Source organism: Nyctereutes procyonoides, unplaced genomic scaffold (assembly GCF_905146905.1).
Source record: "Nyctereutes procyonoides isolate TBG_1078 unplaced genomic scaffold, NYPRO_anot_genome, whole genome shotgun sequence".
NCBI classification, from domain to species: Eukaryota; Metazoa; Chordata; class Mammalia; order Carnivora; family Canidae; genus Nyctereutes; species Nyctereutes procyonoides.
The window spans coordinates 11,396,095-11,644,628 of NW_026575141.1; the positions used below are offsets into that span (position 1 = coordinate 11,396,095).

At 35.7% G+C, this 248,534-nt stretch overlaps 3 protein-coding genes and 2 pseudogenes across 12 annotated transcripts; 4 read left to right on the forward strand and 1 right to left on the reverse strand.

Annotated features, from left to right (window-relative positions):
* The first annotated feature begins 254 nt into the window (after nucleotides 1-254).
* Nucleotides 255-145,667, forward strand: RUNDC3B (RUN domain containing 3B). Of its 5 annotated transcripts, XR_008662074.1 has the most exons (12): nucleotides 255-388; nucleotides 20,208-20,323; nucleotides 57,384-57,517; nucleotides 67,328-67,413; nucleotides 78,237-78,326; nucleotides 80,552-80,632; nucleotides 92,132-92,300; nucleotides 93,221-93,378; nucleotides 120,501-120,641; nucleotides 127,563-127,705; nucleotides 143,291-143,487; nucleotides 144,411-145,667. XR_008662074.1 is itself a non-coding variant. In XM_055307285.1 (11 exons), exons 1-11 carry the CDS (start codon nucleotides 255-257, stop codon nucleotides 143,434-143,436), a joined length of 1,383 nt encoding a protein of 460 aa, XP_055163260.1. In that variant the 3' UTR covers nucleotides 143,437-145,667. The 5 variants fall into 5 exon arrangements, 4 of the variants coding, with proteins under 4 accessions (XP_055163260.1, XP_055163259.1, XP_055163261.1 ...); XM_055307285.1 differs by having other exon boundaries at nucleotides 120,501-120,647; nucleotides 127,584-127,705; nucleotides 143,291-145,667; XM_055307284.1 differs by having other exon boundaries at nucleotides 143,291-145,667.
* LOC129498090 (small ubiquitin-related modifier 2-like) lies at nucleotides 71,498-71,859 on the forward strand (annotated as a pseudogene).
* A 128-nt stretch (nucleotides 145,668-145,795) lies between the features above and the next one.
* On the reverse strand, nucleotides 145,796-196,564 carry SLC25A40 (solute carrier family 25 member 40). 3 transcript variants are annotated; one of them, XR_008662075.1, is made up of 14 exons: nucleotides 196,346-196,564; nucleotides 177,404-177,514; nucleotides 175,281-175,349; nucleotides 173,634-173,754; nucleotides 171,668-171,727; nucleotides 169,454-169,560; nucleotides 162,227-162,294; nucleotides 160,469-160,593; nucleotides 159,490-159,663; nucleotides 157,522-157,631; nucleotides 154,165-154,246; nucleotides 149,857-149,937; nucleotides 149,305-149,470; nucleotides 145,796-146,303 (listed from the first exon to the last, which is right to left on the reverse strand). XR_008662075.1 is itself a non-coding variant. In XM_055307288.1 (13 exons), the coding sequence occupies exons 4-13, from the start codon at nucleotides 173,728-173,730 to the stop codon at nucleotides 149,358-149,360; spliced, it is 1,017 nt and encodes a 338-aa protein (XP_055163263.1). In that variant the 5' UTR covers nucleotides 173,731-173,754; nucleotides 175,281-175,349; nucleotides 177,404-177,514; nucleotides 196,346-196,564; the 3' UTR covers nucleotides 145,796-149,357. The 3 variants fall into 3 exon arrangements, 2 of the variants coding, with proteins under 2 accessions (XP_055163263.1, XP_055163264.1); XM_055307288.1 differs by having other exon boundaries at nucleotides 145,796-149,470; XM_055307289.1 differs by lacking the exon at nucleotides 177,404-177,514 and having other exon boundaries at nucleotides 145,796-149,470.
* Nucleotides 175,700-179,305, forward strand: LOC129498089 (forkhead box protein M1-like; annotated as a pseudogene).
* DBF4 (DBF4 zinc finger) lies at nucleotides 196,024-236,427 on the forward strand. Of its 4 annotated transcripts, none has more exons than XM_055307282.1 (12): nucleotides 196,024-196,061; nucleotides 198,270-198,439; nucleotides 204,476-204,655; nucleotides 205,892-205,942; nucleotides 209,505-209,574; nucleotides 209,780-209,856; nucleotides 224,403-224,439; nucleotides 225,929-225,974; nucleotides 229,204-229,332; nucleotides 229,809-229,923; nucleotides 233,037-233,161; nucleotides 235,293-236,427. In XM_055307282.1, the coding sequence occupies exons 2-12, from the start codon at nucleotides 198,305-198,307 to the stop codon at nucleotides 236,284-236,286; spliced, it is 1,959 nt and encodes a 652-aa protein (XP_055163257.1). In that variant the 5' UTR covers nucleotides 196,024-196,061; nucleotides 198,270-198,304; the 3' UTR covers nucleotides 236,287-236,427. The 4 variants fall into 4 exon arrangements, with proteins under 4 accessions (XP_055163257.1, XP_055163256.1, XP_055163255.1 ...); XM_055307281.1 differs by lacking the exon at nucleotides 196,024-196,061 and adding an exon at nucleotides 196,706-197,027 and having other exon boundaries at nucleotides 225,932-225,974; XM_055307280.1 differs by lacking the exon at nucleotides 196,024-196,061 and adding an exon at nucleotides 196,706-197,027 and having other exon boundaries at nucleotides 235,293-236,426.
* The last annotated feature ends 12,107 nt before the right edge of the window (nucleotides 236,428-248,534 follow it).

The window sequence follows — 248,534 nt, forward strand, 5'->3', positions numbered from 1 at the left end:
GTGTGCGTGTGTGTGTGCGTGTGTGCGTGTGTGCGTGTGTGTGCGCGGCGCTCGGGTGCGGGGCGCCAGCCGCCAGTGCCCGGGTGCGAGTTCCCGCGTGGTCTCCCACACCCCCGGTCGGTCCCCGCTCCCGCCCCCGCCCCCGCCCCCCTCAGGGCCCCCACGGTCGCAAAACGAGCAAGAGCCTTGGGGAGCAGGTGTGGGGGGGCGGGAGGGGTCGCGGCAGACAAAAGGGGCGCGGGGGTCAGCCCGCCATGGCCACCCGGAGCCTGGGGGGCCTGAGCGGGAGCCGCGGCGGGGGCGGCGGCGGCGGCGGCGGCGGCGGCAAGAAGAGCCTGAGCGCCCGCAACGCTGCGGTGGAGAGGAGGAACCTCATCACCGTGTGCAGGTACGGCGCGGCCCGCGGCGAGGGGCGGCGGCGCCGAGGGCTTGGGGCGAGCGCGCGGGCCCCCGGGGGCCCCGCACAAAGGGGGGGCTGCGGCCGGAGCGTCTGCCGCACGGGCGTGTCCGCGGGCGCGGGCGCCGGGAGAGGGGCCGGGGCCGGGGCCGGGGCCGGGGTCGGGCCGGGGCCGGGGCCGGGGCCGGGCGCCTCCAGGCCGCCCACTTTCCGTCAGCTTCGGCGCTGGAACCCCGGGAGGGTGAGGCGCGGGGCGGGGCGGGGGAGGGTTGGTTCTGAGCGCGCCTTGTAGTGTCCGAGGAAGGGAGGAGGGCAGGACCGACCGGCTGCTTCGCCGAGGGCCCATGAGCTGTCAGCCGGCTTTTGGTAAAGTCGTCGTTAGTGTGGTCGTCTACTGTGTTGCCCCTGTTTTTGCGTCCTGTCTTTGTTTTGGCTTCTGTACGCAAATATTCAGTTATTTCATTGCCCCGGCATTGAATGTCTACTACCAGCCTGCCCCGCGCGCCGCGCTGTGCGTGTGTGTGCGTGTGCGTGTGTGTGTGCGTGTGTGTGTGTGGCGTGTGTGTGTGTGTGTGTGTGCGCGCGTGTGTGCGTGTGTGTGTGTGTGTGTGTGTTCTCTCTCCACTTTTAGATCGCGGTGCTAGTGCAGTTTCTGCACTTGTTCCTGGGAGCGGGACTTGTGGAGGACCCCAAGTCTTCGTGTCAGTGATCCGTTCCACGTCTTGCCTTCCCTCAAAGGTTTTCTAATTATGAGTGTAATATTCCTTTACACTACAATAATATGGAAACATAAAAGGAATAATTATGCGCATCTGTATTCAGAGATAACTGATTTTTCACCAAACATCTCGGCAGCAACCATCGATAATCTTCCAGGAATTAAAGAGTGATGACACCTTTCCCTCCTTTTCAGGTTCTCTGCATTTCTTCTTGTTTAAAAGTGTGCCTAGCATCTGAGGTAGCATACAGATACTTCTATTAGGACTTATATTCAGTAACTTTGAGCGAGTTTTTTTTTTTTTAACCTGGACTATTACAGATGTTTGTCTAAATAGCAGGAAGACCTGTCTGTCTCACCAACTGTAAGCACTTGGACCTATAAACAGTAAAATAATGTGGACTTGGTTTAATTTACCATTTGTGCTGTCGAGGATGCAACTTTTTGAGGAAGACAGGTATTACATTTTTTTTGATCCAGGAATTTTTTTTTTTTTTTAGTTAGGAAAATAGAACAGTAAGCAAGGCTAATTTATCTTATTTTATATATATTAAAAATTATTGGTTTTTTTTTTAAGACAATCATCTCAAGCAGGCTCCAGCCATGCTTCTTGGAGTAATGCATTTCATTAAAGCTCCCTCAGTTAAACTTTGCAGGGCAGCTTTTTGCAATTGTCTTTAAAAAAAATTATTCACACTATAGCATCTTATGTTCAGTTAATATTTATTGAATGAATAAATTCAGTAATGGGTAGTCTTACTTTTCCTTCTCCATTTTTGTCCAGGATGATTTTAGGTTACTTGATGTTCATCTGCTTCCTCATCAGAGGCAGGCCAGAAGAAAGGACTTGTATCTCAACCTTATTTAAATGACATTTTAAGTTATGTTTAAGAAATTTCGGTCAAATCACACTGATTGGTGTGGACAGCTGTCTAAGCTCACTGTATTCTCATTAATTTTATTCGCATAATTATTGGTTTCTATTGCAGAATGAATGTAATAAGTACTGACCTTATTTTATTTTATTTTTTTTATTTATTTTTTTTCTGACATTAGTTTACACATAAATTTTGTATCGTAGCTAAAGTAAATTTCGATTTCTGGCTTAGATTTCAATTTGTGTATGTATTTGTGTGGACTTACTACTAAGGCTGTTCTTCCATGTATGAAGAGTTGATGGTTTATATAAATTATCATCCATCTCAGTAGTAATGGGATCTGTTTGTTAGGCTTTGTCTAAAAGGCTTTTACTTTTTGGAAAAAAGTCATTCTAGGCCATTTGTGTGTTTAAAGTAGCCCTGCTTAAACAAATCAATATTTATGCATTTATGTTTCTTTGCCTTTCAGAGTTACCAAATTGTGGTATCTCACCCTTGTCTCTTAACGAATTCATTTCTAAATTTTTATATATCAAATTAGAGGTGATTTGATATTTAAGTTGGAAAGAAATTGGTTTAGAGTTTGAGTTCTAAGTTTACTCTGTCATTAACTGGTTGTATATCCTTTAACAAGCCACACAAACACCTCATCTAGTTTTCACATCTGTAAAATCATCTTGGCCTAAATTTTTAGTAACCTTCAATAACACCCTTAAAACTAATAATAGACTTCAAATAAAATGTGTTGACACTTTCTTAGAATTTCTCCAAATATGACAGGGTAATGGTAGATATATGTTTAATGGTAGCTAGATGAATATGTGCATTTTTCTCTCTAAGCAGAAACATTCTGGACTATGTTCCATTTTATGTTTCTCTACTGATGTTCTAGAAAACTTGTGAACAGTTTACCAAAGCAAATCAAAACAAAAATTCTCCCCCACCATGTATCCTTCTGTATCTCTAATGTTTATACAATAATGTTTTTCCTTACCCCTTAACAACGTGGGCATATTCTCAGCTTAGTTTTAAAGTCTTATTATATAATTACACAATTTTTTTACATTTAAAGCCTTGTACAAGAACAGTATTGTTATGGTGTCAAAGTTTCAAAGTGGGTTGCTTGATTAGGTAAGATAGGATGTGAATTGAATTGAATTTTGATTCATTGTGATTATGTATATAATTATTTTATCTCTCGTTTTTGTTCTATTGACCATTTATGTATGGTAGCCTTAAAAATACTTGTATGGTACTTAGTAGGTACTATTTTATCATGCTTTTTTACGGATTGTGGTAGAAAAAAAATAGGTCATTTGAGGCCTCTGAATATTCCACACTCAACTCCAAAATATTCATAGACTGATTTTGGCTCTGTGTACCGACTAGTATTTTCCCTGCATGTTCTTTACATTAAGAAGTTTGAAAATTAATTTTTTAAAGTCTTGCAGGCTTTTTGTTAAGCTCTGTTTTTCATCCGTAAAAAGTCAGGTACATTAGTCATTTTTCCTGTCATTTTCTTTTCAATTTTTATTTATTTATGATAGTCACAGAGAGAGAGAGAGAGAGAGAGAGAGAGAGAGAGAGAGAGAGAGAGAGAGGCAGAGACACAGGCAGAGGGAGAAGCAGGCTCCATGCACTGGGAGCCCAACGTGGGACTCGATCCCAGGTCTCCAGGATCGCACCCTGGGCCAAAGGCAGGTGCTAAACTGCTGCGCCACCCAGGGATCCCATTTTTTCTGTCATTTTTTAAGCTTCATGTTTTATTGAAAAACTTACATATTCCTTTGATTTTTACTTTTGTTGACAAAGACAATTAGAAATTCTCTTTCTGAGGGTTAACATTGTTTTAAAAGAAAGTTTACAGTACTATATATATGTATACAGTTTATAGATTTTAACTATATACTGCATAACAGATTTTAGAATAATATTTGCTAAACTTTTCATCAATACCTTAAGAGAAACTACTCACATAGTCATAATCTTCTTGTTTTGTGGCTGGAAAGGATTAACAGCCATTTCAGGAGAAAGAGTGATGAGTGGAGACAAATGATGGTTTTCAAAATTAAAGTACTTCTAATAGGCTTTACATAGTTTTTCTTGGTTTTGTGTGGGTAAAGATATTATTTCATAATTTGAATGTTATTTCAAGTAACAGTAGGGCCTTATGTTTTCCAGTGTAGTCAGGGAATGAGGTGCTCCTATTTCTCTATGTTATAAATGTTTGAGTTAAGCTTAAAATCCTCCCATCAGCTACAGTGCTTTCTCTACTTAGCATTAGTTGTGGAGTGCAATCTTCTGTATAAATGAAGCTTATAATTTAAGTGTTCACGTTAAAGCTACAATAAATAATACTACTTAAAACATTTTGGGTGAACTACTTTTAAAAATGGATTACATGTTTCCCTACCTTCTTTAAAAGATTCTCTAAAGAATAATATAATCTTTTTTGAGGATTTTACTCTAAATCTGTTTCTGTGAATATGCCCTGGTGCTGTGGCTCCCCTTGAGGACTCTTGAGATGCATAGAGCTTTTTGCTATGTGGTCCCAGAAGATTGTGTTTGAATTTTTTTTGTGTGCCTTTGCATTCTGCTGTTGCTTCCTACCAAGTTATCTGTTATTTCTTACAACTCTACCTATTTCCAGCAGCTGTTTCCTCTGTGCTTCTTATCCTCACTTGTTTATTACAATTGGCTGTGAACTAGGAAAGCAGATAAGTAAATTTATCATGTGTTAAAATAAAAAGGCAACCAGAGGCCTCAGTTGAATAAATGAGCATTAGCACTCTGAGCTTAACATTATAGTTGATGAATAATCAGAAAAAAAAAAGTCTGTTCCTATGTTTGAACTCTGTGGGTGAACCTGCAGGTATGTAAAATGTTAGTATGATTGGCAGTATTATCTTTTAAATAACTTTGAATTCAGTGACTTTACTTTCTTTGTTACTGTTTCTTTGCGTATGCCTCATGAGACTGTTCATACCTTGGCCACAGTGATTGTATTTTTGGCTAAAGCTCTTTTAGTCATACTCTGTGTGGCAGAACTTTGGTTTTGGTCTCTGATTAACATGTTTAGTTGTATTCTTTTAGAGCAGGTTCAGTATTATTTCTAAGGATTGTTTAGAGCCCTGATAGTAGGTTCACGATGGAGGTAGCATGATCATCTTTTCAGCTATTAGGCTTGGATAACCTTCTCAGCGTTCAGAGAAGGTGATTATCTCTTCCCCTAGCTAAAATGGGTTTATACTCAACTTAGGGAGAATAGCTGTCCTCCACACATTCAGCTTCACTGCTTATCTTAACTCCACTGTGGATTGATAAATGTCGGAAGCTCTGTTGAAAGATAGGATATTCAAGGGGGAATATGTGAAGCTTATCCACTCTTACATGTTTAAAAGATGTATCTCTGAGTTGGTCCAGATCATCAGAAAGCAGCTGGGTACATAGACAGCATTGCTTCACAAGCTCCTGTCAACAGTTGCTTTTTCACAATTGTGCATTGGTAAGTTTCCATCAGTCTGTATTGTGAGTGATCAGAAGAAGCAGTCACAAAAGGTCTTGGAGTTGCTGTCAGGAACGTTGTTTATTATGTCAAGAAGTGTCATCTTTTTGTGAAGATTGCTATGAGAAATATTTTAGTGCCAAGGATTGTATCTCTAGGCAGTTGGTTTATTTATATCTACTGGACACAAATGTGTTAACTGACAACTTCTTTTTTACACAGCTTTAGAAATTTTAGTGTTAAATCTGTGGCCAAGCAGATTTATAAAGGATATATAAAACATGAGAGTAATGCATTTAGCTTTATTCTTAGCTTTACTTTGCTTCCACATTTTTCATTTAAATTATTACTGACTTATAATCTGCATACAGAGAGTACACATAGCATAAGCCTACAGGTCAGTGAATTTTTGCAAAGAAGACACTACATTGTAACTAGCACTCAGGTCAAGGAAAAGAACATTACCCTTCATGTATTTAAATATTCTGAATTTTTTCTCAAAAGTATTTATAGTTTTCAATATATATATACACCTTTTTTAAAGTTTTTATATTTTTATATTGTAACAGATGATTAAATTTTTACATTTCCTTTTTTGCTGATATATAGGCATATAATCAACCTTTTAAAATATTTGTCTCATAATGTAGTAATCTTACCATATTTACTTATTAATTCTAACAGATTTTCTGCAGTTTTTTTTTTTTTTCAAAGTTTGAACACGGTTATGTCATCTACTTGTTTAAAACATAATGCCGTTGTTTTCTTGTGTTCCTGCACTGGCTAGGACCAGAGGATTGCTGAAAACATTAAATATTTTACCATGAAGTAGATGTTTGCCATCAAATGTTTTTGTCTATCAGAGTAAACATAATTTCTCTTCCTTATTTTCTGTTTATGTAGTGAATTATATTGGTTGACTTTTGAAGGTTAAACTACTCTGGAATAAAAACTCTTGGTTGTGCTATATCATCTTATATTATCTTTTTTATGTATCTTTGCATTCAATGAGTTAATATTCCATTTGGGATTTTTGTATGTATGTTCACGGAAGAGGTTTATCTGTAATTGTTCTTTCTTACAGTGTCCTTGTTTAGTTTTGTCATTAAGATTATCTGACCTTATAAAGCAAGTTGGGAAGTATCCTTCAGTAGAATAATTTGTATAACATTAGATATTTCTTAAACTTTTGAAAGAATGCACCAGGGAAGACATCTGAACTGCTAATTGTCTTTGTGGGAAGTCTTTAAGTAACAGATTCAATTTATTTAACAGACACTGTACAATTCAGATTTCCTGTTTCTTCTTGAATCAGTCTTCAGTGAGTTCTCCATGTATATTACCACATTTATGCTTAAGATCTTTAAAATATCCCTTTCATATCTTTTTGTTGTTTAAAAAATCTATAGTAATTTTCCATTTTCTTTCATGATACTGCTAATTTCTGTTTTTCCCATTTATTTCTTGTTAGCTTATGAATTTTATGTATCTTTTCAAAAGCCAACTTTTAGCTTTGTTAATTTTCCCTGCCATACATTTATTTCTGTATTCATTGACTTCTTTATTATTTCTTTGAGTTTAAGTTCCTCTTTTTCTAATTTCTTGAGACAAGAGTTTAGATCATTGTTTTTCAGCCTTTCTTTTTTTATAAATATGCCTTTGCAATCTACAGATGTCCTTTTTTGACATTATTTTGGGATTGCTAATAAGATTTGAAATGTATCTTTATTATTAATTAGTTTAAAATGTTTTCTCATTTCCATTGGGTTTTCTTCTTTGACTCGTGGATTATTTTAACAATTTATTACTTAACTTTCAAATAGTGGAGATTTTTCCAGTTATTTTTAGATACTGGTTTTTAACTTAATTCCACTATATTTATAGAGAACATAGTCTGAAAGATTTCAGACTTTTGAAGTTTTGTTTATACTTGCTTTATGATACAACATATGGTTAATTTAGATAATATTTTATATACATTTGAAAAAATACTGTCATTGATTGCATGTTCTATATTAGTTATATTTAAGTTTAATTGTGTTATTTATACTTCTTTATCCTTACCTGTTTTTTATATGCTTAATCTGTCTAATTTTGAGAGAGATGTCTGTCACTGAAGGTACCTTTGTCTGTTTCCTCTTTTAGTTCTGTTATTTTTGCTGTCAGTATTTTGTTGCTTTATTATTGGATGTGTGTGGATGTAGAATTGTGATCTCTTGGGGTGCCTGGGTAGCTGCGGTCAGTAAAAAGAGCTGACTCTTGGTTTCAGCTCAAGTCATGATCTCAGGCTCATGAGATGGAGCCCTATGTTTGGCTCTGCTTCAGAGTCTCCCTCCCTCCTACTCATGCTCTCTCTCAAATAAGTAAATAAATCTTTTTTTTAAACACAAAATTGTGATCTCTTCCTAGGGGCTGGATCCTTTGTCACCATGAAATGTTTTTATCTTTCATACCGTTATTTTCTTAATGTCAATTTTGTCTGCTATTATTATAGTTAAGACAGCTTTCTTACAGCTAATGTTTGTATGATGTATCTTTTTCCATCCTTAACTTTCAATCTTTTTGTCCTTAAATTTAAAATGTCTCTTGTAGGCAGGATAGAATTGAGTTTTATCTCATTAGAGTATTTAGTCCATTTACATTTAATGTTATCTTATTTGGGTTTATAGCTACCATTTTATTCTTTGTTTGATGTTTACTTTTTTCTCTTTTCTTATATATCAGTGAAATATTTTTTATTTATTCCACTATTCCAGTTTTTCTCCCAATGAACTTGTTAATCATAAATTTTTTTTCTTGTTCTGTGTACATGTTGGATTCCTATCCTTTTAGCAGTTACTCTTAATTTATCACAGTGTAATATAAATTTAACTCTCACTGCTTCTCCAGTAATGTTAGAACTATTTATTCCTTCTTATCCTGGACATTTTAAGTCTACATATATGGACTTTATATTTTTTATATATATTTACACATATATTTTAAGTTGCACAAGATTCTTTTATTGCTATATTTTATTCTTGATATTTAGGCAATACACATTTGCATTTACCCACATATTTACCCTTACCATTGTTCTTCCATCAGGTTTGGAAAAATTTTGGCTACTTTTACACTCCCCAGTTTCATGTATGTTAAATTTTATCAGATTCTACTTGACTTACATTCTTTCTTTTCTGTATTTTCTCTTCTTTATTCTCTCTTTACTTCAGTTTGTATATTTTGTATGACTTCTTTTCATTAATCTTGTCTTCTGTTTCTCATCTACTGAGTAAATTAAATGAGTTTTTAATTTCAGATAGTTTTGAATTTTAATTTCTCTAATCCTCATATAAAAATACATATCTTTTTATCTATATCCATCTTTTCCTGTCTTCCATAGATCCTATTAATCAGTTATCTAAAAGTTCTGATCCCTAGTTTAGAATATTTGGATCATTTTACATCTCTTTTTATTGTGTTTTCTCTCTTCCTTTCTTTGTCATGTAGTCTTGTTTTTTGGCATATATACATTTCTTTTTACTGAATACCAGATGGTATGTATTAAATTTTTCAGCACTTTTGTTGTTCTTTGAGTGCTATTATACTTACCACTTTGTCAACCATCATGTCAGAAGTATTCATCAGAACATAACATACAGTAGAAAAAGACCACAGGTAGAGTGCACCCATCAATTTGAAGAAAATGTGACCAAGAGCTTATTAGTGCTCATGGCTCATAATATAGCATAGTGCTTACTTTTCTTACTAATGTTATCTCTTCTGGAAAGATAGAGTGGTAGCTGATCGCCTTCATTCAGTCAGGGAATGGTGCTGAATCCAGGCTGGGTTTCAACTCTGGTAAGTAGTTTATTTCCAGCATTTAGCACATAATAAGGTTTTGAACCTACTAGGCTTGGTATATTTTTTAGCACTCTTTCTCTGCTAGTCTTGAACTATTATTTGTCTTCTGGAACTACAAAGTGCTTTATTGTGTTAATCAGAGGCTTTCTGATTAGGATTTTAGTCTTCTGCTGACATAAAGTGTTTGTGGCCTTCCCAGAATTCCTTCAAAAGCTTTCCTAGTTTTTCTGTTCCCCCCTAGCACTCTTCTGTGGGAATTAGACCCTGCCATACTCAGAATTGACAGACACTTCTGGGTAAAAGCAGCAGTAGTAGTCAACCTATTTTTGAGCTTTACTCTTTCTGGAGTCTTAACTGCTCTGATTCTTAATGTTTTAGCCACCGTCCGCAGGCTTCAAACATACGATTTCTGTAGTTCCTCCCCCTTCCCCAGTTTTTCTAGCTGTACTCTGTGGGAGCACTGGTCTACCACCATTTATTTACTCCATCCACCTTAGTCTATTCCCACATTTTTCATCTTCCTCTCTAGTTTTTTTTTTTCTTTTAAGATTTTTTTTTTTTATTATTCATGAGAGTCACATGGAGAAAGGCAAAGACAGAGGCAGAGGGAGAAGCAGGCTCCCTTGTGGGGAGCCAGATTTGGGACTCTCTTCCAGGACCCCAGGATCACTCTGAGCTGAAGGCAGATGCTCAACCACTGAACCACCCAGGCATCCCTTCCTCCCCAGTTTTAATTTATGCAGCCAACTGATGGTATTTTATATGCCCCCATAAGCAATCTTAAGTCTTTTCTGGAATAGGTTATATAAATAACTATAGCACCAGTTATGCTGCTGTAATCTGATTATCTTTTTGTCTTTTACTAGAATGTGAATTTCTCAAATATTGGAATCATAGTTTATTTAGCATCTAGTTTATTTCCAGCATTTAGCACATAGTAGGCATGTTTATCAACTGAGGTAATTATATTTAGTAAAGAATAATATCAGTGCAATGGACATTTTCAAAATAAAATTGAAGGTTGAATTGAAGAATCATCATCATTTATTTTTTAAAAGTCACCCTGATGATTAATCTCTGATGATTAGTAGAGTTTCAACATGTAATAGCTTCAGCAGTAGAATTTGCTTTCTTTTGAATGGAATTACTACTCTAATTAAAATTTAATGTTGAAATGGAAAAAAATTCATCTTTCTAGTATTTTAATAATAGTTTAAGAAAAAGTGAGACTGAACTAACCAAATATATTTTTTGTTATTTCCTTATGGAGTGTACCTTAATATTCAATTTTATAGAAGCTATTTCACGAAAATAGGTAAAAAGTATAAAATGCATACTATTTTGAAAATATCTCAAAGATAGAAAATGCACATTTTTTGCATTAGATAAAAGGACATTGCCTTTTTCTCTAGTGATGGTGATTGTCCTTTGAAGAGGATAACAGTATTCCCATATATCCAAAATGTACACTTGAGTTCTTTTGTATTCCAGATATAGTCTCAAAATTAATATTAAAAATATAAATTAAAATTTTAATAATTTATAAAACAAAACATCTGTGCTTACCATCTGAGGAAAATACATTATGTCATGCATGCAGAATATCCTTTTTTGGAGAAAAAATACTAGATGAGCATTTATGACTAGTAATGAAAATTCTTTAATTGAAACAATTTCTGTTTCAATCAGATTTGTTTTATAGTTAAGCCTAATATTGCTAAAAGTCAAACCCAAATATATCTGATTTTAAAACTATACTTTCCTCTTATGTGCTTCCTTCAGTGTCTGTGGATACATAAGAACTGGTAGTAAATCATGTGTGGGTATATGTGTTTGTATTTGAGCCATAGCATCAGAAAAAATCACTTTACACACACTTGAAAATCCTGCATTTTTTCTATGCTTAGATGTTACTTAGAGAAATGCTGATGTTCCAAAAAGAAAGTGGATGTGTGCTAACACTTAGTAATTTTTGTGTAAGTTGAAACTGTATTAAATACTTTATATATCTCTTTTAATCTTTACAATAACTTAGTAATTGATTACTGACAAAACTGAGGTTCAGAGAAGTTAATTGTCTTGACAGAAACAGCTAATAGCAGAGCCAGGTTTGAGTCCAGGGCCTGATATTAAAGCCCTTGTTCTTCCTATTGCTGTACTGCTGCCATGAATAGCTAGATAGTTAACCTATGTTAAAATATGTTCCTTGAAAGTCCTAGCCTCAGCAATCAGACAACAAAAAGACATTAAAGGCATTCAAATTGGCAAAGAAGTCAAACTCTCCTTCTTTGCCAATGACATGATACTCTACATAGAAAACCCAAAAGCCTCCACCCCAAGATTGCTAGAACTCATACAGCAATTTGGTAGCGTGGCAGGATACAAAATCAATGCCCAGAAATCAATGGCATTCCTATACACTAACAATGAGACTGAAGAAAGAGAAATTAAGGAGTCAATACCATTTACAATTGCACCCAAAAGCATAAGATACCTAGGAATAAACCTAACCAAAGAGGTAAAGGATCTATACCCTCAAAACTATAGAACACGTCTGAAAGAAATTGAGGAAGACACAAAGAGATGGAAAAATATTCCATGCTCATGGATTGGCAGAATTAATATTGTGAAAATGTCAATGTTACCCAGGGCAATTTACACGTTTAATGCAATCCCTATCAAAATACCATGGACTTTCTTCAGAGAGTTAGAACAAATTATTTTAAGATTTGTGTGGAATCAGAAAAGACCCCGAATAGCCAGGGGAATTTTAAAAAAGAAAACCATAGCTGGGGGCATCACAATGCCAGATTTCAGGTTGTACTACAAAGCTGTGGTCATCAAGACAGTGTGGTACTGGCACAAAAACAGACACATAGACCAATGGAACAGAATAGAGAACCCAGAAGTGGACCCTAAACTTTGTGGTCAACTAATATTCGATAAAGGAGGAAAGACTATCCACTGGAAGAAAGACAGTCTCTTCAATAAATGGTGCTGGGAAAATTGGACATCCACATTCAGAAGAATGAAACTAGACCACTCTCTTGTACCATACACAAAGATAAACTCAAAATGGATGAAAGATCTAAATGTGAGACAAGATTCCATCAAAATCCTAGAGGAGAACACAGGCAACACCCTTTTTGAACTTGGCCACAGTAACTTCTTGCAAGATACATCCACGAAAGCAAAAGAAACAAAAGCAAAAATGAACTATTGGGACTTCATCAAGATAAGCTTTTGCACAGCAAAGGATACAGTCAACAAAACTCAAAGACAACCTACAGAATGGGAGAAGATATTTGCAAATGACATATCAGATAAAGGGCTAGTTTCCAAAATCTATAAAGAACTTATTAAACTCAACAGCAAAGAAACAAACAATCCAATCATGAAATGGGCAAAAGACATGAGGAGAAATCTCACAGAGGAAGACATAGACATGGCCAACACGCACATGAGAAAATGCTCTGCATCACTTGCCATCAGGGAAATACAAATCAAAACCACAATGAGATACCACCTCACACCAGTGAGAATGGGGAAAATTAATAAGGCAGGAAACAACAAATGTTGGAGAGGATGCGGAGAAAAGGGAAACCTCTTACACTGTTGGTGGGAATGTGAACTGGTGCAGCCACTCTGGAAAACTGTGTGGAGGTTCCTCAAAGAATTAAAAATAGACCTGCCCTACGACCCAGCAATTGCACTGTTAGGGATTTACCCCGAAGATTCAGATGCAATGAAACGCCGGGGCACCTGCACCCCGATGTTTCTAGCAGCCATGTCCACAATAGCCAAACTGTGGAAGGAGCCTCGGTGCCCATCGAAAGATGAATGGATAAAGAAGATGTGGTTTATGTATACAATGGAATATTCCTCAGCCATTAGAAACGACAAATACCCACCATTTGCTTCAACGTGAATGGAACTGGAGGGTATTATGCTGAGTGAAGTAAGTCAATCGGAGAAGGACAAACAGTGTATGTTCTCATTCATTTGGGGAATATGAATAATAGTGAAAGGGAATATAAGGGAAGGGAGAAGAAATGTGTGGGAAATATCAGAAAGGGAGACAGAGCATAAAGACTTCTAACTCTGGGAAATGAACTAGGGGTGGTGGAGGGGGAGGAGGGCGGGGGGTGGGGGTGAATGGGTGACGGGCACTGAGGGGGACACTTGATGGGATGAGCACTGGGTGTTATTCTGTATGCTGGTAAACTGAACACCAATAAAAATTAATTTATTAAAAAAATGTTCCTTGAATATTTTTGTTTGTCATTGGATAAAGAGCGGTTAGATTCCAAAAGGATATGTGGTCCAAGGGTATAAAGTATTCTTTATTAATATGATTTTAATTGGGAGTTCTTTCATATAAGAGATTTAATGAGCTATTTATATTAAGATGGGAAGTTTTCTTGGTTTGATAGCTTTCTAATTTTAGATGGGTTTTTTTTTTTTGGAAAATTTTGTTTTATCCTTAGTTTTTTTTTTTTTTTTTTTAAGATCGTGTGTGTCTAATGTTATTTTTCATGTTGGGCAATCTGTTGTCATCAATCTGCGTATATAGCAATACAAGATGTTAATTATATAGTATCTCATCCTTAAAGTACCTAAATTACAAATTCTCTTTAAGAGGAATTTTGTCAGCGCAGGTGGGAAAATATTTTAAAATACAATTTTCTCTCTCCTTTTAATTTTTACATTGAGTAAAATTTTTAGAAATAGTAAACACTATAATAAGAGAGAGAATCTTAATTTATGCATTCCAGAGAAAATGATTGGGACTTTTTAATCCTTGTGTTCCAATAAAACTTTATAAAAACTGGCAACAGGTTGGATTTGGCCTGTGGTAGTAGTGTGCAGACTCCTAGTAAAAGGGTATATATAAAAAAGTTCTTATTGTAAAAATATTAAAGTTATAGGAAAAGTGGGATACACGTGATTTTGGAGAATTCTTACTTTCATAATACTTAAAAAAAGAAGGCAAATTGCTGATTCTAAAAGATTTTTTGAGTTTCTGGTATATATGATATATATATATATCTGGTATATATATGGTTCTGTATAAAATGTGAGAAAGGAAATAAGCCATTACCCATACTGATTTACATTTTATTTGAGGTAAATTGTATCCTGTTTCCCAGTAGCCATCTCTGTGTTGACTATTTAATCACTGATTTATATTAATATGCAGAAGATAGTTACCTGTCCCTTTGGGAAAGACAACTAGCAGTAATAAACATTATAAAGAATTCTGTAATTTTGGTGTGAAATAGTGGAAAGAATTCTATCTCAGGATTTGGATACATACATTCTACTTAAAAATATCACTTATACTTTTCTGAAGTCCTTTTAGTTTTGAAATGTGATGCTTCTATGTGCTTTGGTTATCTTCAGATATAATTCTGTGGTAAAGACATATAATGGTATAGGTAAGAAAATCTGTTCTGTATGAGATTTTTTTTTAAATTTTTTTTTTATTTATTTATGATAGTCACAGAGAGAGAGAGGCAGAGACACAGGCAGAGGGAGAAGCAGGCTCCATGCACCGGGAGCCTGACGTGGGATTCGATCCCGGGTCTCCAGGATCGCGCCCCGGGCCAAAGGCAGGCGCCAAACCGCTGCGCCACCCAGGGATCCCTCTGTATGAGATTTATGGGGTTTTGTTTGTTTTTAAGAGGGAGAGGGGTGGGGGGGGCGGACAGAGGGAAAAGAAGAGAGAGAACCCTAAGAAGGCTCCACACCCAAGGCAGAGCCTGATGGGAAGCTCCATCTTACAACTCTTGAGATATGACCTGAACCCAAAACAAGAGTTGGACGTTCAACTGACTAAGCCACCCAAGTGCCCTGAAATTTATGTTTTTTGAAGTATTTTGATTATTGTAAGGGGATGTGACATATTTTTTTCCTACTTGAACACTCTGCATATATGTGAATATATATGTATATATTACTGATGTAGTGCCTTAAGTATTAAAGGTGAATTTCCAATTTTTAAGGTTTCTTTCCAATAATAATGTAGAAATTAATGAGTAATATTTTTTTATTTTGGTGTCACATTTTTACTTTTTAATTATAGTTAAAATTATGTTACAAATCTATGACTCATGGAAAGAATTCAATATAGTGTAATGAAAAAAAATTTTTTTGTAATGAACATTTTTAAAACAGTTTTGGTAACTATCTTATTTTTCTCGGTATGTTGCCAAAGAGAGAAATGATAGTTTGTGCTTTCTTAGGTTTGAAGATTTTATTCACAATCATTCTTTCCTGTTTCTGACCTAACAAAAATTTTCTTTGGGCATTGAAAGTGGAAAAGAGAATATTTTTAGACAGAGATATTTTAAAATCTGTGCTTAATTATATGACCCTTTTATGTACATTTTTGGGTTTTTAATTCTTATGTAAACGTTGTTACTTAGACTTGATTTGGTATTTTTAGGCAATTCATCAAATTGTCATTTCATTATTTTAAAGTCAGTCCTCTTCAAGAAATAGATGACTAATATTAATGTCATTATCAGGAAATAGCTCAGCATCTGTGTGATACTTTTTTAGATGTATTGAAATTCTTTTTACAGGTTTGGTTTTTATAGCACATCTTAGCTAGTTACTGTGTTATGGAGGAAAAGATTCTCATTATTTTGGCATAATGGAGCTAGCTACATGATTCTAGAGAAGTAAGTGTTGAGTGGGAAGACTTGGCTAGCTAGAAGTAAAACATGGATTCTAAGGAACGAAGTTACCTTCTGAAATTTTGATTTGTGTTGGTAGGAGAAGAATAGGCTATAAATGATGAAGCAAAGGCAGGAAACTTTCTTTTTTTTTTTCATTATCAACCTTAATGTAATAGAATATTTAAAATGCTTCCCTACCCTTAAGTATCTTTATGCTTGGAAAAAACAGAACATAAATCTAAAGGTATGCTTTAGGATATTTGGGCTTTGTTTTTATTTTAGTTTTTATTTTTATTCAAGTGTTGGATTAAAAGTAATTTAGTGCTCTGATATTCACCATTCTAGGTTTTTGTCATGCAACTAGTATCTTCTATAGGAATAGAAACTGCTGATAACATGATAAAAAGATGCATGTACTTGATTGACAACTGATGTTCTTGGTGCTACAAAAATATATGTATTAATATCCATGGCCTTTCTTCCTGTTCTATTTTACAATGTAGATAAATTGTTAGGAAATTTTGTATTATTCCTGGAGGACAATAGTGACTGAAATCTTACCAGATTGTTATGGTAGAAATAGAATATTCAAGCGTAGCTCTTTTTGATCTAGTATGTACTGTATTGTTTTTATCTTTAAGTAAAATTTTCAGTTCATTTCACTGCTGTGCATTAGTATCTTAAATGCCATAATTTTTAAAGCAGTAGATTACTTCTGCCATGAATGTTTGTGAGTCAAACTTCTATTCCATTCTACCTAATAAAGATTAGAGGTAAACATTTAAATGTTCCAAAGTTTCCTTTTATTTAGTTCCAAAGTTTCCTTTTATTTAGGTTAAAAACCAAACTAGGGGGTTTGTTTATTCATTTTAGGAACACTTCATTTTTCAATCTCATACTGAATAAGAACATTATACTTATTAAAAGTTTGCTAACGATTGACAGCATTTTTCTCATGTATTTTCAATGAGATGGACATAGGAAGAAAAACAAGTTTTCAAATCCCTTTCAATCTGGTTTATCTGTTTATCTTTTTTTTTTGTTTGTTTCTGTTCATTTACTCATGCATTATATCTGGTGTTTATCTAATTTGGCTATCTTTTAGGTACAAGAGACCACTTCATCAATGTTACTTCTTAGCTTTTCTTATTTTTTTCTGTACATAATGGCTTCCACCTATGAGTCCCATTTGTAGTTATAGATAGTATTATGCACTGAACGTTAACCCACCTCAGTCTAGGTTATTTTCCTAATCAGAGAAGACTGAAAATTATTTGAATAATTATTTTCTTAATGCTCTGAAAAATATATAATTACTACCACTCTAGTTACTTAAGAGAAGAGTTATTTCATTACATACAAAGTATGTAAGTTATTTCATTACATTTCATTATTTATTGAAAGTGGAAAAGAGAATCTTTTTATTTCATTACATAAAAAAAGTGCCTTAGAGTAGTGGTTTTCAAAGTGTGCTTTTGGACCCTTGCCCTTTCAGAGGTCCAAACGGCCAGAGTTATTTTAACAATTCTAAGACATTATTTGCCTTTTTGTTCCCATTCTTTAACAAGCGTACAGTAGGTTTTTCAGAGGCTACACGGTGTATAATATTAAAACTGATTGAATACAGAAGCAGATATGGGGATTTATTATATTCTATTCAATATAACATTAAAGATATTTGCATAGAGGTACAACAGTACTGTTCTTGCTAATTTTTTGTTGTTTTGGAAAAGATGCATTTTATAAAAATACATTATTTATGCTAACATGTAATGAATTGTTTGTGATTAATAAATGGGGCAGTCTTTACTTTGTACTGTTCAAATATGTACTATCAGTTACCACAATTTAGTTACTATCAGGTCTATACTAACACACTTCTGCTTTGACTGCCGTGGTGTATTAACTATGAGTAATTGCATAAAATGAAATTTTGTTGCTGGCACCTTAGTCTGCAAACCATTGTGCTAATAACAAATGCACATCATTATCAGTGAGCTGTCATATCACTTCTTTCTAAATCTGTCCAGCATTGGTCACTATTCAAGTGCTATTAGTTCCTGCACAGAAATGAAAACCTATAGTTGTGTTGCCTCCTTATGTCCTGGTGTTAAACCCACATGCTGTTTTACAAAATGGATAATTGAGAGTGAATTGACCAACAAAGATGAAAAAATGACAAAGACACATGAAGTGCTAACGTGGGAAATAAAATTTGAATTAAACTTAAAAGGAATTATAGAAGAAATAGTTAATCACGAGGGCACTTGGGTGGCGCAGTTGGTTAAACCTCCAACTCTCGTTTGGTTCAGGTTGTGATTTCAGGGTCCTGAAATGGAGCCCTGTGAAGTAGTCTCCTTGAGATTCTTTCTCCCTCTTCCTCTGCCCTCCTGCTGGAGCTCTTTCTCTCTCTCTCAAATAAATCAATAAATCTTAAAAAAAAATAATCATGGGAATACTGACACGGCTGCTATTCCAGGGAATTAGGTACGCAGCCAGAGGAACTTAGTGAAGGTAAATGAATTGATATAAATGAACAGAGTGGTTATGACAAAAACCAGCTTCTGGGAGAAGTGGTACTGGAAAGCCACTTCACATTCTAGGGCCTCTCAGAGATTTTCATATTTGAAACTGCAAGGGGTAAAATGTTGTAAACTGATCCAAACTTAGAAAGGAATAATTTGCTAAGGAATAGAAAGTACGCTCAGTCCATATTTTAAGTTGTACACTAAGAATGCAAGCGCTATTCAAACTACTGTTGGTAAAATTTTTTTTTTTACAAAGAAAACACTTAAATTCTCAATAGCTCTAATGTTTTAAATTATAGTGTACTATATAAATGTTTCACTGTTTTCATTCCCCTATATATTATAACCGGTGGTGAAGAGTTTTTAGGGTAGGGTTTTTGGATGTAATCATACAAACAAATATCTTTATGTTACCCTTTATACTTACCTCCTATATTTTCTGTCCTTATGAATAGTATAACCAGCCAGAGACCTAGGGAATGATTTGTACTCCTTTTCCTCCCTCATAGTTTACATTTTCTAATTATTTAACAGTTTTCATAGGCCTCCCCATTGCTTCCTTCCTCATAGATTGACCTTACTTACATGTTTCTGCACTGAAGGAATTTATATTCTAGTAAGGTAGATACTATAGATAACAGCAGTAAGATAAACTATAATTGTCTCTTAAAGGGCCATACGAACAAAATGCTTGTGCTAAGAATATGCAAGAAGATAATTCTTCATTGAAGAGGTGGCATTTGGGATCCCTGGGTGGCGCAGTGGTTTGGCGCCTGCCTTTGGCCCAGGGCGCGATCCTGGAGACCCGGGATCGAATCCCACGTCGGGCTCCCGGTGCATGGAGCCTGCTTCTCCCTCTGCCTGTGTCTCTGCCTCTCTCTCTCTCTCTGTGTGTGACTATCATAAATAAAAATTAAAAAAAAAAAGAAGAGGTGGCATTTGAGCTAAGTCTTGGAAAATGCACTGATTATGAGACAAAGTCAAAAATAGAGACAAAGACATCCTGATAAGGAAAAATATAACACACATTATAGATTTGTAATTATTCCTATTTATAAAGCTCATAAAAACTTTGGATCTGCACTACTTGCATCCTGTTTCATTCAGTTTTGTACTCTAAAACTCTTAAAAGCATTTAGGTCTGACACTTAAATTTCTTATATGCAGTATTGTAGCTTTTGAGTTTTTAGAATTCATAATTAAGGTCATTTTTTAAATTCTGATTTTATTTTATTTTTTTAAATTTTTTTAATTTATTTATGATAGTCACACACACAGAGAGAGGCAGAGACACAGGCAGAGGGAGAAGCAGGCTCCATGTACCGGGAGCCCGACATGGGATTCGATCCCGGGTCTCCAGGATCGCGCCCCGGGCCAAAGGCAGGTGCCAAACCGCTGCGCCACCCAGGGATCCCTAAATTCTGATTTTAATGCTATGAAAATAGTGAGCTACTCCTAAGTCTTATTGTGTTCAATAGACAGTAAATATATAACTGAAAGCCTGATTTTTATGTAAAATTTTCTATTCACAGAGTAAATTTGAATAGTTTTCAATATATATAATACTTAAGATTATTTTTTGTAATACTTCCCTAAATTGCTTCCTTTCCATTTTTCCTGCTTAGGTGAATGAATCAACTCTCTTTTTTTCACAGGTTTTCTGTGAAGACTCTAATTGATCGGTCCTGCTTTGAGACAATTGACGATTCTTCTCCTGAATTTAACAATTTTGCAGCTATTTTGGAACAGATTCTAAGTCACCGGCTAAAAGGTAACAGAATTAATATAAGTTTATTCTCACAACAGCTTTCTTTTTTATAAGCTTGAAATTTTAGAATCCATACAGTTTGATGTGCTTTTAGATAATAACCATATTGCATCTTGAGAAACATAAAACTGATTTTAGAATGCCTAATCTTTTGACCTATGCTTTGTCCCTGGAAATGAATTTCTGTTCTCCTATTTATGCCTGTTTCCAGGGTGCATTAAAAGTGTTGAGTGCATTAAGTGTCACATACAGGGAGCAGAGTCACTTTCCGTAAGTAATTAAAATAAAAGCTTCAATTAAAGGGTAGCTCATCTTCAGAGGCTACTAGATGGTATTTTGACCAACTTACAAAGAAGCATGCAGGCATTAAGTTTGTTTGCTTAACTTCTGTTTCATTAAACTTTGGAATCTTTGAAAAGGTTTTCTGCCATAAATAGTTAAAAGAGGTATGTGGGAAATATGCTCAAGTATGGTTTTAAAATAAATCAGTAAATATATTTACATTAGAAAGATAAATCTCTTAAAATTTAAAAGGTAAGATGGGAACTGTGGTCTCTCAGAATTATAAAATATGTTACATTAAAAATACCTGTAAAATGTAGATGATAACACCAAGAAACATTATGTAGCATAACTCTTAGTAATAAGTAAATAACTTTATTACATTAATTCCATTATCTTCCTGAAGGAAACTTGATCATCAGCTGTTTTCACTCAAGTTTTTATTATCTTTACTTTCTTCATGGTATAGTTTGAAATAAGTAATCTGCTTTGATCAGATAACTTGTGAGAATTTCAAATTTAAGCTAAAGGTAATTCTTTTATGTGGTTTTTGATGCTGAAAGCCTCAAGTTTTACTCCTGTTTAAATCAGTTGAGTAGTCTTGTGTGCCTATAATAAAGGGTTGAAATTAATTCTATGGGAAAATAAAATCTGGATTCAGTCATTCCTTTGCAATTTAAAATGGGGTCCATAAAATCACTTTTCTGTTAAAAGTTTGCTTTTCTGTTAAAAATTTGTTATTTTGCATTTAAAAAGTTATTTTTGCTGTCCTGTATTTCCTAAATTTTCTGCCATTTATGTTACCTTTTATAAGAAAATAAGTTTCTATAAAAGCAAAGGATAGGAGACTATTTTGAGATATTGTTTGGGTTACTATATTGTGTGGTGATAATACTTTAAAATTTTACATATAAAGTTATAAATAATGACTAAAAAACACATGCAACATAGTAGAAATCGATGTTCACAACTATTTTATCATAATACCTCAATTCCCTTGATTCAGTATACATTTAGCATATGATTCACTCACAAAATACATAAGCAACTATCAGCAGAAAAAAGGCCATGCTGAGATACCCGTGCTAAGTGATTGAGCAGACTCATGACCACATACATGGATCCCTCCTGCACACCAGCCTGCCCTCTTCTGAGTCCTGCCTCAGCAAAATCTAGATGATAGACCTTTAGAATTACTTAACAGTGAGTGTCATTTCTAAGAAACCAGTGAACTACCACGTTGAAAATAGAATCCCTAGTTGATTTATGGATAAGAATTCTACTACGGGGATCCCTGGGTGGCGCAGCAGTTTGGCGCCTGCCTTTGGCCCAGGGCGCGATCCTGGAGACCCGGGATTGAATCCCACATCGGGCTCCCGGTGCATGGAGCCTGCTTCTCCCTCTGCCTGTGTCTCTGCCTCTCTCTCTCTCACTGTGTGCCTGTCATAAATAAAATTAAAAAAAAAAGAATTCTACTACAGTGACTAAGACAGAATGATGATACGTTGAAATTTGTGTTAATTTTTTAAGCTAAGTAAAATTAATAATTTATGCTTTTAAAAAAAGTTCCTGTGGATTGACAAATGTGGTCACTGTGATTAGTATAGGTATGAGTCATGAAATGATCTTTAGCTTTTGGGATGAAGTATTTTAAAGACTCAGGCATTTACAGACTTCATATTATTTTAGTATTTTAGTATGTAACAAATTGCTTTTACTTATGGAGAAGTTATGATTATTTTGATGGTGTGTTCACCTAAAATTTAGTATATAACAGCTAATTTTTCCAAAGTTTCTCTTTATAGAAGTATAGATTTAAAATGTATAACTTTGTGTTTGTGAGATTTACTTTTCTATAGCTACTTTTTATTTTTTAAATATAAAGGGCATTTAGTTTAAATATGAAATCTTTCAGAGAAAGATAAAATTCACCTCCAGGCACAAAATAGGCTCTACTGACACAGGTAAAGTGGAAAACTGAAACATTTATTGATTCATTTTAAAAATCCCATTATTGAAGAGAAGGAAGCTTTTCACATGACATACATTAATCTTGTTTGGAGTTATCGCTCAATAAAATGATGATCTTAGTTTCCTGGAATATAGCTGAGAACCACAAACTAATCAAAGAATGTAGAATTCAAAGAGACCTCAGTTCATATCTTCACTAATTTTTGGATTTTTTTTTAAGTACCATCCTTCTCTCCACCCCATCTGCACCTGTCCTAATAAAAGCAGCTGTAGATGATGAGTATGTAAATGGAATGTCTTATTGAAGCAATTTGGGGAAATTGGGCATTTTATGTGTTCAGCAGCAGTTGTACCTCACCCTACAATCCATAGTGCCTCTTCAGATAGCTCCACAAATCACAGATTAAAAACTATTCTAGGCTCTCTCCTGAGGCAATCCACTCAACTATATTTGTAACTGGTGGATGTACAGTCTTTGTTTTAATACTTCTGACACATGGGAACTTAGGATAGTAAAGCAGTTCATCACATTTTGGGGCAATTTATATTGCTACAAAAATCCTACATAAATAAAGCCAACCTATCTGACTGCTTTTGTTCTATTTTCTGCCATTTTTTCCAGTTTTGAGCTTAATAAATACTAATAATTGCTATTATATAACCCTTTCTCCTCAGTCCTCCTTTTTTCTAGGTAATGTATCTCTTGCTCCTTCAATATTCTGAAACCATCACTATCTTATTTTTTTAATCACTGGTTTATTAGTATTGCTCTCAAAATCTGATACTCTGGGCTGAGTGAAGTGCTTCAGAGAGGTGAACTCAGTGTTAGTTCAGAACTTAAAATTACAATGACATTTGATTACCATATTACACTTTTGGTTTACCTTGAAATTAAGGCTATGTCCAGTCCCATAGAGTTTTAAAAATTGAACTATTACTTTTTTTTATATTTTAGTTCTCTAATAAATTAGTTGCCTATGTACAGGTTTGATAGGGATAAATACAGTATTATTTCCTTCATCATCCACTTTAGAGATGAATGAGCTAGCTATAAAAAAGAAATTTAGGAGACTTTCTAAAGATGAAGGGGCCATACTTTCCCCTATTTCTCTTACTAAGTATATCTAAAACCCTGGATGTTATTATATAAAACAAATAAAACAAGACTCCAAAAGGTAGAAGAAGGGAGACTGTCTAAGGACTCAAAGACTTTAGGAATGATGTGGTGGGTTCTTTGAATTTTCTGATTGCCTTGTATGTCCAAGACTGGATAAGCTAGTAGCCTATAAATATCAGCAGGTACAGAAAATAAGGCAGAAGACTTTTATTTTTAATTTTTGTTAAAGATTTATTTATTTTAGAGAGAGAGCGAGTGAGCATGAGCAGGAGGTCCAGAGAGAGAGGGAGAGAGAATCTCAAGGAGACTCCAGACTGAATGCAGAGCCTGACTCAGGGCTCAGTGTCAGGACCCCAAGATCACGACCTGAACTGAAATCAAGAGTCAGATGTTTAACTGACTGCACCACCCAGGTGCCCCAAGGTGGAAGACTTTTAGACAGTCCCTGCTCTACCTTACCCAAATGCACTGAAGAAGTTGGTACCACCCCCCATCCAGGCCAGAAAAGGCTAGATGGGGAATTTAGAATTCCCTCTTCATAAGATGGTAATAGCCTGTTCCACCACCACCATTAGAATGGTATCAGAGAAAGCCAAGCCGAGAACTGGGACCTTTTCCTTCCCTGCTGGTTGTGAACCTTATCTTCCCATTGAAAAATCTTCCCAAATGAAAAGTTTGGACTTCCATACCTACCCAGCCGTAATGAGGGGTCATTTCCCTGCCATCCTGAGATTGTGTCAGAAGAGACCTATTAGAGACTTATAACTTTCAACATCACCTAACAGTAATAAGGCTACTCCCAGTGCATTGTCAATGGAAACCATGTAGAAAGCCTGGACTCCCACCTTCACCCAGCAGTTATGAGGACTCCCCACATTCAAATGTCAAGGGAGGCCAACTGGGAAAAGTGGACTTCTCCTTCCACTTGACAGTAATGAAGTGGTGCTCCCTACTCCTTCCCTTCCCCTGTTAGGACTGTCATAGAAAGCCAATGAAAACACAGAAGGTTTAAGGTCCCAAGACTCATAATATGAACATGTTCAGGATCACTTGTCATACCAAGAACCGGGAAGATCTCAAATTGAATGATAAAAGACAATAGATATCAACACTGAGATGACAGAGGTCTTATGTATTTGTGACAAAATCCTAAATTGGTATGATAAAAAATGCTTCAATAAGCAGTTATAAAAATGCTTAACAAATGAAAAAGTAGATAGTATCACCAAAGAAACAGAAGGTATGAAGAAGAACCAAATAGAAATTTTGGTTGGGACACCTGGGTGGCTCAGCGGTTGAGCATCTGCCTTTGGCTCAGGGCCTGATCCCAGATTCCCGGGATCAAGTCCCCCATCGGGCTCCTTGCATGCAGCCTGCTTCTCCTCCTTAGGTCACAGAGGCCTGTGTCTCTGCCTCTCTTTCTGTGTCTCTTATGAATAAAAAAAATCAAAAAAAAAGAAATTCTGGTAAATTTGGTAAATTTTGAAAAATACAAAAACAAAATAAAAAGCTCAACAGATAGACTCAACAGGAAGATGGAGGGGACAGAGGAAATAATCTGTGAACTAGAAGACAGAAACATAGAAATTTTTTAAACAACAAAGACTAACAATAATCTAAAATTAAACAGTAGACTTAAAAAATACAGCTGCAGGGACCTATGGGACTGTAACAAAATATCTAACCCTCTTTTCATCAGGGTATCTCTGAGAGGAGAAAGAAGAAGGGGCTAAAAATGAGCTAAAAACATAATGGCTGAAAATTTCCCAAATTTGTCAAGAGACATAAACATAAAAATTTGAGAAACTGAGTGAATAATAGAATAAATCCAAAGAAATTTATGCCAAGATACAATATAATTAAACTTTTGAGGAAAAAAAAGATGCTGGCCATTATATAAGACTGATGAATCACTACCTCTGAAACCAATAATACATTATAGGTTAATTGAATTTAAATGAAATTAAAATAATCTTCCATCAAAAAAAGAAAGACAAAGAAAAAATGTTGAAAGTAGCAAGAGAAGAATTATACCTTGTCTGTAAGGAAAAAACAGTTTGGATAATAGAGCTTTCATTAGAAACTGTGGAGGCACTTCTTTCAAGTGCTAAGAGAAAAATGTCAACACAGACTCCTATATCTAGCAGAATTATCCTTTAGTAATAAAGGAGATATCTAGACATTCATAAGGAAAACTAAAAAATTTATTGACAGTAGATTGGCTAAAGAACTGTCTTCAAGCAGAAGTGAGATGATAAAACAAGCAAGAAAGAACATGGTAAATATAATAGTTTTATTTTTTTATTTTATTTTATTTTATTTTATTTTATTTTATTTTATTTTATTTTATTTTATTTTATTATTTTTTTAGTTTTCTGTTCCCTCTGTTTTTGATTTCTCTGTTTTCCTTTTCTTGTCTTCCTGTGGGTTACTTGAACGTTTTTTAGAATTCAGTTTTTATCTGTACTTTTTTTGAGTGGATGTCTTTGTATAGACTTTGTAGTCATTGCTCCAGGTACTACTTTGTACATATATAATTTATTACAGTCTATGAATGTTATCATTTTCCGGTCTTAAATTTTAGAGCCTTATCTTTCTTCATTTCCCTTCATTTTCCCCCATTTGCAATATAATTTCTTTAAAAAATTAAAAATAGAATTACTCTTTAAGCCAGCGTTACTGGGTATTTATCCAAAGAATACAAACACACTAATTTGAAAGGATATATGTATTCCTATGCTTACTGTAGCATTATTTACAATAGCCAAATTATGTTAGTAGCCCGTGTTCATCAATAGGTGAATTGATAAAGAAAATATGGTATATATATATACAAGCACACACAAAATGGTTATATTTAACAAGAAAAAAAATGGGGCACCTTGGTGGCTCAGGTGTTAAGCATCTGACTCAATTTCAGCTTAGGTCATGATCTTAGCGTGGTGAGATCAAACCCTATGACAGATGGGTATGGAGCCTACTTAAGATTCTCTCTCTTCCTCTCTTCTGCCCCTCTCCCTCCCCCCACTTGCTCGTGGTATCTCTCTCTCTCTCTCTCTCTCTCTCTCTCTCTCTCTCTCTCGATAAGAAAAAAAAGAGAATGAAATCTTGCCATTTGCAAAAACCTGGATGGAATTAGAGAATATGATGCTAAAAAAAAAAAAAGAATATTATGCTACATAAAGTAAGGCAGGAGAAAGACAAATAACTTACGATTTCACTCATGTGAAATTTAACAAAGTAAACAAATGAACAAAGGAAAAACAGAGACAAACCAAGAAACAGACTTTTAACTGTCTATAGAGAACAAACTGAAGGGAGGTGAGGTGTGGATTAAGAGTATATTTATCATGAGGACCCCTGAGTAATGTATAGAATTGTTAAATAACCATATTGCATACTGAAACTAATATAACACTATATGTTAACTGTACTGGAATTAAAATTAAAAACTTAAAATATGCATATAATTGCTTTACATACTTCCCCTACAAAATATTAGAACCACATTAGACTGTTAAAATTAATGTTTCCACCATTAAAATTAACACTCAAGAGGAGAAGGCCAGCCTATTTCAGGTTGTCAATGTGTCCACCACAGAGTCTGGGATGAACAAGGCAAAGAAACTTACCTGCTGTGTCATTTCTTGGCTTCCAAGGTCCTCTAGCAGTCTTCCTTTTATTCTCCATCTTCAGAATCTTCTCATACTTATTTTATATGTATGTCCAGAGTTTGTAGTTGTGTTTAGCAAAAGTAAAGTGCATCTATTTCATCTTGTCTGGAATCAGAATTCTCCTTTAATTTTTTAATGTGAAGAATTATACCAGTGGTTTTCCTAATGTTAAATCATCCTATATATTCTTGGGATAAATCCAACTCAAGCCTCATGTATTGTTTTAATATACTTGGCCAGGTTTAGGATTTAGTTTGCTAATATTGTAGGAATTTTGGTTCTGTGTAATTTCTCTGTATTTTGTTATCAAGATTATATTATCTTCACTAAATGAATTAGAGTTGTTTTATCTTTTTAATTCTTTGTAAGAATTTTCCCTAGATTTGAAATTGTCTGTTGCATAGATTTTGCCAGTAAATAACCTGGGTCAGGTAGGGTGGTATGCGGTGGTATGCATGTGCTTACAGGTCACTTTAGGTTTTTGACTTCTCATCTATCTTCTTTCCCACTATCAGTTTCTTCTTTTCCATGCCCTCTTGTTTAATCCCTGTTAGTTGCAGTTTTTCCTTTCTCTGTGCCATATTTAAAATAGCTAAATTTATCTAAGTGGTTTTAAAAAGTTGAAGCTCACTGAAGAGATCTTAAGACTAAAACATGTAGCACATATTCATCTTTATAATATTGTTTTAAAAGCTGAGATTATGTTTTTTTTTTTAAAAAAAACTTATACCCTACCCTCATTATTTGTGAACCATCTTCTCCCTCTTCAGAAGGGTATGATGTATTTCATTCATGTTGCTGTTAAAGAACAAAAATTCCATCAGTGGATATCTGTTGTTATTCTCCATGCATTTGTCAGCCAGTGCATGGAAGTGCTTGGTCCCCTTTTGCATTCCTAATATTATTAGTTCTTTTTCTTCTTTTTTCGTAAACATTATTGCCAGAGATTTGTTAATTTTCTTAGTCTTTCAAGTAATTAACTTATGGCTTTTTTGATCATTTATGTATACTAATGACACCATTGTTTCTTCTGTTTTCTTTGAGTCTGTTTTATTATGTTGGACTCCTACCAGATTATTTTTCAACCTTCTCTCCAAGTACTGCTTCGCTTACATATATAAGTTGGGAAATACAATATTTTTATTAATATTCATTTTTAGGTAATTACATTTCATTGTTATCTCTTTTTTGGCTTATGTGTTATTTAGAAGTTAGTTTTTAATGTTACTGGAAATAAGAATTTTACCTATTAATTTTTATTTCTATGTTAACAAAATGATCAAGGAATTTGGCCTGCATGGCAGATTTTTTGAAATTTTTAAGTTTTGCTTAATGGCCTACCTTATGGTTAGTTTTCATAAATGTTTCATCTTGAGAAGAATGTGTATTCTCTAATTGTTAATGTTTCTCAAGTGTTCATTTTTGACAGCTTGATCTATTAATAACTTAAAAGTTTGAAACCTTTTGTTATTATGATGGATTAATCAGGTGATTCTTACAGATATGTATATTTTTGCTCTCTGTATTTTGAGCCTATTGTGGTATATTCAGTTTTAGGGGTTTTATAGATTCCCTTATTTTCTATTTACTTACCATTTTTGGCTTTTTTTTTTCCATTTTTGGCTTCTTAAGAATTTGTGATTTTTTTTCATATACTAACTATATTATATATATTTATTTTTTAATGATGTATTTACTGGGGTATCTGGGTAGCTCAGTGGTTAAGCATTTACCTTGGCTCAGCCCATGATCCTGGGATCAAGCCCTGAGTCAGACTTCCTGTTCATTGGGTAACCAGCTTCTCCTTCTCCCTCTGACCCTTTACCCTGCTCATGCTCCTTCTCTCTCTCAAATGAATAAATTTTAAAAGAAATTTTAAAAACATAGATTTATTTATTTTTTGAGAGCAGTAGGAGAAGCAGAGGGAGAGGCAGAGACTCTGAAGTAGACTTATAGCTGAGCCCAGAGCTGAGGAGGGCTCTATCCCATGACACTGAGGTCATGATCTGAGTGGAAACCAAGAGTCAGACACTTAACCAACTGAGCCTTCTGGGCACTCCAATGTACTAACCATATTTTAAAGTGTGTTTGTTATATTTTATCCAGAATTTTTAATTCTCCTATTTTGTGTTGGGTAGAAAAGCGATGGTCCTCAAATTCCATGTTTCCCATTCCATAGACAAATTATTGATATATCTAAAGAGCACTCCAAAACTTTCTCCTTTTCTTCTTTGAAAGTTATCCTTGCCCTTTGTGGTTGATTTGAGTGAATAGTTAAACTTAATGGGCAATGTATGTAACATTGAGATAAGACAGCTGTGGTCCTAATTTTAAGTGTTCATTAGTTCCTTTTTAGATAGGCTCTGTTGTCATGTGATTAAAAATGTTTCATTAAATACTCAGGAGCGCCTGGGTGGTGCAGTTTGTTAAGCATTGGACTCTTGATTTCAGCTCAGGTCATGATGTCAGGGTCCTGGGATTGAGTTGAGCCCTGAGTAGGGCTCTGTGCTCCGCAGGGAGTCTGTTGGAGATACTCTCCAACATGTATATATATTTGCATAGTATATGTTATATATACTGTAATATATCATCACTGCATTATATATGTTAATGTGTGGTATAGAATATAACATATTTTCTTAAGTTAAGACATTCCCTTTTTCCTGTGTGTATTTATATGAGCCTACCTATTTCCATTCTCTGGACTTGTGTTTTAATTTCTTTTTTGTTCCTTTGGATGGAAGGTTCTTTTTTAAAAATGAGATTTTACTTATATATGAGAGAGAGAGAGAGAGAGAGAGAGAGAGAGCGCATGAGCGGGAGGAAGGGCAGAGGGAGAAGCAGACTCCCCGCTGATCTGGGAGCCTGACATGGGGATTGATAGAGGACCCTGGAATCATGACCTGAGCCAAAGGCAGACGTTTAACCAGTTGAGCCACCCAGGTGCCCTGTAAGTTTCTTTTCTACTTGAGCACGAGATATACTCTTGGTTATTACCCGCTGAAGCTTTTATTTGTATAGTCATTTCATTTTCCAGTTCTGCATTCTTCTGTTTTCTTCCTATTCCTTTCTTTCTAGCCAGTTCTCTCTCTTTTTTTTTTAAATTTTTTTATTTATTTATGATAGGCACACAGTGAGAGAGAGAGAGAGGCAGAGACACAGGCAGAGGGAGAAGCAGGCTCCATGCACCGGGAGCCTGATGTGGGATTCGATCCCGGGTCTCCAGGATCGCGCCCCGGGCCAAAGGCAGGCGCTAAACCGCTGTGCCACCCAGGGATCCCTCTCTCTCTTTTCTAAGATTTATTTATTTTAGAGAGAGAATGCTCAGGGAGAGATATGGAAGGAGAGGGAAAGTCTCAGTGCAGAGCCCAACATGGGGCTCTATCTCAGGACCCTGAGATCAGGACTTGAGTCAAAACCAAGAGTCAGATGCTTAACCAACTGCACCACCCAGGCATCCCCCTAGCCTCTTCTTAATAAGCTTTTCTTATTGATGGTTTTTCTCTTTCTTCTTTCCTCCAGAAGTGCATTCTGAATTTTTCATTTCATTCTTCTTATCTCTGGCAAATTTACTAAGAAAACTTCTCTTATCTTTCTACTGTATCCTTTTACAGGTAGCATGGTTTCTATTTCTCTTATGTCTTTTATTACACTTTACCATATTATGGCCTTCAAAATTACAATGGGGGGCACCTGGATGGCTCACTCAGTTAAGTAGCTGCCTTTGGCTCAGTCATGATCCTAGGGTCCTGGGTTTGAGCCCTGCATTGGGGGGGTCTCTGCTCAGTGGGGAATCTGCTTCTCTCTTTCCCTCTGCTTGTGCTCTCTCAAATAAATTAAATCTTAAAAAAAATATAATGGAAAAAGCTAAATGAACTTACAGGTCTAGCCAGATGGAGTAAGCCCACTACTGTCCAAACTGTCTGTTTTAGTCTGCTCAGGCTGCTATAGCAAAATTCCACAGACTGGGTGGCTTAAACAACAGAATTTTTTTTTTCCTCACAGTTCTGGAGGCTGGAAAGTCCAAAATCAAGGTGCTGGTTGATTGTGATTCTGGTGAGAACTTTTTTCCTTGGCTTGTAGATGGTCACCTTGCTGTGTCCTCACACAGTGGAGAGAATGAGCGTGTACTTTCTGATGTCCTTGCCTATAAGAAAACTAGTCCAATCTGATCAGGAACCCATGCTTATGAGCTCATTCAACCATAATTACCTATATGATCACATTAGGTGTTAGGACTTCAACAGATGACTTTAGAGGTACGTAATTAAGTCCATACCACACTCTCCTATTGATTGCATCTAAAAACTCTGGACAGAATACAGAAAACAACTACTTGTCTACTTTGAAAAATAAACAGTAGGAGCCAGATTGGGGAGAGATATCAAAATTTGAAGAGGAATTGTTATAGGAGTGAGTTTCCTGTGTATTTTTTTTCCCTCCTATATCCTCAGCTTTAACTGGTGAGGGTATCAGTTCTTAATTGCAGATAGCAAAAACTCCTACAGTAACCTTCTCTTTCTGGTCAGAGGATAAGGAAAAAGAACTTCTGTGAGTCAGGGAGTGTTGGAATCTTCCCATTTTTTCTCTTTTTCCTTGCTGCTTTTCACCCAAGTGCAGCTTCAGTTGCCCAGATCTGTTTGACAGTGGGGGAAAGGGGTAAAGAAGTTCTGATAGAAGGGAAAAACCTTCCATAAGCCTAGAGAAATTAATAAAAGAGGGACCTTGGAGCTGGAGATTGTATCAGGGAAGAGAGAGCTGGAAAAAAGAATGTCCTAATTCTGTATGCTAATGACCAGCACGAGTCCTGGCTTCATACCCAAGATTCTGAGGACTGAGCTAGGATACTGCTCAAGTCCCAGAATGGCATGTATAGGGGCCAAACCCAAAGAATTCAACTTATATTGGAATTTCTGCCCATATAAGGCAAGAAAGAACTTGGCTATCTGAATTTAACCAGGTTGATTGCCTACCAAAATAAAGCAAAAGAAAAATCAACAGACTCCAAAGGATTTTAACAGAATTCAGAGTTTAAATATAATATTAAAAACATCTAACATAAAACCTAAAATTGCTTCACAAATGAATAACTAGGAAAATATGACCATTTCTCAAAAAAAAGACAAAGATGTCAATCCTGAGATTAATTACCAAAGATATTATAGCAGCCGTTATAATTGTGTGCTGCAAGATGTAAATATTCTTGAAATGGTAAAAAAAAAAATTCTGAATGGAGAAGTACAAACCTTGAAAAGAACAAATGGAAATTTTAGAATACAGAAGTATAATATCTGAAAACACTATGTGGGACTCTAGCAGTATGGAGATAATAGAGATCTTTATGAATTTGAAAATAGATCAGTAGGAATTACCTAGTCTGAAGAACAGAGCATTCAAGACCTGGACAATAGCAAAAGATATAGCAGACAGCAGTGAAGCAATATCTTTAAAGTTCTAAAAGAAAAGAACCGCAAACTCAGAATTCTATATCCAGTGGAAGCATACTTCAGTAGTGAAGGCAAAGCAAATACTCAGATGAAAGAAAACTAGAATTGTTACTAGAAGACCGGAAATGCTAACAAAATTCCTTCCCTTTATAAAGGGAGATGATACCAGAGGGAAACTTGGAACTGCATCAATGAAGAAAGAACAACAGAAATGGTGACTATCTAAGTCAAATAGAAGATTTTTTTCTCTTTTTACAATCTTTAATATATGATAAAATTAAAATTGCCAACATTGGTTAGGAGGTTTTATGATTTCATATATAAGTGACATTTAAAATAGAAAGCAGAAAGTAAAGGGACTGTCGTCATCTATTTTACTTGAAATAATAAAAAACTCTAAGTAGACTGTTAAAGATTAGGTATTATTTTGTAAGTGCTAAAGCACTAACTATAAAAATGCTAAGAGATGTAGCCAAAAAGCCAATAAATAGATTAAAATGGAATGCTAAAGGAATACCTAGGTGGCTCAGCAGTTGAGCATCTGCCTTTGGCTCAGGGCATGATCCCAGAGTCCCGGGATCAAGTCCTGCGTTCGGCTTCCTGCATAGAACCTGCTTCTCCCTCTGCCTGTGTCTCTGCCTCTCTCACTGTGTGTCTCTCGTGAATAAATAAAAGTCTTTTTTTAAAAAATGGAATGCTAAAAATATTCAAATGATCTAAAGGAAGGGAGAAAAAGGTTAAAGAGAAAACAATAAAATAGTAAACCTGAATCCAACCACATTAGTAAATGCGTTAGGTGTACATTATTTGAAATAGTAAATATAAATGATGCACCAATTAAAAGAGATTGGGTAAAAAAATACTCAATGTACAAAGAAATTTGCTTTAAATATAGCGATACAGATGGGTTAAAAGTAAAAAGATAGAAAAAGATACTGCATGAAACAAAATTGGAGTGGACTATATTTAACATCAGGCAAAGTAGAGTTCACAATAAGGAAAATTAATGGGATGGAAGGTGGACATTTACATAATAAAAGAGTTTGTTAAGATAAAAAAAATCCTATACAACAGAGATTCAAAAAGTAAAAGCTTATAGAACTGACTAGAGAATTAAAAAATAGAAAAATCCACAATTATACATGGCATCTTCAGCAGTCCTTTCATAATAATAGATCAAGTAGACCTAAAACCAGTAAGGACAGAAAAGATCTGAACAATATATCAACCAACTGACTTAATTGACTTTTATAAAACAGCTCATTCAACAACTGCAGAATGTATATTCTTTTCAAGGGCAAATTATTTCTGAATATTCAGAAAGATCTAATTCTGAGGCATAGCACAACCTTTAACAAATTTAAAAGAATTTATGTCATATAAAGTATGTTGTCTGATTATAAACAATTAACCTAGAAATTAAAAACAAAGATATGAAAAATCACCAAATATTTGGAAAAATTTTTAAAACTTATAAATAACTTGAGTCAAAGAGGAAGTCTCAAGGAAAATTACAAATTAAAAGGCATCCTAGACAAGAACATGTCACAAGAAAATATTAAAGACCAGTATCCCTGATGAACATAGATGCACAAGTCCTCAACTAAATATTAGCTAACAATTCAGCAACACATTAAAAATATCATACACCATGATCAAGTGGGAACTATTCCAGGGTTGCAAAGCTGATACAGCATCTGCAAGTCAATCAGTGTGATACACTGCGTTAACAAAGGATAAAAATCATGATTATCTCAGAATTTTGACAAAATTCATCCATTTTTAAATAAACATTCTCAATGAAACAGATTTAGAGGGAACACATTTCAACATAATAAAGACCATATATGACAAGCCCACAACTAACCCCATACTCAACAGTGAAAAGCTAAAAGCTTTTCCTCTAAGATAAGGAATAAGACAAGAATACTCACTCTACCACTTTTCATTCAACATAGTATTGGAAGTCCTAACCAGAGCAGTTAGGCAAGAAAAAGAAATAAAAGGCACCCACATTCAGAAGGAAGAAATAAAACTGTCACTATTTGCAGATGACATGACATTATACATAGAAAACTCTACAGGCTCCATTAAAAAACTACTAGAACTAATAAATTCAGTGAAATTGCAGGATACAAAATCAGTACACAAAAATCTGTTGTATTTCTATACACTAACAATGAAGTTTCAAAAAGAGATTAAGAAAACAATCCCATTTATAGTTGCATCAAAAAGAATAAAATACCCACGAATTAATTTAAATGAGGTAAAAGACTTGTATATTGAAAACTATAAGACAGCAATGAAAGAAATTGAAGAAAACATAAATGCAAAGATATTCTGTGCTCATGAATTGGAAGAATTAATATGGTTAAAATGTCCATACTACCCAGAGCAATCTAAGATTTAAAGTAACCCCTATCCAGTGGTTTTTTTCACAGAAATAGAACAGTCCTAAAGTATGTAGGTAACCATACAAGACCCCACATAGCTAAAGCAATCTTGAGAAAGAACAAAACTGAAGGTATCACACTCCTTGATTTCAAGCTATCTTATGAATCTTTATTAATTAATTAAAATAGTATGATGTTGGCATGAAAACAGAATCATAGATCAATGGAACAAAATAGAGAGCCCAGAAATAAACTCACATATTTATGGTCAATTAATTTATAGCAATATACAAGAATATACAGTGGGGAAAGGACATTGTCTTCAATAAATGGTGTTAGATAATTGGATAGCCACATGTTAAAGAATGAAACTAGACCACTTTCTTCTACTGTACACAATAAATTAACTCAAAATGGATTAAAAGTGAATGCAAGACCTGAAGAAACTCCTACAAGAAAACATAGGCTGTAAACTCTAGATCTTGGTGATGATTTTTGAAATCTGACACCAAAAGCAAAAGCAATACAAGCAATAATAAATAAAAAACTACACCAAACTAAAAGTTTCTACAAAGCAAAGAGATCCACCAAATGAAAAGGCAACCTACTGAATGGGAGAAAATACTTGCAAGTTGCATATCTGATAGGGGGTTAATATCTAAAATACATAAAGAACTCCTTACAACTCAATAGCAAAAACAAATCGATTTTAAAATAGGCAGAATGAAGGAGGCAAAATGGTGGAATAGGAAATGGTCCTCGTTTCATCTGGTCCCTCAAATTAGCTTTCAATCCAGCCTGACACTTTTCTATAAATAGAGAAGTGACCACTTCTTGCAAGAGAGGTGTGACCTCTAGGAAACAAAGACCTCACAGGGCAAGCAGCTTACACTGAGCACCCTCACCTGGCAAGGGGCAGGACATCTCTACTTAGGCACAGACACCTGAGAATCAGCACAGCAGGCTCCTTCGCCAGAAGATCAGCTGGAAGAACAGGGGAACAGCAAGTTTACTGACCATGGAGCACTGGGAAACTCCAGGACTGAAAGAGAATAGTATATAGAATTCAAGATTTTTTTCCTTATGATTCCTTTATCTTTCAGGTTAAAAGTTTCCAATATTCTTTCTTTTTCACATCTAACTACAATATTTTATGAACTCTGTTTTTAAGGGTTTTTTTTCCTTTTTGACTTTCATATTTTTTTAATAAATTAATTTTTATTGGTGTTCAATTTACCAACATACAGAATAACACCCAGTGCTCATCCCGTCGTGTCCCCCTCAGTGCCCGTCACCCACTCACCCCCACCCCCCCACCCTCCTCCCCTTCCACCACCCCTAGTTCATTTCCCAGAGTTAGGAGTGACTTTCATATTTTTTACAATTACATGTCATAGGTGTATTTTTCATTTTTGGTTTCCTTTCAACATATTCAATTTAATTTTTGTATATATATAAATTTGGGGGTTTTATTTATTTTGTTCTATTTTGTTTTATAATTTTAGAATTTAGTACCTTTTTTAACATACAGGCCAAAATACACTCAGAACCAAGTAGAGCACTATGTTGGTCCACTCTGTGAGATTATATTCTCTCTTCCTTCCCATTCTACCCCCTTTTTTCTTCTTGTTTTTGTTGTTGTTGCTGTTATTTCTCTTTATGTTTTGATTTTTTATATAAATTTTGAACTTAGTATCTTCCAACGTACAGACCAAAATATACTCAGAACCAAGAGGATCACCATCTTGGTCCACTATGTGAGACTATATTCTCTCTCCCCACCATCTCCTCCTCCCTTTAAAAATTTTTATTATTTTTAAATTTGTTACTTCTGTTGTCTTTTTTCTTCTATTTTCTGGTCCCTGACCTCTTTGGAATTGTCTAGGGTGTATTTTGCTTGGGTCATGGTTGGTTGATATTTTTGATTCTGCTCACTCATAAACTTTCTGCACTGGACAAAATGACTCGAAGGAAGAATTCACCACAAAAGGAAGAATGAGAAGTAATACTCTCTGCCACAGATCTAATAGATATGGATTTAAGTAAAATGTCAGAGATAGAATTCAGGATTACAAAATTACTGGAGGCCCGTGAAAAAAAGCACTAGGGAAAAGACTCTAGGGAATCTCTTATTGCAGAAATGAGACCTAATCAGGCTGAAATTAAAAATACTCTGAGATGCAATCTAAACTGGATGTTCTAATAGCTAGGGTAAATGAAGGCAGAAGAGAGAGTGACATAGAAGACAAGTTGAATGAAAGAAAGGAAGCTGAGGAAAAGAGAGAAAAACTAAGAGCCTGCAAGGAGAGACTCTGAGAATCAAATGGTAGTTTGAGAAAGAATAACATTTGTCTTATTGGGATTCCAGAGGATGTGGAGAGAGAGAGAGAGGACCGAAAGCGTGTTTGAACAAATCATAGCTGAGAACTCCCCTAATCTGGGGACATATAAGATAAAAGGCTAGTATCTAAGATCTGTAAAGAACTTATCAAACTCAACAACCAAGAAACAAACAATTCAGTCAAATGGGCAGAAGACATAAAGAGACATTTCTCCAATGGCCATCAAGCACATGAAAAAATGCTCTACATCACTTGCCATCAGGGAAATACAAATCAAAATCACAATGAGATACCACCTCACACCAGTGAGAACGGCAAGACAGGAAACAACAAGTGTTGGCAAGGATGTGGAGAAATGGGAACCCTCTTGCACTATTTGTTGGCGGAAATGCAAGCTGGTGCAGCCACTCTGGAAAATGGTATGGAGGTTCCTCAAGAAGTTAAAAACAGAGTTACCCTATGACCCAGTAATTACATTACTGGGTATTTACCCCAAAGGTACAGATGTCATGAAATGACGGAACACCTGCAACTCAGTGTTCACAGCAGCAATGTCCACAATTGCCAAACTATGGAAGGAGCCACAACGTCCTTCTACAGATGAATAGATAAAGAAGATTGTGTGTGTGTGTGTGTGTGTGTATACATGCACACAATGGAATATTACTCAGCTATCAGAAAGGACAAAAACCTACCATTTACATTTGATGTGGATGGAACTGGAGGGTATTATGCTGAGTGAAATGTCAGTCAGAAAAAGATAATTACCAGGGCAGCCCCGGTGGTGCAGCGGTTTAGCGCTGCCTGCAGCCCAGGGCGTGATCCTGGAGACCCTGGATCAAGTCCCACGTCAGGCTCTCTGCATGGAGCCTACTTCTCCCTCTGCCTGTGTCTCTGCCTCTCTCTCTCTCTCTGCATCTCTATGAATAAATAAATAAAATCTTTAAAAAAAAAGAAAGAAAAAGATAATTACCATATGGTTTCACTCATATGTGGAATCTAAGAAATAGTGAAAGGGACCATAAGGGAAGGGGGAAAACTGAGTGGCGAAAAATTAAAGACAAACACCATGAGAGACTCCTACCTCTGGGAAACAAGCAAAGGGTTGCAGAAGGGGAGGAAGGTGGGGGGAAAGGGTAATTGGGCGATGGGCATTAAGGAGGGCTCATGATGAGATGAGCACTGGGTGTTATACTATATGTTGGCAAATTGAATTTAAATAAAATTAAGAAAAAAATGGGCAGAACATCTAAATAGACATTTTTCAAAGAAGTCATAGAGATAGCTAACAGGTACATGAAAAGATGTTCAGCATCACTTATCAGGGAATGCAGATCAAAACCACAGTAAGATAATACTTCACACCTGTCAGAATGGCTATTGCCAAAAAGACAAGAAATAGCAAGTACTGGTGAGGATGTAGATAAAAGGGAACTCTTGTGCACTATTGGTTGGTGAGCATGTAAATTGGTGCCGTCACTATGGAAAACAGTATGGAGGTTCATTAAAAAATTAAAAATAGAACTACCATATGATCTAGCAATTCTGCTTCCGGCTATTTATCTGAAGAAAACTAACTCAAAAAGATATCTGCACCCCCATGTTCATTGCAGCATTATTTACAGTAGCCAAGATATGGAAACAAATTGTGTCCATCAATGGATGAATAGATAAAGAAGATATTGCATATATACACATGGAATATTTCTGATATAAAAAAAGAATGAAATCTTGCCATTTGTGACATGCATGGACCTCGAGTGCATTATGCTAAGTGAAATAAGCCAGAGAAAGACAAATACTTATGATCTCTCATATGCAGGGTCAAAATATAATAAATTTAAAATATCAAGCTCACAGATATAGAGAACAAATAGGTGCTTCCAGAGGTGAGAGATGAGAGGGTAAAAGAAATGGGTGAACTTTACTTAAAAAAAAATCTAATAATAAAGTATTTTGAGGTGAATGAAAAATGAATATACATCACATCGAAATTTGTGAGATTCAATTAAAGCAGTGTTTAGGATATTTAAAGCACTAAAAGCTTATATTAGAAAAGAAGAAATGTCAAAGGTTAACAATCTAAACTTCCATCCTAAGTAACTAAAAAAAAAAAAAAAAAAAGAAAACCCAAATCAAGCAAGCAATATATAAATGTAGAAATCAGTGAAATAAAAAACCCAAAAAAGAATAAAACCAATGACATGAAAGGCTAGTTGTTTGAAAACATTAATAGAATTCATAAACCTCTAGTTATACTGACCAAGAAAAAGAGAAGACACAGAATACCAATATCAGGAATGAAAGAGGGCATTACTACAGACCCTGTGTTCATAAGATAAATGAATATTGTGAACAACTCTGACCATAAATTTGACAACTTGGATAAAATGGACAAATTTCTTGACAGACAAATCCTAACAAAACATACAAAGAAATTGATAATCTTAACTAGTTTTGTATCTATTAAATTAAATAAAATACCTTCAAACAAAACTCAAAGCCTACATAGGGCTCATGTGTTGATTGTGACCAGCTGTTTAAAAAAGAAATAATAGTAATCCTTCTCATTCCCCAAAAGAAGAAACCATACTTCCCATCTCATTTTATGAAGTCAGCGTTAAACTGACCTCATAAACTGACCTCATTAGCCTGACCTAGCAACACTAGGCAAAATATTACAAGAAAAGGAAACTATATACCTATACTCTTGGTGGGCAAGGGCATTTCAATATTTGAAAATCAATTAATGTATTTCATCTTATTAAAAAAGAGAAGATTAAAGAATCATAATCACAGAATTATCTTAATCATTTGGCAGAGTTTCAGCATTTATTTATGATACAACCTCTTCACCAAACAGGTATTAGAAGAGAACTTCTTTAAAGGGCATTGTGTTAATCTGTTTTGGCTTCCATAGAAGAATACCATAGACTAGGTGGCATATAGACAACAGAAATTGATTTCTTATGCTTCTGGAGACTGGTAAATCTAAGATCATGTGACTGGCAGATGTGTCTGGTGAGAGTCTGGTTCTTGGTTCATAGCTACTATCTTTTTGCTTTGTCTTCAAATGGGAGAAGGAATTAGGGAGCTTTCTGAGGTCTGTTTTATAAAGGCCCTAATCCCATTCATGAGGGTTTATGACCTAATTACTTTGCAAAGGCTTCACCTCCAAATACCATCACACTGGGGATTAGGTTTCAATAATGGGTAAACAAAAATGTTTCGTCTGTAGTAGGGTCCCACAGAAGTCTACCATAGGGTTTCTCTACTTTAGTACTACTGACATTTTGGATAAGATAATTCTTCCAAAACTGAAATTAAGAGGTCAGTTCTCTCCATATTGGTCTGTAGATTCAATTCAGTCGCAGAGTCTTAACAGGGTTTATTATAGAAATCAAACTAATTCTTTATATGGCCAGACAAAACAGGCTAAACAGTTTCATAAGGAAGAACAGAGTTGTGCACTCAAACTATCTGATTTTAAAACTTACTATCAAGATACAGCGAGTAAAACAGTGTGTTATTAGTGAAAGCATAGATAGTAGGTAGGTAAAGAGAGTGGCATAGAGTCTGGAAGTATACCCACACAACTGTGCTTCATTGGTTTTTGGCAAAGATGAAAAGGCAATGTCCTGGTGAAATGATAATCTTTTTAAACAGATAGTACTGGAATAATGAGATACCTATATGCAAAAAGTGAACATAGAGCCATCCCTTATACCACACAGAAAAATTAATTCAAAATGGACATAGACCAAATTTAAAATATGAAAGTATAACAACCTTAAAAATCCAGAACACCTTTGTTATATTCAGTTAGGCTAATAGATTTTAGATGTAATAACAGAAGCTCAATCCATAAAAACAAAAACATAAAGTGAACCTTATCAAAATTAACAATTTTCATCCTCCAGAAGACACTGTTAAGTGAATAAGTCACGGGCTGGGATAAAATAGCTGCAGATCATATCTTGAACCCAGAATATACAGAGAACTATAAAAATTTAATAATATGAAAACAACCCAATTTAAAACTGATACTTTGGGATGCCTGGGTGGCTCAGCGGTTGAGCGCCTGCCTTCGGTTCAGGGCATGATCCTGGAGTCCCAGGATTGAGTCCCACATCAGGCTCCTTGCATGGAGCCTGCTTCTCCCTCTGCCTGTGTCTCTGCCCCTCTCTCTCTCTCTCTCTCTCTCTCTCTCTCTCTCTCTCTCTGTGTCTCTCATGAATAAATAAATAAAATATTTTTAAAAAATGATACTTCAGGGGATCCCTGGGTGGCTCGGTGGTTTGGCGCCTGCCTTTGGCCCAGGGCGCGATCCTGGGGTCCTAGGATCGAGTGTGTCAGGCTCCTGCCATGGAGCCTGCTTCTCCCTTTGCCTGTGTCTCTGCCTTTCTCTTTATCTATGTCTATCATGAATAAATAAATAAATAAACCTTTTAAAAAATAAAAATGATACTTCACCAAAGACAATACACATATGCCAGGTGATCACATGAAAAGATGCTCAACACCATTAGTCATTCAGGAAATGCAGTTAAATACACAGGTCCTACAAATCTGTATGAAATTCTGATGGCAATGTGAGTAAATTGGAATTTTTATATGTTACTGGTGGGAATGCAAAAAGGCTTCCCAGAAATCCCACTCCTTTACTCAAGAAAAATGAAAACTTACGTTTATGCAAAGACCTGTTTATAGTAACTTTATCCATAATCGCTAAAACTGGAAACACCCCAAATGTCCTTCATGAGATGAAATGGATAAACCTACTGCTATATATCCATATAATGGACAAACTCAGCAATAAAAAGGAAAAAACTTGTTTCTATATGAAGCAACGTGAATGAATTTCATATGAACTATGTTAAGTGAAAGAAACAACTCTGAAAGTTAGATATTATATGATTCCATTTACATGACATTTTAGCAAAGGCAAAACTACAGTTTCAGAGAATAGGATCAGGGGTTAGGTTGGGGGGAGGTGTTAATTTTATAGCACCAGCATAAAGGAATAGTTGTTGTGTGTGTGTTTGACGATTGGAACTATAAGTATCTTGTGAGCTTTGTTACATTATTCCTTACATTTTTCAAATATCATAGAACTGTACACCAACATTAAATTTACCATAAATTTAAAAATATGACTCATCCAAATTCTGTTGCTTCCCATTAAACCATTGTAAAATGGGGAAAAATCCTATTTTTTCATTGTAATACTTAAAATTCCCACTCTTTGATCCATAGTTACTTTAGGAAGTTGAGTAGTTTGTCATAGAACACAGAAAAAAGAAACCCCAAAGAACATTCTTTTACTATCACCTTTCCACATTTTTCTTGGCTAAATGTAACTCTTACTGTACCTCTCCTTTGGAAATGCATCATAGAATTTCTTTTTCTGGAGTATATGTCTTAAATTTGACATTTCACCTATACTTTCCTCTTCCCACCATCCCTACCACCCAACTTTCCCATGTTTCTCCTGGTTATTTCCACACCTACATACCCTATTCTCTGTTCCACTCGATCTTTGATTTAGTAATAAGTGTAGGCCCTGTGCAAGAGTCTTGGGAGAGAGTTAAGGAATGCTTTCACATGAAAGTCCTTGGAGGGCAGAAGGAGGCTACATTAATAATAGTGTATAGAAAAGTCATTGAATTATAATAGAATTATTAGTGAGCAAAAGAAGGAATAACTCATTCTGCCTGGACAGGTCTGGAAAGTCTTTATACAGGAAAGAAGCAGAAAAGCATAACAAAACTGAATTCTTTAAAATGTCATCTGTGACTTTGATTATAGACTAGTATAGACAGTTTAAGAAAAACATGAAATACAAACATTATATGGTCTCATTCATTTGGGGAATATAAAAAATAGTGAAAGGGAATAGAGGGAAAAGGAGAAAAAGTGAGTGGGAAATATCAGAAAGGGAGACACAGAACATGAGAGACTCCTAACTCTGGGAAACGAACAAGGGGTGGTGGAAAGGGAGGTGGGCGGGGGATGGGGGTGACTGGGTGATGGGCACTGAGGGGGGCACTTGATGGGATGAGCACTGGGTGTCATGCTGTATGTTGGCAAATTGAACTCCAATTAAAAAAAAACATGAAATAAAGTGGTCAGAAATAGTCTTGTAAACTTCAGCTAAGGTGGTATGGGGATGGAATACAGAAGTGAATTTTGTAAAGACTGTGTGAAATATAACTGATTAAAATGAAAAAGCTTCTGAGTATCATAGAAGACTACAGGCTGTCAACTAGTAATATATCACTTCCTTAAAAAAAACGTGATCAAATACTATGAGACACTGTGTCAAATTTCCTGTGAATCTGCTAATTATACTTACTAACATTGGGCTTGCTGACTCACATTCAATTTAGATTTTGCCTTGATTCTGAATATTATTTTCTGGTTATACTTGGATGTAGTGGATTCCTTTTTTCTTTTTAGATTGCTGTGTTCTTAGCCTCATCAATCTTTTGCTTTCTCTTGACGGCACCAGGAAAATTACTGCCAGAGTGTAGTAGTGTAGTGTATGTTCCCTGTGTATAGAAAACACTTCTAGACATCTGAATGGTTAACTCCCCCATCTGTTCAAAACTTCTCTATGATGCCTAAACCCTTCCACAATATTTTAAATTATAATTCACCTCCTTTCCTTTCATCCCCAAGCACTCCTGACCTCTTTTCCCTGAACTATTTTTTTAGTGTTAGTTTCTAATGTATTATGTGATTTACGTATTATGTTTATTATTCATTGTCTGTCTTTACCGACACTAAAATGTAAGCTCCAAAGATCTTTGTTTTGTTTGTTGACGTATCCCAGATCTCTGGTGCCCCAGATATGGTAGGCACTCAGTATTTGTTGGAAAATAGAATCCTTGATGCAAGAATAATAATTTCTGAGGCTTTTTTCCTAATAGCATCTGGATTCAGATTCTTTTAAGTTAGAATGTCTGTGACTTGACATTTTAGAATTTCTTCAATTCAGTTGAACTGTTATGATACTAAGCATTGCTCAGGAACACTGGCTTGAACCTCAAAGCTCTTCCTGACTTAGATGATAAATAGTTACCTCCCCATGAGGCCACCTTTTGAAGTATAGAATAAACACTGTTAGAAACAATGGATAAGGATAAACCTGTTAATTTGGCTTTTGAATTTTCTTTTTTCATTTTTGAAGGTTTTCCAACTTTTGATTCTTGGTTTGCACACAAAATGAGACTGGAATTGTTTCTGTGGTAACCTATGAATGCAACTCACCCAATAAAAACCCATATCCTTAAGCCAAAACATGATATAAGAGATATGAAAGTGGCTCTGAAGGTTACCAGAATTTGGCTTTTAGACAATGAACAAGGCCATTATGAGAAACACCCTTTTAAGTTATGTACTTGGCAATTTAGGAAAGCTACAGCAGATTTTGTATTTCAGAAAATGATAATATTCAAGTAATTCTTGAAATACCTAGGGTTATATGTAGTGTGGTAAATTTGGTTTAGGGTCTTAAATTGTATAGGGAATAAAATTAACTTCTATATAATACATTAAATTTAAATGTCAGTAGTAAATAAACATGTAGATTCTAAACACAAAAAGCCTTAGTCTGTAAGGCAGGTATGATGGAAAAAAAATTAGTAACTGGAAAAATTTAAGTGTCCCTCAAATTTCTGTATTTTTCATGTATCTTTAAAATTAAAGTTATATTCCTATACTTTATTTACTGTTATGCTTGTAGCCTTGATTATTTGTTTTTCTGATGCCTTTTGAAAAGCCTCGTTCTTCACTTTTTATCCTATAACTGACATGTAGACTGCTTGATTTTTTAATTTAACCTCATTCTGTATATACTTTTATCTTCTTGGGCTACCAGCCTTTTTTTGCCATCCCTCTTCCTCCTACTGCTCAAAAAAGTGACCAGAAGTTCAAATTTAGAGCTGTAGGAATATTAATAAAATCTTCCACAGAAATTGCAGGTATAATTGCAGTTGATATAACTGTCACATATATTATATATTTATGTGCATATGAATGTGTATGTATTTGTATTTCCTTTGCTGTGATCTGTATTTTGCGCTTAGTATATTATAGGCATCTTTTCATGGCCATACTGTATTTTCCATTTAATTTTGCTTTTTAGTAGTTTTAAATGAGATTAATATATCATAAAACTCACCATTATAACCATTTTAAAATGTATAATACATTGCTATTTAGTATATTTACAGCATTGTACCAGTACTGCTTAGTTGCAGGGCATTTTCATCACCCTAAAAAGAAACAATACCCATTAAGTGATCACTTCTTTTCTCTCTACCCCTGTCCCCTGGCAACCAGTAATTAAGAATTTACTTCTTCTGGACATTTCATGTAAATTAAATAATAAAATATATGACCTTTCCTGTTTGGCTTATTTCACTTAGCATAAAGTTTTCAAGGTTCATCTATGTTGTAGTGTATATCAGTAGTTGATTTTTTATGACTCAATAATATTCCATTATATTGATAATACCACATTTTGTATATCTATTTAATGGACACTAGATTGTTTCTACTTTTTTTTTCTCACAAACAGTGCTGCTGTGAACATTCATGTGAAAGATTTTGTTTGAACAAATATTTTCTATTTTCTTGAGTATATTTCCATTTCATATTTAAGAAGTACATAAACGATTGCATGAATTAACCAAAAGTGATTTTGTATTTATTTTTTTCTAATTTACTCTTTCATAAACATGCTGTTAAATTCCTGAACATTTATGTTTACGTAGTTTTCTAATTTCCTTTTTTTTTTTTTTTAGTTTTCTAATTTCTTTAAAATTATTTTCTGTTAATGGTAATAGTTAATGAATTCTTAGAGCTGTAATTACTGAAATCACAGTGTGTGCACATTCTGAAATATATATATTATTATTATATATATGTTGCTGTATTGTCTACCAGAAAATTATATCAGTAATGTATGTAATTGTTATTTTTCTCGTCTCCTCATTGTATTATTGTTAATATTTTTTAAAAATTTTAATACCAAAAATTTTAATTTGATAGAGGAAAATATCTTTTTGGTCTTTTATTATGAAATACATAAAATATTTTCTCATTTTAATTCGCATTTGTGTGCAAATGAGATTGAGTATATTTTCATGTTTATTAAAAATCTTTTTTTTTTGTAATTTCTTGATTATAACCTTTGCATATTTTGTGGAAGGAGTTATCTTAATTACTCTCAAATTGAAAAAAACTACATCACATGGAACTAGCTTTTATGTAGTCCATTTTGATCAATAATAGCCTTTTATTCTCCTTGTTATTGGTCTTTTTACATGATTACTATTGGTATTTTATTATTTCATTTTATGCTTATCATTTTTCACTTGAGAGTTTATTATTTCTGTTTTCAAACATCCTGAAATACTTTCCTTGTCTTAGTTTCATAATATCTTATATAATTTTGTGCATGTTTAGAATTCTAAGACACATAATCCCCACATATTTAGGTACTTCCTTTTGTTTGGAGCCATATGTTTGTAGTAGTACTCTTAATTATGGTATTTGCTATAAGCATTTTTGGGTGAAGAACAGGAAAAATACCTTCAGTATTTGTACTTAGACAAAATGGTCTTTACACCAAACCAGAATTTTTAAGGAGTCATTTTAACCCCCCAATTTAAATATTTATTTACAGAATGAGAGATTTACTAGTAGTTTTAAACTTTGTTATTTCTGGAGAAATTTTAGGTTTATTTTACATGAACTTCCCTTCCCAAACCCCTTCAAATTAAGGATTCTAAATTTAGATTTGACTTCTGAATGAAAGTACCTCACAGAAATAAATAATATGAAAATACTTAAATAATACCTATCATTGATAACATGACCTCAGATGTTTTTGAATGTCTTTTTTTGATATGTGAGAGACGTAAAGAAATATATGATTCTACCAGGTAATCCACATTCTTGGCTTTAGGAGGAATTGATGGTCTGATGGTAGTTCAGTTTATGTTTATTTATCTGTGTTTGTAGCCCTTTGGATTTCTGCCAGAAAAACAATGGGCTCCAATTTGACCTGATGATTTTTGTGGAATTAGCGTAGAGCAGCTTACAGTATTTGTAATTATTAAATTATATTTTATTTATTTTCAGTAATAGAAAGTTGCTGTCTCATTAATTTTTTGTTATGTAAGTTCAGCACTTTTAATGCTCAAATATTGCTCAAATATTTCTCATTTTTATAGAACAAGGAAGAGGTTGCACAGTTTAACAAACTTCAGTTCATTTTTGGAGAGCATCATGATATTTCATTTCTTATGTCTTTCTGATTTTCTAATTTCAAAAGTTCATTCATATAACCTAATAATTTTATTTAAATAAAATTCTTCCTACATAACTTTCCTTTAAAGTCACTACCAGGGGCAGCCCCGGTGGCTCAGTGGTTTAGTGCCTCCTTCAGCCCATGGCCTGATCCTGGAGATCCGGGATTGAGTCCCATGTCAGGCTCCCTGCATGGAGCCTGCTTCTGTCTCTGCCTGTGTCTCTGCCTCTCTCTCAATCTCTGTCTCTCATGAATAAATAAAATCTTTAAAAAAAAGATAAAGTCACCATGAGTTTTTAAATGTAAAATATTTTCATATTTTTGATAGTTTTTAAAAATTGTTGAATCAGTGCACAAATACTTTTGTTTGTAATGCACCTACCATCTACCTATGTCATTTTATTTTATTTTTTATTTTTTTATAAATATCATTTTAAAGCAGTCTTTTGAAAGCTTAAGATAGGTTTTATGTAATAGTACAATTTAATTTCAGAATCTATTAAATGAAAAATTACCACATAGAAAATAAGATGATATTCATTGTTAGCTGAATTACATGCATACTACAATTGCAAATATTCCTTCACTGAATGATTTTTCTCTTAACATATAAATACATGCTTGAAGATTCAAAATTTCAAATAAGAACTTGCATGAATATTATCAGTGACAAAATAAAGTATATTCTATTTGACATTGCCAGTTTAAAAAAACTTGGAAAAAATCTGAATTACTATCTGATAATTTATAATCAGTTTTGCTATTTGCCTTACAAACGGCAATTTACAAATCCACTTAGGAATCTTTTCTTAGACTCCATCTTGGATCATTTAAAAAACTCATCAGTCTATAACTTTATTAGAAAAATATATACACAGAGAAGGAGAAAAAATTAGAATATAGTGAGGGCAGATGTTCACCTTCTGCATAGTCATTAACATTTATATATCAATTATGATAATTAATGTAGCTTAGTCATCAAAGAAATCAAAATGAGTAGAAAGCTAAAGTTGGAACAAAAGGTAACAAGGAAAAAATGGAAAAATAAATGCCATATTCATGAATTAGAATTTATATTCATTCTTATCACCAAGGCAAATTCATTTGTGGTCAGTGATCTTTTCTGTATGAGGGCCAATTTTCACATTAATAAAAAGATTATAGATTTATTTTCTGTTACTTGTTTTTAAAAGTTCAGTGCTGTTTGGATCAGAAAATACTGTATTGTTAGTATGATTCAACATTCTTTTATTGTATCCATCTCTGAGTATATATTTCTTCTGACTGAAATTTCAGAAATTAACACCTCCTATAACCATATATGATACTATTGTAATGGTGCATTTGAATGATTTTTGTTTTTGAACAAAACACATTGGTTTACTTACTTTTGTTGAAACTGTTTTTCTAAGCTACTTAATGGTAAAATACCCTTTCACTTTCTCTTAACCTTAATATATTTTATAACAAAGGTTTTTATTTCAGTTGCAAATGAGAACCTTTTTTCCAAACAGCACAAAGTGGGCCACTTTGAAATAATGTGAGCTTTGTGGTTCACTTATTCATTTGTTCATTTACTGCTATGCTAAGAATTTAAATTGTATATGAAAAATATTTCACCCCAGTCACACTGTATGTTTACTACTCATTTTTTTGGTTTTATTTTTTGTTTTTTTCTTATTTCTGAGACTATCAGTGAGAACTCATAACCAACCAGGAAAACCAATTAACTGATTTTCCTACATCTGTCAAATCTTGTCTTATGAGGACATCAGCATGAGGTTACAGCAAACAGAGATGAGTCTAGCAGACTGTCTCTGGACCTCTCCTTTCTCATCTATAAAATGAAGGAGTTGTTGAAATTTAATTACAGATAATTTGGAATCTAGTGGATTGTTATTTCCTCTGGATGCCCCGGTTCCTTACAGCTGATGTAGAGTAAATTATGATTAAAGCAATTAGGGCCTACAAATAAGTAAAACATTTTAATTTTTAAATTTTCAGATAGTATTTTATAGCCAAAATAAAAATCATTTGTATAATGAGGACATAAAGGCTAATATACTAACATTTTAAAAAACTAATCTATAAATTATGATTTATAATAGAGTTAGTAATTGCTTCTCACTTTATACCAGGAATTACATCATGACATATATCTAGACATGATGTATCTTATTTATTTTTTTTAAAAAGATTTTATTTATTTATTCATGACAGAGAGAGAGAGAGAGGCAGAGACATAGGCAGAGGGAGAGAAGCAGGCTCCATGCAGGGAGCCCGACATGGGACTCAATCCCGGGTCTCCAGGATCACACCCTAGGCCGAAGGCGGTGCCAAATCGCTGGGCCACTGGGGCTGCCCTGTTGTATCTTATTTAATACATTTTTTGGAGTAAAATACCTTAAGTAAGATTTTTGTGGAAATTGTTTTTACTTTGATAACTTCTTTGGTTATGTTAATGACTACAAATAAGATACATAACTTTGTTTTCAGGGCAAAGATATTGTGATTTAAACATTGAGAATTGATATTATTAATATATGTAGTAAAAAGCATTCTATTCTGATTTACATCTCAGTGCTGAGATATTTTCATTTTTGTAGCAGTTGTATCTCAGTGCTATTTTCATTTTGTAGTATGTTATAATGTGGGTTCAACTAGAGTACCAAATTATAGTTCCTTTTGGATATGTTTCCAAATTTAATATTTATTAAAAATGTTATATGTTGAAGTAGGAGGATAGAGAGTCTGTGGTCGACACATAGATGTAGCCGATAGCACAAACTATATATATATTCTTCCTTTCATTTTCATATATAACTGACTATATGTGTGATTGGTTTTGTTTGGTTTCATAAAGAGTATAAATATTTGACAGAGTATATGGAACCATGTCCCTTTAGAGATTTCGGTGTTCAGTTATGAGAGAAGAAAAGATCACTTTGGGGGAATGCGACTTTAGAAATTTGGCTTTGGAGTTTTGCAGTATAATTGTACTAGGAATTTCCAAACAACATAGCAAGAATTTACAGTACTTTTCCAGATGGTGGTGGTTAAACAATAATTGGAAGCTGTAGGAAATAAAGCAGTATTTTGTATGAAGTAGGTATTCAGTCAACATTGGTTAAACTAAAGAACATTCTACTTGATATCTAAGTGCTGTTCTCATAATTTACAAAAGAAAAAAGTACAAATTTTAACTGTTAGGCACCTGAAACAAGAACTGTTCTTCAAAACGAATTTGCTTATAACTTTTAGAAAAGTTAATGGTCAAAAAAAAATGTACTTAAAGTTAAAACTTGATAAGGCATATTGTTTAATAATAATTTTCCTTACCATTCTTATAAATTCTGAGGTGCAAAGGTAACAAATTCAGTCAGGCTTTTGCTCCTTTTGCCCTGTCATCATCAGTGTATTCTGTTTGGGAAAGAATGATGGCCCTGAAAGCAAACAGGGAACCTGTTCAATGACTTACAGATACCTTCCCTTCTCTGGTAGAATAGGCGACATGGGACCAGCTTAATTTATGTGCTGAGTGTACCTCATATTTATTTTAACTGAGTTCATTTTATTTATTAGGTAACCATAGTGTTTATTGCATCAGATAATGTATAGCCATCTTATTTGGGCTATTCAGTTTGCAATTGTAAACTTGATGGCAGGTTTCTTAAATATTTGTGTGTTGTTGTTGTTGTTTATTTTTTTTAAAGAGATATCCCAAAGTTGCAGATGGCTGGCTCATCTCCAAATACCTCTTCAAGGTACTCTATGCTGGTGATGTCTCCCGCCACTGAGCTGCACGGGAGCATGGAATTGACTTACTGGGGAGGGCTGTATCAGTTAAGTGATCTTTTTTAGTACATTGCATGGGTTTTGCAAATCTTTCTATTTTTGTTTTTGTTAACCCAGAGGGCACGAATATGCTTATGCTAATTTTTAAATTAAAATCTTGTTGTAAACCCACACAATATAATAACTCATTTACTCTCCTTTCTTTTTCACGTGACTCCCTCCATATTTAAGTTCCATGGTTTTAAAAACTTTTTAAAATCATGCATATTTGTGCAATTACATTTTATTGTCACTCTTAATGATATAAGAATTATTATCTCAGTTTTTTAAGTGCTGTGTAATGATATTTGTATTACATACAGATTGAGGGCTTAGGGAAGCTGTGTGATTTTTCCAAAGTCACTGAATAAAACATACGTAGGCAGTATCAATAACTGCTTTGCCATTCTGGAATCATTAGTGGGAATATATTCCTTAGTTTCCTTTCTCCCAGGTAGAATGCATGCCTTTATTCACTTACCCTGAACTGTTTGAGTTCCTGCTGTCTGCAAAAACACTGCTAGGCTCTGTACTTAATGACCTAGGTTTTTATTAGGTTTTCTAATTAGAAAAGAAATATATAGTATTATTTTTAAGGATTGCAATTAAGACAAAAGATGGAAAGTAGAAAACAAACATCTTCTCTTTTCCTCAACCCTCATTCCCACAAATAGTCATTTTAAACAGTTTTGTTTTATGTGGCTACATATAGACTTAATCACTACTGAAACAAATTATGCTTGATTTCTTCAAGTTTGCACATTTACGGGTTGCTCTCTGTATGGATTTCAGTCTTTGGGATTCTAATTCAATCTGCCAGTATTCTAAGCCTTTTGTTAAAAAGCTGGTAGAAGAAAAAGACAAAATCTTTGTCCTCTACTTGGAAAGATGGTAAAATTACTGGGATACAAAGCTTAAGTCAAATTCAGTTTCAAAAAAAAAAAATTCAGTTTCCAGGTTTTTGGTGAACCTGGTTATCTTAATTTTTTTGTTTTAGAAGATTAAGAATTGACTCATTTTTATTGTATAGATACACATTATAGACATTTGTAATAAGGAATTGTCAACAACAAAGAATAATATTTTATAAATTAGTAACTGCAATTCATAGTTGTTAAATGATTTACTTGAGATGTCCTGTAGGTAACATACAGAGCTAGCTATGTAAGTACAACTGAGTATCTAATCTAGACTCATACTTAAGATTCAGCTTAGTATGTAATTAAAGTTATTTTTAAAGTGTTTATTTCTTTTTTTAGAATGTTAATATGAAATTTTATTTAAAAAATTAATCACGGTCATTATATTACTTTCAAAGCTGGATAGTCTAATAAATATGAACCTCAGCTAAAAATAGTACTTTCTTTTAAAAAAAGAAAAGACTGCCCTCTTGCAGAAATGGGAATTTTCCCTGTTTAGCAAAAATATAGTAGAAATATTAAACTGACTTTTATAAATTAACAGTGAGAAATTCAGGATTGCTGTTAGAAAATTTGAAGTAAAGAGTTAAAAGTTGAATTCATCTAAATACTAATAATACTAATACGAATCCACAGATAACCATTTTCCTGTATCTGAAATCTTTTACAGTGATATCAGAGTGGTTAATTAAAATTTGATGGGCCTTTCTTTTATTACTTGTCTTGCTAAATAGCAATTCCAAGGTAATAGTCTTTGATATTATCATATAGGTGATGTAACATTAACAGGACTTCAGCTTGTGGATGAGTTTTTCATTTGCTTTCATTTCATTCTTTACATTGATAGGTAAGCACTAATTCAAAGGGTAGAAAAAGGAAGTCACTTAACAGATTCATTTATATTTTATATTATCAAAAGATGATATGTCAGCCACCACTTAGTAGAGAACTAACCACTTTAGAAAATTTAGTTCTTGTTCTTAGAAGGTCTCATTCTAGTTGTGAACTAAGAAATAAACAAAACACAAATGTATTGCATGATGTAACAAATGTCTTAAGAAATATAGAAGAGTAATTTTATTGTATTTTTAAACTTTTTTTAGAAGAGTAATTTTAGAATGATATTGGACCCTAGAGGTCACAGGCCATTTTTAGGTTTTGAAAATAAGGCAGTTTAGTTGGAAAGATACAACATAGCTGGTTAGTAGCACATTACCTTTTAGTCTAGCAAGCTTTTCACCCTTTTTTCTTTGCCTTAAAATGCAGTAGAGTTGGATTGATGGAATGTCAGCACGTTTTGGAAAGTTGTTTAACTTCATCATTGGTAAAAGTTAACTTCTAAGAAAACATTTAACAGAAAGCATATTATACACATCAAGAACTTCAAAAAGAATTAGTGACAGTTGTATTTCTTCTCTGGAATAAAATTTCTTCACGATATGGATTAGTTGTTTACTTGTGTGATTTACTTTTATGGTTATTTTTAAAGGAAATGAAAATATTTGGGGAGTGATTGTTTATTACTTCAGTAGTTATTTTAAAAGACATGATCTGCTTGTAGCTTTGTTTTCTTAATTTTTCTGTTGAATAGTGATTACAGACTAATAGCCTAAGTACATCTTTTGCTATTAATCTGTGTTTAAGTAAAAGTCATCTTCAAATAATAATATCTCAAGTAACCAATTGAATGTTTCCATTATTTTAAATTAAATGTAACCTTTTCATAGATGCAGAAATTATTTTAATAAATACATAAAATTGTAGAATATACAATTTACAAGAGAGTTGGTAGGCTCTAACACGGGAGTACATCTCTTAAAGCAGATTATTTTGAATGTGAAAAATTCAGTGTCTTGAATTCACTTCACTTTGGAAATGATGTGACTATGGAAGAGGAAGTCAGAATCAAGCCAAGTCATCCTCACATCTAGTTTGCTAGGTTAATAAAAGTGTTATGAAGATAACTACAGGTTTATTTTTTTAAGGTCCTGTGTATCATGATGACATGTCATTGTGTTAATTTTTCAGTTTCTCAGTTTGTAATCTGGGAAATCTTACCATGGTCTCTTGGGTAAAAGTCTTATAGAAAGCATCTCTTACCCATAGCTGGAGTTCCAAGGATTTAGTGCCTATGCCTTCTCTGTTTAACCATAGCATAGATTTTGGTTTTTCATATCTTTGTTTCCTCTCCTCCAAAATGGAGCTTTTTTATATTCTTTTGTGTTTTTTTTCAAAGCTTTATTTTAAACCTTCTCATAATTATTTTCCTTAGTTAGCCCTGTCAAACTCATGAGAAGGTTTAAAAATAAAGTCAAGAGAGAAACCTTGTGATGTTCCCTTTAAGGTCCCTTCTTGGTGGAAGTCTGGGAGCTATACCTCTCATTCTAAATTATGGAATTATCTTAATTAATAGAAGCCAAAGAAAATTAGTTGAGACAAGAAGTATGTTGGGGAGGTAAATTTAAAATGGTTGATAAGGGAAAAGGCTGGACTGGGAGTAAATTTTAAGGATTTTTCTAGATTCTGAGCAAGTAAGGGGAAAAATTTAATTTTGCATCCAATTTCTACTTCCTTTACAGTACAGGGGAGCTTAGTCCCTTAACTGTGTGATAATAATAATAACAGTAGTAATAATTGTTAACATCTGTAGGCTATATACTAATTGTTGTACAGAGATTATCTCATCTAATACTCTCAATAGTGTTATCATGTAGGTACTACCATTATTGTCAACTTACAGAAGAAACCGAGATTTATAGAGTGAGATTAACTCATTTGCTCAAGATCCATAGCTAGAAAGTGATCTAATCCAGATTCCCTTGACTCAAAAGTTCATATTCCTAACCAGTAGGCATCTTGCCTCCTCTCCAAATGGCTAACAAATTTATTACATGAAAATTGTGTTAAAGACAAATTATATTGAGGTAGTGAACTAGGACTTTTTTAACTAAAAGAACAGAGGGAGCAAAGGAAAGTGATGGGGAGAGATTGAGAGGAAGGAGATTGCAAATTTTCCTAAAGATTTCTATTTGTAGGTAGTAAGATTTGATTTTTAAAGAAACAGATTATAGAGACATTGAGTTGAATAAGGACTCCATGGATGATTTTGTATTTTTATTTATATAGGCAAAGGTATATTTGTTCAGATGTTTGACATTTGTAATCTAGAATGCACATGTCTTAATACCAGATTGTCATTGAATATCACTATAGAAAGATACTTAGATTTTTAAAATTCAAATTTTATGTGCATTGCAGTTAAGCTGAAGTTTTGTGTGATTTACAGTTGATTTATTTAACAAATATTTACTGAGTGCCTACTATGAGCCAAGCATTAAATGCTGGAGATTGATTTAAAGACAAACAAGACATAATCCCCGCCTTACTGATTTTACCACCTAATATATAGGATAATCATGTAAACATTTATAAGGATAAACATAGGGTACTATGTCAGCACATAGGGAGGGATTGACCCACTGTAGAGATTATACATGGCTTACAAGAAGAAAAGGACTTTATAAATGTCCTGAATGATTAATAGAAGTTACCTATCATGTATAATTTCTATTGGTTAATTAACCATAAATATATTATTAGAAACACCAGTGGACTCTCTTTAAAAAATACCTGTGCCTGGGCCTGCCCTTAAAGATTTTGGTTATTTACCTTGGTGTGGAGCCCAGGCATGGGTATTTTTTAAAAAGCAGCTCATTTTTATGGATGCTGTGGTTGGAAGTCACTGAACTGTTATTTGAGTCATTGCTCCTAAAATCGTGTTTTCTGACTAGAATACTTTTGTTATTACTACAGAGATGCTATTACTGGGGACAGGAAGATTTGAGATAAACAAGTGATTAAGGAGGTCCAGATTTAAAATTTAAAAGCAGATCTTTCTACTTTAAGATTAAACAAATTCCCTAGGTGAGACTAATCATTCCAGAAAACTACAGAAAGAATTAAGATGTCTCTCATATCCTAATTAAAAATGCTCGGACTACAAAACGGTGCAGTGGACCCACTACTTAGAGTCCTGCATAGAAATATTAATACTGATGTCAGAATGTTTGTTTGCAAAAGAACATTTGTTCTTGAATAGACACATAATTACCCATATATGAAAAATTATAATAGTAAATGTCTGAAGGACTTTTCATGGGTTGCCAACTAGAAGAGAGCAGATGAAGGACAAAGGGGAACTTTATGGCTTTCTAGATGAGAATGGTTGGGTTTATTATGAATGATCAGTGAATGTAGGATTCTAATTCATCATGTTTACTTAGAGGATAGACCGCACATTGTTTCATTCCTTTGAAGTTTCCTTATAAAGAAGAGCAAAGGGGTTGTGTTGTTATTTTTTCTGTTTCTCTAAGTAGAGAAAGCTTTAGAATGCAACTAATGATATGTGAATTAATGGTTAACTAGAACCATAAGGAGGGTTTTCTGGGAGCTATCTAAATAAAATACTTTCTTAGAATAATGGAGTATTAAACTGCAAGATATCTTTTAGTGTCTGGTCCCTTTTTCTTTCATTTGTTTGATTTTGTTGTTGAGAAAACTGTGATCCAGATCCATTAAATAAATTACCCATAGCACAGCTAAGTAAAGGTAGAGAAGGACTAGATTTAAAGATTTTCACCATTCGGGTCAGTGCCCTTTTGCTATGGCACACTAGGCTTTTACTTTTCAGAATTTTATTCTTGCATTTTGAATTTTCTAGTCTAGTTTTCTTTTATTTTGTATTGCAATTTGTCTCCTGAAGGTCAAGTAACCTGGTTTGGTTATGAAAGTCCTCGTAGCTTCTGGGACTATATCAGAGTGGCTTGCCGGAAAGTTTCACAGAATTGTATCTGCAGCATTGAAAATATGGAAAATGTCAGTTCCTCTAGAGCTAAGGTAAGACATAAATAATCATATACAATGTTTATAATCTAGTCCTCAGCAGTTTTGACCCAAATAGAAAATTCTGAGCTCTTTGGTATATAAACTATTTTTTTTCTTTGCTGGAATTAAGCACTTGACCATGTTTAATATCTTTTATAGTCTTGTTTCTGTTTTTTTAAGCTGCATATAGTTATTTAGAATGCTCTTGAATCTTCCTTGTTGCCTTAGGAATAGCAAGAAGGTTTGAAGCTAGTCCTATGAATTCTTTTCTGAGAATCACAGTAAAATATTTCCTGTTCTGTGAAGTTTCTACATTTCTTAAGTTCCCTAAACCAGTGGCTCTCAGTGTCCCATTGAATCCTGGGGGTTCATAATGTCAAAAGTATTTTCCTGTAGTAACAAGATGTTATTTGCCTTCTGCACTGTCTTGACACTTGGAGTACTTATACAGAAAAAAATGATGACAAAATTGCTGGTTCCTAAGCATGAAGTAAGGCAATGGCATCAAACTACTAGTAATCACTGAATTTTTCCCATTGTACTAAGTCAAAAAAAGAAAGAAAGAAAGAAAGAAAGACAGAAAAAAGAAAAGAAAAGGAAAGGAAAGGAAAGGAGAGGAGAAAAACCAGTGCCTCTTCAAGACGTCCATGATGGTGCAGATTTAGTTTATTAAATCTCAGCCTTGGTGTGCCTATCTTTTTTAATATCCTGAGTAATAAAATGGAAAGTATGCATAAAGCATTTGCAGCATACTGAAATATGATGGTTGTCTCAAGGAGAACTGCTCATGCAGTTGTTTGAATTGTGAGCTGAATTAGACACTTGCGTAATACTATTTTTACCTAAAAAGCATAAAAAACTATTTTTTTTAGACTTAGGCATTTGTTAGGGTTTTCTTGAATAAAAATGAACAAAGTAAGCCTGTTAATTGAAGGGAGACAGCTGTGACAGGGTTTGTTGCCAATGGTAAAATTAAAACTTTCCTAAAAATTAGAATCTCAGAAAACTTATATTCACCATCTTAAGCCTAATAGTTTCCCTGTACTTAAAGACTTTTCTGATAATAGTGATGTTGATATTAGCAAATGTATTTTTAAATTATTGAATGAAATGTGTTCGCATTTGGTAAACCTGCAAAACTCATAATTACCAAATGATCAATGCATGGAATCATAAAATCTTGCGTGGGTAAGAGATCTGTTTAAACTAATGGATTTAATGAAGTACAAAAAGTTCATTGATATGGTTATATTTTCTGTGTTGCAATTAGCCTTTAAGAAAATATCAGTTACTGAGTTTTAATGTAGAATGAAAGGAGAATATACACAATTATCTGAAAAGGCTATCACAGATTCCCTTGTGCAGCTATTTGTGTGAGGCTAGATAGCCTTCATATGCTTCAACCAAAACAACACATTATAACATTAAATGCAGCAGCAGATATCTAGTTCTGTTATTAAGCCATACATTAAAATAATTTGAAAAAAATGTAAAACAGAACCACTTCTGTCATTAATATTTTTGTTTAGGAAAAGAGTTATTTTTCATAAAGTATGTTATTTATGTTAACATGTTTATTTTTTTTAATCACCTAATATTTTAGAAGTTTCTAGTTTTGACTTGTAATACAGTAAATATCAATAGCTATAACCCATATAAAAGCACTTTGAAGTCATCAATAGTTTTTAAGACTATAAAAAGTCTGACCTCATATAAGCTGTATCAGCTTTGGTGTAGGAGTTTTATTTTATTATTGCATTGTCATACTAGGTTTCCTTACTATTTTTGGCACTTAAGAATTACAGAATGAAACCTAAGTAGAAAGTAAAGATTGAAAATAGGTACAGTTTTTAAGATCAACATAATTCATTTCATTATTTCATAGTTACATACTTACAAATTACATGTCTATAATAAATGAAAATATAACGATCATCTTTCAAATGTATAGTTTCTGAGTTTATTGTTCCTGCATCTATTTTTATTTAGGATGTTTTTTCTTCTGGAAAATGATTGGTATTGACCGTGATATATTGAGATTAAATATTTTGTAAACAAAACCTGAATAAGATTTTTTTAAATAAGATTTATAGAAAGGAAAAAAAAAAGATTTATAGAAAGGAGGAAAAAAAAATGAGTGGGAAATACCAGAAAGGGAGACAGAACATGAGAGACTCCTAACTCTGGGAAACGAACTAGGGGTGGTGGAAGGGGAGGTGGGCGAGGGGTGGGGGTGACTGGGTGACGGGCATTGAGGGGGGCACTTGGGATGAGCACTGGGTGTTATTCTATATGTTGGCAAATTGAACACCAATAAAAAATAAATTTATAAAAAATAAGATTTATAATATTTAAATTTAGTGAAATAATTGGAAACATAAACATTTTTAAATTTGTAATATGGAAGTGTATTTTTGGGTAAAGTTTATAGCTATGATTTGTGAAGACTAAAGGTGTAGAGTTCACTTTCTAAAACTGCTGCTCCCTCCTTCACTGCCTCCTCCCAGTCCAACCAGGGGGCTGTATGAGCAAGAGTTAACTTTCTGATTCAGGACCTCCTACCCTTTTTTAGACTGAATCAGTTTTCCTCTCTGCCTCACACATTTTTCAAGCCAAATAATGCCTTCGTCTTTAAGTCAATCATAGCTAGATTTTTAAAAATATTTTTTCTTATAGAAAACATCTTAGCCATAATATTGGCTTCATATCCTTTGACCTCTGTTTTCTCAAACTTTTGACTTTATGCATTTATTTTCTAATTGATAGACTACAGGCTTAAAAATGTACAATCTGAATTCCCCTTTGCATCTTTGCTGGGTTTGTATCATTTTTCTTTTCATGTTTTCCTTGTGGTTTAAGAATATCTTGGTTTCTGTGGGTTAAGATTAAAAGGCAGGCTATAATTTGAATGAATCAAGTCTATAAAAATAGAAACTATCCCAGGTGGCACATAAACTTTATTTATTTTCAAATTAAAAGAAGGAACAATTAACATGACAAGTGTATTCTAAGCCCCTTCAATATAGCAGAGAATATATTTATAGAACTAGATTATACCAAAATACAAAAGGTAATTGAGAAGTTAACAAACATCAGAAATGTAGCATTTGGACCTGGGTGGAGTGCAGAAATACAAACCCCAGCTGACCACCTCTCTTAATAAGACTCTTGTGACTAAGCCCTGTGTAGCAAGATGCTGCCCAGCAGAGAGAGTTAATATTTATTCTGTACAAAACCATTGTTGAGTAGCAAAACACCAAAGAACAATCATGTTCCAAATCCTACATTTATATCTTTGTTTTGCTCAGGCCTCAAACAAATCCATTTGTGGGAAAAGAGAGATCTATGATTTGCCTGGTTATGCTGGGAAGTCTGCAAGCAAAGATTACTTCTGTCTTTATTCATTGCAGTGGGCAGAGCAAAGTACTTAATCTACTCAGTAAATCACACCTGCCAACTGTCAAGATTGAAGGATTAAGCAAATACCTCAGATGGCTGGTTTATTGAGCCTTTGAGATGCCTTCTAGAGTGACTACCAGCCTTGACACTTACGAAAACATACCAGAACCACAGCACCAAATTTACCTTCTAAACTGTGCAACTCAGTTCACTTTGAAACCAAACAGATCTTCATTTTTGAATTCTACGTAAAAAGCAGAATACCTTTGGTTATACCTTTAGGGCTGTGTGGATGACATTTTAAGCAGTGAAAGACAAGATACTTTACAGAACAATGACTAATTCAATATAGAAACATTATTTAAATTTAGTTTCATTAATTGAATCAGGATTGTCTGTGTCCTAGAACTACTGCACATCTTAGATTCATATGGTAGAAACTTACCACCATGGGAGAGCTGATACTTAGTCACTCTAAGCTGAGATCTGTGAAATGCTGATAGTCCCTTTCTTTGCTCAGTCCATGACCAGCTGAGCCTCTTCTCCAGGGCTTAAACAAAGCCTAACAATGGAATAGAATATTTGAATTGAAGATCATGTCTGTAATCTTTCCATCTCAGATATGTTGGCAGCTAGCCTTGCTATAATATGCAGAGATTCTGGGAATGGGATTTCTGCATATGATATTTCTATTTTATTTTATTATTTTATTTGTTTATTAGAGAAAGAGAGAGGAGGGGTATGAGCAGGAGGAGGAGCAGAGGGATAAGGAGAAGTAGACTTCTCACTGAGTACAGAGCTTTATGTGGGGCCCACTCCCAGGACCCTGAGATCATGACCTGAGCTGAAAGCAGATGGTTAACTGACTGAACCACCCAGGTGCCCCAGGGGATTTCTATTTTAAGTTTCAGATTAAATTAGGACTCAGAAAACTAACTTCATCTCAGCAGGCAATGATTTCACTCCCTTCTGAACACACCCACTTTTCCCATCTGCTATTCGGCTGATTACTTATAAGTATAATATATGATTTCTGACAGAAACTCCCCTAATTGGATCCTTAGTTACTACTGTTATTTACCTTACAGATATTTCATTTGAATTTTCTTGGTATTCCAACTGATTTCAAGCTCAAGCAATCCTTTTCTTCCTTTTTTTATTGTTGGTTTTTCCCTCCAGAATATGAGCTCTGTTCTGTTCTTGAGTTCTTCTTGCCTTCCCGCATATGTGTTTTTCTTTTTCTTTGTTTTTAAGAACAGTACTTGTTTGTGGGTGAGTTAGGCTTTCCTAGTTTGTGGTTGCTTACCCTGTACATTCCTTCTGTTACTGAGTTTGACATATTAGACCAATTTCTGAATATGCTGGTCACATCAGCCATTCATATATTCATGCATCCTTCCATCAGATAAATTTTTATTGAGCACCTATACTATGTCAGAACTATGAATGTAGTCCTTAACACATTCTTAGGACAGAAATCCCTAATCCCTCCTTGTCTTTTTAAGACTAATGCTCTTGTTTACTTTTTACTTTTTCCTTTGTTCAGAAGCTGACCTTGTCCCTGCTCTTCGTAGAGGCAAGTTAGCCAAATTTTCTATGGAAAGAGGCTGAGGCAGGGGCAGAGGGGATATTAATCACAGATACACTGGAGTTATCAAATACTAGAACTGAGTAGACTATGGAGAATGCATATGGAGGGAAAGTCATGTTAGAAGAGTTTGGAGTAAAAAAAAAAAAAAAAGATATGATCCTGGAGGTGAGAAATGAATCAGTTTCTGCTTCTAGTGATGACAGCATAGCTTATGTCAGAGCAACTCTTCTGCCAAGAACAACTATAAAGACTGGATAAAGTACGCAAAGCAACAAGTTTAAGACCTAAGAGAACAACCAAGTTGTGAGGACTAGAGTGGCCACAATACTGGATAGAACAATGGTATATGAGGTGAGCATTACGTTCATCTTGGCTTTTGGCCTAAGGGCATTTATCTGTTCACATAGTTCATATAGAGGCTAATCAGAGAATTCTTAAGGGTTCTTTTAGTTCCCCTGGGCTAGAGAAACAGAAATGGGAGCTGGGAACTGCCAGTGAAACCAGGACTTAATATATCAAGGGTCTGTAGACATATGTGTCTGAAGTCATATATGCAGTCTTCTTGTGAGCTATTTGCCAGTTATTAGCCACCTTAAGCACAGAGCAAAAGTCTCATAAACTTAGCCAAAAGCAGCAGGTAGGAGGCTAGAAAAGCTGATTAGGATTTCACAGTCTTGTTCTGGAGAAACAAAGTTTAGAGTTCCAGGTCAAATAAGTTGGAGGGGCCCTGTAAAATATTCTAGGCTTTTATTTGAGACCCCAGAAAGGCTCTACCTTGGGAATAAGGGAAATTCAGATGAAGACCAGCCCAAAAAAGACCTAAAAGTGGTGTCCTTGAATAGTGCAAAGTGATTTTCAACTACACTACTTGCTTCCTTGAAGAAAATATATCTAAGGAAAAGTAGTAGCATTAGTACAGCTACAAACTTTTATATACAATGTCCAATATTCAATCAAAAACCAGTATACCAGGAAACAAGATCTAATGACCAAAACTAAGAAATATAAAAAAGACAATTGAAACAGACCTATGGGAGATGCAGATAATGAACTTCGAAGTAATTGTAATAGAAAATATAAAGACTAGTAGTAGCAGAAAACTGGAGTATATAATAAAGTGTAAATAGAAAACCACAAAATATTCATTCATACCAAACATAGAACTTAAACAAAAATTTATCTTTGGCTGAGTTACAATTCATTTCCATGTGCATTTCAGATTGAAATCATCTAAAGTATATTCTGGAATAACAGTAGAATTAAGCTATAATTAATAACAAAAGATACCTAGAAAATGCTTAGGTGAGTCAACTGAAAGAAGAAATTACAATTGAAAAATATATGGAAAGTATTGATAATAAAAATGTAAAAACTGGTGCTTAGAGGAAAAAAGGCTTAAATAGGCTCTTAGGTATATATAAACAAAGACTAAAGGCTAAAAATCTGTGATCAGAGTTTTCACCTGAAGAAACTGTTTTTAAAAAGTAATATATTCAAAAAGAAGGAAAGAATGAAGAGCAAACATTGAATTAAATGAAAAAAATGTACACTAGAAGAAAATCAATAAAACTAAAACTTGCGGGCAGCTTGGGTGGCTGAGCAGTTTAGCGCCTGCCTTCAGCCCAGGGGGTGATCCTGGGGTCCCAGGATCGAGTCCCACGTCGGGCTCCCTGCATGGAGCCTGCTTCTTCCTCTGCCTGTGTCTCTGCCTCTCTCTCTCTCTCTCTCTCTCTCTCTCTCTCTCCTCTCTGTGTATTCTCATGAATAAATAAATAAAATCTTAAAAAAAAACAACCTAAACTTGGTGGTTTTAAAAAGATTAATACAATTGATAAACTTCTAGCAAGACTATTCATAAAGAGAAAAAGAGAGATTATAAATTTACCAGTATTAGGAATAAAGAAGAGGCCTATTAGGAATAAAGAAGAGACCCCATAGACCCCGCAGGCATTAAAAATCCTACAAGGATATTATGAATAAATTCATACATATAAATTACAAACTTTAAATGAAATGGACAAATTCTTTGAAAAAATTTATGACTAATATAAAAATGAAGAAAACATGTGAATATTCTGATGTTCACTAAAGAAATTGAATCTATAGTTCAAGCCTTCCCCTTGCAGGCCCCATTTTTAATTGAGTCATTATGGATTTGTAAGAATTATTTGTATTTTATAAATGAGTCTTTTGTCAGATGCATATAATGCAGATATCTTTGATAACTCTGTAATTTGTCTTTTTATTTCCTTAAACGATTACAGCTTATCCCTTGAAACTGGAGGGAAGATAGGGTATATAGGTTTTAATTCAATTAAGTTGGTTCGTTTGGTGTTGAGATGTTTCCTATCTTCTTAATTTGTCTATTTTTTATTTCCTCTTAGAAAAAAGAGAGGATAGTATTATAACCTAACTCATACAATTCTTGGGAAAATTAAATATATATATATATTTTTTTAAGATTTATTTATTATAGAGACAGAACACAAACCGGCGGAGAGGAGAAGGAGAGGGAGAGGGAGAATCTTAGACAGAATCCCTGATGAGTGTGGAGCTCCACTGAGATCCTGACCTGAGCCAAAAATCCAGAGTCTGACGGAAGCTTAAGTGACTGACCTCCCAGGTGCCCTGAGGAAGATTAGATATCTTAATGTATCTGAATTTCTTAATGTATCTTAAAACAGAGCCTAGCATATATTAATTACAGTCTTAAGAAGTGGTGGCTGCTGTTTATTTATTTACTTTTCAAAAACTTCCAGTAACAAAGAAATGAGTATTTGTGTCTCTAGAGAAAAAAAAAAAAGAAAAAAACAACTCTATGTGGTTTGTCATTACTCAACTGATAAAGTCTAAAATCCTAAATCTGGTTTTTTGACCCCTATTTTATGGCCCCACAACCTTTATGAGTCTGTTTATCGTCTATTCTAGTAAAAATTCTTTTGTTGAAGGAAAAGAAACTGTTAAAATTAGCACAGTGTATTATCACAATATAATAGAGAATTCCACAAACATCTAAGGACAGGAAATTAGGTGCAGCCCAGTTTTGCATGGATTGAAATTAATAAATCAGGAAGCAGGACTTTCCTCACGTTTCTTATCTAGCAATAGCACAGTCTCCTGTGTCTGACTTTCTCTGGAGAGCAACTCTCCCAGCTTCTGCTCTGGTGAAATCTTAGCCTTTTGATTTACGCCACCATTACCAGCCTCCATGTCTTTCAAAGGAAATTTCAAGAGAGAAATTTGGGATTGCTGACCCTGACCAATGGTTTACCTCTTCCTTCATCTGTCCCATGAGCCACAGTTAATTTTCAGTTCCCCAAGGCTTACTCTGCAGAAGCAGTGGACTGAGCACCATGCAAGCTAAAGGAGGTTTTGAGCTGAGGGGCAAATTGCCTGTGCTAATCACACCCATATCATTCTTTATTTCCTAAAAATACTGCTGCTTCTAGTTGGTCAGGTTTTACCACTGTCTAGATTGCTTCTTGATCCTTCCTGTCCAGAAGTTTGGTGAATTCAGTAGAGTTGTAGATATTTCTAAAGAATGCTTTTTTCTTCCATGTGGGTAGTCAACCATCATATGCATTGATTAGTGTCACCTTTGTTCTCAATTGCCATTGCAGTGTTTTGACTTTCTATCTCATTAATCTTAATGGATTTTCTGGAGATTTGAAGGAGGGCTGAGTGAAAATGAAAGTAATCAAATTTAAAAATTCTCATTGCAAATATGTCCTTTAAAAATTCTTATTGCTGGGATCCCTGGGTGGCGCAGCAGTTTGGCGCCTGCCTTTGGCCCAGGGCGCGATCCTGGAGACCCGGGATCGAATCCCACGTTGGGCTCCCGGTGCATGGAGCCTGCTTCTCCCTCTGCCTGTGTCTCTGCCTCTCTCTCTCTCTCTCTCTCTCTCTCTCTCTCTGACTATCATAAATAAATAAAAATTAAAAAAAATTTAAAAATTCTTATTGCAAATATGTCCTCTTATATTCTTTTATTCTACACAAAGAGTCCAGGAGAAATGCTTTGGATTATTTAAAAAAAAATCAACTGACTAGTCTCAACTATTGAATGATATTACCCCTTTCAAAAGTAAAACTAAATTATTCACATTTAGTCAGAATTGTCTGCTTCTGTGAGTTTCTGCTAAAGATGATTTATTTAAAAAAAATCAACTGACTAGTCTCAACTATTGAATGATATTACCCCTTTCAAAAGTAAAACTAAATTATTCACATTTAGTCAGAATTGTCTGCTTCTGTGAGTTTCTGCTAGAATTCTGCTAGAATATGAGTTTCTGGGTTAAAGATTCAGTAATAGTTTTTAGAATGTCCTAGGTGTAAACTCAGTAATTCATGATTTGGATGCATGATAAATAATGAAATTTGGTTCATTATTAGTTATCTAAAACCTCCCTCTAAAAGTGTATGTGGGAAATATTCTAAAGCAAGTGGTGTGACAGCTTATTTTTTTCGAAGAGAATGACTCTGTTCACGTTTTATAAGGGGACTCAATTTTAATTAGCATGTTGATTTGGGCATTGAGGTAGAGTTATGAAAAGAAGTCCCTGACTCATTATTAATAGTTATGTCCCTTTAGAGGATAGAAATTTAGTATGATACACTGTACCCTATATCTCTAGAGAAACAAATGTATACTATATGTAAGCAAACTTTTTACCTGTTCTTATCTACTTAAGTATCTTTTAGCTTTATCAAACATATATTTTGACTGAATTGTTTTTTACATATTAAAATGCTTATATTTTTGATGACACAATGGGCAGCGTATTTTTTTTAACTTGTAATTTTTTTTCACATTTGTTTCTTCTTCCTTTTAGGGTAGAGCCTGGATCAGAGTAGCACTCATGGAAAAGCATTTATCTGAATACATCTCTACAGCTCTGAGAGACTTCAAAACAACCAGGTTTAAAAGTCCTTTTGATTTTCAGATATATATTTAAAATATTAGACATAAAAATAGAATGAAAATTCATTCCTTTCTTAAGTCCTCAGCTATTTTATTTCCTCTTTTTTGTACTGCTCAGGTAAATCCACTGTCTTCTCAGAAAAATGACATTTGTCAGCTAAACATACATCTACTTTGGTGTATCAGGCTTCACATTATACCTAGAATATCTTTTCTCTGAATCATTTCTGTTTCTCACACTTTTATACTTGAAGTTTCATTCTCTCCATAGAATTTTCCCTGACCATGAATTTGAAGAAAAATCTAACCATGAAATTCCTAAGGTGTTCTTTCTCTTTCCACACTTTATTTCTTTGTTTTAATTTGTATATATACCTAATGATCGCTCAATTGTCTTTTTACGGCAGGCTGTACCAGTGTTGTTTTTCTTTGGTTGTATACACTTAAGAGATGACATGTCGTGCCATGTGAAAAACAGGACTTTATTATATTTTTTACAATGGTAGAAAAAATATTCATATTAGGACAACAGGCATTCCTATAAAATTCTGGTCTACTAATCTCTGTATTTATAGAAACCACTATTCTATTTAAGAAATCACTTTTCTCCATTTCAAAAGTATTTGTAAATGAAAATATTCAATAATTTGAATAACTTAAACATGTACTGTTTAATACAGTGGCCACTAGCCACACACCACTATGTAAATTAATATTAATTAAGAGTAGGTAAAATTCGCAAATCACTTGCTCTGTTTCCATATCACATTCCAGATGTTCAGTAGGCATGTGTGGCTAATGGCTATCGAATTGGATAGCACAGATGCAGAACATTCTATTGGACCACACTGCCTTAGACACTTCTAAATTACCATACTTATTTCTACCTCATAGATCATATTTCTGAAAGAGAAGAAGACAGTGACAGCTATAAGCAAGTTTTTTTTTAACAAGTTTTTTTAAACAAGTTTTGATAGAGGAAATTAGGCACGTATATAAAGAAATCATATATCTGGAATCTTAATTTCCATGTCCTGATACAATATTTGGCATTTTAGATTTGGAGAATATCTGGGCATTTATTATGGTACATTCTTATTTTGTTTATTTGTTTGCTTTTTCCCCACTTTACTTAGATGTAATTGACATACTCTGTAAGTTTAAGATGTACATGTTGATTTGATATGCTTATATAGTACAAAATGATTACTGCCATATCATTAATGCTGTTACCACACCACATAATTATTTGGTATGTATTTATTGAATTATTTGATAGCAATATGATTCTTTAGGGGTATTTCTAAAGATAGGCAGTGAAATGATGATTAACTCTTAGGTGTTTGAGATGAACTTCATGAAATGAAAAGTTTGTTTCTTTTATTATTACTGGTAAATAAGTTTAATTGTGAAAGATACTAAATATTAAGGTTACTAAAGCTTTGAAAGTAAAAGTAGTATCAGAATCTCATAGATCAAACCTAAAAAATCCTAAATTAATGAAATCAAATCCAAGTCTACACAATAATCATCTCCTATGCAATAACAAAGTTGCATTAAGGTTATGACAGTCTTCTGAGTAGAAATTAAAGCATTAATAATCTAAGTTACCTTTGTTTCTTAGACAATTGGGTGGAGTAGAAATAATTCTTGAATAGATTATTTTTAGAATGAGTTCAAATATTTAAAGGGAAATGCTTTTTGCCTTGTTCTGAGGTTTTAGTTGTCCTTTTTGATAAAAGGAAATGATTCGGCTCTAAAAAATCCACGAAATAAAAATATTCTTGTAACAATGTATAAGCATATATTATTCAAACAGAAACATGGCTCAGTAAATCTGCACACATACATGCAAATATGTAATCTTTATCTATATGCACACACATAGTATTTAAATGTCAATATAATGGCTCCAGTTCCTGGAAAGGAAGTAGGGAATTATTTTGGAATTCTCATTAAATAAAAAACACAGTTGCAAAGTTGTCTTTCAAAAAAAAAAAACTACACTATTTTTTTTGTTTTGTTTTGTTTTTGTTTTTTTACTGAACTCAAACCAAAGAAACTTCTTAATTATAAATGATTTGATTGTGAAACTCTAGCCAAAGCATATCTATTACTTGGAAGGTTAGGTTTGTAAAATATAAGCAAACTCTTGGAAAGAATAGTTATATCTTACCTTTTGTCTAGATGCTGTCTGATCTAAGTTCTTGTAGAGCAATGAGAAATGATCTCTGATCCTTTAGGAATCTTGGGAGTATTTGAATCAAGTGATTTCTTCTTGTTTTTCTCTTCAAAGATAAAGAGTAATGACGTCCTTTAAATGGTATTATACAAGTGTTTATCCCAGTACAGAAGGAGGAGCTACATAAGCTAAGACAGGCAAGCTTGAGAATACTAATCAGTGAAAATCTAAGGATAAGATTGGATGGAGGAAGTATAGGAATGAGAAATACAAATCCTCTGGTAGTTGTATGTCACATGGCTCCATAGTGTTAGAGAATTCAAGTGATTTTTTTTTTTCCCCCTGAGGTAGAAGATATCTTAGTGAGCAATTGAAAACAACCCTTGCAGAGTTTCATGGCTTAGGGATTGAAATATTACTGTGAAATAGCCAGAGTTGGGAGGTTGGCAGAATTGAAATTAGAACCCAAGCTAAAAATAAAAAAAAAAAGTGGGGAATTGTTTTGGTAGTTTGCTGGGAAGACTGAGAAATAGAGAGGTAGGTAAAGTAGAAACTGAATTAATTTACTCCAAGTTTTATTTTTCCCCACCCACAGACGAAAAATAATTTAGAAAAGTCAATCTTAAGAAACACAAATGTGACACTTCAAACAAGAATGAAAACATTCTGATAATTTGAAGTAGCATGTATGGAAAAGATAAAGAAGAGATAAAATTAGTTTTACGGACACCTGTTTATTACTTTACGGTTGTACCACAGTACTTAATTTATAACGACAAAAGTTTTTTCTCAGAAAAAATATTAATTTTCTTGATATTGTAGTAGGACTAAGAGAAGCAAGGAGTAAAGTATAAAAGTTCAAAAATTACTGAGCTGTCACAAAGTGAAAAAGGAACTGATAAATACTTTTCTCATAGAAGAGTAGATAGAATAGTGAACAATTAACATATCTTTCAAGAGCTAAGGAGGACTTTTGGAATCTTAATCTGTTTAAAGGTTTTACATTATTAAGATGAAAAATATTAGTAAAAATTGCTTGTATACTACTGCCTCATAGCATATACAAAAATTACTGAAAATGGATAAAACTTACATGGAAAACTCTTAGAAGAAAATACAAATGTAAATCTTCATGACCTTGGATTAATAATTGTTTCCTGGATGTAATACCAAATATATAAGCCACAAAAGAAAAAAATAGATAAATAGGCATAATCACACTTAAAAATTCATGCCTTTAAGAATACTATCAAGAAAGTGAAAAGATGACCCAAAGAATGGGAAAAAACTTTTGCTATGCCTGTGTCTGATAAGGAACTTCTATCTAGAATATGTATAAAGAATACTTAAAAGTTAGTAATTGAAAATAAAACATTTTAAAATGGGCAAAGAATTTGAATAGACATTTTTCCAAAGAAGATATACAAATGACCAATAATCCTTAGAAGATGCTCAGTATAATTAACCATCAGGGAATTGCAAATCAAAACCACAATGAGATACTACCGCACACATACTAGGATGGCTAAAATCAAAAGTATACATAATAACAAGTATTGATAAGGATCTGGAAAAATTGAAACCCTCATACATTGATAGTAGAAAAGCAAAATGATGCAGCCCCTTTGAAAAACAGTCTGGCAATTCTTCAAAAGATTTACAATATAAACTAGCATGTGACTCCCTATATATTTCCAGGAGAATTGAAAATATGTTCATGAAAAGTATCTCTACAAATGTTCATAGTAACATTACTCATAATAGCCAAAAAGTGGAAACAACCCAAATGTCCAATGAACTGATGAATGAATGAATGAATGAATGAATAATGTGTTTTCCATACAGTGAGATAATATTCAGCCATTCAGAGAAATGATGTGCGTCTTCTGCCACTACTGATGCTTGCTTGCGTGCTCATTCGGTGTGGATGGTACCTCCTTTGTGAATTGGCAGCTGAGGAGACTCCGAAGTTCTCCATGGTGGATGAAAAGCCCAAGGAAGGAATCAAGACTGAGAAAAATAATCATATTAATTTGAAGGTGGTGGGCCAGGAAGGTTCTGTATAGTGCAGTGGAAGCTTAAGAGGCATACAACATTAAGCAAACTCAGGAAAGCCTACCATGAAAGACAGTTTCTCTATGAGGCAGATCAGATTCCTGTTTGAAAGGCGGCCAGTCAGTGAAACTGACATACCCACACAATCAGAAATAGAAGACAAAGGTAAAATTGATGTGTTCTAGCAGCAGACAGGTGTCTACTAAAGAAGGAACCTGCTACTTTATTCCAGAACCCTTACTATAGACCAAGACGCATTCTCTGTTTAAAAAAAATGAAAACACAATTGGTTCTACCACATCCTGACTACAACGTGATAGTTCTGTTTTTTTCATTTCCCCCTTTCCCATTCCTTTACTGTACATTAAATAAGTGGCACATCTGCACAAGCATGTTGTGCTTTTTTAATACTAAATGTCCAGTGTTATATTTTGATTGATATCAAATCTAGATGAGATGGAGAAAAATCATGATTCTGTGAAAATATGCTCATTCTCCATGCTCATGCTCATTCAGCTCTTTATATTTCAGTTAATTATTTTGCTTTCACTGCTTAAGAAAAACAACATCATGAAAATTCTGGCATACCTTGTTTGGAGAATTTTAACATTTTTCATTTATTATTGTAAAATCAAGGACAGTTTTGTAACACTTTTGTATGTAGATACTAAATGAAGGGTATTCTGTGTTTAGTAGGAATACATTAGTCTTGAAGAGATGAATCCTAGGTAGTGTTCCCTTCATCAAGCATCTTGTCTAAATAAACTTTGTATTTAAAAAAAAAAATGAAGTACTGATATGGGCTACAACATGGATAAACTTTGAAGACTTTTTTGCTGTCCAAGAGCCATGGAAGCAGTAATTCCTGGAAACAAGTAAGAAAAACTTCAAGGATATATTTGATGTTATTCTGTTGTAAAGGTAAGAATAATCTTGGTCATACATAAAGACCATGTGACCTGAGAGTAATAAGCATTCTGAGTGCCCTGTAAAAATTGCCATTTAGGAAGAACGAGGTATTTTCATTAGCATAATGATGTCAGACCTTCTTTCATTAGAATATTAAACTTACCATAAATGAATCTCTTATTCCTAGCCGCAGTCACACCGTAAGCCTATTCTCTTTGTTCCTTTTTGTTGTGTTGTAATGTCTCTCCTCCTGTTTGGGGCCACCTTCTTTTGGATCCTCTCCCCATTCACCTCTTCTATTCGTTTCACCTTTCTTTTTTTCTCATTCTGAATCTCTTTCCTACTGTTGGATCATTCCCACCCCTGTAGAAACATAAGCTAGTATCTCCTACTTTGAAAAGAAGAAAACTTCTCCATTGAACCTGTATTTCCTTTTGCTCATTTCCGTGTCCTGCTTCATCACCTCACTTCTGAAGAAATGTTTATACCTACTGTCATCATTTCAGAGTCTCTCTTGTATCCACTCTTTTCCAGGTTCTGTCTCTCATCATTCCACCAAGAATAATTTTTAAAAGGATACCAACAATATACAGGCTACCAAATGGATAATTTCTCTTGTCCATAGTTTATACCATTGCCCAGCTAAAACAGTTAAATACTTCCTCTTTCTTGAAAAACCTCTGTCTTTAACCTATATAACCTTCCTTGGCTTTTCTTTCTTTTTCTGTCATTGCTCTTCTGACTTGGTCTCTGTCTTTCCTTTTGAATTCTTTTGCTCTTTACAACTTTGAAAGGTCAGTATTCTTCTGGCTCAGCCGTGCATTATGTGATCTTAATCTCTATTCATTTTCCATTCTATCTTCATTCGAATTTTTAGAATGGCTTTAAATACTACCTGTATGATCATGACACCACTTTTAAATCCCTGCTTGATAGTTCAGATATCTTGATTTTTTTTCTCTCCTCTAACCCTCTTTTTTTTTTTTAAATGATACTAGCGTCAAGCAATTGTACTTTATTTTTTTTTAAGATTTTATTTATTCATGAGAGATACAGAGTGAGAGAGAGAGAGAGGCAGAGACAGGCAGAGGGAGAAGCAGGCTCCATGCAGGGAGCCCCATGTGGACTCGATCCCAGGACTCCAGGATCACGCCCTGGGCTGAAGGCGGCACTAAACCGCCGAGCCACCCAGGCTGCCCTCCTCTAACTCTCTTTACCTCTTTCTTAACAAATGGTTTCACAGCCTAGGTACATGTTTGATCAAGTCAGAACCTAAAAGTCATATTTTATTTCTCTTTCTTCTTCATTCTCTATAATCATGCCTAATTAGCAAATCTTGCCAGTCCTCTTTCCAAAATCTATCTTGATCTATCTCTTGACCTTAATGTCCATGATTGCAAGAGCAATAGTACCTCATTTATCTCTTTCTACACTCCCCTGTTGGTGTCCCAAGTGGGTTTCCATTTCCTCCCCTTTCTTCCAGCCAATCTTCTTAAAGGTTAAAAAAGATTGTGTTGGTTCCCACTTAAAGCATTAAAATGTTTTCTCTTCAAATACATTTCCTAGAGTCAAATCCTGGTTAAACCACTTTCTAGCTGTAGAATCTTAGACAAATGCTTCGTCCCTCTCTGGCATATGTGCTGGTAAAGAAGATAATTCATATAAAGCATTCGTAACTGTTCTTGGCACTTGTAAATATTTACATTTATTATTAATGTTATATGGCCTATAGAGCCCTCTGTGATCAGACTTCTGCGGGTTTAAGGCCTAAACGCTTAAGTGATTTTCTTCAGAGTTGAGTTCTCCTTCGGTTTTCCTCTGCCTCAATAACCTGTTTATTTGCTTTATACTACTTATCATCAGCTCTAATGACCTTTCTCTTCTGTTTGTTGCCTGTCCCCCCAAAGATGCAAAGCTCCATGGAGAGGGACCATGCTTAGGTGGTTCACCATTTAACTTTAGTACTTAGCACAGTTCTTGCCTCTTAATAGGAATTTATTATATATTTGTTGATAAAATCATTAATGAATCTGACATTCTTAGCAATATCTTTGGAGATTTACTTTTCATCAGTTTTCATTCTGATTCAGTTGGACATTGAATGAAATAAAACATTTATAAGGCTAAAATCTATTTTTCATGTCATGAGGGAGACTCTTCTATAATTTCATATATAGAGACTAAATTGGGCAAGAGAACAAGAATGTGATAATGAAATTTCTTTGGTTTATAAGATAATATTTCTCATAATATTCCATGTTCAGTATGTAGAGTAACTTCTGACTCTCAAAGGGGAAAATTTGAAGCATGATATTGTACAGTGCTTATATGATCTATACTGGTGGTTCACCATGGATGCCATCCAAAGGGTATTTGTTATTGAAGTACCTGAAAGGCCTTCGAATAGTCTTACAGAATGAATACTAAAGATAGCAGTATAGAGATATGTTTCAATTAGAGTTAAATTATATATGATGAGAGGAAAAGTACTGTTATTATTAGGTGTTATTTTGTTTTCCTGGTTTTTAATATTTTTCTAGTCAACAGACAAATGGCAAGAATATACCTAATAAAAGGTGGAGTTTTTCTTCCAGATCACAGTAATATCAGAAGTTGCTCACAATTTTCATTTGCTTCTCAAATGAAAAACTTCCTTATAGAGATACAATCTAACATATAAAGCTTTACATGGAAGTTTTACATATCTTTTTTACCTTTCACTTTCAGCATATATAATGTGTTTTGGCAATTCAGTTTACTCTTTTGGTTAGATGCTTTAGAACAAAAAAATATTTTCAACTAGAGAAAGAGAATTTTTTTTTTTTTAGTGTATACCTTGTTATTGAATTTAGTCATCTTAGGGTTTATCTTTGGCTCATTTGTTACATAACTTTGGTTATATAAGCAAGCTTTATTAATGCTCCAGGTTTTCTATGAGATAAAAACTAAGAAGTTTAAAGTTTACAGTTTTTTGAAGTCTTTGGAAGTGTTGATGACAAGAATCAAACTTTCAGTCAAAATTATTGGGGTGTTTATTTGATTAAGAGAATAAAAATTAATTTTCCTAACAGCTTCTATTCTGTTAATACATGTAAAGGACGTCTTTGACTAAATGATAAAAATATCTTTTTCAGTTCAGTACACTTCATTATTCTTTTGAATACTGAATTAATTTACTTTTAAAATGTTATCTCAAACTTAGAAGTGTATTTTATTAAAAATGTTTTTTTAGACTGTTAGACTGTACTAACAAGATGCTCAGCCTACAATGGACAACTTTTTTTTTTTTTTTTTTAAGGAGAGAGAGAAAGAGAGATCATGCACATTGGTGGGGGGACGGTGGGACAGAGGGAAAGGGAGAGAGAAATCCCAAGCAGGCTCCACACCCACCCCAGCAGCATGGAGCCCCATGTTGGGCTCATCTCACAACTGGAGATCATGACCTGGGCTGAAATCGAGAGTCAGACACTTAATGGATTGAACCACCCAGGTGCCTCTGGACAGCTCTTTAGTACTTCGTGTTCCATTTGTTCTCCCACACCCTCTATTGCAGTAAAGACTGTTATATTAAATGAGATCTGTGCAACATTACACTTCAGGTATGGTTTTATATGAGTAAAAGTATTTCACATGTAGCAAATATTTCACAAAAAGTGTTTCACTAAAACTAGTTAGATTTGTGTGTGTGCTTGGTATTTTCCAACAGTTCATAATACAATGTTGACATTAGGAAGCAAGCAGAAATAGTTTTGATCTTACTCTTAGAATGTACTTTTAAACATGGTGGACTCAATATGGAGAAAAAAAAAAGTAGACCTTTTCTTATATAGGGGAATGCCAGGAATAGTGGGTAATTCCTAGTATCAAAAACCAGAATTCTGTCTCAGGCATGTGTCCCATGGAATTTGGGGGTCTAGAGCCATTGTAATCATAGTTCTTCTAGGAGTCAAAATAATTCTGTTAAGAGCCAATTTAGCTATAGGGACAGTGACAAAAATCTTAGGTATATAGATTTATTTAAATATCTTTATCTTTTTGTGGAATATCTTAGTTAAATATATAGGAATTTCTTCCATTTATTAATCTTTGTTAGGTTAAAGTTTTTAGTTTTTCTTTTTTTTTTTGTGTGTAGATCTATAAAAGAAATTCCTGTATTTCCAAGGAGACAAAAAACATTTCTTCCCAGCTAGTCTTCCTGTCATATTTATTTGTAGCCTTACATCTGACAGAGAGTAAAATAGTGGCCTCTTATTTTCCTTTGTACTTTTTATTCATTTAATATTCCTGGGCGCCTAGGTTCCACCTAGGAACTGACTCAATAATCAGTCAGTTGAGCTCCTGTCTTTGGCTCAGGTTATGATCCGGAGTCCTGGGATCAAGTCCCGTGTTGGGCTCCCCTGGTCAGCGAGGAGTCTGCTTCTCCCTCTGCTCCAATGCTCTGCTCATGCTCTCTCTTGCACACACATTCTCTCTCTCTCAAATAAATAAGTAAAAATCTTTTTTAAAAATTCCCAATAACATAGGTTAAATTCTCTTTAAATATTTTTGTGTTACAGGAAATGGTATGGTTTAATAGAAACATATAGAACTTAAAGTAAGAATTAGGTTTCTTCCTTGAGCAGTTTATCTGCATGAGCTTGGGCAAATTGTATTAACCTAATTCTTAACTTTTTCCAATGGTAAATTTGAAACTAATGATAGTTCTTTCCACCTTTGCTTCATGGGCTTTTTAAGCAAGTATCAAATGATATGTTTGTAAAAGTATTTTTAAACAAACTGTGCAAAATTGACATTGGGATTATGAGCATATTAAAATCTTTTTTACCAAAAAGAGTAAGACAAATTTCATTTACTAAAATGTTTTCCTTTTAGTTAGTGGGGTTCTTACAAGTTGGCATCCACGGTCTATATCTAATATAAATAGATATAGCAAATGATCCCTGCTTACTGAACATAAACTAGCTATTGCATAGTATTATTTTTTTTAAGTAAATACAATGATCTTACATTCTTTTGTAGAAAAATACCTTAGGCTCATATCATGATATTTTCTCAAAATATTTATTTTAAATATATTAAAATAAAATTTTAGTATTTTAACAACTAACATTAACCAAAACAGAAAGCTTTATAGGAATTAACACAGAAAGGTTCATATTCATATTTTGTCAGATATGAACACTTTCTCTTTCATACACAGATACCCTGCTAGCCCATTATTTTGTTGTTAAAGATTAGTATGAATTACTAATGATCACATCTTTGTACTTCTTCATTTAGTTAATAACCCTTGGAATTAAAGAAAAACATTGTGTTTGTTCTGTGTATACAACAGTAGTCTATATAGTTTCACAAATAGACCAGTATAAATGTGAATTTGCCACTTTTCAAATTACATTCGAAATGCTTCACTATTAGGGAAAAATAGTAGACAAACTTGACCCATTTGGAAGAGTCAGGGATTCTTTTTAAGAGAAGTGGAAACAATGATATTTTTTGTTACTGCTGGCATTGTTTTCCTAAGTATCTACAAGAATTGGATGATCCATGTAGTTTTTATTTTGATAAATTAATTAAAATTTAGTTCTTTCTACTTTAGTTTGGTCTCTGATTTCTATAGATGAAACTTCAGTCTGCTTTTAATATTTATATATTTACCCATTTCATTTTTTAGACGATTTTATGAAGATGGAGCAATTGTCTTGGGTGAGGAAGCAAATATGCTCGCTGGCATGCTGCTTGGACTCAATGCTATCGATTTCAGGTACTTAATCTAAATGTGTTCAGTTTTTAAGTTATTTGACCTCATAATGGTTTCTACTTAGGGTTTTTTTTTGTTTTGTTTTGCTAATAAGTAAAGCATACAGCTGGATTTTATATTTGGTTCATGTTGTTCCCTATCCTGTGACATCAGTTCTCTGACTGGGTTTACTCTCAGAAGTTAAGAATTTACTCTCAGAGTTAAGGAATTAACTATCATGTTGCTTTCTAGATTGGGCAAAGAGACTGAGAGTTAAGGAATTAACTGTCCTGTTTGCTTTCTAGGTTGGGCAAAAAATCCTAGACTGCATTAACGCAGTAGAAAAATTATATACCCTGCTAGCACTGAAGGAAGTTTTTGGATCTTATCTCTTAGTATTTTTCAGCAACTGCTTTAAAATGAAAGAAGATGCACTAAAAGATTCAAAGCCAGAAAGATTTTCATTATCTCATGTATTGAAATTAAAAAGATCCTGGCATGATATATTGGGTGTCTTGGGCTTCTATTATGTATCTAGAACATCAAAAATATTATTAATATTTACCTTTACTATCAATAAGATCATTTCAGACTAAGATCATAAGTGCCAAAAATATAAATGTAAGTTTTTCACAGATTTATGGGAGTATCTTTTTACATTTCTTTAATTGATCCAAGTTATACTAAAAGTAAAAGGTTTGTTTTTAACAAGAACTCAAACATAAGAATGATGGAAATATTATAATTTTTTGGAAAATATCACTTAAAATTACAAGAGTTTCAACAAAGTATAAAACTTAAATGAAAATCTGTTAGATCTTGAATCAAAAAATAATATTGCAAAACAATAATAATGATGATAATAATAATACTGCTCATTTCCACTGAGGTTACCTTTTTTTAATCACTTCCTTTTCAAAATATTTTCATTTTGTCAGTGTAATTTTCCTCTATTTAAAATTTAATAAAATAGTATTCAGTTATTAGCTTAATTGTTTAGAATATGAATATGATAGATCTAATATGGATCTTGTTTTTTTAATCCTTCTGAATGTTTTACTTTTTTCACCTGTCATGCTGCTGGCCCTGTCTGAATCCTTCACAATTCTGTTTTTTGATTAAAAAAAAAAGATGAAGGAAGAAAGAAAGAAAACCTGGGATAAATGCATGAACTGTTGGCTTGTTGTAACCCATTGATACTATATAAATGGCTGAAAGCAAGTGTCTTAAAGCTACATTAGTAATAGTTCTGTAAATGAAGCAAAGCTCCTACAAAGTATTGATACTTTTGATGACTCCTTATTCAAGTATGAAAAAGTACATACATACCCTTGACACTAACACATTAGAATGGTATTTCAACAGGCAAACTTACCAAAGAAACTAGAAGGTGGGAGTTCACGGATGAATTTTTTTAAAAAAAAAAAGATCCACATACATCTTGTAAATGTTATTGTTTATGTTCCTAGAAGATGTACTTTTTTCTTTTAATAATGGTAATCATAAAACTAAACACTTTTTTTTTTTTTGTTATCCAATTGGATATACCATCATTCAAAGCAAAGACTACTGGATTGGGAGACCAGGTGATCTAGAGTTGCTTTACTGGCTTTATAAGACTCCCAGTATGACTTTAGGCAAATCTCAACCTAAATTTTCCTGTTGCCAAGATCTCAAAAAGGATGGACTAAAGAGTGAAAGGGTTTTGTTTTTTTTTGTTTTTTTTTGTTTGTTTGTTTTTTAGCATTCTCTATAGTCCTAAGACCCAAACCTTTTCATCTATTCATATAGTTTAGAAAACTTTCATTTTCTAATTAGTCAGAATTTTTATTTTTATTTATTCTTTTAGTCAATTTTTAAGGAGATAGTCAATATCAGGTAAGAATTTGTATGTAAGAATGAACAAGTATTCATTTGAAAATCCACCAGTAACATCTTAAATCCAGTGAAGACCAAGGTAGTGTCCAATAATGTTTGAACAGATTTCTCAGTTTTTCTTTTGCATAGTATATTCATATTAGAGTGTATTAACTTGTGCAATCCTTTGTCATCAATAGTGAATATAGAGTATCTTTATTAAGGCGTTTATTTGTAACAAGTAACATTAAAAAGTAACACTTAAATTATAAATAAAAAAATTTACCTGCAATTTGATAAAACAGATGTCTCTAACAAAGATTATTTAAAACATTTAACATCAATTTAAAGGTTTATGTATTATGTGACATATTTATTGTCTCTTGTCTTAGCTTTTGCCTCAAGGGAGAGGGATTGGATGGAAACTTTCCTGCTGTAATAGACTACACACCATATTTGAAGTTTACCCAAAGGTAGTTGACATCTTAAACATATTATTAAAATCTTAATTTATAGTTGAATATCTCGTGTAATATATTCATCTGATTAAAATTGCTTTTATTTAAGTATCAGAAATAGTTCAAAATTATAGACTCCATTTGCATTTTTAGTGTTTATGTAAATACACTTTTTACATAATTGCAATTCCAGCATAAATATAGTTTTTTTGAGAATAGCATGTATTTCTATTGCTTTAGTCATTATAATGATAACTTTAATAGCTCTATAATAGTACATTGACAGTTCAAAACTGAAATCCATCATTCAGATTCTCTATTTTCCTTCCACTATAAAGGAAAAAATAATGAACATTTTGTACAAATCAATTTTCTTTTTGTTTCTACTGTGAATTTACAATTACTCAGGCAAATATAATGAGAAATCTTATGGCCCTTAAAGTGTATCTTTATAAAAGAGTTGTACCAATTTATCCTACTACCAGAATTGTATGAGAGTTAAGAATCTCCTACAATCTCATCAGCATTGAAAATGAATCAGATGAAATCTATAGATTTTTTGAAGGTCTCCTTGCGTAATTGGTTTCCTGAATAGAATGATCATCTTTATATGCTTTAAAACTGTTATTGTTTAATATCAGGCCAGAGTTGTAAGGGAAACAAAGAGTAATACACGTACACATACACACATGCACACATACTGAAGATGGATTTATTGAGGACCTAATGTAGAAAAGAAATTTTCCTAACTGCCAAGGATACATAGCTGTCAGGAGTGTAGGTACTTCATGAAATTCTGAAAAAGAGTTTAGTCCTTGTCCCCAAAATAATCGCCATCTAGTAAGAGAAGTCACTGTTTGACAGTGTTAAGATACTTTAGGTGGTGAGGAAGAAGTAGTAACACAGTATTATGGTACCAAGATTTCTAACTTGAGTAAGTGGATCACTTGGGAAAAGGGATAATTCTAGTATATTAGATCTGAAAAAGGAATACAGCAAGAATTTTTGAACAGGTAAAAAATTATACTGTTTGGGATATATTGGATTTTATATTTACATTTTATGAAGATATATAGTTCAAAAATAATACTAGTAAAAAGAATAGTGATAATACTTATTGAATATTTACTTGTATCTCAGGCATTGTTCAAAGTGCTTTCCTTCTATTAACCCATTTAATCCTCAGAAGCCAGTGACATAGGCACCACTATTCTAATTTTATACATGAGGAAACTAAAATGCAGAGAGGCTAAATAACTTGTCCATAGTTTTAGAGCTAGTTTGTGTAGAATATGCCACAGGTCTGGAATTAAAGAGCAAGATGACAGCGGGACATTAGGTGTTTGGCCATTAACATGTAAGTAGAAAGGCTATTTTTAGGGATTTAGGAAGTGACCTAAATTAAGATACAAAGATAAATATAAATACTAATTTTTCTTTCATACTTACATAAGAGGCTGTAGTAATTATTACAACACTTTACAGTAATGGAACCTTTTCAACTGGTCCCCTCGGAATGGATCTGATAATACATGCTCTTTCTCCAACCTACTTAACCACCTTTTGTCTAAATTTTTATGCAACTTCCTCTTTCTTTGATTCACTAATCCAAACATGCAAAAAAAGCTTCCTTTCCTTTATATGCTGAGGAATTTCTACTATCTTATGAAAAGAACACTAAAATTAGAAGGGAAATACCAGGTGAACCTAGTCATAAACAAGTTTGCGTTACTAACCACAGAGGTGGTCTTCTTTTTAGAAGGATTTAAACTATCCTGATTGTCATAAAGAACCAGTAGTTTAAACACATGGTGGCTTCCATGAGATATGCTTATGTTCGATACATTTTTAAAAAGCCCTATTCAGGGGCACCTGGGTGGCTCAGCAGTTAGGCATCTGGCCTTCAGCTCAGGGCGTGATCACGGGGTCCTGGGATCGAGTCCCACATCGGACTCCCTGCATGGAGCCTGCTTCTCCCTCTGCCTGTGTCTCTGCCTCTCTCTCTGTGTCTCTCATGAATAAGTAAATAAAATCTTAAAAAATAAAAAGCCCTATTCAGTTTCTAATTTTAGGAAACTGTAAAAGTCTGTCCCTAACAAAATTACTACTTTTAATTTATTGGTAAGGTAATACATATTAATTATAGAAAAATTAGAAAATGAAGACAGGTAGATAAAAGAAAGTTTAAGTCACTCATAATCTTACCTTTAAGAAGCAGCTTCTAGAAGCATTAACATTTTGATGAGTAGCTTTCCAGCCTTTTTATGCATAGATATATTTTTTAATTAAGATGGAATCATAATATACATGTAATACTTATTTCCCTTAATACTGTATAATGGACATTTTTGCATGTCATTAACTATCCTACTACAGCATAATTTCCCTAAATGAATAGAATTTAATTATTTATATAATGTATCTACTCAATTATTGTTAGACCTTTAGGATACATTCAGTTAGTTGTTTGCTGTCATATACACTATTGGAGTTAATAACCTTGTAACTACATCTTTTTAAACGGACATGATTATTTCTTTAAGTTAAACTCCTGGAAGTAAAATTTCTTGGATAAAGCATATATATTATTAAAGCTTTTGAAATAGGCTGTCAAAATGGCCTCCAGAGAGGCCATGCTTATTTAGTTTCTATAGGCAATATGTGAGATTGCCTGCTTCCCACCATTGCCAATTAAGTATAAAAGTGTGGCAAAATAAATAAATAAATAAATAAAAGTGTGGCCAATTCTGTAACTGAAAGATGGTACCCTTTGGAGTTTTTTCCTTTTGTTTTAATTTGCATTTTTTTGATTACTGGTGCTGCTAAACTTTTAAAAATGTTTATTAACCATTAGTCTTTTTAAATGAAGTGTTACCTTTTGAAGCAATATATGTGAAATATGTTAATAGATAGCATCATAAAATGTATTTTTTATTTATTTATGATAGTCACACAGAGGGGGAGAGAGAGAGAGGCAGAGACATAGGCAGAGGGAGAAGCAGGCTCCATGCATCGGGAGCCCGACGTGGGATTCAATCCCGCGTCTCCAGGATCGCGCCCTGGGCCAAAGGCAGGCGCTAAACCGCTGCACCACCCAGGGATCCCCCTAAAATGTATTTTATGTTTAAAACTGGTTTTTAGTTTTAGGTTGTGTGCTGGTGAGAATACTCAGTTTTTCTGAGTTACATCTTAATGTAACTTTAAACATCTTTAAACCTTTTTGTTTGAATGGATTTTAGGCCTGTAACGTCCAGTAGCTAATTATTATTGCTCTAAGACGCCTTCACTTTTTTGCTTTTAAATATAATGTTGTCATAGCATTCTTATAGCTAAGTCTTTGTACTTCAACATGATTATTTCCTTAAAGAGGCACATTTCTGCAAACAAAATCGCTAATACAAAGAAGACTGTTAAGTCCCATCTGCTGTTAAATTGCCCTCCCTAGACATTCTACCCTATATGTTCTGCCTTTCCCTGGCTCTTACAGAGATCATCATTTTGCTATGGAAAACCAGTCCTATGACCTGTGCACTACATCCCATCCTCCCTCTTATGTTAAGGTCTTCACCCAAACTCTTGTCCTCTTCTGCTAATTTTCCTTCTTTTCTAGATCTTCCCACACATCACAGCATACAGGTGTGTTATTTTTCCTGTGTTAAAAACAAAACAGAGAAACTTTCCCCATAGTCATTTTGAGCTACTTTTCAGCCACCTCTCCTTTATTACAAAACTGTGCCTCCAGTTTATTTATTTATTGCCTCCATTCTCCCTTGTGCTATTCAAATTGAGCTTTAATACTTACCCCTGAAAGTGCTCTTGTCAAAGTCAGCAGTAATGTCTCATTGCCAAATCTAGTAGTTAATTGTTTCCTTATCTGTCTCAATGTTTGACTTTCAAGCAATTTGATACATGTGAGTGCTTTGAAGAGATCACTTACTCCTCTTCCCCGTTTCTCCTTATTTCCCCATCCTCTCAATGTTAGACTGTTGCAGAGATCATTCCCAAATCATCTTTGCTCTGTGTATTCGCTAAGTACTTTGCTCCAGTTTCATGGATCTAAATACTATATCTATGCTACTCTTTCCCAAATGTGTATTTCTACCTGGAACGCTGCCCTAAACTCTAGACTAACATAGCTAGCTGCCAGCTTGCCACTTCCACTTGGATGTGTGGTAAAGCATCTCGAATGAGCATGTACAAAACTGAACTCCCAATTTCTCAGCTCCCAACTTTTCTTCCTTTTAACATTTCCCTTTCCAAGAATGGTAGTTCTGTCATTCTGGCTGCTTATGCTTAAAACTTTGATATCATGATTGAATTTTCTCTGCCATAATCCACATAGGATCCATCAGTAAATCCTTTGGTACCATCACTATTACCTCCTTAAATTAAATTAAGGTCCATTATTTTTTCTTTTTAAAAAATAAATGCTTAATTATTAGAAGTAAAGGAATAATGAAGGTGATTATAATTCTTACTCTCTTTTTAACAATTACAAATAGTAAAGCATTATAAAGATTTGATAAAAAGGGACACTTGGATGGTTCACTGGTTGAGTGCTACCTTCAGCTCAGGTTGTGATCCCGGGGTCCTAGGATCAAGTCCTGTATCAGGTTCCCTACAGGGAGACTGCTTCTCCCTCTGCCTATGTCTCTGCCTTTCTCTACGTGTCTCTCATAAATAAATAAATAAGTAAATAAGATTTTTTTATAAAAGAAAACTATTTTTCCTTTTATATCACTATTTCTTTCATTGCCTCAGTAAAAAATTGTAAAATATTTTGTTCTTTAAAATACATGAATATTTCTGAAACTCTTATCATTTTTCCACCAAAAATATTTGCAGAATTTCTGTCTTTTAGAATAAGAGACTTTTATCAGTATCAACTTTTCTTGTGCATAGGATAGAAATAAGTCTTAGCAAATCATATAGACCATTTGTGACCTGGCATCAGTTTACCTTATTAGCCATATTATTTGTCTAACACCCATTCAGCTTTTTTGGAAAGCTATAGTATTATTGGCCGTTGAAATGTTGAAAGGCAGTGTAATATTGTTTAAAAGCTTTTTAATGTAATACCAATTCCTCTACTAGGGTGACCTTGAGCAAACTACTTATCTCTTATTCTTATTATCTTCCTTTGTTGGATGAATCTATTAAATAGTAGAGTGATATGTCATGGATTTTTCATGAGGATTAATGAGATAATGTACATGAAGTGTTTATATAGTTCCTTGGAGTCATTGTAGGTAGGTATTTATTTTCTTTCTTGTCCTTGCAAGGAACTTCCTTATTATCAGTCTTCTTTTTCTATTCTTTGAAGTTTTAAAATATTACTAATTTAATTTCATTAGTAGTCATATAATCATTCTGGTTTTCTATTGATTCAGGTTTAGTAGATTATATTTTATTAGAATTTAAATTTGTCATGTTCAGAGATTTCTTTTAATCTCTATCTCTTTTCATTTCTAGTTATCTTTTGCCTTATGTGTTCATAACCCTTTTTTTGCTTAATTTTTAAAATCATTCTTGCCAAAGTTTGTCAATTTTATAGGTTTTTTTCCAATTTTTTTAAAGATTTTATTTATTTGAGAGACAGAGAGAGAGCACGAGTGGAGGGAAGGAGCAGAAGGAGTAGCAGACTCTCCTGCTAAACAGGGACTCCGGGATCATTACCTGAGCCAAAGGCAGATGCTTAACCAACTGAGCCACCCAGACACCCCTGAAAAATAATTGATAAATATCACTGTATAAATTTAAGGACTACAGAATAAAAGTTTAATTCATATATATTGTGAAATGATTACCACAAAGGTTCAACTAACATCTGTCTTCTCATAAAGATACAATTAAAAAAAGGGAAAAAAATTATCCTTGTGATGAAAACCCTTAGGATTTATTCTCTTAAAAACCTTCCCATACTCATACAGCAGTGTTAGCTCCAGTCATCATGTTGTATATTACATCCCTAGTACTTATTTATCTTATGACTGGAAGTTTGAGCCTTTTGACCACCTTATTCTAGTTCCCCTTCCCTTTCTCCAATTCCTCCTCTCTCTTCCCTCTGCCTCTAGTAACCCCAAGCCTGATCTCTTTTTCTACTAGTTTGTGTGTGGGGTGTGTATGTGTGTGTGCATGTGTTTGTGTTTAGATTCTACTATATGAATGGAATCATATAGTATTTCTCTTTCTCTGCTTTATTCACTTAGCATAATACCTTCAAGGTCCATCCCTGTTGTTGCAAATGACAGAATTTTTCATATTCTGCTGTATGCATGTACCACATCTCCTCTATCCATTCATCTACTAATGGACCCTTAGGTTGTTTCCATGTCTCAGTTATGGTACATGATGCTGCTGTGAATGTAGGGTGTAGGTATCTTTTCAAGTTAGTGTTTTGTTTTCTTTGGATATATTCCCAGAAGTGGAATTTCTGGTAATATAGTAGTTCTATTTTTAGTTTTTGGAGGAAACTCCATACTGTTTTCCATAGTAGCTGTATCAAATTTACAATCCCACCAACTGTGCACAAGGGCTCCCTTTTCTCCACATCGACACTAGCATTTGTAGGTCTGCATTTATGCCAATGCCATTCTGTTTTGATTACTGTTGATTTGTAATGTATTTTGAAATCAGTAAGTGCAATGCCTCCAGCTCTATTCCTTCTCAGGATTACTTTGGCTGTTTGGTGTATGCTGTTCTATGCAGATTTTAAGATCGTTCTAGTTCTCTGAAAAATGCCATTGAATTTTGATAGGTATTGCATTGAATTGTAGGTTGCTTTAGGTAGCATGATCATTTTAACAAATTTAATTTTTATAATTCATGAGCAGAGAATGTCTTGAAGCTTATTTGTGCCTTAGTTTCTTTCATCGGTGTCTTACAGTTTTCAGTGTAGAGGGCTTTCACTTTCTTACATCTATTCTAAGGTATTTTATTCTTTTTGATGTAATTATAAATAGGATTGTTTTCTTAATTTTTTTGATAGTTTGTCATTAGTGTGTAGAAACACAGCTTATTTTGTATATTGATTTTATATTCTGCATCTTGACTAAGCTTGTTTATTCTAACAGTTTATTGATGGTGTCTTTAAGGATTTCTATATATAATATATTGTCATCTTCAAACTGTCAGTTTTACTTCTTCCTTTCCAATTAAAATGTCTGTTTATTTATTTTTCTTGACTAATTGCTCTGGTTAGGATTCCTAATTCTAGATTGAATAATGGTAGTGACATTGGGTATTCTTGTCTTCTGATCTTAGAGGTAAGCTTTCCAGCTTTTTACCATTGAGTATTTTAGCTGTGGGTTGGTCAGATATGGCCTTTATTATGTTGAGATATATCTGTTATACCCAGTTTATGGAGAATTTTTATGATCTTTTCTTTCTCAGTACTTAAATTTACTTCTTTTCTTATAAGTATGTAAGGCTACAAATATCCCTTCAAGTACTACTTTACTTTGGCTTTATAAACTTATAGAAGTTTGATAAACTGTTTTTTATTTTAGTTGTTTTAAGTAAAATTTCCATTATAATTTTTTGACCAAAGAATATTTGAAATGTAATTCTTAATTTTCACATATTTTCAGGGCTTTTTTTACAGTTGTGATTGGCTATATAATGATAGTTTCTTGAAATTTGTAGGGCTATATAATAATAGTTTCTTGAATTTGGCCTAGAATTGGTCAGTATTCTAATGACTGGGTACTATATTCATTAGACTGTGCTTGTTATGACTGTTCTGATACTCTGTATCCTTTATTATGATTTCTTATGCTTCATCTCTTTAATTGAGTTGATTACTTCTTTCATTGTCGTATCTGATTTTTCAGTTTTTTTCAGGTGGTAGTTTACATTTTTGCTTTTTGGTTTTTGAATCTAACTTAAAAAAGATACATCTAAGTTTTGAATTCTTAGATTTTCCTGAAATAATGAATTTTTTGTCAATATGTAGTAGCCATAAATATGTAGTAATTTTTTGTCCCTTAAAGTCCATTTTGTCTATTATAGAGTCCCACCAATTTTCTTTAGGTTAGCATTTTATAGTATATTTTAATCTTTTTTTAATCATATTTAATCTAACCTGACATGCCTTCTGTTGTATATCAGTTCAGAGACATTAATATATGAGAAACTGGTTTGGCAGCAGGTAAGATGTCATCAACTATAAGTTGTATCCTGATTTCAGATATGTTAATATATGAAAAAATGTACAGCAGGAATTTATGAAATAGAATGCTTTTCAACGTGTCCTTTTTTTAGGTATATCTTTTAAAAATAGTATTTAACTGGAATTTTGTATTTCCAGTGTAGTTAACATACCATTTTATGTTAGTTTCAAGTGTACAATATAGTGATTCAGCGGCTCCGTATATTAGTCAATGCTCATCAATATATACTTAACTGGAATTTAAAAATCTAGTCTAAAAGACTTTGTCTTCTTTTTTTAAATTTAAATTCAATTTAGTTAACATATAGCATATTATTAGTTTCAAGGGTAGAATTTAGTGATTCATCAGTTGCATGTAACACTCAGTCCTCATTAAACTGAAGTGAGGGCATCTGGGTGGCTCAGTGGTTGAGCATCTGCCTTTGGCTCAGGTCATGACCACGGGGTCCTGGGATCAAGTCCCACAACGGGCACCCCACAAGGAGCCTGCTTCCCTCTCTGCCTATGTCTCTGCCTCTCTGTGTGTGTCTCTCATGAATAAATAAGTAAAATCTTAAAAAAAAACTGAGGTGATTAGGACATTTACTGATACATTTGGATTGATATCTACTGTTGTACCCTTTGCCTTCTTTTTTTTTTTTTTTATTTTTTTATTTGCTTATGATAGTCACAGAGAGAGAGGCGCAGAGACACAGGCAGAGGGAGAAGCAGGCTCCATGCACCGGGAGCCCGATGTGGAATTCGATCCCGGGTCTCCAGGATCGCGCCCTGGGCCAAAGGCAGGCGCCAAACCGCTGCGCCACCCAGGGATCCCTGCCTTCTTTTTTTTAAGATTTATTTATTTATTTGAGAGAGAGAGAGAGCAGGAGTGGGGACAGAAGAATAAGGAGAGAGAGAATCTCAAACAGACTCCCTGCTGAGCTTGGAACCCAATGCAGGGCTTTATCCCATGACCCTGAGATCATGACCTGAGCCTGCATCAGGAGTCAGATGCTTAATTGACCAAGCCACTAGGTGCCTCTGTCTCTTTGCTTTCTATTCTACATTTTTGGCATTTCTTTTTCTACCCTTTCTCTATTTCTCCTTTTCTCTTTCTTTTCTTTTTGTATTGATTTTTTCCTCTCCTCCCATTTTATTTCTCTACTAGTGTATGAGTTACATACTATACTTCTCTTCTTGTTTTGGTACTCCATTGATTTTAATATGCATTTTTAAAAGTTAAAGTTAGTATCTTTACTACCTATTCATATAAATGAGGACTTTGTATAATTTTAACTCTAGTCATATCATTCTTGACATATGCTAATGTTATCCAGAATTGTAGGTCTCTCATTGATGTATTTTAAAATTCCACAAAGGAGGCATCATTGTTAGTGTTTCATGCTCTCAATATATATTAAGGTTTACTTATAAGCTTCAAATTTTCTTTGCTTACTGCTTCTTCTTGGATCATTTTCTTTTTCTTGGAATATGATCATTAGAAGTTCTTTTAGGAGAATTTATTGGTACAGCACTCAGGTTTTATTTTTCTGAATATGTACACTTATACTGCCCTATTTCTGGGAAGATAATTTTGCTGGATATGCTATTCTAGCATAGCAGTTATTTTTTCTAAGTATATTGAAAATCTTTAATAAATAATTATAATTTCTTCATATCTTTTATTAATTCCCTCTTCGGTTGTATCTGATTATTAGTACATCCATTTAATTTTTAATGTCAAATAGAATTTTTTTAGAAGTTCTGTTTGTCTGTTTTTTTCAGAGCTGTTTATCATCAGCCACTGCTTTATTTTTTCTAGATCACTAAAAACCATGGCTATGACAGGCAAATTTCCTTTGGTGTGTGTTTGTTTATTGATTTGTTTTCTAGATCATTAACTGAGAGCATCTCCTTGGAGATAGAGTCTTTCCTTATGGAGAGGTTTCTGATTCATATTTGCAACATACTTGGTCCCTAGATTCTGGAGCCCAACAAGTGCAAACACAGATCACAGAAAATGAAATATATATCTTTCTTTGATCCTTCTGATATTTTCTACCATTATATCTGTGTAAACCTATGAAATTATGATTTCTGACCTGGATTTGTTTTGAGTCATATTTTCTTGGTGTGCTTTCCATCTCTTTAATTGTTCTGTATTCATATGTATTTTGTAGGCAACTTGTTGTTTGTCCTTATTTACTTTAGAGAGCAATTGCATGTGAGCAGGGAGAGGGGCAGAGAGAAGAGGGAGAGGGAGAATCTCAAGCAGACTCCATGTTGAGCACAGAGCCCAATGGGGGCTTGATCCCATGACACATGAGATCATGACCTGAGCGAAAATCATAAGTTGGACACTTACCTGATTGAGCCACCCAGGCATTCGAGTCCTTATTTGTCTTAATTAAACTTAAAAATTAAGCTTTTACTGTTGAGTTTAACCCATTTAAGATTTTTGTAACTTATTTTGTATTAGGGATTATTCTGTCATCTTATTTTTTTGTTTTGAATATACTATATTTTCATATTTTGCTTCTTCATTTGATAGAGATTTTATTTAATACTTTTAAGATTTTACAGAATATTTGTATTGTTTTTGCTTATGTCAATATCTTGCTTATATTTTAAAATGTATTTTTCTGTTTCTCTTTAAATATAACACTTCCTCTTCTAAACCAGACATCCGTTTTACTGCACTTCTTCATTTAATTTCTTCTTCTTATTGTTTTCTCTTAACCTTATTTTGTCCTCCTGTATGGATAGCATTAAGAATTTTAGATATGGATTGTAAGCAGTGCTTCCTCTCTTCTAACTCTGCTGCTTCTTCTTTCCCCAGTGGAAAATGCTTAGAAGTGACTAGTTTTTCTGAACCTCTTATTGTCTTCTCTTTGCTAAAGCTGAGCTGACCTCAAACACTAACCTATTATATCTCACTGACATTAGGCTGGTAGTGCTGTTTGTCTGCACTGCAGTGGGTACTGGACAGGCAGTGATTCTACCTGAGACAGAAAGAACTCAGAAATTTCTTTCCAAAACATCTAGGTTTTCTGGTTCTCTTCTCTGGAAATCTTTTCTCTCTCCTCAGAACATTCTCACAGTTCTTGTGTTAATTCCTTATGTCTGTAAGCCTCAGCTGAACTTCTGTAACATCTCAAGGCTTGACTGTGTGAGAGGGAGTTGGCAGTCTATACTAGATTGTCATTTTTTTCAGGAAGCTAAAGTCTTCATAATATCATTACTATAATTGTATATGGAGTGCTAAATATTTTGGAGTTTGCTCACCAGTAGCTTAATAAATAGAGAAGTATTTCTTAATGGAGTAAAACATACTAACTTTATTTTTAAATGTTTAATCTTCCCAGTTCTGACAGTATCAGCAGTGATGAGGAAGAGCTGAGGACTTTGGGAAGCAGTGGTAGTGAAAGCAGCACTCCAGAAAATGTCGGGCCTCCTTTCATCATGGATGAGAATAGTTGGTTCAACAAGTGTAAGAGAGTTAAACAGAAGTATCAGCTAACCCTGGAACAGAAGGTATTTATCAGTTGCCAAAATTCATTTCATTTGATTCTTGTTACTGTCTTTGGACTGTCACTGCCAAAAGATCTCTTAGCTGAATGTAAGTGCTGACCCACTGCTTGTTTCCTTTCTGTTCTTGACTTGTCCTTGTCTTGATGAAAAATCAGGCAAAGTCTTAAAAGAGGCTTTTGTTTGTTCATCTTCTTCTAATTTTATGTTTTAATATAAAAATTAGCCATTTAGGGGCACCTGGTTGGCTCAGTGAAGCATCTGACTCTTGATTTCAGCTTGAGTACATGATCTCATGGTTGTGGAATTGAGCTCCACGTTGGGCTCCATGTTGAGCATGAGCCTGCTTAAGATTCTCTCTCTCCCTGTCTCTCTCTGTCCCTCTCGCCCTCTAGAAACTTTTCAATTAAATTAAAAATAAGTCCTTTGTTCTTCTGTATGTGGTTTCAGTTATATGTTTGGGATTTTAGCCTTTATTAGGAGGATAAAGATAAAGCAGTTAAATATGAAACAAAAGAATTCTATATTAATATCATTCAACATAGACCTTAAAGCAAAAGCATTATTAAGACTAAAGAAATACATTGCCTTTAAAAAAAAAAAAAAAGAAACTGTTCACCAGGAATATATAACATGGTGGAGATGAGTAAAATGGGTAAAGGGGTTCAAAAGGTGCAAACTTCCAGTTTACCCACCTCCAGTAAACATATCTTACTGAACTTCAGGGAATGGCTTTAAGGATGGGAAATACACATTAAATTTTATATTCATTTAAAATGATGATCTTTTTACTATTTCATCAGTAATAATTTGAGATTATTTCATTATGATATGGAAAGAATAGCAATTAACCTACTCAGTATTTATCTTCAAAATATACATTAGAATTTTGCAGTTGCTTTATCTTGTTGATACTGTATTTTCAGGGTTATCTTGAAGAACTCTTACGACTTCGAGAGAACCAGCTGTCTGAATCTGTCTCGCAGAATAAGATACTACTTCAGAGGATCGAAGATTCTGATCTGGCCCATAAATTGGAAAAGGAACAATTAGAATATATAATTGTGGAGCTTCAAGATCAGCTGTAAGTGAGATCCTTTTAGGAAAATCTTGGCAGTATGTAGACATAAGAAAATGTCATGTTTTGACATAGGATTCAAATTCCAAGAAGTCTGGTTTCTTGCTGTTAAGTTCTTTTTCACTTATTCTTTTTTAAAAGTTTACTTTTCCTTTTCTCATTATAAAAGTAATCCATTCTCATTACAGATATTTTACAAAATATAGAAAGAAAATAAAAATTATCTTCAGTTGTGTACTACCCAGAGTTAACTTCTATAACTTGATGTATATTCTTTCAAATGCGTATACATAATTTAAAAAGTATTTAGTTAGTTATTGACTGAATGACTGATTGATTCAAAAGATGGTATATAAGACCAGTATCACTCAAAGTACAATGATGATGCAATGTTTGTTACCATGTGTGCCAGAATATCACTTAGCACCATTCAGTATAGCTTTTTTCCATAGCAGATTTGGGTTTTGTTTGTTTTTGTTTTGTTTTGTTTTTTACTGAAGAAAGGTATGTATTGATCTACGCTCTGGTATAAGCTCCATAATTTGTCACTATTTAAAGCCCTTGTATTAATCATACCATTTTGTGAAACTTGATTTTATCAATTAATTGTTTATGGTGAAAATTTCCCGCATTAATATTTATTTAATCTTAAAGGATAATTTTAAAAGTTTTTATTTTGAAATAATTTCAGAATTTTAGAGAAGTTGCAAGGGTAGTGCAAAGAATTTCTATAGGCTGTTTCTTAGTTTTGCCAATTCTCAACACATCGCCACATTTGGTCATAATTCTCTCCCTCTTGCATACATCACAACTCTTTACCCCATAATACTTCATTTGTGTCTTTCCTCAGGACAAACATAATCTCTTATATAATCATAGATCATCTATCAGTGTAAGAAATTTAAATCAGGGTAATACTTTCATATTATCCATACTCATTTCAATTTCATTAATTGTCCAGTAATGTCTCCTATTACAGCTTTTGTTTTTCTGGTACAGTATCCAGTCCAGAATCATGTTTTGCATTTGGTGGTTTGTTTCTTTACTTACCTTTAACTTAGAACAGTTTCTCACTCTTTGTCTTGTATGAGATTGGTATTTCCGAAGAATGCAAGCTGGTAATTTTATAGAATGTCCCTCAGTTCGAATTGGTTTGCTTTTCCTTGTGATTAGAATGAGTTTATCCATTTGTGTTTGGAATATAAGTGGTGTGTGCATAAGTGTTGTGGATATCATATCCAGAGGTCTATGGAGTCTGTTGGCCTTTTATTACAGAGATTTAATTTTAATCATTTGGTTAAGGTGTTTTTTTCTCTATATAGTTATTGTGGTTCCTTTTGTGATTAACAAGTAATTTCCAAGGAGATCCTTTGAGACCTAGTAAACATGAAAGATGACTTCTTTAAGTAAAAAAAGCTTTTATTAATAAACATAAAACTTCAATATTTTCTAGGAATTTGTATCTTGATGAAAAGAATTATGTACACATACTATTTCTTATTTTTTCCTAATATTTTACTGAGAGCGTCCTATGGAGTATCACTCATTGAGTAGATTAATACCTTCCAAAACTCTGGTTCTGTAAGCAGGGAGAAAAATATCAAGAGCCAAACAATAGAGATTTCTAGTTACTTATTTATTATTAAAAGAGTAAGAAGATAATTAAATTTTTCTTTTGCTGTTGATACTGGTAGTTTGTTTCAGTGTTTTTAACTTAAAAAATAATTGTAAAATCAGTTTTTATTTTATCAAAGAGATATTTTCATTTGAAAACTAAAATGTATCACATTTATTATACTTCTAATAATTTAAAGGAAAAGACTCAAACTTCTTAGTTTTAGAATCTGAGTTACAGTTTTAGAATACTTTTACGATAGAAGAGTGTCATTGATAGAGTTTTCTTAGTGCCGCTAAGGATGTTTTAACTAAATATTACCAGAGCAAAAAAGAAATACTGAAGGCCACCCATCAGAATTAGGCTATTTTCTTGAGTTTAGGGTCACAGATTTACTTTCATATAACATGGCTACACTCTTAGCCAGGTTAGTTGGTGTCTTACAAGATGCCTTTGTAAAAACACACACACACACACACACACACACACACACACACACACACACACAAGGATACTGAAGAAGAGTAAGATATATTCCTTTGAGAATCTTCACAGTTCTCACTACATTAACTGGATCATATGTAAGGTACAGAATACTCTGGGTACTTTTGTGACTATAAGGAAAGTGAACATTTTTTTCCTTATTTCCTTGCTGAGATTTTTTTATCAGCAGTTATAAAGGCCTGCAAGAAGTGCTGGACACTGGAATTCTCTTTGTTAATCCTGAGATTGTAGTAGGGGCCCTGAGAAGATTAAAATTTATTAGGCATAAAGGAAAAGGTGAGGAGAGGAGTATTAAATGGATTATGAAGCATGTAATATTTGCTTTCACATTATGTTAATTATCTTTTCTTGGTTGATTTAAATCCTTTGCCCCTTACCTTATTCTTTTTATGTATTTCTCAGTCCTTAGATGTATTTTTGAGTAACTGTTAAAGGATGCTTTAATTTGTCTTTGAATACTCATAAAATGTGGACATCCTATAGTTTTGGCAATAGAGTATAGGTGAGCATGGTATACTAGAGGAGCATTCTAAAGCTTTCTTGCGAATATGGACTATGTTCAGATACTGGCTTTATATTTGCCTATTATGAGCTCAATCTTAATTAATGTCTTGGGGCCTGTATCTCCTTATCTGTAAACTGGAGATAATACTTCCTTATGGATTATCATGAGTATTAAATGCCATCATGTATAATATAGTTAGAACAAAGAAACATTCAAAGATCATTCCTCTGTTTTGGTCTATAAAAGGTATGAAAGGTTATTTAAGGTATAAAAACCTTAAAAATCTCCTTAATAGATACACTTGGATAAATGGTAAATTTTATTTTTTTATTTTTTTTATTTTTTTATTTTTTAAAGGGTAAATTTTAAATGTTTTACTTTATTATGCCTAAATGCTACAGGTCAAACAAATGAGTTTGGACTTTGAATCATTCTTTGGAAAGTCTCTCATGAGATTATGAAATATATTGTTTATGGCCTTATAAAAAAACTTACTGTCTTATTATTTATGCTATTTGGTGGCATTTTTGAGTTCAGTTTTATTCAGTAAACATTTATTTAAATGTATTATTCTGTGCTTCAGAGTACCCAGAACACAGAGAATAAGACATACTCTTTTTACAAGGAGCTCATAAGTTAATGAAGAGGATAGATTGACGTTATTGGTCACCTTGTTAACTGAAGAATACCATACATGGGAGGAAAGCTTTGTCCTTACCATCTTGTACAAATGATTCTTTGTAAAACACTAATTGCAAACCTTAGGATGAGAGAGCCTAAGAACAATATGTAAAACCTAAATACCTTTGTCATGATTAATACCAGTAAAATTTATAAAAAGGAGTTTTTGCATGTTAGCTGATGCAGATTTTCTATTTATGGTGTGAAAGCCTATAGGAATAGGAAGATGTCCTGTAAGACTCCCTTGTGAAGGAACTGAAGAGTCTAGCTAACAAGTAAAAAATCATGTATTGTTAAAACTATGCCATCATTTAGTTCAACAGCCAGGTTTGTGTAGTTCACGGTGAACAGTGATAGAGTGATCTGTCAGCCTGCAGACTGTAAGTCAGTGATGCTGTGCCATTTTGCTTCATAAATTTTAGGGTGAGTGGTACAGATCCTAACAAGAGAGTGCAATGATGTCATCGTGGCCCAGTTAATACTGGACAAATTATGATGATTGTTGATTATATATTTTTTGGCAGGTAGCAATTGTTATTAAGTTAGTAAATTAAGGGGGGAGGGGCAAGATGGCGGAAGAGTAGGGTCCCCAAATCACCTGTCCCCACCAAATTACCTAGATAACCTTCAAATCATCCTGAAAATCTACGAATTCGGCCTGAGATTTAAAGAGAGAACAGCTGGAATGCTACAGTGAGAAGAGTTCGCACTTCTATCAAGGTAGGAAGACGGGGAAAAAGAAATAAAGAAACAAAAGGCCTCCAAGGGGGAGGGGCCCCGCGAGGAGCCGGGCTGAGGCCGGGGCGAGTGTCCCCAGGACAGGAGAGCCCCGTCCCGGAGGAGCAGGAGCTGCACCAACCTTCCCGGGCGGGCGGAAAGGGGCTCGCAGGGAATTAGAGCAGGACCCAGGAGAGCGGGGATGCCCTTGGGCTCCCGGGGACACTAACAGACACCTGCGCCCCGGGGGAGTGCACCGAGCTCCCTAAGGGCTGCAGCGCGCACGGCGAGGCCGGAGCAGCTCGGAGGGGCTCGGGTGGCGGCTCGCGGAGGGGACTGCGCGGCCGGGAGCGCAAATCCAACAGCGCAGGCCCCGGGAACACTGGGCGCCGGGACACAGCCCAGGATCCGGCCTACCCCGGGACAGGCAGAGGCCGGGAGGGCCCAGGACAGCAAGGACGCTCCTGCCCCAAGCTGAGCAGATCAGCGGCCCTGTCCCCAGGGCATCCAGGCCCTGCAGACAGAGAGCTCCGGAGTTACTGCGGGAGCTGACTCCAGGGCTCCAGAGCTGGCCCCGCCACTGCGGTTGTTCCTCCTGGGGCCTCACGGGGTAAACAACCGCCACTGAGCCCTGCACCAACACCTGAAAATCAGCAGAGTAGGCAGAGTAGCTCCCCCAAGTGCTAACACCTGAAAATCAGCACAACAGGCCCCTCCCCCAGACGACCAGCTAGATGGACCAGTTCCAGGGGAAGTGGTTTTTTTTTTTTTTGCTTTTTGATTTCTGTTTGCTTCCCCCACCCTTTTTTTACTTTCTTTCTTTTTCTTCTCTTTTTTCGTTTTTTTCTTCCTTTTTTCTTTTTTCTTTTTCTCTTTTCTTTCCTTCTTTCTCTCCTCTCTTTTTCTCCTTTTCCCAATACAACTTGTTTTTGGCCACTCTGCACTGAGAAAAATGACTAGAAGGAAAACCTCACCTCAAAAGAAAGAATCAGAAATAGTCCTCTCTCCCACAGAGTTACAAAATCTGGATTACACTTCAATGTCAGAAAGCCGATTCAGAAGCACTATTATACAGCTACTGGTGGCTCTAGAAAAAAGCATAAAGGACTCAAGAGACTTCATGACTGTAGAATTTAGATCTAATCAGGCAGAAATTAAAAATTAATTGAATGAGATGTAATCCAAACTAGAAGTCCTAACAACGAGAGTTAACGAGGTGGAAGAACGAATGAGTGACATAGAAGACAAGTTGATGGCAAAGAGGGAAACAGGAAAAAAGAGACAAACAATTAAAAGACTGTGAGGATAGATTAAGGGAAATAAACGACAGCCTGAGGAAGAAAAACCTACATTTAATTGGGGTTCCCTAGGGCGCTGAAAGGGACAGAGGCCCAGAATATGTATTTGAACAAATCATAGCTGAAAACTTTCCTAATCTGGGAAGGGAAACAGGCATTCAGATCCAGGAAATAGAGATCCCCCCCTAAAATCAATAAAAACCATTCAACACCTCGACATTTAATAGTTAAGCTTGCAAATTCCAAAGATAAAGAGAAGATCCTTAAAGCAGCAAGAGACAAGAAATCCCTGACCTTTATGGGGAGGAGTATTAGGGTAACAGCAGACCTCTCCACAGAGACCTGGCAGGCCAGAAAGGGCTGGCAGGATATATTCAGGGTCCTAAATGAGAAGAACATGCAACCGAGAATACTTTATCCAGCAAGGCTCTCATTCAAAATGAGGGAGAGATAAAGAGCTTCCAAGACAGGCAGGAACTGAAAGAATATGTGACCTCCAAACCAGCTTTGCAAGAAATTTTAAGGGGGACTCTTAAAATTCCCCTTAAAGAAGAAGTTCAGTGGAACAATCCACAAAAACAAGGACTGAATAGATATCATGATGACACTAAACTCATATCTTTCAATAGTAACTCTGAACGTGAACGGGCGTAATGACCCCATTAAAAGGCGCAGGGTTTCAGACTGGATAAAAAAGCAGGACCCATCTATTTGCTGTCTACAGAGACTCATTTTAGACAGAAGGACACCTACAGCCTGAAAATAAAAGGTTGGAGAACCATTTACCATTCAAATGGTCCTCAAAAGAAAGCAGGGGTAGCCATCCTTATATCAGATTAACTAAAATTTACCCTGAGACTGTAGTGAGAGATGAAGAGGGACACTATATCATACTTAAAGGATCTATCAGACAAGAGGACTTAACAATCTTCAATATATATGCCCCGAATGTGGGAGCTGCCAAATATTTAAATCAATTAATAACCAAATTGAAGAAATACTTAGATAATAATACACTTATACTTGGTGACTTCAATCTAGCTCTTTCTATACTTGATAGGTCTTCTAAGCACAACATCTCCAAAGAAACGAGAGCTTTAAATGATACACTGGACCAGATGGATTTCACAGATACCTACAGAACTTTACATCCAAACTCAATTGAATACACATTCTTCTCAAGTGCACATGGAACTTTCTCCAGAATAGACCGCATACTAGGTCACAAATCAGGTCTGAACCGATACCAAAAGATTGGGATCGTCCTCTGCGTATTCTCAGACCATAATGCCTTGAAATTAGAACTAAATCACAACAAGAAGTTTGGAAGGACCTCAAACACGTGGAGGTTAAGGACCATCCTGTTAAAAGATGAAAGGGTCAACCAGGAAATTAAGGAAGAATTAAAAAGATTCATGGAAACTAATGAGAATGAAGATACAACTGTTCAAAATCTTTGGGATGCAGCAAAAGCAGTCCTGAGGGGGAAATACATCGCAATACAAGCATCCATTCAAAAACTGGAAAGAACTCAAATACAAAAGCTAACCTTACACATAAAGGAGCTAGAGAAAAAACAGCAAATAGACCCTACACCCAGCAGAAGAAGAGAGTTAATTAAGATTCAAGCAGAACTCAATGAAATCGATACCAGAAGAACTGTGGAACAGATCAACAAAACCAGGAGTTGGTTCTTTGAAAGAATTAATAAGATAGATAAACCATTAGCCAGCCTTATTGAAAAGAAGAGAGAGAAGACTCAAATTAATAAAATCATGAATGAGAAAGGAGAGATCACTACCAACACCAAGGAAATACAAACGATTTTAAAAACATATTATGAACAGCTCTACGCCAATAAATTAGGCAATCTAGAAGAAATGGACGCATTCCTGGAAAGCCACAAACTACCAAAACTGGAACAGAAAGAAATAGAAAACCTGAACAGGCCAATAACCAGAGAGGAAATTGAAGCAGTCATCAAAAACCTCCCAAGACACAAGAGTCCAGGGCCAGATGGCTTCCCAGGGGAATTCTATCAAACGTTTGAAGAAGAAACCATACCTATTCTAAAGCTGTTCGGAAAGATAGAAAGAGATGGAGTACTTCCAAATTCGTTCTGTGAGGCCAGCATCACCTTAATTCCAAAACCAGACAAAGACCCCACCAAAAAGGAGAATTACAGACCAATATGCCTGATGAACATGGATGCAAAAATTCTCAACAAGATACTAGCCAATAGGATCCAACAACACATTAAGAAAATTATTCACTATGACCAAGTAGGATTTATCCCCGGGACACAAGGCTGGTTCAACACTCGTAAAACAATCAATGTGATTCATCGTATCAGCAAGAGAAAAACCAAGAACCATATGATCCTCTCATTAGATGCAGAGAAAACATTTGACAAAATACAGCATCCATTCCTGATCAAAACTCTTCAGAGTGTAGGGATAGAGGGAACATTCCTCAACATCTTAAAAGCCATCTACAAAAAGCCCACAGCAAATATCATTCTCAATGGGGAAGCACTGGGAGCCTTTCCCCTAAGATCAGGAACAAGACAGAGATGTCCATTCTCACCACTGCTATCCAACATGGTACTACTGGAAGTCCTAGCCTCAGCAATCAGACAACAAAAAGACATTAAAGGCATTCAAATTGGCAAAGAAGAAGTCAAACTCTCCCTCTTCGCCGATGACATGATACTCTACATAGAAAACCCAAAAGCCTCCACCCCAAGATTGCTAGAACTCATACAGCAATTTGGTAGTGTGGCAGGATACAAAATCAATGCCCAGAAATCAATGGCATTTCTATACACTAACAATGAGACTGAAGAAAGAGAAATTAAGGAGTCAATCCCATTTACAATTGCACCCAAAAGCATAAGATACCTAGGAATAAACCTAACCAAAGAGGTAAAGGATCTATACCCTAAAAACTATAGAACACTTCTGAAAGAAATTGAGGAAGACACAAAGAGATGGAAAAATATTCCATGCTCATGGATTGGCAGAATTAATATTGTGAAAATGTCAATGTTACCCAGAGCATTTTACACGTTTAATGCAATCCCTATCAAAATACCATGGACTTTCTTCAGAGAGTTAGAACAAATTATTTTAAGATTTGTGTGGAATCAGAAAAGACCCCGAATAGCCAGGGGGATTTTAAAAAAGAAAACCATAGCTGGGGGCATCACAATGCCAGATTTCAGGTTGTACTACAAAGCTGTGGTCATCAAGACAGAGTGGTACTGGCACAAAAACAGACACATAGATCAATGGAACAGAATAGAGAACCCAGAAGTGGACCCTGAACTTTACGGTCAACTAATATTTGATAAAGGAGGAAAGACTGGAAGAAAGACAGTCTCTTCAATAGATGGTGCTGGGAAAATTGGACATCCACATGCAGAAGAATGATACTAGACCACTCTCTTGCACCATACACAAAGATAAACTCAAAATGGATGAAAGCTCTAAATGTGAGACAAGATTCCATCAAAATCCTAGAGGAGAACACAGGCAACACCCTTTTTGAACTCAGCCACAGTAACTTCTTGCAAGATAACATCCACGAAGGCAAAAGAAACAAAAGCAAAATGAACTATTGGGACTTCATCAAGATAAGAAGCTTTTGCACAGCAAAGGATACAGTCAACAAAACTAAAAGACAACCTACAGAATGGGAGAAGATATTTGCAAATGACGTGTCAGATAAAGGGCTAGTTTGCAAGATCTATAAAGAACTTATTAAACTCAACACCAAAGAAACAATCCAATCATGAAATGGGCAAAAGACATGAAGAGAAATCTCACAGAGGAAGACATAGACATGGCCCACATGCACATGAGAAAATGCTCTGCATCATCACTTGCCATCAGGGAAATACAAATCAAAACCACAATGAGATACCACCTCCCACCAGTGAGAATGGGGAAAATTAACAAGGCAGGAAACAACAAATGTTGGAGAGGATGCGGAGAAAAGGGAAACCTCTTACACTGTTGGTGGGAATGTGAACTGGTGCAGCCACTCTGGAAAACTGTGTGGAGGTTCCTCAAAGAGTTAAAAATAGACCTGCCCTACGACCCAGCAATTGCACTGTTGGGGATTTACCCCAGAGATTTAGATGCAATGAAACGCCGGGACACCTGCACCCCGATGTTTCTAGCAGCAATGGCCACAATAGCCAAACTGTGGAAGGAGCCTCGGTGTCCATCGAAAGATGAATGGATAAAGAAGATGTGGTTTATGTATACAATGGAATATTACTCAGCCATTAGAAACGACAAATACCCACCAAATCGTTCGACGTGGATGGAACTGGAGGGTATTATGCTGAGTGAAGTAAGTCAATCGAAGAAGGACAAATATCGTATGTTCTCATTCATTTGGGGAATATGAATAATAGTGAAAGGGAATATAAGGGAAGGGAGAAGAAATGTGTGGGAAATATCAGAAAGGGAGACAGAACATAAAGACTCCTAATTCTGGGAAACGAACTAGGGGTGATGAAAGGGGAGGAGGGACGGGGGTTGGGGGTGAATGGGTGACAGGCACTGAGGGGGGGCACTTGATGGGATGAGCACTGGGTGTTATTCTATATGTTGGTAAATTGAACACCAATAAAAAATAAATTTATTATTAAAAAAATAAAACTACTGTTTACCACAAAAAAAAGATAGTAAATTAAAATCATGCTAAAATATATTGCATACTCTGCTATCTGTATAAACACAAAAGAATCAAGAAGATGCATCCAGAAGAGAAAAAAACAGATAGCAAATAGTTTGGTAAAACTATATTTTACTTTCTTGAGTGGTAATGGGAAATTACATATTACAACAAGAAAGGGTACAGATTTGGTATGGATGTTATTTCATTGCCTTTAATTACGATATTTGATTAAAACTGCTGGCAGATTCTTCAGTAGAGCCGATGTCATTATATTTGGGCAATGAGCCTAGCAACAGTTGGGACTAAGTACAGTGTTTCATAGAGAAGTGAATCAGAGTAGAAAAGAGGCTTACTTTTGCCATCCCAATTTAGTAAATGTTTTACGCTGAGTACATGAAAAAAGGAAGTCTCCTTAAATTACAAATTGTAAATAACATGCATACATATCATTATCAATACATCAATAGCATTGTTTTGTTCAGCTATTTCCATTCTTTTTTTAAAAAGATTTTATTTAGGGCAGCCCTAGTGGCGCAGCGGTTTGGCGCCGCCTGCAGCCTGGGGTGTGATCCTGGAGACCTAGGATTGAGTCCTGCATCGGGCTCCCTGCATGGAGCCTGAAAAAAAAAAATTTATTCACGAGAGAGACAGAAAAAGAGGCAGAGATACAGACAGAGGGAGAAGCAGGCTCTCTGTGGAGAGCCTGATGCAAGATTTGATCCCAGGACCCCAGGATCACAACCTGAGCCATTTTCTCAGAGCTATTTTCTCAGATAATCTTATAATCACATCTGATAAAATTAAGGACATTCCTTTTATCATCTAGTGCTCATCTATAACAGATGTCCCCAGTTGTCTTAAAAAAAATACAAAAAGCTGTAATTTTGAATTAAGAATGAAAGTCATCATGACATATAATTATATCTCTGAAGACTTTAATTTAGAGTAGTTTCTCTGATTTTTACTTTTCCTATCATCATCTATTTGCAGACTTTTCCTATAGAATGTCCAGCATTAGTTCTTTATAGTTTATTTAATTTTTCTATACGCGTGCTGTCCAGTACCTTAGCCATTAGCTACATGTGGCTTTGAGCACTTGAAATGTGAATAGTGAGAACTGAGATATGGATGTGCTACAAGTATAAAACTCACATCAAAAAATATGAAATAATCTAAAATATCTCAAAAAACTGTTTATATTGACTACATATTGAAATGGTAATGTTTTAGATATATTGGGCTAAATAATACATTATTAAAATTAATTCATTCTTTTTACGGTGGCTACTAGAAAACTTTAAATTATATATGCCACTCTTCTTATATTTCTGTTGGACAGCACTGGTCTGTATCCTCTCTACTCACAGAGGACTGGCTGCTTTAGCATCATTTGGGAGCAGATTCTTGGCATCCTTCCTAGACCTGCTAAATCCGAATCTGTTGTTTAACAAGTCCTCAGGGAATAAACTGACTAACATTAAAGTTTGAGAATCACTGCTCTGTGCTGTATATCCTATAAAGTATATCCTCTTAACTCTGTATTAGTGGTTTTTCAACTCTGGTTCTATATTAGAAGCACTCAGGGAGGGGAATCTCTGGGTGGCTCAGCGGTTTAATGCCTGCCTTTGGCCCACGGTGTGATCCTAGAGTCCTGGGATCGAATCCCACATCGGGCTCCCTGCATGGAGCCTGCTTCTTCCTCTGCCTGTGTTTCTACCTCTCTCTCTTTCTGTGTCTCTCATGAATAAATAAATAAAATCTTAAAAAAAAAAAAGCACTCAGGGAGCTTTTAAAAATACTTTTTGAAAAATAAGGATGCCTGACTGACCCTCACCTTAAGAGACATTAATTTAATTGGTCAAAAGTAGGGCTCAGGAAAGTGTAAAAAGCCACCCAGATGTTCTGATGTGCAGTCAGGGTTGAAAACCTGTACTAAGAGGCTGGTTAAATGTCAGTTTAACTTTTTTGACAACGTTTTGTAGGTGGTCCTGTGTACCTCATATTGGGAATCACATTGGTTGTCCCACTTTTAACAACCCTGACATTGAACAGTGAATTTGGGTTGTGACAGCTTTATTTCTCCTTTGTATAAGTTTCTGTCAGCCTTTCATCTAATGTTTTCAATGTAGGGCTTTTGATTCAGTAGGAGTTGTAAAATGGTGATTCCTAAATCTTTTCCCTTCACCTACATTGACTGGAATCATCTGTCTATACACAAGAACTTTCCCTCATCAGTTAGGACTATAGTATATTATTAGTTCTTATAGGATAGCATTGTTTTTATAGGCTATTAATCCTCATAGGATATTGTTAATTTTCAGAAGAAACTGATGCCCTCCTTAGTTACCAGTGAGATGAAGATTTTGTTCTTTGTTTAGCTTTCTTTTACTTTTGAGAATATGAACTTGTGAAAAATAGTCACTTTTTTAATGTGAATTAACTCATACTGGATTCACAGATGAGGGGATGATGTCAGCATAGCAAAGAAATCACCTTGAGTCATGGTTGATTTTCCTGGAGGTTGATTTCAATAAGAAATAGCAACAGAATGCAAAATAGACCTCTCTGAGCAAATATTGCAACACACCAATAGGTGGCATTCTCTCACTGTGTGTATTACTCTTTCACTGTGCATTCTTTTGGTTCAGGTGAACTTCACCTTGAAGATGCTCTTTTTGTAGTTACCCCAGTTGTGTGCATTTTGTCCTGGCCTTCATGGCAAGCCTCAGCACCTTCAGCTCTTTCTTTCACCCTTTACAGCCCAATGGCTTTTACTTTGTTGTTGTTGTTGTTATTGTTAAAGTTGTTATAAAATTATTACATTATTTCTTTACTTAATAGGAATTTAACCAATATTTTAAATTTGGTTTGGAATTTTATTAGGATTGTCACTTTTTCTTAGTGTTCTAGTTAGAAAGTTGAGAAAAGGTTTTGAATTGTTAGCTCCTCCATTCTCCTCATAAGGCCAGCTATTTCCAATGTGATATCAGAACACTTTATTTTGTTTCTGCATTCTGGCAGAAATGCTTATATTCAGTTCCCTTCTATTGCTTATATTTATTTTTCATTTTGATGTTCAGATTGTCCCATCTTTGTCTAGTGGAAACTTCTTTATACTAATTCTTGTTTGGTGTCTTTCTCTTTCTTTGATCTTTGGGGCTTTCTGCACAGCCATTCTGTCCATCAGCATAAAAATCTGCATTCCTATAGTCATGATATATCTTTTATTTTCATGATAATTATAGCTTAAGATTTTTCATGTGCCATGTCACAAATGGCACTGGAGTATATCCTAAGAATTACAGCATATCTGACAATAAGTGATAAATGGAAAATAAAGCAAAGGTTTGCTGCAGTGGTGGTAGGAATTTTGCTAGACTCACTCTTAGAACCTAACTCATAGCCATGGGCTTCAAATGTATTGCTTTACCAAATTAAAAACTGCTTCATATCACTCATCTTTGGGGTTGCTCAGGAATACTTGGAATCACAGATATTAAATCCTAAATGCCAAGGGTCATGTGCCTTATATATCCAGCTGCCAAAAGTATACCCTCATGGATATCAGCATAACCTCTGAAGTAAGTGAAAACGAAGCAATGTGAGAGAGAGAGAGGATAACCCTCAATTTTGGAGACACAAGCCAAAGGATTGAACGAATGAACAAAATAATAGCTTTGAATTGACTAAGCGCCACTATCAAAATAGAGAGTATGGATTTCTAGATCTTTTGGAAGACCTTGTAATAGCCGACTTTGAGCCTGATCTCTGAAAGGAAGGGAAATCTTATCTTTTCCTCTTTTGTTTAAAATAATGAATGTTATATTCAGGGCTCAGAAGAACATAGAATCTTGTTTTTAAAGCCAGGTACTCTGTATTTACAAGGAATCTTAGGAATTTGAAAACAGAAATAGAGGGAATGATTGGGAACACCAGCATTTAAGGATTAAGTGGAAGAAGGTCCCTCTGCTGAGACCCAGAAGGAACAGCCAGAGAGATAATCAAGTTTTATCATTATTTTGCAAGAGAAAAATAATTTACATTAGATTCATTTAGGAAGCATTAAAAAATGGCATTGCGTGGATCCCACCATCTTAGAATCTCATTTCATTGATCTGAGAGGAGACTAGGTATCAGAATTTTTTAAATGCTGCTCCAGTTATTTGAATATATGCAGTCAGGGTAGAGAACCCCTAGACTTGAAGTTTGTTGAGATGTTTAACAAAGCACAGTGGTATTTATTGTGGTCTTAACAGCAATTTAAAGCTACCCAGATGTTTTATTTTAAGCAAGAAAGATGCCTTGGTATTTCATTTCTAATAGTTTAAAGTAGAATATATTTTGTATTTGCTATCTTCCCATGCAGATTTATTTTTCAAGGATCCTTTTCTTTAAGATTCTGAATTGTCCTTTGGATTCAAAAAAGTAGGCCATTCAAGTAATAATCAAAAATTACCAAATTTTTTGGATAATGATAAAATTTACTGATTTATAGCTTAATATTTGTTTATTCTACTGACATTTATTGAGCCGCCTTCTGTCCTAGGTGCTTGGCGTGGTGCTAATAACAGAAATAAATACGTTCTAGTTCTTGTCCTCATAATGCTTACAGAGGCCACAAACATAGAAACAATAAGAGCAATAAGATGTCACAAGTGCTATGAGAGAGGGGTTGTATGGGATACAGTGGGAAACAGGATTTCATTGTAAAGGACTATGAACTGGAAAGGGTTTAAGAAGGTGGAGGTGCTTATACTTAATTTCTCAAGGTGATTTTGACATTTGATAGACTACTATGGGAAAAGATGGGCTTCCCAGGCAGAAAAGACCACAAAAGCAAAAACAGATTAAAGATCCAGCAAATTTAGGGAACTACATGGTGACCCCTTGTTATTCAAACATAGAGGACAAGCATGTATGTATGTGTGGTAGCCAGATGAGAAAGGACTTTATATGCTATGCTAAGGAGCTCTGTGGAATTACCATGGGTACAAAATATGTGAGGCAGATCAGTATAATAAAATACTAAATAAAGTATTAGAAGCAAATAGGTTTTCTGGAAACATTGAAGTATTTTTTATTGGGACTATACATTTTTATCTGAGCTGAGTCTCTATTAAAAATCAAAATGCCAAATGAACAAAGAAAAAAAGAGACAAACCAAAACACAGACTCAACTATAGAGATCAAACTATGGTTACCAGAGGGTGGGAGGATGGGTAAAATAGGGAATGGGGATTAAGAGTATACATACCATGATGAGCTCTGACTAGTACATTGAATTGCTGAATTATTGTATTGTACCCCTGAAACTAATATAATATTCTGTTTTGACCATATTGAAATTAAATAAAAATAATACAATTTAAAAATTAACTTACTAAAATACCTGTAAAATAATTAACATTATCAGAGGAGAAGGATAAATATACTTTCTTGTTTCTCTTTTAAAAATTTTTAATTCCCGTATAATTAATACACAGTGTTGTATTAGCTTCAGGTGTTCAATATAGTGATTTAATAATTTCATAAATTAGTGCCCATCACGGTAAGTGTACTTTTAATCTCCTTCACTCAGTTCACCCATTCTTCCACCCGCTTCTCTGGCAACCACCAGTATGTTCTCTGTAGTTAAGATTCTGTTTTTTTTTGTTGTTGTTGTTGATCACTATTTTTCTTTGTTTACTTCCTTAAATTCCACTTATGAATGAGATTTTATGGTATTTGTACTTCTCTGATTTATTTCATTTAGCATTATACTTTGTAGATTCATCAATGTTGTTGCAAATGGCAACAATGCACTCTTTTTATAGCAGAGTAATATTTGTGTGTGTGTGTATATACACACAACTTCTTTATTCATCTATCAGTGGACACTTGAGTTGCTTCCATAGTTTGGCAATTGTAAATAATGCTGTTATAAACGTAGGGTTGCATATCATCTTTTCATATTCCTTGGTTAAGTGCAGAGTAGTAGAATTACTGGGTCATAATGATAATTCTAGTTTTAATATTTTGAAGGACCTACATACTGTTTTCCACAGTGGCTGCACCAGTTTGCATTCTCACCAACAGTGGATGAGGGTACCTTTTTCTCTACATCCTCATCAACACCTGTTGTTTCTTGTATTTTTTATTTTAGCTATTCTGATAGATATGAGGTGACATTTTATTGTGGTTTTTGATTTGCATTTCCCAGATGATGGGTGATGTTGAGCATCTTTTCATGTGTGTGTTGTCCATCTGTATGTCTTTTTTGGAGAAATGTCTGTTCATATATCCTCATTGTTTAGTTGGATTATGATGATGATGATGATTTTTGGTGTTGAGTTGTGTACTTCTCTCTTCTAGGATTTTTGTGATTTCAAGTCTCACATTTATGGTTTCAAGTCTTTAATCCACTTTGAATTTAATTTTTGTGTATGGTGTAAGAAAGTGGTCCAGTTTCATTCTTTTGCATATATCTGTCCAGTTTTCCTAACACTATTTGTTGAAGATACTGTGTTTATCCCATTGCATATTCTTGCCTTTGTTCTAAATTAAATGACCATTTAATCATGGATTTACTTCTGGGCTCTGTAATCTGTTCTATTGATCTATGTGCCTTTTTGTGCCAGAACCATACTATTTGTAATACTACAGCTTTGTAGTATAACTTGAAATCTGGGATTATGATACCTCTAGTTTTATTCTTCTTCAAGATTTCTTTGACTGTGTGGGTCTTTTGAGGATCCATACAAATTTTAGGATTGTTTCTTTTAGTTCTGTGAAAAAGTGTTACTGGTATTTTGATAGGGATTGTATTAAATATGTAGATTGCTTTTGGTAGTATGGACAGTTTTTTAAAGATTTTATTTATTTATTTTGAGAGAGAGAGAGGAGGGGTGGAGGCAGAGGAAAAAAGAGATCCCAAGCAGACTCCACAAGGAATGCAGAGCCTGACACAAGTTAGATTAAATGACCCTGAGATCACAACCTGAGCCAAAATTAAGAGTTGGTCACTTAACCAACTGAGCCACCTAGGCACCCTGGTAGTATGGACATTTTAACTATTTGTTCTTCCAATTATTGAGCATGGAATATCTTTCCATTTCTTTGTTTTATCTTCAGTTTCTTTCATCAGTGTTTGTTTGCAGAGTACAGGTCTTTTGTTTCCTTGGTTAAGTTTATTCCTAGGTATTTTATTACTTTTGGTACAAATGCAAATGGAACTGTTTTATTTCTCTGTGCTACTTCAATATTAGTGTATGGAAATGCAAGAGATTTCTGTATATTGATTTTGTATCCTGATACATTACTGAATTCATTTATCATTTCTAATAGTTTTTTTTTTAATTTTTATTTATTTATGATAGTCACACATTGAGAGAGAGAGGCAGAGACATAGGCAGAGGGAGAAGCAGGTTCCATGCACCGGGAGCCTGACGTGGGATTCGATCCCGGGTCTCCAGGATCGCACCCTGGGCCAAAGGCAAGCGCCAAACTGCTGCGCCACCCAGGGATCCCCTCTAATAGTTTTTGGTGGAGTCTTTAGGTTTTTTATATAGTATCATGACATCTGCAAATAGTGAAAATTTAACTTTTTCCTTACCAGTTTGGATGCCTCTTATTTCTTTTTTGTTGTCTGATTGCTATGGCTAGGACTTCCAGTACTATGTTAAATAAAAGTGGTGAGAGTGGACGTCCTTGTCTTGTTGCTGGTCTTAGGTGAAAAGCTCTCAGTTTCTCTCCATTGAGTATGATGTTAGGCGGTGTTTTCTCATGTATGGCCTTTGTTATGTTGAGGTGTGTTCCCTGTAATCCTACTTTATTGAGTATTTTTGTCATGAATGAATGTTGTATTTTGTCAAATGCTTTTTCTGCATCTATTGAAATGATTCGATGGTTTTGTCCTTTTTCTCATTGATGCAACGTCTCTTATTGATTAATTTATAAATATAGAGCCACACTTGTAACCCAGGAATAAATCTCACTTGATCTTGAACAATTTTTTTAATATATTGTTGAATTTGATTTGTTAATATTTTGTTGAGGATTTTTACGTGTATGTTCATCAGAGATACTAGCCTATAGTTCTCTTTTTTAGTAATGTCTTTATCTACTTTTGGTATCAAGGTAATGCTGGCTTTATAGAATGAATTTGGAAGTTTTCTTTCCTCGACTATTTTTTGGAATAGTTTGAAAAGAACAGGTATAAACTCTTCTTTAAATGTTTGGCAAAATTTGCCTGTGAAGCTATCTGGTCTTAGGCTTTTGTTTGTTGGGAGTGTTTTGATTAATGATTCAATTTCATTGCTGGTAATTGGTCTGTTCCAATTTTCTAAATCTTCCTGATTCAGTTTTGGGAGGGTATACATTTCTGGGAATTTATCTATTTCTTCTAGGCTGTCCAATTCGTTGGCATATAATTTTTCGTAATATTCTCTTATAATTGCTTGTGTTTGTTGTCCTCTGAGCTACTTCTATTGGTGGGCGGAGCCTGCAGTCAGACCAGTATCTGCTCCAGCCTACTACTGGGATCTCAGCAGAGCTGATGTTTGGATATATTTCCCTCTTGTCAGGGCAGCAGTCTTTTTGGAGTGGTGTTAGCCACTGTCAGGGCTGCTTGCATAATGCTATACTTGTGGCACCTCTTTGGATGGACTTCTGCCTAGGGCGGGTTGGATGGTGTGGGTTTGCAGAACACTGGAGGAGTGGGGCACACTGTAAGTAAGGTATTGCACACCAACACACTGTTGAGGGGGTCTGCTGTGGAGGGAACCTGGAGCCATTTTGGAGATCTCCTGAGGTGGAGGGGGCAGTCCACAGGAGAGCGTAGGGGTAGGAGGCACTATTAGCAAGCTACATGGAGAATGTTTGGCTGGTTCTGCAGGCGTCTGCCTATCTAGGCTGTGGGAGAGAGTAGGGGAATAGTGCCCATCAGCTCTTTTGTTCTTGGAGAAGCCTCCTAAAGCTACCTGCTCCACCAGCACACATCTTGCTAGTAAATAAATTAGTAAATAAATCTACTGCCCATATGCTCCACGTGTTTTTCAAACTGCTGCTTCTATGCTGTATCTCAGTGTGGATATGCTGGCTCTTTAAGAGTAGGGTCTTGGGGATCCCTGGGTGGCGCAGCGGTTTGGCGCCTGCCTTTGGCCCAGGGCGCGATCCTGGAGACCCAGGATCGAATCCCACGTCGGGCTCCCGGTGCATGGAGCCTGCTTCTCCCTCCGCCTGTGTCTCTGCCTCTCTCTCTCTCTCTCTCTGTGACTATCATAAGTAAATAAAAATTAAAAAAAAAAAAAGAGTAGGGTCTTGGTTTCCTATCACCCTCCACCTCTCCCAGAGCTGAGCACTGATTTTTAAAGTTCTAGGTATTATGCTCTACTGATGGTAAAAACTCAAGTTAAGTTAAGCTCCTCTGGTTTTCAAAACCAGATGTTATGAGGATTTAGTCTTCCCAGTGTGGGTCCCTCATACCTAGGATGCCTGGTGTGAGATCTGCTCTGTTCCCTTCTCTGTGCCTTTGGTGTCTCTCCCTCCCGTGGACAATCTCATTGGTCAGTTTGGTGTCTGACCACATCTGTGTCCTTCCTGCTGTTTTTGATGTGACCTTCCCTACAATTAGCTGTGAAGATTCTGTTCTGCCAGTCTTTGTGTCATTTTCAGGGTTATTTATATTGATGTGGGTGTTATCCAGATATATCCATGGGACATGGTGAGCCTAGGATTGTCCTACTACTGTGCCATCTTCCCAAGAAGTCACCTAAATATACTCTTCCTTGATGGCTCATATTCATGTGACAAATTCTCACAAACTGAATTTTAGCAAATTACTTAATGAACAATGTGGCTGTGGAATGCTGTTTTAAGAAGAGACAGTAAATAACAGTGTATTTTTACTAGATTTGTTTTATCTTTAAAACAAATGGAAAACAAATTTCCTCCTGGGAGGGCATAGAGGATTCATAGTGAAGTCTTTGGTGTTTAGTGTTAGGCTAGAGTTGTATTGTATTATATTGTACTTAAGAAAAATAAAGTGTTTTAACAAATTATATACTTATATATAGTAAAAATTACATACTTAGAAAGTATAGGAACTTATCAGGCTTTAGCTAGTTTCTACAGAATAAATTGTATTCATCAAATATCTCTGTCATGCCTAGGAGGGCTTAATTCTAAGGTATTTTCCTTTGGAAAATAAAACAATTCCTTGAACTTGAACTGAGAGCTGTCCTGTTTTGTTTCAAACTATTTCACAGGAGAGCTGGACTCCCTGTTTCATAGAGAGATTTTGTGTTTATAAATCCTAGTATTTGAATTTATGTATATCCATCAAAGATATGCTCAGATCAGACAGTTAAGGGTATATTCAAAGGGCTCATGAAATGATCAATTGATAAATTAATACTCATATTTCAATGTAGTTACACATGAAGAACCAAACTTTACTTTCACATATGTTTTTACTAAAATGTCAAGTAAAATAACTTTGTGTAAGCAAGTCAAAGATTCTTCAAGAATCTAGAAGCCAATAACTGGGAACAGTAGAATAAGAGGAGGATCTAAGTTGTACTTTATGGACTTCCTCTTTTGAGAATGGTTTTTAAAAAATGATAATTACAGGGTTTTTTTAGATGGTTGCTTCTTTACATATTTTAAGTGTATGGTTCATGAACCAATTTAATACAGTTACTTGGTATTAGTTGCAAATACATTTTTTGAATTTTCATGAAAATGTCTATAAAATATTTTGTAGATTTAATTTAAAATTTTGGTTAAAACTGAACTTGAGCAAATGTACTTAAAAAATGTACAGCGCTCTCAAAGTGCTTTTTACATGGCGTGTTTTTGGTATGCACTTGAAGTTATCAGCTTAAAATGGAAAGTTATAACTACATGCAATTTTATTCAAGACTCAAACCTGCAGAGAATAAACGTACAAACAAAAAAAGATAAAAAGAATGGAAACAGATTACAAAAAAATCATCAAATAACAAAGTAAGTCAGCAAAAGTGGAACAGAGGGACAAAACAGCAAAACAGACAAAAAGCATTTAACAAAATAGCCATTTAAGGATTAAACTCACCAATCAAAAGGCATAGAGAGACTAAGTGGATTAAAAGAATAAGGTCAGCAAGAGAATGCTATCAGCAAGAGACTAATTTAGATTTAAAGACATACATAGGGTGAAAATGAAGGAACAGAAAAATATATTTATGCAAATGGTAACCAAAAGGAAAGCAGGGTGTCTATACTTGGACAAATGGACTGGGAGTGTAAAATTCTCTCTAGAGGCCAAGAATGTCATTATTTAATGCTAAAAGGGTCAGTTCAACAGGAAGGGGGGTGTGTGTGTGTATGTATAAAATAATCTCTGGATATTAAATAATATCTAGAAAGGAAATTTTAAAAACAACTCTATTCACAGTAACAACAAGAATAAGATACTTAGGAATAAACTTAACCAAAGAGGTAAAAGATTTGTACACTGAAAATTTTAAAACATTGACAAAGGAAATTAAGACACATGTTAAAGTAAGAAGATATCCTAGGTCACCTAAGTGGCTCAGTTAAGCATCTGACTTAAGGTGGTTAAGCATGGGACTCTTGATTTCCGCTCAGATCATGACCCCCAGGGTCATGAGATTGAGCCCTGGTTTGGGTGGGCTCTGTTCTGAGTGTGGACTCTGCTTAAGATTCTCTCTCTCTCTCTCTCCACCCCACCCCACCCCTGCTCCTCTACTCCCAGTGTACATGCTCTCTCTCTCTAAAGATAAATATTTTTAAAAAGATGTCCTGGGGCACTTGGGTGGCTCAGTTGGTTAAACATCTGCCTTCAGCTCAGGTCATGATCCCAGGGTCCTGGGATGGAGCCCCATGTTGGACTCCCTGCTCTGTGGAGAGCCTGCTTCTTCCTCTCCTTCTGCCCCTCTCCTGACTCTCTCTCTCTCCTCTCCCCCTGCTTGTGCACTCTCTGTCTCAAATAAATAAATACAATCTTTAAAAAAAAAAAAAGATAGACCTGTGTTTATGGATTAGTAGAGTTAATATCATAAAATATGCATAGCATTCAAAGTGATACAGATATTCAGTGCAATTCCCATCAAAATCCTGATGTCATTTTTCACAGGATTAGAAAAAGCAATACTCACATTTGTATTTTATTTTATTTTTAAGGATTTTATTTTATTTATTCATGAGAGACAGAGAGAGGGAGAGGCAGAGACAGGCAGAGGCAGAAGTAGGCTCCACACAGGGAGCCCGACGTGGGACTCCATCCTGGATCTCCAGGATCAGGCCTTGGGCCGAAGGCAGCACGAAACCGCTGAGCCACCCGGGCTGCCCTCACATTCATATTTTAGACCCCACATTGCCAAAGCAGTTTTTAGAAAGAAAATCTGAAGACAAAAAAAAAAAAGAAAGAAAGAAAGAAAGAAAGAAAGAAAGAAAGAAAGAAAGAAAGAAAGAAAGAAAAGCTGAAGACATCATATTTCTTGATTTCAAAATATATTACTGATTTATATTAATCAAAACAGTATGCTACAGCACCGAAACAGACATATAGACCATTGGAACAGAATAAAGAGCCCCAAATAAATCCACACATTTACAAGTCAACTGATAACTTTGATAAGCTTACCAAGAAGAACACAATCAGAACAGGATAATCTCTTTCATAAATAGTGTTGGGGAAACTACATACATACGAATAATATTAAACTCCTTTCTTACCATTTACAAAAATCAATTCAAAATAGATAACAGATTTCAGTCTAAGATCTGAAACTGTAAAACTGCTAGAAGAAAACAGGGAAATAACTTTTTGACATTACTCTGGGCAGTGATATTTTGGGCTATGATACCAAAATCACAGGCAATAAAAGCAAAAATAGAAAAATGGATTGAATCAAACTAAAAAGATTCTGTACAGCAAACATTCAATAGAGTATAAGGACAACCTATAGAATAGAAAATATTTATAACATCTGTTGATAAGGAGCTGATATTCAAAATATAAGGGACTCAGACAACTTAATAACAAAAAACTAACTCCGTTTAAAAATGGACAAAGAACTTAAATAGACATTTCTCCAGAGAAGACATACAATGACCAGTAGATATATGAAAAGGTGCTCAACTTTACTAGTCAGTCAGGGAAATGCAAATCACAGGCACAGTGAATATCTTTTTACTTAGAATGTCTGTTATCAGATAGATGGTAGATGATAACTGTTACTGAGGATGTGGGAAAAAAAACCCTCATGCGTTTTTGGTAGGACTGAAGATTGGTATAGTCACTTTGGAAAGCAATAAGGAGGTTCCTTAAAATATTAAAAATAGAACTATCTTATGTTCATGTAATCTCACTTCTAGGTATCTATCCAAAGGAAATGAAATCAGAATCTCAAAAAGATATCTTTACTCTGTATGTTAATTTCAGTATTATTTACAATAGCCAAGAGGTGGAAGCATCCTCATGGATGGATGGATGAATGGATAAAGCAAATGTGATGGATGAAGACCATGTGTCTATATCCACACATGCACATGCTAGAGTATTATTCCTTCTTATAAAAGAAGGTGAATTTTGCCATTTGAAACAATGTGAATGAAGCTTGAGAAAATTATGCTAAGCGAAATAAACCAGATACAGAAAAACAAATAGTGCATGATCCCACTTTAGATTCCATGTGTGTGGAATCTAAAGTGGAATCTAAAATGGAATCTAAAATAGTGAAACTCATAGAAGCAGAGAGTAGAATGGTTGTTACCAATGTGGGCCTGGACAGAGGGGGGGGGGGAGGTAAGATGTTGGTCAGAAAGTACAAAGTTTCAGTTATGCAAAATGAATAAGTTTTGGAGATCAATGCACAGCAATGTGACCATAGTTAATACTGTATTGAATACTTATAGTGTTCTAAGAGGGTGTACATCTCAGGTGTTCTTATCACACAAAAGAGGTAACTGAGGTGATGGATATGTTAACTAGCTTGAATGTGGTAATTGCATTGTATATGTCTATCAAATCATCACGTTGTACACTTCAGATTTATACACTTTGTAATTGCTTTTTATGCCTCAGTAAAGCTGGTGGATGGGATTGAATTATAATTTTGTGGCCAACGTCCTGCTAATTCCTATTGAATATCTGAAGAAAAGCTATCTATCTAGAAATTTATGGGTAGTTCTTAAAATTAGCTGTGATAAATATGTTGCTATTTTCATAATAATTTTCCTTTATTGTATCTTTCTGCAGAATTATTACCTTAATGAGAGACGTTCAGCTCTTAATGAGAGACTTGTATAATAGAAGTGACAAGTAGATTCTATCTCATAGAGAATGATTTAATTTTTAGATTAGGGCATTAGTATTAACATTGGTTAGAGCTTTAATTAAAGTTAAATGCTAAATATCACATAATTTTACCTTTAATTGCCACTGATTTCACACTAGGAAGTAACAGTAATTTTTCAGTAATTTAAGATGAACCTATTTTTAATTTGGTCAGTGAGAAAAATATCCTCATTTTTCATAATAACCTCATCTAGATCACCTTTGTCTAGGTCCTAAAGTTAACTAGGTGTGTTTTGCTTGTTCTGGTGAGCAACAGGATTCTTTGATTGTAAGAAAACACAGTCAATCCTTAAGCGTAAATGGAATTCATTAGATTGATATCAACAACTCAAGGAATGGAAAGAAAGATGGAAAAAGTAGGTTTGGAGAGAGGTAGGCTGAGCTGTTTCAGAGGGTTAGCAAATATGAACTTGAAGTATGCTGAGCTCTGCTGTACATTAGGTCAAGGGCCCACTACTGGAATGAATAACCTGCTTTGTCTCTCTATTATCTAAGTAGACAGAGTTCAGATTCAGAATTCAGAGGTGGGGCTTTTCATGGCGTCTTAATCCACTTGCCTTCCCCATGATGTCTTCGAGAGGTGAGAGAAAGGGCTTTACACAAGGGGCCCCGGGGAACCCTTCCATTTATTTATTTATTTACTTGCTTACTTATTTTTAAAGATTTATTTATTTATTTATGAGAGAGGGAGAGAGGCAGAAACACAGGCAGAGAGAGAAGCAGGCTCCAGGCAGGAAGCCCGACGTGGGACTCGATCCCAGGTCTCCAGGATCACACACCGGGCTGCAGGCGGCACTAAAGTGCTGCGCCAGTGGGGCTGCCCACCCTTCCCTTTTAGATTGGCAAGGAAGGCAAGAGCCAGCATTGTCATCTCCACATTCCTCATAGAAGGTGGAAAGAAGTTGCAGCGTGGATGAAAACTGGGCCTCTCCAGTCCACTGAGTTCTCTATGTCCTATTCAAAGGATTAGGCCACTGCCCATACAAAACCATGTCATTAGGATTTCTAAACACAGAAGCCTAAACACAATATGATAGGTTGTCATGAGGCAAAAATTTTCCAGGGACAATAGTGTATAAAAACTTTTGTGAAACTTAGTTCCTTTTTTCACTTTATGCAGTGTAAAACTTCTCACTTACCAGAAAGAATGTATTCTAAATTGGAGGTTGTCCAATTACTTACATTAACTGAATTTTTCCAATATCATTTCCTCACAGATGCACATTTGCCTTTCTTGCACTCTGTTCGGCATATTTCCTGTAAAGCAGTGGTGACATTAAAGTTGAGTTTTTGAGTGACATTCATTAGAGAACTTAGAGTGAATATGGGAAAGAGAAAAGTCTAATAAGAGAAGCCAGAATAATGGTAGCTTATTTTAATAGATTCTCTGACCAGTAATCCCCATTTCTGCTTAATATGATTTTTCTGTCAGTCTTGAAGTTTTTCCGAACTCTTTACTGTTTGCATAAAAACTTATGTTAAAGTGCCTTAAAAGTTCCCTTTAAATTTTTCATTCTTTTTCCAAAGAAATAAATTTTTTACAGGTAGCCCAGAAGGATATTTCTAATGATGCATTCTCACAGACTTCTGCCTGTTTCACTTTTTTTTAAGTATTCCATTCTGAGACAGAATCTAGGATTTACATCAAATAATGTTTTTTTGTGAACATAGTGGAGCAGATATTTTTAAATATACACAAATATCCTGTAAAATCAGGAATATTCATAGGTAGTCTATTAGAGACATATAAATGGGGTTTTTCTATTTGAATCATGGTCTATAGTTAAAGGTGTTGTGCAGGCTTATTTTCTTTAGTGTAGGATCGTCTTGCCAGCACTCCACTGACTCTGCCATACACAACAGGACAATTGTTTCCAACAGTTCGTGGCAGGCACATATTCTTTCCCTGCTTCTGAGCTGATGGCTCAGATTTTGGTCCCCCAGTGTAGTGTCGTGGACTCCCGTTTGAAAAGGCAGCTTGCCTATGCGGTATTTTGAAGCCTTTTAGAGGTAGAATAGGGCCTTTGCAAACAGAATTATTCCTTTAAATGATCTTTAGCCACCAGTTCAAATATTGCATTAGTCTTTTGAAAGTGATTAATTGGTTTGTGAGGCTTAAATTTTGGCCAAAAGTTAGCTATTTTGCAAGTTGTTATTAATGAGTAGTGGCTCTGCAAAAATGAGAGTAAACCATGAGCTATTACAATGGCTTCATTCTATAGTTGAAATTTTTCCAGTGGGTTATATTGTTTAGTGTAGTTATCGTCGATTTAATTATTTTCACAAAGATACATTGGTAGTCCTTTCTATCAAAAAATGTATAGAAACCTTACAGATTTTTTTATTTTATATTTTTCTGCATTTTTATTTTTGATTCATTTTGTTTTTTTTTTACTGAGTAAAGTGTGAATTTTGATGCTAGAAAATCATATACATGGAATCTTTTTTTATTTTAACTGGAATCTGATAATCGCTAACTTTAAGAAATCATCCTAGTTTTTTAGGTAAGGTGTAAAATGCAGCTTTAGCCCTTTAGCAATATCTCTGTGGAAGAGATAGGAAGTGTGAATTTCACGTTAGTGACTTGTGGTAGCCTTTAGAGAAAGAATGAAAAGCACGTGTTGTAGGAGACATTAACAAGCCCAACTAGTTCTCTTGACAGTTTGTTAACATACTATTTAAAAAAGATGAATTTTGGGGGCCAGATTAATTCCATTAGGTTCCTCTGCCATTGCAGAACAGTGAAGACAAAAGCACTCACCATCTTAATATTCACAGGACTGTGCTAAAGAATAATGATTTAAGATCAAGACAAGAGTTAACTGCCCATCTCACCAACCAGTGGCCTTCCCCAGGAGCTCTGGATGTCAATGCTGTTGCCTTGGATACGTTGCTTTACCGAAAACACAATAAACAGTGGTATGAGTAAGTGTAATACTTTTTTTTCCAACTAATTACAAATTTAGTTTTACCAAAACATATGGTTATCCACTTTGGTTTCTCACCTATTCTTTCTGAATTCATTATTTTTTTACCTTAGGCTAAAGTAGTATTTAATACTACTTTGGCTTGCAAAAGTAAGATTAAGGCAGTGAATATGTTAATGTTTTGAAGCCAAGGCACCCTGGGGAAGTAAAATATGTAAGAAATTCTCATGCAGTATTGTACCAGCTACCTGCTTCTCCCTTAGGTCTTCAGCCAGTCCTTCAGTTAAGTCTATGAGCTTGTATTTGATAAGCCATCTCTTTTTGAATTTTAGCTTTGGTATTTGTATTTGCCTTCGGATTACTTTTCCTGCTAGTTAGGAAACACAGAATTCCATCTCATGAAAGAATGAAAAGATACTTGCTCTTGTTGGGTCTGAGGGAGTTTTGTTTACTTTTAATCTAATTTTTGGAGGCTGTAGAAGATCTAATCACCCCACCTATGAGCCACAAGATTCTTTTCCTATTTCTTTATTGCACTTTTCAGGACTATTTCATTAAGCCATAGTGTCACAATGTTGAGAGAGCTGCAGAATCTTAGGCTGTATCCTTTTGGGGTATCTTCATTTTGAAATTGTAGATTGTATTATTTTCTTTGGTGTTTTAGCCACTTTTTCCACCTTGATAACTTTTTCAGCATCTTTATTTTCCTGTCTTCAGCTAATTTTCTAATTATTTCTCTGCTGTCTCTCCTTCCCTTTCTGTTCTCTCTCCTCTCTACTTCCTGTCCAATCTCTCTTCTCTCTTCTCCCCTCCTTCCCTTCCCCCTCTCTTTTTAAAAAAGTTTCTTCTCCACTCTTCGTATAGATCCCTTGTGTATAAACTTCACAGGTAGGTGTACACACTTCTCTCTGTGCTCCAAAGGGTGCTTTTCACTAGGGAGTTAGTAGCCACACATTTCTGCAGGGATTGTTTTAGCATAGATATAATTTCTAGCTGCTTTACTGTGTGATTTTTTTCATTTGTCAAAGGGAGCACTCAAAATAAATTTGACCTGTTGCTAAAAAATTCTTTTGTTTGTTGGTTTCACTAATGCTAAAAATAGGCAGGAAAAGGGAGCAGATTATTTACAGAGTAAATCAATAGAACTCTCTTCAACATCTACTAAACCCTGCTGCTTAGTATGATTCAGGGGGTTGACTGAGTCTTTGATGAATTGTATCTAGTTCCCTTATATATCCCTTTGAAAGTTATAAATAACTTGAGTATATCTTCTTATGTTTGTCTATAGTTTTATTTTTCTGTGACATATGTAAATAAAAGAACATTAGTTTATTCATATTTCTGATTTATTATTGAAAAACAATCTGTTGCAATAATTGGTCCACTTATCTCTGTATAACACAAGATGCTCCCACTTTTATAACTGCAAAAATATTATAACACTGACTCCTGACAAGTTAAAAGGCTAATAATATGCTTTTTATCACAATAACCACATTGTCACTTTATTTTTTTTTCCACATTGTCACTTTAGATAGTAGGAGGTAAAATATTTTAGCCAAAAGACCTGTATGTAGCCCTGCTTGCCTGTCGAACTACCTATCGAGGAACCAGTGAGTCTAAAGTGGAAGAATTATTTCTAGTTTTCCTTTGCATGTGGTAATAATGTCTGGCTTTTACAAAGTTATAGTAGCAGCAAGAGTAATTGCAGTATCAGAAAAGGAAGTAGTAAAACTGCCTGTTTAGCCTGGATCCAGATTTTATATTCCTTGACTCAGCTACTGCATTAGCTGAAGAAGGGATCCCCTTGTCTTCTCAGCAGCATCCTTTCATCAGGCCTTATCATAGATGTTGGTGTTGCTTTTAGATTCCCTGTTGCCAAACTGCTATTCCTGAACAAAATGTGTATGTACCTGGGGTGTAGTATGGAGATCACTGGACCTAGACTTTAAGGTCAGGACTGGAAAGTAGTCTCTGCTACCCTCTTCGATAGGTAACACTAAGCAACACGTCCTGTTACCTTCTGCACGTGTAATTCCGGGGGCAATGCCTGTTCAAGTGAGTAATAAATTGCGTGGCATCTACTACTTCTCAGGGAATCTTTTTTTTTTTTTTTAAGATTTTATTTTTTAGTCATGAGAAACAGAGAGGAGAGAGAGACAGAGACACAGGCAGAGGGAGAAGCAAGCTCCATGCAGGGAGCCTGATGTGGGACTCAATCACGGGTCTCCAGGATCACGCCCTGGACTGAAGGCGGCGCTGAACCGCTGAGCCACCCGGGTTGCCCAGGGAATCTTTATTTATATTCTATATAATCTCTTTTTGTTTATGTTCTTATATAACCTTGTATCTTCTATGTTTGGAGAATATACACCCATTCACTGTCCTAAGTTCTACTTTGTTAGAGACTTTGTAAAACTTACGTAAAATTAAAATGACCAGCAGATCCCCAGTTGTTCTGAACAAAAAATCCCAACTACTTTATGTAAAAAATGGAGACTTCAGGTTTCCATAGTAGAATTATGCTCTATAAATCATATTTGAAACTAACCTCAGGATCTAGTTTTTGCACCCCCCCCATCTGTAAAATAAGCCAAAGTTCTTAAACTAACCTCATCACTAATTCCTCTTAATTTGACTAGTATCTTTAGTAAGCTTAACATACATTTATCAAGAACCTACAAATTATGGAAGAAGTGGCCAAATCTCTTAATAAGGAACTTTAGTGCTCTTGAAATTTGGAGAAAGAAACTCACCCTATAATTAGTCATTATATTATAATTTCCTGCTAAGAATATGGGATGTCTGTATTTCCCTGGGAGCTCTGTCAAGTTAGCTTCAAAAAGAATGGTAATATGCCGCTTGATTTAAGAATTTCTTGGTCTAGTTGACATTTCTTAAAATGAATGATTGGTAACTTGGCTATATTGTCATCTACTCACGGAAGAATCTTTTTCACAGTAGAAGATCTTAAATATATTTTCATTTACTGTACTGTTTATAAAGCATTTCTAGTTTTTTCTTGATTATGTAGACCTAATAAGGTCTAATTAATTATGCTGGAGTTTATATTTGTTCCCTTATTTCAAACATAGGAATTTTTTTAAAAGATTTTATTTATTTATTTGAGAGAGAGAGAGTGAATGAGAAAGAGAGCACTAACAGGGTGGAGGGGCAGGCGGGGAGAGAGAAGCAGACTTCCTGTTTAGCAGGGAGCCCAACTCTGGGCTCAATCCCAGGACCCTAGGATCAAAACCTGAGCCGAAGGGCAGACGCTTAATTGACTGAGCTACCCAGGCCACCCCCATGTTACAATCTTTTAAAGCATTACAGGCTGGCTGTAAAAACTCAACAATAAACAAGTATATAAAACACACACCTAGAGCAATTGATTACTGTTTCCAACAAGTTCTATTTTAGTGTTTTTTATATGTAAAGTCGAGGCCACATAAGCTTGTTAGATATTGGTTATATAATCTTATTGGATTGTATGTTATATAATCTTGTTAGATTATTGCCTAACCCACTCATTTTCATCCTAAAAGATCAGATTCATTGTCATCATATTTTTATTTTCTACTTAAGTTTTCTTAGTCTTCTAAATTTATCATTGCTTTTAATTTGGCTATCATTCACAAAAGTATTGAGAATTATGAGCTTTTATATGCCCTTCATGATCTTTGTAGGCTAATTTTTTTTTTTTTATAACTTAGGAGTAGATATAATTACTTGAAGTGTCTTATAGCTTCTCTTTCCCGTGTGCATCTTTCCAGTATTTTTGGAGAACTCCCTCAAGCACAGGGTGAAAAAATCTTTTACAGCTCATAAGGTTTGCATTGACCTGACTCAATATGGCCTTCCCTTTCAGTCTGCATTGCATCCTTCCATTAATTTTAGCAGATTAAGAGTATATATTCTAGCAAAGGAAATGCTTATTTTGTTCCTTAAACACATTTCTGTGAAAACCAGACCAAAAATAAAAAGAACAGCCCATCTCTGGCTTCGTGCACATTCATGAGCCTCTATGTTTTCAGTGTGCATATCTTTGTTTTTATTTTCTACACATGGATAACCTCTCCTTCTGAGCTTAGCACTCCTTTTCACCCACTGACTACCAGGTAATGTAAATTATTATTGACCTCAGTCCATCTATTGGGCAAATAGGTGATGTAGATTATCCATGTCATTCCTTCTAATCATTGATACAAAGTGTAAGAGTTTAGGAAATTTACTAATAAGTGATTTCAGGCCTATTTCTCAGTTTCTTTTAATTTGCCTTTGATATCCAATTTCTTTGTATAGAGGCTTGTATTTGAGTGATTTAAAATTTTAAATAATTAGATATTAAATGCAGTGGGTTTTATTATATCCCAGGTGTTTATGACAGTTGATATGGTTCCTATCTTACTGTCCGGGATTCTTACTTTGATTAAGTAAGATACTGCTATTAAAAAAAAAATTGGCTCTGGGAAATAGAATTTTACTGTTGATTGGTTTGATGTGCCTGGTAGGTTACATTTGTATCTTACAGTATGATTTTAATGAGTCTAGAATTCTAAAATAGGACTTAGTGGTGACCTTTTAAAGACAGAACTCCCGTAGACAGTTTATTTCAGGACAGCATGTTTGTCAGTGGGAGCTATTAGTTGTATGACAATCAGGTAAGAATGTGGAAATCCCAGTCTTTGTCATTGCTGCCAGCAGCTAAACTAGATTACTCCCAAGTGGTGGGTCTCTGTAATCACCTTCATGCAAGGAAGATATTACATGGTACTGTTATATCTTTTGAATAAGGGTCCTAATTTTGGCTTGGACTTATTTTTGCTTCAGAAATTATCGTTTACCAAATTCTGTTTCTGTATTCATTGGCATTTGGCTGAGAGAAGCCTATAACCTGAAAAATTGTTCACTAAATGTACCAAATTAAAGGGTAAATAGTTTCCACAGTCACTTTGTACTTGGAAATGTGATACCTGAAAGGAATTTCAGTAGGTAATGCAGAAAGCTCATTTTGTGTTGCTTTTATCAGAGGTGGCTTTTATAGGCTTTCCTCCCCAACTACTGAGAGTCCTGGATTGCTGTAAATGTGTGCTGTCAGGCTCTGAGTCCTTATAATTTTCAAATGAATTTTATGTCTTTTTTGCTTCTAGGTATTTTATTGTTTGTAAATATTCCTATAATATTTTAAATTTAATAATATTGACTAATAAGTTTCCTATGATGAAAAATCAGTGTCAGAAACTCATTTAAAGCCAAAAGTTTAAAAACAAGCCTTCTACCTATTAGGCACAGAAAAATAATTAGGAAAATAAATTTATAAGTTCCTTTATTAAATTCCTGTGTTCCTGCTTTCTTCTATAGCTAAAGAAATAGCATGTTGATGAAAGTCAAAAGAAATTTTCAGTGATACAATTAAATAAAGTTTACATGGTCAATCTCAGCCACAAGGCTGTTCTTTGAAAAGGGTTTCTAATAAAACAGAAAACTAGATTTTTTCTTTTTATACTGGAGAAGGAGATAGCAGAGAAGTTAAGTCCTTAAAATCTGTTCTCTTTGTGCCCTGGTTAACTGTGCTAAAAAATGGGAAGAGCAGTAATTCCAACCTCTTAGGGTAGTTGTGAGGACTAAATAAGTTAATAGATATGAAATGTTTATGGACAGTGCCTAGCATTTGGTAAGCATTATATAAATACTGGATATCCTTTATTACATGTTATATAGATCATATTTGTTTGGATCTGTTATCTATTTTATCTATTATCAGAAATTGCCTATTGTAGAATTTCCTTCTACTTAAAAATATAACTAAGAACTCCTGTTCTTGACATTTGAAATGTCATCGTGTTATAAAGTGAGAACACTGTAAGCTAAAAAAAGTTATTCCATCACTTTATCCTTCACTTCTGAGATGAAAAGAACAAATGGGTACTGTTGTATATATCCCCTCATACATAATATATATACTTTCATTAAATTCTTAAGTTGACTCTGTGTGAACAGAGAATAGCTCTGGAATAGCTCATTTAAATTATATATACTTTCCTATAATACTATCATAGAATACATGACATTTATAGGAAATTAATTAGAGTTTGGCTACCTTGGGAGATAGATGTTAAGCCTGAAAAGTATATTCTTTCTCCTGGATCACATGTATTTACAAATTATAATGAATCTCATTCTCTTCCTTGAAATGTCAATAACACCAAGCTGTATACATCTTTTGAGCTCTTTTTATCCTGACAAAAAAAATATGAGAAAGGTTTAATAATAACCCATATTAACTTTGCATTTATAAATGAATTTTTCCTCTATTATTCATTTCTCATCAATTTGTTTAATGGAAATTGAGCTCACAGTAGCAAATACACAAGGGAAGGAGGTTAATTATCTTGATAGTGTATTAACAGAAACAGCTATTTTATTATCCAACATTTTTAAACTTGTAAATTATAGGAATTTGTCATAATAATTTGTAATTATTGTTATGTAAAAACCATCTGTAAAAATATCAAGACATTGAAGAATTTTCATGCGCCTAGGAGATACTGGGTCATTAAGTTATATCGTTTTGGTTTCTGCATTAGGAATAATCTGTAGATTTTCTGCTCCTTTGAAAACTGGTAATAACCAGAAGGTCCCCATTTTCTCACTAGCTGGATAATTAAAAATTGGTGTAAGGATTTAAATTAGTTTGACAAGTTGTCTTTCTTTTCCTTTTTTAATAGATTGAACACACAGACCTCTAGAGAGGGTGGAGGGAAAAGTTAAATGGAGATCATATTGCAGCCACAATAGAGACAGAGTTTAGGGGAATAACTGGGGAGAAATAAGCCAGAAATTCAGTAAATTGAAGCGGATCATTAAATAATATCTCTAGAAATTCTTTTTTTATGAGAAGAAATCCGAGTAGCATTTCACCCTTGTTTTACAGAAAAAGTTATCACAGTCTTGACCAGTTATCAGCTGAAGTTAGCCTTTCTCAGACATCATTGGATCCAGGTCAGTCACAAGAAGGAGATGGAAAACAAGACACGTTAAATTTAATCAGTGAAGGTAAGAAAAACAAAGTCTATTTGGAAACTACTTTTTCCTACTGTGTATGCTTTGGGTGTGGAATGCTGAAGAACAGCAGTGATGGTTCTGTGAAGCATGCTGGGAATGAAGCTGTCAATTATGATTTAAAAAGATCTGCTTTTGTTTTTTTCTCATGTGTTTGTGGATAACCTCAGAAGATTGTCATTTTTTCCTTTATTTCATCACTTCCTGTACTGGTTGTTTGTTTGTTTTTGTTTTTGTTTCTTTACCCATGCCGATTGGGCTTTTTGTGTCTCTATCACTAAAATGACTTTGATCAAGCTGGTCCACCCCTGCCATATTGCAGTTCAAAAGAAAGTTCTTGGTCTTCATTCTTTAAAACTTCTCACCAGCTTTTGATACAGTTGACCACTTCCTCATTCTTGAGTCACTTTTGGTACTTCATTTATTGAATATTCTGAAAACCTTGGGAATAAATATGAAAGAGTTTGAGTTTTCTCAGACTGCTGTTTGAGAGTAACTGCTGTTACTGCTTTCAGCTGTACTCCTTCAACCCCTCTTTCCTTTGTGTCTCAACTTCCTGGATGACATCTTGGTTCAATTCCAAAACTTTTTAGGACATTTTCATTGATCACATTCCATTTTCTAAGACTCAAGTCTATGTATTTTTAAACTTCAGTAGCTTAGTTCAGTTACTTTCTTTCCTGCCCCCAGTACAGGCTTAGGCTGTGACTCTAGCACTTTGGGTTGGACGAGTGGTGCTGGTATGATAGGGCATGCACATCTTTTATCTCTGCATCCCAGCATGTGTGAGGTGAGGACTAGGGACCTGCACTCCTCTGGGTCTCCATTTCTTCTCGGTCTTCTCCACTGCGATAAATAGCACCACTACACACATTACTAAGTTCTACTCTTCCCCTTTACAACTCCTCGTCCGTTTATCAGTAGGTCCTGTCAGCGCCCTATGCAAGACATGCTGCCTACACTTATTTGTCATCATCTTCACAATTACAACCCTCGTCTAAGCCATGTGGAGCAAGCCTCGTGGATGAACTACTCAAAAGCTTTTCTTTGAGTCTTTCCTCTCTCATTCTTGCCTTCATGCAGTCCATTGTCCATAGGTTAATCAGTGATCTTAGAAAACATAAATGAGAAAATATTATACCCAAACTTAAAAACCTCCAGTGGCTTTCAGTGAATTCAGAATAAAATCCAGACTGCTTGTCATAGCCTCCTATATGATCGTGTCCTTGCCAGCTTCTGCTTTTTCTCATACCATTCTTTTTCCTAGCTCCTTGCACCCCAGAATACTGACCTTTTACCTATTCCTTCAGATTGGTTCCTGCTTCAGCTAGCTTTGCACCTGCTTTTCCTAGTGCCGTTGAAACTTCTTTCTTGAGCAGCCCGGGTGGCTCAGTGGTTTAGTGCCACCTTCAGCCCAGGGCATGATCCTGGGGACCTGGGATCGAGTCCCACGTCGGGCTTCCTGCATGGAGCCTGCTTCTCTCTCTGCCTCTCTCTCTCTGTGTCTCTCATGAATAAATAAATAAAATCTTAAAAAAGAAAAAAAAGAAACTTCTTTCTTAAGGTCTTTGTATGGTAACCTCGTTATCAGATCTCTTTTGAAATAGCTCTTTAAAGAAGTGTTCATACCTTAAATAGCCATCGTCTCCATATTCGTGTCCACCTCCTCCCTCATCAGGTGTTACTTGGTTTCACCCCAGGCACTCCATCACATTGCCCTCTGGTGTATTATGATTCTAGTCTCTAATTCCCCACTGAAATGTATGCTTTATGAGGGTAAGGAATCTTATCCATATTTTCCACCGATGTATTACCAGAGCCTGTCACATAATAGATAATTATTAAACATTGGTTGATAGAATAAGTATATAATGAATTAATATCACAGAATGTGAGGAACAAGGTACAGATAGTATAAAGTAAAAATTCAATTAACAAGCAGACTCAGGCAATGGGAACTTATGTTAAGCTGAATTTTCTGCTTCTTTTAAGATAGTTATTGAAATGTTCTCAGAGGGCCTTAAGTCTATTTTAATAGTTTATAAATAATGTGTACTGACTACAAATGAATCTTTTTTTGATGATGTGGATAATAAAGATAGAAAAATAGAGTATCTTCATGGCATGAATGTAGATAGAACATAAGCTGAATCCACTGCCATAATTTAGAATTATGTGTATTTTAAAAATTAATCTGTTCGATGAGTGGATTTATTTGTGATGATGACTCTATGTAAAAGACCCGTTTAATATAGGCATTTTAATAGTAATAAGTCAAAATTGATAATGGGTAATTTTTATACTATAAAAATGAATGGATGAAGCATAGAAAATTTTTAAGGCAGTGAAACTATTCTGTATGATACTAAAATGGTGGATACATGTCATTGTAAATTTGTCCAACTCGTAGAATGTACAGCACCAAGAGTGAACCCTAATGTAAACTATGAACCCTGGTTGATAATGATGTGTTCATGTAGGTTTCTCCCTTGTAACCAATGTACCAAACTGGTGGGATATATTCATAATGGGGGAAGCTTTGTACAGAGGTACAGGAAATCTTTGCACATTCTGCTCAATTTTGCTGTGAACCTAAAACTACTCTAAAAAATAATGTGTGTATACACACATAGAGAGAAGTATTGGCTTTAAGAATTGAGGATTAAATAACAGATTAAGAATTACTTGATTTCAGCTCAGGTCATTGTCCAGGGTTGTGAGATCGAGTCCTGCATGGAGCTCCTATGCTCAGCAGGGAGTCTGCTTGAGATTCTCTCTCACCTCTCTTCTGTACCCTGCCCCCCAGCTAGTGCTCTATCTCAAAAAAGCAAAAAAATGTTCAAGAAACAGAAGGAAATGAATTGATAGCTGATTACACTCTAGGAAGAAATGGGAAAAAAAGGAAAAATTATATCAGAAGTAAATATTAAAGAATAAGCTGCCTAAAGAATAGATTTGGAAGTGAACTTATTATAGAACATTGAAGAAAAGCAGGAAAGCAACCAAGAGAATGAAAATATGATGAAGAAAGAAGTAAAATGAGTCATGAAGTGTTTGAATTAGAAGTCAAGCAAAGAAGATAAAATTTAGGGGCATCTGGATAGCTCCGTTAAATTTCTTACTCTTGGTTTTGGCTCAACTCATGATCTCAGATCATGGGATCAAGCACTGCATCAGGCTCCATGTTCAGTGGGGAGTCTGCCTGAGATCCTCTCTCTCTGCCCTCCCTCTGCTCACACATGCGTTCTCTCTTTCTAAATAAATAAATCATTAAAAAAAAAGATAAAGTGTACAGATTAGTGGAGTCACTCTAAAAGTGTATAGATTAATTGAGTCACTCTAGAAGTAAAACAGTGGAGAACTAATACTGAATCTTTAAATTTAAAAAAATTTAAAAAATTTAAAAAAATCTGGACATTAAGACTGAAATCTATAAATTGACAGAGCTGACAACGGGCCTTAGAAAATAATAATAATAATAATAACCTGTGTTAATCAACTCTAAGGCATATCTACTAAAATTATTAGATATTAACAATAAAGAAAACATATTCAGGGCTTCTAGGCAGAATGATCAAATAGCTTGTAAGGGGAAGAGAATGAGACTTAGCATTACACTTCCCTAGTTGTATAAAGGTAACAACTAGAGCAAAACTACAAACCATTCCAGATAACATGAAGTTAAAACAAAAAGACATGTTATCATATAGAAAAAGAAATAGAAGAAATATAAGCTGTAATTATGAATTTATAAAAAATAATAAAAACTATCATAGCAGACTGAGATTTACTTAAAGCAATAGAGGAAAATTCATAATATGTATATACCTTTTCATTAAAAATGAAAAAATGAATAAAATTTCTCAGCTGAAAACAGTAGGAAAAGAACAAGATATATAAAAAGCCAATAAAGAAAATAATAAAGATAAAACTACAAATTGAGATAAAGAGATCTAATTAATAAAACCGTTCTTTAAAAAAAAAATTAACAAATTTGAGACCTAGCTAATTTAATCACAGGGGCAGAAAGAACAAATAAATGAAAATATAGGGGATAAATACAACCTGATATAGTGTGAAAATTTTTTTTAAATTATAGTCTAGTTTCGCTTATCAATATTGATGTGAAAGTTCTGAATAATATATTAGTGAGCAGAATCTAGCAGATCATCAAAGAGATGATACACTATGACCATGCAGATTTAATCCCAGAATGTAAGATTGTTTCAATATTAGGAAGTCTAAAAAAAAAAAAGGAAGTCTATTAATATAATACAAAACTAACATATCTAAGATAGAAAAAATTATCTCCACAGATGCCAAAAAACCCCTGGATAGAATTCAACACTTGCATGACACAAACATTCAAAACAGAAGAACTGAATACTACTTCATTTCCATGGGTATGTGTAAATGTCTCTGTCCTAAGATCAGCATCCTACTTAATGAGGAGATACTAAGATGCAGATTGATTTCTACCACTGTATAACATCATGCTAGTAGCTAATGCATTTAAAGAAGAAATTTCTAGAGACACGAGAATTGGATTTTTGCAGATGATAGCAGGAACCTGGAAAACGAGAAATAATACTTAGACAATAAAAGTCCTACAAAGTAGCAAAATATAAGATTATGCAGAAATCAGTAGCTTTCACATGTACAAACAAGAAGCAATGAGAAACTCTATCGGGGGGACAAGTTAAATAGCAACAGAGAAAATAAAATTTTTAGACTTTGCACATTTCTTGTTAAATTTATTCCTATTATAAGGAAAGCTTATAAACCATTCTTAAGACACAAAAGTGGAGTCAAGGAAATGGAAAGAAATCCTTTAAGTCTTCCCTAAGTTAATGTAAAGTTAACACACTCCTATCTATATACGGCTCTTGTTTTTAAATCCAGCAATAATACACCTTGGAATTCACTCCAAAGAAATACTTAAGCGGAACAGAAATACATAGTCACAAGATTATGCTGCTCATTTAGTATTCCTTCACATTCTGCAGTTTTCCCTGAATGCTTATCACACTGCAGGGAATTTCTCTAGCTATAATTTTTAAAATTTATCTCCAAATTTTGAGGCAATTATGGATTCACATAGAGTTAAGATCCATGTATCCTAAAAAAAAAAAAAAAAAAAAGAGCCATGTATCCTTCACTAGTTTGCCTCAGAGGTGACATTGTGCATCATCACATCCAGGAAACTGACAGTACAATGCAGTGATTTCTTTCATATTTATGTGTCATCCTCTGTTTTTAGTTCCATGCAGTTTTATCACATGCATAGGTATATGTCTAAATCGCCAGTCAAGATACAGAACAGCTGCATCATCACAAGGATCCCTTGTGTTAGTGATGACACCTATCTCCTTCCCAGCCTTGCCTTATGTCTGCCCCTTCCCTAGCCCATGGCAAATGCTAATCTCTTCTCCATGACTATCATTTTGTCATGAAATTATGAAGAGTACCATATCAATCAGATAGTGCATAGCTCATTGGGATTCGCTTTTTTCCACTCAGCATAGCTCCCCTAAGATCTATCAAAGTTGTTAAACATATCAATGGTTTATTTCCTTCTCTGCAAAAAAAAATATTCCATGGTAAGGATGGTTTTATTATCACCGTAAAAAACAATGCCACTAATTGAAGGACATTTGAGTTGTTTCCATTTGGGGGCTGTAAAACTGCTACTCTAGTCTGTATATATGTGTCTCCCAAATTCATAATCTCTAGTGTGATGATAGAAGAATGTGGGAGGGAATTAGATCAGGAGGGTGGAGCCATCATGAATGGGATTAGTGTCTTAAAAAGAGACCCCAGATTGTTTCCTGGCCCCTTCAGTCACGATACCAAGTGAGAAGATTGCTGTCTGTGAGCCAAGAAACAGGCCATCTCTAGACATGGGATCTGCAGGTAACTGGATCTGAGATTTCCCAGCCTCTAGAATTCTGAGAAATAAAAAACAGAAAATACATTTTTCTTGTTTATAAGCCACTCAGTTTATGGTATTTCTGTGGTGGCAGCCCAAATGGGCAACACTGTTGTGAACATTTGTTTGCAAGTTTTTCTATGAACTTATTTTCACTTCTCCAGGATAAATACCTAGGAGTACTGTTGCTAAATTGTATGGTGGTTGCATGTTTAGCTTTCCAAGAAACTGCCAAACGGTTTTTCAGATTGAACCATTGTGTATTCATTCCCACTAGCAACGGATGAGGGATTTAGTTTCTCTACCTCCTTGCCAGCATTGGGTGGTGTCACTTTTTTATTTTTGCCATTGTATTTGATATGCAATCATATCTCATTATGGTTTTGATTTGTATTTCCCTGATGGCAAATGATGTTCCGTATCTTTTTGTGTGCTTATTTCTCAACTACATATTCCAGTGAAATACCTCTTCATTAATTTTACCTGCTCTCTAACTGGATTACTTTTTTATTTAACTGTTGGGTTTTGAGAGTTCAACAGATAATTCTAAAATTGATGCTTGCGGTTAATACTCAAGACTTGGTGGACAAAATTATGAACATTATTCATGCTAAGTATCTTCTAAATTACAAGATTTATGTTGGAAGTCCAGCCTTTCTTTCAATGGCCTCTTCTGATATTGAATCCCAGTTAAAAATAAAATGAAAACTCTTTACCTAGAAGACATTTGAGATATCATCCGAATTTTAAAATATTCTCCTTTTCTGTCAGAATGTAAGCTGGATAGTATTTTATTTAAGATTTTTTGTGTGCTTTACTGTGTTGATTAAATTTTTATAGTATATGTCACATTTACAAACATAGTAGATGGTTTTTTTCCTCTAAAAACAAACATTAGACGCCCAAATACGTCAAGATTTGAAAGTAGTTAATCTTGGTGGTGGAACTATAAATGATTGTTACATTTTTATGCATTCTTAGTTAAAAATATTTTTATTAAGAACTCCATATGGAGAGCCTTGAGAACTAGAGATCTGTGGGGCACCTGACTGGCTCAGTTGGAGGAGCATATGACTCTTGATTTTAAGTGAACTTGTGAGTTCGAGCCCTATATTGGGTGTAGAGATTTCTTAAATAAATTTTAAAAAGACCCTAAGGAAATAGAGATTTGTTACTAATGACTTGGGAAAATAGAAATTTATGCTTGTATTCTAAAACTTGGTTCAGGCCTTTTATGCCTTTACATATTCCCATCGTTTACATTCCTCAAGAACATATTTTAATGAATAATTTGAAAAGGTATAAAACAAAAAGCAATTCTACATTCCTACTGATTATTAAATAAAAGAATACCTCGGGTTGCCTGAGTGGCTCAGTTGGTTAAGTGTCCAACTCGGTTTGGGCTCAGGTCATGATCTCAGGAATGTGAGAGCAAGCCCTGCATAAAGGCTCTGCACTCAGCATGGGATCTGCTTGAGATTCTCTCTGTCCTTATCCCCTTACCCCCATTTGCATGCATGCACTCTCTCTCTAAATAAATAAAATCTTAAAAAAGAAAATCTCAGAAGTTAAATGGTACCATAATTGTTGATAGAGTGAGAAGTTGTCATTCTTTTCAAGGATTTACTAACCCCTTCATATATGACAGTTACTATGCTTATAACTACTGGTTGCTATCCATATTTCAGCAAGTCTAGGATGCTGTTACTTTATGTAGCCCCCCAAAAAAAGAAAAGAAAAAAGCCAACAATTAAATCCTAAAATATTGTTTACATATCTCTTAGCATTTTTAATATTTATTTTAAAAGGTCCTTGGGTGCCTGAGTAGCTCAGTTCACTGGGTGCTCAACTCTTGACTTCGGCTCAGGTCATGATATCGAGGCCTGCATTGGGCTCCATGCTCAGCCCAAAGTCTACTTGGGATGCACTCTCCCTGACCCTCTGCCCCTCCTCCTACTTGCACTCACTCTGTCTCAAAAAAATCCTTTAGACTTAAAAAAATTTTTATTATAATTTGCATAACATAAAATTGACCATTGTAAAGTGTACACTTCAGTCGTGTTTAGTATACTGGTAATGTTGTGCAACCATTGCCACTAATTATAGAACATTGCCATCACCCGGTAAGCCCTGCACCTATTAGTGGTTGGGTCTCAGTGCCTCCCTCCCCGCTACTAATCTACTCTCTGTCTCTTTGGATTTGTCTATCCTGGATGTTTCATATAGTACAATCCTACAGTATATAACTATTTTTGTCTAGGTGTTTTGTTTTGTTTTAGTAGGTTCCATACCCAGCATGGAGCCCAATATGGGGCTTGAACTCATGACCCTGAGATCAAGACCTGAGCTAAAATCAAGAGTCAGAAGCTTCACTGAACCACCCAGGCACCCCTTGTCTAGGTTTGTTGCTTAGCATTGTGTTCTCACAGTTTGTCCATGTTGCAGCAAGTACTAGTACTTCATTCCCTTTTATGTACAAATAATATTCCATTATATGGATATACCGCAATTTGTTATTCATTCATCATTTGGACATCTGGATAGTTTGCATTTGGGGCTGTTGTGAATAATGCTGCTATCAACACTCATGTACAGATTTTTGTGGGAACATATATTTTTATTCCTCTTGGGTATATAATTAGGAATGGAATTGGCTGGAGTATATGTTTAATCATGTGAGGAACTGCCATACTTTTTCAAAATGATTATTCCATTTTGTAATCCCACCAGCAATGAATGGGGGTTTCATTTGTTCCACACCGTCACCAATATTTATTATTGATGACCTTTTTTTTTTTTTGTGCCAGTACCATACTGTCTTGATGACTACAGCTTTGTAATATAGCTTGAAATCTGGACATGATGCCACCAGCTTTGCTTTGCTTTTCTAGGACTGCTTTGGCGATTCCAGGTCTTTTGTGGTTCCATACAAATTTTTAGGATGGTTTGTTCCAGCTCTGTGAAAAATGCTGGTTGTATTTTGACAAAGGTCGCATGAAATGTTTAGATTTTTTTTTTTTTTTTTAAGATTCTATTTATTAGAGAGAGAGAGGCAGAGACACAGGCAGAGGGAGAAGCAGGCTCCGTTTGAGGAGCCCGACATGGGACTTGATCCCGGGTCTCCAGGATCACACCCTGGGCTGAAGGCGGCGCTAAACTGCTAAGCCACCAGGGCTGCCCTATTGATGATCTTTTTAATTATACCATCCTAAGTGGGTATGATGGAATTTTGTGGTTTTGATTTGTATGGCCCTAATGAATAAAATGTTGAACATCTTTTCATGTGCTTATTGGTCATTTGCATATCATCTTCAGATAAATGTCTGTTCAGCTTCTCTGTTTAAAAATTCCATTGCCTTTTTGAGTTGCAGTAGTGTATTTTGGATAATAGAATCTTATCAAGCTGTATGATTTGCAAATATTTTTTTCACTCTGAGGGATGTCTACCTGCTTGCTAGTGTTCTTTGACTCACAAATTTTTAATTTTGATAAAGTCTCATTTAAATAGTTTTCTCCTGGTTGCTTGTGCTTTTGGTGTCACATCTAAGAAACCATTTCCTAATCCAAGATCATATAGATTTACTCCTATATTTATTTTTTTTAAGGGTTTTACATATAAGTTTTAGATTTTCATTGACATATGGTATCTATTTTAAGTTTTTGGTGTGAGCTAATTGTCCAACTTGATTCTTCTGCAAGTGGATATTCATTTTCCCCTGGACCATTTGTTGAAAAAAACTCTTCTTTCCCCAACTGAATGGTCTTAGAACTCTTGTTGAAATGCATTACCCATACATTAATGGGTTTATTCCTGGATTCTCAATTCTGTATTATTGGTCTGTATGCCTGTTCCCATGCTACATTATCCATATTACAGTATCACACTGTCTTGCTTTATAGTAAGTTTTGAAATCAGGACAACTTAGTTCTTTTTCAAGATTGATTTGGCCATTTGGGCTCCATTGAATTTCCATGTGAATTTTAGAATCAATTTGTCATTTCTGGAAAAAAAAAAGGCAGTTAGAATTTTGATGGGGATTACATTGAATCTGTAGATTAATGAATCTGTAGTTAAGAAATATTCCCATCTTAACTATATCGTCTTCTAAACAGTTTACATGGAGAAGTGAGATGTTTCCCCACTTATTTCAGTCTTGAATTTTTTTCAACAATAGTTTATAGTTGTCATGTACAACTCTTGCGCTTCTTTATATGAATGTATTCCTAAGCATTTTATCCTTTTAGATTCATTCTATTGTTAATGGAATTGTTTTCTTTTATGATCATTGATTCTTTTATTATTAGACTTTAAACATAAGTTTAAAAAGTTAATGTCACTCATCTATAAAAAGGAAAATAAAAGTAAATTCAATTGTAAAAAATTTCTTCGTATTCAGAGTCAGTCTCTTCTGAATCATTTAATCAAGAGCCATTGGCTATGCTTTTGCTTAAAGTATCGTTCTGTGTGCCAACATCAAACCATTTCCTAAACAATCCTCCTTTAATACAGGGGTTTTCTCCCAATTTACCAAGTATTCTACATATTTTTATGTGAGTACTTTCCTATTCACCTAACTTAGAGCTTCATTCTCTTCCTCAGTTAAACACTTCTGGAAATTAAACAGTTTCTCTTCAAAGGGCACAGGAATTCCATGACAAGTTGAGGTTCAGATCCTAACAGAAATCCGCATGGTGCGTGAATCAGTCCCACCAATTGCTTGTTGCTCTAAAATTTCTTTTATCTAGTCTGAGGAATGTCTTCTGCCTCCAATGCACACTTGGCATGCAATAGCAGTCCTTTTGCATATGTACCCAAGTTTCATCTACTTGCAGGGTTTTTCCTGAGCCCTTTGTGTTGTTTTACAAGGAAGTGTGAACTGCCGTAATTTTTGTAATGAGTTATTTGCTTCAGTGAAATTTACATGTTTTCGTGCTTTTCTCTGAACTATTAATTTTAAAGGAAAGTAATAATTTTGGGAGCCATTTTAATCAGTATATAAGTAACTCAGCTAAAGAGATATCAGTATGGACACGTGTGACCAAGTTCACACATATACATGCAAAAACAAATATGTCCTAGTAATTCCCTCTTTGCCCGCTACAACTACCACACACATTGGTTTCCAATAGTTTGAAATTTTATTGCACAAAATGAGGCTCACCCCTTTTCTTGAACTTTGATCACAAAAAGGTAACATGTTGCTTACAAAGCAGGTTAATATAACATTTTCCCTGTGTTCCTGGGTTTATGCTAGTGCCTAAGGAATCTCTGTAGTCATTCCTTAAAATTAGGATACAATTTACAGCCTTTTCATTTCCTCATTGACCCCTTCCTCCCCACTCAGACTTTCTTATAGAGTTGGTGATCTCACTTTTACTTACTGTTCTTACTGCACTTTATTAGAATTTTCTGTTTGTGTATGTTTCTACCTTACATTAAGTTCCTTACAGGCAAGAAGTGGTTCTTTTTATTTTTATCACAGTGTCTGGCATTGCGCTAAATGAATGACTTCTAACTTAGTAACATTTGAAGCACTAGCATCTGAAGACTTGTAGAATCTAGACTCTCTCAATACATTTAAAACAGAACAGATCTTTCTTGCTATAAAACAAGAATCTAGGGGATCCCTGGGTGGCGCAGCGGTTTGGCGCCTGCCTTTGGCCCAGGGCGCGATCCTGGAGACCCGGGATCGAGTCCCACATCGGGCTCCCGGTGCATGGAGCTGCTTCTCCCTCTGCCTGTGTCTCTGCCTCTCTCTCTCTGTGACTATCATAAATTAAAAAAAAAAAAATTAAAACAAGAATCTAGTGGTGCCTGGATGGCTTAGTTAAGCATCTGCCTTTGGCTCAGGTCATGATCTTGGGGTCCTGGATGGAGCCCCTGTGTCAGGCTCCCTGCTCAGTGGAGAGTCTCTATCTCTCCCTGTCCCTCTGCCACTCACCTCACTAGTGTGCTCTCTCAAATAAATAAATAAAATCTTAAAAAAAAAGGAAATCTATTTGCTGCTTCTTTTGACTAATTTGTTTCTGCTAGGGAATTACCACTTTTCTATTCATCTAGGCTAGAAAGTTTTAGTTAACCTTAAAAGAACCTAGTTCTTTCCTCTTGTATCAAAAAGTTGCTTTTAAAATTTCATCAACACAGATTTTAACATACTTATTTTTTAGTCCATTGTGATAATTTTATGTATATGCACATATGTGTGTTAACTGCTGACATCACAATATGCAAGAATATTTTGGAATAATCCCCTATCATTCTCTGCCTTAACACCTATTTCCTTTTGCTTATTTCCTTTTTATATTTTATTTCCTTTTATAGTTGGATGGCTACAATCACAACATAACCACCTTGATTCTTTTGCACAATTTTTCACTTTTATATTTAAATGAAGGCTTACAGTGAAGTCTCTTGGCTTCCTTAAGGGTAACACACTGCCCTGCATGTTCCACAGCATCAGTATTTTCAGAGGTTGGACAGGTGTCTTTGAAGGCTTTTATAAGTAGATATACACTCCCCCCCACACCCCCCTGCCCCATGCTTTCCTGAATATGCCCCAGTCAGCTCTGCTGTATGGTTTGTTTCCTTGGGGCACAACTGAAGACTTCGTGTACCTTTGTCTTCTCCCCCAACTCCAACTTTTTTGGATAATTTCAAACCTACAGAAAAGTTGAAAGAATGAACACTGCTGTATGCTTTACCACTATTAACCTGTTACCATTTTGCCACACTTGGCATTGTCTTGCTTTTGCTCTTGTGGGCACAGACTCCCTCCATTTACTCAGACATATGCCCTTACTATTATGCTTAACCATTTGAAGTAAACTGCAGGTATCATAAACTTCATCTGTAAATACAACAGCATATATCTCCTAGGGATAAGGATGTTTTCTTACAAAGCCACACCATATGACCCTTAGTTAAGATATTTAACATCACTATATTACCTGATAATTTGTTAATATACGTATCTCAACTTGTCCAGTAATAAAAGACCTTTACAAGCCTTTGTTCAGGATCCATTCAAGGATCACATATTACATTTCCTTATCAATCTCTCTGGGGTCCTTTCATTGAGTAGAATACTTTCCTTTTTCTCTCACACACATTTACATATTTGAAGAGCCTAAACCAGTTTTGTTAAATGTCCAACAATTTAGATTTGTCTGATGTTATTATCATATTCAGGTTAAACATACAACGTGAATAATGTGTCTTTGTCAGCACATCTCGTCGGGAGGTTACTGTCCTTTTTGAACATTGAGAGACCCTTAAATAGGACTCCTGTGTCCTACCTTCTTTATACTAGGAAATGTTAGAGACCATAATTTGGGCTTATACAGGTTCCTGTTGCTGCTGGAATGGTCATTGTTTCTAGCCTATGGAAGTGTTAGGGATTTATTTTTAAAGAAAAATACACTTTAAATTTATTTTACAATTCTAATTTAAGATTCAGGGTTTCTGTGTACTTGATTTTATGTTTTGGTATCTAATGATGAAAATATTGATTCCTCATTTATATGAATATAATTATTTTTTCATATTATAGAAATTTCAAGATATCGGTTTATTATTATGAAAATATGGTTATTTAAAATAGTCTAGGATTTCTAGTTATTTTATCTTGAGAATATATGCTAGAGTCAAATTACTGTGCTTTAAAGTTCATCTCAGTTCTGTTCACTTTCACTTTCACAGTTAACCAGTTTTATTAGTTTTTGAATTATCCATTTTTAAAATGTCAATTCAAATAATTTATGTCACCCTTTCCTAGATAAAAGGCAACATGCTATACTCTAATCTGCACTTTGCTTTTTTCACTTGACAGTATGTCCTAGAAATCACTATCTGGCATTACAGAGCGATCCTTCAGATTCTCTTTTACAGTTCTGTAGTATCTCATTGTGTAACTGTGTTAAACATTTAGTCTTTTGCATTACTGTATAATATATTATTCTCTAACTCCCAAAGAATTGAAAACAGGACTCAAACAGATACTTGTGTGCCAGTATTTGTAGCAGCATTGTTTACAGTACTCAAAAGGTAGACTTAACCCAAGTGTCTATACAGATGAATGGATAAACAAAAAGTAGTGTATACATACAGCAGGATGCTATTGATCCATAAAAAAGAAATGAAATTCTGATACACACTACAACATGGATGAACCTTAGAAAACATGCTAAGGGAAATAGAGCCAGACACAAAAGGGTAACTATTGTATGATTCCACTTGTGAGAATGATGTATTGAATAGAAAGTAGTTTAGAATTTTCAGAGACTGAGGGTAAGGGGACAACGGATAGTTACTGCTTAAATGGTAGAGAATTTGTTTGGGATGATGAAAATTTTTGGAAATAGTGGTGATGGTTGCACAGTACCATGGATGTAATTAATGCCACTGAATTCTATACTTAAAGTAGAAATTTAGAAAGACTGTCCAAAGCAGTTGAGTTGAAGGAGCATTTAATAAGAACTCCAGAAAATTGATTCTGGCCCCAAATGGGTCTCTAAACTTAAACATTAAAAGTGCCCTTGAAACATCTAAATCTTTTGATCCCAAAATAACATGATAAACATTCTAAATTTGAATTTGACAATTACTCTTCCATATCTCCTTCTAACACTGTTGTATTTTCCTCTCTTTTACTTGTCAGCAAAACTGTGTAGTTAACATTGCTTGTCACTTTTAGTATTTTACAAAGGAAAGACTAGGCTCAAAGAAGATGCCTTTCCTAAGGTCATACAGCTCTCTTGGGTCCCAGTACAGTTCTTCCTGAATCATGATTCGTTAATTATGTAATAAGCATCTCCTGTGTGCTAGGCACTGGGAATATAATAACACAACAAATTACATGTCCTTTCTTAGGGTATAGTTTAGAAAAAGAGAGAGCCCCATAATTATCATACAGGATTAACTAGGTGGGACTAGAGTTCAAAGGACAATGGGAACACTTCTGAGGGGCCATTTAAAAGAGCAGCATTCAGAAACACCTGCTGTATGGTCCAGTTTACACTTCCATAACTGAGTAGAACTGAAGCTCTTTATCTGCTTCGGAAACCTGCTAATGTTCAAAGACCTCAGCCTTTCACAGCCTCAAAAAGCCACTTCTTGGTAGTATTTGCAAACTTACTCAGCTCTGGAGAGAACTTGTGTTCCCCAGCTGTGAAAACAGAACTGCCCATCTTTCTTCAGGGCCTACTGCAGTCCAGTACATGACAAATTCCTGATGCAAGGTAGATGCTGAATAAATGTTCAATAAGTGAGTTAAGCTTCTCCCAGTCCAGCCCTTCTCCTGAACTGAAGTAATGCTTCTGCTGCATTACTTACCTACATAGGGATTTCCTATTTCTGTGGCCTGGGCATTGGTACTGTTATTATCCCTTACTAACTGAACATGAACATATTCTGAAAAAAAAGGTAGTTTTTATTTTTGTCCTAAAACACAGTATCTCAGACTTCCATATCTAGAACTGTTATGAGGAGCGCATGTAATCCTCTGGTAATGGTTTTTGAAGGTAACACTGAAGCTAGAGAAAAACGTAATTAGGTATGTTTACAGTATTTTGTAAGTTTTTAGTTTTATAGGATCTTTTGGTATAATTCTTCAAGGGCAATTAAATATTTGTTATTTTATCTTAACTTCCAGGTAAAGAAGATACTCCCTCATTACTTGGTCTCTGTGGGTCTCTAACATCAGTGGCAAGTTACAAATCTCTAACAAGTCTCAAATCTAATGACTACCTTGCAAGTCCCACAACAGAGATGACGAGTCCAGGCCTAACTCCATCCTGAAAAATTTTATGTAAAAGCCAAAAGTTTTTATGTTGCAAATGTTCTATTTACGTAAGTTTGACTGCTGGGAAAACCTTTGGAATTTTATATTGTTCTGGCACATGTCTGGAATTCTATTGCTTCTATTAGAGAATTCAGTCCATTACATGTGCCATTCTGAGTGAAAAAGATCCTGCCATTTTAAGATTCTTATATTTGTCACTGAGGAAGTTTAAAAATGAATAGACTTTAAAAACTTTCAAATATCCTCTAAATTAATAATCCATTACAAATTGTGATGTATATTTATTATTCAGCTGATTTGCATATATTTAAATGTACCATAATCACCAGAGACTGAGTTCAAGGTTTTATTCCAGAGACTAAGCTAAGTATTTTTACTATTTTATTCATTGATCACATTTTCTAAAACTGACAATTTCATTTTTCATTAATTTCCTCCTAGGTTCTGATGTTTAAATGCCTGGTTTTTAGTATGAGGAAAAGGTTCTCAGCTCATTTCATAGTGGCTTACTTGGTTTTTCTTTAACAGTTATCATTTGGCATCAACATTCCATTAACACTTTATAAATTTTGTAGGAATTATGTCTTAGGCCATTACTAAATTTGTTGGGGTCATAGGGAAAGTATTTCACACCATTTTGGTAAAATGAATAAATTGTTTCCCCAAGATTTTAAAAGGTTACTTAAAAATATCAAATATTCCTCAATATTTGGGACATTTAAAAATGTAGAACAGATGTTGGAAAGTTCATTTGAGGATTTGAGAACCTTCAAGTAAGGATCAGTAGAGTATCACCATAGTCAACAGTATGTCTGACAAACTGCTGTTTTGTTCTCCCTCATGTGCAGCAATGAATCATGCCATGTTAATGTTAAAAATTGATACTAATGTAAAAATCCCTGCACTTCTACAGGTAAAAAAAAAATCGTTTTTTAAAAAGTTAAGTGCTATAATTTTTTTTTTTTTGCAGTTTTTGGAACTATATAGTTCATCCATCAAAATCCCACCATATTAAGACAAAATGTATGAAGTATATTTTCTATAGTAAGTAATATGAGGAAAAACACGATCAGTTGTGCCAAAGAAGTTTTATACATTGTTTACATGAAGAGGACACAATACTTAATGGGGACTTCATATGCTATTTTTGTTTATTAATGAAATACTGCATTCAAACTTAGCTTGGACATATAGAAACAGTGTTTCCCCTACAACAATTTATTTTATTCAGAGGAGGCAAGCTGAACTTGTTACATCATTCTTTGTATTAGAAATGTAGGAGTGTGGTGGTTCTGTGCAATATTTAGAGCTCTAATCTCATAATTTGGAATTTAAGATAATGATAATAAGGCTAGTCTTATATGAAAGTTCAAATGCTGTCATTTCAGGGACAAAGGAGGTCTGGAAACTGTTAAAATAAGTTGTCCCAGAACATATTCAGAGCTTTATTCCTTTAGCTTAAGGCCTTAGCACTTGTAAAAATGCAAATATTCTTGAAAAATGGTTTCTTTAACCATTTAATGGTACGTACTCTTAATCCTGTATACCTTATTATGAGTGGGGTATCCAAAGCAATTTTTAATGGGCACAAAGATGAAAGAAAAATACAAAATAAGGACAGTGGAAACCTAGAGAGGAGGGAATAGGAAATGGCTAAGGAGGGAAACTAGAATATTTTTTAGGCTGGCCTTAAGCACTACTGCTGCTTTCCTAAAAAATGATCAGAATGTTTAAAATGCTTTATCATCCATGATCCACTCTCAACTGATAATTACTATTCCTCAGTAATTAAAAAAATCATTGTTAAATTTTTTCCATACATTTTTATAATAAGGGAAAATCAAGATTCCATAATTGATAACATTTTTCAGATTTGTCTAATGCATACAGTAACTTGTGCATCTTAATGTGCTGCTAAATGCAGATTTAAACATGACATCTGAGGATCATGACTTTTCCTCCTTTCTTGGAGCTCTTGGTATAAAATTCATCTGCTAATGTGAATTCAGGTTTCTATACAGTTCATTTCACACTAGTTAGTTATACATGTAGTTAATGTTTGCATGAGGAAACAATGTATGTCTCAATCTTTAATTTTAGGTGGTAGTGTTTATTGTTTACACACCCTACCCAAAACAGAATGCTGAATTATATGCTAATATTTCCATGTGTATTTTGTTGCCTTGTACTATACTTGTTGCATGTGTATTAAATGTTTTGTACCATGCATTAGTGGTTTTATTTTTTCCTTCAAGACAAGTTACTGGATTCAAGTTGTACACTGACCTTTTTGTTTTAGCAAGTATGGTAAATGTGTATTATTCAACACCTAAAATACTAATAATATGACAAAAGGTTTTGGAGAAATCTTTATTTCAACTGATATCAAATTAAATACCTTTTATTTTAAAAAAATAACATGACCGGCTTTACAATACACAGTATCTGTCGAAGTGGTACAATACAGCAGTAATTTTGGTAGTTGCTAACCTAGTTATGTAAGAACCATGTTTGATTTCTCACCTATAAAATGGAAACATCACCATCTTCTCAGAACCTATGATGGCATCAAGATGATGTCAGCATTAAATGAAATTATATAAACTTTTTATTTAAGTCCTCTTTATTAGATTTCCACACATGTTTTCAAGTGGTTAAAAGTGGGTCTCAAATTTACAACTTATGGAAATTCTTTGTAAAAGTTCCTATCGTTAGGTAAAATCTCCAATTTTGATCAACAGATGTGCTGGATTACCTCTGAAATGTCACATGACTGCTTTGAACATCGGTGCTCTTAAATATTGGTTTCCTTTGTTCTTCTGGAAGCAAAGCAGCTTCTGTTTTTAGCATCAGTTCTTTTTAACTGATAGGAAGAGGGAGATAAAGTCACATCATTGTCAATATGGTCCCTTTTCAAAGTCTATTCTGGTCCAAACCAATCAATCCTTATTATATGTTCTCATTTTCCATACTGGTGATTATTTCTCTAAAACTCAACTAAACCCAAATTCACTCCATAAGACTTTAGCCTTACTACATGTGACACATTTTGGTGTTTTCTGTGCTGGGCTAAACTGTGCTACCCTATTTTCTTTTCAGTTAAAAAAAATGCTGGTCTTGGGGAAAAAAAAATCATCAGACCCAACTCTATAATTATTAGAGCTGTGGCAAAAATACTTGGTTTCCTGTTGCCTTCCTGTTTTTTTTTTTTTTTCCTCTGGGACTAAATACCATTGACTGATTGAAACTCCCACCTCCAGGTATGTTTAATTCAATCACCTGTCCTAACCTTAGAAACATTTCCTGACACTCCCTCTCTGCCCCCAACTCTGTGGAGAATTCCTCAGCCTTCCCACTGCTCCACTTGCAGACCTCAAGTCAATCACAGCTTTGCCATCTCCTTGTAGCCAATGACAGTATCTGAATGAAGCACTTCTTATCTCTAGTGCTTTTTATACTGCCTACCATATAAAAGATCTGAGTAGATGCTGAATGATAGGTTAAAATTTATTTTAAAAATTCACTTTGGAAAAAGAAGAAAAAGTGATACACTGAACTTTCCTATATCCCTGGAATTCATCTTCCGGAAAGAGGGAGGAATTTAAAAGAGTCATGTGGCTACATAAGCATAGTAAATAGTTTCCTAGAATTAAAAGTAAAATTTATTTTAACTTCCCTATCAACTTTTTCAAAAAATCAAATGTCTATTATATGGAAGGTGGCAAACATGTAATATTTGATTTTCTTTTTAAAAAATGTGCACACACATAAGGAAGTAAATGTGTATGTTAGAAAATTTAACACAGATTTAGACTATTTGCTTTCAGAAACACTACCAAGAACATAATTTCTAGCCAAGTGCTTTTCAGTTGCTACTATATTTTTTGCTTAAAGGATAAATGCTTCTTTACCACTTGAGTATAGAGAAAGTTTCAATTCACCCTTCTTTTCACCCAGATAAATGGCTGTAATATGTAGTAGAAAAACTACTAGGGAATTTGGTTTATTTTTTTTAGGCATAAATGCTAAGAATTTTCTGTAAGTGCAGTCCATTTTGGGGATGGAAGGGCAGTTGGAATCTCCCTTCTGGTATTTCTATAAAGTTGAAATATGTGACTGCTTCTTAATAATTATAAGTTTAAATGTTTCTCTTTTCTACCAAATGGTTACCAAAGAGAAGCATAACAAAACAAAGGTAAATTTAAATTTAATACTGTTAAACAGCAGTGTTCAAGATAAACTTTCTTATATAAAGTATAGCATTAACAATGATTTTATATGAAAATATTAAGCTTGCAGCACAGTGATAATTTTAAGAAAGCATAAAACATTGTAATGAAAATTTAAGTTAAAGTTATAAATATATAGAATTTTATAGATATGTGTGTTGCCAAATTTAAGGTAAATCAACACAGTATCAAGTAAACACAAAAGATTACATATAAACCCTATATAGCTTATTTCTGATGAAACATATAAATTCTTTTCTACTTTAATTCAAAATACATTAATTTCTCTACCAACACCAAAGATCTTTAACTATATTACCCTATTTTAGGGGGAAAAAATAATTCACATTTTCATAGCATACATACAGACTGCAATAAAGTGCTTCTCTTATAGGATATAGCTCCTGAGGAAATCAGTCAAAACCAAAAAAAGAGAACATTGTTTTTGTCCCACCATCATACCATTGTTTCAGTCCTACAGGTATAAGCTTCAGTGACTAAAAGCTATTTCTTTCAAGGCCACTGCTGCCTCTTTTGTCTCTTGATGTAGCATATTAACATGAAATGTGTAAAATCAAGGAACATTTTGGAAATATTTTGTGGCTTGTGTTAATAATCTCAGTGTTAGGGAAGCCCAGGTGGCCCTGCGGTTTAGCGCCGCCTTCAGCCCAGGGCATGATCCTGGAGACCCAGGATGGAGTCCCGTGTTGGGCTCCCTGCATGGAGCCTGCTTCTTTCTCTTCCTGTGTCTCTGCCTCTCTCTCTCTCTCTCTGTGTCTCTCATGAATAAATAAAATTTAAAAAATAATAATCATCTCCGTGTTAGAAGAAAATACAAGTGATCTCGAGAGCTCCACAAAGTGATACCGAATTCTAAGATGGCTGAAACCAGAGGCCCTTCCTAAACTAACATTATTTTTACTACTCTAAATATAATGTGGTTTTCCATTGCACAACCAAGATTCACTGTGCCAAACATTTAAGATAATTAGTAAAGTCTCCTCTCTTGCGGAAACAGTAGATAAAACAGTCTTTTAGTCACCAAAAATATCTTTGTCACATAAACAGTTATATTCTGGTTCATAAAGATAAAATAGCCGTACCTTTGGGCGAAGAAATCCTAATAATGATGAAGCCTTAAAACAGCAACAGGAGGTAAAAAAACAAAACTAATGCCTTTCAATTAAAGTATCTAATAATTTGGTAAATGCAAATGTTTAAAGACTGCCATCTATTTACCTACTTTGTTAGAGTACTTAAAGATCTATGTGCATGATTTAAGTGTGTATAAAAGACTTGGGCAATTTTTTTCCTAGACTCTACCTCATTAGCATGCAATTCAAAATATTCTGATATATCTGACACATTCCCAATGACATTATACCAAAACCTGTAATATCAAACTCTCAGAGACTACCACTTTCAGTGTTAAGGAATAATCTTTCTTTTCTTTACATGAACATTTAATGGTTGTGATTTCTGGAATATCTTTTTCAATATCTCAGAAGTTAACAAAATTTATTTTAAAATTAGGGTTATAATTCATAGGCAAAGCAGAAATTACTGCTCATTTAAATTATAAGATAAAATATATAAAATCATGTTAAGATAACGGTGAAAGAGTTCTTGCCTAACCTCTCCACCTTATTATTTGGCTTTGGTTGTTATTTCAAGTTGAAATATCATCACTAGTATTGCTGTCTTCGAGCATTTTGATTCTGGAAAAAAGTCTTCCCAAATTCATAGGTACTGATCATAATGGCACAAGCAGGAGCAATTTTAATTAAACGGGGAATGAGGCCTGAAAAAAGAATAGAAAAAAAAATCAGGATAAATCTTACCTTATGTTTAAATAATATAATTTTTAAAGTTCATTCTGATAATGATCAGATTAAATGAAGTGATGTATCACATACTGTGCCATAAACTGGTGTCAAAGAACAAGCCAAATTACTTCCAATCTCCTCACTTTAATTCCATGGTACTTTTAGAGAAATCTTGTCTTTTTAATAATAAATCTTTTCCTTACAGAAAAGATGTTTGCTTCAACATCCTAAATGTGGTTTGTTTTCATAAATAGGGAATGTTTTCAATAATTTCCTGCTTAAAGTTAATTTAGGAAGATGATAAAGATTTGAGAGTAAAAGTAACCATTTATTTAACAATCTGGGAAAGCAAGTATTTTACCTGTAAATAATCCTGCAAATCCATTCTTAGCAACAATGTTCTTCATGATAGCCCAGGTTGACATATGCAAAGGCATAGAAACTAAATGTTAAACAAATAATACATTATAAATTACCACTTAAAATTCTGAACACAAGTAATACACATAAAAATGTTTACAACCTTTGGGCATGTGTAACTGCATTATAACAGACTTACCTAAAATTTACCCCGTCTTATTTTTAACAGTTGGATTCATTAAAAAGAAAAATTAGAAGAAGGTCATAAATTTAAAGTTAAAGGTGTATAGGACTAGATATAATCAAGGAGGGATATACAGATGGATTCTTCTGAATTAAGTTTCTTAAGCTTGGTGGTAGGTGGTATCCTTTATACTTTGTTCCATGCCTTAAAAATCTTTCATAATGAAAAATTTAAAAGATGTGTAGAAATCTTCATGGGGTTCCCAAAGCCAAACAAGCCCTGATAACTATTTTTCATTAAATTTTTATTGCACACATTTTTTAAAAATGCTTTTTTCTAAGAAGAGGTACTGAAAAAATAGCTCAATCTCCCTAGGGAGGTCTGCCTTTATTAAAACCTTTCTGAGGGATCCCTGGGTGGCGCAGCGGTTTGGCGCCTGCCTTTGGCCCAGGGCGCGATCCTGGAGACCCGGGATCGAATCCCACGTCGGGCTCCCGGTGCATGGAGCCTGCCTCTCCCTCTGCCTGTGTCTCTGCCTCTCTCTCTCTCTCTGTGACTATCATAAATAAATAAAAATTAAAAAAAAAAAAAAAAAAAAAACCTTTCTGAATAGGTGTGCCAGTCTTGCTATCAATTATATCAGTCTTGTATCCTCCAGGTTTAGCCTTTTTTTAAAAAATAAAATTCTTCATTTTTGTAAAATTTTATAAAAAGTATTTCAAATTGTACAGTCACTAGAAGTACACAGTTATAAAAAATGCACACACTTCACTTGGCATCTCTAGTCTTTAAATAACAGTAATGTCTCATTTGCAACCATTCAAATATCAGACAGTAAAAAAAACTAGATTATTTATTTTTAAAAAACAACAAAAATATATGTTGCCGAGGTTGAAACATTCAGCTATGAATGAGCAACCCATGCACAAAGTTTACTTACCTTCATTTTACACAATGATTCTAAGCAGCTGGCTTAGCCCACAGATTACTAGATGTAGTAAGTAAAAAAAGAATCTAAGAAGCAAGCATACTACCATGTATGCACTGACATGACGTGCTGAAGTTGTCAAAGTCTTGGTTTGAGATCAGCTGGATGATGGGCAAACTCTGCTATATTATTCTCATTAGCTGCTCAGAGCTGCATTATAAGACTCTAAGATAGTCAGTGTGACTGTGCATGACAACTTGGAGTCATTAAGAAAAATGAAAGTATGTATTACTAAGCATGCCCAGGGAAAAAAGGGAAAGGTTGGAGAAAGAGAGCTTTCAAAAGTGGCTTTTTAGAATTTTGCCACTTAATGGAATGGGGGGCTCATTATCTCAAATCTCATGTTTATAAATAGCAGAGGGTCTGAGGATAAGTGAGGCTTTGTGATTTATTCAGAAAGCTAAATGATCAATATAAATACTGTAAGTATAATAAACAACTATAGCAACCCATTTTTAAAACTAAGACACATTTTTAAAACTAAGAACAAAGTATTTGTGAATGAAATTTAACTTTCTAAAGAAAGTCAATGACAAATTTTACACTACAAGTCAGCAACTTCTTCATGTTTAAATTATTCCATTTAAATTTTGAAAACAACTAATGAAAGAAAAGAAGCCAAGTAGCCAGGTATTTCTGAACTTGTAGAATTCAAGCCCCAAAGTGGTCCTATTAAATAGCAGGGTGCAATTAATGCAGAAGAATGGATAGAAAGCATTATCAACTGAAGGTGAGCCTTGGCAGAGCTCTAATGGAAGCTCCCAAGTATCTCCTGCCTCAAGTTCTAACACTCTAGAGCCATTCCTGGAGGCGATAAGCCACTTTTTATATTGTAAGGAGACATTGTTTGGTTATTACATATTTCAAGTAGAGACAACAAGAAAATAAACTCACTTACTGACCATCCACATTTAGCAAATCTGAGCAACTGTATCTTTTAGTTACAACTAAAGAGTTGCCCCTTATATTTCCTCTCAGTATTCCTCCTCTCTCTTCAGAGGTAACCACTCTCTCGTCTTTCTTTTTTCCTTTATCTTTCTCATGCTTGTGTCTAAACTTTCACTACATCTGAATATATACTCTTGCTTTTGATTGTCTTAAACTTTATACAAATGCTATCACACTGTACACTTATGATGTGCTTTTAGAATGATCTATGTTGGCAAGTATAGCTGTTTGATTGTAATTGCTGTATGGTATTGCATTATATGGATTATCACTGTTTACCCATTTCCTTGCCAAGGACTATTTTGGGCCTTGGCAAAGGACCAAACTAAAAACTAAAACTAAAAACTCTTAGTTCTAACTAAAAACTCTTCAGTGAGTATCCCTGTACACGAGCAGACGTTTCTCTAGGGCACATATCTAGGCTGGAACTGCTTGTTCAAAGGGCCTTTCTTGATATTGCCAGATTATTTTCCAAACTTAGACTCTTATCCGCCCAGCATGAGAGTTCCATTGCTCCATATCCTCCCGAACGACCCAGGGCATATAAAATGTCCTCCCACTGCCCTTCTGGTTGGCATTGTTTTCGTCACTACTAAGATTAAACTTCTCTTCAGAAATTTGTCATATATGACCATTTTTTAATAGTTTTAAAATTTCCATTGAAGCATTTTTAAAAAATTAATATATTCATAGAAAAAAGAAGTTTAACAGTTGAAAACAGGTAGATCTGAGCCAGGTTTAAAAAGCTGAAGGTTAAGGTTAAATTCTTTTTAACTAAATGATGGATGCCTAAGTGAGGTAAAAGTCACCCCTGTTATAAAATTTGGCACTCACTACATCCTGATATGCTTCTTTTCCATTACATTATGAGCTGTCTGAGGACTTGGATACTGCCTCACTTCTCTGTATATACCAGCATAGTGCGCTCAAATCAGTGGTCAATTAATGAATGGGAGACATGGTCTAAGTGCACTGATACAGAGATCATATTCTTATTTGCAAACACTTATCATATTCTTATAAGGCAAACACTTATTTGCCTTTTTGCTTAGAGATAATGGATTTGGTATAGCTGAGCTAGAGTGGAGGAAGCCACTTCTAAAGGGAGCATTTACCTCTTTGGTGGGGATGATCTGATAAAAATGAGAAAAAATATGTGCTGTTTATCACTCAAATCAGAAGTGCAGTCTGCAGAAGTATGTCTTGCTAAATATAACTAGTTCATAGCTGAAGGAGAGTAACAGGTAAAAGTGACCAATGATAAGTAAAATTAAGACCCAAGGCTTATTTAAGATTTCTCACTAATGTGATTTAAGAAAAAGCACCCCAGGTGACTCCAAAGGTTATTTACGTAACCAGTTAAGTGGCTCTCAAACCTTTGCATCAGAATCTAACTGTAGAGATTCTCATCTTTGTTGACTTCCCAGGTCTTAGCTAACTCCTATTATTAGAATGGACTAGGACTTTGGAAAGTTAAAGACAGAGCAGTCACTAATATTCACCAGATTCAGTTTCAGAGATTTGTAAAAAATGTTTCTTTAAATATAATAAGACCTATTGGACTTGTATGCAGAATATTCTGGTGGGTAACAACAGTTTACTAACAGTATTATGTTTATCAATCACAAGGCTTTTACATGACACAATTTTGTAATAGATAATTTCCAATGAGTTTGCCACACTTTCTATAGAAAATAATGAAAGAAGGAATCTAGCGGAAGCAACTAAGAGTGCACTTTTGTTCTAAAATAAATTACAGGTTATAAAAAAGTAAAAATAGGTAACAGGAAGGAAAAAAAACATACCAAAAGGAAGGGAAGCTAAAAAAACATTAAGCAAAGGAATGAAATGTATACTCACACTAATGAAACAAAACACACCGAGAGAAAAGGGGTTCCCATTAATTTCCTATCCTTCACCCTAAATTGTCTAGGTTTATTTGAAAAAATGGTTACATAGTATGTAGTCTTCTATCTAGCAGGTATGAGACTTAACTAATGGCAGGCAAATATATATAGATCTTTAAATTTCTTAAATTTTGGAGGGGGTTGACAGTATTTTTTCTCTGAGCATTCCATACTAGGAGTGTATAAGTTTCAGTTAAAGCAGCAGAGGAAAAAAAAAAATCTGGAAAGAAAAACAAAAATTATCATAGCATCTTGAAAATGCTTTAAATTAATTAAACTTACTTTTATGACTTTCATATATCCAAAGTTGTGTCTGCTTTTGTGTTTTTACCACATCAAATGGCAAAGTTGCAACAGCTGCAATCTAGCAAAATGTAAAATTAAACCCACTTTAAAAATTTTTAAATATTTTTATATTAAGTAGCATATTACTTAAGGATATAATGGAAATCATAACTAAACTGAAACTTAAGATGAAACCAGAAATATTCAAAGAGAAGTTTTTATTAAAACAGATAACAGGGATCCCTGGGTGGCGCAGCGGTTTAGCGCCTGCCTTTGGCCCAGGGCGCGATCCTGGAGACCCTGGATCGAATCCCACATCGGGCTCTGGGTGCATGGAGCCTGCTTCTCCCTCTGCCTATGTCTCTGCCTCTCTCTCTCTCTCTCTGTGTGACTACCATAAATAAATAAAAATTAAAAAAAAAAAAAAAAAAAAAAAAAACAGATAACATGTCCTGTGTATTTCTCCCAAAATTCAGAAGTAAATAATTTAGTCTCAAAAAAGTTCCCCTACTCTCCCGAGGTCTCACAGCTACTAGTGGTAGAGTCAGACTTACAACTCAACTGACCACTGGGACTCCAAAACCAGTATTCACAATTTCTGATTATTTTCCTTTTATTCCTTTACTACACATGATGGTATAATACATATTTTAAAGCAGAAATTCTTGACTATGTAGTAAGCATTTTAAAATTTCCAACAAATGTCTTAGAATAAAAAAATTAAATTTACACAAGCAAAGCCTTTTCTTTATGGGTTTCAACATACCAAATAGTTACAATAGTTTACAAATCACACTTTAAGAATCTTGAAATGAATCAATGATTATTTTCATAATGACCTAATTAAGGAAGGTTTTTTCAAAGAATAAATTCCCGTAATATTTGCTACAACAGCCATGCAAAGTAAAAATTTTTTTTTCCCAGCTCACATTTGATAGTATGCTCCTAAAATGCTCCCTGAAATCATTCACATTGTATTTCACCTCAACAATGCTGTTTTAAGTTTCTGAACTGAAATCAGTTTTAAAGATCTCACATAGAATAGTGAAAATTAACAAGACAGGAAACAACAAATGTTGGAGAGGATGTGGAGAAAGGGGAACCCTCTTGCATTGTTGGTGGGAATGTGAACTCATACAGCCACTCTGGAAAACTGTGTGGAGGTTCCTCAAAGAGTTAAAAATAGAGCTACCCTATGACCCAGCAATAGCACTGCTGGGGATTTACCCCAAAGATACAGATGCAGTGAAAGACTGTGACACCTGCACCCCAATGTTTATAGTATCAATGTCCACAATAGCCAAACTGTAGAAGGAGCCTCGGTGTCCATCGAAAGATGAATGGATAAAGAAGCTGTGGTCTATGTATACAATGGAATATTACTCAGCCATTAGAAATGACAAATACCCACCATTTGCTTCAGTGTGGGTAGAACCGGAGGGTATTATGCTGAGTGAAGTAAGTCAATAGGAGAAGGACAAACATGTGGTTTCATTCATTCGGGGTCTATAAAAAATAGGGAAAGGGATCATAGGGGAAAGGAGAGAAAATTAAGTGGGAAAAATCAGAGAGGGTGACAAAACACGAAAGACTCCTAACTCTGGGAAATGAACAAGGGGTAGTGGAAGAGGACGTGGGCAGGGGGATGGGGTGACTGGGTGACGGGCACTGAGGAGGGCACTTGAAGGGATGAGCACTGGGTGTTATACTCTATGTTGGCAAATCGAACTCCAATAAAAAAATGTATGAAAAAAAGAAAAGATCTCACATAAGTGAAAATCAGTTATTATTCCTCCCTCTCCACAATCTAGCATGTAGTAGCAAAAGGCAGTTAACAAATGTTAATATATAAGCCTTTGACACTTTCTAAAAGGATGCAGCTATTCTGTTTTGTGACAGAAAGCCTGAACATCACACTGATGTTTTTTCTGTTGCAGAGATAAATTTTTATTTGAAAACAGTAAAAAGGCAATGATACTTTCTAGATCATTAAAAAAAATTTTAATTAAATTTTCTGTGTTTAAGCAGTAGCGAAATAGAGAATTTTCCTTCCTATTACTGGAATGCTGGTACAACATCCTGAAGCTATTCAATTTTTTTTTAAAGAATTTTATTTACTTAAGAGAGACAGAGAGCATGTGCAGAGACAGGGAGAAGTAGACCCCACTGAGCAGGGAGCCTGACACAGGGCTTGATCCCAGGACCCTAAGATCATGACCTGAGCCAAATGTAGATGCTTAACCAAATAAGCCACTCAGGCACCCCACATTATTCAACTTTTTAAAAGAGACATTAAGCATTATTTATAAGTACAAAACTGGTTTTGTAATTCAACTGTTACAAATATAAATAGTACCTGTTCTTTTCACTCATGCTGGATTAAGATATAAATGAAATATAATTAAGTTACATGTAATCACCTCAAAAAAAAAAAAAAAAGAATGAAAACATTAAGCTGGTTTTTAACTACTTAAATTACTCAAAAAGTAACTGCTCTCTGTCTCTATAGGCTTAAAAATCCCAGGGTTAATCTGACAGACCCCAGACCTAAGAACACTCCTATCTCAGTTCCAAACTCAATCACAGTCACTTCCTTAGCCCAGGTTTTCTGGCACAGTTATTCTAGTATTTTCCTGCAGGTCTCCATCCCTTCACTATGCTCCTGTACTCTTTTCATTTGGTTCCAATAGGTCAGCATCTCACTCTAGGTCATCACAAATTCATTTTGTAAATATGTGAAAATAAGAAAACTCTGTGGCCAAGATAATGATACTATAAATCTGCATAAAAGACCACTACACAACTTTACATTATGTGGAGGAATGGAAGAGTGAACTTTCTACTTCCTAAAAATGGTCATTTGAGATTCCCACCTCCTGACTGTAATTTTTGTTAAAATTTTTTTTTCTGTTAAAATTCTTTTAAGAAATACTTAGCCAAAATGTTCTCAAATAGGAATTAGCAGAAAAAAAAAAAAAAGGAATTAGCAGCAGAGGATGAAATTACTTCTGTTCAATATGATCACACAAAAATGATAGTCCATTAAATATAACCTAACCAGATATATTGGCATTAATTTAATGAACAAATTGGCAAGTATTTGGTAAATAATAAAGCACTAATTAAGATATTATTATAACTATAATGATCTAACATACCAAAAATTTTTCAGAAAAACAAATGTAATATAATAAAACATAAATTATTTCCTCAAAATAGGATAGAAAATTTTTAAAGCAGTGCGGCCCAAAACTGATCTCCATAGATATGAAATGCTATATAATCTTTCATTCTGTTTTAGTAAGACAATTACTACTATTCTGGAATATTAACAACAAAAGAATATCAACTTACAGAACCAGACAATGCCCCTGAAGTAAAGTTGATCATAAATGTTGGTTCATATAGACCAGATTTTGCACACAACCACTTCTTTAAAACTTCATAGTTGTACCAGTACATTGCTATAAAAACAGAAAATGAAATGAATACATAATTTAGAAGTGAAATGTGGACCTTAAGTATATAAGGTTATATATTAAAGAAAAAGGGAAAATATGACCTTGACACACTTTACTTTCTGCTTAGACACACATACTAGTTAAGATTGAAAAAAAAAGCAAAAAAAGGGAACCAAATTCTTGAGAAATATTCGAGCAGTCTTATAAATAAAACCCTACCTATATAATAGTTAAGTAAGACTTTAATTCCAAAACCTGACAAGGACAGTAGGAGAAAGACAGGTATAGTTCAATATCATTCATTAACACAGGTATAAAAATTCTTAGGAAAAAAACAACAAACGAAGTATTTCATAAAAGATCATACACTATGACTAAACTGGGTTATTGTTAGAAGAATGCAAAGGCAGTAAATGTAATAATTTCTTTAAATGCCAAACACAACTTTAAAAGAACCATGGGATCATCTAAGATTGATGGAAAAGCCTTTCACAAAATTCAATACATTTTCACTTAAAGCAAAGCAATTTCTTGAAAACTTAGGGGATAAAAGAGAATTTCTTTAACTAGAAAAAGAATATACATCAAGAATCCTTAGCAAAAATAATTAATGGTGAAACAACAATTATTTCCTTTAGGATGAGAAAAATGACAGGGATGCAACATCATTGCTATTATTCAAAACTGTTCTACAAAGCACAGTAAGAGAGAACCAAATAAAAGCTCTAATGATTAAAAATGAAACAAAGTAGTTATAATTTACATATTTGTCTATACAGAAAATTCAAGATAAGCAAAGTAAAATTAATAGTTTTAAAAGTAGCTGAATATTAAATATAATCTAGCACACAAAAATTAATCATAACACTGCACCGGCCTAAGACTTGAAATCTTTACTTTAATAGAGCTTTTAAAATAGCTACTAAAGTTGGAAGTGGTTATAACTATAAATAAATCTAACTCCAAAAAATATAATATTTATGAAGAAAAATTTAAAACTCTACTGAGACACTTTAAAGAAGAATTATAGAGAGAGATGACATTTCTATGGGGGAAAATAAGGTAACCTTAATAAGGCACTAGTAATTTAGACAACACTGCAGGATTAGTGCAGGCCTAGACAAATTAGCCAGTGGAAGATATCCATGCATACACGAAGCTTTGATGTGACAGGTGACACATCAAATCCTTGGAGCAAGTGTGGTTACTGAATAAATGATGCTGGGATAACCATCCAAGTATAATGGGGAAATAGAGTTGAATATTTATCTCAGTTCTTAACTGCAAATCAATTACAGATAAGTGAATGGCCAATGACATGATACTCAACTTCATTAAGAATCTAGAAAATAAAAAAAAAAAAAAGAATCAAGAAAATATAAGTGAGGTACCACTTTAAATTACTAAACAAAACTTACGAACTCTAACAGTAAAAGTACTGGTGAGGGTATGAAATGAAGGAACAGGAAGCTGGTAGGTGTACTGATCTATACAATCACTTTAGAAAAAAATCTGACATGTAATAATTAATATATATATATATATGACCGGGCAAAGCTAATACTGGAGAAATTCTTGTACATGTACACCAAAAGTCTGTTAAAAATGTTCACAACAGCACTTACTGGTTTACTCATAAACGAGTAAAAATGAAAAAAGTTTCACTTAAAAAAACAAATCTTAAGATTTTTGAGTAAAATAAGCATTTTCTAAATCTTTAAAATAGGTAACAGCATGTTATTAACTAAGTAACATATTGTCTAACAATAATACACATGTGGTAAAACTATTTTTAATTTAAACGTGATATATACATAAGACAATGCTACCTAAATTTAGCAGATACCAAGATAAATCCTACCTGAGAATGGTACATCTCTAAGAATAGTAGGAGCCCAGCCCTTCCAAAGGGAAATCCAACCATCTTCAGACACTTTCTTGCTGACAAATCGATGCAATTCTTTGGAAGAAAACTTCTTAGATTGCATCTTGGTTCTAATCAATTCTAATGGACTTATCACAGTTACTGCACCAACTAATACCAACAAGCAAATATAAGAAAACAAACAAAAAGCCATGTACTATGCAAACACACATGCAAAAAATATTTCATGCATTTTATATACTTTTTATTCTGAAATGTCTGCAAATCTTAAAAGTCAAATATCTAATGATGCCAACATAATGGTGCACATTTTTTTTTCCCCTTAATAAAGGTATTTCTTAAAAGCCTGTTTTCATATAACTTACTCTTTCTGGTTTCAACTCTTTTTTCTTTTTTTCTTTTTAAGATTTTTTTTAAGTAATCTCTATACCCAATGTGGGGCTCAAACTCACAACCCTAAGATCAAGAGTCTCATGCTCCACCAACTGAGCCAAGCCAGGTACCCTGGTTTCAACTCTTTCAAGAGCAGCTCCAGAAATACTACATGTCAATTACACTACTATGAAGCTCACCCCCACAGCACAGAGAAAAATATCTTTCTGCACAGAGGCACCTTTCCTTCCCATTAAATAAACTCTGAATCCTGGAGTCTATAAGGAAGAAGATTCATGACTTAGCCATCAATTTGACATCAACTTAACATCTACTGTCACTCTAAAATCTAAATTCTAAAGCCTAAACTCTGTCCAGGATTCAACAGGGATGGGTTGATCCCATCTTATTCTGATGGCAATTGCACATACTATATGACTTCCAGAGTACAGATATTAACAAATTAGTACAAACTACAATGCAAAATGTACCAATACTCTGTATTTTATGCAAAATTATCTGTCAAAATTTTAAAAGCTCTAAACAAAAATCAAAATGAAAATACAGTAAGTTTATTACTTACATCTGGCAACAATTCCAGCAATAATTGGTATACGACTTTCATTTTCTCCTAATTTTGATCTCAGAAGAGCAGATAATTGATCATAGCAGGTAAAATAAATAATTGTGGCAGGAACTGCCATCACTCTATTAGAAAGATACCAACAAAAAGATTTGTACAAAACTGTCAAAAGGCTTAAATGTATTAAATTATTATTAAATATAAGCTAAAATCCTTATATTGTATATAAGCTGAAAACTCTAACAAATCAGCCAATGGGATCAATTTTTATTTTATTTTAAAATTACTAGTGTTTAATTTAGTAGGCAACAAAAAGATGTACAATAGGTATCTGCCCTACAGAAGTTTATATTCTAGTTGTGAAGATCAAGTTACAAAGCACTTGATCAGGTCATAAATAGGAAAAGACTAAAGAGGACACTCCTCTACCTCCTTGATTTATTCATTTTGGCCTCCCAAAAATCCTCCTTCCCAATTATAGTCACTATAACATGAAAATCTCTAAAGTAAAAAATACAAGAGCACTTGTAAAATATTTTTAACTACAGACTATCATACCTACTTATAACCAGAAATAAATTAAGATTTACGTTGCCAGAATTATATGTGTATAGTTTTGATGAAATTCCTATGGCAAAAAAAAAAAAAAAAAAAAAAGAAAGAAATTCCTATGGCATATTCTTTCAAATGAAATTATCAAAAGGGAATTATTAATAAAATTAAACAAAAAATTGCAGGCACTATCATGTTATATATGTTAATACAAGAAACCAGTTTTGGTTTATGGTCTAAGGGACATTCACAGACTGTACTTTGAAAATGACTAATGTTCCACAGTGAAGTTTGATGAGAATTTAGAAACAAAATTGACTGCAGGGCTTGGATCAGCCACTAATTTTATAAGTTTAGGCACTGTTTAAAATGTAAGCCTCAAAGTATCTAATTTGCTCCACAAAAAGATACACTGAAAAGGGAAGGTATACATATCACAGTATCTCTTATTATTTTCATAAAACAAAAAGTCAACGCCAAGTTCTTAATTTCTGAAAATGAAAAAAAATTATGCTTGTGCATCAAAGACTTACCACAGCAGGCCTGGTTGCTCAAATCTTCTTTCTCTTCAGGAGGACACTTTGCATGCTTGATCTTTGGCCAATTCCAAGGAATGTAGCCATTGGAATATTCCCTATAATAAGGGTGTTTGTTTTGTTTTGCTTTTGGTATGTCTGGAGCACAAAATCAACTTGTCTAGGTTGTTTTGTGCAAGTGATGTGACTTGCTTTCTTTTTGGAGGTCTGGAGTTTTGGTAGTCACAGGTGGTCATAAAGAAAGAATTTGCCTATGTCACTAATTCTCAATATAAGCCTCAGACTTTGCCACTGAAACTCATTTTAAGGTAGAAATACTTTGCACATGCTGCTGCAGTTCAGTGCTAGAAGAATAAGCATGTCCTATGGGATGTCACCAAGGAGGGTTCTGGAAGCTTTATGCCTGCCTGGTCAGCTACTGTTGTACCTCTTCCCTTCCTGATTCTGCTTTGTAGCCACATGCTGTAATAAGTCTCAGACAGGAGTATAATGGTCTTTAAGTCCTGTGAGTCCTTCTCTAACAAATCATCAAATGTGTGGGTGGCTGTGGGACTCATAAAACAATGCTTTAGAAAAAGTCCCAATATTATAAATTATGATTTTATCCAATCATGCCAATCATAAGGCAAAATAAAACATTTAGTGAGAAAAATAGTAAATTGCAACTTACAAGGTAGGGGGAAGGCCACTCCATAGGGATTTAATGCCCTCATTTCGAACGATTTTAAAAAAGGCATCCTAAAAGTATAATAGGAAACAGTCAAAATATATCCCTGAACCTGATATATAAACTTTTTGATAAATGATTGGTACTTTTATTTTTCAAGCATTTATTTCCAAAATATGAGCTTCTCAGATTTATGTTTTATCCATTCATTAAAAAAAAATGTTCCTCAACTTTCAAACACAAGTAAAGCATTTCTGAATGATACCTTCTGCTGACAGAATAAAATCTATGTTACTCAGCTATGGCTTATTCTACTTAGAGCTTAGATGCCAAGTTTTTAAAATATTATTATAAAAAGGAAATGGAGTAATGGCAGAGAATGGGTCAGATTAACTCTCTTGACCAACCACAGTGTCTGAAAAAATATTTAAAACCAGGACTTGGGGATCCCTGGGTGGCTCAGCGGTTTAGCACCTGCCTTTGGCCCAGGGCGTGATCCTGGAGTCCTGGGATCGAGTCCCACAACACGCTCCCTGCATGGAGCCTGCTTCTCCCTCTGCCTGTGTCTCTGCCTTTCTCTCTCTGTGTCTCTCATGAATAAATAAATAAATTATAAATAAATAAATCCAGTACTTGAAATTTCTGGAGAGGAATCAAAAACAGGTAAAAATCAGTGAGAAGTAGGCTGTTAAAAGACAAAGAGCAATGAGTGAGATTTGCAAATCTGCAGATTTTTCTCTATAGAAGTGGCAAAGAATAGCACATTTCCTTGCTGGAAATGGCAAATACAGGACTCAGGCTGACAAAATATCTAGAAACTTAGGTAGGAAAAGGAGGCACTACAGAAAGCACAAGCCTCAAAGTTTGCATACAAAATCAGCCACAAGGGATGCCCGGGTAGCTCAGCGGTTCAGCGCTGCCTTCAGCCCAGGGCGTGATCCTGGGGACCCAGGATCGAGTCCCACATCGGGTTCCCTGCATGGAGCCTGCTTCTCCCTCTGCCTATGTCTCTGCCTCTCTCTCTGTGTTTCTTATGAATAAATAAATAAAATCTTAAAAAAAAAATCAGTCACAAAGCTTGGCTCGCCAATAAATTAGACAATCCTAGACCAAGACAACAAAGTCCAGGCCAGCTAAAGGCTGAGTGGAAATTTCAACTGCAAACCAACACAGGGAAGCCTGACTTTAGAGTCTGAATCCAGCCAAAGTTAACTGTCTTTTAAAACAAGATGGACTCTTTGGAAGAATATTTTCACAATGCATCATTCATAATATCTTCTATACAATCAAAATTCCTAAGGCATAAAAAAAAAAAAAGAAAATGTGTCCATACTTAAAGAAAAAGTAGTCAATAAAAACCAATACTGAAATTTCAGATGATACAATTAGCAGACAAGAATTCTAAAGCAGGGACGCCTGGGTGGCTCAGCAATTTGAGTGCCTGCCTTCGGCCCAGGGCATGATCCTGGAGTCCCGGGATCAAGTCCCAGGGACACTGGGAGCATGAAGCCTGCTTTTCTCTCTGCCTGTGTCAGAGGCCTCTTTCTGTGTCTCTCATGAATAAATAAATATTAAAAAAAAAGAGGTATAAAGCAGCTATTATAAATATATTTAAAAACTTAACAAAAACTTCCCCAAATAAGTCAAAGACATCAATTGACAGAGCCCCAAATCCGAAAAGGTTCCAAGAAAAATAAAAACAGACAATGAAAACAGAAAAGCCAAATGACAAAAATACATCTAGAGAAAGGATGATACAAATGAAGGCTAACTTTGCATAGGACACATGGAAGGTCACAAGATAATGTAATGATATGTTTAAGGTGCTGAAAAAAATTATGCCAGAATTTTGTATGCAGCCAAAATAGGCTTTAAAAATGCTTGATAAAGACATTTCAGTAGAACAAAAACTGAAAGGAAAACTGCCAAAACACCTGCCTGAAAGAAATGCTGAAAATAAGGTCTTCAGGAAGAAGGGCCATGCTGCCAAATAGCAACTAAAATCTTCAAAAAAGGAAGGAAGAAGAAATGGTAAATACATGGTTACATATGAAACATTTCCCCCTTTTATCCTTTTAACTACTTTAAAAGACATAACTTTTTAAATAAAAAATTTTCTAACAGCTGTGGAATTTGTAATGTAGAAGGATATACTATACATTAAGCCATACAAAGAAAGAGGGACAGTGTGAATCCTGTCAAAAACCATGAGGGGTCTAAGTACACATACTCTCCTTGCAAGTTACCAAGTCAGCCTGCCACAGTATCCTGAGAGTTGGTCAAAGACAAGAATCTCTGGCATAAGAGGTAAAGGACAGTTTATTACTCACAGTAACAGCAGCAGAGTATCAGCATTTTTGTGCCAATTTCCTGAGCCCCAATTTCCACAAAGGAATGTGAAGAAGGCTGGATGACACCTGAACACACAGTGCCTGCATTACAGCAGGGGAAATCTGACCTGAGGGGACCCAAATCCTCTGTAGTGGGGACACTCTTCCTTTGCTCTAGAGGGAGATACTGTATCTATCAAGGTTGTTCACCATACAAACATCATGGAAACGATGATAAGGAACATGTTAAGAGCAGTCAGTACCTTGCTCACAAGATACGCAGAAATGTGAAAGATTTGAAGAACTGTCTCCCTAGAAATGGGAATTGAAAAATCAATATATTATTATTATAACTCAACTAATCCAACAGAATCCAAGAAAGGAGAAGAAAACCAAAAAGCAAAAACAGGGAGCAAACAGTAAAAAAACATACAAAGATAGTAGACTGACACCCAACTATGTTAAGAATTAAAGTACTAAGTTTTCCAATTAAAAATCAGAGATTGTCAGAGAGATTGTCAGACTAAAAAAGCAAGGCCCAGCTCTATGTTGTCTTGGAGTAATATATATGCTGCTGAAGCAAGCACGACTTGTAGTAGTAGGATAGAAAAAGGTATACCTTATAAACAGTATGAGAAAGCTTAAGTGGCTACATTACTATCAGACAAAAAATTTCAAGATAATGAATATTACCAGTGATAAAGACATTTCATTAAAATAAAAATATAACAGAAAAACATATCAAGTATAAATGTATATGTCCCTAAAATAAGGTTTCAAAGGCTATGAAGCAAACCTGGGAGAACTCAAGAGAAAAGAGACAAATTCCTAATTGAAGATTTTTATATCCTCTTGCAGTGACTGACAGAGTAAAGGAAAAAGTTAATAGGAATTTAGAAGATCTAAATGAAACATCAGCTATCCTGACCTGATTGATGGCTTATAAGACACTATGCCCAACAACTGCAGAATATAGGTTTTATTTTTTTATTTTTTTAAATTTTTATTTATTTATGATAGTCCCAGAGAGAGAGAGAGAGAGAGAGAGAGAGAGAGAGAGAGAGAGAGGCAGAGACGCAGGCAGAGGGAGAAGCAGGCTCCATGCACCGGGAGCCCAACGTGGGACTCGATCCCAGGTCCCCAGGATCACGCCCTGGGCCAAAGGCAGGCGCTAAACTGCTGCACCACCCAGGGATCCCAGAATATAGGTTTTAAAGTGTACATAAAATATTCACCAAGACAGATCATTTGTAGGGCCACTTAGCAAGATTCAATAAATTTCAAAAATCTGAAAATTTACAGAGTATACTCCTTTGACCACAGTGAAATTAAAGTAGAAGTCAGGAATAATAAGATTCTAGAGAATATCCAATTATTAAGAAATTAAATATATTTCTAAATAACTATGGCAAAAAAAGAAATTACAAGGGAAATTAGAAAATATTTCAACTGATAGTAAAAATATAACATTAAAATTTGGGAATACACCCCGAAGGACACAGTTGCCACTTCTTGTCCTCACGACACGAAAAAAGTTTAACAAAATGAAAAGTTAACTCCTCTTAGATTTACAAAACAATTGAAGTCACAGGGCAAACTGCTATCCTGAAAACTGGAGAAACAGAGACTCACAACTTATTAGAGTGGAAGCCTGCAGTTAGAACCAATGTTAATAACTACACTTTAAACTATAACAAATTGCTGAAAGCTCAGTGTATATTAACTTGAGGATAAAAAACGCCTGTTGTTAGGGGGCCTCCCACACCTTCATCATTTTTAGCTCTATGAGTCCTACCAGATTCTCACTGTGAACAGCAGAGAAAAATCTCCTGCTTCTGCAGCAGGTGAAGGAAAAATGTAAACCAGTTTTGAAATATACCCCAAACCTGTATTCTCCTTAATAAAGCATATATTTTAGGGAAACTATTTTATCAGAGCTTAAACCACCTGCAGTTTTACGAAAATCTAACCAACCTGGGGCAAGGGAAACACCCAACTCCTGTTCCTTAAGAATAAGACCTAGTCACAGGACTGTGGAATGTTTCCCTTCCTCCATACCTTATCACCACATCTACAGGGCTCTTGTAAAACAACAGAGGATTACAGCTTTGAAAGAACCACAGGCCTCAGACTCTATTTGAGCAGTCTCTAGGAAAACTTAAGGATAATATGCAAGACAAAAAAGAGGACACTGGAGGGAATTTTATTCTCTGACAATACAACTACAACAAGCAGTAAACACAGCCTAGCTTCTAATCAGATAAACAAATCACCTGACAATAAAGCTGTATTTACCTCATTTTTTTTAACCTACTACAACATGTGTGGCTTTCTACAAAAAAATAAAAAATAAAAATAAATAAAAATAAATACAAAGTACAAAATACAAAGGCAAAATACACAGTCTAAAGAGACAAAGCAAGCATCAGCACCAGACTCATATATGGCAGAGATTTTAGAATTATCAGACTGGGAATCTAAAATAACTAAGATAAATATGCTAAGCATTCTAATGGTAGTGTCAGAGAGGCAGAGGAGGTGTTAGGGCTTTCACTGTCACCAAGAGTAATGAGATCACTCCACCAGTGTCAGTGGAAACTATAAGAGAAGCCAGAACTTCCTCTCTGCTCTGAGTCTGTTTGGGCTGTTATAACCTAGTACCTTATAAATAAGAGAAATTTATTTACCACATTTCTGGAGTCTAGAAGTCCCAGATCACAGTGCTAGGTCAGAGTGCCCTCTCCCAGGTCTCTGATTTCTTACTGTATCCTCAACATGGTGGAAGGGCAAGGCAGCTCTGGTATCTCTTTTATAAAGTCATTAATTCCTTAGGTCTCTGCCCTCTAATCAACTTCAGATTGGTAACCTAATCACCTTCAGCTCCACATTCTAATACCATCACTTCAGGCATTAGGATTTCAACATATGAATTTTGGGCAGGCACAAACATTCAGATCATACTGTCAATCAGTAAAGAGGTCCTCCACTACAGGGTGTGTCCCATGGAGACTGTTAGAAACATGAACTTCCAACTATATCCAGCGCTAACAAAGTGGCACCCCTCTTCCTCTGAGTTAACAGTGTCAAAAAAGCCAAAAAAGCCACTTAAATTAGGGTGTTTAAACAAGATTCAGAATCTCATAATGGAATACTCAAAATTTCCTGGTTTCAATTAAAAAAAAATCACTTGTCATTCTAAGAACCTGGAGGATGTCAAACTAAATGAAAAAAGATAACAGACTCCAACAATGAGATAAGAATATTAAAATTATCTGACCTAGATTTTAAAACAGTCAGCAGAAAAAATTAGAGTGATCATTTATGAACATATCCAAAACAAATGAAAAATTAGGAAGCCTTAGCAAAGAAATATACACAGAAAAACTCTATGAAGATGAAATTCTTTTTTTTTTTTTGAAGATGAAAATCTTCAAAAAAAAAACATTTTTTTTTTTTTTTTAAGGAAAAATAAAAAAAAAAAAAGAAGAAGAGGCACCTGGGTGGCTCAGGAGATTAGGCATATGCTTCAGCGCAGGTCGTGATCCTGTGGTCCCAGATTCGAGCCACGCATTGGGCTCCCTGCTCAACGGGGAGTTTGCTTGTCCCTCTGTCCCTCCTCCCACCCATACTCTCTCAAATAAATAAATACTAAAACAAAAACAAAGAGAAAACGAAAAAGGAAACGGCATGCTTTTAACGATGAGAGAAACCTAAAATGGAGTCACTTATGCTAATCCTCATGTCAGCACACTGATTTAAGAACTTCACCTAATTGTATTTTCAGCCTTTCCCAAGAACATGACCTTTAACCAGTCAATCTGTAATTACCAAATTAAGACTAGTGAGGTAATCTGCCTGACAAAGTCCCATGTTCCCTCAGAAGAAGGTGACCTTGCCTGCAACAATCCACTCCTGGTTAGAATAACTTCCTGGCCCCATCTTTTTCTGCCTATAAAAGTCTTCTGTTTGGTATAGCTCCTCACAGTTCCTTTATACATGCTAGATGCAATGCTGCCCAAATCATGAATTGCTAAATAAAGCCAATTAGATCCTCAGTTTTACTCAGTTGAATTTTTTAAAATTTAAGTTCATTTAGCCAACATATAGTACATCACTGTAGTTTTCAGTAATTCATCAGTTGTGTATAATACCCAGTGCTCATCATATCACGTGCCCTCCTCATTGCCCATCAGACAGTTACCCCATGCTGCTCGCTACCTACTTCCCCTTCAGGCTCTCAGTTTGTTTCCCAGATTAAAGATTCTCTCAAATCAAAGTCAATATCCTGATTATGATATTGTATTACTTCTGTATGATGTTACCTTTGGGGGGGAGGGAGAGGAAGAAAAAGGCACATATATTTTGTTTGTATATTTTTCTTGAAATTGCGTATTATCTACGATTATGTCAAAATAAAACGATTTAGGGGTGCCTGGGTAGCTCAGTCCGTTAAATGGCCAACTCTTTTGATTTCGGCTAAGGTTATGATCTTAGAGTTGTGGGATCTAGTCTAGAGTCAGGCTCTGCACTCAGCAGGGAGTCTGCTTTTGGATTCTCCCTCTCCCTCTGCCTCTCCACCCTCCTCTCACACAATCTCTCTCTCTCTCTTTCTCTCAAATAAATAAATCTTTTTAAAAAATAAAAAAATTTTAAAAGTTTTAAAAAAATTGACTTTTTTCTTTCCATATAAAAAAAGCATGAAAAGATGAAAGTTAGTAACAAGTTAATTAAAAGCAAAGAAGCACTTCTCTTTTCCTGCCTAAATATCTACGTTTCAACTGTGGATAAGTGTGCTAACTATATATCATGGACTTTTTACTCTCTTGCAATTGGAAGATCTTTCATACATAAGATTAAATGTAAAGGTAGAAAATACACTGTGATTATTATATAATCTTACCAATGTACCCTGGAAACGTCCCGGCTTCTTATACCATGCTTTGTTGCCTTCCTCTTCACAGACACATAGATGATCCATAAGTCCATTACTATATACAAAACATTTTCCTAACAAAGAAGGTCCCCAAAATCAAAAATTACTTCACACACTGTACTATTTTTACAGAGGAACAAATTCGAAGTACAATGAGTGGACTAGAAAATTATGAAAAGAAATATAACTTTGTTTTTACCTTTTAGGATGAAAAATGAATAAATTGATTTACTTAATGACAGAGCACTGGTCTCTAAACTCAAAGTGGGTGAAAAATAATTGAGTAAATTTATGAATTTTATGTTTTCAGAAATGTAGTAAGCATATGCACACAGAAATAAATTCTTTCAGAGTATCTGAAGGAATGCATAGGGAATATAAAGGAGGAAAACCTATTTTGAAAAGAGAACATGTGTATACATCTTCTCCATTTAACAAGAAGAAAACTATGGTACACCAGGGAAATTCAGACAAAAAAATTTTTTTTAACTATACATATGTGAAATATACATATGCATATATACACACACATATAAACATATATACAAAAATCTAATTTACATTTGAAACTTAAGAGATTAGATCTTCAAAGTTCTCTTAACAAGAAAAAAATTGTTAATTGTGTAGGTGATGGATATTGACTAAACTTACTGTGGTGAACATTGACTAAACTTACTGTGGTGAGATACATCAATGATATACATATATATACATTGAATCATTATGTGGCACACTTAAAATTAATACAATGTGGGACACCTGGGTAGCTCAGCAGTTAAGAGTCTGCCTTTGGCTCAAGGTGTGATTCCTGGGTCCGGGATTGAGCCCCACACTGGACTCCTTGCGGGGAGCCTGCTTCTCCCTTTGCCTGTGCTCTGACTCTCTCTCTGTGTCTCTCATGAATAAATAAATAAAATCTTTTTTTTTTCTTATTTTTTTTTTAATTTATGATAGTCACACAGAGAGAGAGAGAGAGAGAGAGAGGGAGGCAGAGACACAGGCAGAGGGATAAGCAGGCTCCATGCACCGGGAGCCCGACATGGGATTCGATCCCGGGTCTCCAGGATCGCGCCCTGGGCCAAAGGCAGGCGCCAAACCACTGTGCCACCCAGGGGATCCCCAATAAATAAAATCTTAAAAAAATATATATTTTTTAAAAACTAATACAATGTTATATGTAGATTATATCTCAATTAGAGAAATAGAGAATTAAAACAAGTTCTTCTCTATCAATGTAAATCGTGCTATGCTGTCTCTCTTTACTTATGGTGCTCATTCTAGACATTTGTCAGCTCCCAGATAATTTACTTACAACTTTCTCTAAGAGTAACTCTTTCTCATTACTGGACTCACCCCGGCTGCCAAAATTATCTTTTCTGTTTGACCATATATAAATCTGTGGGTCTCATAATACATGTCTAAGTGTCTCCTTGTGCTTTTAAGGATTTCTTAAATGTGTAGGAAATTATTTTCCTTTTAGGCTCCTCCTATAATACATCTAATCTGTCCTCCACCTGAAATAGGACTGTTGTTTATTCCATCTCAGTGCTGTGTTCCTCAGAGTAGCATATATCTGAGACAACATTCTTACAGTCCAAGCAGTCTGTTTTCTGCTATTTAAACATGTTTGATAAGTCATTATCTTTATAAAACTGTAAAAGATTGTCATTATCTTTATAAAACTGTAAAAGATTGATCAAGGAATTGCCATTTTTGCCATCTAATAAAAATGTATATTCTTTTCAAATTCATATAAACTGTACTATCCAACAATGAACCAAGCTGTCTGATAAGATAATTATTTCCTAGCACTATATTCAATCAACTGCTGAATAAACTGCTGGTGGATGAATGTTCTAGAATGGGCACAGCTCTTGGACTAATGAGGAAACTAGATTCTATGGTCCCTTACACTTATAATTTTGTTCTTACTTGTGAGGCACACAACATGCTCAAATATTAAAACATCCCCATGCTTTAATCAGGCACATAAAACTGTTTTATATATATTTGTTCTCTGGCTAGACCCCGTCATGTAAATCTAAGTACTGAAAAAACATTTCTGCTTAAGGATAAAAGGGTATGAACTTTTAAAAATTAACAACAAAAAAATTCAAACAAAAATGAATAAAGTAGTATTTAAAAGCCTAATAATATTTTCAGGATGACTAGTACACATACCTTTGGGGAATGGGTTGTTTTGAGCCTGGAGTCGAATTTTAACCACATCGAGGGGTGTCACTATGAAGAAAGATAAATTTCAATTATACGTGATGCCTATAAATTGTATAGACATTTTTGTCCAAAGATTACAAAATATATCAAATCAACCCTTCTTCATGACTATATAATGAATAAGATTAATTATCTTAAAATGGTTTTATTTTTTTTTTATTTTTATTTTTAAAGATTTATTTATTTATTTATTCATAGAGACACACACAGAGAGAGATAGGCAAAGACACAGGCAGGGGGAGAAGCAAGCTCCATGCAGGAAGCCCGACGCAGGACTCGATCCCGGGCCTCCAGGATCACGCCCCAGACTGCAGGCGGCGCTAAACCGCTGTGCCACTGGGGCTGCCCTTAAAATGGTTTTAAATGTAACTTTCTAATTTTTGCCCTTGAATTCTGTTTAAAGAGGATCAATGAGAAGACAATGTAGTTACTCTTCTCACGACTACTAAACTGTCACTTATAATACTTCTACAACAATAATTTCATTAGCATTACAACTAATTACTAGTATTTTATTTATTTATTTATTTTTTTTATTTACGATAGTCATACAGATAGAGAGAGAGAGAGAGAGGCAGAGACACAAGCAGAGGGAGAAGCAGGCTCCATGCAACGGAAGCCTGACGTGGGATTCGATCCTGGGTCTCTAGGATCGCGCACTGAGCCAAAGGCAGGGGCCAAACCGCTGCGCCACCCAGGGATCCCAATTACTAGTATTTTAAAGACAATACATCATCTAAGGTAAAGAGTAAGTTTTGGAGGTCTATAAATTTGAGAATAACTCTACATTACAAGTAATCAATAATCAAACAATATTAGTCTTCCTAATCTGTTAAATTCAGCTGTATCAAATAAAAACTACACATAATGAAAATTTGAGTAAGCTAGCCATAAATCATCTTTCCTACCACATTGTGTTACTCCATTCGGGAAAAGCACAGTAAAGGAAAAATGGTTTTAATCCACATTCTATTTACCCAAATAGAAAAAAGAAAAAAAAAAAAGCCAGATAGTGGTTCTAAGAAAACTTTTCCTCATCTGAGAATGAAGAGGTTACACTGGATGATCTCTAAAATCTTTACAACACTAACGTTCTGACCTAAGAGACTACATCTGAAAGCAATATGTTTATATTTGTTCTAATTATCTATATTATTTAAATGAACTAGCTACCTTAAAACTATTGAAGTACACCAACTATCACCTAAGTCATTTGTCTTTCTCTATAAGAAATGGACTATAAAAAAACAGAAAAATGTGGCCCAGAGGAATTTAAGAAATTCACTGTTAATATAAGCAAAGAAAAACATAATTTGTATTTGTTGCTACTATAGGTTGCCCAAAGTTTATATTATTCATTATTCTAATATTTTATTCTTTTTTTTGTTTTCTATTTTTTTTGTTTTTGTTTCTGTTTTCTATTTTTTTAAAAGGCTACCAGAGGGTCAGCTGGGTGGCTCAGCTGTTGAGCATCTGCATTGGGCTCAGGGGGTGATCCTGCTTCTCCCTTGCCTATGTTTCTGCCCTTCTCTCTGTGTCTCTCATGAATAAATAAATTTTAAAAATCTTTATATATAAACAAATAAATAAACAAACAAAACGGCTACCAGAGTCACAGAATTTCAATATTGATAGAAACTTCAAAGAACTCCTGGTCTCAGCCTCTACTTTTATAGATGAAAAATAAAGTTCAGAGAGAACTAGGGACTATCCTAAAATGCACTCAGCCTGAGAACAGCAAATCAAGGAATAAAATTCAAGTCTCTTGACTCTTTGTCCAAGGTTCTTTTCTTGTTACTATGTTGATGCAGAGAGAACATGACGGAGGACGAATGAGAATTTTAGTATTATTGCACAAATGATATACTTAAATGGAAATCATTTAGTTACATAATCTACAACATTACTTTACCCATTAGTGATGTCAGGATAGCTCCAGTGCAAGAGGCAAGCATTTGTTGAACAGGTGTCACTTTGATAATCTGTGGTCCCTCTGATTCAAGATCCATAGTTTTAACTGACTGAAGAAAAATCTGTTAAGAAAAAGCAAGATGTAAAATAAAAGTGTAATGAAAATGCCCTTAAATTTGCTATTAATTAAACTATAAAAACTGGTGTTAAAAATCAAAGCATATGTTGTTGACCACTATCAAAAATAATATAAGTTCTATATAAAGGCACTACACAACTGTCATTAATAGAATATGTACTCTAATTTCCAAAAATGACAATGCACTTCAGCTGTATAAGCAGCAATGTATTTTTAAGAGCAATAAGAAAATAGACTCCGGCCATGTAACAGAATGAAGGCCAACAAAGCTCAGAATTTGTGCATTTAACCTCATAAGAACTACTCAGATACTCTAATAGAGGGTTAGCAAATATATCACTATTTGTACTGTATACCAAAAATTGCTATAAAGGTATAAAATAAAAACATATAATGTTTAAAAGAAGAATTTTCTTTGAAAACTTTGGTGAGAAAAGTAATATATACTCCTTCATAAAAAGCCAGTTAATATAAAAAAAGTATAAAAAATCACTTTTATAAACCTTTTATTAAAAAATAACCACTAGTAATATAAGGGTGTCATCTTTCCAAATGTCTATGTACACGTAAATACATATGTGTCTGTATGTATATAACATACAGAGACACACATGTACATGCAGATTACATGTAACTAATCAAATATGTATATTCATAGATCTGTGTACATGTCTCTTTTAAAAAAAGTCTTGTTTAAAAAACATAAATAGATTCTGGTGCCTAGGTGGCTCAGTCAGTTAAGCATCCAGCTCTTGGTTTTGGCTTGGGTCAAGATCCCTGGGTCGTGAGACTATCTGGCTCCTTGATCAGTATGGAGTCTGCTGGAGATTCTCTGCCTTTCCCTCTCTTAATACCCCTCCCCCTGCTCTTGTGTGCATGTACTTTCTGAAATATGTAAAAATCTTTAAAAAAAATTCATATTGTTTAGTAGCCAGTTTAGACAGACATGTCTGTATTACAGACATTGTAGGAGTAAGCATAGATGCATATTAACATTTTTAATACTTAGTTTTTGACTATATTTAATCAATATCATATTGCTAGATATTTATGCTATCAATTTTTCCTTACTCTTTTATTCATACATTCTTATATAAATATCCCCATATACATAACTTTTTGTGATCTTGCTAGAATTATTATAGAAGAAAAAGATTGCAAGGCTGAACTGAAAACTTGAGACAAATTGCCAAAATGCTTTCCAGAAAGGTTGGACCAATTTACACTTCCATTGGAAATAGATTAGTTCTTATTAACCCAGAATGTCACCAAGCTCTCTCTCAATCTCATAAACCACTTTTTTTTGTGTGAACAGTTTGAAAGTAGCTTGCATACATCATACCTTGCTATTGTAATTACCTCAGAATACCTTATATTCCACAGTAACATTATCAAGTTGGGGAAACTTAGTACTCTATAGTTCATATCCCAATTTTATCAATTATCCCAATAATGAACTTTATAAAAATGAATGGTAGTTTGTTTCTTTAGACTTTCATTATTACTCACCTGGTTTAAGTCTTTTCCTCAACTCTATGCTCCAATATTTTGTTGTTTGTAACATTAGCAGTTGAAAATCTGTAGTGAAAAATGAAAAAAATGAAAGTAACTATCTTATTTTTTCACACAAGAAAGGGAGAACCTAAAGGAAAGCAGCATGTAAAAAAAACCTTAAAAGACAAATCAACAAATATTTACTCAATACCTTCTATTAAGTGCTTTGAGGAATATGGAGAGCATTCCACAAATGCTCAATTTACATTTATTAAACTTCGTTTATAAAACTTCTCATTGTAGGCCCAACACCCCCCGCCCCCTCCCCCCTCCCTCTGGCTCGGGACCCCTCCCCTCCCGGGATCCCCCCCCCCCCCCCGGGATTCCCCACTCCTCCCGCACCTGGCACGAGTCCCTGTGAGTCCCCGTGCGGGCTCCTGGCTCGGCCCCCAGCGGCCCCCAGCTCGGAGGAGCCCGGAGCCCGCCCTCGAAGCCACAGCTCAGCGCCAGGACTTCTGCAGTTGGGAGGGTCCCTGCTTGTGATTCTCAACGGAACGTGAAAGCACAGATTTATAATGAAAACCAACCCCCATCGGCCACTGACTTTCCAAGGACAGAGGCTGCCCCTTCCTGTTCAAAATGCCCCAGGTAAAACATTAGGAGAGGAACCTAAGAGACCCCCTGCCCAACAAGAGCCTGGCCAAGCACAGGCCTCCAAGGAGGCAGCAGAGTCCAACTCTTGTAAGTTTCCAGCTGGGATCAAGACTCTTAACCACCCCACCATGCCCAACACCCAAGCAGTGGCCATCCCTAACAATGCCAATATCCGGAGCATCATCACAGCATTGACTGCCAAAGGAAAAGAGAGTAGCAGCACTGGGCCCAACAAATTAATCCTCATCAGCTGTGGGGGAGCCCCCACTCACCCTCCAAGATCCCAGGCTCAAGCCCAAACCAGCAATGATCCCAAGAGGACAGAAGTGGTCACCAAGACCCTGGGATCCAAGCTGGCAGCTAGGGATATGAATCTGCCTAGACCACCTGGAGACCTTCCCGGGCAGAGATGGGAGAGCTGTGCTGGCAATGAGACAGCAGGCTGCACTCTTGACAACAGCTTGACTAACATTCAGTGGCTTGGAAAGAGGAGTTTGGATGGACTGGGCTCCAGCAGCATCAAACAAGAGATGGAGGAAAAGGAGAATCGGTCACCTGGAGCAAAGTCAGGTTGAGGAGCCCCCGGGAGCATCAGCATCCTGGCAGGACTCTCTGAGCGGCCGCCATACTCTTACATGGCTATGATACAGTTCGCCATCAACAGCACAGAGAGGAAGCACATGACCTTGAAAGGCATTTATACTTGGATCGAGGACCACTTCCCCTATTTCAAGCACATTGCCAAGCCAGGCTGGAAGAATTCCATCTGCCACAACCTTTCTCTCCATGACCCTGGATTTTATTGACAGTTATTGTAGTGTTCTCGAGCTGGCCTACATGCATGTGGTCAGCTGGGGCCTAGGGTTGCTCTTAGCAAAGCTGAGGTGTGAGCTAAGGAAGCTAGGCAGGGCAAGGCCCTTTCAGTCTTCTCAAGCCTTGGGCCAAGTTCTTGGCAAATGGCTCGTCTCTCTGGCATGATTAGGGACGTTATCAGAGAAACATCTAAGGGGAGCACATCTGGGCACCTGCATTCTTTGCTTCAGATGCATCCATTCCCCCACCCTCAATTCAACTCTTGACCATTGACAAGAGACCTTTTTTTTGTTAGGATTTTGTCTTGCATGAAAGCTGACTTGGAAACATGGGAGGGGAGGGGGACCATAAGCAGGACCCTAGGAAGCAGATCTGCTTGTCTGGGTGCCTACAATAAAGAGCCCTGAAGGCAGGTGCCCTGGGCCTGGAAGAAACCGTACACTGCATATCCTCCCTTCTCTAGGAATTGAAAGCAAGGAACAGGAGCAAACTGAAACCCCTTGTCATCCTACCCACCTTTCTGGCAGTCTCTAGATAATGATCTAAGGAAATAAGCTTATATTTATAATTAGAGGATCCAGGGTGGATGTGCTAAAAAAAACAAACAAATAAAAAAACTCATTGTCCCAGTAAATTTATTCTGCTTAAAAAACAAACAATTCTCAGGGTACCTGGGAGGCTCAGTCAGTTAAGCATCCGACCTTTTATGTCAGCTCAGGTCTTGATCTCAGCGCCGTGACTTCAAGCCCAGTGTTGGGCTCCACCCTGGGGTATGGAGCCCACTTAAAAAAAAAAAAAAAAAAAAAAACTAAACAGGAAAACACAACAAAAACAATTTTAGAAGCTGAACAGTCTGATCAATCTTAGTATCACGAGTCAACTAGATTTTCTGACACAAAATTAAGTTTCCAGCGTTATATATGAAGTATTTTTGGGGAAAAAACCTTTTAATTTTAATCTAAATCCATTAGATCCAACTTCCAATTTATAGAAAATTCAGAGAGTAAAGTAACATAGTAAAGGATACCACAAAATAGGAGAAGCTGTAATACAACTACTGTCTTGGATCTTCAACAAGTGAAATTAAGGCAGGGGGGAAAAGGTAGCAGGGAAGGGAGACCTATTATAGAATAATAATAATAATAATAATAATAATAATGACATCTTCAGAGAGTCACCAACCAAATACATCCTGGTTTGAATAAATAAAATTCTAAAAGTCAGTTTGCGAGTACATAAAGAAATATGAACACAGGATGGATATTAGACAACTGTTTGGTGAGAGAATGGTATACTGGTTATAATACCAGTTATACTGAAGTGTCTTTTTTTAAAAAGACATTCATTCTACATATTGGAGCTAAACATTATAACAGTTGTAGTTTACAATACTTCAGAAAAAATTAATATGCCAATGTTAATAATCTGCTAAATTTAGGTGCTAAGTACTCCATAATTATTTTACTGTTCTATATTTTTTCTATACATGAGAAAATTTGAACAAAATTTTTTTAGTTCATGAAGCTTATGTAGAGTCTTCAAGTCTAGGACAATACTTCTAACATTGATTATATGAACAGTAAGTAGAAAAATAATATACATATGCTAGAATATAGGTACTCTTCTCCTCCAGAAGTAAAAACTAAAAAGGCCTACAATGCTTTATTTTGATATCCATTCCAGCAAAGTTGGCACCTGAATATGCTCAAACCTAAAACTAATGCCAGAAAAACTGATATATTTTAAGCAATTATTATAGAATGTTAAGGGGAAAAAGTCAGAAATTTAGATGTAACTTTTTAGAAATCAGAATCAAGGTTACTGGATTTTTTATTACTTCTTTATATAAAAATAGTTTTGAAAAATATATTAATCTCCTAAAATCATAACATGTAACTACTTACAATGAGATCTGTAAAATTAGTCTTTCAATTTATTTGAAAAATAATGTAAGGGCGGGGGAGAACAATATAATCACAAACTTGAAGTTAGATGAAGAAAAAGTAGGAAATAATCTTAGTGGATTGTCTAGAATTTATAATGTATTCTCCAGGGCTTTAAATTCCTTGCAATCCTATCAACCTACTTCCCTTTTTCCTTTGCATCCTTCTCCTCTTCTAGTGGCAGCTATTCTAACCTTTCCAGAGAACACACAGACTAGTGGGAGAAATGATTTTAATGTTAATTTATCCTATAAACTTATGATACTTCAAATATTCCACAACAGCTTTCTTCCCAAGTCCCTGACTTCTCTTTTTTATACCCATCCTCTGTCCTACTACTTACATTAGTATCACTAATTTATATACCTTGCCTTAATCTTTTCAGTCAAATTTATGTTAAATGCTATCTTATAGTCTTGATTTACCTTCCCCTGCTAAGTAAAAGATGTTGAACATCTCTTCACCTGGAAACTACCATTCTACCTTCTAAGAATTTTACTACTTTAATTACTTCACATAAGTGGAGACATGCAGTATTCCTGCTTCTGCGACTGGCATCTTTTATCCAGCATAATGCTCTAAAAGTTCAAACATGTTATATCATATGAGAGGATTTCCATCATTTAAAAGGCTAAATAGGGGGGCACCCTGGTGGCACAGTGGTTTAGCGCCACCTGCAGCCCAGGGTGTGATCCTGGGGACCCGGGATGGAGTCCCACATCAGGCTCCCTGCATGGAGCCTGCTTCTCCCTCTGCCTGTGTCTCTGCGCCCCCCCTCTGTGTTACTCATGAATAAATAAAATCTTTAAAAAATAATAATAAAATAAAAAATAAAAGGCTAAATAGGGGCAGCTGGGTGGCTCAATGGCTTAAGTGTCTGACTCTTGCTTTTGGCTCAGGTCATGATCCCAGGCTCGTGGCATCAAGCCCAGCATCCGGCTCCACACTGTGTGAAGTCTGTTTGAGAGTCTCTCCTTCTTCATCCCCCTGCTCATCATTCCTTTTTCTCTCTAAAATAAAATCTTTTTTAAAAAGGCCAAGGGCGCCTAGATGGCTTAAACATCTACTTTTGGCTCAGGTCATGATCTCAAGGTCCTAGAATAGAGCCCTGAGTTGGCTCCCTGCTGGACAGGGAGGTCTACTTCTCCATCCCTCTTTGCCCCTCCCCCCCGACTTGTGCACTCTAATGAATATAAAATCTTTTTAAAAACTTAAAAATGCTAAATAATACTCATTTATATATATACACATAGATGTACATAAATACATATTTTCATTATCCTCTATTGATGGGCAAAAAAATTAGATTGTTTCTACCTCTTGAACTGTGCCTAATGCAATGAACATAGGAGTTCCAATTATCTTGAGATTCTGGTTTCAATAATTTTAGCTAAATATCCAGAAGAGGGATTGCTAAATCATACAGTTGTTCTATTTTAAATTTTTTGAGGAAGTGACACCATTTTCCATAGCAGCTATACCATTTTACCAGCAATGCACAGGCTTCAGATTTTTTGCATCTCCATTAGCACTTGTTATTTTCTGCTTTTCTTTTTAATAATGGCTATCATAAAAAGTTTGAAGTGATATCTTGTGACTTTGATTTCATTAGTGATGTTCAGTGTCTCTTCATATTCCTGTTGGCCATTTGTATGTTTTCTTTGGAAAGATGTCTATTCAAGTCCTTTACCCATTTTTAAATCCAGTTATTATTTCTTACTGAGTTGTAGGAGTTCCTTATCTATTTTGGATAATAATTTCATATCAGATGTATGGTTTGTAAATATCTGCTCCCATTCCACAGACTGTCTTTTCACTCTGTTGATTATGTCTGTAGCTGTCTAGAAGATTTTTAGTTTGATGTAGTCAAAGTTGCCTTTTGCTTTTCCTGTCAGAGCTTTTGGTGTCATGTACATGAAATCACTGCCAAGATCAATGTTATGAAGCTTTTCCTTATGTTTTCATGCAGGATTTTTATACTTTATGGTCTTACATTCAAGTCATTAATCCACTTGCTGTTGATTTTTGTGTGTAGTGTAAGAGAAGTGTCAAAATTCTTATTGTTAACATAGTGAAGTTTTATCTTTCCCTTTATAGACAACACCTTTTTGATTCTTCTTTAAGCAATCTTTCCTTACTCAAAAGTCCAAAAGATATCTGCCTACATATTCTCCCCAGGTATATTAAAGTTATGCCACTGACAAATTTTAAATCCTTAGTTTATGCAGAATTTTTAAAATAGCATGTGTAATAGGAAGCCAATTTCATCTTTTCCCATGTGAAAATAAGTACTTTACAGTCCATTTTTAGAAGATTTTATTTGAAAGAGAAAGTGAGCATGAGTCGGGGGAAGGAGAAGCAGACTCCCCTGCTAGGCATGGAGCCCAATATGGGGCTCGATCCCAGGACCTTGAGATCATGATCTGAGCCCAAGGCAGATACGTAACTAACTGAGCCACTCAGGCACCCCCCCCCCAAAAAAAAGCTCCAATTATTAAATAATCTCTCTTTTCTCCTCTAACTTGATACACTACTTTGTTATATACCTAAATTCTATTTCCTTGTGGAACTGTTTCTAGACTCTCTATTCTATTCTACTGATCAAATTGTCTATCCATCTTTAAATCCTATCACACTTTACTACTATGGAGTCACAGTAAGCCCTTATATAAGTTAGGGTTAGGTCCACCCTACCTGTTCTTCAGAAGTGTCATGATTGCTCTTGGCCCTCAGGTCCTTTACGTAAGTTTAAGAATCATCTTCTTAAAAAAATCTCTGGGATCCCTGGGTGGCTCAGCGGTTTGGTGCCTGCCTTTGGCTCAGGGCATGATCCTGGAGTCCTGGGATCGAGCCCCACATCAGGCTCCTGGCATGGAGCCAGCTTCTCCCTCTGCCTGTGTCTCTGCCTCTCTCTCTCTCTATCATGAATAAATAAAATCTTAAAAAAAAAATCTCTTTATGGTTTTAGTTGGAATTACATTGACTCTATAGATAAACCTGGAGAAAGTATCTATGAATATAGTCTATTCCTTCATTCAAGCCTTCCTTAATATCGTGAGAAATTTTAAAATTTGTCATATAGTTATCTTTGTGGCGTATCTGTGACCAATCCAACCCTAGATATCTGGTAGTTGCTAATACCAATGTAAATAGTATTTTCCTTTTAATTATATATTGTCTCTGCTGTTAATATATGGAAGTAATTTTGTACATTAACCTTATACTCCGCCAACCTTACTAAAGAAAAGCCATTACTTCTAATTTCTCATTTATAGACTCAAGTTTTTTCTGCAAAAGAGTAAGTTTAATTTCTGTCCATCATACTCATTATGTTACAAATTTAGTTTTCTTATTATAAAGGCCAGGATCTCCAACACAGTGTTACAGAGTATTGAAAATGAGTATCCTTATTCCATTCCTGAATTAAAAAAAAAATATCTAAGATTCCATATTAGGATTATTAAAATCATTTGTATTTCCTTGGTGTTGGTAGTGATCTCTCCTTCTTATTCATGATTTTATTAATTTGAGTCTTCTCTCTCTTCTTTTTAATAAGGTTGGCTAATGGTTTATCTATCTTATTAATTCTTTCAAAGAACCAACTCCTGGTTTTGTTGATCTGTTCCAGAGTTCTTCTGGTCTCGATTTCATAGAGTTCTGCTCGAATCTTTATTAACTCTCTTCTTCTGCTGGGTGTAGGATCTATTTGCTGTTTTTTCTTTAGCTCCTTTAGGTGTAAGGTTAGCTTTTGTATGAGTTCTTTCCAGTTTTTGAATAGATGCTTGTATTGTGATGTATTTCCCCCTCAGGACTGCTTTTGCTGCATCCCAAAGATTTTGAACGGTTGTATCTTCATTCTCATTAGTTTCCATGAATCTTTTAAATTCTTCCTTAATTTCCTGGTTGACCCTTTCATCTTTAAGCAGGATGGTCCTTAACCTCCACGTGTTTGAAGTCCTTCCAAGCTTCTTGTTGTGATTTAGTTCTAATTTCAAGGCATTATGGTCTGAGAATATGCAGGGGACGATCCCAATCTTTTGGTATCGGTTCAGACCCGATTTGTGACCCAGTATGTGGTCTATTCTGGAGAAAGCTCCATGTGCACTTGAGAAGAATGTGTATTCAGTTGAGTTTGGATGTAAAGTTCTGTAGATATCTGTGAAATCCATCTGGTCCAGTGTATCATTTAAAGCTCTCGTTTCCTTGGAGATGTTGTGTTTAGAAGACCTATCGAGTGTAGAAAGTGCTAGATTGAAGTCACCAAGTATAAGTGTATTATTATCTAAGTATGTCTTAACTTTGGTTATTAATTGATTGATATATTTGGCAGCTCCCACATTTGGGGCATATATATTGAGGATTCTTAAGTCCTCTTGTTGGATAGATCCTTTAAGTATGATATAATGTCCCTCTTCATCTCTCACTACAGTCTTCGCAGTAAATTTTAGTTTATCTGATATAAGGATGGCTCTACCCCTGCTTTCTTCTGAGGACCATTTGAATCCACATTAGGATTATTGATGTCTGCTCTGAGGCTTTTTTTTACAAGACTCTTTTTTTCCCCCATGTGATACCATGCCATATTTCTCCGTCTTATTTCACTTAGTATAATAACCTCAAGGTCCAAGCACATCTTCCTAAATGGCAGGATTTCCTTCTTTCTCATGGCTGGATAATATTCCATTCTATATACACATACACATGTATCACATTTTAAATTTTATTTTTTAAACATTTCAAATTGAAGTACAGTTGACATAGATATATTAATTTCAATTGTACAACATGGTAATTAAACAATTACATACACTACAAAATGTTCACCACTATTAAGTGTAATTATAATCTGTCACCATATGAAGTTATTAAAATGTTATTGACTATATTCTCTGTGCTGTACTTTTCATCTTGCCTTATTTTAGAACTAAAAGTTTGTATCACCTATTTCGCTGTCCCCCACTTCCCCCTCACATCTGGCAACCACCAATTTGTTGTCTGTATATATGAGTTTTGGATTTTCTTTACCATGTCTTCATTTGTTTTGCTTTTTTGGATTCCACAAATATGTGAAATATAATATCAGACATTCTCTGACTTATTTCATTTAGCATAATGCCTTATAGATCAAATCACGTTATCATAAATAAGATTTTGGATTTTTTTTAACCGCTAACAGTCCAATGTAAATATATACCATATCTTCCCTATCTATTCATCTATTGATGGAAATTTAGGTTGTTTCCATATCTTAGCTATTGTAACACTACAATAAACACAGGGGTGCATATCTCTTTTCAAATTAGTGTCTTTCTTTTCTTTGGGTAAATACACCAAGTGGAATTACTGGATATTTCTATTTTTAATTTTTTGAAAAACCTCCATAATGTTTTCCACAGTGGCTGCACCAATTTATGTTCTCATCAATGGTACATGAGGGTTTCCTTTTCTCCACAATCTCATCAACACTTCTTTTTGTCTTTTTGATACTGGCCATTCTGACTGGTGTAAAGTGTTCTCTATCAGGGAAATGCAATTCAAAACTTTAAGTAGTAACAATAAGCAACTTTTCATGTGTCTGTTTGCCATCCATGAATCTTCTTTGGAAAAACGTGTTTTTGGGTCTTCTGACCCTCTACATGAGATTGTCTATTTTTTTTTATGTTGATATGTAAGTATTTGTAGATTTTGGATATTAACCTCGTATGGGAAAAATCAATTGCAAATATCTTCCACCATTCACTAGGTTGCCTTCTTGTACTGTTGATGGTTTCCTTTGTTCCACAAAAGGATTTTAGTTTCATGTAGCCTTGTTTATTTTTGCTCTTTCCCTTGCTTGAGAAGAATGATCAGAAAAAATATTGCTAAGACCATTATCCAAAAGTTTACTATGTTGCTGTTGTTAAGTTTTATGGTTCCAAGTCTTACAGTTAGGTCTTTAATCCATTTTGAATTTATCTTTGTACATGGTATAAGAAGAGGTCCAGCTTTATTCTTTTGCATGTACCTGTCTAGTTTTCCCAACACCATTTTCTGAAGAGAGTGTCATTCCCTGATTGTACATACTTACCTCTTTTGTTACAGATTGACTATGTTAATTAAGTGTAGGTTTATTTCTGGGCTGTTGGACTGATCAATGTGATCTATCTTGTTTCACTGCATTGCTATACTCTTTTGATTACTATAACTTTATGCTATACTTTAAAATCTAAGACTGTGACATCTCCAGGTTTGTTCTTTCTCAAGATTGCTTCGATTTTGTGATTCCACACAAATTTTATTATTTGTTTTAGTTCTGCAAAAAACACTATTGGTATTTTGGTAGAGATTGCATTGAATCTGTAGACTGCTTTGGATAGTACAAACATTTTAATAGATTAACAAAATATTAACATAAAGGTATTAATTTCTCCAATCCACAAGCATGGAATAACTGGAGTTCATAAAGAAACAAAAGTACTGGCAAAGGTAACAAGGATAAATATAAAAGAAAATGGATAAAACAGTAAAGTAAATCTCTGTTGATGAGTATACAAATATATAAAGATGTAGTTTGTATAACTACAAAGGCACAAAGAAGGAATGGAGCTATATGAGAGCAAATTTTTCTATACTACTAAAATTAAACTGGTATTAATCCAAACCAGAATGTTATAAGTTAAAATACTAATTGTAATCACCTCAGAAACCACCAGCAAAAACACCCCTCCCTCAACCACCGAAATGTGCTAGAAGAGGTGGAGTCCTGGTCCAAGATGGTGACATATAAAGACTCCCAACTCATCTCTTCCATGGACACCCTAAATCTACTTAAATCTACTTCTACTTATAGAGTAATTCCTCCTAAAGAACTGAGGGCTGAACAGCTTCTGCACAAAAAAATATATAAAGAAAGGCTAGAGAGAGACCACATAGAGGACAGCAAGAGAAATGAAGGGAAGATAATGAAGAAACGCAGAGAAGTACAGCGGAAAAGTAGGAATGCTGACAATACTGATTCCATCTTTGGCCCTTCACCTTATTCATTTCACTCAACGATCCTTCTTGGGCTATGTGTTCCAGGCCCTTGGAGACTAGTCTACGTACCTTGGAAATGTCCACTAAGGCCAGGATAGGGGAAGGCTTGTTTTGGCCTTAAGGATAACATACTCTTTCCCATTCTTGACACACAGGTGGTGCCACAATCTAATTAAAGGTTAACTGTCAATTACGTGCACACAAACCCTTTGAGGTGCACGTGAACCCTTTAATCTCATTACAATGCCCTTCTGCACATCCACGTATTCTATAAAATCTGTGGACTAAGGCCAACTTTGCAGAGAAAAACTTTGCAGTTGCTATGGATCGTTTTCCAGCTAATCCTCCCGTGTCAGTAAATTGCCCTGAATAAAACACTGTCTAAACTGTACAAATTCATCTGCTTTGTTTTCTGGTCTCAAAGTACCTTTTAGTTTGGAGTAGACTTTACTGTCCCTACTGGAGTAGAATTTAGACCTTCTAAAACGGAAGGGATAGTACTGAGGAATCTTGAACAGTTTGTAAGTCTCGGTTTTAGAGATCCAGCCTTAGGGCAGCCCGGGTGGCTCAGCGGTTTAGCGCCGCCTTCAGCCCAGTGCCTGATCCTGGAGACCAGGGATTGAGTCCCAGGTCGGGCTCCCTGCGTGGAGCCTGCTTCTCCCTCTGCCTGTGTCTCTACCTCTCTCTCTCTCTGTTTCTCATGAATAAATAAATAAAAAATCTTTAAAAAAAGAGATCCAGCCTTAGAATTCCACTAGTGGGGAAGCTGCTGGACTTCCCTTCAGGTTGGAGGGGCTGGTGAGTGCCACAGTTTAAGTTCACTCACCACCTCTCCTCTTGATAATGCAGACTGGAGCAGAGTTCTAGGCACCATAGCTGGCCTGCCACCTCAGTGAGCTCTGCTATAGCTAGCTCTGCATGCCCTGGGACACAGGGGGAAAAAAAAAAAGCCCAGGTTTAAAAGAGTAACTAAAATATAAAAGATGCAGTCCAAAATTCCACCAAACAGCAAGCGAGCTACTGGAATTCTCTCTGAGTCAGTGGGCTGGTGAGCACCACAGTTTATGTTCACCTCCACACTGATAACGTGGATAGCAGGGTCTGGGTTCCACAGCTACCTTACAGTTTCAGTGAGCCCCAGGCCTCAGCCCACACCAGACCTAATAGTCCCACCAAGATAGCCCCAGTACAGTATACACCAAAAGATCCTTGGTGGGTACTCACTACAGCTCTGACTGTCCTGCCACGATGACACAGATATAAAGCACTCCAGAACATCCCAGGCCTACACCATATAGCTCCTGCACCATTTCACCCCTGGCACAGAGCACTTTGAAACCTCCTGACTCATGCCTGTTTCAGCTCCAATCACCCTGGAAAACAGTACCTGCATGGAGTGCCCCAGGACACCCCAGTCCATGCTGGTCTTGGCTCCAATCACCCTGCCAGGGCACATTCTGCACTGAGCAACCTTGGACACCCAGGCTTGCACTCACTTCAGCTTTAGCTGTCCCCCCAGGGCACCTTCTGGGCGGAGAGTCCAGAGACCACCCCAGCTCAAGCCCACTTGAGCTACAGCTATCCTGCCAGAATGCTCACTATTCAGAGTGCCCAAGGACACCCCAGCTTGTGCCCCAGACTCAATTTATTTGCTATATAAAACACTCCAGGAACCCCTAAAGTGTGTTCCCTGCCTCAGCTTCAGCCATCCCACTAGGGTGCCCTCTGCATGGAGAGCAACAAGACACCCCACCTTATACCCACTTCAGCTTTGGCTATCCTGACAGAATGCCTCTTTATGGAGAGTCCTGGGATGACCCTGGCCCATACCCACTTCAGCTCTGGTCATCCTACCAGGGCAGCCCAACACAGAGTACTCCAAAACCCCCAGCACATGCCAGACACAGCTCCAGCCACTCAAAGAAACCAGGCACACACAGTCCACACAGGGTATGACCATTCACAAGGCCATTCCTTCAAGTGTAAAAGTAGTCATTTCACTAATTCAGAAAAACAAGCCCAGCAAAGTCAAGCAAATGAAGAGACAGAAGATGCTCCAAGTAAGGAATAAGAAAAAAAAAACATAAAAAGGAACAGATATAGGCAATATGCCAGATAAATATCATAAAGCAATGATCATGAAGATGCTAACCAGACTGAAAAGAACTGAGAACTTCAACCAAGAGATAGAAAACATAAAAAAAAAATCCAATCAGAGTTTAAAAATACAGTAATTGAAATGAAAAATATACTACAGGGAAATCAACAGTGGGTTTGTGGATGCAGAAGAACAGGTATGAAACCTGGAACACAGGATAATGGAAAGCTCCCAAGCTCAGCATCAGAAAAATAGAATTAAGAAAAAAATGAAGATAGGTTAAGGGATCTATATCTAGACAATATAGGCAAACAAATGTTCACATTATCAGGCTCCCAGAAAGAAGAGAGAGAGAAAGAAGTGGAAATTTATTTGAGGAAATAACAGCTGAAATTTCCCTGAGGAAAGGAAACATATATCCAGGATCAGGAAGCATAGAGTTCCAAACAAAATGATCCTAAGGAGACTCACAATAGGACACATAATTATTAAAATGACAAAGGTTAAAGATAGAGAATTTTAAAATCAGGAAGAGAGAGGGAAAAAAAAAAAAAAAAAAAAGATATATATCAGGGAAACCCCATAAGGCTATCTGCTGATTTTTCAGCAGAAATTTTCCAGGTCAAGGGTGCCTGGGTGGCTGAGTCGGTTAAGTGTCTACCTTCACCTCAGGTCATGATCTCTGGGTTCTGGGATTAAGTTTTGCATCAGGATTCCTGCTCAGTAAGGAGTCTGCTCCTCCGTCTGCGCCCCTGCCCCCACCGCTGCCGCTCACGCTCTCTCTAATAAATCAATAAAATCTTAAAACAAAAAAAGGTATTTTGCATGCCAGAAGGGAGTGGCATGATATTAAGAGCTGAAAGGAAAATACCTGCCACCAAGAATATTCAATTTAGAAAGGTTATCATTCAGAATTGAGGGAGAGATAGTTGCCCAGATCAATGAAAGTTAAATGACGTCATCACCTAGACCAGTCTTACAAGAAACGTTAAAGGAACTTCTTTAAGTGGAATAGGCAATACTTAAAAGCAAAAAGCAAAAAAAAAAAAAAAAAAAAAAAAAAAAAGAATAATATGTAAAATATGACAACATATACATAAAACATGGAAAAGAGTAAAAAAGTTCTTTTAGAATGTATTTGAACTTAAATGATCATCTATTTAATATAGATGATGTATGTTTTAGAGCCTATACATGAATCTCATTGATAACCACAAGCCAAAAATCTACAAGATACACCAAAAAAAAAAAAAAAAAAAAAAAAAGCCAAGGAAAGTCATCACAGGGAAAGAGAGAAAGAAGAAAAAAAATTAACAGAGAATTACAAAAACAACCAGAAAACAATGAACAAAATGGCAATAAGTACACATTTAACAATACTTTAAATATAAATGCTCCAATCAAAAGAAATAGGGTGGCAGAATGGATTAAAAAAAAAAAACAACAAGACCCATCTATATGCCAACTACAAGAGGCTAACTTTAGACCTAAGGACACAAAAAGAATGAAGTGGAAGGATGGAAAAAGATACCATACTCAAATGATAGCAAAAAAGATAAAAAAGCTGGGGTGTAAAAACTTAGACAAAACTATTTTATTTATTTTTAAAGATTTTACTTATTTGACAGAAAGAGAAAGAGTGAACACAAGCAGGGGGAGCTACAGCAGGGAAAGGAGAAGCAGGCTCCTCACTAAGCAGGGAACCCGAAGTGGGGCTGGATCCCAGGACCCTGGGATCAGGACCTGAGCTGAAGGCAGATGCTTAACCGACTAAGCCACACAGGCACCCAGACAAAACAGATGTTAAAACAAAGACTGTAATAAGAGATGAGGGATTTAAATAATGATGAAGGAGCAAATTCAAACAAGAAGGTGTAACAACTGTAAATATCCACAAACCTAACTTTGCAGCACCTAAATGTACAAAGCAAACATTAAGACAGACTTTAACACCCTTTACATCAATGGGTAGATCATCCAAACAGAAAATCAATAAGGAAACAGTGTCTTTGAACAATACATTATACCAGATGGACCTAACAGATACATATAGAACATTACATCCAAAAGCAGAATATACAGTCTTTTTAAGTGCACGTGGGAAATTCTCCAGGATAGATCACATTAAGGCCACAAAATAAGTCTTAATAAGTTAAGAAGACTGAAATATCATGCATCTTTTCCAACTACAACAGTATGAAACTAGAAATCAATCACAAGAAAACAAAAACACATGGAGGCTAAACAAAACACTATTAAATGGCCAATGGACACCAAGAAATCAGAGGAAATTAAAAAAATACGTCTAGAGACAAATAAAAATATAATGGTCCAAAATATCTGGGACACAGCAAAAGCAGTTTTAAGAAGTAAATTTATAATGACAGGGGCCTACCTCAAGAAAAATATCAAAAAATAATCTAACCTTACACCTAAAGAAACTAGGAGAATAAGAACAAAGTCCAAGAAGAAAAGAAAGGATATATGTAAGATCAAAGCACAAATAAATGAAATAGAAACTAGAAAAAAGAAAATCGATGAGACCAAGGGCTGGTTCTTTCAAAATATAAACAAAATTGATAAGCTTTTAGCCCAAATCATAAAAAAAGAGAGAACAGAAAATGATAAATAAAAGACCAGCAACAACTGGCACACAGAGATACAAAAAAATTCTAAGAGAATACTATGAAAAATTATATGCTTGTAATTTAGACAACGTATAAGAAATGGATAAGCTCCTAGAAATATACAATTTTCTAAAATTGAATGAAAAATAGAAAATCTGAACAAATCAACTACTAGTAATAAAATGGAATCAGTAATCAAACAACTTCCAACAAACAAAAGTCCAGAATCAGATGTATTCACAGGTGAATCGTACCAAACATTTTAAGAATACTTAATACCTACTGTCCTCAAACTATCCCAAAAACAGAAGAGGAAAGGAAGCTTCCAAATAAATTCTATGAGGCCCTTATTACCCTAATACCAAAACTAGACACAGATTCTACAAAAAAAAAAAAAAAAAAAAAAAAAGTGACCGGGATGCAAAGGGACTTATATATGTTGCTGGAGGAGAGGGTTAAAAATTTAAGTAATTTCTATGGTGTTGAACATTCAGTAAATATATGATCCAACAATTCTAGGAAAAATAAAGGCCCACAAAAGGAGCTGTATATAAATGTTCATACCAGCATTATTCATAAGAGCCAAATACGAGAAACCACCAAAATCTAAATCAACAAGTACAGTGTATTCACACCATGGGATACTACCCAGCAATAAAAAAGAATGAACTACTGATGTATATGGCAATGTCGATGAATCATAAAAGGTTTGTGTTATGCAAAATAATTCAGAGCTACAACATATAAATTATATGATTTCACTTATATTAAGCTGAAATACAGGAAAAACTGTATCAGATATAAATCAAACTATAGCAAAAAAGTAGTTACCTCTGATGGGATGGAAAATTGAAATGAAGAATGAAATAACCTTCTAAGAAGACAGAAATGTTCCATATTTTGATTGTGGTAGTAATTACATGGGATACACATACTTATTAGAATTCAATATGAACACTTAAAATGGGTCCATTTTACTGTATGTAGACCCGTAAGAGTACAGTAGGACTCCCTCATCTGCCAAGGGATATATTATTCCATGAGCCCCTGTAGATACCTGAAACCCCAAATAGTAACAAACTCAACATGTTTTTTCCTATACGCACACACCTATGATAGTTTAATTTATAAGCTAGTCACATAGAGAAATTAACATAACTAAAAACACAATTATAATTATATACTGTAATAAAAGTTATGTGAATGTGGTCTATTGGACAATAGATCTCAAAATATCTTACTGTACTGTACTTGCCCTCCTTATAATAATCTGAGATGATAAAATGTCTGCATGATCAGGTAAAGTGAGGTAAATGAAGTAGTGTTAGGCTACTGTTGACCTTCTGACAATAGTTCAGAAGGAAAATCATCTGCTTCTGGACCATGGTTGACAGAGGAAACTGAAACCTAGGATAAGTAGGGACTACCGTATTAGAAAATTTTAAAATTTACATAATGAGATTTTTATGGGATCTTATGTAAACCAATCTCACTGAGCATAGCACATGGTAGGTGCTCAATCAATGCAGAAGAAAAGAAGTGGGACAAGTAGGCAGATTATTTTATAGTCATGGCCAAATAGCATATACGTATTCTTTACTAACCTTAAGTAATTTAGTCTAGTTCAGAACATGATATATCACCTCTGAACCAGCTCATTATCTTTAACAGTTCCTACAGATGCCACAGTGGCCTCTGAATTAGATCATCTCAGGGAATCCACTTTCAAATTCTGAATCTTCCTGTCTTGTTTATTCTCCATTTTTTACCCTTCATTGAGGTTATGTTCAAGACCTTGAAACACTGAATTCTCCAGGGTTTCTGAGCTTACCATCACCTGACACAGGCACTTCAGTGCCACAGCTATCTTTTCATATGCTTAGCCTACAAAATGAACAACTTAACCTTCAAAAACCCTTCTGTCCTCCAACTCACCAGGGTATTGAGACTATAAAATATGAAAACTAAATTTTAAAAATAGCAAGAGAACATATTTCAGAAGATAACATATCAATAGTTAGCATATGAATCAAATAGGAATTTTATGGAAGGCTCCAAATGAGCAGGAGATACAGGCTCAATCTAAGCTAGGCTTGCTATGAACAGGGAAAAGGAATAGATAGAGAAGCTTAAGCAAAAGATAAGAGGGAAGTGAAGGGGATTACACAAGAATGAACAAATCCATTCATTTGTCTAGGCTGTAAAATAAAACATTTAAATTTGGACATATGTATGAGGTGGTCTGAAAAAGGAGATTAGGCCTCATTTGATAATCACAAAAAGATATGTGGTAGACTGAGCAGATACGGTCTTCATTTACAATGTACTAGAAGAGGTGAAATTGCCCAAGGTAATAAAACTTCTTAGAAATAGAGCCAGTACTGAATGAAATTCATTTATCCTAATTGACAGCCAAATGTTCACTTAACTAAACCATAATTCTGCTCAATGTTTTCCAACTTTGTTTAAAAGAACTTTTTAAACTTTTCACCATAAATAACCCTGCCCTCTCCCCCATTCAGTTCTTCCTGAATGTATATCCTTCACCTAAAGCATACTTTAAGATATACTTTAACACAAACTTGATTAACTTACTAACAGTCCTAATTATTGACAGGACAGGTAAGGGGGTTTCTATGCATACAGGCCATAGATATATGACTTAAGTCTTTCCTGTAGCTACTAAAAGATTTGAGTTCCAGTAGTATTTTTTTAAATTAACCTTGAGTTACAGATTAGAAAATCATTAACACTGACCAGTAAAACAGACTTTCTCATTCATAGCTTGGCATTATCACCTATAAGGCAGTCAAGGGTGTGTCTAAAAGCACAGGGTACAACAATGTTAGTTTCCTCATTATAGTAAATAAGAAAGTTAACTCAGGGGATCCCTGGGTGGCGCAGCGGTTTGGCGCCTGCCTTTGGCCCAGGGCGCGATCCTGGAGACCCGGGATCGAATCCCACGTCGAGCTCCCAGTGCATGGAGCCTGCTTCTCCCTCTGCCTATGTCTCTGCCTTGTCTCTGCCTCTCTCTCTCTCTCTGTATGACTGGGTCATAAATAAATAATTTAAAAAAAATTAAAAAAAAAAGTTAACTCAGCTTTCACTGGAAAATGAGCTTTCATTTTTTGTTCAATAGAAATATGTTTAAATCTTTCCCATATCCCCTAAACCTTCCAAAGACCCTATCTTCCTTCCTATCAATATAATTCCCTATATTGACTGATTTTTTCAGGATTATGCTCAACCTGTCTCCTCCCCTTCAAGACCCTTATTCTTATCTAGTCCTTACACTTTAGTCATCTACTGAAATTTTCTTTTCTTTCCCTTTTATTTTTTTTAAATTTATTCAGAGAATACACAGAGAGAGGCAGAGACACAGGCAGAGGGAGAAGCAGGCTCCATGCAGGGAGCCGGATGCGGTATTCGATCCCGGGTCCCCAGGATCCCCTGGGCTGAAGGTGGCACTAAACCACTGAGCCACCCAGGCTGCCTTGAAATTTTCAATAAAGAAATCAATGACATCTTTTTTTTTTTAAGATTTTATGTATTCAATAAAGAGAAAGCAAGATTGTACACATTCCTACATGATGGTGGGGTAGGAGGGAAGCTGACTCCCACCTGATCAGGGAGCCAGAATTGGGGCTCGAGCCCAGAACCCTGAGATCATGACCAGCAGAAGGCAGATGCTTAACCCAGAGCCAACCTGGAAACCAATGGTATCTTAAATACCAGAATCAAAAGCCTATTTTTCAAGTCTTGGCCTTTGAACTCTTGAAGATGGAGGAGCTAGTGCAGAGGTCACCAGAAGGATAGCACTCATTAGGCTCTCACTCTGTGTGCTAATTAAGCTTTCAGTAATGCTTCATTTCATCCACCTATCTGAGAAATATTAATTACCTCCTTTTTACAGATTAAAATGGAGACTCAAAACTACCCAAAGCCAGACAGCGATGCCTGCAGGATCCCAACGTTTGTAATTCTGTGACTTCTGATAAGTTTTGTTCCCAGTTCTCTTCCTAACTCTAAAGCCTCTTCTCCATCTTTCTATTTCATCATCGTCTGCTCATCACTGCTTTTATTTCACATGCTGTCATGGGCAATTTTATTTCCTCCCAGGACTTAAATACATTCTCCATTTGCGCTTCTCAATCTTAAAACTTTTTATGAACAAAAAAATCTTGTACTTTTTTGGGAGTTTACATTTTGAAAATAGCTTGTTTTCCCCAGATAGATCATTTAATGATGAATGTTTTGTTCAAACTACACCTCCTCGGGCAGCCCTGGTGGCCCAGTGGTTTAGCGCCACCTTCAGCCCGGGATGTGATCTTGGAGACCCGGATCGAGTCCCACATCAGGCTCCCTGCAGGGAGCCTGTTTCCCCCTGGGCCTGTGTCTCTGCCTCTCTGTGTGTCTCTCATGAATAAATAAATAAAATCCCTAAAAAAACAAACAAACAAACAAACAGAAACTACACCTCCTCCTGCCTATCAAGATCTGATAACCTCTTAAGCATCCCCCCCATGGGGGGGGGGTCTGTATGCCTCTCAAATCAATCTTTTTCCTCTCTTGACCGTCCCACCTCTCCTGAGTTACAGACAAATATTACCAACTGCCTTATAAATGATAGTCCCACGCTTCTCTCCCTAGGTCCTTCAACTTAAAGCCATTCACAACTAAACTCTCATTTCCCATAGCAAACTTGAACCACCTACCTCTTTATGTTCCGCATTTAGGTTAAGGGTTACAACAATACATCCTTGTCTATGCTTTAAAGTACATACTTGTTAATATCGGCACTAACTTCTCTGACCTCTATGAGTTTAAAAATCAACCATTAAGGGCATCTGGTTGGCTCAGCTGGTAAAGCTGATGACTCAATTTTTCCTTAGGTCACGATCTCAGCCCATTGTGGGGGGGAGAACGACACAAACGGGACACACACACACACACCTCCATGCAGGGCCTAGAGCCTGCTTAACATTTTTTTTTTTTTTTAGGATTTTATTTATTTATTCAGAGAGAGAGAGAGAGGCAGAGACACAGGCAGAGGGAGAAGCAGGCTCCATGCAGGGAGCCCAACGCGGGACTCGATCCAGGGTCCCCAGTATCACGCCCTGGGCTGCAGGCGGCGCTAAACCGCTGCGCCACCGGGGCTACCCCCTGCTTAACATTCTCTCTCACCCTCTGCCCCTCTCCCTCCTCCCTCTCTTAAAAAAAAAAATCAGTTAATTAAATCACCATTAAACAATGAGTGACTATTACCTCCGAAAGTTAATGAATGCAAAATAGTACAAAACCTAATCCTCTTCGTCTTTCACAAGTTTATAAGCAGAAACAAACGCAAAACAATCTTGTGAAGCTTTTTCTCCCCCTCCACTTAAGAAACAAAAATTTACTTTACAAAATATTTTAACGTAATCCTTAATCTAATCCCATCAGCATCACCATTTTACAAGTGAAAAAGCTGGGACTCAATGGGATTAGGCAATTTAACCGGAGTTAGACGCTGCTGCTAAATGGTGGGTCCAGACCCCAAACCCTAAGACTTGAGATCTCAAATTTCACTTCCTGTTATTGTTGAAATAAACTTCACGATCAAACGAAAACAAGTCTGCGCACGCAGGAGTCAAAGGAGCAGCACACGGTGAGGTACCGACGGCCCCCGGCGCCCTGACCTCGTTCTAGGCTGGGAGGCGCCGACCGGCCGGCGACCCCCGCCCCCCCCCCGCCCCCGCCGCCCCCGGAGTCCCTCAGCGGCCTGTCTCCCGCCGGCAAGCTCCGCGGTGACTGCAGGAAAGCCTCGCTCCCCGCTGCGGGAGCTCTGAGCAGGCCCGCCCGGCCGGAGGCTGCCCCGGTTCGGCCACAAGCCGCCTCGCCTCGCCTCGCCTTCAGCCGCCGGGACCGCCGCCCCTTGGCCCAGAAGCGTACCTGGTGAAGGAGGCAGCCGGAGGGCGCGCGGTCCCGGCCACCCGAGGAGGCGGGAACGACCCAGGCGGCGGCGGGCTGGGCTAGCCCCCGGGGCTAACTGCATTCACCACGTTAGGGCACGAGGAGTCGCGAGGACTCTCCAGCGGAGCTGAGGAAGCCCAAGCCACGGGCGAAGAGCTGGGGCGAAGGGCTGGGGCGAAGGGCTGGGGCGAAGGCCCAGGGGAACGCGCCGAGGGGGAGGGGCGGGTGGGCGGAGATCCGGCCCGTGGGGGCGGGGCGCGCGGCGCGCGGAGGCGGGCACGTGGGGGCGAGCGTGAGGCGGGGCGCGGCGCGCGGCGCGCGGCGCGAGAGGGGGCGGGGCGCGCGTCTGGGCGCCGCGGCCGCGTGACGCGTTTTCAAATCTTCAACCGCCGCAGCCCTCCCGTTTGCGCCTGGCCTCTTCCTCCTCGGCGCCTTGGGGTCCGACCCGGCCCCGGAAACCCGGACGGTAGACGCGGCAGCTCGGTTGCGTGGGTGTGGTGGTCTGCGGAAGGGGAGCGGCGGCCGGCGGCTCGCGCGGCCCCGACGAGGTGTGTGTTCGCGGCCGCCCGGCGCGTCGCTCTCCCGAACCCAGCATGTAGGTGCCGGGCGGCTGCCATGAACTCCGGAGCCATGAGGATCCACAGCAAAGGACATTTCCAGGGTATGAGGCGCCTCCTCCGCTGCAGTCCCTTTAATCCAAGCCTCGAGGTTCCACCGTGGGTCGTCTCAGAGTTCTCCCCCGACCCCAGGCCCCTGTTCCTTTTCTTTCCTGCTTGTGCGTCCTTCTCGGTGGCCTGAAGGAAGGCTCCGTCCAGCGCTGTGCCTCCGACGGGGAAGGGACCCCAACCGGGCCCCTCGCGCTGTTCGCGCTCCAGCCGCGGCCCCCGGTTGCCGGTGGTGCTTGGGCTGTGCAAGTGGAAAACAATGTGCGGCCCCGGGAGCTGGCCGGGCCTGGCACAGCTGCTGCGACTCGGCGCAGGCCCTTTGAGGCTGCGGCGGCTGCATCCTCCCGTTGGAAAGCAGGGGTGCGCGTGGCTTTAGGGCCGTGATTCACTTCCATGGTGGCCGGTGGGCCTTTGGTCGTGTTCTTAAATTTGTTTTTCTACACTCGTAAGGTTAAGAGATTGTCTTTCAAATACGCACGTAGAAGATGTCTGTTTTCAACATGATAGAAACGAAAACAAATTTCCATTTTCGATTACTTGGTATGGTAAAGGACGACAGCTTCCGAAATTTTTTTTTTTCTTTTTAATGTGTCTGGGATATGTATGTCGTACGTACATAGGGCTTTTCGGCTTAAGAACAGATTGTGTTCCGAAAGTTAATTTTTAAAGCACTTGTTTAGGTCTCAGGTCTGTTTTCAAGGGAAATAATGAAGTGAATGGTGCTCTGGCTCTTCAAACGGATCATTTAGTCATTAATGTGTAGACAAACTACAGGAAACTAAGCCTTAGAACCTTTTGAGGACTAGATTATCATGTGTAACAGGGTTTTTGTGTGGGTGTGTGTTGGTAAGTGTTAAGCAGAATGGCAGATGTCCCATAAGTATTTCTTGAGTAAATACCCCTTGGAGTTTACATCCCAAGGAGGAAAGTCTTTCAAAAGGTTTTAGATAGTTCTACTGTAATACATAAAAACATGAACAAATGCGTGAATATTTCCTGCAGCTTCAACTATAGGCTGTGAACAATGATTATTTTACAGTATGGGATCTGTTAAAACAAATAGGGTATTCTGGTTTTATCCTAAGTGATACTACAAAGAAATACAGTAGAATGCTATTGAGTGTTTAATTGGTGGTATTATAAAGATTTTTTCCCCCTCTATGATATGACGACTGCATAAAAGAGAAATTTTCTGTCCACATCAATCATAGTCTGATTCTACTTTTTTTAAACAACAGGTGGAATCCAAGTCAAAAATGAAAAAAACAGATCTATGAAATCTATGAAAACTGATAACAAACCAGAAAAATACAAATATAAGCCACTGTGGGGAAAAATATTTTACATTGACTTACCTTCTGTCGCCGTATCTGAAAAACTCCAAAAGGACATTGAGGATCTGGGAGGGGTAAGTCAAAACTATACACTTTGACCAAAAAAAATGAAAATTTGTAACTAGTACTTTCTAATATATAATCATTCTAGATTATCATTTTGGGAAACGTAACCACCTAGCTTAAAATTTTTATCAGCTGTTTAACGAAAAACTTTGTTTTAACCTTTTGTAGTCTAATAGGATTTTCAGGTTTCTGTGATTTGGAGTCTAAAGTTCACAAAGTGTGGGAAATGTGACTTCCTCCCTTGTCCTGGTGGAACCTTTGATTGCCTCGTTGTAATGTTTGTATGTCCTCCAGATAGCAATAACTCCTTGATTATGATTATTGGGAAACTACATAAATTTGTCTGGACTTGCATAACAGGAAGAATGTTATTTGCATAACATAGAGAACCTCTTAGAACCACAAAGAGTTAAATTACTCTGAGTGGTAACAGTCTTAATATCATTAAGGGAACTGAATTTGGGTTTAAGAATTTTGAAAACTCTCTACCTTATGCATTGTGTAAATAATTAAGAAAGAAAATTTTAACAAGTGAGGTTAAGAGTTCAATCTTCCTAATTTTTCCTGTTTCTTAAAAAGGTTTGTGCTGCACTTTGAATTTGTTGAGGTTAGCATCTTTGAATATGAAAGAATCCTGGCATTCCTAAAATAGAAATCTGCAGAACATGTAGAAAGTTTCTTGGTATTGTTTATTGATGTGATCTTTACTTATCTTTGAAAAGCTGTTCACTTTACTTTTTGTTACTCATTTTCTTTTTTCTTTCTTTTTTTTTTTTTTTTAAGATTTTATTTATTTGAGAGAGAGAGAGAGAGCTTGAGCATGCAGGGGCAGGGGCAGTGCAGCCCTGTGGCTGAGACAGACTCCCCGCTGAGCAGGGGGTCTGATGAAGGGCTTGATCCCAGGCCCCTGAGATCATGACCTGAGCCAAAGGCAGACACTTAATGATCTGAGCCACCTAGGTGCCCTTCTTTACTCATTTTCTTAAAACATTGTACATTTGTCATAGCAGTAACATGTATCATAATAACCATATGACTGCATTCCTAAAAATCATGTTTTGTAGGCCTGCCACCTTTGAATAAAGACTCCTTATTTTAGAAATTAAGAGCTTAAGGAGTCCAGAGAAGTGAAATGACTGGTCTAGTGTAGGATTAGACTCCTAAAACCCAGATTTAACATGCTACTACCATTTTTGTCCTACCAATTAATGGCTACAAAGTAGCTGATACAATTTCACAGCTTTCTCAAATATGATGAATAACCCATTAATCTTTATGATCTAAATCAGTTATTTGATTTTTTTTAATTTTTTTTTTTTTATTTGAGAGAATGAGAGAGAGCACTAGGGGAGGGAAGGTCAGAGGGAGAAGCAGACTCCCTGCTGAGCGGGGCCACCTGATGGTGTGCTCCATCCTGGGACTCTGGGATCATGACCTGAGCTGAAGGCAGGTGCTTAACAGACTTGAGCCACCCAGGTGCCCCTAAATCAGTGATTTTAGATTTATATTTTTGGTAGTGGAACCCTTCAAGCAAAATCATTCAGGAGTCTAATATATAAAGCCAGTAAAAGGAAACTTCTAGCTAAACTAAGTGGTTCTAGTTAGTACAGAGATGGTTCTCCTGCCTCCTTTTCTTCTCACAGCAGTTCCTGAAGAAACAAGTTTTGAATTCGCTTATGCACATGATAATAGTTTGGAGACCTTTCAGTTTTAATAAACACTTCAAATTTTTATCCTGAAATGGTTTAAAGTAGACCACTGAAGTAGAGAGCATATTATGAACATAAGTTTTCACATTATTTTTTTGGGCTGTGGATTTTCAACTGAATTTCATTTACTAACTGTACTTCTTAATTTCCCTTTAAATTTTTTTTGTAATCGATTTATAATCCCTCTCCACACTATCTTTCCAATAATTCAGTGATGTCCTAATTTCTGTTCTTCAGACATGACTCTCTCCGTTAAAAAAGACTTCTGTATGGTGATGTGTTACATGAATTGTAGAGGAATCTTGACCTGTAGACACTAAGAGTTTTAGGGTTCAACTTCCAGAAATACTTAGTTGAGTAGATATTCCTTGAAAGGATGATTGATTTTGTAATTTATCTTCAGATTATTACCAGTGTTTTCTTTTTCTGTAATTGTCCACTTTATGCATTTGTTTATTACTCTTAATGAAAACATATCCCATTTATCTGGAGAGTTCAACCACTGAAAACACAGCAGTGAAATTTGACCTAGTAGGGAACTATCTTTTTAATAGTGGCAATGAATGTAGCTGTTACAAAGTTATCTTAAAAAGGACATGGAATCAACCATATTTAGGTCCATATCTAAACATTCTGGGCTAAAATAAGACAGTTGCAGAAGAACAAAGATGTAAGGATAAATGCCTTGCATTATCATGAACTTGAAGACAGTTACTTGTTTGATGTTCATTGTAACTGTGAGTGACTCAAAAAGTTTCAGGTTTACTCTTATTTAAGAGACCTAAATTCAACTATAACTGACAAATTGAAGACCATGATGAAACTAAGCACTAAGGAATTTGGTATTGTTTTGCTAGATTACAAAAATGAATCTTAGGTCTATACAGCTTTTAACTTCTGATTTAGGTAGAGGTTGCATGGGTATAATTAATTGTAACACAACATATAATATCAACAAGGAAAAATTACTTCCAACTAAGAAAATCTTGGAAGCTCTTGTGCAAACACAATTTGAAGTTAGCTTTGAAGAATAATTATGATTTGGTCATGTGGAAATTTATTAAAAAATTAATCCACTAGTGTCTTTCATTTGGTAGCACTGTTTTAGCTGCTGGGGATGCAAAAAATACGTAAGATGTAGTCTACTGCTGTCAGTCTGTGGGAATATCAGACACCTAAATAATTTACAGATACAGCATTGTCAGTGCTTTAACAAAAGTTATGTAGAAATTGCCATTAGAATACAGAGACGAGGGGTGCCTGGATGACTCATTCTTGCTCCCAGCTCGGGTCTTGATCTTACAGTTTTAAGTTGAAGCACCACATTGGGCTCCATGGGGGCATGGAGCTTACTTAAAAAAAAAAAAAAAAAAAAAAAAAAAGAATACAGAGAAGAAAATGATTAACTTTGCCTTTAGGAATCATAGCAGAGATAGAGTTTAACCTAAGTCTTGAAAGTCTAGTAGGAATATATCAGGTAGACTGGACAAACTAAATAGAGGGCGGAATATATTTAAAGTTTATCTATGTATAGCGGGAGCAACTGCTAGTTACTACAATGTGACTTGAGCTTGGGATTTAGATGGAGGGAAATAGCAAGAAACAATGTTATATTGGTGATCTGATAGGTGATTAATATCCAGAATAGGTAAAGAACTCATATAGCTCAACATTGAAAAACACAATTAAAACATGAGCAAAGGGCTCAAATAGGCACTTCTCTAAAGAAGACGTACGCTTAGCTAACAAGCACATGAAAAGATGCTCTCCATCCCTAATTAGGGAGATAAAAATGAAAACCAAAAGGAGATACCATGTCACATCTGTTAGGATGGTTAGTATCAAAAAATGTAAGTATTGGCAAGGATGTGTGGAGTTTGGAACCCTTGTGGGTTGGTGGAATTGTAAAATGGTATAACTGCTATGGAAAACAAGTTATACCCAAAACAATTGGAACAAGGCCTTGAAGAGATACTCATATACTCGTGCATAGCAGCATTATTCACAATCGACAAAAGGTGAAAACAACCCTGATTTTCATCTTCAGATCAGTGGATGAACAAAATGTCTATACGTACAATGGAATATTATTCAACCTTGAAAAGTAATCCCTTGCTAAAACATTCATGAACCTTGAAAACACTGTGCTGAGCAAAATAACTCAGACACAAAAAGACAAATACAGGATTTGACCTATATAAATTATCTAGAATAGTTAAATTTGTAGAAGCAAAATAGAACACAAAAGGGGCTGGGAAGAGGAGAAAATGGGGAGTTACTGTTTAATAGAGTTTTAGCTTAGGATGATGAAAAAGTTTTAGAAATGTGTAGTGGTGATGGTTGCTCAACATTGTACTTGTACTCAGTGCCACTGAATTGCATACTTAAAAATGGTTAAAACGGTCAATTTAATAAGTATTTTTATCACAATTTTTAAAAGATATGTGGGAGAGTGGTTCCTTTTGAAAAATTAGAACCTCTGGCGGTGCTGAGGCCACATAATTATGAAAATGAAGAAAGCATTTAATGTGTAAATTGTGCATTTATATTCCTGTTGGCCCTTTTAAGACCTTGTAAGTCATAGGGTAGCTCTATTTTTAACTCTTTGAGGAACCTCCATACAGTTTTCCAGAGTGGCTGCATCAGTTCACATTTCCACCAACAGTGCAAGAGGGTTCCCCTTTCTCCACATCCTCTCCAACATTTGTTGTTTCCTGTCTTGTTAATTTTCCCCATTCTCACTGGTGTGAGGTGGTATCTCATTGTGGTTTTGATTTATATTCCCTGATGGCAAGTGATGGGGAGCATTTTCTCATGTGCTTGTTGGCCATGTGTATGTCTTCTTTGGAGAAATGTCTGTTCACGTCTTCTGCCCATTTATAATCCTTGAAATAAGTAAATGTGGATATCTTGTTTACTGGTTGATGAAAATGCTACTCAGAGCAAAGAGAAGTAGCAAAAGGGCCACTGGTGTAAGCAGCAAATTTACTTAACACTTAGATGGAATTTATTTGTTAAATACTTTGCTTCATTTTTTTTAGTATTACCCTTTATGTGATGAGATCCAATAGAAATTAAATATATAGCTGTTTAAAATATTTTAGAAATCTTTCATTTGTACAAATAGTTAATGATTTGCAAACAGATGTATTTCTGCTTTCATTTTCCTTCCATTCAGTATGAATGATCTTTGATGACATTGACACCTGCTACTTGTGTTTATAAATTCAGGATACAAGCAGGGATTTCCAAACATTTTAGTAGGGAAATTATCTTCAGTCTTATACTCTGAGGGTGAAGGTCCCCTTCTTCCTGTTAAAGTCTTATAGAAAGATGTTAAACTGATTTTGAACTATCCTGCCCGATATTATAGCCATCAGCTATTTAAATTTAATGAATACTGTATTGAGTAAAAAATTCAATTGCACAATCACATCTGTTACCTTTGTTATATTTTAAGTGCTTAGTAGCCACATGTGGCGAGTTGCTACCATATTGGACATTGCTGATAAAGAACATTAACATCATTATAGTATGTTTTACTGGACAGTAGTGCATTAGAGCATGGACTTGGATCAGAATGTCTGTGTTCAAATTCTGTTATTTACTATGATGTAACCTCAACCAAGTCATATCACTTCTCTTTAATTTTCTTTTCCATAAAATGTGGATATTAGTAATATTATACCATGGGGTTGTTACATGGATTTTTTTTAAAAAAGATTTTATTTATTTATTCATGAGACAGAGAGAGAGGCAGAGACACAGGCAAAGAGAGAAGCAGGCTCCATGCAGGGAGCCTGACGTGGGACTTGACCCCAGGTCTCCAGGATCACGCCCTGGGCTGAAGGCGGCGCTAAACCACTGAGCCACTGGGCTGCCCTTTTATATGGATTAAATTAATTGGGATATATAAAATACTTAAAAATTGTATCTAGGGACGCTCAGTGCTCAGTGGTTGAGCCTCTGCCTTTGGCTCAGGGCCCGATCCCAGGATCAGGGATCGAGTCCCACATCAGGCTCCCTGCGAGGAGCCTGCTTCTCCCTCTGCCTATGTCTCTGCCTCTCTCTCTCTCTCTCTCTCTCTCTCTCTCAATCTGTGTCTCTCATGAATGAATAAATAAAATCTTAAAAAAAAAATAGTATCTAGCATATGCTGGTTGTTATTGGAACTCCTATTGTACTTCCTCAGAACTCAAATTCAGAATACTATATAAAAAAACACTAATTTACAAAATATTGAAATGCATCAAATTGGTATTTTACACTGTACCTGAAATATGAAATAGTTAATGGTTTATATGGCTTATTTGAAAATACTTTGTTTTCCTTTAGCGAGTTGAAGAATTTCTTAGCAAAGATATCAGTTACCTTATTTCAAATAAAAAGGAAGCTAAATTTGCACAGACATTGGGAAGAATTTCTCCTGTACCAAGTCCAGAATCTGCATATACTGCAGAAACCACTTCACCTCATCCCAGCCATGATGGAAGTTCATTTAAATCTCCAGATTCAGTAAGTCTCTTCAATGTACTTTGAGACGTTCAGAAAGGCTATATATAGCCTGAGGATCTCATGATTTTCAAGAGTAGACTGGATGCAGAGTTTACTTACGTAGAACAGTATCTACATATGGTTGGCTTTCCAATCATTAATAAGGTTATTGTCTTAGGGAAAGGTGATTTTTCTCCTAATATTGGGGTTATATTCTGCTAAATTAACACTTTTGCCTTTTAGGATGGCTTTTATTTTTAAGAGTTATTTACAAACAACTAGCAAGTAACAGCATATTATTATTTAAAGTAAGAAGTGGAAACCTTTTGTTTCACAGCAGGAGTAAGCGAACTATGGCATGGGCCAAGTTGTTTTTTGTTTTTTTTTTGTACAGCCTTGAGCTAAGCATGGTTTTTACATCTTCAAATGCTTGCGCAAACATTGAAAGTATTTTGTGACATTTAAATTCAGATATCAATATCCATAAATAAAGTTTTATTGGAATACAGCCAGACCTGTTCATTTACTTTACATATTAACTGGTTGATTTCCTGCTATAAAGGAGGTATTCGATAGGACAGATGCATAGGTCTAAAACATGTGCTACCTGGCCCTTTACAGAAAATATTTGCCAGCCCCTGCTTTAGTTACTGATACCCTATCTCTGTTACTTCATTGACAAGTTAGAAAATAGAGTGAAAGATAAATTGGGGAGAGGGAAAAATAGAAATACACGCAAGAAGAAAAGTCAAGGAAGGCTTATGTATTTTTTCACTTCAGTGCTTTTTTGGAGAACTGAGATTATACTAGTGACTATTTCCAAATGGTTGCTTTTGTATCATTTTAGGTGCTTTTCAGAGTTTAAAATGTGAAGTACCATATAAAAATAATATGTCTGATTTAGTCATATTCTCACATCTTCATTTGAATATGAAATTAGAATCTAAACTTACTCTTTAATTACAGACATTTTACTACAGAACTGATGTTTGTTATCATTCAATTGTTTAGTTGCTTTACCAAAAAAAAAGAGCAAACTTTTTAATAGAGCTTATTACTTACTATTATAAAGGCCCTAGGGAAATTGCCTTTTTCTATACATTTATTGTGTTGATAGTCATTAAGACTTGTACAAATAAATTTTGTCTATTTTAAATTTTATATTAAAATTTATTTTGTCAATTTAGTCTAGCTATTTTATATTTATTCCCCAATGAATTGTAACTTTTTAATGTTTGATCTCTGGGATTTTTATAGGTGTGTTTGAGTAGAGGAAAATTATTAGTTGAAAAAGCTATCAAGGACCATGTAAGTATGAAATTTAAAAATTTACAGTATACTGTTATTAAGAACTTTCATAATAATATACTATTAGGAAATTTTCCTTTCCTCATTTTTAATAGGAAAAGCCTAAATATCATCGTGTATTTTATTTTACAAAGAACAGAATCTACTTTTCATGAAGAAACATCTCCATCTTGTGGCCTTTTAAAATATTACTGGAGATGTATGAAGCTTACGGCATCTTTCATTTTTATTTATTTTTATTTTTTTATTTTATTTTTTTTATAAATTAATTTTTATTGGTGTTCAATTTACCAACATACAGAATAACACCCAGTGCTCATCCCGTCAAGTGTCCCCCTCAGTGCCCGTCACCCATTCACCCCCACCCCCCGCCCTCCTCCCCCTCCACCACCCCTAGTTCATTTCCCAGAGTTAGAAGTCTTTATGTTCTGTCTCCCTTTCTGATATTTCTCACACATTTCTTCTCCCTTCCCTTATATTCCCTTTCACTATTATTCATATTCCCCAAATGAATGAGAACATACACTGTTTGTCCTTCTCCGGTTACTGTGGCCAAGTTCAAAAAGGGTGTTGCCTGAGTTCTCCTCTGGGATTTTGATGGAATCTTGTCTCACATTTAGATCTTTCATCTATTTTGAGTTTATCTTTGTGTATGGTGCAAGAGAGTGGTCCAGTTTCATTCTTCTGCATGTGGATGTCCAATTTTCCCAGCACCATTTATTGAAGAGACTGTCTTTCTTCCAGTGGATCGTCTTTCCTCCTTTATCGAATATTAGTTGACCATAAAGTTGAGGGTCCACTTCTGGGTTCTCTATTCTGTTCCATTGATCTATGTGTCTGTTTTTGTGCCAGTACCACACTGTCTTGATGAACACAGCTTTGTAGTACAACCTGAAATCTGGCATTGTGATGCCCCCAGATATGGTTTTCTTTTTTAAAATTCCCCTGGCTGTTCGGGGTCTTTTCTGATTCCACACAAATCTTAAAATAACTTGTTCTAAGTCTCTGAAGAAAGTCCATGGTATTTTGATAGGGATTGCATTATACGTGTAAATTGCCCTGGGTAAAATTGACATTTTCACAATATTAATTCTGCCAATCCATGAGCGTGGAATATTTTTCCATCTCTTTGTGTCTTCCTCAATTTCTTTCAGAAGTGTTCTATAGTTTTTAGGATATATTTTGAGAACCATTTGAATGGTAAATGGTTCTCCAACCTTTTATTTTCAGGTTGTAGGTGTCTTTCTGTCTAAAATGAGTCTCTTGTAGACAGCAAATAGATGGGTCCTGTTTTTTTATCCAGTCTGAAACCCTGCGCCTTTTGATGGGGTCATTAAGCCCATTCACGTTCAGAGTTACTATTGACAGATATGAGTTTAGTGTCATCATGATATCTATTTAGTCCTTGTTTTTGTGGATTGTTCCACTGAACTTCTTCTTAAAGGGGAATTTTAAGAGTCCCCCTTAAAATTTCTTGCAGAGCTGGTTTGGAGGTCACATATTCTTTCAGTTCCTGCCTGTCTTGGAAGCTCTTTATCTCTCCTTCCATTTTGAATGAGAGCCTTGCTGGATAAAGTATTCTTGGTTGCATGTTCTTCTCATTTAGGACCCTGAATATATCCTGCCAGCCCTTTCTGGCCTGCCAGGTCTCTGTGGAGAGGTCTGCTGTTACCCTAATATTCCTCCCCATGAAAGTCAGGGACTTCTTGTCTCTTGCTGCTTTAAGGATCTTCTCTTTATCTTTGGAATTTGCAAGCTTCACTATTAGATGTCGAGGTGTTGAACGGTTTTTATTGATTTTAGGGGGGGATCTCTCTATTTCCTGGATCTGAATGCCTGTTTCCCTTCCCAGATTGGGAAAGTTTTCAGCTAGGATTTGTTCAAATACATATTCTGGCCCTCTGTCCCTTTCGGCGCCCTCGGGAACCCCAATTAAACGTAGGTTTTTCTTCCTTAGAGTGTCATTTATTTCCCTTAATCTGTCTTCATGGTTCTTTAATTGTTTATCTCTTTTTTCCTCAGTTTCCCTCTTTGCCATTAACTTGTCTTCTATGTCACTCACTCGTTCTTCCACCTCGTTAACCCTCGTCGTTAGGACTTCTAGTTTGGATTGCATCTCATTCAATTGATTTTTAATTTCTGCCTGATTGGATCTAAATTCTGCAGTCATGAAGTCTCGTGAGGCCTTAATGCTTTTTTCTAGAGCCACCAGTAGCTGTATAATAGTGCTTCTGAATTGGCTTTCTGACATTGAAGTGTAATCCAGATTTTGTAACTCTGTGGGAGAGAGGGCTGTTTCTGATTCTTTCTTTTGAAGTGAGGTTTTCCTTCTAGTCATTTTGCTCAGTGCAGAGTGGCCAAAAACAAGTTGTATTGGAACACGGGGGAGTATCACTGGTCCGTCCAGCTGGTCTTCTGGGGGAGGGGCCTGCTGTGCTGATTTTCAGGTGTTAGCACTTGGGGGAGCTGCTCTGCCCCTGCCTGCTGCAGGGCTCAGCGGGGGTTGTTTACCCCGTCAGGCCCCAGGAGGAACAGTCGCAGTTGCTATGGCAACTCTGGAAGCCTGGATTCAGCCTCCGCAGGAACTACGGGGCTCGGGGCTCTCGGCTCTCCGTCCGCAGGGCCTGGAGGCTCCGGGGCGGGGCCGCTGATCTGCTCAGCTCGGGGCAGGAGCGTCCTTGCTGTCCTGGGCCCTCCCGGCCTCTGCCTGTCCCGGGGGAGGCCGGATCCTGGGCTGTGTCCCGGCGCCCTGTGCTCCGGGGCCTGCGCTGGTGGATTCGCGCTCCCGCCCCGCAGCCCCCTCCGCGGAGCCGCCGCCCGAGCCCTTCCGAGCTGCTCCGGTCCCGCCGTGCGCGCTGCAGCCCTTAGGGAGCTCGGCGCAGCTCTCCCGGGGCGCAGGTGTCTGTTAGTGTCCCAGGGAGCCCGAGGGCATCCCTGCCCTCCTGGGTCCTGCTCCAACTCCCTGCGAGCCCCTTTCCGCCCGCCCGGGAAGGTTGGTGCAGCTCCTGCTCCTCCGGGACGGGGCTCTCCTGTCCTGGGGACACTCGCCCCTGCCTCAGCCCGGCTCCTCGCGGGGCCCCTCCCCCTCGGAGGCCTTTTGTTCCTTTATTTCTTTTTCCCCGTCTTCCTACCTTGATAGAAGCGCGGACTCTTCTCACTGTAGCATTCCAGCTGGTCTCTCTTTACATCTCAGGCCGAATTCGTAGATTTTCAGGATGGTTTGAAGGTTATCTAGGTAATTTGGTGGGGACAGGTGACTCGGGGACCCTGCTCTTCCGCCATCTTGCCCCTCCCTCGGCATCTTTCATTTTTAAATGAAATGTCTTAAAATTGTATGGATACAGTTAATGTTAATTGTCAAGTATATGGGAATATATTAAACAGGATTAACTTAGAAATTCCAAAAGAAAAACCATATATGGATTGCTATTGTAACTATATAGAGTCTATTCTGAATACTTGCCTCAGTGACATTAACCTTCAAATAATTTTTAAAATTTAACTCATTTAAATCAGTAATTTTCTAGGAAAACTGTTAAACCTTTTTTTTTTTATTTTACAGGATTTTATTCCTTCAAATAGTATATTATCGAATGCTTTATCATGGGGAGTAAAAATTCTTCATATTGATGGTAAGAATTTTATCAGTTTTTGATAGTATTTGTTAAAAGTATTAATTTGTGCTCCTGGTTCCTGGTTTTACACAAGGAGAATTCTGATAGCAAGAGATACCTAAAGTGGTAATTTTTTCACCTAACTCTAGTATTAAGAAAATAGCAGTGTTTAATTCCAGAGGAAAAATGCTAATCTTTAACCTTTTTTTTTTTTTTAATGAAGACATTAGATACTACATTGAACAGAAGAAAAAAGAACTATATTTACTTAAGAAATCAAGCACTTCTATAAAAGATGTGGTATGTTATTTTTCTTGATTTTTAAACTAATTAAAGTGATCAAGGCTGTTTTGTTTCTTATCAAGTAGAAAATAATTACTGCCAGAATATCTTAAGGGTAAGCCTTTGTACTGTGTTCATGTTTCTGTTATTTAACTCACAAGGTAAAAAATTGTTCCTGGGAGGATGGCATAGATTTATTTATTTTTTCTTTGATTGCTATTGCTTTTTGCCAGATACTTTTTTCATTCTGAAGGAATAATTAGATTAAATCTTGAGAAGCTTCTAGTATGTATAATATGCTTCTTTCAATTGCCCCAGACAGCGTTATAACAAAATCTTGCTACACATGCACACTATGACTTTCTGGCCTAACCTCAAAACGTTTGCTAAGTAAGTGTTAGACTTAATGTTGCTATATCTTGTCTCTTCCTTTGCAAACATTAGCTTCCTTCTTAAAGCCTCTACAGAGAATCGAGGCTCTCCGTTCTTTAAATGCAATAAAATCTCTGTTAATCTATATCCTTCCCTAATTACTGTCCAATATTTGTATCATCTTGACTTCCCACATCTCCACTTTTATGCTTCCCATTCACTCTTGAACCTATGAGGTAGAAAGCTACTGACTGATTTGCCAAATGGAGTTGAATTGTTTTTAAAACCAGTCATTTTGGTTGTCAGTAGTTGCTCATTTCCTCCTTTGATTTACCTGTTTTCTTCTGCAACTTCTCTCATCTCTTAGTTTTCTCATGGTTTTCATGTCCGTGTATTTTTTTGTGGTCTGCTTTTTCTTCCCTCAATCCTTAAATGACTAAAATCTAAAAAGAAAATTTTATAAGAGTGTATATAAAGACATGTAGCCATAAGTAAATTGGCATGTTTGGGAAATTTTCTATAATATGATACATTTTTGAGTGGGAAAACAATAAGAAATGAAGCAGGAAAAATTAGCAAGTTCATATAGGACCTTGCACACTATATAAACGAGTTACAGTTTATCTGAAAGGGTTTGGAAAATTATTGAGAAATTATTAAATAGGAGAGTAACTTAGTAAAATAGGTAGATGAAAGACCTTCTGGTTGCCAATAAAGCATGTTTGCTGGTAAGACCGACATTTGGACTATCTTTTGAACTCTTTTTTCTTTTTTTTAATTTTTTTTAAATTTTTATTTATTTAGGATAGTCACAGAGAGAGAAAGAGAGAGGGGCAGAGACATAGGCAGATGGAGAAGCAGGCTCCATGCACCGGGAGCCTGACGTGGGATTCGATCCCGGGTCTCCAGGATCGCGCCCTGGGCCAAAGGCAGGCGCCAAACCGCTGCGCCACCCAGGGATCCCTCTTTTGAACTCTTGAGCAATTTTACAATAAGAAACATTTTACATCATGATTACCCCCATATATATGCATGTTATATGCACAGATACTTAAAGTCTTTATGAATTTTATATTTTTAATACACATTTATATAAGATAGGAACAATTTGTAGAAAGCGGCAAATTACTTAGGACTTAAATTTGAACTATTAATACTTTCAGTGTTTTTATTTACAAGTATAAAAAAAAAAACCCAAACCCTCCAAATGTCTATTTCCAAATTTTTATAAAATGTTGGGTGAGTATTCTTTATTTGAAATAAGCTAAATACATATAAACTACCTTTACTGCACTTTGCAGATTTTTTGGATTGTATATAGAAATAAATGTAAACTCACAAGGACATTATGGTTTCTGAATGCACCGGTGTATCATTTCTGTCTGTATGCTGTGTATATAAATGTATATCTGAAACAAGTCTCATGAAATATTGCTGATCCTTAATGTGATTCATGCCAGTATTTCTATATTATTCTGTTGTCATCTTAAAAATACTCTAAATTGATACTAAATCTGCTAATAGGTCACAGTTCATAGTTTTAAAAGTGTTCATGGGAGCACCTGGGTGGCTCAGTAGGTTGAGCGTCAGACTCTTGATTTTAGCTCAGGTCATGATCCCAGGGTTGTGGGATGGAGCCCCAGGTCAGACTCCGCACTTAGCAGGGAGTCCCCTTGAGAGTCATTCTCTCCCACTCTTTCTGTACCCCTCCCCCTGCTTACTCTCAAATACTTTTTTTTTTTTTTTTTTTAGTGTTCAGGGTGACTGCTAGGTGGCTCAGTTTAGGCATCTGACTCTTGGTTTCAGCTCAGATCACAATCTCAGGGTTATAAGATTAAGCCCCATGCATGTCCAGGGTCTGCTTGAGATATTTCGCCCTCCCTCCCCTCTCTTCCCTTCTGCTCCTCCCCCTACTTGCACACTCTCACTCTAAAAAAAAAATCTTAAAAAGGGAAAGTATTCAGGCATATTTTGGTTTTGCACATGCAATTGTCAATATTCAACAGATCTCAGTCCTGTTAGGTGTTTGGCACTAGGAATATTTGCCCTCATGAGATAAAAATTAAAGTGTGATAAATAGCCGTGAAACAGATCTTACTTTTCTCTTAAACAAGAAAGGATGAGAATACCAAATATCTGTAATCCAGAATGTATAACTGGTGAATTTGATTCTAATGCTTCAAAATTTTTCTGTATGTAAGAATGTTTCTGGAAATTTTCTGGTTAAGTACTAAAAAACTCTTCAATAAAGATGGATTTGTTAGTCTTGAATGGCCATATATACATCTTCACACTAATACATACAAATTTTAAGGCATTAATTGTATTTAATACTCTAGTTAGCATGTATCTTTAAAAAATGTTGAATGAATGTATTTTGCTAAACTAAAGTGCTTGGATTTTTTTTTCTTTTCTGGTTTTACCTGAAATTTTGAGGATTTTTTGCATATATATACATGAGGAATGTTGGTCTTTTACTTTTTCATGTCTTTGGTTTTAGGGTCAGGGTAATGCTGCTCTCATAAAATGCTGGAACATATTTCCACTTACATTTTCTAGAAAAGTTTTTGTGGTCGGTTTTATTTCTTAAATGTTTGATAGAATTGATAGAAGGTTATCTGGTCCTGGAATTTTTTTTTGTTGGAAAATTCTCAACTATGAATTCAATTTTTTTATTAGATAAAAGAAATTCAGGTTATTTTTTTATTGAGTGTACTTTGGTAGTTTGTTTTTCAAGGAATTCGTACTTGTCTAAGCTGTCAAATTGATGGCAAAAGTATTTGTAATATTCCCTTATTAAGCTTTTAATGTTTGTCTTTCATTCCTGAAATCATTATTATTTTTCTTTTTCCTCTTTCATCATTTGGGATAGAGTTTTTATCACTTTAATTTTTTTTATCTACCTATCTATATATTTATATATATAGATTATATATAGAGAGATTTATATCTGTATATATGTACACACTCTTTCATAGCCCCTGTAGGTTCATAGCAAAATTGAGTAGAAGATAAGGATATTCCCATATACCCCTTACCTCTCAGTATACACACAGCCTTCCCCACGGTCAACATCCTATACCACGATGGTGCATTTGTTGTAAATTGATATATCTTTATTGACAGGTCATCATCACTTAAAGTCCATAGTGTACATTAGGGTTCACTCTTTGTGTTGTACATTGTATAGGTTCACATAAATGAACAGTGACATGTCTGCCATCATAGTATCCTCCAGAATAGTTCCCATAAAATTGTTCCATGCTGCATTTATTTATCTCTTCTTCCCTCATTTACTCCTAACAACTGTTTATCCTTTTTTCCATAACTTGGCCTTTTCCTTCAATGTCATTTTTTTTTTTGGAGTCCTAGAATATACAGTCTTTTCAGGTTGTGTTCTTGAGTTAGTGTTAGGCGTTTAAAGTTTCTCCATGTCTTTTTTTATGACTTGATAGCTCCTTTGTTGTTATGGTTAATTACTGAATGATTCCATTGTCTGGATTTGCCACAGTTCATTCACCTTCTGAAAGACATCTTGGTTGCTTCCAAGCTTTGACATTATGAGAATTATGTATATAAACATCCATGTGTAGGTTTTTGTGTGGATATTAGTTTTCAACATATTTGGATAAATACCAAGGAGCATGATTGCTGGATTATATAGTAAGAATATGTTTAATTTGGTAAGAAGCTGCCAAACTGTCTTTCAAAATGGCTGTACCATTTTGCATTTCCACTGGCAATGAACGGGCTCTTACTGATTTCTGTTTTAATTGTTCTCGTCAGAACATATATTTTGTGTGATTTCAATTCTTTTAAGTTTGTCACGATTTGTATTGTTGTCCAGAATACAGTCCGTACTTTTTTTTAAATGTATTTATTTGAGAGAGAGAGAGTAAGTACATGTGTGGTGGAGGGAGAGTGGAAAAGGACCGAGGGGGAGAGAAAGGGAGCAAATCTCAAGCAGACTCTGCACTGAATGTAGAATGTAGAGCTCAACACGGGGCTCGATCTCACATCCCAAAGATCATGAACTGAGTCAAAACCAAGAGTTAGATGCTTTACCCCCACTGAACCATCCCGGTGCCCCCAGAATATAGTCTGTTTTTTTTTTTTTTTTTAAGTTTTTTTTTTTAATTATTTATTCATGATAGTCATACAGAGAGAGAGGGAGAAGCAGGCTCCATGCACTGCGAGCCCGACGTGGGATTCGATCCCGGGTCTCCAGGATCGCGCCCTGGGCCAAAGGCAGGCGCCAAACTGCTGCGCCACCCAGGGATCCCTAGTCTGTTTTAATGCAAGTTCCATGTGCACTTAAAAATGTATATACAAGGTTAATGGGCGGAATGTTCTATAGATGTCTAATAGGTCAGATTGTATAGCTTTTTTGTTTGCATACTGATGTTCTGTCTTATTCTAGCCATTACAGAAAGAGAGGGGAGTATTAAGTTGCCAAATAAATTGTGGGTTTGTGTATTTTTCCATCTAGCTCATCATAGTTTTTGATTCGTGCATTCTGAGCCTTCTTAGATGTGCACATGTTTAATATTCCTATGTCTTCTTGGTGAATTGACCTTGTTAATATATAATGTATCTCTGTTCTAAAGATTCTGAAGATACACTATAACCATGCCACCTTCCTTTTGATTAGTGTTTGTATGGTTTGTCTTTTTTTTCCTTCTACATTTAACATGCCTATGTATTTTTTTTTAAAGTGGGTTTCTTTTTTTTTTTTTTTAAGATTTTATTTATTCATGAGGGACACAAAGGCAGAGAAAAAGGCAGGATGTAGGCAGAGGAAGGAGAAGCAGGCCCCATGCAAGGAGCCCGATGCAGGACTCGATCCTGGGACTCCAGGGTCATACTCTGAACTGAAGGCCAGACGCTCAACCACTGAACCACCCAGTCATTCCCTAAAGTGGGTTTCTTATAGATAGTTGGAAGTTGTCTTTTTAATAATTATTTATTATTTTTATTAGCAATCTCTATATTTTAATTGGTATGTTTTAATTCATACTTAATAATTATTAATGTCATTTAATTTAGGCCTGCAAATATACGAATATTTTTCTTTTGGTGTTCTTTGCAATTTATTCCTCTGCTGCTTTTCAGATTGTTTGAAGATTTATTTTTTGGCTTTTTGGCCATATCCATTTTTAATTTTTTGTTTTATTTTAGTGGTTGCTTAGGTTAAACTATACCTGTGTAACTTCTCACAGTCTATTTAGAATTATATTTTACTCCCTTCAAATAAAATGTAGAAGCCTTAAAACTTTTTGAGCCCTTTTATCCTCCCCTACCAGTCCTTATGGTATAGTTATTTTTGTTAAATTTGCATTTATTGAAAAACCCACTAGGCAGTGTCATATCCTTTTTTGCTCAAAAAAGTCATGTAGAGGGGATCCCTGGGTGGCGCAGCGGTTTGGCGCCTGCCTTTGGCCCAGGGCACGATCCTGGAGACCCGGGATCGAATCCCACATCGGGTTCCCGGTGCATGGAGCCTGCTTGTCCCTCTGCCTGTGTCTCTGCCTCTCTCTCTCTCTCTCTCTCTCTCTCTCTCTCTGTGACTATCATAAATAAAAAAAGAAAAAAATTTTTAAAAAAAGTCATGTAGAAGAGAATGTGAGAATATCTTTATTTTGCCTTTATTCCTGCAAGATCTTTTCACTGGATAAAAAATTCTGAATAAAAAATTATTTAGGTCAGTACTCTACAGGTGTTCTATAGCTATATTCTGACTTCCATGATTTTGATGAAAAATCTACAGTCCTTCAGTTTTTTTTTTATATATAATGATCATTTTTCTCTATGTACTTAGATTTTTTTTTTTTTTAAGATTTTATTCATTCATGAGAGAGAGAGAGAGAGAGAGGCAGAGGGAGGAGCAGGCTCCATGCAGGGAGCCCGATGTGGGACTCGATCCTGGGTCCCCAGGATCTTGCCCTGGCCTGAAGGCAGTGCTAAACCGCTGAGCCACCCGGTTGTCCTGTACTTAGATATTTTTAATTTATCTTCGGTTTTCAACAGTTAGCTTGTGATATGCCTAGGCACGGTTTACTTAGAGATGATTCTGTTTGTGGATCCCTAAGTTTCTTAAATCTGTAAATTTATATTTGGAATGTTTAGGCTATTTCATTAAAATTATTTTTCTTCACTGTCCTGTTTTTTCTGTTTCTATATTTCCAGTAACAGTAAATTTAGATTTTTTAAAATTATTAATTATAGTTAGAATACAAGGTACTTATTGGGTCCTTGAGACTCTCTTTATTTTTTTATCCATTATTTTCTCTTTTCTTCTAATTAAAGATTTCTAATGTTCATCAGTCTTCCAGTTCACTGACACTTCACTTTGTCATCTACGTTGTGTTTTTAAGCCCATCCAGTTAATTCTGTACTTCAAATCATGTATTTTTCACTTCTACAATTTCCTTTTATGTGTGTTTGTGTGTGTGTGTGTGTGTGAACAAGTATACATATATGTGGTTTTTCTGTTGATAACTTAAATCTTTCCATCATTTTAAGGACGTTTACCTTTAGAGTCTTTTTCTGATAATTTTTACGTCAAAATTGTCATCCAGGGATCCCTGGGTGGCGCAGCGGTTTGGCGCCTGCATTTGGCCCAGGGCGTGGTCCTGGAGACCCGGGATCGAGTCCCACATCGGGCTTCCGGTGCATGGAGCCTGCTTCTCCCTCTGCCTGTGTCTCTGCCTCTCTCTCTCTCTCTCTCTGTGACTATCATAAATAAATAAAAATTTAAAAAAAAATTAAAAAGGGGATCCCTGGGTGGCGCAGCGGTTTGGCGCCTGCCTTTGGCCCAGGGCACGATCCTGGAGACCCGGGATCGAATCCCACGTCGGGCTCCCGGTGCATGGAGCCTGCTTCTCCCTCTGCCTGTGTCTCTGCCTCTCTCTCTCCTCTCTGTGTATTCTCATGAATAAATAAATAAAATCTTTAAAAAAAAAAAAAATTTAAAAAAAAATTGTCATCCAATGATCTTTTTCCCTTGGGGTTGGTATCCAATTATCTTTTCCCTCAAGAATTGATGTTTTTACTGGTTCTTAATAATGTCAAATAATTCTTGAATTATGTTGACTATTGTAAGTAGACTTCAGAGCTATTACAGTACTCTGGAAGATAATGATTTTGTTGCTGTCATGATTGGTGTGAGAGTGTGTGTGATTGTTTTAGCAAACAGTCACTGAGTTCAAACTGTTACTACTTCTCAATTTCTGTACATGGCAGTTCCAGTCTCAGTTTTGGGTTTCAAAGATTTGTATGCTGCTGTTTGTTCTGTACATGCATTCTGTACATTATAGGTTAGTCTAAGACTTGGGCAGTGGTTTTAAATCTTAGTTTTATTTTCAAAGCCTTGAAGTTAAGACTGGCACTTGTGTGGGTTTATATAGGGAGTTAGGGATCCCCTTCTCCAGCTTGGTACTTTCTGCAATTTCTGCTTCACTCTTCAGCCCACAGTGACTCTTTTCTTAGTTCCTCTGTTCAGAAAGTCAGGGTTCTCAATTTTAGCTGCCAAAGGCACCTGCAGTTTCATAATTCTACCCTTCAGGGTAGAACTGTAAAGAAAAGAAAGATAATAATAGTCCATGGATTCCCTTCATATTCTTTGGACTACAGGAACCTCTTTCTTATTTATTTCTAGCCAGAAATAGTGATTTATATAGGAGTTTTAGCCATTGACTCCACTAATTGCTGCCAACTCTGTGATTAGAGGTTCATCCTTCAGGCAACATTGTAAGAAAAAGAAGATAAATGTACCCCCTAAAGAGGCCTCTCAAGTTTGACTTCCTTCTACAATATGCCTGCTTTTGTTTACTTTTTAGTCCTCATGTAGTTGCTTAGTGTATTTTGTCCAGAGTTTTAGTTGTAATCAGTGGGATTGATTGGCCATATTGGACATACTCCCCCTTGACAGGAATTGACATACTGTAATAAATGTTTAAATAATTCCTTTGTTCAGTCCATCGCAAAAATTTACTGAGTAAGGGTATAAAAATAACTTATGACTATTTTTAGATTTTTCACTAACTGTACCTTTCCCTCATTGGTTGATTTCTTGCTGTAAAGACAAAAACAATTATAGCTAAAATGCAAGGTATTTGTTGGATGTATTGTAAAAGTGAACTTGTATTATGTTCATTGTTTTCTTTGGTTGAGTTGATTTTTATTTTTTATATTTTCTACATTTTTTAATTTAAATTCAATTTACCAACATAAAGGATAACACCCAGTGCTCATCCCATCAAGTGCCCTCCTCATTGCCCGTCCCCCAGGCACCCCATCCCCCCACCGACCTCCCCTCCTGCAATTCTTTGTATCCTAGAGTTAGGAGTCTTTCATGGTTTGTGTCCCTCTCTAATTTTTCCCACTCAGTTCCACGCCTTTCCCTTATAATCCCTTTCACTATTTCTTACATTCCGTACATGAATGAAACCTTATAATGTTTGTCCTCCGATTGACTTGCTTAACTCAGCATAATACCCTCCAATACTATCCATGTTGAAACAAATGGTGGGTATTCGCCTTTTCTAATGGCTGAGTAATCATCCATTGTATATATAGACCACATCTTCTTTATCCATTCATCTTTCGATGGACACCGAGGCTCCTTACACAGTTTGGCTATTGTGGACATTGCTTCTAGAAACATCGGGGTGCAGGTGTCCCGGTGTTTCATTGCATCTGTATCTTAGGGGGAAAACCCCAACAGTGCAATTGCTGGGTCATAGGGCAGGTCTATTTTTAACTCTTTGAGGAAACTCCATACAGTTTTCCAGAGTGGCTGCATCAGTTTACATTTCCACCAACAGTGCAATAGGGTTCCCCTTTCTCCACATCCTCTCCAACATTTGTTGTTTCCTGTCTTGTTAATTTTCCCCATTCTCACTGGTGTGAGGTGGTATCTCATTGTGGTTTTGATTTATATTCCCTGATGGCAAGTGATGGGGAGCATTTTCTCATGTGCTTGTTGGCCATGTGTATGTCTTCTTTGGAGAAATTTCTGTTCACGGGGATCCCTGGGTTGCTCAGTGGTTTGGTGCCTGCCTTTGGCCCAGGGCGTGATCCCGGAGTCCCGGGATCGAGTCCCGTGTCGGGCTCCCGGCATGGAGCCTGTTTCTCCCTCCTCCTGTGTCTCTGCCTCTTTCTCTCTCTGTGTCTATCATAAATAAAAATAAATAAATAAATCTTTAAAATAAAAAGAAATGTCTGTTCACGTCATCTGCCCATTTAACTGGATTATTTGATTTTTTGGGTGTTGAGTTTAATAAGTTCTTTATCTCCATTCTGTAGGTTGTCATTTAGTTTTGTTGATTGTTTTTTTTTTTTTTTTTAAATCTTTTTTTTAATTTTTATTTGTTTATGATAGTTACAGAGAGAGAGAGAGAGGCAGAGACACAGGCAGAGGGAGAAGCAGGCTCCGTGCACCGGAAGCCCGATGTGGGATTCGATCCCGGGTCTCCAGGATCGCGCCCTGGGCCAAAGGCAGGCGCCAAACCGCTGCGCCACCCAGGGATCCCTTGTTGATTGTTTCTTTTGCTGTGCAGAAGCTTTTTATTTTGGTTAAGTCCCAGTGGTTCATTTTTGCTTTTGTTTCCCTTGCCTTCATAGATGTATCTTGCAAGAAGTTGCTGTGGCCAAGTTCAAAAAGGGTGTTGCCTGTGTTCTCCTCTAGGATTTTGATGGATTCTTGTCTCACATTTAGATCTTTCATCCATTTTGTGTATGGTGTAAGAGAATGGTCTAGTTCATTCTTCTGCACTTGGCTGTCCGAAATTTTCGCAGCACCATTTATTGAAGAGACTGTCCTTTTTTCAGTGGATAGTCTTTCCTGCTTTGTCAAATATTAGTTGACCATAATATTGAGAGCCCATTTCTGGGTTCTCTATTCTGTTCCATCGATCTATGTGTCTATTTTTGTGCAAGTATTATACTGTCTTGATGATTACCGCTTTGTAATACAGTTTTTTTTTTTTTTAAGATTTTATTTATTTATTCATGAGAGTCACAGAAATAGTGAGAGAGAGAGGCAGAGACACAGGCAGAGGGAGAAACAGGCTCCATGCAGGGAGCACGATGCGGGACTCGATCCCGAGACTCCAGGATCACGCCCTGGGCCAAAGGCAGGCGCTAAACCACTGAGCCATCCAGGGATCCCCTGTAATACAGCTTTAAATTCAACATTTTGATGCTCCAGGCATTAGTTTTCATTTTCGATATTCCCCTGGCTATTCGGGGTCTTTTCTGATTCCATACAAATCTTCAGTTTACTTGTTCCAACTCTGTGAAGAAAGTCCATAGTATTTTGATAGGGATTGTATTGAATGTGTAAATTGCCTTGGGTAGCATAGACATCTACACAATATTTATTCTTCCAATCCATGAGCGTGGAATGTTTTTCCATCTCTTTGTGTTTTCCTCAATTGCTTTCACAAGTGTTCTGTAGTTTTTAGGGTATAGATCCTATACCTCTTTGGTTAGGTTTATTCCTAGGTATCTTATGCTTTTTGGTGCAATTATAAATGGGATTGACTCCTTAATTTCTCTTTCTTCAGTCTCATTGTTAGTGTATAGGAATGCCATTGATTTCTGGGCATTGATTTTGTATCCTGCCACACTGCCAGATTGCTGTATGAGTTCTAGCAATCTTGGGGTGGAGGCTTTTGGATTTTCTATGTAGAGTATCATGTCATCGGTGAAGAGGGAGAGTTTGACTTCTTCTTTGCCCATTTGAATGCCTTTAATGTCTTTTTGTTGTCTGATTGCTGAGGCTAGGACTATGGTGAATAACAGTGGTGAGAGTGGACATCCCTGTCTTGTTCCTGATCTTAGGGGAAAGGCTCCCAGTGCTTCCCCATTGGGAATGATATTTGCTGTGGGCTTCTCGTAGATGGGTTTTAAGATGCTGAGGAATGTTCCCTCTATCCCTACCCTCTGAAGAGTTTTGATCAGGAATGGATGCTGTATTTTGTCAGATGCTTTCTCTGCTTCTATTGAGAGGATTGTATGATTCTGTTTTTTCTTTTATTGATATGATCCATCGGGTTGATTGTTTTACGAATGTTGAACCACCCTTGCATCAGGGATAAATCCCACTTGGTCATGGTGAATAATCCTCTTAATGTACTGTTGGATCCTGTTGGCTAGTATCTTGTTGAGAATTTTTGCATCCACGTTCCTCAGGGATATTGATCTATAATTCTCCTTTTTCGATGGGGTCTTTGGTTTTGGAATCAAAGTAATGCTGGCCTCATAAAACAAGTTTGGAAGTATTCCCTCCCTTTCTATCTTTCGAAACAGCTTTAGTAGAATAGGTATTATTTTTTTAAATGTTTGATAGAATTCCCTTGGAAAGTCATCTGGCCCTGGACTTTTGTGTCTTGGGAGGTTTTTGATGACTGCTTCAATATCCTCACTGGTTATTGGCCTGTTCAGGTTTTCTATTTCTTCCTGTTCCAGTTTTGGTAATTTGTGGGTTTCCACAAATTTTATTATTTTGAGTCTTTTTTCTTTTTAATAAGTCTGGTTGGTGTTTATCTCTCTTATTAATTCTTTCAGAGAACCAGCTTCTGGTTTTGTTTATCTGTTCTGCAGTTCTTCTGGTCTCTATTTCATTGAGTTCTGCTCTGATTTTTATTATCTCTTTTCTTCTGCTTGGTTTAAGCTTTGTTGTTCTTTCTCCAATTCCTTTAAGTGCTAGGTTAGCTTGTGTATTTGAGTTTTTTCCAGTTTTTTGAGGGAGGCTTGTATTGCAATGTATTCCCTCTTAGGACTCCTTTTGCTGCCAAAGATTTTGAACGGTTGTATCTTCCATTTTCTTTAGTTTCCACGAATCTTTTTAATTCTTCTCTGAGTTCCTGGTTGACCCATTCATTTTTTAAGTAGGACGCTCTTTAACCTCCATGTGTTTGAGTTTCTTCCAAATTTCTTCTTGTGATTGAGTTCTAGTTTCAAAGCATTATGGTCTGAAAATATGCAGGGGACAATCCCAATCTTTTGGTATTGGTTGAGGCCTGATTTGTAACCCAGTATGTGGTCTATTCTGGAGAAAGTTGCATGTGTACTTGAGAAGAATGTGTATTCAGTTGAGTTCAGATGGAAAGTTCTGTATGTATCTGAAATATATTTGGTCAAGTGTATCATTCAAGGCCCTTGTTTCTTTGGTGATGTCCTGCTTAGAATATCTGTCATTTGCTGAGAGTGCCGTCTTGAAGTCTCCTACTATTTGTGTATTATTGAGTATCTCTCTATTTTGGTTGTTAATTGATATATTTGGCAGCTCCCACATTAGGAGTATAAATATTCATAATTGTTAGGTCTTCTTGTTGGATAGACCCTTTAAGTATGATATAGTGTACTTCTTCATCTCTTATGACAGTATTTGGTATAAATTCTAATTGATCTGATATGAGGATTGCTACCCCAGCTTTTTTGGGGGGGACCATTTGAATTGTAAATGGGTCTCCACACCTTCATTTTCAGGCTGGAGGTAATCCCTAAAATTTGTAGACAAGTAAATGGGTCTTTTTTATCTAGTCTGATTCCCTGTGTCTTTTGATGGGATCATTTAGCCCATTCACGTTCAGAGTAACTACTGAAAGATACGAATTTAGTGTCATCGTATTATCTATAGTCTCTGTTTTTGTGGATTGTTTCTTTGGGCTCTCTTTCTTGTACAGGGTCCCCCTTAATATTTCTACAGAGCTAGTTTGGTGGTCACATATTTCAGTTTCTGCCTATCTTGGAAGCTCTTTATATGTCCTTCTCTTCTGAATGACAGCCTTGTTGGATAGGGTATTTCTTGGCTGCATGTTTTTCTCATTTAGTACCCTGTATATATCATGCCAGCCCTTTCTAGCCTGCCAGGTCTCTGTGGAGAGGTCTGCTGTTAATCTGGTATTTCTCCCCATGTAAGTTAAGAATCTCTTGTCTCGAGCTGTTTTAAGAATTTTTCTCTTTATCTTTGAAATTTGCAAGTTTGACTATTAAATGTCGAGGTGTTGAATGATTTTTATTGATTTTTAGGGGGTCCTCTATCACTTGGATCTGAATGCCTGTTTCCTTCCACAGATTAGGGACATTCTCACCTATGATTTGTTCAAATATATGTTGTGGTCCTCCCTCTCTCTCAACGTCTTCTGGAATCTCTATTAGACATACATTCTTCCTTCTCAAGCTATCATTTATTTCCCTAAGCCTTTCCTCATGAGCTCTTGTTTTTCTCTTTTTTCCTCAGCTTCCTTCTTACCCATCAGCTTGTCTTTGATGTCACTCCCTTTCTTCCACCTCATTGACCCTAGCAGTTAGAACATCCAGTTTGGATTGCATCTCAGTGAAACTGTTTTTAATTTCGGCCTGATTAGATCTCAGTTCTGCAGTAAAAAAAGTCTCCAGAGTCTTTATGCTTTTTTCCAGAGCCACCATTAACTTTATAATTGTACTTCTGAATTGAATTTCTGACATGGTATTTAAATCCACATTCTGTAACTGTGGCAGAGAATACTGATTCTGGTTCTTTTGTAGTGAATAATTCCTTCTAGTCATTTTGTCCAGTGCAGACTGGCTGAATGAGCAAGCTGAGTCAAAACTATCAACCACGACCTTGTTAGAAGCAAATACTTTCTCTCTGTAGCATTCCAGCTGTCCTCTCTTTACATATGAGGTCCAATTCATAGGTGTCCAGGATGTTCTGAAAGTTATCTAGGTAAGTTTGTGGGACCAGATGAGTTGAAGACCCCTAATCTTCCACCATCTTGCCAGTCCCCCTTGGTTGAGTTGATTTTTATTATTATTATTTTTTAATGATTTTATTTATTTATTCATGAGAGAGACAGAGAGAGGGGCAGAGACACAGGCAGAGGGAGAAGCAGGCTCCTCACAGGGAGCCCGATGTGGAACTCGGTCCCTGAACTGGGATCACGCCCTGAGCCAAAGGCAGATGCTCAATTGCTGAGCCACCCTGGCGTCCTGGTTGAGTTGATTTTTAAAAGCAAGTTTTTCTTTTTTTCCCCCACAGAACTGTAGTAATCACCTTTTTAAAATATAGTTCTTCACCTTTTTTTTTTATACAGTTCTTTTCTTATATGATTATCTTCTGGATAAAAATGAGCAGTTGGAGTTGAATCTTTCATTGTACTTTCAAACCCAGTCTGTTCACTTTTTTTTTTTTCTTTTTTTAGGGGAAAAGAGTAGGTATTGGCACACAGAAAGCAAGAAGTAAGTATTTTGATATCTTTACCTGTATTTGATTTGCTTTTAGAAAATAAAACAAATCTTTAAAAAATCCTCTAAAGTAACATGTTAACAACCCTTCAAGGAATGTGTTTAGTAGGCCTTAGCTTTTTTTTAAGACTGTGGACCTCTGTGGCACGCTGGTGAAGCTTACAGACCCCATTACAGAAAAAATTTTTTAAAATCATTTTAAAAATTATTAGATTACTGAAAAAGTCAGGAAGTGAAATAAAGTCAAAATATTTTTAATTTTTAATGATGCTATACTTGATTTTTTTTAAACATTTAAAACAAGTTTTAGCAGTGATTCTAATTGCTAGTCTTAATTTTGAAGTGGTGAGCACAAATGATGCTTTGAGATATCTTTAATAACTAAGATGATATGAAAGTATTTCTTTCATTTGGTTTTAGAATTACAGGCACTGCTAATATCCCTGTGATCCTGTTGCTTTTATGCATAACTAGAGGAAGCATTAAATTTTAGGGATCAGTGGAAATAGAAGTTGGATTCTTTTCCTGTTTTAGCTCATGATTCTCCTGAATTCTATTCATAGATTTTGGGGGGAATCCCTTCATTTTAAGAATCTAAGAGTATAGATGGAATTTCTTTGACTTTGGAAATGAACTGATACTTTAAAATACCAAACCTGAGACTTAGAACTGCGAATTGAAATGAAATAGATAAGGCATAAAGATAGTCCTTGACTTAAGATGGTATGCCTTAAAATTTTTCTTTTTTTTCCTTAAAATTTTTCAACTTTACAATGGCGCAAAAGCAATACACATTCAGTAGAAACTGTACTTTGAATTTTGAATGTTGATCTTCTTTGGGGTATGTACTATGCCATTGGATAATCTCATGATGCTGGGCATTGGCAATGAACTGCAACTCATTCAGTGACGTGGTCAAAGGGCAAACAATATTTTTCACTTTTCATATAGTATTCAACAAATTACATCTCATATTCAACATTTTTTTATATAATTTTTTTAAGATTTTATTTATTTATTAATGAGAGACACAGGGAGAGAGCGCGCAGCAGAGACACAGGCAGAGGGAGAAGCAGGCTCCATGCAGGGAGTCTGACGTGGGACTCAATCCTGGGTCTCCAGGATCAGGCCCTGGGCTGAAGGCGGCACTAAACCGCTGAGCCACCTGGGCTGCCCTCAACATTTTTTTTTTAATAAAGTGGGTTTATGTTCATTGATTTTGCCCAACTATAGGCTAGTATAAATATTCTGAGCATTTTTTAAGTTAGGCTACGGCTAAGCTATGATGTTTGATAGGTGTATTAAATGCATTTGGAACTTAGGATGTTTTCAACTTAAAAGGGGTTTGTCGAAGTGTAACCCTAATTGTAAATTAAGGAAAAAATCTGTACATGGTTTAATGAGATTTTCTTTAGCCAGAGTTTTTTTTTTTTAATTTCCTGCATTTGTACATATCTAATAATATGTTTTTTATGTTCTCAAGCAGGTAGACTCAAAAAACCTTTTGTAAAGGTAGAAGATACGTGTCAGTAAGTATCTGAGTTCAGTCAGTAATATATATAAATGTAATATTAAAAGAGAAAATTAAAAAAAAATTTAAGCTATCTCCTCTAATACTGTTAGGTCTCTTTATGTTACATTTATATTATACTTAATATACAGGTGGCATAAGTTGCAGAAAATAGCATAACTACTTTTTGCTCAAAAATTAAGAATTTTTAGCTGTTTCAGTATGCTATAGATGATAATTCCTTGAAATATCTAGAGCAGTCATGTGACCAGCTCATTTCAAATAACCATTCACTAGGTAAATATAATACAATATGATTTAGAACTACTAAAAGATTGCTTCTACTTTTTGAAAAATATTAGGTACTATTTGAAAGTAACATCTAATTTAGTAGCTTTCCTGAACTTATTCTCAAGTTTTATAGGGTAATCTTAATGAGGACCTGTATCTACAGGTGAATTAATTTTGCATGGGAGATTTTGGTAACTTTTTCTTGACATTTTAGTTACTACTTTAGACATGTGTGATTAATTCTTTTGGGTACTCACTGAAGTGACAGAGATGTGTTGAATGCTGCTTTATACAAAATGTATTACTATGAAAAAAAAAATGCAGTTCAAAAGTAGGCACCAGTACATGGAAAGACCTCTCATCATCTTGGGTTGGAAGACTTCATATTGCAAAGATGTCAGTCCTGCTTAAAGCAGTCTACAGATTCAGAATAATTTCTATCAAAATCCCAATGACGTTTTTGCAGAAAGAGAAAAATCCATTCTAAAATTCATACCAAATCATCCAAAGTAATCTTGAGAGGAAAAACAAAGTTGAAGATCTAAACTTTCCTGATTTGAGAATTTACTAAAAGCTATAGTAATCACAACAGCCTTGTTAATGATGTAAAAACAAATGTGTAGACCAAAAGAAAAGAAAGAGCTAAGAAATCTTTACATGTGGGTCAAATGACTGTTGATAAGGATGTAAAGATCATTCAGTGGGGAAAGGACAGTCTTCAGCAAATGGTATTGGAAAAACTACACATCCACATGCAGAATAAAATTGGACCATTAATTTATAACATGAAATTAACTCAAAATAGATCAAAGACCTAAAAGTTTAAAACTCTTGGAAGAAAATAGGGGAAAAGCTTTATGACATTGAATTTTGCAGTGATTTCTTGGATATGATGTGAAAAGCACAGCAACAAAGTTATAAATTTGTGTACACAACAGAGTGAAATGGGATGGAACCATGGAATGGGAAAAGATATTTGTAAATCATATATCTAACAAAATAAAATATGCGGGGGAACTTAGATGATGGAATGGGAGGACCTAAGCTTACGGCTTCTCTTGTGTACAACTGGTTAACACAGCCCTTGCATCCAAATAAATCAGAGAATGATCTGAAAGCTGGCAGAACAAACTTCACAACTATGTAGAGAAGAAGCTACATCTGAGACATTAGGAAGGGCAGAGATGGTGATTAGGAGCTGCCTGCAAGAGGGAGGAAGCTGTAGGCCGTGGCTCTGAGAGGTCAAATAACTAGGGAGCCTTTTAGAGGAAGATGAATCCCCATAGTGTCTGGCGTTGAAAACCAGAGGGGTGAAATTCCTGACTTTGTATAACCAGTGGAGCCTGGGATCCTAGAGCTTTAAAAGTCAGCTGACTCAGCACTGGGTAAGCTAGGAGGGCAAGTGATAGCTGGATCCCTACTCTTAAAGAGACAGCAGCCTGTGGAGAGGCAACGTAGAATTTACAGCTGGCATAATACCTGAGGCAAACAGGCACACTGAGTGATTTAGAGAATTGTTAAAATACTATATTCTACACCTGAAACTAGTAAGACTGTGTTAACTATACTGGAACTCAAATAAAAACCTAATGTATTTAAAGATGAAATATGAACAAGTCATTAACAGAAAATCAATCAAATTATCAGTTTTTTGTGTTTTAAGATTTATTTAAGAGAAAGCATGCTTGCACTCCTGAGTATAGGGAAAAGCAGAGGGAGAGAATATCAGTCAAACTCCCTGCTGCCCACCTTGGTGCTCTGTCTCAAGGTGCATGAGATCATGACCTGAGCTGAAACCAAGATTCCGACCCTTAACTGACTGAGGCACTCGGTGCCCCTCAAATTATCAGATTTAAAAAATGGGCAAAGGACTTTACATTCCTTTAAGATTAACAAATTGCCAAGAAACACATTAAAGACGTTCAACATCACTAATCATCAGAGAAATACAAGTGAAAACCACAATGAGATATCCATTGCCTCGCACCCATTAGGAGGCTGTTATTAAAAAAAAAAAAAAACCTTTAGAATAATAGGTATTGACAAGGAAGTGGATGGTTTAGAACCCTTGTGCACTGTCGATGGGATTATAAAATAGTGTAACCACTACGGAAAACAGTATGGATATTCTTCATAAAATTGGAACTGTGATGTGATCTAGCAGTTTCACCTCTGGTTATATATCCAAGGAAATTGAAAGCAGGGTCTCTGAAAAGGTACTTGCACATGCCTATTGGTAGCAGCACTATTTATGGAAGCCGAGTGGCAGAAATGATCCAATATGTCCATCAACAGATAAATGGATTATGTGATATATACATAAGATGGAATCTTATTCAACCTTAAAAAGGCATGAAATTCTGACACATGCTCTACAACGTGGATAAACCTTGAGGATATTATGCTGAGTGAAATAAAAGGAAAAATATTGCATGGTTCCACTTGAAGTACTTAAGAGTAGTCAGACTCATAAAATGGAATGATGATTGTCCGGGGTTGGCAGAGAAGGGAGAATGGGGAGTTACTGTTTAATAGGTATGGAGTTTTTGAAAGATGAAAAAGGTTCTGGATATGGATGATGTTAATGGTTGGAAAACACTGAATGTACTTAAAGCAGCTGAACTATAGTCCTAAAAAAGGATAATATAGTGGCACCTGGCTGGCTCAGTTGGTAGGGCATGTGATTCTTGATTTCAGAGGTCAAGCCCCCTTTTGGGCATAAAGATTACCTTAAAAAAAGAAAAAGGTTAAGATAAATTTTATGGGTTATTTTACCATAATTAAATAAAAATTTGTGTTTTAAAAAAAGAATAGATTTAGGAATTGGGAAGGGAAACGTGATTTCTATTATATATTTCAGATTCCAGATAAATTCCATGATTTTGAAATACAAGATTTCAGTTGTATTTTTTTTTATCATAAAGAATTTCATGTACTTGTCTTGTTTTTTTTTTTAGACTTTATAGGCCATTTTATCTTCAGCTGACCAATATGCCTCTTATAAATTACTCTATTCAGAAGCCCTCCAGTCCATTTGATGTAGATAAGCCATCTAGCATCCAAAAGCAAACTCAGGTTAAACTAAGGTTGGTTTAACCCTCAAGTAATTTTTTTTTCTTTTTAAGCCAACATTTAAAATAATTCATGTAATGCCATGATGGGATATATGTGTGTGTGTGTGTGTGTGTGTATTTGTGATTACTCTTAAGGTTTTTCCCCCTGTATATTTTTAACGCCCCTTTGTTGGATTAAAAGTCTAAATCTCTTTTAAGTATGTCACATTTAGACATGTTAGATCAGTAGATTAAGGTTGAACTGTGGCTTGCAAATATTTACAAGTAATTAAAATGCATTACTCTTCCTAAGTGATCTGAAATACTCTAGAATATGCACTACGTTTTTTAGTTTGCTTCTCAATTTCTTAAAAAGAAATATATTTAAAAGTGTTTGTTGATATAAACATCTGTGTAGATTATGGCATGTTTGATACGTGAGGATTGTACATTCTGTAAATTACTTTTAATGTTCAGCACTTAATTATTTCATCATATATTTCTATTAGAATCCAAACGGATGGCAATAAAGGTGGTGGAATCCCAGTTCAACTCCAATTGAAAGAGAAGAAAAAAAAAGGATATTGTGAATGTTGCTTGCAGAAATATGAAGATCTTGAAACTGTAAATGTGATTTTGTATTTGGGGTTGATATTTCTAAAACTATGAATATTTACAATCTAAATTTTAGCTTATTTTTCTTACTGTGGTTTACAACTTGATAATGACTAAATAGCATGTATTTCTTTTTTGTAGTATTATCTTAAATTTTAGAAACCCAAAGTGGGAAAATGTATATTGAAAAGTAATTTTTATTCAAATGTTTATTAAGTACCTGTGTTGTACCAATCACTACTCTGGAATACGCAGTATTGAACAAAAGAAACCAGTTCTCTACCTTTGTGAAAATTACATTCTATGGCAGGGAAGGAGAGATAGCTAACCGCATGGTAAGAAAATAATTAGGTATATATAGAGAGAGTATCAGAGGTATTCAGTGAGAAACTTATCAAGCAGGAATAGGGCTATAGGTATTGATTTAGACAAGGAATAGCTAACTGATCAAGTGATGTTTGAGTAGAAACCTAGGAAGTGAGGGAATAAGATTTGTGGATATTGAAATGAGCAATATAAAAAGTGCTAAATTAAACTGATGGATGGGATTAAAGAAACCATTAAACTAATGGTGATGACCTGGCGGAAGTGTTGAGACTTGGTCGGATTGTGAATATAATCTAAAGGTGGGGCAAAGAGGTTTTGCCAAGTGGATTCAATGTTGGGAGTGAGTAGAAGATGCTTTAGGCCAGAGCAATTAAAAAATAGGTTAATGATTTACTAACGGAAGGATGAGAAGAAAGTAGAGATTATTCTTTGAAGTAGCATAAAGAGAATATTTGGAAGGCGATTTGGGATGAAGATACACTTTGAAGATGCGAACTATTTGTAGTTTGTCAAGTGAAATAAAAAAAGAGCTTTGGGTCCATGCTGCCCAGGTTTGTATTCTGGTATCCTGTTTGTGTGACCTTGGACAGTGGCAGGCTCTGCTTATTAAATTTTAGTTGTTACTATTTAAGTTCATTCTAGTAGGTAGGTGTAGTAGGTAAGTAGCACTAAAACGTGCTTGATTTGGAAGAAGATGGTGGGGAAGTTAAGGAGAATATTTATAAATATCTGGGAGATAACCTATCTCTTTTCAGACTCTAAATTGAAGTTTTATTTTTTAATAACTCAAAATATATTTGTGTTTTGTTTTCATAATAAAATATGATTAAGATGATTTTTTAAAGATTTTATTTATTCATGCATGAGAGACACAGAGAGAGAGGCAGAGACATAGGCAAAGAGAGAAGCAGGCTCCGTGCAGGGAGCCCAATGTGGGACTCAATCCCAAGGCAGACACACTCAACCACTGAGCTACCCATGCATCCCATTTTAAGATTGTTTTCAATCAGAAGCTAATTCTATTTCAAATATTTCCCTTCCAAAAATCATTTTGAAATTTAAATTATAGGTTAGTCCCTAAATCTTCCTTTGCTGTTATTACAATAGAATAATTTACAAGGATTTTTTTTTTTTTAAGATTTTATTTATTTATTCATGAGAGACACAGAGAGGCAGAGACATAGGCAGAGGAAGAAGCAGGACTTAATGCAGGACTTGATCCCAGGACCCTGGGATCACAACCTGAGCCAAAGGCAGACACTCAACCAGAGCCACCCAGGTGCCCCAGGGATGTTTTCCTTAATATCACTTTATAATCTTAATTTAATGCTCAGAAAACATTGGGACAAAAAATTAAAAACCTTGGTCACTGATTGACACAAGGGAGGAAACTTAGTAGTAGATGTTTAGATTGATATTTTAAAATCATTTTTTATTAGTTTTTATGTATATTTCCTTAGTCACTGAGAATAAAATACTCTTGTTTTTTTGAATCTTAGATTTCACAGTGCTTCATTTCCACCTGCATCAGGGCATTCATTTAACAAATTTGATTACTGGCAATTAAGCAACAACAAACAGGCAAACATATTCCCCTTAGATATCTTATGGTTTAACAGAGAAGGTAGATCTAAAACAATGCACTTGCAAGTAGGATAGTGATAGTGTCACAAAAGTAAAGTGTACAGTACAGTAGTAATAATGAGAGTACTTAAGGTTGGATGACGGGCATAGAAAGCTCAATTAAGAAAAGTAATATTTAAATCAGGACTAAAAAAGGATGAATGATAAGAGGTAGGGTTGAGAATAGGGGGCAGCTTCACAAAAGCTGGAGATTTCTCCCAAGAACAGGAATAAATGGATTGTGAACTTAAAAAGTTAATGTTTCTTTTTAAATTTTAATCCTTTCTCATCTGTTTAGCATTACTGGCCATAGATAATTTGTATGTGGTAAATTTTTCAGGTAATAATCCAGAATACTATTTTTTTTTTGTGATCACTGGAGAATTTAGTTTTTGGAAATACAATCAGATCATCAAAAGTTACATGAAGCTGAAGTAACAGAAATGATCATCTTGGTACAGCTTTCTAAGTGGTGTACAGCCTTTTAGATTCAATTCCTTGATCAGCTGAAAGAAAAAAAATTAGCCTGAAGCCTCTATACCTCTTTAGGGGGAGCTTTATTTCCTTGGAGTTTTATCCCAGTGCACTGAGCTTGTTTACTTTTGTTCTTCACCATTCTTAAGACTGAGAATAATTATCAACTATATTTCAGTTTTAAAAAAACGGAAGGCTGAGAATAACTTCTATATCCTCTGTTATAAGCATTGGGTAGTTGAGATTGTTTACTTGCTCGTTCTCATATATTTTCCTCAAATTTTTTTTTATACTTAACAACATTCATTGTACTTCATTTGTTTTTGTAAACTGCCTTCTGGATTCTTGTTATGTTAAAGTATAATATTTATTTAATATTTTATAAGCCCTACTATATTTAGGGGTAATTGTATAAGGATAAAATAAAGGGGAAGAATTTCTCAATATTAGCACACTGTAAATTTTAAATGTTACTGTTGTATTTGTCCGTCTTTATCTTCATTTTCTGATGTAGTTTATTCATTGGCAATTCCATTTAAACCACAAATTTACTTAACATTCTTTGAAGTTCCAGTAAGGGACATTTCTTTAGAGTAGTTATTAGAAATCTAGTTTTAGGAGCATGAAAATATTAGAAAACTTGAACAAAAAGAAATCTATTGGCTTTAATATATGACTTATATGCTTTTTTGTTTCAGCATCTTCTAAGTGAACAACACAGAAACTTTGCACAGAGTAGTCACTATCAAGTTGTTGATGATATTGTATCTAAGTTAATTTTTGACTTTGTGGAATATGAAAGGGACATGCCTAAAAAGAAAAGGTAATTTATCAACCTAAGTTTTAAATTGTACTGGCATATTAAACAATTTCATTAAACTAAAAATAATCCAAAGTTTTCTGTTCTTAAGAAGAAGAATAATAAATTTTCAGAATGTAAAGAACTGATTACTTCTTTTCTCTCCATTCCCACCACCCCTTCTCCACTACCAAAAGTGCTTTTTTTAGATTAAGGTTTTCATCTTAGAGTCTAAAAAACCAGACAGTAAATATTTTAGTTTTTGAACCATAACATCTTTCTTTCAACTACTTAGCTTTTTGTCATTGTACAACGAAAGCAGCTTCAGACAATGTGTAAATGAAGAGATATGGCTGTGTTCCAATAAAACTTCAGATTTGGTCCATATCTTATTTAGTTTATTAGCTTCTGGTTTAGGACCATAAAGTTTACCCACTACGTGAACTAAAAAAACTAGAATTTTTAGTTAATCTTAAGGAGTTTAAATAAACTTCCTCTACTTAACCTCTAGTAGGTCTTCTTTATACTTTCACTGAATACATTTTACTTAAGTTCTACTTGCCGATAATACTTAACTAATGGTTCTGACAGGGCTTTTAAGTGTGAATATAGTGCTGTTCATTGATAGTTTACTGCACATTGACTAAATGATCCTGGTTAGATTGTCCCTATAAATCCAAAATTTAAAAAAAATTATTTTAAATGCTAAAATTGATGATAACTCATTAGGTTATTCAGTCCTTATATCTGTTTTTATTTATTTTTTTAATATTATTTATTTATTCATGAGAGACACAGAGAGAGATACAGAGGCAGAGACACAGGCAGAGGGAGAAGCAGGCTCTGTGCAGGGAGCCTGACGTGGGATTCGATCCCGGGTCTCCAGGATCGTGCCCGGGGCGGAAGGCAGGCACCAAACCACTGAGCCACCCGGGCTGCCCCATTATATCTGTTTTTAGACTAATCTTAAGGCATAAGGAAGATTAGAAAATAGGATACCAAGGTACAGCCTTTGAAAATTAACTGGGAAGTCTTGACTTATATCTCAGTAGAACAGTTTCTAAACTTCATATTTCTGTAGCATTCAGAATGGTTTTTCGTGGGTGACTTAAATAATACGATATTTGGAGAGGAGGCATATTTTCAACTATTAAAACTATATCGGCTACTGTAAGAATATAAAATGCCCTAAAAATTTAATCTGCAAAATTCTGAACTAGTACTTGGATATAAGCTGGTTTTTCCTTAATTATATTATCTGCACAATTTTTATCTGTGTACAAGTCACCTAAACATCTTTAGACATTAAACACCTAAAGCAGTATTGGACTAGTATTTTCAATTTTTAATACTCCCATTTGTTCAAGAGGAATCTTAAGTGAAAGTATAAACAAATATAAAAGGGTCCATGCTGGTTTTGAAGAGGCAGACTGAATTCTGTATTTCTGTAGTGTTATCTGTGATATGTATAACATAAAAACATCGGTAGTGAGCTGGTAATATATAATTTAGGACTGTGTAATACAAACTAGCATACCAAGAATATTAAGAGACTCCATGAAGAAGAGGTTTTCAGGTCAAATACAAATGTGAAATTTCAGGATTACTATTTTTGTCATTTATAGAGTGTCTTGGTGTCTTTACACCAAGTTCCTGGCTTGATTTGTTCTTATATATTTTGTACTTAAATATAAATAAGTGAGTATATGTTTCTGCCCTATCTCCCAATAAATACTCATTTTTTACATTGTTACGTAAAAAGACAATATTGATATAAATGAAAGCATAGAAGTTAGGATATTTTTCAGGATGAAAATAAAATTGAGAGCAGAACCAAATCCCTTTACTGTCATCTTTCTTTGAATTACATGGTGGAAGTAGTTTTAAACACCACATTTAAGATACTGGTTACCTCTGAGAGGAAGAGGAAGAAAATGGATGAGAATAGGGGGTACACTAGAGTTTTCAGCTGTGTCTATAAAGCTTTAGTACTTGAAAAACATCTGAAGCAAATTCAGCTAACTACTAAGATTTCAGTATTTTTATAATATTTTCTAAGTTAAGTAGGTTTCATAAATAGTTTTAAAAGATTTTTAATTTGACTTTTAAAATCTCAGGAATTTCTTATAGCAGTTTTTTCTTTTTGTTTTTAAAGAATAAAATACAGCATTGGATCCCTTTCACCTATTACAGCAAGTGTCCTGAGAAAGTCTGAACCAAAAGAAAAGCTAGAATTGCAACATATTTCTCAGAAAGACTTCAAGGAAAATAATGTGCAGGTAATTGAGCAGCGTTTCCTGTATAAAGAAATCCAGGAACCTGAACAGAAGTTTGTGTTTATTTCAGAATGTGTCCCCTCCCCTTCAAGTGAATTGAGAAGACTGGATGAGAAAGTAACTAGTAAATGTTCTACATTAAATCCAGCTGAAAATGACATAGGACAAAATTTTACACATCTGCCTCTGCATAAAAATAAACAGGAATGCATTCTTGACGTTTCTAAACATAAATTAATGACAAATGAAAAGGACTTAAAAGAACTAAGGGTAGATCATTGTCCACGTAGGCTGCAGACCTCTGTAAGTGTTTCTAATGTCAGTAGTATGGATAATACTGCATCTCAACCAAAACAAAAGTCAGATACTGTGCTTTTTTCAGCAAAGGATCTGAAGGAAAAGGACCTTCATTCAATATTTGGTCATGATTCTGGTCGGTTAGCAGTAAACAGTTTACAGGAGCACCTAACAATTCGGGCAAAGACTCCATCCCGAAGTCCCCCTGAGGAGCCCAACGAATGCAACTTCAGCAATATGGATGGTTTACAAACTTCTGGTACGATCCATCGGAAAGTGAAAATATTATTAAGAAGAAATAAAAAAGAAAATCTGGAACCAAATGTGGAATTAGATAAGAAAAGAACTGAATTTGTTATTACACAAGAAAGAAACAGAATTTGTAGTTCACCAGTACAATCTCTACTAGACTTGTTTCAGACTAGTGAAGAGAAGTCAGAATTTTTGGGTTTCACAAGCTATACCGAAAACAGTGGTATATGTGATGTTTTCGATATTTGGGAAGAAGAAAATTCAAATAATTTGTTGTCAATGTTTTTCTCTTCCCCTTCAACTTCTACATTTACTGGCTTTTAGACTAAAAAGTAAATACCTTCTGAAAGTGGTGAAGATCATATTCTTGAAATTTTTATAAATATGTGTAAAAATACTTAGTTTTTTTCTTTTTTGTCAACTTTGTTTACAGAACCAAGTGTAAATGTTAACAATAAAGATAATGTTTGCATTTTTCTACAGAATTGAATACCTATTATAGAAAAATCGTAGAATAAACTTGTGGTTCATTTTACATACTATGTTTTAAGAATTATGAATAGTAATTGTTAAATGTTACTGAAAACTAATTTCAAGTGAAATTTTGGGAATACACCAATATTTAGTATTATAAATTTGGATAGAATCTAATTCTAAAGTATTAAAGTAGATTCTCATAACATGGGAATATTGCTTTTAAAAATCTAATTTTCATACAAAAGGAAAAAAATTAATTTTTGTGTTTGGGTTCTGGAAATCTTTAGTATTTGATATTTGACCTAGTTGGACCATGCTGGTGTATTGGCACTGAGAGAGTTAGGTTATTTGCAAGGGTAAATAGAAGCCATAAAGGAAAGACTTAGCCAGATTACTAAATGGAACAAAACAATTTTTTCCACTATTCTTAATTATTTACCTTTAGAAATAAATTCTTCCAAAAATGACTCATCCCTTAATTTGGGTCAGGAAATGAAAGAGGGAGGATAGCATTTAACTCTAAATAAAAGTATTGAAACATATATGAAGATTGCTTCTGATCAGGCACTTGGCAAGTCAGTAACTTAGAGAATTTTCAAATATAAGAGAAATTTCAACTTACCTTTAGATAGTAGAGGCATTTGCCTTTGAGTGTGTTCTTACAGGGGTGAGACATTTACAGCTGACATTTTTCAGAATCAAAGTTGGTGCCATTGAATATTACATAAATATATTATTAAAAATTAACTGATTACCTGTCATAATTTTTTGAAATCCTGTATGGCTCCCAGCATATTAGTTCATATGTTTTGTTGTGTGTATTTTGACTGTTTGGAAGTTTCAGTGAGAAATACTAGCTTTTCAACAATTTTACTGGTAATAGTAGTACATTAAGTAGGATCACTGAAATGTTCTTTTTTTTTTTTTCTTTTTAAAGATTTATTTATTTATCCATGAGAGACACACAGAGGCAGAGACATAGGCCAGAGGAGAAGCAGGCTCCCTGTGGGGACCCTGATGCAGGACTTGATCCCGAAATCCTGAGATGACACCCTGAGCTGAAGGCTGATGCTCAACCGCTGAGCCACCCAGGTGTCCCTGAAATGTTCTTTACAGTGCATATATGCAAACCTCTTTTCCGTTGTATAATTACTATACCATTTTCTATCACAAATCCATGTGTGTATATGTAAATCTATGTCACATTTTACAGACAACTTCTAAAAACCTAGATGCAACTGGGGGAAATTATTTGTAGAAGGTATTTTCCCCCTTATTTTTCCTGATAATTGAGAGGTATTTAAACTTGCAGTATGATCCTTGCTCCAAATAGTTTCTTTGGTTTGCAGTGGCACTGTTTGCCTTAGTTGTATTTAATGTGGTGTAAAAGATTTAAACTCAAGACCTTCCTACCCAGTAGTTAAGAGTTGTTAAACTTTATTTTCACACTATTTTTAAGTACTATTTTAAACACTCGACTTGAAAACACCTTCACCCAAGATCTTCATAATAAATATTTTACATTTTAAAAAATGCTTAAATTTCAGTTGGTGGTAGCAGGATCACCATGTAGAATTTGTATGGATTGTGTTATGCACATGGGTGTCCAACCAAGCAGTAGATGGTAGGTAGTAATTCAGCCTCCAGTGCTCAGTAAGTACTGTACCCTGGCAAATGAAGTTGCATCCACGTAGAGGCATGAATACTTTTTAATTTTTTCCAAGGCACAGGGGCACCTGGTCAAGGTGCCTTTCGGGTTGTGTTTACCTAAGCGCTTAGTTTGGTTCCCAGATTTGTTCACAAAAGGACACAATCTTTAATGTAGCAAGGCATCTTCAGAAGTCAAGCTTCAAAGATCCTCAGCAGAGTAAAAAGAAAACTTGGTTTGCTTGATAGAAAGTGACAAGCTCTGCCAAAAGCGTCTGGACAAACAAATCCCAGCAAGCGCATGATAGGTTTTCTTTGATAACAAGAGCATTGAAGTGGAAAGGTGTTAAGAAAAAAAAGGCACCCTAATTAACTCAGCTGTGGGCAACTGACAGTGTAGCAAAGTTGGTGGCTCTTTTTCCAGGAGTAGCTACAAAGTGGCAGTGAAGACAATGTGGCTTTGTGTTTCAAAATGAATGTTTATTTTTCTAAGGTAGTAAGTTGTAGCAGAGGTATATTTTACATGTCAGTAGAATATTTTAAATGGTGCAGCCCCAGTGGCTCAGTGGTTTAGCGCCGCCTTCAGCCTGGGGCATGACCCTGGAGACCTGGGATCGAGTCCCACGTCAGGCTCCCTACATGGAGCCTGCTTCTCTGTCTGCCTCTCTGTGTCTCTCATGAATAAATAAAATCTTTTTAAAAAATATTTTAAATGGTTTTTGAAGCCAATACCTTTTTTGGATAATGTAGATTAGTATATTAAAATAATTTATGGAACCATATGTAGATGTTATTAATCCTAATGTTAAACTTTGCAGAGAATCTTGATGAGTGTCAGGACAAAATCTATCTAGTTTTAAAAGGAATAGGAAAGAGGATGTTATATATAACACTTTAAAACCACTGAGCTTGAATCCTTATTTCTGGAAATATGAGATTATATGCTATCAGATAAAAATTAAGTTTTTAAAAAACACTTTGGTGCTAGGATAGATGTGTAGTTAATACTAATCTATCCAAATAATATAATAAATGTATTTAAATATAAGTTTCTATAAATACAGTTTGGTGAATGTGAGACAAAAGAAAATTTTGTTTCACTTCAGTTAGGAATCATTCCAATGCTATGTTTCACTAGTAGAGTGTAAAGTAAGGATGATATTTCCCCTCCCAAAAGAGATGGAAAGATTTTTTTTTTTTTTTATGATAGTCGCGAGGCAGAGAGAGACAGAGACACAGGCAGAGGGAGAAGCAGGCTCCATGCACTGGGAGCCTGACGTGGGATTCGATCCCAGGTCTCCAGGATCACACCCTGGGCCAAAGGCAGGCGCTAAACCGCTGCGCCACCCAGGGATCCCCTTTTTTTTAACTTTTTATAGTAGGCTTCATGCTTAGCATGGAACCTAATGTGGGGCTTGAACTCACAACCCTGAGATCAAGACCTGAGCCAAGATCAAGAGACAGATGCTTAACTGACCTAGCCACCCAGGCACCCTGGAGATGGAAATATTTTTAAGAGTAATGTAAACTAAACCCTCACTGGGCTAGTGAGATATGAAATCATGGAATTGCCAGGTTAAAAAGGTCTGAAAGAATGCTGGTTACATAATAGGTTGCTCAAGAGATATTGAGGCCAAATTACCTTAGATATCAGCCACTTAATAGACTTGCTGGTGTTGAAGTCTTTGCTATGACCAATAATGTATGAGCCAAATGCTGTGATTACATTGTTTGTCATGGAGAGTGGGGCAGGGATTGAGAAGGAATGGCATAGTATAAAAACTAGATCAAATGAAAGAGCAGTCTAGCCTTTTAGCTGCATTAGTTGGAGTGTTAAATGCTGTTACACAAAAAGTAATATAGCGTTTATGTTTCCACAAATTCCAACCAAAAAGCCTTTTGCATAAAGAGGCAGTATTATGCCCACCTACATGACTATACAGACTAGTAATTTTGCACATGTCAGGTTGAAAAGCAAAACGTAGACTCTGGCAAACAAGGGCCATTAATGAGCATTAATTTTGTAAGTAATATTAGAAGGAAGTAGCCTCCTTAAAATACCATGCAAAAAAATAGGAAAAATCTAGGAAGAGCACTGGGCAATTAACAATGCAAAAAGAATCTGATAAAATGTGTTACTTGAGCAAGAAAAACGTACTCCAGTTTTGAACACTGGGAGAATAGTGTGGCCCCAAAACAATAAGCTTTGAATAGTAAGGACCAGATTAAGACAAACAGCCGTGTCTATTAAAAGATTCCACAGATTCCTTTGTGAAGAAGAAAGTGGAAATTATCAAAGTCCCTCAAAGTTTATTTCATTTGGTTGTGCTTAAGTGTATAGTAAATTGCAATTTAGTTTATGTTAACTGTGCCTAGTATGATCAACTTGCCATCTATTGTGCTTGACTGGTCTCGACAGATTGTGCCATGTCAGTGTAGGTGTGTGTCTGGCAGGTTGAGTATGTGGCAACAGCAGAAACTTCAGCTTCGGTAAATAGGAACTCATGCTAACAAGCCTGTCCGGTACTTTTTTCCTGCCACCATAATCCTTTTTGCTCATGTACCCATTGTGCCAGCATTGGGGTGGCGTTAACATGTGATATGAAGATGCTTACACTTCATGCCCACCCCCATATACCATCTGCCATTACCCCTTGTACTAAGTCTTCAGATGTTTTTCTTTCCACATCCCTTAACAGCCAGCCATGTCATTTCTCACTGCTCAGCAGTCCATATATATTCTAAACTTGGGCCAGTTCTCTTCCCATACAAAGGCAATGACCAGAGGTATACCACTCGAAGCTCTGCCTATGAGGAAGATTCTCTTGTGACTGACTGGCTTTCAGTGCCACCACTGAGTGGAGCTGTATGGCAGCTACCATGTATGTTCAGTCTGCACCCACAGAAGCAACTAATCCCCTGACTTAAGTTTGGAGTTTTCCTCCTAGTTCATCTGATCAAGGGGATGCAACCTGAGGGAGAGGAACTGATGCAATAGCATGGATGACATGGGGCCCTGGGCTCCCTGGCTCATTTCTTGAGCTCTTTGGTCTTGCTCTAGCTCCATCCTGGATATGCCAATTCCAGCTTACGATGGGTTATTGGTGCACCTGCCCCATCTGATGAGAGGTCTGATAGAACTTCAGCTTATGACTGGCAATTGTGACCACATGACGGTTTTTGCCCCACAGACCGGCTCTTCGTCTCCCACGTGTCATTTCATACAACAAACTATTTTTGTTTTTCCAAAAGTACCTAATTCTCCACTGAAGATGGCATAGCCTTACTCTAAGCCTCCAGAGAAAGTTTTCACTTCCCTATTGGGGTTTTCCATAAAGTCGTTTTCCTACCACTGGTACCTCTCAAGTCTTTGAACCTGCCAGGTTATGTGACTGCAGAGTTATTTTTTTTTGCTCACAGCTGGCAGCCTTTCATATCTTGGGTGGAAGCAGTACTCCCATTTGGAATATACTCCCTCCAGAATCTGAAGAGGCTTACCAGCATTATATTTCCTTCATTATTTGGGAAGTTCAGGATGCAATAATTTGTTTTACCTTGAATGGGATGTCCTGGCATACCTTGACCACTGGAACTCTAAAAATGTTATTGATGTGACAAGTCCCTGAATCTTCTTAGGGTACATCTCTCACCTGCTAGAGGACATGTGCCTAACCAAAATTTCCAACTTATTCATATGATCTGATAAATATTATAGCATCAATATAATGGATTAACATGTTCTCAATGGCAACCTCTTCAAATTATAACAAAGGGCAAGTAAAATGTGTACTGTAATCTTCCATGTGCATGCAGTCTGTTCCTGATTTTTTATTTTTTTTTTTCCTGACTGGGATGGAAAACTATGCATCCACCCAAACAATAGCTGTATATCATGTACTTGAAGTGTTCATTTGCAATGAAAACAATATCACATCTGGCACTGCATCTGCAGTGCAGGCTACACTTAGTGCAGTTTGTGGCAGTCTACTGTTTATAACCCAGATGAAGAGGATGGAAATCAACCATCTTTAGATGTATAACAGAGGATTAATTTCCTCCATCACCATTCCCCCAGATTAAGATTTTATTTTTGATGTATTACTTGGGCTTGGCTAAGAAAGGCAGTTTCAGATTCTCACTTGGTCTTTTCTTTTTTCTTTCTTCTTTTCAATTTCTATTTCTATGTCAATTTTTTCTTTTCTTTTGGTCTTGTCCACTATGATTCTTACCCTTTAGGTCAGAGATACAAGGTGGATGATTTACTAAAGTATTTTCTAATGAAACATTCAGAGGCTAAGCAAATGACATTGCTGACTCATTCTTAACCAAAGCTTGGCCAGGACTCCATTTATTACCTGGCTCCCATATGCCCCACCATAATAGGTGCTTGGAGTCCCAGGTATCACTGGCAGTTCAGACCCTGCATCCAACAGTTATTTGGGTATTCTTACCCCTTTCCCCTGTGCAGTTACCCAGGTAAATGGAGGTAAGTCCTTTTAGGGAAGAGCTAAGGGAATCGTTACCATGTGTATGTGTACTTGACATGTGATGCTGGGTCCTTCTCCTGGGGACATGATTTTTTCTTTAGTTGGTGGTTTTTGAGTTGAAAAACTGACTCAAGTCTGGAAATAGAGGATCTTAATTCTTGTTTCAAGCACTTTCCCTCAGCCTCCTGAGGCTGATTTTAATGGTGCAAGTTGAAAAATGACTTTGTTATTGTCCATACATTTTGCTTTTTTAAAAGATTTTATTATTTATTTATTAATTATTTATTTATTCATGAGAGACACAGAGGCAGAGACATAAGCAGAGGGAAAAGCAGGCCCCCTGTGGGGAACCCAGTATGGGACTCCGTCCCAGGACTCAAGAATCATGCTGAAGGCAGACGCCCAACCACTGAGCCACCCAGGCGTCCCTACATTTTGCTTTTTTTTTTTTCTAATTTTATTTTATTTTATTTATTTATGATAGTCACACACACACACAGAGAGAGGCAGAGACACAGGCAGAAGGAGAAGCAGGCTCCATGCACCGGGAGCCCGACGTGGGATTCGATCCCGGGTCTCCAGGATCGCGCCCTGGGCCAAAGGCAGGCGCCAAACCGCTGCGCCACCCAGGGATTCCCCCTACATTTTGCTTCTAAAGGAAGCATGTTCTATTAACCACCTCCACAATTCTTGATATTAACTACCTGGCATTAGTCTTGGGAATATTTTTTTGATTTGACACCAGAACAAAGGCAACAAAAATAAACAAGCAGGACTGTATTAAACTAAAAAAACTTGCACAGGAAAGGAAACCATCAACAAAATGAAAAGACTACCAAGTGGGAGGAAATAATTTGCAAATCATATTCTGATAAGGGGTTAATATCCAGAATATATAAGTCCTACAAATCAATAGCAAAACAATTTGATTAAAAACTGGGTAGAGGGATCCCTGGGTGGCGCAGCGGTTTGGCGCCTGCCTTTGGCCCAGGGCGCGATCCTGGAGACCCGGGATCGAATCCCACATCGGGCTTCCGGTGCATGGAGCCTGCTTCTCCCTCTGCCTGTGTCTCTGCCTCTCTCTCTGTGACTATCATAAATAAACAAACAAACAAACAAACAAAAAAAACTGGGTAGAGGGCAGCTCTGGTGGCTCAGTGGTTTAGCGCCGCCTTCAGCCCGGGGTGTGATCCCGCAGATCCAGGATCGAGTCCCGCATCAGGCTCCCTGCATGGAGCCGGCTTCTCCCTCTGCCTGTGTCTCTGCCTGTGTGTGTGTGGGTGTGTGTGTGTCTATGAATAAATAAATTAAAAAAAAAAAAACAAAAAAACTGGGTAGAGGGGCAGCCCCAGTGGCCCAGCGGTTTAGCACCGTCTTTGGCCTGGGGTGTGATCCTGGAGACCTGGGATCGAGTTCCGCGTTGGGTTCCCTGCGTGGAACCTGCTTCTCCCTCTGCCTGTGTCTCTGCCCCTCTCTCTCTCTCTCTTTCTGTGTCTGTCATGAATAGATAAATAAAATCTTAAAAAAAACTGGGTACAGGAACTGAATAGAAAATTTTCCAAAGAACACACACAATTTATTTACCTCTGTGAATAAAACTTTAAGACTGTACGGCAGAAATTGGATATGCTCATTCTGACATTAAAACAAAAGTTGTTGGGCAGCCAGGGGGGTTTAGCGATTTAGCGCCGCCTTTGACCCGGGTGTGATCCTGAAGACCTGGGATCGAGTTCCGCATCAGACTTCTTGCATGGAGCCTGCTTCTCCCTCTGCCTGTGTCTCTGCCTCTATCTCTCTGTGTGTCTCTCATGAATGAATAAAATCTTTAAAAAACAAAAACAAAACAAAACAAAAAAAAATCACAAAAGTTTTCTGGGGCTCCTGGGTGGCTCAGTCAGTTAAGCGTCTGTCTGCCTTTGGCTCAAGTCATGATCCCAGGGTCCTGTGTTAGGCTCTCTGCTCAGCAGGGAGTCTGCTTCTCCCTCTCTCTCTCTGCCTGCTGCTCTGCCTACTTGTATGCTCACTCACTCTCTGTCAAATAAAATCTTTTAAAACTAACAAAAGTTTTCCTAATATTACAACTTATTTGCATTTGCATACTAAAGAACTAAACTAAGAGGCTATGTACAAAACTAACGGAAATACCAAGAAACCACTCAAGGACCTTGATGATGACATAAGGATCGGTTTGAACTTGATCTGTGAATCCAGACTCCAGAAGTACAAGCGGCCCTATAAATCAGAGTTAACATAAAGGGGCAAAAAAACTATGGCTTTAGTTTTCTCTAACTTTCTAACTCCTAACTCTTGGTGTTAAGACTGGCAGGGCTGGGGCAAATGGGCTTCCTCCAAAACTACTGCACTCTCATGTTCTTTTACTGCAGTATTATTCACAATAGCCAAGATATAGAAATAACCTAAATGTCCATCAACAGATGAATGGATAAAGAAGATATGGTATATGCATACAATTGAAAATTAGCCCTGGGCAGCCCGGGTGGCTCAGCAGTTTAGCTCTGCCTTCAACCCAGGGTGTGATCCTGGAGACCCGGGATCGAGTCCCAAATCAGGCTCCCTGCATGGAGCTTGCTTCTCCCTCTGCCTGTGTCTCTGCTCTCTCTCTCTCTCTCTCTCTCTGTCATGAATAAATAAATAAAATCTTAAAAAAAAAAGGAAAAAATTAGCCTTAAGAAAGAAGGAATCCTGCCATATAGATGAAACTTGAGGGCATTTTAGTAGGTGAAATAAGCCAGGCAGACAAACACAAATACTGCACAGCATCACTTATATGTGGACTCTAAAGAAAAAAAAAAGTCGAACTTACAGAATAAAGAATAGAAAATTGGTTGCCAGGCCTGAGAGGTGGGGGTAATAAGGAATGGTTGGTAATGGCACAAACTTTTAATTATAAGATGAATAATATCTGGGGATCCCTGGGTGGCTCAGTGGTTTAGCGTCTGCCTTCCGCCTAGGGGGTGATCCTGGAGTCCTGGGATCGAACTCCGTATCGGCTTTCTGCATGGAGCCTGCTTCTCCCTCTGCCTGTGTCTCTGCCTCTCTCTCTGTGTGTCTCTAATGAATAAATAAATTTAAAAATCTTTTAAAAAAAGATGAATAATATCTGAGAATCAGTGTAAAAAAACATGGTGACTATATTTGATAACACTGTGTTAACTGATTGAAATTTGCTAATAGAACTTAAATGTTCCCATCCCCCCAAAAAATATATGTGAGGTGATGAATGTGTTAATTAACTAGATGGGAATCAAAAAATTCACTGAAAACCATATAATATCAAATATAAGTATGTAGAAAATAGGCAAGATGTGGCCAGAAGCACATTACTATAAAGAGATTCAAAGGACTTTCTCTCCGTATAGGATGAGAACCTTTATTCTGAAATGTCACTGAGACAACTTTACTCCTGCCCCTCCCCACCACAACACATGCCTTGGAGAAACTGTGTAGTTCATAGCACAGGTATCTTCTCATTTACTTTGCCTCTCAGGATGTCCATTCTGTGCCAAGAAGATGAAGTTATTTAAAGGCATGTATTTATTCATTAAAATAATGTGTAAACCCTATGGACTACGCAATTCCTCATTCTGGTATCTGTTTTAGAGAAATGCTCACAACAGATGCACAGTGAGGCATTGCTTATAACAGTAAGAGACCCTTAAATAAAAAATATGGAGTATACTTAGAACAGCACAATATTTATAAAACCTGTAAAATTAATTATTCCAAATAAGAGAATTGAGTTAAGAATTTAGGTCTATTATGTAGACGATGAAGGTAATCGGCTTTTCCAGGCTCTTGGGTGGTTGTTTTTTGTTTTTTAAGATTTATCTATTTTAGAGAGAGAGAGAAAAAGAGTGTAAGCTGGGTGGGGGGGGGGAGGGCAGAGGGAGAGAGAGAATCTCAAGCAGACTCCCCACTGAGTGTGGAGCCAGATGCGAGGGTCAATCTCACAACCTGGAGATCATGAGCCAAACTGAAACCAAGAGTTTGTGGCTTAACCACCTACCTGGCCACCCAGGTGCCTGCAGGGCCTTGGGGTTCAATTCTCTTTTACTGTAGCTACCATGAAATCTGCATTAAGGTGTAAAGTGTACCAATGAAATCTTTCAGCCCTCATTCAGGCTATAATTGCATGCCATATATAAAATTCTTAAGTATCTCATGCATTTGAAAATTTGGGTAAATTTTTTTGAAATGACAATAAGATCATTGAGATGTGGTTACCTAAGTATGATAAAATGTTCTCTCAAGGGAGAAAAGAGTACCTCTCCTCTCTACTGTTTGCTTATAAAACTATGTCTAAGTTGTATTTAATTATGAACACCACACTTTAGCTGGGACATTGACATATTGGAGTGTATTTTCAAATCATCATGATGGAAACCTGAAAACATGTCACAAGATGCAGAGGTAAAGTTTTTTTCCACTGGGGAAAGAAAAAACATCTCCACAGAGCATCATATGTAATATTCTTCTGCATGCTTTATAAGACCAGAATTAGGATGGAGGCTACAAAAACACAGGTTTGACCAGGGAACAGTGGGTAAAGACTCAGATCTGAAAGCAAGATATCCAGTCTACTCTATAACTAGCTATGGGACCTTAGGAAAAGTCCTTTAAATTCTCTAAGCCACTTCTGTTCAATAGAGCTGTCTGGGATGGAAATGTTCTATATTTCTATACCGTACTGTACAGTAGCTGCTAGTCACAGGCAGTATAGAAATGTGTCTAATGCGACTGAGGAAGTGAATTCTAAGTTGTTTACTTTGGGTGACTCAGCACCTGAGTGGCTGCCTTCAGCTCAGGGTGTGATCCCTATCCTGGGATGGAGTCCTGCATTGGGATTCCTGCAGGGAGCCTGCTTCTCTCTCTCTGTGTCTTTCATGAATAAATAAAATCTTAAAAAAAAAAAAAAAAAAGGAATCTGGTATCAGAATTTCCCAAGAAACTCTTAAAAAAATGTATTTACTTTTACTTAATTCAAATTTAAGTAGCTACAAGCAGCCAGTGGTTGCAGTATTTGCAAGATGCATGTTTGAGCCTGAATTTCCTCCTCTCTGAAATGGGAATACTATGTATTCAATTGCTGATCCAAAGTTCAAACGGCATTAAACGTGACCTCAGAAAAACTGTATATTACACAAGTGTTAATTATGGTGATAATTAATTATTGTATGACTGTCTTATCCTCAAGAGTTTCTAACAGTTGGAATTAGAGAAAAAATGGAATTAGCAGCCTGGGAAGATAGAGTTCCTCAAGTCTGGTTTTCACAAAGAAGAGGGTCAAGGGCAAGACGGGAGAGTAGAGTACAGATCCAGCCTAATAGAGATTTGAGGTGAATAGTAAGTTCTCTCTGTTCCATCCATCAGCAGCAAAAGTACTTAAGTTGAAATGATAAAACGTGAAGCCTGTTAGGTCCAATGGTCTTGTATCCCTGGCTGCATCTGAGCCAAATTTCCCTATAAGAGAAACACTGCTACTCTGAACAAAACTGTCCTTTCTAGTAGCCCCCATCAGAGGTTAGGATAGTTCCTTCAGGGTTCTCCTTCAGGCAGAGATCAGAGAAAGAAGAACACGTCCTGGACACTCGGGCTAAATCCAAGACCCCCTTCCAGTGTCTGCGTAGACCTTCGCGATGTTCTCCTTCCATGACTCGCCGGGCCGAGGTAGTGATCCTCCTCTAAGCATTGCCAGGGCACGTTCACACTGTAAGGTCAACAACGGCGTTCATCATATCTAAGAGCACGCACGTGCTTCTTACACCTGGTGTTGTGCACGGTTGTGTCCTCGTGAGCCACTGGGCACACAGTAGGCCCTCCATCAGCATTGGATGAATGGTTAATTGGCCATGCAGCTGACAATAATCTAAGGAACTACTGAATCTGGAAAACCTTATTTAATGGTTCTTTGCGGACGCACAGAGTGAAGATACCGGCTCT

Bases quoted from the DNA above. Each gene is read 5' to 3' on its own strand.
- RUNDC3B (XM_055307284.1), top strand. From the start codon at position 255: ATGGCCACCCGGAGCCTGGGGGGCCTGAGCGGGAGCCGCGGCGGGGGC. The intron at 80,633-92,131 runs GTAGTTGACATC...TAATCTTCCCAG, and splicing joins TATTTGAAGTTTACCCAAAG to TTCTGACAGTATCAGCAGTG. The intron at 93,379-120,500 runs GTAAGTGAGATC...TAATATTCACAG, and splicing joins GTGGAGCTTCAAGATCAGCT to GACTGTGCTAAAGAATAATG.
- SLC25A40 (XM_055307289.1), bottom strand. From the start codon at position 173,730: ATGGATCTTGAATCAGAGGGACCACAGATTATCAAAGTGACACCTGTT. The intron at 160,594-162,226 runs GTAAGTTGCAAT...TCTTTCTAATAG, and splicing joins AGTGGCCTTCCCCCTACCTT to AGTGATGGCAGTTCCTGCCA. The intron at 157,632-159,489 runs GTAGGATTTATC...CTGTTTTTATAG, and splicing joins TAGAGATGTACCATTCTCAG to CAATGTACTGGTACAACTAT.
- DBF4 (XM_055307280.1), top strand. From the start codon at position 196,982: ATGAACTCCGGAGCCATGAGGATCCACAGCAAAGGACATTTCCAGG. The intron at 197,028-198,269 runs GTATGAGGCGCC...TTTAAACAACAG, and splicing joins CAGCAAAGGACATTTCCAGG to GTGGAATCCAAGTCAAAAAT. The intron at 209,857-224,402 runs GTATGTTATTTT...TTCTTTTTTTAG, and splicing joins GCACTTCTATAAAAGATGTG to GGGAAAAGAGTAGGTATTGG.